Source organism: Candoia aspera, chromosome 7 (genome assembly GCF_035149785.1).
Source record: "Candoia aspera isolate rCanAsp1 chromosome 7, rCanAsp1.hap2, whole genome shotgun sequence".
NCBI lineage: Eukaryota > Metazoa > Chordata > Lepidosauria > Squamata > Boidae > Candoia > Candoia aspera.
This window is the reverse complement of record NC_086159.1, coordinates 20,955,619-21,243,976: the sequence shown is the minus strand read 5'-3', so window position 1 is coordinate 21,243,976 and position 288,358 is coordinate 20,955,619. Positions and strand designations below refer to the sequence as shown.

Here is a 288,358-nt window from a genome sequence, read left to right as displayed (position 1 = left end):
AGAAGAGTCAACAGCTTATAATAATAATAATATAGAAACAGGCCATAGAAATCTGAATGCTTTTCTGAGAACTGACACAGCATCATGGCTAAGAACCTGAGCTATCATTCAGGAAATTTTTGATCTGAATGTCACATCTAACCTGAATTCACTTGGTGGCCACACTCTCTTTGTCTCAATTGCCCTTGTTTCTGAACAAGAAATGATGCTGACTTCCTTGTAGGATTGTTCTGAAGGTTTAAAAATATTTTGGACATTAAAAATACTGTGCTGGAGTGCTGGAGTGGCATAGTGGTTTAAGGCGCTATGCTAAGAGCAGGGAGATCCAGGTTCTAGTCCCTCCTTAGGCATGGAAGCCAGCTGGGTGGCCTTGGACCAGTCCTTCTTTCTCAGGGACAGCTTCAGGCTCTGCAACAACCGGCAGAAAAACACCCCCCTTGTGGCATTATCATTCATGGCTTTGCTGTGTGAACTATGCAAATGCAGTGCAGACAAGGAAACCCCACAACCCAGTGGTACAAATGTAAAGGAGAAGGAGAAAGAGAAAATGCCATGCCAGGAGTTGGCAAACAGCACTCTCCAGTTATTTTGGCATTCAGTTTTAATCATAGCATAATCCACAGATAAGAATGATGGAAAATATCTAGAAGGCACCACACTGAATATTCCTGTTTATTACTAAGTAGTGAGTTTGCTGTTACTACATAATGTTGATAGTCTCAGATTAAGTGGACTGTGAAGCAGGTATTCCATATCATATCTAAATTTGACAGGAATCTGAGTCAGCAAATTCTTGGTGGGGATCATCGTCATTTGTATGGGAACCCTAGACTGTGGAGTCCTTGGTGCTCTCTGAGCCTTGTTGTTTTCTTGCAGACATTTCATTGCCAGACTAGGCAACATCTTCAGTGCAAAGAGGGAGTGGGCCTTGCTCTCAGTTTATATACTGTGGCTTGCCCTGCTTGTGTTGGTGGGGGTGTTGTTCTCTCCTTGGGAGTTCTTTGATTGGGCTGTTGTTTGCTGCTTGGTTGATTGTCTGAGTTAATGGTTCCTTGATTAGGGTGTATTGTGCTGTTTGATGGTTCATCTGCTGTTAATCCTAGTGTTGATTTTTGCATATCTGGGTGTTGATTGCTGGCAAGGGAGTGTACTGGTCTTTTGGTTTTTCTATTGTCTCTTTTGAAGAGCAGGGCACACAAGCAGGGCAAACCACAGTATATAAACTGAGAGCAAGGCCCACTCCCTCTTTGCACTGAAGATGTTGCCTAGTCTGGCAATGAAATGTCTGCAAGAAAACAACAAGGCTCAGAGAGCACCAAGGACTCCACAGTTCAACCCTGAAGTACAAATATTTGCTTTGATTGGAACCCTAGACTGTTGCTCCAGGCAGTATTTTCAGGTTGAAGGACAGAGGTGGTCAACAATGCCACCGTGAATATGGCCATGGGGTTTTGGTGGTGACCTGATCATGTCACTTGAATGGTTGGAGGTAGAATTTTTTTACCTGTTTCTTGCTGCTGGGTGGAGGTAGTTTCAATAAAAAACACACTTCACTTGTCTATTCTGTTTCATTTCTCACTGAATAGTGGTAGGAAATTGCACCATCATTAGAATTTTTCATCCAAATTTCAACAGCATGGAGGGGGGGGGTGCTCAAAAGGTGGCAAAACTACATTCAGTTACACCCCCACAACCAAATTTAGGAGATTTTTAGATTTTTAGATTCAGCAAAGCTCTCCATGGCACAGAACCAGGATCATAAATCACACGAAAGGAAACAAAAGAGCAGAGCTGCAATTTAATATGTTACTAAGCCCAAACTAATGTAAATTGCATGAGATGCAATTGCATACTATGCTGTGCAGTTCTTTGTGGCTTGACACTTTGTGAAAATTCATTGAATAAGTTCAGAGTTAATACCCATCAGAATGATGAAATGAAAATTTGTTTTCAAAACATCCAGGCACATTTATTACAGTCGTTGGCTTTCCAGTCCACAGCATAATGTTATTTATTTCTCTCTAAGAGCTGCCATGCTCAGTGCTTTACTAACCTGCTTTGTGACTATACTTAACAGCCAGCAGTGCCACACCCAAACCTTTCCGTAAATACAGATAAACATCTCAGCCTTGAGGATCTTTACAGATAAATGTAAACAGTGAGTGAGTTTCAGTGAGTTAAGTTGGGCTTATTCCCCGGGTTTACTGCTTCGAATGTAAACAAACAAACAGCAATCTTCTTCCACTGCTTTGAAACAGGAAATAACATAATCTTCACCCCATTTCTTTGGATTGGTCAGTGGTAAAAGAAGAAGGGGCTGCCCTAGGATTCACTGGCTTGACCCCATCAGAAGGGACACTGGAATGACTCTGATGGAACTAAAGGAAGCTGTAAGAGATACTAGAAAGGCATGGAAAGCATCGATCCACAAAGTGACCAAGAGTCGGACATGACTGGACGGATTGACCAGGGACAGCTTCTTTGTAGAAAACAAAGAAAAACTCTAGCCCTACTAGAGACAACCTAGGAACACTCTGACAGGACAACCATAACAGTTGTGGCAACACAAAGGCATTATGAACAAACAACATTCTGTTTATAAATAATTTTAAAAAATGACTTTATAATATCATCTGGAACTTGACCATTTCGTCCCCCAACCATGGTCCTAAACAATTAGGCCAATTTCAGAATATATTCAATTTATATTAACCTACGCATCTTGTATTGATGTATATTGTCAAAACAACATTCAGACATTACATTCCTTATTCCAATTAAATACTTGATGAATAGTGTTCATCACTATTTTTTTTTTTAAAAGCCACAAATAATTTGATTTTTAGTGTTAACTAGAACTCTGTATTTTCATCACTGAGGTTGATATTATTACCGAGCTGTTTGGCTGGTCTCAGATTTTATTTAATTTAAAGATCTATTTACACCTCTTTAGCAACTTGCTCACGTTATTAATTCTTTTTTCCTTTCTCAGTGGCAACAGTGCTCCTGAACTGAGAGATTATTCTCTCATTCACCAATGGAGTGAAACAGTCTTTAAGCAAGTGTTACTCTATTAGCATTGACACTGATGATACTGGTAGAAATGTGTGGGTTTTGTTTATGCGCACCAGAGATCAAATAAAGGTTTTTTTAGGAGCTACAGTAGGCTTGCTTAGAGAACTAGACTAACCATGGTGATGCTAGCAGCTGCCTTCAAGGGGGGAGGGAAAAGGAATCCTGTTTCTATGGAAACATTTCAGATGGACCGAGCTCAGAATAATCAAAATACAATGAATCCTTTTTGCAAGATACTGGAAGGGGGGCATGGGAGAATTCATTGACACTGAAAGAATGGGAAATCTACCACAGATGTGCCTTAAACACGCACTTCATTGCTTTTATAATGAATCTGCGGTGTGAGATTGTCTGAAAAAGAAAGTATTTCCATAATAAAGGAAGAAAAGTAAAATGTGGCATGTCTTCCCAGCCACACACCCTTCCCCATCTATATTCACCAGTGGGTAACATATCAAATTCACTCTCTTTGAATTATTTTTTTTAAAATCAATTTATTTCACCAAGCCATTCATTCATTTTATTGCAGTTTCATTTATTGAATTTTCAGCCTTTTTTAACCTCTGTAATGGGAGTACCTCATGTGCCTCTTTTCATTTTTGGAGAAAGCACTTCATATTGACTTGTATATTTAGGCTCAGTGGCAAATATTTTATCTGCTTTTTTTAAAAAAAAAACCTTTTGTTTGATATCTAATGTTCTCTTTTTTTTTGAGATTTGGGGTGCCACTAATAGGCAGCAAATGACCAGATAAGTGAATTGTAATAGTTGAATTGGTATTTATCACCAGTGTCTGTGTAAAGGGCTAATAAAGGTATGAAAGGGATGGAGCTTTGGTCATACTACCATGCCCACCATTTTTAACCTTCCCCTCAGACACTGATGGCATGTATTATTATTATTATTATTTTCATTATAGACTGTATCATTTTTAAGTATGGAAAAGCGAAGGTTCCAAGTTTGGGAGGACCAAGTAAGGTAGCCTTTGAGGCAAACTGTAGAGCTGCTTCTGGAAAATTGCTCATTTGCCTGGAGTGAATAGAGTTTTGAATAGAGTTTATTAATCTATTCCAGGATGATACTGCAAGGTAAATATACGAGAGATTAGAAGGGTGATAAAAGGCAAAGTCAGGAGCAAAGAAGAAGGCTTGGACAAGGAAGGTGGGATTGGCTGTCTAGAGCAGTGTTTCTCAACGCTGGCAACTTTAAGAAGTGTGGACTTCAACTCCCAGAATTCCCCAGTCCACACACCTTAAAGTTCCCAAGGTTGAGAAACACTGCTTTAGAGGCAAGAAATTGTTTGGGGACAAAAAGGGAAAGGGGTGGGGGCAGCTAGGAGGAATAAAAAAAGTCAAGATGGTGGCTGCAACCGTCCGAACAAAGCCCTGCCCTGTTTTTACATGGGGCTCCATCTTAACATTTTCTTTAGCTGCACTTAAGACGTGCCCACTTTCTCAACATACCTCTGCTTCCTTGCTTCCTACTTGTGTGTTTCTGCAATACTGGGAGTCTGGTTAGGCTGGCAACCTGGTCCAATGCTGCATCTTGGAAATCCACTTATATTTTGAGAGTGTTGCCCCGTTTCTTTAACCATTTATTTAGAATAGGTAGGGTTGCTTGCTTATCATGTGAGTGAAAATGGAATAATTTTAGCTCTCCAGTCATTGTGTTTTCTCTATGGCCTAGTTGGTCATAAAAGGGGAACTCGACTGGGGATTTCCCAGAGCCTGAACACAAATTGTGCAAGAGTGATAGAAAGTACGAGAAAAGTTAAATAGCTTTTCTGTCCTTAGAAAGATATGTTATAGTAGTTGATTAGACATAATATGCCAGAAAAAACAATGAGGAATGTGCTTCCAACACTGTAAATCTTTACTTCCTTGCTTTCAGAATCAAAGACTGAGAACATTTCTATCTTACACCTTGTGTTAAACAACAGCCATGCTGACCTACGATCTGGTTTACATAAAATAACAAAGTTACTCTTACATAACAGTATTGTAATGATTGCCCTAGCCCAAATACTCAGACTCACAAGAGGCTGCTAAATGAGATCTGATTTATTAGAGAACTAAAGACAAGTACAAAGAAAGCTGAGAATGAGCAAAAGCGCGCCAAATACAAACTTAAACCCTTGGTGCAAACGTATCCCGCCTCCCTCCTAGCAGCCCCGCCCGGCACAGGTGCAAGCAATCGTCAGAGTTGCTAGCCTGGGAAAGTAACCTTGAGCTCAATAGATAAGACAAATACATTCCAAAGCAAAGCGAAAAGATAACGGTTCCCATCCTCCCCACAGAGATGAAACACGCATCCAATTAATGACATGCGAAACGTTACGATGTATCAAAGACATTGAAACGGCGAACATGACAAGTATTCTACACAACAGTAACATTTTAACCCAGTGGGAATGATTCCTTTTCCCTCAGTCCAGAAAGGTGTGTCTGGAAAATGTTCTCTCTTTCAACAGCCAGGCAGGCTTTTTTAAAAGACCCAACATCTTTTTAATCCCAAACATATTTACACAAGTCCACAACCTTAACTGTGTTGCAAAAATCACACGCAGCACTTCCCTCTCCCCTCCTCTTGGTTCAATTCCACTTGTAGCTCCTCCTTGCTGTCCACAGTCCAAATCCAGGTCAGCTGAGGATCTGTTTCTCCAGCCAACATATCCTGGGCATGTTCCTTACTCCATTGGTCTCATTGGGCCAATTCCCTTCAGAGGCTGAATTTGCCCACTGATCCACCTTCCTTGAACAAAAGCTCAGGCTTGTTTGTTCTCTCTTTACCTTATTCGCTCTCTCTCTCTCTTTTTAATAGTAAATTTTATTAGGTTTCAAGAGAAGAATAAAAACTAAATAAAAAACAAAAACTACAAAGAAAAAAAACTAAAAAAGTGTGGAAACACAAGAGAAAACATTTTCAAATTTACAAAAAGATGTGACTTCTGACTTTTAACAGCAAGGATATACAAAAATTTATATAATCAATCTCTTACTCTATATTAAACCAAAATACCACATTATTTCTATAAGTCATTCCACTTTAACACATAATAAAAATCACTGAGTACAGTTACTCCTCCCCCTTATATTAAAATAAAAGAAAAAAAAGTTCATATAAACCTCCTAAACATCTTTCTCCCTTCCAAAAGATAAAACATATTTAATTATTCCCTTCCTACACTATTCTATACATTTCTGTCTACTATAATAAGAATCAAATTAAAAAGCACATAAGTTGTCTGCTATTATACTTAATAGTAAAAACAATTTTAATAATCCCACTCTTAATAAACCCAAAAAACAAAGACAATTCAAAACAGTAATTCCATATCTTTAAAAGGGAATAACTTCAATCAAATCCTTAAAGCAAACCAGAGAAACATTCTTTAACCCTAATACAACAGTTTTAATCCTTGGGAGAAGAGCAATGACAAATCTTGATAAAATAGTTAAGAGCAGAGACATCACACTGACAACAAAGGTCCACATAGTTAAAGCAATGGTGTTCCCTGTAGTAACATATGGCTGCGAGAGCTGGACCATAAGGAAGGCTGAGCGAAGGAAGATCGATGCTTTTGAACTGTGGTGTTGGAGGGAAATTCTGAGAGTGCCTTGGACTGCAAGAAGATCAAACCAGTCCATCCTCCAGGAAATAAACCCAGACTGCTCACTTGAGGGAATGATATGAAAGGCAAAACTGAAATACTTTGGCCACATCATGAGAAGACAGGACACCCTGGAGAAGATGCTGATGCTAGGGAGGGTGGAGGGCAAAAGGAAGAGGGGCCAACCAAGGGCAAGGTCGATGGATGATATTCTAGAGGTGACGGACTCGTCCCTGGGGGAGCTGGGGGTGTTGACAACTGACAGGAAGCTCTGGCGCGGGCTGGTCCATGAAGTCACGAAGAGTTGGAAGCGACTAAACAAATAAACAACAAAACAGTTTTAATAATTTTAATCTTAATAAACCCAAACAAGAAAGCCAATTCAAAACAGTAAATCAAAATCTCTAAAGGCAAATAGCATCAATCAAATCCTTAAAGCAAACCAGGTTAACATTCTTCAACTCTTATCCCACTTCAAAATAAACCAGAATAGTTTAGTGCACATAGCCCCACAATGAACACGCATTCTTGAAAGAATCAAACAGCTCAACTGCCCCCCTCAAAGGTTCCAGGTTCTTTTCATGGCATTCCACCAGGAGATCGATTTTACTTATGGCTTGCAGATCACTCTCTCCCTTAGATTTCTCCAACTCCCTTATCCAATCTTCATCCAGCATCTCGATAAAAATCCCAATCTCAGTCTTAAAAAAAACCTTTCTATCGCTCTTAAATTCCTCAGTTTCATCCACCACATCCCCAACCCGATAGGACATTTTAGGTCTCATATTTTCCACCATGTCCTGGATATCTAGCATAAAAGTTTGATAGAAGTCAGAAGAAATCTGTTTAAAATCCTGGTGAAAGTCAGAAAGAGTCTGTTTGAAATCCTCCATGTCTCACGCAGTAGTTTATGGCACCCCCTAGGAGCTCAACCAGTGAAAGTCGAAGATATGGAGGAGTTCCAAAGTCTGTTTACATAAAGGGAGAATGAGAAGCAGACAGTTCTCAAGGGAAAGTGAGAACAGAAAACTGAAGGTTCAAATCAGCCGATTCAATGTGTAAGAAAATGCTAGTATCTTCAAATTTAACACAAAAATAATAACAGTAAGACAATTGTTTACTCTTAATCTCTGGAATTTCCTTTGGAAGAAGAATGAAATCCAAAATTTAAAAGATTTTTTAAAAAAAAAATAATCCTCAAAATAACGATAAGCACCAAGAGAACCAGCTTCTCATCCCTATAGAAAGCCTCTCTTGGGCTGCATATACTTTTTAAAAAAATACAAATTGGTGGTTTAGAAATGGGGTGGCCAGTCTTAGTGTCCCTTTAAGGCTACAGCGCGGCTTGGAAAGTGATGAAGTCCCTGCCTCCCAGCTGGCTCTTACCAGTCTAACGTGAAATGCTGTTTGTGATCTGGCTGTAAGCAGCCATCCGAAGGACAGATGGGATAATTCCAGGTATTCTCCTTGATCTGGAGAACATTTCTGGGCTTCAGGAAAACCTGCCTGAGCCCAAAAAAATTTACCGCATTGTCAGTTCTGCCCGCTGAACCAGTGGGCACAGCCGTTCAGTCCACCATTCCCACCAGAAGCCCTTTCTTTACCTTATTCTCAAGTAAACTTTTTTCATTTTAAAACTCTGATTCTTTTTTATTTCCTCAGGATGTCGAATTGACCACTTCCTTTTCTTTTTCCTGGACAGTTCTTCCAAGCTTGAACTTTCTGTGGAACAAGCCTTGGCCACATCAAGCAGAGTCCCTACCTCTCCATGCATCCTGCAGCCCCCTGCAACCCCCTGGGTTTCATACCTTTGATCCTTCCCACCAAAACTAAGTTTCATTTCTGATTCCAGAGGCATCAGAAGGCCCGTTTCAGATCCTGGCAGTCTCTACTTTGTCTGCTGAAGCCCCTTATCTTTCCCTGGGATCCAAATACCAGACTTCCCTTTGTTTTCCTTCATATCCTCTTTCCTCTGTTCTGCCTTTGGGTAATTAAAGACTCTGGGCACCCAGATTTCTAGCATCCAAATGATTTCCTTGCTCCTCATGTCAACTCCCAATCAGTTTGCACCAGTTTGCTCTTTCCCCCCACTTTACTGCAACTCTATGGACACAGGACTGACTGGGGAGACAAAGAAGAGCCACCTCACAAGCTTAATGGGGTGTATGCATTAAGCCGGGAATCATGTTGCACTTGAGACTATCTTTACTTACATAGAAATATTAACTCACTGTCTCATTTTGGTAACATTCTTTTGGGAATGTTAATAACATTCTGTTGGGAACAGAAAGTGTTAGAATCATTCTTTCTTTACTGAAGGCATTGGGAATATAGGAGTTTGGGTTTGTCTGGGTTTTTTTTTTTTTGGTCTTCATCATCTCCTCCTCCTCCTCCTCCTCCTCCCTTCAAGTCACTCTTGATTCATAGCAACATTTCCAGAAGTGAGTTGCCATTGCCTTCCTCCTAGGGCTGAGAGAGGGTGTGCCTGGCCCAAAGTCACCCAGCTGGAACTCCTGGTCTTTGGATTGCTAGCCTAGTGCCTTTAATTACTACACCAAACCAGCTCTCATTCTTGTATATATTTATTTTCATTTTTTATTTTCTTTTTTTAATTAAATACACCTTTTTAGTAACTCCCTGTATGTAGCTTAGCTTCTTTCATTTGTTAGCAATATTAGCAACTTCTAGTTTCTGTTTTTCAGTGGAGTAGCTTCTGTTAAAAAATCTGTTGGGAAGACTTGCTTGTCTTTATGGTAAATACTGTATATAATTTGATTTTAAGGCGCCATCTAATGGCTATTCTAGCTTTCAATTCTTAGTGGGCATCAGGTGACATCTCCTTTGCATATTCTCAGTTTAAATACTGGAGCTTCACTACAGCACATCTTTGCTCATCTGCACAGTGGAATCCTCACTTTCTCCCCAAAAATGTTGGGTATAGGCCAAGCCTCCTAAAGATTGCTTATCCCAGTCTTAAGGTTTCAGTTTCGGATGAGTGTAGGCTATAATCTTGAGGCTCTTACTGGGAAGTAATTCCAGTTCAACTGAATGGATCACCTTCCTGTTGATTAAGTAATTATAGGAACTCCTTATAATGAAGTTAATTTTTCTGATACAGATTTGAAATGAGAATGCCAAATGCTAATCTTCCCCATTAGCAATTTAGAAGAATGGATGAATTGGTCCTATTGCCTTTGTTTTTTCTTTTTATTTCAGCACTTTACATTTTTGCCTACCTGATAGGGTATTCATAACCTGCCATGATATCAAGTCTCCATCTTAATTAAACATTGACTAATTTCCTTCGTCACTCTGCTATCATAGATTAAGTTTTAAGGGCAATTGTATTGGTTGCACAGTTGGTGATAAAACCTGCCTGGTCTTGTCTGAATCAGAAGCTAAGCGGATTTGAGCTTGGTTAGTACTTGAATAGGAAACTACAGTGGAATATCAGACCTGCAGAGTGGACTGGGAAGTTGGAAAAATTCATGGAACAAGACAATAGCAAACCACTTCCATAAACACTGCAAAGAAAATTGTATGGGTGTTGACATCCCGTGTATAGAGAGAGCTGGGTTCTCAGGACCCATCCAAAGTCCAGCACACAAAAACCTTCTGAGGTATTTTTTTCTTTATTCATGACATATCTCAAAGATAGAAAGCACTGATTTTTCTTTCAGCCATCCAAGGCTAATCATGTAAGCCTCAAGTAGCCTAAGCAAATAAACAGATCCTTCCCTGCCTACAAAGGCACCAGAAGAGAGATTGGAATGCCACAACTAAAGTATAACTTCCTTGCTACCCTTCCTAGATAGCTCCCCACTTGTAAAAGTAATGCCTTTGCTATTATGTCAGTGTGTTTATTCCAGAATATAGCCATGTGGATAGCTAAAGTGTGTAGCTATGGCTAAAGTCTACCCTGCTCTTGAGGTAGACCATAATTAATATCAAGGGTATTTCATGGCTCAGGGCTAGTAAAATATTGCTCTTCTTCTTGGGTCCTCTTTGGATCCTCTTCTCCCTCTCTGGTCATGTGGACATGATCCCTCAAAGTCTAGCCCTCCTCAATCTTTGGTGATCTTCCCATCATCTCAGAACTCTTCAGTAGTCTTTACTGAAGATAGAAGCATGTCCAGGAAATCTTTGCCCTCTTTCCACTGGTGTGCCAGGTGCACCCTGCCTGGAGTGGGAGGATCTTCCAACCGGAATCACCCCGTCTGATTTGTTCTTCCTTGGAAAAGCTGCTAGTAGTTTTCCATTATCTGGAAGTGAGGAGGACGTCTCTCCTTAGAAATTAGATTAGCTCCCTAATCTAATTGCATTGTGGAAATTAGATTAGCTCCCTAATTTGATTGCATTGTGGAAGTTGTTAGAAGTGGAACTTTTTTAAAAAAAACCAGTATACCTCAAAGAGCTTATTTTACTGAACTGAGTAATTAAAATATAAAAACATACTTGTTTGTATGAAGCTGAACTGTCAATTCTTCCTTGATACAAAATTTCAAAGGACCTGCAGAGAAAGGTAGGAACCAAGGAACAATTTTGTTTCCTATTGCTTTGGTTACTGTAGTATCAGAAACAACAATGGTACGCTAAGAGGAAAAGAAAAAAAGAAAAAAAGAAGGTCTGTGTTAGTGTCAAAGGAGATAAATAGGGGGAGGTGTGTGTTTGTGTGTGAAGGGATTCAGGCCTGCAAATATCTGGGAAAGGCATAGGAAAGACATCAGGAACAGTGAGAAGAGAAGAATCCCTAAAAGGAACAGGTAGGCACCAGTAGACCAGTCCACACAGGAGCCAGCCAGTGCATGGATGGACAGGGCAAGAATCAGGGGGCTACTTGCAGTGGCCGTGATCTAGACTAAGCATGAACCCAGCCCTGTTGCCAACCCACTGAACTAGCATTTCTGAAGTTGGCTGAAACAGCTGGGAACTGCATGGGAGTCTAGCAGCTTAGGCTGCAGGGCAAATTGCCCTGGTCTGTTTCTTATAGTGTAGGAAGTTTTCTTGATATAAATAACCACTAGGTGTCAGCAGTACTCCATCCATTTGAATAAAGCATCTCCAGTGTAATTTCTGTAAAGTTGTATTAGGTAAGCAGAAGGTCCCAAACTTTTTGTTAATGGGCAGCCGCCCCTTGAAAATAGCAGATCTTTCCAGAACATCCAGAGCAGTGTTTCTCACCCTTGGCCACTTTAAGATGTGTGGACTTCAACTCCCAGAGATCCCCAGCCAGCATGGGAAGTTGGAGTTGAACACTAAGATCTTAAAGTGGCCAAGCTGAGAAAAATTGCTCTAAGTGAACTGCTGGGGCAAATTTGGAAAATAAAATTGGATGGTGACTATAGTGCAAAGTTTAGCTTTGGGATCTGCCAGAACATCCTATGAATTGATGAAGAATAAGAACAGCTTGTGTCTCTGTGTGTATTTCCATTTTTTGTAACATAACTGGCCTGTTTTGATATGGTGTATTTTCCTTTTGCTGGTAAGGGTGCATTCTACTTAGTGTTGGGTTTAGGATGGTTGTTGTTCTTTTTTACCCATGTGTGTTTTGGATGGCTTTTATATATTTGTAATGGAGGTGTTTTGACTGGGGTTCATAGGTGTGTGCAAGTGTAAACGGTATTTTGCTCAGGTGTGTATGTATACATGTGTGGTATAATTTGTATCTGTTTCTCTACTTTCTGTTTGCTGCTGTTCTTATAAAGTCAAATCAACGATTTGGCACTTGGGATTTAAATCAAGTGTCCACATTTTTCAACTGAGCTAATAAGTTTTTCTTCTGAGAAATGGGTTGGTGCAAGAAACTATGGACTCGGAAGAATAATTTCAGGTTTGGGAATTCAGACCCTTGACTCAGTCTTATGAATAAGTCGCTTCTCTTTTAGCCCAGCAGTGTGCCTTCTTATATTTATGACTTGTCATGTCTTTGTGACATTTGAGGGGGAAGCACATCTATTTGATTATCCCATAATTCTTGTCAGTGCCAGGATTTCTGGGTTAGGCTGAGAGATAAGTGGCTGACTAAGGCCATCCAATAACTTCTGTGGCTGAGCAGTGACTTCACCACAAGACCTGCTGTGGAGTCCTTGGTGCTCTCTGAGCTTGGTTGTTTGCTTGTAGATGTTTCATTACCAGACTAGGTAACATCATCAGGGCACTGATTGACTGAGCCCTGATGATGTTCCCTAGTTGGGTAATGAAATGTCTGCAAGCAAACAACCAAGCTCAGACAGCACCAAGGACTTCACAGTCCAAGCCCGAGCTACAGATATTCTCTTTGATTGGAAGTCCTATCGTGTACAGCTTTCGAGCCACCCCCTTACTTTAGTTCAGCGTACCACCCAATCTGCTGGGATGGGATAAAGCATCAGACCTATCACTGGGAAGACTAAAAGGGTTACTAGATGAAGGTGCAGCCACAGTTTTGATCAAATGAGGGATATGTACAGCCAGAATCTGTCTGTCTGTCTGTCTAGCTGTCTGTCTGGACAGGGAACTTGAACTTTCAAGACAGTCTCCTGACAGCTTACCAGCCAGGAGAAGAAAAAAAAGTAGTTTGGTGTTTTGCCTGCCAGCTTTGCATGTCAGCTCATACACTTCGAGGTGAATATTTGTAGCTCAGGGTTGAACTGTGGAGTCCTTGGTGCTCTCTGAGCCTTGTTGTTTTCTTGCAGATGTTTCAATAGAAAAGCCAAAAGACCAGTACACTCCCTTGCCAGCAATCAACACCCAGATATGCAAAACTTAACACTAGGATTAACACCAGATGAATCATCAAACAGCACAATACACCCTAATCAAGGAACCATTAACTTAGGCAATCAACCAAGCAGCAAACAACAACCCAATCAAAGAACTCCCAAGGAGAGAACAACACCTCCACCAACACAAGCAGGGCAAGCCACGGTATATAAACTGAGAGCGAGGCCCACTCCCTCTTTGCACTGAAGATGTTTCCTAGTCTGGCAATGAAATGTCTGCAAGAAAACAACAAGGCTCAGAGAGCACCAAGGACTCCACAGCTCACACCCTGTTGAAGACTTCCAGCTACCTGGGAACTCTCTACAAGGAGACATGCTGTGACAAAAGCTCCAAGCAGCCTGTTACTTGGCACACCAGCTCATCCTCTGCCAAAGAGAAGGATTTTTCCTCTCTAGCTCATGCAGAGGAAAGCAGTAGAGCACATATCTGGTAAGATACAACATCAAATAGTTAGAATTTGCAGTATGTCTCAGCTGGATTTTTGCAACCCTGGAAAACAGGCAGTTGGTCAGCTGTAATTAATTCTGGTAAATTTCATTCGTGCTCATTCTGCCTGGGCTACTATGCACAGAGGAAGACTTGCAATGAAAGGAGGCAGAGAAGAGATTCATAAATAGTCAAAACAACCCATGTAGATCTGGGTACTTTGATACTGGAATCAGAAGGATTGGGTTACAGAAACCGTAATGTTCTGACATTCATTCAGCCATGATTCTCCATGGACCATGGACCATGAGTGGTCCATCTCAGAGTTGTTGTGACGACACCATATGAAGAAGGGAAGGCCATGTGTGCTCTTTGGAAAAAGGGTGATATATAACGTATAATAATGATAATTGACTGCTGTCCATCGGTGGCATCATCAGAACAGTTTGGTGAGGAAGGATAAGCTTAGTACCCAGAGATTCCTTGTTGCCCTTGATTGACTTAGCAATATGCCCCAGCACAGCCCATTCTTGACCATTATTGTTCTATGATCATACTAAATGCTTACAGATAACTTGGCCTTCCCCAGACTAGGAACTTCCAGTTCTTAGGAGCAGAAGTCCCCATGCATCTGAAGGGGCACCCAGTTGGGAAAGTCATGAGAAACCTTTTGAAAGAAGCTTTGAATGTTAGAAAAACAAAGAACAAAGTATTTGTAGCCTTTCTTTTATCTGATGCTATTATTTTAACAAAAAGCCTGTGTAAGGATTCACAAGCAAAAACTTTGCTTCTTTTCTCCCCCCCCCTTCTTTCTCTTTCTCTCCTCTTCTACCTCTTCTTTTATTTCACAATATTAAGATTGTTCTCACTTATTGGAAAAGTGCCAAGAGCTTTCTAGTAGTCAAATGAAGCTTTTCCAATAAATATTACTATTAAGGACAAAACAGGCGAAGATTGGAATTCTTCATAGCTAGTTTGTAGAAGAAAGAAAAATGAGGACAGCACTCTGCCTCTGGGCTTTTAGTTCACTTCCAAAGGCTCTTTAGTTGTACATTAAAGGACACTGAACAGATGGAATATGCTGTTCTGGGGTGGTCCGACAGCTGGAGTGGGTAGTGTCAGGTAGCACATTTCAGGGAACTACTGGCATGCACAGCTTTTCTGCTTATTCAGTTACATTAGTCAAATAATCCAGGCTAGCAGGCAGTGTTAAACTCAGGCATGAAAGCAGGATTGGCCTCCTGGAACTCTTGTAAGCTTTTAAGCAACATGCATTTTTGGCCAGATCTTCCTTCGAAGACACTGATGCAATTCTACAATAGCAGCGCAATATATTTTAGCCCCTAGGAGGCCATGGAGTTAGTTTTACCTGGATGGAGTCAGAGGTTTCTTGTGACTTTTCTGATTTGGATAAGAGGTATAACAGAATTATTGATTGGTTTCTCCTTTTCTAAGCCTCCCATGACAGTAGTCAAATTGTCAAACAGGCATAGAGAACATTTGGTCTTCCAAAAGGTGCTGGACTCCTACTCTGATCAGCCACAGCCAGGAGGGCCAATGGTCAGAGATGTTAAGAGTTGTACTAGAATAACATATTGTAGGCACATCTTCTCTAGCTCTGTTTTAAAACCCATAATTTAGCTGGAAGTAAACATCAATGAAGGCAATTGACTTTAATTTCTGAAGAGGATTGGACGGCACATTTTGGCTGGAGGATCATACAAAAATGCTGAGATAATGGACACAGAATAGACTTTATGTGCATTTCCCAGTGGTCTGTTAGGTAGTGGTCATTGTTTATAATGTTAATAAAATAATCTGAGGATTCCGAAGGAATATATGATGCAGTTACTAGCGTGATGTATAGAATGAAAGGTACTTAAGCAAAATCAGCATTCTGATTGTGGCTGAAGCAATGGATAATCTTTACAATTATATAGCCCTGTTAAGTGTTTAAGTGCGTCACTAATCCTTACTACAGGAATACAAGAGAAGTCAGTATCTATATTAGATAGTGAACAAAGAACAGCTTAGGAGCAGGCAGAAGATATAGATGGCAGACTCAAGAAAACTTTCAAGAGTTTAATCACTGCCTATTTCAAAGGGACATGTAACAGAGGAACAGTTAGAAACAGAGGTAAAATCTATTTCCAGATTGCTTTGTTTAACTTTCAGTGAATGTAAAACATTTGTTAGCACAGCATCTCTGATGGGGGCCTTCAGTCTCTGCTTGAAAATCTCTTGTGCATGTCATGCAGCATGGCAAATATAATCACCAATAGTTTGGCTTCTAAGGGGGCCTAAATGCCTACAGATACTGCAAATTAGCAGATGTATAAAAATGGGGAAGTCAGAAACCAATTTTTTTTTTTATTTTCATTTTTCTCTTTTTCTCTTTTTTGGACTTTTATTTCTTGTTAAATCTGCTCCATCCATCTTTTTTCACCTTTCATTAATGTTATATACACACACAATACTATACAATACAGTACAGATTTTAATATTAAGTAATTAGCTTAAGACTGAAAACTTTATTACATAACAAATACTTTGATGCAAGTTGCAGCAGTTTTCTTTCTTTTTTTCTCAACGTTATATCCAACTTTGAATGAAAAAGCCAAATAATTGTAATGCTTGTAATACTGATATCTTAAATTGTAATTAATATTGATAGAATATCTTTCTTTTCTTCTATTTTCGCTACTAAGGTATCTAAATAATAGAACATCAGTAATATTTAATATATTATATAAACATCACTGTATTGAAATAATACAGTGCACTAAGATTTATAACAATATAATAAAAAGAAAAGAAAAAAGAAACTCTCATGCAGCAGCTCCCAACGTTTGTCCAACCACCACATTATCATCAACAGCTTCCAAATGTTAGAAGGAATTCTGACCCAGGTTCGTCCCCAGCCGGGAATGAAAAGACGAGCCGGGCATGAAAAGATGCAGGTGGTTGCTGGAACAGAGGTTGAAGGTTTATTCTCCGAGAACACGAAATGCAGAGTAAGTGTGTTGTCGAGGGTGGCCACACCAGTATTTCCCCCATAAGCCCTTTATACAGGAGAGCTAGGCCATTGCTATGCAACGGTGTTCCTGCCCCCTAGGAATGTGAGAAAAGTGACGTTTCTGGGATTTCAGAGAGGGGGCGCTCTGTGGTTTGGCCCCCTTCTGTTTGTGTTTTCTGACCTGGTCGTCTGGGTTCCCTGCGGGGCTGTGGCTTTGTGTCTTAGCTTGGAATGTTCACCTTGGAAGGCATCTTTTGTGATTGGATTATGGAGATCTGTTTGGCTGGGGAAGAACGTTTACCTGGGTGGGTTCTGCTAATACCTGTGAATGAGCAACCTTTGGTGTTTCCAGGGTTTCTACTGAATCGGAAGGAAGTCCTTTGTTTAAACAGTTGGGCTTCCTTTTACATATTAATCTCTGGCATCTCCTTTTTGCATCAAACTCATTCTTATGTGCAACCTTTTAGCTTTGACCTTGCTCAAGGAGAAGGCAGTAGAGCATGGAGACAGTGTTTCTGAGGGAAGACAACACAAACAGCAGGGAGAGATCTTAATTTCTTCAAACACAAACACCACTGCAGAAACCAGGAGTTAGTAATATGCTACCAATAGTTCCCACAGTACACCTGATTCCTCCAGATGGCATTCATAGAACTCCAAAATAAAAGTTTATGTAGTGGTTAAAGTCTCATGGAAATATCAATCTGCATGAGATTTTGGAATTTACCACCTGGAATTTTGCAAGATTTATGGAGATTACAAACAAGTTCACCAACTTCTCTCAAGATGTGTGTGATCTTGCAATATTTTGACATTTTCCTTCTCTCCTTTGCAGTATTTCTCTCTCATTCTCTCTCCTACCCCCCACCCCCTCTCTCTGTGTGTATGTAGAACCGTGGAATTCTTGGTGCTGAGCTTGGTGGTTTGCTTGCAGATGTTTCATTACCCAACTAGGTAACATCATCAGTGCGAGGGAGTGTGGGGTTTGCTTCCTGTTTATATACAGTAGCTTGCCCTGCCGGTGTTGGTGGGGGTGTGGTTTTCCCTTTGGTAATTCCTTCATTAGGGTATTGTTTTCTGCTTGATTGTTTGCCTAGTGTTAATCCCTGCTTATCTGGATGTTGGCTGCTGGAGAGGATGTGTTCTGGTCTTTTGTTTCCTTCTTAGCTTTTTTTTGTCTCTCTTGAATGGTGTGTTAATACAGTTTATGTCTATGTGTCTATTGATGGCTGATTTGTTTGAATGCCAGTTTTCTAGGAATTCTCTAATGTTTTTGGACTTGGTTTGGTTCAGAATGCTCACAGTTTCCCAGTTGAAACTATGGTTGAGTCTGTCCCTGTGTTGTGAGATTAAGGAGTTTTCATCATGTCTTCTGGTATGTCGATGAAGATTCTCAGTCATCCAGGTGGAATTGTCTGTAGGTTGAGTCATGGCAACTGGATTTCTTTCTTTTTGGTAGAAACGTTTCGCTGCTTGTCCAAGCAGCTTTTTCAGTCTGGGCAAAGGTTGATGAGGGGACCCCATATATGTCTTCCAGGGTGAGCTGCATTGTCCCTCCACCTGAATGGCTGTTAATTGTGCCATGGAGGTGTGGATTGTCTTTGGGATGTCTTATTCCTAAATCCTTTGTTCATCCCCAAGTGGATCATTAGGAGTGACCTTCCTGGTGGTTTTAATCTCCCTGGGGACTAATGAAAGAGCAGCATGAAAAATGGGAGACAAGATGTGTCTGAGGCCTCTGCCTCTATTGAGGGGAGGATTTTCCACTTTGGCATGAATGGATTCCTTAACCCCTCTCTCAAACCACCTATCTTCTCTGTTCAAAATGTGAGCATTGTTGTCCTCAAATGAGTGTCCTTTTTCTTTTAGATGAAGGTAAACTGCTGATTCTGGTTCTGTGGTGTTGCTCCTCCTGTGTTGGGCCATCCTCTTGTGTAAAGGCTGTTTGGTTTCCCCAGTGTAGAGCTCAGAACACTCCTCACTGCACTGGATTACACATACTATGTTGCTCCTCTTATGTTTCGTAAAACGGATATTTGGAAAACTCCACATACCGGTATATTTCAAACCCACTAACGCACTGAGACAGAGGCTTGTATACCCTAAAGATCCAACACTGAAACATAAGAGGAGCAACGTAGTATGTGCAATCCAGTGCAGTGAGGAGTGCTCGCCTCACACCACACACCATGCAGCTCGCCACACTCCTGGGTCCTCCATGGGCTCGTCGCTGGGTCCCACTCGCTTGCTCTGGGGGGCTCCGGGGGTCCACCCACTGCCAGACCACTTGATTCCTTGCTCTGGCCACTGGGCTGGGGACTTGCCGGGGACCAGCCACTGGGCCACTCCAGGGGCTTGCCATGCCCCTCAGCTGTTGTGTCTCAGCTGCTCTGGGGGGCTCCACCTGGTTCCACCAGCCCCCAGCATGCCAAACACACCAAGCAGGGGGGCCGGGACACCCCTAAGACCATTACCTGGTAAGGAGGGGGTCCTCATGGCACCCAGATAACAACAGCCACCCCTCCTCCCCTGTCCTGGGGTCTTGGCTGGTGCCATACTGTAAACCCAACCACACACATTTCCGAAAGGGGCACGGGCGTCGATTCCCGGTCGCCATCTTGGATTTTTGTCCGAGAGCCAATAGATGAACGTGAAGAGTGCTATGACATTGAATGAAACCATAATTTCATCTTCTTCTATGTTTAGGTCTTTGATTTTCTGGTGGCACTGTAGCTGGGAACCGATAGAATATTTGCTCCCCTCTATGAGATGTCGAAGTTTTTTTGTAAGTTCTTTGGCTATGTTTTAAGTTGGGGTCCCTAGTAATGATACAATTGGATGAAGAGATGTGTTGGGCTGGTGTATTTTGAGGTGTCCATAGAAGTGTGGGAGGACGGGTCCACTGCTCTTCATCTGCCATTGATTTTCTTTTGTGATTTGACCTTTCTTGGTCAGGCCGTTGAAGTTTCTCTTGATCTGGTTGTCTAGTTTCTGTATTGGCTTGGTGTTTACCGGGATGTAGGTCTCTTTGCCCTCCAGTAATTCTCTGGCTTTCTGTATGTATTGTGCTCTGTCCATGAGAACCATGGTTCGGCTTTTCTCTGCTGGGAGGACAGTGATAGTTTGGTCTGTTTTTAGCTTGTTGAGAGCTCCTCTGTCCTCTGCTTTGAGTTGGTTCTGTTTCTGTGTTCTTCTGGTCTGTGGTGTGATTGACTGGTAGTCTCTACAGACACCGAGAAAAAAGAGGTTGGTGACTGCTACAAAGATCATGTTCAGTAACAGGCACAGCCAGTTGGTGCCTGGAAAATTGTTCTGTTAGAAATCTATCATTTTCCAGGATTAAAACACTTTTTTTTTAACTCACTGCTACCTTACAGATCTAAGGTTGACAACCAGTTTGGCTCCAGTAGTCCCCTAAGACAGCACTACTAAAATTCAGCAGCATATTTTTGGCATTCTGTGAATAATACTCCCTGTGTTATTTAAGAAACATCAGGCAGGATATGTGTTATCACACTACTAGCATAGATTTAGCACAACTTTTCTTTAAGCCTTCTCAAACAGAAAAAAGGGAAAAACAGGGGCCATACCCTATAGGAACACATGTTTCCTAGTGTCCTTGGAGATGAGAAAAAAAAAAGGGAAAAATGTTCCTGTTTCGTTGTTCCTGTTATTCCGCCAATGGAGAGCAAATTTGCCCCATTATTTGTACGACAGCTTTTCAAATATTTCAAATATTTGACAACGGGTGCACTATCATCTCTTAGTCATCTGTCCTTCCGTGTAAACGTATCTAGCTTTTTCAAACCTTTTAACAGAGAAGAAATTGGTTTTTAGGCTCCAAGAATCTTTACATTTCCAAGTATCTTTATGCTACAAATACATTCCAGTTCTTCAACGTCCTCCTCACATTATGATGTCCAATATAAGATCTACAGAGTGATACTGTTCCTTCATGTGATCTGGATATTATCAAGGTCTGTTAAAGATGTATATTGGTTAGACTCAGTTCAAGCTATATAGTCTTCCGTGGGCATTCCTCAAGTGATTCCAAAATGGAAAGCCTATGCCTCAGGGAGCCTGGCTGATATGGGTGAGCATCCTGTGCGATTTAGAACTTGAGTGATCAGAATTGTACATTCTGTTCTTGCCCATGTGAGAATGGGAAAGAGGACATTAAATAATACTCCAAAAATGATCTCTTTGCCAACCTGCTTAGCTCACCTGATAGTTCCTCCACAAAGCAGAACCTTTAGATCCCATAAAAATACCACTCACCGTAACAATAGGGCTAGGAAACCTGAAGCTCAGAAAGATTTACGTTGGCATATCTGAGAACAGACTTTTGCTTTGAATGGTAAAGACACATTTTTGGAAACTGGGAAAACCACACTGATTTGGTGCTTAGAAAGATGGAATCGAAACTGGAAACTCACAATTCAGCAGAGCAATTAAGCAACTGACTAACTGAATACATATTTTTCTGGGCTGCCTAAAAGTGAGTAGAACCACACATCACCTACCTGAGAAGCAGGTGTTCATTTCTGACATTCTAAAACAGCTGATAGACTTTGCTTATCTTGGCCTTGATTGCCCCTTTCCCAATCCATTGCCCAAATTAAAGTTAGGACAAACTTTCCAAAGGATTGACATGTTCACATATGCCATGAATGTGAACACAGTGCCAAGCCAATTCAGAGGCTACTTTCCAAATCTCGCTATTCAATGTGTACTTCCTATTCTCATGATAATTAAGAGCCAATCACCTTTACAAATTCTTCTAATATCATAAAAGGAAATATTAGTCATAGACTGATTTAATTCTATAGAGCTGAGTAAGCTTAAAGTATATGTGTGAGTGTGGTATTTTCCCTCATCTCTTTCACTGCAGGACCCTGGTCCCAAAGCTGATGTCAATTTCCACTGACCTTTGGCCTCCTGTAAAAACTTTCCCTGCCATCAAAGACAATGGACTGAAATTACTGTCAGCCCTTTGAGGTAGGCCAGCTCAGCACAAGGATTCTGGGACTGCTACTTGATGGTTGTCGGGTAGAGTAACACAATCTTGACAGTCTGCCAGTTTCCCTGTGACCCTTTTATACCAAACAGAAACAAGGTGGGTTATATTGACTTTTGTTCTCACATCTTCTCTTTCCCCAGGACTGAGTTACCTTTTTCTTTTTTTTTGCTTTATTGGTTCCTGCATACATTCTTCAAGGTTATAATCTCCGGATCTTTCCACATGTGTAGACAAGCCCATTACAGAAACTGGGCCACTCAGTTTCAACCAGAGCACACATCAAGCAAGATATACTGTAGATAAACTTGCAGACAGTTCAAAAGATATATTAGGCCCAACTACAATTCAACAGTGTTCCAAATGGTACAATAGCATCTTGCACCAAGACCCCCAAAATCCAGTTTGCAATAATATAAATTTGATACTGGCAACAGAAGGCCAGAGATCATACAATCCATGATTCTTCTTCTATCTCAAGAATATCACTCTTGAAAAAGGATCTTCAATGCTGAAGGCATTTTGTATCAGGTATACCGTAGATGGCAGCATAAGGTGGTTCTTTCTCCTATCACCTTCCTGGCAGCCTTCAATAATAGTTCAAAGTGGTTGATTATTTAGGCATACCCTTAACAATTGTCTGTCTGTCTGTCTGTCTGTCTGTCTGTCTATCATCTATTTCTTATCCCACTGCTAATATAACAGATTCTTGGCAGCTCACAAATAAGAGTACCCCCAAACAAGCAATAAAGGCAATGGCAATAGGAACATGGATGGTTACCCTAAAGCAGGTCAGATCATAGACTCTTAGAGCCCAGCACTACTCCCATGGTGCAGCAGTTCAGGCAGGAGACTAGATGACAGGTGTTCAAGCTAGGACCTTTGGCATTCATAGTGCTCGCAGCCAGCTTCCAGTCCTATTGGTTTTGTGGCCAACTATCATCATAATGATGGAAGGAGACTCTAGGGACCTTTCCCCAAGGCTGTGTTAAAGGCTATCCCTTCATTCCTGACTCAAGAGACGACTATATCAGTATGAAAGGTGATGGCCCCACTGCCAATCCCTGTTTTTCCCCTGCAATCTCTGGGTCAAGTCCTGTGGTCACCTGATGTCCACTCAAGGTGACCAAGCTTAAGAGATTTTGAATATTTTGACTGGACATGGGGTGGAGCAGAGGAGGCAATGACTGGGAGAGCCAGAAGCCAGAGGATCCACAGCCAGGGAGAAGTTCCGGGAAGGGCCTGAGGTGGCTGAAACCAAAGGAGAACCTGTGCAGAAGGGAAACCCAGCCTTGGACTCCAGATGGTGCAGAGCAAACTCCCAGTGGTTCAGGTGCTGGAGAAGTGGGCAAGAGAGGATTCAGGGGAGAGGTTGTTGGCACTCCTATGTGTGTAGATAAGTAAGTATGTGGGGAGGAGGAGGAAGAAACTAGCAGCAAATTGTAAACAAAGTAGTAGAAATTTAACTCCGCTTGGGGTGGAGAGGGGAATAGATCTACATGGGGGTGGCTGCTACAGACCACTCCTTCCACATATGGACTGTTTTAGATTCTCCTGCCACTTGGACTTTTTTTCTACTCCTATTTATATTTATTTATTAGAATAATTTTATATTTGTGCATTTTATTTTATTGTACGGTTGTTGTTTCAATCCATTATTGTAAACCGCCCAGAGTCCCCCAATGGGAGGAGATGGGCAGGGACAAATTGAAAAAATAAAATAAAATAAAATAAATAAGTTCTAAGTTAAGAACTTAGGCATTAAGTTAGGCATTAGAATACATATTTACTCTTGGTCACTAGAAATAGAGAGACATATAGAGAAACACCTATAGACATGGAGTTTTGTAAATACACTTAGCAGCACATTGTATAGTAATAACCAGCACTATCTTCACCCATTAGCTCTGTCTGTGCGTGTGTGCGTGTGCGTGTGTGTGTGTCTTCTTTCCTATCCATTCCCTCCCTCTGACGATAGGAAAGAGATTCCAACTGATCTTCTGGGCACTATTTTTTCGCTCAAAATCTGTGTCTTCAGTGGGCTTCCAAACTGTGATACTATCCATCTGAGTTCTGAGGCTCTACTAAGAGATGATGTGAATCCCTTCTGGCACTGAGAAATCAAGCAAAAGATTAGGACATGGATTACTTTACCTTATAACAGAATATAGAGCCCCTTTGACTTTCCTCATAGTAAACCGGAAACTCTAGACTCCTCAGTCTTTTACAGGTGTTTCAAAAGACACCGGAATAGAGATGTGTTTGATTCAATAGAAGTGGGACATTTGCTTTGCTGCACATTCAGGAAAATCAGCCAGGAATCTTTGGGCACTATAAGTTTTTATGAGAGAAGCTTTTGAGAGCTTTTGAGAAATGCATGAAGTACAAAGAGTTAGGCTGAGTTCCAGATATGTATATGTCTGGGGGGAATTGTAAACAGTGTCTTCCCTTTTTGTCACAATTGGAAGGTTTAATCTTTACAAATTGACGATTAAAACTTTTGTATTTTTTTATGATTACGAATTGATATATATATAAAATCTAAAGAAACATTTTCTATTTCTTCCTTGTTTTGTTTCCCTTGCTATAGCGTTTACTGTTTTCTTTGTTTGCTACTTCACTTTTGACGTCCTGCTTGCTTTTAAAGAAAGGCAATGAATAATTGCAATTCAGTGGCAGGTTTGGGCCCTCGGAATTATACCGAAAGCTTTCAGACACAATAGGGGACTTCAGGTGGTGCAATCTGTTCTGCTTCCTCTCTGCACCCCAGAAAGATTTCAACACTGCAACTCTTTACAAGGGTTAACAGAACAACAGTGCTACAGCAGAATGATTTCAAGCAGTGCTGCCGCTTGGATGTCGGATGCTTCCTGTATTGTCATTCCTGTAAGTAGTTCATCGAGAGATACGTATTCTGAAAAGTAAGGTCAATACCAGAAACGCAGAAAATCCTGTCAGGTAAAAACGAGTCAGTATCCAACACTAGTCACAACAGGAACTTTTTCCTTAACTCACTTCTTATAGTAAGTGTGGTAGCCTGTGGCCCCTTCAGACTCTTGTTCTGCACCCTCTGAATCTCCCCAGGATTATGTTATCAGAATTTGAGGGCAACCCTCTGGGCTACACTGGCACAACTGATTATGCTTCTTTCAACAAACAAGTAAGTCCTAATAGTTGGTAAAGCTTCTAAGAGGCTTGATGCACCTATTGTACTGGCGAATGAAATGAAATGGATGAAATAAAAAATAGAGAGTAAAATGAAAATTAAACATACGGTGCAAAATGGTTGGGGAGAAGCCAAAACTTACCGATTAAGCATTGCATGGAGTTCATATTCAGGAACATGGAAATAAAAGGTTATTTTACCGTCGCGACATTCGCATTAGTCCCAAGTCCTGTCACCGGGAGAGTGTTCCATCGTTCAGCCTCAGACGGTGGTTTTCGGGGGAGAATTGAAACACGCTGATGCAAAGAGAGCTTCCGACACTTTTTTTCTCCCCGTTCGCAAGGAAATACCCAAGAAAGGATTTCTATATGCGGCTCGGGCAGGGTTTCTCACGTCAGCAGAGGGAGCAAGAGAGCAAGGAACGGCGTGTGCAAGCGACGGCTGCTGAATCTCTTGTGCGTCCCTCAAGCCGACGCTCCGTCTGTTGAGTACTCGAGTTGGCATCGCGGTAGCAGTGGGCGTTTGTTGGCAGAAGTTACTGCTTGGTAGGCAGCCTCTTCCCGCGGGGCACAGACGGTCCGCTCTTGGCAATAGATTGCGAAAACATATTGCGCAAATGCAGCCAGTGGGCTCTAAGTGCCCTGGACTTGCAAAAAAGCCCTGAGGCTAAGCCCATCCAAGCTTAGTTTTCATAGCGCAGAGACCACCTAATGTGCTGTGCGAACCCAGGCAGTTTAGCTTGTCTTGCGCTTAATCATTTACCCCAAGAGGTCAGGCTTTCTGCATCTGTTGGACTGCTAGCTATCCATATTTTCTCCAGCCAGCTTGGCCATGGTACCCTAACACATTTGAGAGCACCAAGCTGTGGGAAGGTTGGTCTAGATGGACATGGAGTCGCCAATTAATTTAGGATTTATTTTAGAATATTGTCACACTGCCCCAAGGTCGTTTTACCCTTTCAAGACCTGTGCTGGTACCAAGTCCTATCACCGGGACAGTGTTCCCATCGTTCAGCCTCAATCGGTGGTTTTGGGGGCTGAACTGAGTCATGGTGATGCAAAGAGAGTTTTCGGTCATTCGTTGCCTGTTTGCAACAAAACTCCTCAAGGAAAGAATAGTCTCCTGGGTGTAGCTTGGGCAGTGTCTTCCCTCAGCAGAGGGTGCAACCAGCTGCTGCTCAGCCTCTTGTAGATCCTTGAGCAAATGTTTCCTCTCTCAAATACTGATACTGGTGTCCTGACTGTGTTGGCATTTCATTGGCAGAAACTATTGGTAGGCAGTTCCTTCCCACGTATTGCCTTCAAAGATCAGTATCTTGTGAAATGCAGCCCTGAGGCTCTAAGTGACTTGGATGAGTGTGTTGTGTGAAGATTCCCAGTGTGATAGGTAGGAAGAAAGGCAGATAAAACTTTAGCTAAGCCCTCAGTAAACCTTATTTGGCCAACTGCACTGAATGCTTAGTATGAGCAGCTGGCGGTCACTCGTACAGGGTAGTGTGCAGGATGAAGGTGTAGCACTGGGGCTTCTCCTTTGCCATCGCCACCACCACATTATCTGCTGTCTACCAAATAATGGTCAGTATTTTCAGTTCAGATACAATTCATTCAAATGACATTTGGGGCAGTGACAACTGAAGTTCTTAGTCAACAGAGGCTGTTGCCACCTCAAGAGATTCCCACCTAAAATGCTATTGCCAGTCCAGTCCAAAAATTGCAGGACCTCCACTGCTCCCCAATCTATATATACCGATCAGGAGTTGAATCTTCAGAGACTGGATCTGATATTATCCCCAGTACGTACAGTATGTGAACGCTCTGTGAAGGCTGTTTCCACTCAGAGCTGCTGTACAACACCCCGCTAAACCAGATGTTATATCCGTATGGCATTTATCTGCATTTGATTTTATTTTATTTATCTTTACTGATGAAATATCATAAAAGATTGGTAACTGAACGTCTTGATATCAGCCTTGTTAGCAGGTTGCTTGATACGCATCAACCTGGTTCACAAGGGCAATAAACCAAATATTGCATGTTATTGTATGCTTACTTTTGGCTTAGAGAGGTACGTGAAGAAAGTTTGGGGGAACGGAGCCAACTGTACTTTACTCAGAAACCATGGTCAATGGAACCCGGATTTAGAGTACAGCCAGATCGGTATCACGCTACTTCAGTGTTCAGGAATTAAGCTCATAGGGGACAAGAGGTGAAAGGGGGGAGATTTTGTTTTGTAATTGCTGATTCTCTTGTCTCTGAAGGACAGGATAGTAATTGCCCACTAGCACTGGCCAAAAGAGAATCGGGTAGACCCCGGGTAGTTAACAACAATAACAAAAAGCACTGGCCAAATTAAAACATCCACCATAAATAAAAAAAAAATTACATTAAGTTAAATCAGTGTTCCTCAACCTTGGCAACTTTAAGTTACGTGGACTTCAACTCCCAGAATTCCCCAGCCAGCATGGCTGGCTGGGGAATTCTGGGAGTTGACGTCCACACACCTTAAAATCACCGAGGCTGAGGAACACTGAATTAAATGAAAAAGAAAAACGTAGCGCCACTACATAACAATAAACAAAGATAGCATCCCCATCCTTGCTAGCCATTCTCTAGCAGAGCTCTCTTTTTAACAGCGTCCACAATGCAGTCAAACAGGGGCTAATCTGATTTCCAAGGGGAGGCTCCGAGCCTCAGCTCTCCTCGCCTCAAAATAATGGGGAACTGTGAGCAGCTTTTCCAAGGAAGAACAAATCAGGCAGGTTGATTCCAGTTGGAAGACCCTCCCACTCCAGGCAGGTTGCATCTGGCTGAAAGTGGGCAAAGGCCTTCCTGGCCATGCTCCTCCCTGCCCATCCAGCCACAGTCATAAGTCCCAGAAGACTACCAAGTTATAGATTGGCTCTTTCAAGGCGCCTGCTGCCTCCTGAAGGGGCAACACTAGGGCTGAGAGAACACCTCAATGGACAAACAACAACTGCATCTTGCTTGGGCTCAGCCTTCACTCCTTTCATCCTGTCCAGGCCCCAAGATCCTCCAGACACCGGGACAAGACTTCATCAGCAGAAGGTCTCCCCCAGAGGCTTCATGGAGATGTTAAAGGCAGAAGCGAGGAGACTGAACCCCCCAGCACTGCACGAGGAATAGCCAACTTTTCCTCCTGCACCTAGACGTACCACAGAGAAAAGAGCAGAGCCCCTATGAAACTGCCTCGGATCCTCAGCCTTTACAGGCAGTCAAAAGAATACCATGGTTGATGCTATCAAAGGCAAGTAAGAGGTCTTATAGAACCAGGAGGGACATACTAGGTCCCACAAAACCTATCCACCAGAGCCACCAATGCCGTTTCCATCCTATGTGGACAGATGTGCAAGCATGTCTTTGACGAGGGGCAAAGGGTATCTGTTGGACAGGGATGTGGAATTCAAGCCACGGTAGTCCGTACAAAGTCTTAGGATTCCATCCTTCTTCTCCCGAAACAATACGGGAGCCCCAACAGGTGAATTTGCTGGCTCAATGAAACCACGAGCCAAGTTCTTGTCAATGAACTCTTGCAACACCGACAATTCTTTTTTAGTCATGGGGTAAATCTTTGGCTTGGGCAAAGGAACATCTGGCAAAAGTTCAATGGAGCAGTCCGTTTTGCAATGAGGGGGCAACTGGTCAGCTTCCTCCTTCCCAAAAACATCGGCAAACTCTGCATACACAGCCGGAAGACCCTCTAAAGGGGATGAGGAAATCAGAGCGGGAACCAGTTCAGCCCTCCCGGCAGTCAGAGGCAGCGCCCAACCCAGCAGAGGTGACTGATAGAAACCATCCTCAAAAGTAATGGAGCGAGACCGCCAGTTGATGTAGAGATTATGAGCAGCAAACCAGGGAATCCCCAAAACCACCAAAGGGTTACCTACTGGGGTCACGATGAACTGAATGAGTTCATAATGGAATCCCATGCGCAAAGCCACTTCACCAGTAAAGTGGGTAGCTGCCCCCCCCCCTCAGTAGAACCATCAAGCTGCTGAAAAACCAGTGGCTTAGGGAGGGGAAAGCATGGTAAATCCAACTCTTTGACTAAGTCAGGATGGATCAAGCATCTGGAACAACCAGAGTCCAGCAAAGCCCAGACCTCAACGGATTTGGATTGAAATCCCAAGTTGATTTTGACAGTGAGGATAGGGCAATCAGCACTCACCATATTAGAGATGCGCCCGGATTCTACCACCTGCCCTGCGGCGCCGCTTAAGACAGGTGGAAGTTGTTTCCCTCCGGCTGCTCGAAGTCTCCCAATACGTCACCCGGAGTGTAGACGTCCTCGTCCTCTGCGGTCGCCAGCGCTCCAGTCAGTCACCACGGGGGGTTAGCAGGTTTCCTTGGTGGTTTCTGTGGAGCCTTGCTGGTGCGGTCTGGAGGCTTGCTCTTAGTGCAGTCGATGGCGCGGTGACCAGGCTTCCCACAAGCGATACATTGCCCTTGAGCAAAACGGCGCCGCCGCTCTGCATCCCATCGCATAGACGGCTGCAGCACCGGAGCACGGGCAGCGGAGATGGGCTGGTCTTCTTTGGTGGCCATCATGAAAGTGCGCTGGGCATGTTCTGCTTTACCAGCCAGGCAAATCCAGTCATGTAAAGAGGTGGGATCATCACAACCAAGTGCCCAGTGGAAGACTTCGCGATTGAGGCCATCCTTGAAACGATCAATTAGGGTGGCCTCCGACCATTTACCCGCACTTTACCCGCCAAAACCTTAAACTCAAGGGCATAATCAGCGACAGTCTGTTGCCCTTGCACTAGCGATTTCAAAGCGTCCTTAGCCCTTTCTTTGGCCAAGGGGTCCTCAAAGTAGCGTTTAAGCGCAGCCAAAAACGCATCGAAAGTGGCCAGCGCCGGCACCCCGATCTCTGAGAGCTGCACATACCAGTCAGCGGCTCTGCCCTTCAGCTTTGTTGCCACTGCAGCTATTTTCTCTTCCTCCGAAGAGAAAAGGTGCCCATGACGTCTCATGAAACTGGCGGCATTGGTGAGAAAGAAGGACAGGTTAGCAGGGTCGCCATCAAACTTTACTGGGAAATCCCGAGGAGGACCCCCAGCCGGAGGAACTCCAAGAGACGGCCGGCTTGGCGCAACACTGAGAGGAGTGGATCCTCGGGGACCCAATGGAAAGTCCTGTGTTGAAGTGCTCCCGTCAACCCCTTGTGACGGGGAAGGTGGGAGGCTAGGTGGTTTAAGAGCCGCGGAATCACGGACGATCTTTACAATGTCCCCTAAGGCAACCGACATGGAACGAAGGACGTGTTCCATGGATTCTATCTTGGACTCCAGGACCCTGATCCTGTCCGGGGCAGCGGAATCCTCGAGCGCCGCCCCCTCCGGCTGCGGGCTTTTCAACACCCCGGGGTGCAGTTCCGACGGGGTGTCTGGCCAGCGGAGCTTCCAAGTGGTACGGGACGTGCCGCTCCGAGGATCCACCAGGGCATCCCACAGGAATTGCTCCTGCCCCGTTAAATCGACGTCCGGAGGATGGGGAACCCACTTTTTAGAGCCCGCGGTCGATGAAGAATCGCCCAAAGGAGGTGTAGCTTGGGCAGGGACGGGGCTTGGATCCCGACTCGGGAAAGTTGATTCCGGGAGTTGTTCAGTCTCCTCCTCAAACTCCCCAGGATCTTTTCCACCTTCAGCCATCGCTAAATCCCCTTTTGCAAGAAAATCTTCCGGTAAAGGGTAGCGAGGTCGGTTGATACAATGATTCTCAGCTTTATGTGATGATTGCCTTATTCTAAATAAAACTCTCAGACTCAGAATCTTGATTCAGGTTCTTGGTTTATTTAGAAAAGATTGCAAACAGGTAAAAAGCTGAGAATGAGAAAAGCGCGCCTAAACTCAAACTAAATAGTGTCTTTGCAAACAGTACTCCACCCCCTCCCTCACAGCCAACTCTCCCCACATTCCCAGGTGCTCCTAACGAGCTCTGCTGATCAACGGGCAAAAAGACCTTGACAGTGAAGAGATAGCCACAACACATTCCTCCCTCACACCATCCAGCCCGTTTCCCACACAAGGTTCCCAGCAGCACCCTCCCAGCCAGTACACATATCAGCACCATGGCAAACGAACCGTTACGTTGCAACAACACCGGAACGGTGAACATGACACCCAACCTCCTAAAATGTGGGACAACCAGCTTGCATCTGTGTGGCTTTTCTAGGACTGAAAAATCATGGAGCTAATTATTCATCATGTACAAGCTATCATTTCCCCTTTTGTTAAAGCACAGTTGGGAGTGGGGGGCTCTGTGCTCCAGTGGTTCACCTCCTTCCTCAGTTGTCCCAGTCAGTGTCAATAGAAGGAAGAGACTGAACCTGCAACCCCTCACTTGTCGGTGCCTCGGGGTTCGACAATCTCATCCCTCCTTTTTAAAATCTACATGAAACAGCTGGATGAGCCCATTTGTCAGTTCAGGGTTCAGTACTGTTAGTATGCGGATAATACCTAATTGTACATTTCAATACCGTGTTGCGAAGGTGAAGCTGTCAATGTTATTGACCCAATTGCTAGCAGCTGTTCAGGTCTGGAGGGGAAGGAACAGATGTCAGCTCAATCTTGACAAGAGTAAGCAGCTGTGGCTGTTTGGGCCCCCTGTGTCAGGGATGTTTTCATCTCTGGTCACCTCTGGACTTGGATGGGGTGGCACTTCCCCATTCAAGACCTCCTGGACTCGCAACTACTGCTTGAAGAGCAGGTGGCAACTGTTGCCAGGAGGGGCTTTGCTTAGGTTCATCTTCTGCGCCAACTGTACCCTTTCTTTAACCAGGAGGCCCTTGAGATGTGACTCATGCCCTAGTCACCTCCCAGTTGGACTATTGCTATCTGCTATCTGCATGAGGATCCCAGTCCAAGTCATGCCCAAAGACAATCCATGTCTTTGAAGTGTCCAACGGTTGCCCTGTTGATAAAAGAAGCCAGGGACGTAATATGAAGCCCTTTTGACTTTGCTAATTGTAAACTAGAGATTGTAGACTGGCCTGCTCACAGTCATTCACAGATGTTTGCTTTGCTGCAAATTTGACAGAATGTACCAAGAATCTTGGGGCACTTTAAGATGGTCAGATGTATTTATGAGATAAGCTTTCTAGAGAGATATGAAATACACAGGCCTAGGCTGTGTTCTTGATATTCATATGTCTGGGGGGTGGGATTGTAAACAATGCTTTCCCTTTTTGTTACAATTGGAAGTTTTAAGTTTTATGCTTACATATTGATAATTTAAACTTTTGTATTTCTCCTTATGATTACTTGCGTACCTTAGGATTTTGTGCCACCATCCATCCTATCTATGGTTGACAGGTAGTACAAATTCTGGTGATTGCCACTGTTACCTGTATTATTGTTACTTTATTTTATGTAATTCTATTGTATTTTATGTACTTTTTAGTTTTATTAATTACAGGTTTATGTATTTTTATTGCAGTGTGTTCTGGCCTAAAGGCTGTAATGAAGGTTTTGATTTGATTGCAGATGTATATAAAAAAACCAGGAGGCGTCTGGTCGCCCTTTTCCTGACTAACAAATTTTATTAAAAGGCACAGGGTTTGGTGTCCTAAAATTTGTCCGAAACATGCTACCAGACTCCACCTAATTTTTTGCCACCTTGGACCAACATGGCTCTCCTCCTACATTGTAGATGTTTATAAAGTCCCAAGTTTTTAAATTTCTTTTTTGTTTTTTTTGCTTTCATTTTTATTGTTTGCTTTCCTTATTACTTCAATTTTGATGTTTTGTTTATTTTAAAGAAAAGTAATTAAACATTGCAGTTAAACATTACAATTCAGTGACAACTTTTGACCCTGCGAGCTTTACCCAAACTTTTCAGACACCATATGGAACTTCAGTTTGTTCAGCCTGATATATTTTCTCTTTCAACCCAAAAATAATTTAAACACTACGAGTCTCCACAGAATAGCAGATCTACTGTTAATAGATAATAATTTCAAGAACAGTTGACTGTTGCATGTCAAACTTTATCAGCATATTTATGTGCACTAGAAAATAAGTTACAGGTTGCTTCAAAAGGTTGGTGAGCAAATTCCAAGAACATGTATACATCAAAAAATAATATTTTGAAAAATGTGCCAGTAAAATTGGCCACAAGCGTATTTAAAAATAACATGTCTTCTTGCAAATGGAAAACCTTAAAAGGTCATGATTTCAACACATTTAAAACCTTTCATCTTATTGTTTATTGAAAAATGTCACCGTGAGTTCAAGGTTAGTAACCCTAGTAAATAGTTTGTTGAGAGTTACATATCCTGAATGTACCATACCAGAAATATACCAGGAATAAAGACAATGTGAATCCTCTTAGGTAAAAACGATTTAGCATCCAACAATGATCACAACAGGAACTTTTTCCTCAACTAATTTCTTATAGTAGGTGTGGCTAGCCTGGCCATCAGAATTTGATGGCAACCCACTCAATTACAATTGCACAATTGTTTATGCTTCTTTCAACAAAGAAATAGTTTTTAATAGCTTGTAAAGCCTCCAACAAACCTAATTTATTGTGGGAGGGAGAAGGGACACACTAGTTCCGTCCTCCATTGTGATATTGGCACTACGCTGCCAGGCTGAAACTACAGAGAAGCATTTTGCAAAAGCAATGCTAACATAGGGAAGCTGTAAATTTACAAGTGAATCTTTGTGCTTAAAATGTGTTAAAATATCCATAAGAAGCAAGGGTTGGAGGAGGAAACCAGGGCTTAAATTTTCTTTCTATTTTCTGGTAAGGTTCACTGGCCCCAGGAGTATAACTAAGCTCATAGCAACCTGCTCCCGTCTTGGAAATCATGGACATTCCAGACTTCTGGCAATTCCAGATAACTCTGCATTCTCAGCAGTGGCAATGATGTTTAGGTGACCGAAGCCTGGCTAAGGCATTGGCTCAGTGGAGTCTTCTGTGTCTGGGTTTCTATAGCAGCTGTTGCGGAGACTAGGAATGCATTCATGACACAGCCATCTCCAATCTGCCATGCTGGCTGGATGATGGGAGCTGTGGTCCATTATATCTGGAGAACACCAGATTTTTTGTGTTGTTTATTTGTTTAGTCGCTTCCGACTCTTGGTGACTTCATGGACCAGCCCACGCCAGAGCTTCCTGTCGGTCGTCGACACCCCCAGCTCCCCCAGGGACAAGTCCGTCACCTCTAGAATATCATCCATCCACCTTGCCCTTGGTCGGCCCCTCTTCCTTTTGCCTTCCACTCTCCCTAGCATCAGCATCTTCTCCAGGGTGTCCTGTCTTCTCATTATGTGGCCAAAGTATTTCAGTTTTGCCTTTAATATCAGTCCCTCAAGTGAGCAGTCTGGCTTTATTTCCTGGAGGATGGACTGGTTTGATCTTCTTGCAGTCCAAAGCACTTTCAGAATTTTCCTCCAACACCACAGTTCAAAAGCATCGATCTTCCTTCTCTCAGCCTTCCTTATGGTCCAGCTCTCGCAGCCATATGTTACTACGGGGAACACCATTGCTTTAACAATGCGGACCTTTGTTGTCAGTGTGATGTCTCTGCTCTTAACTATTTTATCGAGATTGGTCATTGCTCTTCTCCCAAGGATTAAGCGTCTTCTGATTTCCTGACTGCAGTCAGCATCTGCAGTAATCTTCACACCTAGAAATACAAAGTCTTTCACTGCTTCTACATTTTCTCCCTCTATTTGCCAGTTATCGATCAAGCTGGTTGCCATAATCTTGGTTTTTTTGAGGTTTAGCTGCAAGCCAGCTTTTGCACTTTCTTCTTTCACCTTCATCATAAGGCTCCTCAGTTCCTCTTCGCTTTCAGCCATCAAAGTGGTATCATCTGCATATCTGAGATTGTTAATGTTTCTTCCAGAGATTTTAACTCCAGCCTTGGATTCCTCAAGCCCAGCTTGTCACATGATGTGTTCTGCATACAAGTTGAATAGGTAGGGTGAGAGTATACAGCCCTGCCGTACTCCTTTCCCAATCTTAAACCAGTCCGTTGTTCCGTGGTCTGTTCTTACTGTTGCTACTTGGTCGTTATACAGATTCTTCAGGAGGCAGACAAGATGACTTGGTATCCCCATACCACTATGAACTTGCCACAATTTGTTATGGTCCACACAGTCAAAGGCTTTAGAATAGTCAATAAAACAAAAATAGAAGGTTTTCTGAAACTCCCTGGCTTTTTCCATTATCCAGCAGATATTGGCAATTCGGTCTCTAGTTCCTCTGCCTTTTTTAAAGCCAGCTTGTACATCTGGCAATTCTCGCTCCATGAACTGCTGAAGTCTACCTTGTAGGATCTTGAGCATTACCTTACTGGCATGTGAAATGAGTGCCACTGTTCGATAGCTTGAACATTCTTTAGTGTTCCCCTTTTTTGGTATGGGGATATAAGTTGATTTTTTCCAATCTGATGGCCATTCTTGTGTTTTCCAAATTTGCTGGCATATAGCATGCATTACCTTGACAGCATCATCTCGCAAGATTTTGAACAGTTCAGCTGGGATGCCATCATCTCCTGCTGCCTTCTTATTAGCAATGCTTCTTAAGGCCCACTCAACCTCACTCTTCAGGATGTCTGGCTCTAGCTCACTGACCACACCGTCAAAGCTATCCCCAATATTGTTATCCTTCCTATACAGGTCTTCTGTATATTCTTGCCACCTTTTCTTGATCTCTTCTTCTTCTGTTAGGTCCTTGCCATCTTTGTTTTTGATCATACCCATTTTGGCCTGGAATTTACCTCCGATGTTTCTAATTTCCTGGAAGAGGTCTCTTGTCCTTCCTATTCTATTGTCTTCTTCCACTTCCGCGCATTGCTTGTTTAAAAATAATTCCTTATCTCTTCTGGCTAACCTCTGGAATTTTGCATTTAATTGGGCATATCTCCCCCTATCACTGTTGCCTTTTGCTTTCCTTCTTTCTTGGGCTACTTCTAGTGTCTCAGCAGACAGCCATTTTGCCTTCTTGGTTTTCTCTTTCTTTGGGATGTATTTTGTTGCCGCCTCCTGAACAATGCTGTGAACTTCTGTCCAGAGTTCTTCCGGGACCCTATCTACTAAGTCCAGTCCCTTAAATCTATTCTTCACCTCCACTGCATATTCCTTAGGAATATTAGTGAGCTCATATCTAGCTGATCTGTGGGTCTTCCCTAATCTCTTTAGTCTGATCCTAAATTGTGCAAGAAGAAGTTCGTGATCTGAACTACAGTCAGCTCCAGGTCTTGTTTTTACTGACTGTACAGATGTCCGCCACCTTTGGCTGCAAAGGATGTAGTCAATCTGATTTTGGTGTTGTCCATCTGCTGAAGTCCATGTATAAAGCCGTCTCTCAGGTTGTTGGAAGAGAGTGTTTGTTATGCAGAGTGAGTTGTCTTGGCAAAATTCTATCAGCCTATGTCCTGCTTCGTTTTGTTCTCCCAGGCCATACTTACCTGTAATTCCAGGTGTCATTTGACTGCCCACCTTAGCATTCCAGTCTCCTGTGATGAAAATAACATCTCTTTTAGGTGTGTTGTCCAGTAGGTGCTGCAGATCCTCATAGAACTGCTCTACTTCAGCTTCTTCAGCATTTGTGGTTGGGGCGTATATTTGGATCACTGTGATGTTAGATGGCTTGCCCTGAATTCGAATTGAGATCATTCTGTCATTTTTTGGATTGTATCCAAGCACTGCTTTAGCCACTTTACTATTAATTATGAAGGCTGATCCATTTAGTTTTCATGGCAAGAATACTGGGGTGGGTTGCCATTACCTTCCCCAGGATCGCATTTAGTCTGACCTCTCTGTCATGACCTTCCCTGTTTTGGGTGGCCCTTCACGGTTTAGCTCATGGCATCACTGAGGTGCTCAAGCTCCAGCACCACGACAAGGTAATGATCCTTTGCTGAAGGAACACCAGATAGTGTGAGAGTAATCGAATCTATTCTCTGCTAGCCTGCAGTATCCACATTCGATCTCTGCCTGGGTGGACCCTGTATCCATAGACTAGCTGGCTTACTTAAAGACTCTGAAAGGTCCACACCTACCCTTTCCCAAGAAAAGATGAAAGGTAAGGTGTGAAATACTGCCCCAGGGCCGCCCAAGGATAAGAGTCCCTAACATAGTGTACCAGCTCACATGCATGGACAGTCTACAATCACCTTGAAATCAGTTCATTAAATTTTCTGGGCTGACAGCTAACAATTAGGGATGGGTGGCCAGTGGCATATTTTGAATCCTCCCACATGCAGCAAGCAGACTGGGAGGCTGTCACAGCCCTCCCCAGGGTGGTACATTTGGGTTTAAAGTTCCCACAGACATGGTTGCAGAGGCCCATTTCTACTCCTGTTTCACACACTTTAGGTCTGGCCAGACAGGGAGTACCTAAGAAAGTGCAAAAGCTGGCTTGCAGCTAAACCTCAAAAAAACCAAGATTATGGCAACCAGCTTGATTGAGAACTGGCAAATAGAGGGAGAAAATGTAGAAGCAGTGAAAGACTTTGTATTCCTAGGTGCGAAGATTACTGCAGATGCTGACTGCAGTCAGGAAATCAGAAGACGCTTAATCCTTGGGAGAAGAGCAATGACCAATCTCGATAAAATAGTTAAGGGCAGAGACATCACACTGACAACAAAGGTCCGCATAGTTAAAGCAATGGTGTTCCCTGTAGTAACATATGGCTGCGAGAGCTGGACCATAAGGCTGAGAGAAGGAAGATCAATGCTTTTGAACTGTGGTGTTGGAGGAAAATTCTGAGAGTGCCTTGGACTGCCAGAAGATCCAACCAGTCCATCCTCCAGGAAATAAAGCCAGACTGCTCACTTGAGGGAATGGTATTAAAGGAAAAAATGTTTGGCCACATAATGAGAAGACAGGACACCCTGGAGAAGATGCTGATGCTAGGGAGAGTGGAAGGCAAAAGGAAGAGGGGCCGACCAAGGGCAAGGTGGATGGATGGTATTCTAGAGGTGATGGACTCGTCCCTGGGGGAGCTGGGGGTGTTGACGACTGACAGGAAGCTCTGGCGTGGGCTGGTCCATGAAGTCACGAAGAGTCGGAAGCAACTAAACGAATAAACAACACAAGTAGGAGTTTGTCTTGATTATGGTATCAGAAAGGACACTTACTCTTCAGATACTCTAAGTACTCTAAAGGGGGAATTAGTTGACTGGAGAGTTAGTTTAGGTGTAAACAAGCCTTAGTCTGGAGCTGAAAGTCTCTCAGGGTTAGGCAATGAGGTCCAATAATCAGTTTAGGACACAGCTACCCTCCCTGCCTCCCCCCCACCATGTGACTCTATTCAGCTATTGTATGAACAGGATATATAATTATGAAAAACAAAATAAATGCTAAGTTATCTTTATGACATCAGTTCCATCAGATGAATGTCCATTTCATAACTTTTAACTGGCCCAAAGCTACCCAGCCTAGACTAAAATGGGCCTTAGCCTGATCCAGCAAAGTTGCTCTTATTCCTCAGACCTCTTTGAAAATCCAACTATATAGTGTTGGTGGTGTCATCTCCACCCTATGTGACTGTTGACATTCTCAGAGCCCCAAGCTCATTTGAGTTCTATACAAGCTCTTGAATGGATGTCATCAGAATTCAGTAATTTGTTATGGCACAATCTCATAGCATGTCGCAAATGATCTTCTTTGTTATCTCAGTTTGTTTTAATTGTCCTAAATCCCTTTTGAAGAAGATCAGTCCAGGATGGATGGACCTATAGATTTATTTTACAGGACTTATAGGCCACTCCAATCCAAAATCCAAGCATCTTTGTACAGAATACAGTTCCCACACCCCTTTGAAGATTCCAAAGCTCTTTATTTCCTCACCTTTCTGCAATCTTGGGTTTTGTTTCTCTTTGGGAAACTGAAAAGTCTGCAGCAATAATTAGAAGGAGAGGAAACAGGAAGGAAATTAGATTGTGATAGCCATAGCTGGACAGGGTATGTTTATTTTTTTCTCCCTTGCATTGTTTTCTCAATTAGAATAACCTTCCTATAGAGCTATGGAACATAGGGGCTCACACATTTCTGAGCTGAATTTCACAACATCCTTGACCATTGGTCTCACTGCTGGCTGGAGCTGCAGGGACATTGGTTCAGCAATGTCTGGAGGACTATAGGTATAACTGGAGGGCTATAGCTATAAGGGAATCAGAAGGGGCAATTTTTCTCCCCTTCCTCAACCATCACTTTTCTTGGTATATTTTCTCCAACACATTCACCACCACGTTGAGTCAGGTTTTCGTTGTAATGCCTTGGTCACTGAGAATCATAGGGGTTAGAATCCACCATATCTGGAAAGCATCATGTCAGGAAAAATCAGAAGTGCTCCTAGTTTTGATATTCAAGCTTGAATGCTGATCCTGCTGTAACCAATATGATGCCACCCACCCCTTGTAACTATTTTGTTGCAGCCCCATTCAATGCCATAGATATATGTTTGTCACACAATCTGGTTTTCCACTGGTGGTTTTTCATCTTTTCCTTTTGAATTAATAGCCAGGGCACAGGGATCCAAGACAAATTAGCCCTGTGACTGAAGTAAAAGAGATAAAGTTCTTTCCTACTGTAGTCACAATTGAGGTCCCTGCTCAAGTATATCTTTTAAAAAAAAAGTCACGTAAGGTCCAAGCATGTTGCTAATATTACATCTAGTTTGGTCCTTTGAGTGTTCAAAGATCTACCTGGAATGAGCCATAAAATAGAGAAAGACTGCAGAACCAGGCAATGTTGATCTGATCAAGTGTGGCAATACAAGGTCCTCATAAAGTAATTACAAAGGGTGTGATCCTTCTGAAGCGATAAAGTATCAGAGGGCCTTTATCCTCAGGTTTCTAATTGTAGTACTCTTAAAAAAAGAAAAGAAAAAGACAAGACTTCAAGCTTTAGAGCAACCTTTGGAATCATATAGTAGAAGCATCCACCTGTAGATGAAGTCATGAAAAAATCTTTTGCAAGTAGTCCGAGCTGGCACTTGCTCTACGAGGCTTCTGCAAGGCTACCCTCCCTCTGAGTGACCTTCTCTCCCTGGTCCAAGGATCCACAGATAAGATGCCTTTTGCAGGGTCCTAATTCCGAGGAGTGTAGCTCTCACAAAGACTCCATGAGAAACCAGTTTTGAAACTCTGCAATTACTCTGAAACCTTCCACATATAACAATTTCCAGAGCAGAATCTCCAACTTGGTATTTTCTAGATGTTTTGGGATCTCAGTAAGGTAGCAGTTGGGCATGCTGACCAAGAATGTCCTCTACATGTAGAGGACATTAGATTGTGAAAGGAATGAACTTAAATATTAATAACTTATTTTATGTGTTTATTTATTTAATATGTTTATGTGGCCACCCATCTCACTAAACGTGACTCTGGGCGGCATACAACCAATAGTTAAAACAATATAGAATATAGAATAATACAATATTAATGACTTAATTGTATCATTCTATATCAGTGTTTCTCAACCATGCTGGCTGGGGAATTCTGGGAGTTGAAGTCCACACACCTTCAAGCTGCCAAGGTTGAGAAACACGGTTCTATATTATATATGTAGTGTTAGTTTTCTAATTTATACATGTGTATTTTTCTGGAAGGAGGTTCCCTTATTATTAAGTCTTTTTCCAATTTTTTAATACAATAACAGTTAAATTGTAAAAACCAGTATTAACTCCACAACTGGGGGAAGCAGGCCTTCTCACCACATCTAGAGCCCTTATCAGTGGGATTGGTTTTTTTCTCTTCTGCGCTCAACATGCATACAGTACATCAGTGCTGAGCAAAGAGGAGGTTATTTGCAGCCCAAATCAGTGTCTTTTAGCACCAGTTTGATCTGCAAATATTAGCTGGTGATCCTGTTTCTTTTTATGCCACAAAAGCTTCGTTGGCTTATTTCAGCAGACTTACACCTTTGAGGTTTAATTGTTGCCATTGTTTTACCTGGGTTTTTATGTAGTGTTCTTATCTGATTCAGAACATAATGGAGATGGATGGCTCTATTAGAGCTAGAGTAATTCATTTTAAATCTGAATTGATTTTTATTGTGACATCTTCATTTTTAATGTTTGCTTTTATTATCATAAACTGCATTTGGTGGGTTTAAAAGTGATAAATAAACAAACAAGCTTCCATTAAAAGCATAAGAAAAGAAAATGCCAGTTTTTTCCCACTCTTATGATCTACTAGCAACTCTTTCTTTTCTTGTTTTCAGCGACTGGTAAAAGGAACCAAATGTTGCCTCCATTCTGCTGTTGTTTGTTCATTCTTTTCCTTTAAAGTCTGCTGTTGAATTTTATTTAATTTTGCATTTCATACCATGTTGGAAGCTTGCTGGTGAAAAACCTGCGTACAGATAGTTTTGTAAGTAAATACAATGCTAATTCACTTGCATATAAAGAATTCTGTAGTTAGATGCATATGTTAATTTGTTTGTACAGACATGTTAGAATGAGAAAGTTTCTCCATAGATTCATCATGCATACAAGACATTTTATTTGATTTACTGGATTTGAAGGCTGCCTGACTCCAAAAAAGCTTCTGAGAGGCTTACAACATTTAAAACACACAATTAGAGAAACATGACTGCCTGGACAAAACCACATCAATAACATCAAAAAAAAAAAAACCTTGACAGGAACTCCAGGAACACCTTAACCCCAGGTCTGGGAACAAAGCCAGGTCTTAAGAGACTTCTGGAACACCTGGAGAGTAGGAGCTAGTGTGTCCCTTCTCCCTCCCACAATAAATTAGGTTTGTTGGAGGCTTTACAAGCTATTAAAAACTATTTCTTTGTTGAAAGAAGCATAAACAATTGTGCAATTGTAATTGAGTGGGTTGCCATCAAATTCTGATGGCCAGGCTAGCCACACCTACTATAAGAAATTAGTTGAGGAAAAAGTTCCTGTTGTGATCATTGTTGGATGCTAAATCATTTTTACCTAAGAGGATTCACATTGTCTTTATTCCTGGTATATTTCTGGTATGGTACATTCAGGATATGTAACTCTCAACAAACTATTTACTAGGGTTACTAACCTTGAACTCACGGTGACATTTTTCAATAAACAATAAGATGAAAGGTTTTAAATGTGTTGAAATCATGACCTTTTAAGGTTTTCCATTTGCAAGAAGACATGTTATTTTTAAATACGCTTGTGGCCAATTTTACTGGCACATTTTTCAAAATATTATTTTTTGATGTATACATGTTCTTGGAATTTGCTCACCAACCTTTTGAAGCAACCTGTAACTTATTTTCTAGTGCACATAAATATGCTGATAATGTTTGACATGCAACAGTCAACTGTTCTTGAAATTATTATCTATTAACAGTAGATCTGCTATTCTGTGGAGACTCGTAGTGTTTAAATTATTTTTGGGTTGAAAGAGAAAATATATCAGGCTGAACAAACTGAAGTTCCATATGGTGTCTGAAAAGTTTGGGTAAAGCTCGCAGGGTCAAAAGTTGTCACTGAATTGTAATGTTTAACTGCAATGTTTAATTACTTTTCTTTAAAATAAACAAAACATCAAAATTGAAGTAATAAGGAAAGCAAACAATAAAAATGAAAGCAAAAAAAACAAAAAAGAAATTTAAAAACTTGGGACTTTATAAACATCTACAATGTAGGAGGAGAGCCATGTTGGTCCAAGGTGGCAAAAAATTAGGTGGAGTCTGGTAGCATGTTTTGGACAAATTTTAGGACACCAAACCCTGTGCCTTTTAATAAAATTTGTTAGTCAGGAAAAGGGCGACCAGACGCCTCCTGGTTTTTTTATGTACATCTGCAATCAAATCAAAACCTTCATTACAGCCTTTAGGCCAGAATACACTGCAATAAAAATACATAAACCTGTAATTAATAAAACTAAAAAGTACATAAAATACAATAGAATTACATAAAATAAAGTAACAATAATACAGGTAACAGTGGCAATCACCAGAATTTGTACTACCTGTCAACCATAGATAGGATGGATGGTGGCACAAAATCCTAAGGTACGCAAGTAATCATAAGGAGAAATACAAAAGTTTAAATTATCAATATGTAAGCATAAAACTTAAAACTTCCAATTGTAACAAAAAGGGAAAGCATTGTTTACAATCCCACCCCCCAGACATATGAATATCAAGAACGGAGCCTAGGCCTGTGTATTTCATATCTCTCTAGAAAGCTTATCTCATAAATACATCTGACCATCTTAAAGTGCCCCAAGATTCTTGGTACATTCTGTCAAATTTGCAGCAAAGCAAACATCTGTGAATGACTGTGAGCAGGCCAGTCTACAATCTCTAGTTTACAATTAGCAAAGTCAAAAGGGCTTCATATTACGTCCCTGGCTTCTTTTATCAACAGGGCAACCGTTGGACACTTCAAAGACATGGATTGTCTTTGGGCATGACTTGGACTGGGATCCTCATGCAGATAGCAGATAGCAATAGTCCAACTGGGAGGTGACTAGGGCATGAGTCACATCTCAAGGGCCTCCTGGTTAAAGAAAGGGTACAGTTGGCACAGAAGATGAACCTAAGCAAAGCCCCTCCTGGCAACAGTTGCCACCTGCTCTTCAAGCAGTAGTTGTGAGTCCAGGAGGTCTTGAATGGGGAAGTGCCACCCCATCCAAGTCCAGAGGTGACCAGAGATGAAACATCCCTGATGCAGGGGGCCCAAACAGCCACAGCTGCTTACTCTTGTCAAGATTGAGCTGACATCTGTTCCTTCCCCTCCAGACCTGAACAGCTGCTAGCAATTGGGTCAATAACATTGACAGCTTCACCTTCGCAACACGGTATTGAAATGTACAATTAGGTATTATCCGCATACTAACAGTACTGAACCCTGAACTGACAAATGGGCTCATCCAGCTGTTTCATGTAGATTTTAAAAAGGAGGAATTAGATTGTTGAACCCCAAGGCACCGACAAGTGAGGGGTTGCAGGTTCAGTATCTTCCTTCTATTGACACTGACTGGGACAACTGAGGAAGGAGGTGAACCACTGGAGCACAGAGCCCCCCACTCCCAACTGTGCTTTAACAAAAGGGGAAATGATAGCTTGTACATGATGAATAATTAGCTCCATGATTTTTCAGTCTTAGAAAAGCCACACAGATGCAAGCTGGTTGTCCCACATTTTAGGAGGTTGGGGTGGCTGAGGCCTAGAGGGATTGCTTCTCCAAAGTAGGACTGGTGCTCTGGAATGGCCTCCTGTTGGAAGTTCAATTGGCTCCGATATCATCCGACTTCCAGAAAAAGCTAGAAATGGAGCTTTTCCGAGGGCCTTTGGGGATTGGCCCCAGGTGTGGTTTTTGACTGTTTGGTCATTTTTATGACTGTTTAGTGAACTGCCAAAGACTCTATTCATGATTGTGGTGGGATATAAATGTTATAAATAAATAAGCATCAGTCCAGAATCTAATGGATTCCTTGGGGCAGCGTAACAATATTCTAAAATAAATCCTAAATTAATCAACGACTCCATTCCATCTAGACTAACCTTCCCACAGCTTGGTGCTCTCAAATGTGTTAGGGTACCATGGCCAAGCTGGCTGGAGAAAATATGGATAGTTAGAAGTCCAACAGATGCAGAAAGCCTGACCTCTTGGGGTAAATGATTAAGCGCAAGACAAACTAAACTGCCTGGGTTCGCACAGCACATTAGGAGCTCCCTGTGCTATGAAAACTAAGCATGGATGGTCAGTGTGTGCCTCAGGGCTTTTTTGCAACCCAGCCAAGAGGGTTTGCAATTGAGTAAATCAGTTCAGTTAACCATGGGTAGTTGGTTAGTGGCGCTCCAGAATCTCAAGTAGAGGTTCCTCCAGCATCTTGTTGTCCAGCTGAAGACGCAGAAGCTATCCAGGACAGGCATAACCCCATATCCCACTCAGTGCAATCTTTCCTTTCAGTGGAAGAGAGGGGTGGGGGAGGAAGAGAAGCTACATTGCTGAACTTTCATCCTGCACACTAATCTTTAACTGTGTCAGGCACGGTGGTCACCAGCCACTCAAACTTCCATTCAGTGCAGTTAGTAAAATAATATTTACAAAGTGCTTGGCTAAAGTTTCCCTGCCTTTCTTTGAATCACAGTGACTGGCTTCACGCATCTTAGTCTGAGTCACTTACAGCCTACTGGCTGCATTTTATTTATTTATTATTAAATTTCGTTGCCGCCCATCTCACGTACCATGACTCTGGGCAGCTATACTTTCACAATATACTTTTGCAATGTAGTTTTAAGACCGGTTAGTCTCTGCCTCGGGTGAGTGCTGCCTACCAATTATTCTGCTGACAAAATCCCAGTGTCATCACATCACCATGAAGCTACTCAGGTCAGGGATAACTCGTATCCCAATGAGTGCAATATTTCTTTGTCTGTACGTCCTTGTGGTGGTGGCAATGGCAAAGGAGAAGCCCCAGTGCTACACCTTCATCCTGCACACTACCCTGTACGAGTGACCGCCAGCTGCTCATACTAAGCATTCAGTGCAGTTGGCCAAATAAGGTTTACTGAGGGCTTAGCTAAAGTCTTATCTGCCTTTCTTCCTACCTATCACACTGGGAATCTTCACACAACACACTCATCCAAGTCACTTAGAACCTCAGGGCTGCATTTCACAAGATACTGATCTTTGAAGGCAATACGTGGGAAGGAACTGCCTACCAATAGTTTCTGCCAATGAAATGCCAACACAGTCAGGACACCAGTATCAGTATTTGAGAGAGGAAACATTTGCTCAAGGATCTACAAGAGGCTGAGCAGCAGCTGGTTGCACCCTCTGCTGAGGGAAGACACTGGCCAAGCTACACCCAGGAGACTATTCTTTCCTTGAGGAGTTTTGTTGCAAACGGGCAACGAATGACCGAAAACTCTCTTTGCATCACCATGACTCAGTTCAGCCCCCAAAACCACCGATTGAGGCTGAACGATGGGAACACTGTCCCGGTGATAGGACTTGGTACCAGCACAGGTCTTGAAAGGGTAAAATGACCTTTTATTTACTGACTTTATCTTATCCTGAGCATAAGATCCATGCAATGCTTAATTGGTTAGATTTGGCTTCTTGCCAACTTTAATGTGCTTTTTCTGTCATGGTAGCTGATTTGACTTTTGGCCCAGTTTGTTTCCTCTGCTCCGAAATAAAATTCTATACCATTCAGCCCGTGCTGCCCTTTATCGCTTCAAAGTAGAATAAGGTCATCCTTAATGGCTTGGTCTCTTCAGACTTGGCAGGTAATACTTTGCTTCTGGAGAGTGAGTCTCAATTTTGCTAGAGATGATGGAAGGCCCAGAGGTAGCAGGTGGGATGAGGCAAACCTCCTCACTGAGGAGAAGCAGCCTTCCCACAAGCTCTGAGAATTGCAGCCCTGCAAAGGAAAATCAGCACAGGATGGAAACGGCATTGGTGGCTCTGGTGGATAGGTTTTGTGGGACCTAGTATGTCCCTCCTGGTTCTATAAGACCTCTTACTTGCCTTTGATAGCATCAACCATGGTATTCTTTTGACTGCCTGTAAAGGCTGAGGATCCGAGGCAGTTTCATAGGGGCTCTGCTCTTTTCTCTGTGGTACGTCTAGGTGCAGGAGGAAAAGTTGGCTATTCCTCGTGCAGTGCTGGGGGGTTCAGTCTCCTCGCTTCTGCCTTTAACATCTCCATGAAGCCTCTGGGGGAGACCTTCTGCTGATGAAGTCTTGTCCCGGTGTCTGGAGGATCTTGGGGCCTGGACAGGATGAAAGGAGTGAAGGCTGAGCCCAAGCAAGATGCAGTTGTTGTTTGTCCATTGAGGTGTTCTCTCAGCCCTAGTGTTGCCCCTTCAGGAGGCGGCAGGCGCCTTGAAAGAGCCAATCTGTAACTTGGTGGTCTTCTGGGACTTATGACTGTGGCTGGATGGGCAGGGAGGAGCATGGCCAGGAAGGCCTTTGCCCACTTTCAGCCAGATGCAACCTGCCTGGAGTGGGAGGGTCTTCCAACTGGAATCAACCTGCCTGATTTGTTCTTCCTTGGAAAAGCTGCTCACAGTTCCCCATTATTTTGAGGCGAGGAGAGCTGAGGCTCGGAGCCTCCCCTTGGAAATCAGATTAGCCCCTGTTTGATTGCATTGTGGAAGCTGTTAAAAAGAGAGCTCTGCTAGAGAATGGCTAGCAAGGATGGGGATGCTATCTTTGTTTATTGTTATGTTGTGGCGCTACGTTTTTTCTTTTTCATTTAATTCAGTGTTCCTCAGCCTCAGTGATTTTAAGGTGTGTGGACGTCAACTCCCAGAATTCCCCAGCCAGCCATGCTGGCTGGGGAATTCTGGGAGTTGAAGTCCACGTAACTTAAAGTTGCCAAGGTTGAGGAACACTGATTTAACTTAATGTAATTTTTTTTTTATTTATGGTGGATGTTTTAATTTGGCCAGTGCTTTTTGTTATTGTTGTTAACTACCCGGGGTCTACCCGATTCTCTTTTGGCCAGTGCTAGTGGGCAATTACTATCCTGTCCTTCGGAGACAAGAGAATCAGCAATTACAAAACGAAATCTCCCCCCTTTCACCTCTTGTCCCCTATGAGCTTAATTCCTGAACACTGAAGTAGCGTGATACCGATCTGTCTGTACTCTAAATCCGGGTTCCATTGACCATGGTTTCTGAGTAAAGTACAGTTGGCTCCGTTCCCCCAAACTTTCTTCACGTACCTCTCTAAGCCAAAAGTAAGCATACAATAACATGCAATATTTGGTTTATTGCCCTTGTGAACCAGGTTGATGCGTATCGAGCAACCTGCTAACAAGGCTGATATCAAGACGTTCAGTTACCAATCTTTTATGATATTTCATCAGTAAAGATAAATCAAATCAAATCAAATGCAGATAAATGCCATACGGATATAACATCTGGTTTAGCGGGGTGTTGTACAGCAGCTTTGAGTGGAAACAGCCTTCACAGAGCGTTCACATACTGTACGTACTGGGGATAATATCAGATCCAGTCTCTGAAGATTCAACTCCTGATCGGTATATATAGATTGGGGAGCAGTGGAGGTCCTGCAATTTTTGGACTGGACTGGCAATAGCATTTTAGGTGGGAATCTCTTGAGGTGGCAACAGCCTCTGTTGACTAAGAACTTCAGTTGTCACTGCCCCAAATGTCATTTGAATGAATTGTATCTGAACTGAAAATACTGACCATTATTTGGTAGGCAGCAGATAATGTGGTGGTGGCGATGGCAAAGGAGAAGCCCCAGTGCTACACCTTCATCCTGCACACTACCCTGTACGAGTGACCGCCAGCTGCTCATACTAAGCATTCAGTGCAGTTGGCCAAATAAGGTTTACTGAGGGCTTAGCTAAAGTCTTATCTGCCTTTCTTCCTACCTATCACACTGGGAATCTTCACACAACACACTCATCCAAGTCACTTAGAGCCTCAGGGCTGCATTTCACAAGATACTGATCTTTGAAGGCAATACGTGGGAAGGAACTGCCTACCAATAGTTTCTGCCAATGAAATGCCAACACAGTCAGGACACCAGTATCAGTATTTGAGAGAGGAAACATTTGCTCAAGGATCTACAAGAGGCTGAGCAGCAGCTGGTTGCACCCTCTGCTGAGGGAAGACACTGCCCAAGCTACACCCAGGAGACTATTCTTTCCTTGAGGAGTTTTGTTGCAAACAGGCAACGAATGACCGAAAACTCTCTTTGCATCACCATGACTCAGTTCAGCCCCCAAAACCACCGATTGAGGCTGAACGATGGGAACACTGTCCCGATGATAGGACTTGGTACCAGCACAGGTCTTGAAAGGGTAAAACGACCTTGGGGCAGTGTGACAATATTCTAAAATAAATCCTAAATTAATTGGCGACTCCATGTCCATCTAGACCAACCTTCCCACAGCTTGGTGCTCTCAAATGTGTTAGGGTACCATGGCCAAGCTGGCTGGAGAAAATATGGATAGCTAGCAGTCCAACAGATGCAGAAAGCCTGACCTCTTGGGGTAAATGATTAAGCGCAAGACAAGCTAAACTGCCTGGGTTCGCACAGCACATTAGGTGGTCTCTGTGCTATGAAAACTAAGCTTGGATGGGCTTAGCCTCAGGGCTTTTTTGCAAGTCCAGGGCACTTAGAGCCCACTGGCTGCATTTGCGCAATATGCTTTCGCAATCTATTGCCAAGAGCGGACCGTCTGTGCCCCGCGGGAAGAGGCTGCCTACCAAGCAGTAACTTCTGCCGACAAACGCCCACTGCTACAGCGATGCCAACTCGAGTACTCAACAGACGGAGCGTCGGCTTGAGGGACGCACAAGAGATTCAGCAGCCGTCGCTTGCACACGCCGTTCCTTGCTCTCTTGCTCCCTCTGCTGACGTGAGAAACCCTGCCCGAGCCGCATATAGAAATCCTTTCTTGGGTATTTCCTTGCGAACGGGGAGAAAAAAAGTGTCGGAAGCTCTCTTTGCATCAGCGTGTTTCAATTCTCCCCCGAAAACCACCGTTTGAGGCTGAACGATGGAACACTCTCCCGGTGACAGGACTTGGGACTAATGCGAATGTCACGACGGTAAAATAACCTTTTATTTCCATGTTCCTGAATATGAACTCCATGCAATGCTTAATCGGTAAGTTTTGGCTTCTCCCCAACCATTTTGCACCGTATATTTAATTTTCATTTTACTCTCTATTTTTTATTTCATCCATTTCATTTCATTCGCCAGTACAATAGGTGCATCAAGCCTCTTAGAAGCTTTACCAACTATTAGGACTTACTTGTTTGTTGAAAGAAGCATAATCAGTTGTGCCAGTGTAGCCCAGAGGGTTGCCCTCAAATTCTGATAACATAATCCTGGGGAGATTCAGAGGGTGCAGAACAAGAGTCTGAAGGGGCCACAGGCTACCACACCTACTATAAGAAGAGAGTTAAGGAAAAAGTTCCTGTTGTGACCAGTGTTGGATACTGACTCATTTTTACCTGACAGGATTTTCTGCGTTTCTGGTATTGACCTTACTTTTCAGAATACGTATCTCTCGATGAACTACTTACAGGAATGACAATACAGGAAGCATCCGACGTCCAAGCGGCAGCACCGCTTGAAATCATTCTGCTGTAGCACTGTTGTTCTGTTAACCCTTGTGAAGAGTTGCAGTGTTGAAATCTTTCTGGGGTGCAGAGAGGAAGCAGAACAGATTGCACCACCTGAAGTCCCCTATTGTGTCTGAAAGCTTTCAGTATAATTCCGAGGGCCCAAACCTGCCACCGAATTGCAATTATTCATTGCCTTTCTTTACAAGCAAGCAGGACGTCAAAAGTGAAGTAGCAAACAAAGAAAACAGTAAACGCTATAGCAAGGGAAACAAAACAAGGAAGAAATAGAAAATGTTTCTTTAGATTTTATATATATATCAATTCGTAATCATAAAAAAATACAAAAGTTTTAATCGTCAATTTGTAAAGATTAAACCTTCCAATTGTGACAAAAAGGGAAGACACTGTTTACAATTCCCCCCAGACATATACATATCTGGAACTCAGCCTAACTCTTTGTACTTCATGCATTTCTCAAAAGCTCTCAAAAGCTTCTCTCATAAAAACTTATAGTGCCCAAAGATTCCTGGCTGATTTTCCTGAATGTGCAGCAAAGCAAATGTCCCACTTCTATTGAATCAAACACATCTCTATTCCGGTGTCTTTTGAAACACCTGTAAAAGACTGAGGAGTCTAGAGTTTCCGGTTTACTATGAGGAAAGTCAAAGGGGCTCTATATACTGTTATAAGGTAAAGTAATCCATGTCCTAATCTTTTGCTTGATTTCTCAGTGCCAGAAGGGATTCACATCATCTCTTAGTAGAGCCTCAGAACTCAGATGGATAGTATCACAGTTTGGAAGCCCACTGAAGACACAGATTTTGAGCGAAAAAATAGTGCCCAGAAGATCAGTTGGAATCTCTTTCCTATCGTCAGAGGGAGGGAATGGATAGGAAAGAAGACACACACACACACACGCACACACGCACAGACAGAGCTAATGGGTGAAGATAGTGCTGGTTATTACTATACAATGTGCTGCTAAGTGTATTTACAAAACTCCATGTCTATAGGTGTTTCTCTATATGTCTCTCTATTTCTAGTGACCAAGAGTAAATATGTATTCTAATGCCTAACTTAATGCCTAAGTTCTTAACTTAGAACTTATTTATTTTATTTTATTTTATTTTATTTTTTCAATTTGTCCCTGCCCATCTCCTCCCATTGGGGGACTCTGGGCGGTTTACAATAATGGATTGAAACAACAACCGTACAATAAAATAAAATGCACAAATATAAAATTATTCTAATAAATAAATATAAATAGGAGTAGAAAAAAAGTCCAAGTGGCAGGAGAATCTAAAACAGTCCATATGTGGAAGGAGTGGTCTGTAGCAGCCACCCCCATGTAGATCTATTCCCCTCTCCACCCCAAGCGGAGTTAAATTTCTAGTACTTTGTTTACAATTTGCTGCTAGTTTCTTCCTCCTCCTCCCCACATACTTACTTATCTACACACATAGGAGTGCCAACAACCTCTCCCCTGAATCCTCTCTTGCCCACTTCTCCAGCACCTGAACCACTGGGAGTTTGCTCTGCACCATCTGGAGTCCCAGGCTGGGTTTCCCTTCTGTGCAGGTTCTCCTTTGGTTTCAGCCACCTCAGGCCCTTCCCGGAACTTCTCCCTGGCTGTGGATCCTCTGGCTTCTGGCTCTCCCAGTCATTGCCTCCTCTGCTCCACCCCATGTCCAGTCAAAATATTCAAAATCTCTTAAGCTTGGTCACCTTGAGTGGACATCAGGTGACCACAGGACTTGACCCAGAGATTGCAGGGGAAAAACAGGGATTGGCAGTGGGGCCATCACCTTTCATACTGATATAGTCGTCTCTTGAGTCAGGAATGAAGGGATAGCCTTTAACACAGCCTTGGGGAAAGGTCCCTAGAGTCTCCTTCCATCATTATGATGATAGTTGGCCACAAAACCAATAGGACTGGAAGCTGGCTGCGAGCACTATGAATGCCAAAGGTCCTAGCTTGAACACCTGTCATCTAGTCTCCTGCCTGAACTGCTGCACCATGGGAGTAGTGCTGGGCTCTAAGAGTCTATGATCTGACCTGCTTTAGGGTAATCATCCATGTTCCTATTGCCATTGCCTTCTTGCCTCCTCTAGCAATGGAAAAGTCTTGGGCACCTGTTGCCCAAATCAGTAAGGAGTTGATCACAATCACAAATGCATAGGAGGACTGTAGGGGCCACTTCCATTGTCTGGATTTGTACCATAATATGGCTTAGTGGGCATGGAGACATCAGCGTATTGTCCCTGCTCTTGTGATTGTTTTGTTACTTATCTGGTCTTAAAATTCAATTTAGTAGGAATTAATTGTCATTGTCGGCATATTCCACTCCACTCAGGATCACAGGGACAGAATTGTGGCCAGGGCTTACCCATCCCACCCCTTTCTCTCTCTTTTCCACATCTTCCTATATGGCCGGAGGGTGAAAGGAAAAGGGAGACAGGGATGGTGTGCTGGGAGAAGCCCTATTTTTGCAGGCATTTCTAGAACCTTGTTCTGGAAGGAGGGTGGGTAAATTAACAGCCCATTAACTCTTTCAGCCTGATCAGCGTTGGTCAGGGACTCTTTGGGGTTAGTTATCAGGGACAGTTGAGTGGGTTTTTGTATTCCTATGACGCCCTACCCTCAATATAGTTAAATATGTAATGCAGACAGAATCAGGATATTGTGCGAATTAAGTCAGTGCTGTTAGTTTCTTTTCAGCATGTTGTGTGAAGCCAGTTGGAGTAGGAGAGCTAGTGGGCTGTAGTGGCTAAAGGTGCTGGTGTTGCCCCAGGAAGATCCAGGTCTCATCTGCTTTCAGCAATGGAAGCCGGCTGGGTGACTCTGGGCCAGTCCTCCTCTCTGAGCGTGACCTGCATCACAGGGTTGTTGCTGTCGGGGAAGAAAACAGCAGGAGGTAGCCATAGCCTTGAGTGCCTAAATGAAAAGGTGGGACAGAAATCTAATAGACACATAAATAGATCATGTACGTCCTTGTCAGTTATACGCCGTTTATGCCCCTGTTTTGCACACTTTGGACTAAAATGTGCCTTAGCCTAATCCAGCAAGGTTGCTCTTATGTTGCTAACTTAACAAGTGATTATAAATGTGCCTACCAAGTTAGCTTTCTGCTGACAACGTGGCAGAATAGCTGCTACCTTGCTTACTCTCTGGAAGACCTTCTGCAATCCAGTCACAAATGTTCTAGCCTTTTTTTTTCATAAGGAATGTGCTGCTCATAATGTTGGTTGCCTTCTTCTGCAATTTTTCCAGATACATTACATCCTTTTTCAAACTGCACTCAGTATCATATTATGTAATCATATTGCAGGTAGTCTCGACTTACAACCAAATTGAGACCAGAACTCCTGTTGCTAAGTGAGACAGTCATTAAGTGAGTCACACCAGATTTTACAACCTTTTTTGTTGTGACTGTTAAGTGAGTCATGTGGTTGTTAAGTGAAGCCGGCTTCCCCCATTGACTTTGCTTGTTGGAAGCTGGCTGGGAAGGTTGCAAATGACAATCACGTGACCTCAGGATGCTGCAACCATTGTAAATATATGCCGGTCACCAAGCGCCTGAATGTAAACAAATGGTCATAAGTTGAGGACTACCTGTGCTAAGTTGACATTCTGATTTCCAATTTCTTTTCTAATGACTCCTAGCATGCAAACTGCCTTTTTTCACAGGGTCTGCACACTGAGTTGACTATCTTCAGTGAGCTTCTCACTATCACCCCAAAATCTTTTTCTAGGTTAGTCGCAGACAACTCAGTGCCCATAGGTATCCATGTGAAGTTAGGGTATTTTGCCCTAGCATACTTAAATTGAACTGCAGTTGCCATTTTGTTGACCACTTGTTCAGTTTAAAGTGATCCTTCTGGAGCTGTTGGAAGTTCATTTTTGTTTTTGTTTTTATCTACCTGAACAGTGGAGTATCTTATGCAAACCTGGCAAACTCACTCTTTATCCTTAAAATCAAGATAATTTTTTAAAAAGTTCAAAAGCACCAGTCCCAACCCAGACCTTTGAGGGGCTCGACTTCTTACTTGCCTCCACTGAGGAAGTGGTTCATTTAGTCATATACTTTGTTTTCTCAATTTTAACCAGTTAGCAATCCATGAAGGGGTAGGACATCCCATAACTGCTGAATTGAATCAAGAGCCTTCCATGAGGAATTAATCAAACTTCTTTGAAAATCCAACTATATAGTGTTGGTGGTGTCATCTCCACCCTATGTGACTGTTGACATTCTCAGAGCCCCAAACTCATTTGAGTTCTATACAAGCTCTTGAATGGATGTCATCAGAATTCAGTAATTTGTTATGGCACAATCTCATAGCATGTCGCAAACTATCTTCTTTGTTCTCTCAGTTTGTTTTAATTGTCCTAAATCCCTTTTGGAGAAGATCAGTCCAGGATGGATGGACCTATAGATTTATTTTACAGGGCTTATAGGCCACTCCAATCCAAAATCCAAGCGTCTTTGAACAGAGTACAATTCCCACTCCCCAACTCAGATTAAAATAAACTATAAGCAACAAATCAAAGCCATAAAGTCACAATGTAAGACCCCAGGAATAGTTGCAATCCATCCCTAGCACGCAATTAGAACTATTTCCATTGGTAGAGGGACAAACGTGTCATTCAACCTTTGAGAGCTTGTTTGAACAGCCAAGACTTTACAGACTTTCCAAATTCCAAGAGGGAAGGGGCCAACTGAGCATCAGGGAGATGATGTTCCAAAGGAAGGAGGCTGCAACAGACAAGTCATTCTTTTGTAGCCCCTGTAGATGGCACTCTCTGAGGGACGCAATGCAGAGAGACCTGCGAGTACAGGCGGTCCACTTAGCCATATCCTTTCTTTCTGAATTTTAACCAGTTAGTAATCTATGAAAGGGCAGGATGTCCCATGACTGCTGAGTTTACTCAAGAGCCTTTAATGAAAAATTCATCAAACTTTTTTGAAACTCCAGCTCTACAGCATTGAGAGGGTCATCTCCATCCCAATGTCACAAAGCTTTTTTCCCCCTCAGTTACCTTTCTGAAGTTCTGGATTTTGCTCCTCCCCAGAAAATGGAAAAGTCTGCAGCTCTGATTTAGGAGACAGAACAGAGAGGAAATCAGATGGTGATAGCCATAGTTGGAGAGAGGATGTTTATTTCTTCTGCCTTGCCTTGTTTTCTCAGTTAATATCACCTTCCTAAAACTCCTGTTGGTCTGCTTCAGGGAGACGGTGAGAAAAGATCCCATACCATCCCTTTTCCATTTATCTCCCCAACAGTATTAACAATAGCACCTTTGTCTCTGCATGTAATTTCAATTCTATGGCAGCTATTCTTTTCAGAGAATTTTCTCCTTATTCACAGGATGATCATTTGGGCTCCAGCATTGTTTGGAAATTGCACAGTTTAATGGACTAAGTTCAGCTGAGTGCCACAATATCTCAATTTAATAAGTTGAAGCTTATTGTACTAACCATAAAGTACTAATACAACTTGCTTTCACAGATTAAGAGCTAGAGTACACACCACATTTAGTTATTTCTCAAATAACTCACAAGTGGGATCTGAAACCAAATGCCAAAGGTTTGAGATTCAGCAATATCTGAAGGACTATAGAATTCCTGTCAAACTCTAAGAGACTCAGAAGGTCCATTTCTCTCACCTTCCCAACCATCATATTTTCTTGCTATATTTTCCTCAACAAACATTCAATATTTGTGTCTCTGGGTGTCTCCTCTATATTCTCAACTCTCACAAGGCTTTCTTGGAGGGAAAATGCCTTACTCACTGAGAATCATAATGTTTAGAATCCACCATATCTGAAAAGCATCAGGTAAGAAAAAGTCAGAAGTGACTATTCCTCCTATTTCTGATATTCAAACTTGAATGCTGACCCTGCTGTAACCAACATAATGCCACCCATCCCTAAATAGGAGGCTTCAGACATCTCAAGAGACACCCTGCTGCCACCCGCCCTCAGGTTTTCCAGTACAAATAAATGTTTAGAAACAGTAAGAACTGAACATAGTCAGTAGCCACAGATTGTTCACTGATTATTGGGATGAACCCTGATGTTGGTAGAAGCTACAGTGAAATTGTGCAACTGAAATCCTGAAAAAGGAACATTCCAAAATGCATTATTATGTTGCAGCCCCATTCAGTGCCAAGGAGACACGTTTGTTACATGATCTTGTCTTCCGTAGCTGGTTTTTTATCTTTTCCTTTTAAGTTAGTAGGGCACAGGGATCCAAGGCAAATTATCATTGTGGCTGAAGTAGAAGAGGTTTCTACTTCTTTCTCTGCCCAAGTATGTACTTAATAAAAAGCCATTTAGAATCCAATCATGTGGAAAATATTATATCTAGCTTGTTCCTGAAAGAAAGTATTCAAAGGTCTTTGAATCCTTGGAATGTCCCATAAAATGGAGAAAGAATGAAGAACAAGGTAATGTTGATCTGATGAAGTATGGCAATTCAAGGTCCTCATAAAGTAATTATAAAGGGTTCAGTCCTTCTGAAGGGGTAAAGTACTAGAGTGCCTTTAGACTGGAGTTCCTAAAACACTCTGAATCAGGGTTTTTCAACCCTGGTTCCCTGGCACCCTAGGGTTCCACGAGCACTAGGGGTTCCTTGGGAGATCAGGATTTGTTTAAAACATTATTTCAAATTCGGGCAACTTCACATGAAAGAGGTAAGTTTCATTATTTTTCATTTAAGAACACTGCCAATGCATATATACAGGCCTGCACATGAAACGAATATAATAATTTTGTAACCTCTGGCCTATATTTGAGCCTGAATGTGCAGAGGTCCCTGAGGCCTGAAAAATATTTTTATTTATTTATTTATATATATATATATATGTATGTATATGTATATATGTAAGGATATTATTAGATTCAGAGCAAAGATTTAAAAAACTAGAAAAAAGAAAAAGACTACAAAAAGAAAAAAAACTAAGATGTGAAAACACAAGAAGAAAAGAATTTTAAAGATTACATAAAGAAGTGACTCCCGACTTTTAACAGCAAGAATATACAGCAATTTCCATAATCAATCCCTTACTCTATATCAAACCAAAATCACATTATTTCTATAAATCATTCCATTAGCACATTATAAAAAACACTAAATATGATTGCTCCCTCCCCTTATATTAAAAGAAAAAGAAATATATAAACCTCCTAATCAACTCCCCCGCCAAAACATTTATTTAATTATTTCCTTCCTACTACTATTTTATACATTTCTGTCCACTATAATGAAGATCAAGCTAAAAAAACATATAAATTGTCTGCTCTTATAATTAATAATACTACAATTATAACCCAATTATAACAATCTTAATCCTATTAAACCTAAAACCAAGCATTTATTATTGTACCTTATTAATCGTAATCCAAATCATTAAAAAGGAATGAAATCAAACAAGCCTTAAAAACAATCCAAATAAACATTCTTAAATCCTTACCCCTCTTCAAAATATACCAAAGCACTTACATGTCTCCACAGTATACACAATACATTTTTTCATTAAAAAATCAGACAGCCCATCTGCCCCCCTTAGAAACGCTGACTTCTCTGCAGAAAACCTCCCACAGAACAAGACCTCTTCCTTCCCATAACATTCCATGCCTGAAAAATATTTCAAGGGTTCCTCCAGGGTCAGAAGGTTGAGAAAGGCTGCTCTAAATTGTAATACTCTTGAAAAGAAAAGAAAGAAAAAGACAAGACTTCAAGCTTTAGAGCAGAACTGGAAATCATATGGTAGACATGTCCATTTGTAGGTGAGGTCATGAAAAAATCTTTTGCAAGTAATCAGATTTGGCACTTGGTCTAAGTGGCTTCTGCAAGGCTCCCCTTCCTCTGAGTGGTTTTCTTTCCCTGGTCCAGGGACTGATAGGAAAGATGTCCTTTGCAGGGACCTAATTCCAAGGAATGTAGCTTTCACAAAGACTCTGTGAAGATATGAGAAACCAGTTCTGAAACCGTAGTTGCCCTGAAACCCTCCACATAAATATCTAACAATCTCTAGGCCAGACACTCCTACATAGTGGTCCCCAGTTGCACTGGGGGGAACCATAAGCTAGCTGTTGGGCATGCTGACCAAGAACTTCCTTTGCATTTAGAGGACACAGACCGTGGAAGGCTGTTCCTGCTTCTAGAAAATTTGCTCTCTGAGGCTTATGTTGCTGATCTGCAAGTTTCCTTATTGAGTGGAAGAGTTACTTTGCTGCTCAGGAGCTGTGGATGCTTCTCTGTACTGGGCTGTATGCTGGAAGTTTTCAAATGAACTTACTTCATTTCTCCTCTTTTCCTCAAAACCTTGTTTGCCCTCCATTTTCTTTGCCTGAATGTGATTCTTCCCTCTCAGTTCTTTGTAAGGAATCTACACTTTGTAACTGTCCTTTCCTTCACTGATTGCCCTGAACTTTTTACAAAGGTCAATTGGGAAAGTTCTTCCTGGAAGCAACATGACACAAGGGCATGGCATAGTATATACGGGGTTTCTCAGCCAGGGTTCCATGGAACTCTAGGGTTCCATGAGAGGTCACTAGGAGTTCCCTGGAAGATCATGCTTTATTTAACAAATTATTTCAAATTCAGGCCACTTCACATTAAAGAGGTAAGTTTCATTCTTTATTTTTAGTTTAAGAACACTGTTCATGCATCTATACAGGCCTACACATGAAATGAATATACAGTAATAACTTTGTAACTTCTGGCCTATATTTGAGCCTGAATGTGCAGGGGCTCCCCAAGGCCTGAAAAATATTTCAAAGGTTCCTCTGGGGTCAAAAAGTTGAAAAGGGCTGTAGTATAATGTGTGTATCCCTCTGCTCTGAAAGATTAAGGGAAGGTGGATTGTATATACCAGTGCTTCTCTACCTCAGCAAGGTTAAGGTGTGTGGACTTCAACTACCAGAATTCTCTAGCAAACAAAAGCTCCCAGCCATGGCCCCTGCAGGAGGTCGCCTCTGCTCTTTTGATATTATCACCCATCCACAATGTCTCTTTCTTCCTGCCATCTACAAAATCCACTATGGCCCCTGGCTGCCAAAAAGTTGGTGACCTCTTGGATTTGAGTTTATAATTACCCATTCCAGAAATGAAAACAGCCTTTTCAATTGACTTTTAATTGTATTTTAATTCGTACTATTTGAGATTTTGAATGACCACCTTGCTACTGCCTATGTTACACAGTGGTTTCATTTTGCATTTTATTTGAATTTATTGTATAGATTTTTATTCAAATTCTTTTGTAGTGTGTTTTATTTTAAATGGGCCAGAAAGCAATTGCAAATCATAACAAAAGATAAGTGATGATTTTAGAAACTGGACACTAGAGGGGACTAAAGATTTTAAGCAGAAGGGGAAAAAAATACAAAGCCTGATGTCAGTTAATACTGGGACTTACAGAATGATACAAAATGTTATAACATCGGAAATATTAAAGAAGATCCTTGAAGAATGGAGCCAGAAGTTAGTAACTACAGTATCAATACTGTCAGTAATTATGTCTACTTCTATGGATAGACTATGTCTAAAAGGTATCAATGAAGAAATTGCAGATGTGGAACAAATTTTATCTGATAAGATAAAGTGCAGAATATGGAACTACAAATGATAGGCCAAGAGAATGATCTGGAAAAGGACACTTTACTGGATATACAAAATAAACTGGCTGAAGTTTTAAAAATTAAAAGGGAAATAAAAATGATAAACCAAGAGAATGGCCTGGAAAATGTTTTTTAATTGGATCTACAAAAGAGGCTTGTTAAATCCTTGAAGAAATCTGTGTGATGGGATAAAGAAGAATTGAAGAGAAATCAAATCTTACGACAATATATGAATTGAAGATTAAGACTGTTAAAAGTAAAAGGAAGGAATATAAAGTTGATTTATTTGATCAAGGTTAAAATAAGATGTGGTGCTATTTCTGGCAACTCTTTATGGACTTTTTACTGACACCAGGATTGAAAAGTTTGTGTTTTATAGATTTGCTTATAGATAAGGGGTGGGGTATGGGAAGAAAAGTTATCTGTTTGACCTTATAGGGGGTGAAGAGTTATTAAATTTGTTTATACCTGTTCTGATGAAGTTTGGAAGTCACTTCCTTATATGTTTCTTTTCTTTTTCTTTATTACATTCTCTCTTTTCTTTTTCTTTTTTCTTGCACTTTTTATTTTCTTTCCATTCTCTTCTCTTTCTCTAAGTTTAATTTGTACTAGTTTTGTACAAATTGTAATTAAAATTATTAATAAAAATTATATTTTAAAAAATCAAGGGGGTTACTCAAAAACGTGAAGACCTTTTCTCTGTCATCTCCGAAGACAGGATGTGGTATGGTGGATTTAAGTTGCAGGTTGGAATGTTATGTCATGATGGTGACATGATCCTCACTTCTACCTATGCCTACAGTTAGACTGAATGATAGATATGGGCCTTTCTCACTCTGTGATGCTGCAAGGAGGAGGATTTCATTGCCAGTGAGGCAGGAAGGGAGCAAAATGCTGCCAATCACTGTCTCTGGTTGTTTTGATTTCCTGCTTCAAAAGTCACAAACCCTGTTTTCTTCTCTTCCACCCTTTTCACTATCGTTTTTACTTTGCTTCTAGGAAAAATGATTGGAGCAAGTGCACACCAATTTACTTTTAAGTGGGGGCAAGAGAGGGTTAAAGTCAGTTGATTTTATAAGTGGGACAAGGTGAGAAATCAATTTATTCTGAAGAAGAAAATCATTTAATATGAAAGAAGTTTTAATTCTGTTAACTGGATGGGGGAAAGACACATCCATAGAATTTGTTCAGAATTCCAAATGTGCCTACTAGTCAAAAAGGATTTGCCTTCGCTTTAGGAGCTTCTTAAGTGATAGACAAAGAGTGGACAGTATACACCCTACTGCTTCCTTGTAGGTCATGAGATGCTGAAGAATCAGTACCATTAGTTTTGGTCCTCAAAAATTCCTCATCAGCTAAAGTGCCAGTCTACAACTCCTGACCTTGCTGATTGCAGACTGTATTTGCAAACAGACAAACAAGCAAGCAAGCAAATACATCTCCCATCATATCTCAAAGGGTTCTGTTTTGATCTCTGGCCAAAAACTTAGAGAGTGAGTGGCACTTCAGATCAATGAGATATAGAAAACTCATTTCTTAGCCAACCAAATGGTTGAAAGCCAGATCTGAATAACCTGTTACAAAGTGAACATATTAAAGTTCAAGAAAGCATAGCTTAGTTTGGTGAGCAAGTTTATTCTCTGTGTCTTTACCATGTCATGGGAAAAGTGAGGACCTGCCTTATCCTAGATCAGTCTAGGGTCTTGAGATGGGCAACATATAACTATTGTAAAATAAATAAATGACAAATTAGATATCAACTTTCCCCACCTTGCTCCCCTCCAAATATATTGGAGTTCCATGACCTTGGGGGAAGCAGATTATGGAAGCTGAAGTCCAGTCCAATCAGAGGGCACCTAATTGAGGTAAAATGATTCAATCCAAGACAACTTGGTTTGCCTGGGTCCAAAAAACACACTAGTGGCTCAGTGTGTTGTGCAATCTGAGTTTGGATGGTTATGTATGCCCCAGGGCTTTTTTGCAAACCCAGTAAATCAGTTCAGTTAACCATGGGTAATTGTGTTGTGTGAACACAACCTCTGATTGGTTAATGGCTCTCCAGAACTTCAAGTAGAGGTTCCACCTTCCTCCCTCATCCTGTTGTCCAGCTGAAGATGCAGAAGCTACCCAGAACAGGCATAACTCCATATCCCACTCAGAGCAGTCTTTCCTCTCGGTGATGGCACAGAAGTTACCCTGCTGAACTTCCATCCTGCACTCTACCCTTTAACAGTGTCAGGCACCTCAAACTTTCAGGGCAGCTGGTAAATAAGATTGACAAAGGAAGTTCGGTGAAGTTTCGCTAGCCTTTCTTTCAGTCACACTGACTGGGTTCCCACAGCAAGCTCATCCAGGTCACTTAGGGGCTACAGGCTGCGTTTTCACAATATCCTTTCACAGTGTACTTCTAAGACGGACCGCCTCTGCCCCGCGGGAAGCGGCTGCCTTCCAATAACTTCTGCCGACGGAATCCCGGCGCTGTCGCGTCGCCAGCTCCGCTATTTAACCGAGGGAGCGTGTGCTCGAGCGGTGGCTGGTTGCGGAGCTCTTTCCCTGCTCTCTGGCTCCCTCTGCCGACGGAACAAGCGGTGGCCCAGAGCACGTTGGCGAGCACAAAAGACGGCCGCTTTCTTGAGCAGTTTCGTTGCAAGCGGGGGAGCCAAAAAAAAAAAATTACGGAAAGTTCTCTTTGCCGCCCATGATGATTCAGTTCACCGCCGAAAACCACCGTTTGATACTGAACGACGGGAACGCGATCCCGGTGCTAGGACTTGGGACTTACGCGGATCCCGAAAAGGTAAAGTGACCTTTTATTTACCGATTTGCCCAGTCCTGCATAGAGACTCAGCGCAATGCCGGATTGGTAAAACTTAGCCTCCCCCCAGCCTTAACATCCAGACTCTTTCTCCACCGCGAAAGCGGCTTGGACTTCGCGTGCCATTCAGCCCCTCTGCTCAGAGATCGCCCTCCGGTCCGCCCGTCCAGCGCGCGCTACAGCCTTCCGCCTTCCGAGTGAAATAAGGTCGCCCTTAGCCCCGTTCTGCAGTTCAGAGCGCGGATCCCTCTGAATTCCAGGGGCTTGCGGGGGAGCGCGTCTTCCGCTGGGGAGTGCGCCTGGGATGAACTCTCCCGAGCCCCCGCGGCTTCTGCTTCCGAAAAACTCGGCGTCGGCTAGCTCTGTAAAACAGGGACCTCGTTCGGGCGATCTGGGGTGGCGTCGGGCTGCAGCCAGGCTTTGAGGCTGAGGATTACGCGGCTTTGGGGAGGGGGTGCCATTGCGGCTTCCCTGAACCCAGCTCTCTCCTCTCCTTTCTCGGTGGGCTTTACGCATCTTTGGAAGAACAGGAAAGGCGGTTCGCTGTTTTGGGAAGGCACCTGGCCGGGTTTTTCTTTTTCTTTTTAGAAAGGGAGATAGCAGTGCAATTGCCCTGAGCCCTGCCCCGCCTCAAGTGGGGTTCAGGATTTTGAAACCGTCAGATGACTTGATCCTTTTGATTCGGGTCTCAAAAAGCGACCGGATACAATTAAGTTTGAAGTTGTGCCTTCCCCAAAGCTCCCATTAACTCCAGTGGACTTTAAAAAAAGAAAAAGAAACAAAGACAGAGACTGCCGTAGGATGCAAATGAGAAGAAAGGAGGGGGAAGGGCTGCGAACTGAACATGCCGCCTCTGGGCCTCAATTTGGGGGGAAAGGAGCTGGGCAACTGCTAGGCTGGGGTGTCAGTCTTCTTTTTAAGCACTCTCGATGAGAACTTGGGCCTTAAAAGACCTGTTCTTTCTAGACACTAGTGGGGCTTGTAATGGCTGCATCTTGCTCCACTGTGGTCCAGAGAGCTGGCTCAGAACAATGGGGAGCTTGGGAAGGAGGCTCCCCCATCTGGTCTTCTCCAGCTGCAGGGGCTTCAGAGCCTCTTTTCCAGCCAGCTCTAGGGTGTAAGTCTTAGGGACGCAGGCTTTACGCTTTTGCTTTCATAGTGACAGAAATAAAAAGGAGTCAGCGATGGAATTAGTGGTGGTGGAAATTCCTTCTCTACCAGTCCCTAATTGGTGGTACTCCGGTTTGCTTTCCCTACTTTTTCGGACACAAATGCTGTCTCTGTTTGCAAGAGAGCCTTTGTGTTGCTGCATCTCCCTTCGTCTTTCCGTAAGGCTACATCGTTCAGAAGATGCTTGGAAGGACGTTCCTTGTAACAAAAGGGGACTTGTACATCCGAAGCCAGGCTGCAATGTTAGTTGAGCTGTAGAACATTAAGGAGAAAAGAGTGTTGTTTGATAGATTTATGTTGATTTAAACAATTTCTCTGGCTGTCCATCTCAGAACAATGACTCTGGCTGCCAGACAGACTCAGGTGACCCAGCTTTTCACAGTTAATAAAACTCAAGTATAGTTTGTAGCTGTGGATTTCTTATCCCTTGTCTTAGGATCTTGTGACTCATGATTTTGCTGGACAGTTGCATTTCAAGAGATGAGGACCAATCTGTATTACTTGTGTGGTGTTTCCCAAGAGTCCAGCAGCCTTGATGAATAACCATATTGGCTGGGCATGAAAGATATCGTCCAACACATCAGATGATGGTGGCAGGTTAGGAAAGATTGGCTTGCCAGGCCTATATCTGCTCTGGGATGGGTTAATTGATACCTTAGATTTTCCTGTCATCAGACTATGAAGCTTTGTAGATAAGCGGCTCCATGACAAGGACTTTTCAAGATCAGAAGCTTCTGAGGACAGTTGAATGAGAATGATAAGAGTTGTAGTGCAATATATCTTGAGGCTTCCCAATAGCCTTGCCCCCTCTCTCTCTCTCTCCCTCCCTCTCTCTCTCTCTCTCTCTCTATATATATATATATATTCCGTTCAATCATGTCCAATTCTCAGAGACTCCTGGACAAGTCCCTGCAGTTTTCTTGTCAAGTTCTTTCAGAAGTGGTTTGCCATTGCCTCCTTCCTAGGGCTGAGAGAGAGTGACTGGCCCAAGGTTGCCCAGTGGACTTTGTGCCTAAGGTGGGACTAGAACTCCTGGTCTCCCGGTTTCAAGACTGATGCCTTAACCACTACACCAAACTGGCTCTCATATATATGCACATATACACATACATACATACTACACACACATACACACACACACACACATATATATATAAAGATTTTTTTAAAAAAGATAAAAACTAATACAAACTAATATAAAGTGAGAAAAAGAAAAGAAGAAAGGAATCAGAGAGGAAGCTAAAAGCTTGCTTGTATCTTTTTTATTTCTTTTCTATTTTTCATTCACTTTTTTTATCCTGTCCTTGTGTTTAGCTTTTTGGCTGACTACCCAAGATGTAATTAATAGTGTGGGCTAGAGAAGAAGTGCTGCTTCCCTCAGTCAGTTCTGAGGAAGCCCAAGATCCAGAGAGGGCTAATGCTTAATCTGGACTCTGCCTCCTTCTGTCTTGCTCTTGATCCCGAGTGTTTCAATTTCAGTGGGAAGAAGAGAGTCTTGCCTGGGGAAAATCAGCATGTGTGAGAGACAAATCTAGAACAGGTTCTTTTTTCTTGACAGACCAGCTTTCCTTTTATATAAGGAGTGAACTTATTTATTAGAGATGAGGAAAGTGACAAATTTTAACTGCTGCAGGGTGGGGTGTTTTTTTGTTTTTTTGCCATCATTCACATTTCTTTTTAATGGAAGAAGAGCATTAAAAGGGAAAACATGCTGCTATGAATTAGGCTACCAGATCGGGGTTGCAATAGCCCCAACAGCCTCTAGGTGGCACACAAAGCTAACTCTTGGCTGGTAGTTGTCAGGCTCTTTGGAGTTCAGAATGGGTAGACCTAATTGTAAGTATAATTACAATATAAAAAGGTATTGTGTCATCTGGTGGTAGAGAAATAGGCCTGCTGAGTTTGAAGGGAGAGAAATCTATCCTTTGTGCCATTTTAAGAATGGTAGATATACCTTCTTCTACAGTACTCTGAAGGTTCTCCCCTCACTTCCTAAAAAGCCAATTGTAGAAAAGATTCTCTTGCTCTTTCAAATTGTAGACATTGCAGGCACTTGATAAGATACTCATAATGTGCCTCACATGTAGCGTGACTTGCATCTGTATAATCAGCCTGATCTCAGTTTAAATCCTATGTCAGTTTAGCCATGCATCTGATGAAGTGGCTCTGATGAAGCTGATGTTTTTTTAATAAAATGTGCAGTATGTGCAGTATGAAAAGGTGTTACCTGACTCCTTCTGATTTTTGTTCTTTCAAAGTGATTGCAAATTTTCAGTTCTCTACAAATACTTCCCGAGTGCTCCTCTATATCAGTCTTTCTCAACCTTGGCAGCTTTCAGATGTGTGGACTTCAACTCCCAGAATTCCCCAGCCAATATGGCTGGCATGGCTGGCTGGGGAATTCTGGGAGTTGAAGTCCACACATCTGAAAGCTGCCAAGGTTGAGAAACACTGCTTTATATTATGTGATGGGATGCTCAGTTGCTCAACTAATATAGGAAATACTTAGCCACAAACTGAAAGGAATTCATGGGAATTGAATGGGTCTCTCCGTTGACCTGTGATTAATTTTGTCCTTCTTCATTAGTCTAACTTCTGTGTCTTCAACCAACTGCCTGGGCATAGGCTTATGAAGTTGGTGCTATAGCTTTTCCTGTCACAGCTCTTAAGTGATGGCGAAAGATTCCACATGCTTTTGGCTGGGCATCCTGAAGTTTTACTTAAGAAATTAGTCTTAAAAAAGAAAAGCTGGAAACTCTGCTCATCACAAATAATAGTAGGTGCGTATAAAGAAATTATAGCAACCTTTCACTAAAAGAAACAGGTTTGAATTACTAAAGGTCCCAGCATACTTCTTGGCATCTCCAGGTTGCTATTATTAAGAAAAATAAACAGAAAGAAATAGAAACAGAGGGCAAATGATTGAGAAATAACCTTTCCTGGAGCTTTTGCCAATTTGGGGGTATCTTACAGAATGAGTTTTAATGAATGAGTAATCATTTTAAATTGTCCTAAGGGAACTTATTTTACTAGCACCAGAGAAATGGCCACTTCTCTGCAACAGGAGAATTATTGAAGTCAAGACAATGATTTGCCCATCATGCCAAGCCATTATTTGCTTAATCTTGATTTGTTAATAACCTTGCTTGGATGACTTTCTACCACACATCAAATCCAAAACAAAAAAAACATGTGAAGTTTACTGAAGGGTGAATGAGCCAATGTCTGCTTTCTCTATTGCCAATGAACAACAGCCAGAGGAGTTGAAAATTCCTCACCCATCCTCTGGCCGAGGACTTGTATAATAACATGAACTTTTGTAAGACTGTAAACTAGGAAGATAATTACAGAGAACTTGGAGGAGTCCCTTGGTATCTGCAGCCAGACTTCTCAGAAAATTGGACTCGGGCTGCCTTATCTAAAGATTCTCTGCTGCTGTTAAGCCAAAGAAGGTTCAGGCCTAAAAGGGAGAGCATGACTTCCTAACCTCATAACATTGTTTCTAAGTTTGCTCCCTGCCTGCCTGTCTGTATTGCTGCACTGAGCAAATACAAAAGGCAAATAAATGTGTCAGACCCTCTTGCTTTCAGAAGAATGTTTGTAAAACAAAAGACCAGATCCCATCACCCTGAACTAAATGCCAAAATCAATTGCCAGAAGAGACCGTGTATCTGCACACGTCTCTTGATACAAGTGTTGAAGATGATCCTCTTCTTTGAGCCATCTTAAAAGTTGACCAAAACTTTCCTGATGCTTACACTCTGTGGCCTCATTCACACATCATGCTAAGCTGTGGTTTGGTTAACTCTGATTTGTTGACTAAGCCTTGAATTCATAAGCTATGTTTACAAAGCACAGGGTTCACACAGCATGCTAAGCTAAAATCAAGGAAGCCATATCATGTTACAGCATGATCTGTCAACCAAGTGTGAGACTCACATCACATTTTGTGCTAAGTCATGATTTGCTCATGGTTGGATTCAAGTATCATACCAACACATAAACTACTACTACTTCACATCCCTTTGAAAGATCTCCAGTCTGCTTCTGAAAAGCATAGTTATGTATCTTCTCCTTGCTTTGAGGAAAATGATAGTAGATACCAACAACGGTACCACTTTTTCATTCCTTCACTTGCTTTTATCCTGTTGCTTTCTGCAGTATTGCCAAGTTCATTCACTTGAGCTTCTGAGTAGGTGTCGACATTTCCAACATACAGTGCAACTTCCCCTCCCTTTCTGTTGCTTATTTGCCTTTTGAATAAATGCTGCCCTTCAGTTGCTGTATTCCAGTTATGAGAATTATCCCACTATCCCTCTATTAGATCTTTAGAATTGAGAAAGGAGAACTAAGATGTCCGGTTTTTATGCCTTTCAATAATGTTGTTGAGCCAAATACCATGTGCCCACATCAAGACTCCAGCACTAAGCATCTGCTAGCAACATACTTTCCTGTAAATGAGCTTAAGTAGGGGAAGAACAAAAAAAAGTAACTTTTCTTTTATAATTACCACTTTCTCTGATGTAGACTGCCTGCCTTGACATGATAGACGGAAATTTATCAGACAAAAAGCTTCCATCAGAAGTCATTATTTCTGCCAAGCAAAAAAGTCCTCTGGCTTCTTAATCGTAACTTCCATAATCTTTTATGACTGACCATGGGATTGGTGCTGATGAGAGCTATGTAACCTGCAACTGCCCATCAATGTCTGGAAGGTTACAGGTTCTCTACCCATTAATTAAGGCACTTATTGTAAGCTGCTTTTTTTTTTTTTTTTTTTTAAAGGATGCCTACTGTATTCAGGAAGACTGTTACTACTGTAGGTAGAATTACCAAATCTGGGCTGCAAAAATCCCAGTGACTACTGGGTGGCAACAAAACACTAGAGATTCTTATTTCTCTTTGCTAATATCTAGTGGTCATCTAGATTTTTGCATACTTCAGGCTGGTAGCTTGTACTTAGGCAAAGGATATTGATGGCAGTAGCACTCTTTTTGTTAAATGGTAGGTCCATCCATTCATAGCATGGGACCATGGCTATTAGAGGAACTACCTTTCTCCAATTATTCTACCTGTCCCATCAGATCTGGGAGGAAGAGCATGCTCTGGGTCCAATCAATTATAGAATGTCACCTACTGGGACCCAAGAAGCCTGCCTTTTCAGTCACAGCATCTGGTCTTTGGAATACCATACCACTCAAAGTCATATTGGTCCCAGCCCTACTGGCCTTTTGAAAAGCTCTTAAGATCTGGCTGTTTTCCTGTGCATGGGGGCCAGGAGAATAATTGAGCCCATGACGTGTTGGCTGTTTGGCTGTGGTTATCTGCCATTTTATGTTTTTGTTTTATTTGCTTTCTATTATTTGTATTGATGTTCTAAATTGTGTTAGCTGCCCAGAGTTGCTGTTGTGAGATGGATGGCCATGTAAATTGAATAAAATAAATAAATAAAATTTATCATATTTTTTTTTTACCTTGAGGATTCAGTCTTAATTCTGTTCAATTAAAACATAAGAAATGATGTTAGTTGGTCAAGTCCCAATTAATCACATTTTAACCTATTTTTAACATGGACTTATACCAGCTGACAAGTGTCACTCTGAAGAGGCATTCTTTTCTGTGTGGGAATAAAGGAGACACGTCTTTTCATGGGAAGAGCATGTATAGAAATCCTCATGGTTGACTAATCCAGTGTTTCAGCTGGCTGGAGAATTCTGGGAGTTGAAGTCCACACATCTTAAAGTTGCTGAGATTGAGAAACACTGGACTAGTCTCTAGTCAGGCAACACTTTTGCAGCCCAATGCAGTGTTGGAAAGGAATTATGTAAAGAGCTTTGTCTTTCAATTAGCAAGATAACACTTCAAAACCTGAACAGAATGGGACCAAATCTGGTATGACGGAAGAAACTGGTAAAGGAGATATCAGACTTGAAAATGGGTCAGACTTGAAAATGGCTGGAGGGGTGCAAGAAAAATATTCCAATAAAGATTCTCTCAACTTTCCCCTAAAGGCTTGGAATGTTGCTGAATCCTCCATTCTATGGCCTTCTCTCTCCCAGACATGTGACCCAGAGCAAAATTATTATCAAAGGGTTAGAAAGAATTCCAGAAACTATATGTCTGCATGCTTTCCCTAACTAAAAATGCTTTCCCTAACTAAAAAAGAGCCAGTTTGGTCTAGTGGTTAAGGTGCTGGGCTAGAAACCAGGAGGCTGTCAGTTCTAGTTTAGCCTTAGGCATGAAAGCTGGCTGGGTGACCTTGGGCCAGTCACTCTCTCTCAGTCCAACCCACCTCACAGGGTTGTTGTTGTGAGGAAAATAGGAAGAGGAAGGAGTGTTAGATATGTTCGCTGCTTTGACTTGTATATGAAAAAAAGGTGGCATAAAAATCTAAAAAAAAAAACTTGTTAGCACACAAATGCCTATAAAATTTGGCAAACCATCTCTGAAGATGTATTCTGTTCTGTGTAAAAATAGTCCTTCAAAGGAGGAGTATGGATAAGTCTCAGCAGTCACCACCTAGAAATGAAAAAAATAAGTAGATTTTTCATTTGATGAAACCAATATGTTGGTTCATTTGAAAGAAATGCCAACACTGATAATATAGAAATACATATATTAAGACTAACCAAAATCAGCAAAATTAAAAGCAGAATTAATGATAAATAAGAGTAGTTTTATGCTGTTGACTTGGGGGGAAGTGCTGGTGGTTCTCACATATGTAGATCTATGCTTCTTTCCAATCTGCCAGGTTAATAGCATTATCCTATGCTTGCTTGCCTGAAAGTAAGCCCGGCTTAATTTATAACGGGACAGATGTTCCGGTGAAAAAGCATAGAATTGCAATTCTATGCATATTTACTCAAAAGTAAGCCCTACTTAATCTATCAAGGCTCACCCTTGGGTAAAATCCATACAGGATTGCAGCGTGAGCTCCTTTAATTGGACAGTCCTGTTCTGAATAGAATTTTAAAATCCTTTTCAACCTCTTCTTTGTTCTACTGTTCCTAGTTTTCTGGGTCTATTGTCGTATGCTACTTTAAGGGTGTCTGGGTCTAAACTAAGATAGCAGACCTTTTTTAAAAATGCCATTTAAAAATCCCAATTACGAGAATGTGCCTTTGTGTATGTTTGTTTAACCCTAGCTGAATTTCCACCAAGTAGCAAAATATTAAGCATCTGGAAAATACTTCAGCTTGATTTGAATAGATTTCTATAGAGAAACTGATTTCTTAGAGTGGCCAGATGCAAATATATAGATATATTTATAGTCCTGTATCTTTAATAGATGGGTAAAGAAAAAAGAATTTCAACGTATGCAGAAATCAAGTCTTAAAAGGAGCCATTGTATGTCAGACTTGACTTGGAGATGGTAGAAGCCAAAGACATCTTGTAAAGGAAGGTCAGGCCCTTAGCAGCCACTTAAAAGCAAAAAAGCTTGATTCTCACAAAATCTCATTACTCAGATTTATTGAAAGGAAAAAAGGGTTAAGTTACAAAACCTTGGAAACTGGGTGTATGTACTTTAGTCCCCATTTATCAGTGAGAATTAAGGTGGGGCCTCCTTGATGCCTTTGATCCTCTTTCTCTGCCGTTCATGCAATGAAGATGTTGCAACTCACTTGCCAGTTGTGGAAGAAATGTACATCCGTTGTGGCCCTGCGATATTCTGCAAATGGCCCTTCCATTTCCAGACTCAAAGAATTCCATTACTGGTAACATTTCTTTTGAATTGAGCTCAATTCCTGGTGACTACGTGTCCTTCTGGGGCATTCATGGGGGGTGGGCAAGGGAGGCAAGTGTTGACAGGTGCATTATGATGTAACCACACATGATACAGCTTAGTGCTTGCCATGTCAACATTTTATAATTGTGTCATTTTCGAGAAGATGTCATGATGCATATGTCATCACTTTGACAACATCAAGGCTTGTTACAGACCTTGCTATGTCCATGTAGTTTTCTTGGCAACAGTACAGAAGTGGTTGATCACTGCCTTGTTCTAGGGAGTTTTTTTTTTAAATTCCCAGTCTAGTCTACAGTCCTGGGATCTGTGGTGCTCTTCCATCTAAGTTATAACCAGGTCTGATCCTGCTTAGCTTTTGACTATCACCTAAAGTTGGCTAAGTGTTATGCTCTAAGTGCTCTGACACAGAGGGTTCATCTTCATGTCCCCATAACGAAGGCACAAACATGAGCTGGTAACTGTCTTTATAGGATAGATCCTGGTGATATTGCCTTTGTCTCATTTCCAGCCCACCAGTGAGGGAGCTTAGAGTTATCTTCAGCAGTTCCAATTCTAAACTAGTGCTTTCCTCTCTTCTCCTAACACAACTGTTTTGCTGTGGACATAATCAACATGCTTCATCAATTATGTGTTTGAATATATTGTCAGGAATATTTGCCCAGCTTCCCTTGGCCATTTTAGCCTCTGCAGTCATGCATACCCCATTCCATCCAGTGGCTGGGCATTCCCCTGGTGGCCCTGCAGAAGAGTCCAGACACCCGGCTTTTCATATTATCCTTGATTGGTTCTTTCCAAAGAACTTGTCAGGTTTTAAGTGGGTTCCTCATGTACATGGGTTTAGCACTCATTTGAACAGGTCAGGTGGGTGCTAGCCCTGTGCTGCATAGGAAGTTCAATTTAAATTGGGAAGGAACTGTGTTCTGTCAACCATTTTTTGCTGGTGGCTCTTTAATCGATAAGTGTGTTATGAGTCTTATGCTACTTCTGCCAACAAGGAGTTTTTACTGTTCTTGTAACCTGGGTGTTGGGGGAAGCTATGTTGCCTGCTCCACAAACCATTTTGGGGTGCTGCTACAGCTACTCAATACCAGCGCTTGCCTTGTAGCACAGGTTGAGAATGGAGGCCACTTGTTATCAATTCCTCCCTCCTGGTTCATTCTGCACCATCCTCCGTGTCTGCGAACCAGAATGACTGAACACAGGCATGGAGGAAAAGCCAGAAGGCCCCTCCTGCCTTATCCCTTGGCCATACCTTACCTGCAGCTTGTCAAGGTAGGCTATTTTTAGACATGGGTTTAGGAGTCTTAGAGTGGTAGATTTGTGATTAGAAATAGTCCTCCTGACAGGTCAGAGGCTTGGATCACTCCCCTGCCTTCAAGCTGTTGCTCTGGTTGACAACTTGAAAGATGGCTGAACCCTCTCTTCCAGGCACCCAGTGACACTTGCCCAGCTCCACTGCACATAAAAGAGAGCCGTTGGGGTTTATTTTTCCCACTGATGGGTGTTGCTTGGTGGGAGAGACTCAAAGCCAGGGTAATCCTTTGCTTAACTTGTTCTGCATTAAACTGTAAGGACAGCTCCACTCACTGGCCTCTTTCTTGAAGCAGAGTAGTTGGGGCAGAACCTTTTGACATGGGCATACTTTCCTGCTGCCTCAAGGACAGGGGTGTAGCATGTGAACAGCTCTTGGTTGTAAATACTGTGATGCAGAACACATGCTTAACCTACATGGGTGTATTTTATAATAGGTGAAAGGTCCATAGTGTAAGTTTCCTGTCTCAGCAAATTATCACCCTGTTTTCATGGCTTCAGTAGCAACCTGCATCCAACTTGTCCCTCTCAACCCTCCATTATTTTATCATTGTGGCAAGGAATTCATACAGAGAGTGTATCTCCTTGCTACTTTAAAAAAAAGTTGTCAGCTTTATTTGGGAGTAAATCCTGTCATCCTAAATATAACCCCTGACTTCATACAAATGACAAAGTCCACCCTCGTTAGCAAAACATACGTCAATTTATTAGTCATTAAAAAGGCACGTGCGTCTCTATTATTTCAATTATTTATAAAACAGTGGAAGGACTGTAGTTTTAAAGAAAGTTTTCTGCACAAAATCGTATTCATATCCTGTCTTTCCATTCTATTTGCAGGCAGCAGCAAATTAAAGCATTTCTATACAGGTAGTCCTCATTTATCAGCTGCCTCATTTAGTGACCATTCTCAGTTACCACCATGATGAAAAAGTAACTTTACAACCAGTCCTCACATTTATGACATTCACAGGTCTGTAAAGCAAAGGAAAGCTGAAATAAGATCATAAACACAGTTGTGCTTTCACTTAATGACTGCTTTGCTTAACGACCAAGTTGCTGGTCTTAATATTGGTTGCTAAACAAGGACTACCTGTAATTATATAACTATTTTCTTGAAATGGAGAAAAGCTCCAGTGCTTAACCAAACAGGGTTCCTTGCATAAAAAGGTCTTTGGAAGTTTAATAGTATTTTGTAATATAACCTCTTATTGTGAAACTTTGGTTTACCAGTTGTCAATGCAACAGACTTTGCATGCAGTAAATCACATTTTTGCTGCACTTTACATCATTTGTAGAATGATGTCATTATGCAGATGATGCAAAATACATCATATGCTAATATTGTTTTACAGAACACTCAATGCAATGCCTAAGCATATGTCTCATTTACAGACTCCTCCCTTAAAATAATATTTTTCTATTTCTGAGCGGATATGGTTATTGGCTTTACCTAGAGAAAACAAGTGATTGTGGAAAGGCATACCCCTACATTTATTTACTGGCCATGAAGAAATCCTTGACAGCAACTGGAGTATGCTGTGCTGCTGATAACTTGACCATTCACACTTCTTACTTTCTCCCAAGCTTGCTAATCAGTATGTTGATATGTAGTCTTCAACTCTTGGACTTTCTCTTTTTCCCTCTCCCCCCAAATGGTGCTTCTATTTCCAACCAAATTCACAAAATACATTAGCATACACATATTTATGTTCATATATCATCCAGTATAATAGTGTGTTCTGTATTGAAAAAAGGGATCAAAGACTTGAAACAGGAAGGAAGGAAGGAAGGAGGGAAGGAGGGAAGGAGGGAAGGAAGGATCTGGATTTCATTATGTGTACATTGGCTGCAGCTGTTGGCCTCCAGGCAACAGGTTTATGACTTCAGATGAGGTGTTAAAGGTCAAAAGACAAAGAAGACCTCAAAGAGGGCTTTGTGATAAATAAAACCAGTTTTTAGAACCATTCTTAAAATATCTTAAAGATGGGATCTAACTCCTAAACTGCTAACAGGTGGTATATATGAACAAAAGCACGTGCACCTACTGTATATATCTGATGACAAATGCCTTGTTGTATGCTTATGTGAGTAGTATAATGGCTAAGTGATTGGGTTGGAGAAAACCCAGACTCAAGTTTGCTTGTCCACAGAGTTCACTCAGTGACTTTGAACCAGCCACTCAGCCTAAGCTAGTGGTTTGCAGACCCAGTTTGATCGAAAAATATACTTTGTTCATCTGATGCAATCTTTAGATGTAATTTACCTCTCAACAAAAATATAAATGAAGTTGAGTATCTATTATCTATTTTGTAACTATATAAATGCCACAGCAGTTGTGACTTTTGACTCTACAGCAATGGTGATGAAGAAAAAAAGTATGTTAAACAAATTTTCTGTAGGGGTGACAAGATACTTCTAAAACTGCATACTCGTTCAGGTAATTGGTTCAGGTAATTGGTTCAGATTAAGTATGTGAAGTTTATAAAAACAATCTGAACCAATTAACATTGGAAATACAAAGAACGGAGGTTTCATACATATCACGTGGAGGATATTGAACATAACAACCTGGCTAAGGATAGTGGATGGATAGAAAGAACAGAGCTGGGAAGAAGGCTAACTATACAGAAGTTGACCTCCCAATCAGACATGCATTATCAAGAGAAAGAGCTCTGGCAAAGCGACATACAGTAAACACTGTTAATGATCATGAAAGGAGTTACACAAACAGACATAATCTGGAACAGCCAGTGATTCACAAAGTACACCGAAATCTATTGCCAGCTGAGATGGATAAGACAATGAAGATGAATAGGGCAGGAGTTCATAAGACTACTGCAGAAGTACACAGAACAAAGCAACTAGAACTAGAATCGAACTTCAGACCCTTCAAGGAAGCCCAGGAAGCATCATATAGGTTTGCAACAAATATCCCTGGGATTAAAAATAATTGTGTTTAAAGGACCAGAAGCCAACAGATATGTCATACTCCAACACAACAACAACTACTTTGCAAGGGAAGTAAACAAAATAGTCATCAGATCCAAATCCAAAATGAGATTAATCAACAGAGTTGACAACAAGCTAACACGAAGACATCTACAATTAAATGTGTATCCTGGAATATTGCTGGTTGAATGGGTAAATGCATAGATGGGGATTTCATTTTCTACAAGATTATGATATGGTTTTTCTCCAAGAAACTTGGTTGATGGGAAATAATGTGATAGCATTACCTAGCTGTAGATATTTTTATAGATTAGAGTCGTTTATTATTGATTAGCCATTAGGCCATATCAAAGTACAGAATATAAAACACAAAACATTAATAAGACCGTATATAAAAAATAGAATAAAAGAAACAAATTAAATTAGAAAAGGAATAAAAATGCAAATCATATTTTTGTATCACCCCTACAATTTACCCCAGTCAGATTCACATATGCAGATCTCAACTGTACCATTTTGTTCAAATAAAGGGCCATATTATATGTAATTTTTTTGAGTTCTGATTGCATATGAAATATGTTGTTTTGATATAGGGATCCCAATAGATCATTCGTCTAATGTGCAGTCCTAGATACTGATTTCTCTCTTTCTTATACAATCAGTATTCAAATAATATGTGTGTTATGTCTTCTGTCTCTGGAGTTCTGCAAATGCAAGTATGTTCATTATAAGGGACTTGGTTAAATCTTCCATATTTAACCATTGTGTCCAGCTGCTCAAATCTTGCTCAAGTAAATACTGCCCTAAGATGTTTAGGCATTTCAGTGTTTAAATACTTAGAAGTTTGAAAAGTACATTTGTAGCAGCTCATTCATTTCAATGCGCCAACTTTACTAAGGATGGCTATATCTTTCTGCACTTCTATATTGGAAATACGTTGGGCAGCAATCTTTTTAGTTTGCTCTCCAACTGTACAAGTGACAGGCAGATCACAGCTCCTAATAAAATTTGTCAGTTGCACAATTCAAGAAGTCTGTAACTGAGATTTTGTCCATTCCAACAGACACAATTTTGGGAGTCTGTCAGTTTCCATAGCATTAATTTTGCACCAATAAGTGTATGCCTTGATTTTAGACAAAGAACAAATAGTATAAATTCCCAATTCATCCCTAACTGCAGCAGCTGAAGTCCTTTTATCCACACCCAATATACTTCTCAGATGCTGTGATTGTGTTTGTTCTAATAGTGATATATGTTTTAAGCCCCAAACTTCAGCTCCGTATAAATGCATAGGGGTAATCTTGGTCTTATATACTTTGATAACTGGGGCTAAGGAACCTGGATAACTGGCTTTTTAATTTGAGCAGTAAATTCACTTGTGCCCTTGCTCTAAGTGAGCTCCTTTGATGATGAGGAAGCCAAGATCCAATCTCAGAGAAAACTAAGGTAAAGGTTTCCCTTCCCAACAAAACAGATTAAAACCACAAAAGGTGTCCACCAGGGCTGCATACTGGCTCCCTCTTTTAGTATTTATATAAAAAACATTGTAGTAGAGCTTGATAATCCTTCCTTTTATGCTCCATCAAATGGAAGTAGAGAGGTCCCTATATTACTGTACATGGATGACATAGTACTCATCTCAACACTGTTAACTGGAATGAGGAGAATTCTGACAGAATTTGGCACTTATTCTAGGAAATAATACTTACAGATAAATTATTCTAAAGCAAGATAGTAGTATTTGCTAAAAGACCAAAGAGACATAAATGGACACTAGATAGCAAGGAGATAGAACAAATGCGGTCATTCAAGTATTTGGGTATCCAGTTTATTGAAACACTATCATAGTAAGTAAATTTATTTATTCGGTCAATGACCAGCAAAATTAAAAAAACAAAAACAAAAACAAAATACAATCAGGAAATACAATAATAAACTACAAACTAACAAAATATATCACATAATATAGCATTCACTCTGCTATTACTGTATTAATATATTTGTTACCTTATGAGGTGAGCCTAAAACATTAGAAATTATGTGGTAAGAACTTATAAAATAAAAGTAAAAATATATGTCCCCTGACAATTTATCAAGTAAAATATTTCAAATTTAAAAGTACTTTTTAAAATAGGGAGTTATTTCTTTGTCTGGATTTGTCTTATTTTCATTGCAGCAACACAGAATTTGGCAACTGTACACGTAATGTAAGGTTTTAAATCCTGAAGTAGATAGTTCACATAAAAATTATCTGGATACCCAGGGAGTTTTTCTATTAGGGGCAAAATGTAAGTTGACCTGATATCCCTATAAAATTTACAGTGGAGCAGTACATGTAAAATGGTTTCTACATCCTCTTCACCACATGGGCAGATTCGCTCAGCTATGGGGACTTTGTTGTATCTGCCCTGGAGTAGTGCAGAGGGGAGAACATTGAATCTGGCTTTAAAGAATGTGATTCTCAACTTAGGAAATGTTAAATTTAGGAGATATCTTGCTGGTTCCCATACGCCCCTGTTTGTCCAAATTCTGTTATGTTGTGGGAGCCTATTGAGTTCATTCTGGAACTCCATGTCCTTTATTCTTTGGATGACTATTTATTTGGCTTGATCATAGCCTAATGATGTTAAGAATAGAGGAGAGAGTCCGTACGAAGCCAGCTTATTTTCTACCACCAGCTTCCAGGGTGAAGAGAAATTATCTACTAGGACTAAAGGAGTTAAACCAATTGGGAAAAATTGGATTTTTAGTCAATAATTTATCATCAGCTTCCAGGCCCTCACTTGGATTGACATCATTCCTGTCTCAAGCCTTAACTGGGCATTTGATGTACCATTGGGTGTGGCCAAAATTAATCGCAGGAATTTTGTTTGGACTGTTTCCTGCGGCACCTTCTTCATATAAATTCCTATCTGTGCCCCACACTATCATGGAAAACACATATAGCATCAGCAAGAACAATAGCTGAGGTCAGTGAGAGCCATTTGCTCCTTCTTCTGGTCAAAAGGAGGCCTGTTAGTACAGCCTGTGCTCAAGATCTTCCAGGGGAAAAGAATCTCACTGTTGACATATGGGGCCCTAATCTGGGGTTTCAGTAAACTAGAAGAATTAGAGGTGGTCCAGAATAAATTCATGAGATCAATCTTAGCCTTACCCCCATGTATACCAGCAGCAGTGTTGAGATTAGAATTTCCATCAATTAATATTAGGGTAAAGAATGCAATAATCTTACATTATAGGAGACCAGTCCTCATGCCCAATACTTATATGGCAAAACAATGCCTCCATGAACAATTTAACAGTAATAGATGGGTGAATGTGTGTCTTATGTGTCTAAAACTATTCTCACAATTTTCACTAGATCAGAAACTGTTGAATGACATAAATTATCATACACGATTGAGGGAATGGTTATTTTAAAAAGATTTTAGACAATATAAAGAGCAGGTATGTAAGCTTAAGTTGGCCAAGTGGCACCAATCATTTAAAGATGGACAAAGAATGTTGTATTATTTACAGTTTCTTACATCCAATTCCCTGAGACAAGCTTTCACAGAAATGTTTTCAAACAATGTCAACAGCCTATTTGGATGGAAGATATAAACGATTACCAGCTACATATCATTTCTGCATTTGTAATAATTCACAGGTGGAAGATCTGATCCATTACTTATTACTTTGCAAATTATATCAGGACCCTAGAGCTAGATTCATCATGCCTTTGTTAATCCAACTGAATCAGTCTAGCTTAAAAGAAAAAATCTATTTCCTACTGACTGATGTAGATGAACATGTAACAAAACAAGTTGCATTGTTTGCAATGGCCACAAGGAAGATACAAAAGCAGATGTTGACAGATATTGCTGTTCATATTAGAGGGGATGTATTGAACTGATCTTCAGCAAAGGATCGTTACCTTGTCGTGGTGCTGGAGCTTGAGCACCTCAATGATGCCATGAGCTAAACCGTGAAGGGCCACCCAAGACGGGAAGGTCATGACAGAGAGGTCAGACTAAATGTGATCCCTGGGGAAGGTAATGGCAACCCACACCAGTATTCTTGCTGTGAAAACTAAATGGATCAGTACAACCAGAGATATGTCGGTATACCATTGGAAGATGAGACCCCCAGGTCGGAAGATGGTCAAAATGCTACTGGGGAGGAACAGAGGATGAGTTCAACTAGCCCCAGACGTGATGACGCAGCTAGCTCAAAGCCGAAAGGACGGCTAGCGGCCGACGGTGCTGGTGGTGAACGGCGAATCCGATGTTCTAAGGATCAACACACCATTGGAACCTGGAATGTACGATCTATGAGGCAGGGCAAATTGGATGTGGTTATTGGTGAGATGTCAAGATTAAAAATAGACATTTTGGGCATCAGTGAACTGAAATGGACTGGAATGGGCCACTTCACATCAAATGACCACCAGATCTACTACTGTGGACAAGAGGACTGCAGAAGAAATGGAGTAGCCTTCATAATTAATAGTAAAGTGGCTAAAGCAGTGCTTGGATACAATCCAAAAAATGATAGAATGATCTCAATTTGAATTCAGGGCAAGCCATCTAACATCACAGTGATCCAAATATACGCCCCAACCACAGATGCTGAAGAAGCTGAAGTAGAGCAGTTCTATGAGGATCTGCAGCACCTGCCTAAAAGAGATGTTACTATGAGGATCTGCAGCACACACCTAAAAGATATGTTACTTTCATCACAGGAGACTGGAATGCTAAGGTGGGCAGTCAAATGATACCTGGAATTACAGGTAAGCATGGCCTGGGAGAACAAAACGAAGCAGGACATAGGCTGATAGAATTTTGCCAAGACAACTCGCTCTGCATAACAAACACTCTCTTCCAACAACCTAAGAGACGGCTTTATACATGGACTTCCCCAGATGGACAACACCAAAATCAGATTGACTACATCCTTTGCAGCCAAAGGTGGCGGACATCTATACAGTCGGGAAAAACAAGACCTGGAGCTGACTGTAGTTCAGATCACGAACTTCTTCTTGCACAATTTAGGATCAGACTAAAGAGATTAGGGAAGACCCACAGATCAGCTAGATATGAGCTCACTAATATTCCTAAGGAATATGCAGTGGAGGTGAAGAATAGATTTAAGGGACTGGACTTAGTAGATGGAGAAGCTCTATACAGTCAGTACAGATGGAGAAGCTCTATACAGTCAGTAAAAACAAGACCTATGGCTCAGATCTTGAGCTTCTTATTGCAAAATTTAGGCTTAAATTGAAGAAGGTAGGAAAAACCACTAGACAATTCAAGTATGACCTAAATCATATCCCTTATGAATATACAGTGGAGGTGATGAATAGATTTAAGGGACTAGATCTGGTAGACAGAGTGCCTGTAGAACTATGGACAGAGATTCGTAAAATTGTACAGAAGGCAGCAACTAAAACCATCCCAAAGAAAAAGAAATGCAAGAAAGCAAAGTGGCTGTCTGATTAGGCTTTACAAATAGCTGAGGAAAGAAGGAAAGTGAAAAGCAAGGGAGAAGGGGAAAGATAAAACCAATTGAATGCAGATTTCCAGGGAATAGCAAGGAGAGATAAGAAGGCCTTCTTAGATGAACAATGCAAAGAAATCAAGGAAAACGATAGAATGGGGAAGACTAGTCTTCAAGAAAATTGGAGATATCAAGGGAATGTTTTGTGCAAAGATGGGCATGATAAAGGACAAAAAAGGGAGGGACCTAACAGAAGCAGAAGAGATTAAGAAAAGGTGGCAAGAATATACAGAAGAACTATACAAGAAAGATCTTAATGTCCCTGATAACCACAATGGTGTGGTCACTGACCCTGAGCCAGACATCTTAGAGAATGAAGTCAAGTGGGCCTTAGGAAGCATTACTAACAACAAAGCTAGCAGAGATGACAGTATTCCAGCTGAGCTATTTAAAATCCTAAAAGATAATGCTGTTAAAGTGCTGCAGTATGCCAACAAATTTGGAAAACTCAAGAGTGGCCACAGGATTGGAAAAGTCAGTTTACGTTCCGATTCCAAAAAAGGGCAATGTTGAAGAATGTTCAAACTATTGTACAATTGTGCTCATTTCACATGCTAGCAAGGTTATGCTCAAAATCCTACAAGCTAGGCTTCAGCAATATATGAACCGAGAACTACCAGAAGTACAAGCTGGGATTCGAAGAGGCAGAGGAACTAGAGATCAAATTGCCAACATTTGCTGGATCATGGAGAAAGCAAAAGAGTTCCAGAAAAACATCTACTTCTGCTTCATTAACTATGCTAAAGCCTTTGATTGTGTGGATCACAATGTACTGTGGCAAATTCTTAAAGAGATGGAAGTACCGGACCACTTTACCTGTCTCCTGAGAAACCTGTATGCAGGTCAGGAAGCAACAGTTAGAACCAGACATGGAACAACCAATTGGTTCAAAATTGGGAAAGGAGTACAACAAGTCTGTATTTTGTCACCCTGCTTATTTAACTTATATGCAGAGTACATCATGAGAAATGCCGGGCTGGATGAATCACAAGCCGGAATTAAGATTGCCGGGTGAAATATCAAGAACCTCAGATATGCAGACGATACCACCCTAATGGTAGAAAGTGAACTAAAGAGCCTCTTGATGAGGGTGAAAGAGGAGAATGCAAAAGCTGGCTTGAAACTCAACATTAAAAAAACTAAGATCATGGCATCTGGTCCCATCACTTCCTGGCAAATAGAAGGGGAAGAAACGGAAGCATTGACAGATTTTATTTTCTTGGGCTCCCAGATCACCACAGATGGTGACTGCAGCCATGAAATTAAAAGATGCCTGCTCCTTGGGAGGAAAGCTATGGCAAGCCTAAACAGCATATTAAAAAGCAGAGACATCACCTTGCTGACAAAGGTCCGTATAATCAAAGCTATGGTTTTCCCAGTAGTAAAGTATGGCTGTGAGAGTTGGACCATAAGGAAAGCTGAGTGCCAAAGAAATGATGCTTTCAAACTGTGGTGCTGGAGAAGAATCTTAAGAGTCCCTTGGACTGCAAGGAGGTCAGATCAGTCAATCCTACAGGAAATCAACCCTGACTGCTCATTGGAAGGACAGATACTGAAGCTGAAGCTCAAATACTTTGGCCACCTAATGTGAAGTGAGGACTCACTGGAAAAGACCCTGATGCTAGGAAAGACCGAAGGCAAAAGGAGAAGGGGACGGCAGAGGATGAGATAGTTAGATAGCATCACTGATGCAATGGACATGAATTTGAGTAAACTCTGGGAGACAGTGGAGGATGGGAAGGCCTGGCGTGCTATGGTCCATGTGGTCACAAAGAGTTGGGAATGACTTAACGGCTGAACAACAACAAAGTTATCTATAACACTAAGCTATAATTCTGGATGATTTGGTTCCCTGCTTTTGGCTTAGCGTGTTGCCTGAGCATGAATGTTAGCATTGGCAAATTTGACCAATGTGATTCATTAAACCACAGTGTTAAAACAAGCCATAGCTTGGCATGATATGTTAATCCATCCCTACATGTTATCCTCCACAAGAGACGGTAGGATCTAGCTGCAGCACAGGCTGCAACATTTATAGGTACAGATTCTGCAACCAGCACTAAGTGAACACTCTCAGTAATCCCTTTAAAACAGAGCAATTTGAGAAATCCTCCATGCTATTAATAATTTTTGATAGTCAATACCAAGGCTTATGCTTTTGGAGATGAAAGATCTCTTTAGGCCAGGAAGATTGGGGAGTCTGGCTTTGCTATGAGCATGGTATTAAAACGCACGTGCTAAATGTCTCTCTCCATCCATCCTGCAGAGCTGGATTTATCTAGCAGCAGTGTGCTGGCACACAAAAGAGAGGCTATGATGGAGTACAGTATATTCTTTTTTTTCTTCTTTTTTTTGTAAATTAGTATATCTGCTCTGGAAAGTTATAGAGAATCCTTTGAAAATCTTCAATTTTGTACTAGCTCTGATAAGATGAATCTGCCCAAAATGACAAAAAAGCTGGTTCCTTCTGTTGCTTTGGCCAAACACTACTGAGCCATCTGTCTGGGGCATCCCAGTGCTATATCTGTGTACATGTGCAAACAAAACTGATATTAAGACCTAATCAAGCTGTAAAACCTGCTCTTTAGGAGTTTCAGGATCATCCTAGGAATTGAAGGTGCAGACCTACAGGCAAACTAACCCCCAAACACATACACAGTAGATATCCACACTGATATTGGTTATCTATTTATTTATTTATTTATTTATTTAAATCAAACAATTTGGGGGCAGGACCCTAAGGGGTAAGACTGTTCATTTATTTCTTCCCTCTCTTGTTTAAAGCCTGAAGCTGGCCTGGGCAGGCTGGCTGGAAGGTGAAGAAAGGTGTAATCCAACACTTTCCTGAGGCTCCAGGGTGTGATATAGATATATTTCAACAATGACAGTCAGGGAAGAGGAAGAGCGTGAGGTTGACAGGGCTGCTCTGCCCTTGCAATTGTCTTCAGCCATTAGGACAACCTCTTCCAACCTAGCGTCCAATGTTGCACTGGGAATACTGTCTGAAGAAACCCCCAGCCAACATGGCCAAAATCATGTTTAATCTGGTTCAGTTCTCTAAAAGTGTTGGCTGAGTTTCTGGGAGCTGCATTTCTAACAGCCCTGGAGGGCACTCAGTTGCGGAGGGTGGCACTCAGTTCCTTTTGAGATCTTGAGGAGTACGTTTTATCTGGAAAGGGTGCACCTTAATGTCCAACCCAAAACACCTTCCCCAAGCATTGTGCAAAATGTCACAAAAGGACTAGGGAAGTGCAAATTCAAATCCCCATTCAGCCACCAAATGCTCTAGGTGATTGTATTCTTTGACACCCTTTTGCACTCTCTTGGAGGACAAAAGAGGGGTGAGGAGAGCAAGTTATACTGCCATGACCTCCTTGGAGAAAAATGAGTATATATCTTTAATAAGCATTGAATTTAAGACTGTTTCATACATTCCCCACCTTATCAAGGGGTCTAAGTTCCATTCATCCCAATTCCAGAGCTAGAATATACCCTCAAGAAAAAACAAAGCAATGCAATACACTCAGCATGATTACACGGTAAAAGGGTTGACAGTCCAAGCTCATGGCTCCCCAGCCCCTCACTTCATCGGCTAAAAAATAATTACAGCAGGATAAAAATAAAAAAAATCCATAAATCAATAAGAAATCAAATGGCCAGATTTCAATAGCACCATTTCAATCCATTGGGATAACTTTAATGGATGAAATGGGAGTGCTTTGCCTCTTGCTCCAACCTTCGAAGCTCCTCCTTCAAAAAAAAAAAAAGGAAAAAAATGGCCTCTTCTGAGAATGTCCCTGTGTTACCAGATGCTCCCCTGCAATTGCCCAGAAGGTCAGTGCATTGTGGGAACACACGGTCAACAAGGAGCAGAGTGCCTTTTTTATGTTTTTTAGCAGTATCCTGCCTTGACTAAGTGTTGGACACACATTATGAGCAAGTGAAGTTTTACTTCAGGCCCAGAAATGAAATATAATTTCACATACTAAATTACTCCATATTAAGCAGGCTTTGAAAGGCACCATAGGAGCTCTGCCAGAAATAAAGTTATATATGACAGGGAATCCCTCTTGCTACTGTACAAAACAAATATTAAGCAAGTTATTGAAGCTTCCATTTATATCACTGTCTTTTACCATCACTGCCATCTCATTCTCTTATTGAGAAATCTAAAGGGATAATTTTTTTAAAAAATAATGTTTACAATTCACAAATGACAATATATATTATTTATTTGGGTTGTAAACCCAGGACACTGGGATATTGGCAGCACCAAAAACAGTTGGATTTAACTCTAAGTGGGTATTAGCATCATCGGCAGGATCTTACTGCTTTTGTAGCATTGTGCTACAAGGTCCGCTCTTTGGGGCATGTGCATGACATCATGACACACAGAGAAAAGGGGTGGGGATTATGCCACATGGCTGCTTTCATCACTCCCCTGCCCGCTATGGAAGCCGTTGATGGGTAGATACTGTATAGAATTGCCTTGTAAATGGACTTTTTCACATATGTCTTTGTTCTTCTGAAAGAAAACATTGTAAAGTTTAACAGCTTTAACATTAAGCTATCAGAGATATTGTAGAATTTGGCCTAGACACGTGGGCTGCGACCCTTACCTTTTTATAACAATTAAAGTAGCTGATTTGGAAATTGAACCATTGTAGGCTGATATATATTGTAGGCTTATTTGTGTGATGTGTTTATCTACCTCGCTTTGCTTCTAGTATCAGTTCTCTGATGGATGCCGCTATGAAAGATTCTGCTCAAATTTTCTCTGACTTCTAATTTACAGACTCCAGAAGGCACTTGTGCTGAATCAGTGAAAACAGCCGTTGACGTTGGTTATCGTCATATCGATGGGGCTTTTGTGTATCACAACGAACATGAAGTTGGACAGGCCATACGGGAGAAAATTGCAGAGGGGAAGATCAAGCGTGAAGACATATTTTATTGTGGCAAAGTAAGACGTCTGAATCAATTCTTGAAGCATATTGTTGCTTTAACCAGCATTTCTTCTCTCCTTTTCCATTTTCCTCAGATCAGAGAGGAAGCTCAGGGAGCAGATAAGTCAGAACCTACCCTACTTCATGGCAAAGATCCTGCATTCTTACTCCTTCCTTCTGTTATAGCTGCTGTAGCCAATCTTATATTACTAATTATTTTAGAGGGAACTTTAGGCTGCCTTTTCATGACAGAACCACCCCCCCAGTGCCATTTACAATACAAGTAATAATAAAAGTCACTGATAATTACAGTGACCATATGTCGTTTATTATAAAGGACAGTCCTTTCTTTCAGAAAACTGTCCTTTAGATTTATTGAATTTAATTATTTATTTTCTTGGTTTTGCTCTTGAATTTTCTTTTGTAAAGCAAAGTTATAAACCTAAAAATATTATTATTATTATTATTATTATTATTATTATTATTATTTTATTCTTATGAACCTCTTTCAGATTTGCCCTTTATTTTTTCCCAGAAAATATGGCCACTGTATTGATAATAAAAGAAACATCCTGACCTACTATACTAAAAACCTGAAGCTACTGAAGTCTGATAAAAACACAGCTTAAGAACAGGCTGCAGAAAAAATAAATGAGTCATTACAACCTGAGATTTAATGGGGTCAATAAAAATTTTTGGGCAGAACAGGGATGGGTTTCCTCGAGGCTGGGACTGGACATTTTTTAAAAATGGCTTTTATCTCTAAGGGGCTGTGAAAGGTGTGGCAGATGTTTTATCATCTGAGTGACTTGAAGCAAAATTTGGGGCCTTTTGGGGGCGGGTTGGCGGCTTTTAAGAAGCAAAATGAGTGCCCTAAGCCTTGCAGAAACTTAAGATCTCCATTTTCCTTCCAAAAATCCCCTAATGGCAGTATTGCATTTGTGTGATTTTTTCAGTTCTTTCAAGATTAAATTCAGAAATGCATATGTTTGGAGGTGAACAGGAAGGTAAAAACTGTTGGGGTGTAGCCTCCTTACTATTACAAAGGCTTCTGACAGAGCAGAATAGAAAGTATGAATGTGGTTTTAATTAACCTTGACCCTGCCACTTTGAACAATGGGCTTTCAGGCAGGAAAAAAAAATCCTTGCAAATAAAAGCCAGATTCTGTTAAGAGATCAGTCTCTGAAGCAGTTCATTGATCTATGCTGGAAAGGACTGCTGCAGACTGCAGGAAATGGCTAATTTCTTGTGTCTAAAGTTTGATTTTCTTGAAGAGGAAGCGGAGGCCTCTAGAAGCTCCCTAAAAATCTTTAAACATTATTTCCAATCAAGCAAGCTTTAGAAAGAAGTTTTAATCCATCAGATAAAAGACTGAGCATCAGGTTGCAATTTCTGGGCAATATACAAGTTCCTGATAAAGGATGGAGCTGGTTTTTGATAGCAGACAACGATTGACATCTGCCTTAGTGGCAACTTGTCTATCTTAGTGAAGAAACTGAATGCAACATGGAGTGAAGCTCCATTAACACCACACATTGCTATTCTCCTATAGGGCCCCACCCCTCTTTTTTGCTCCCCCAAACCTGAATTGGTAGCCACGTTGGGGCAGAGAACACACAAGAACTGTAAGTTCTCAAAGTAGCATATCTCATAAAATAAATAAATAAATAAATAAAACACACACCCCCAATGGAAAATCCTAGCCCTGTTGACATGCACAATGCTTTATCCATTTTGTGTCATTGCCCCTGCTGCTGCAGTCTTCATGCCCCCGCCATTAAATATAACTCCCAGCCATTAAAATGTTGCCTTCACTTGCTCTACAAAGATTGCCTGGTCTCCCTGCTATGCCTTTTCAGTGAAGCTATTTACATCTTAGAGGAGGGTTTCTCAACCAGGGTGCTGTGGAACCTTGGGTCCCACAAGAGGTCTCTAGGGGTTCCCTGGGAGATCATGATTGATTTAAAAAATTATTTCAAATTCAGGCAACCTCACATTAAAGCGGTAGGTTTCATTCTTTTTTTTTTACTTTAAGCACACTGTTAGTGCTTATATACAGGCCTACCCATGAAACAAATATAATAATTTTATAATTTCTGGCCTATATTTGAGTCTGAATGTGCAGGGCTTCCCTGAGGCCTGAAAAATATTTCAAGGGTTCCTCCAGGGTCCAAAGGTTGAGAAATGTTGTTATAGAGCATAAGTTTCAACTGCTTCTACCCAGAAGCTATGAATTCAAGATTCCTTAATGGGGACTATTGCTTCAGTCAGCAGTTGTAACAGCATTCTGCCAGCCAATGAAGAAGACATTTGTGTCTTATCCCTCCTAATTAGGGACTATAAAACTGTTTCTCTTGACCACAGTAGCATTGCGTCAAGAGTCATGAGGTCTGTGAACTGATGTGCAGCTTCCATGCTAGTCTTTTCCTCTGGAATTTTCATTCATTGCTTGATCATGGTTTACAGAGGACCTAAATAACATCACTGACAAATAACTGCATTTGTTTTCTGGGTCATACATATATAGTTTTCTGAAACCTGATTTACTGTTTGGGTTGTTATTATTATCATGATCATCATCATCATCATCATCATCATTTTAATTTTTGTTGTCTTTTGTTGCAGTGGAACCCTACTTACTGTGCTTTCCTAAAGAAAAGTTCTAAGTTTTTCCCCAGATAATTTGCCTTTAAAATTGGAGTATCGTCTTAGATTTATTGAAATTCTGGTAAAAGAGGCATATGAGTTTTAGCCTTTCTTTTTTGAGGGGAATTGTCTAAAACTCATCTTCCTTTTGGATAATTACGGTGGATAAGCCAATCATGATTAAATGTAACTGCGGCACTAATCAGAAGCTTCTTATTTATTCTGTTGTTTGTTTTGCAATTGTTTGTTCAAAGCTGCATCCTGGTGCTTTTTTGCTTAAGGTTCACTTTATTTCTTCCTGTTCAGTACAAATCCAACATTTGTAAGCAACACTAAATACATTTTCATCAACAAAGTCCTTCTCTGGTGATTTAAAAGTTCTGCTTTCACGTTCATCCTATTAGACTTCTTCCTTCTGCTGATGGACTAGTGAAGAATTGCTCCTGAAATACTCTCTTAATTTTTCCTGTTGTTAGTTTCTATAAGGGAAGGACAGGCCAGTGCAGGTTAATTACTGAGTTCCTCCCATTTTTTCCCTCATTAACTTTCATAATTATTTCACTATCAGTCATATAAACATAAAAATAATAATGAACGTATAATGCATAATTAAATCTTGCCTCTGAAACTGACAAAAGTAAAGGGTTAAAGAAACAAGACTTTTAGTGGAGCAATTTGTAACTCGTCTTCCAACTCTCCTTGCCCAGAGAAGTTTAAAAATTTCCTTTTTAAAATTTTTGAATGTTGGTTAAAAAGATGTCTGAAAGAATGGTCGGTATACACCTACTTCATTTGCATGGTTGATGTAAGACCGATTGAAATCTCATGTTGCTAGGTCTCAACATATAGGATTTCCTCCCATTAGGCCCATCATTTGTTCAAGAAAAGGCAGGTATCTTCTCATTTCTGTAAAGGAGGTTCCTTGACACAATAACAGTTATATCATGTGGGTACAAATTTAGTAAACCTGTTATGTTCAGGTTAGGGGCTGTGTGTACCCATTCTGTTGAATGCAAGCTTTAGGCTTTTACTCCAAATTTTGCAACTGCTTTGATGAACACTTAGTGAAATTCTCCCTTAGGCGAACTTTCCTGTATAATTACCAGCCCAAACTTTCCTGTTTTGAGAGGTCTTCTCTTGCCAGAGAATAATGAAACGTTACCATTTGTCCACCCCTCTATTGCTTATTGTATCATTGTGAGATAAATAATTGTGGTATTTTTAGCAGAGGCTATGAAAAATAAAGCCACAGCAGTCAGATAGTTCTGTTAAAAGAAAACAAGTTTCAACAGGGCAGGTGCAACTGACACTTTTGAGATCAATTTTGCAAGTCCCCAAATAGCTTCTAACTGACTTAGTCTAAGTTCTAAGACTGCAGGTGGAAGTTATATGCGCAGAGACCCTGATCCAGATGTTTATGTTTAGTTATCGATTGAAATTTCTGATTTTATTGACATTTTTATTTTATTATTTATTTTAAACTTTATTTCTGATTTTACTCTGAAGTTCAATTTTCTGTGTGGTTTTTGTTGTATTTGCATATGCTGCTTCTCACTGGTCAATGTCTAGAAATGAACATTACTCCTAAAAGCAAGCAAGCAAAGGAGTTATAATTTGCAAGGATGTGATAAGGGCAGAGTTCTGGCCAAAAGACCTGCTTGGTTCAGTTTTTTCTTCTTCAGTAACCAGTCAGAGGCCTCTGGAAAGTCTCCAGTTATGGCACCAGGGCAGTAGCAAGTTTTGTGTAGTGGTTAAGGCGCTGGTCTAGGAACCAGGAGACTCTGAGTTCTAGGCCAGCCTGAGACATGAAAGCCGGCTGGGTGACTTTGGGCCAGGCCCTCTTTCTTAGCCCAGCTCACCTCACAGGGTGGTTGTTGTGGGGAAAATAGGAGACAGAAGAATTAGGTATGTTCGCTGCCTTGAGTTATATATAAAAAGGCAGGATAAAAATATAACAACAACAACAACACCTCTCTGTTTACATTTCCAGCTGGTAATGAGAAGCATGATGCCTCTGATGCAGATAGCCTTGTCCTTCATAAATGTAGCAGCCTTTATATTTCATTTATCTCAAAGATGCTGTATCTATTCTTTCTTTTCCCAAAAAGGCATATCAAATAGCTGACAAAAACAATCTTGAAACAGTTGCAATTTGAAAACATTGAAAAAGGGTAACAGTCAGAAGCAACAGGTTTGATTAATAGAAAGTTGTTATGCAAATGAGTAAAGCAGATGGAGAAAAGCTTTTCATTTTATCACTAAGAATTACAAATCTGTTTCATTACAACAGATAAACTGCAGGTGGCAAATGTCAAGGATGGAATGGGTCAACAAAAGTCTTGCCTTTATTCACTAGAATTCTAGATTTTATTGGGGCAGAGGGCATTTGGAAGAAACTTTCTATAATTTTTCTTCCCAGGGATGCTGATAAGAGGCATCTTGGAGCCCTCACATTCAATTGCACACTTTATTTTAAAAATTCAGATGAGATCCTATCCTTCTCCTGCTGGTTGGCTGGCTGGATCTCCCTCTTTGTTACTTCAGGAAAAGGGGAGCTGGGAGAAGTAGAATGCCTTAGTGGTGGGTCCCTGAGTTCAACTAGCCCAAATCTCCCCCAGTCCTGCTTATGAGTTGAGATTTATGTGGAGTTAATCAGCCTTTCCCAATATGGTCACCCTCCAGATGTGTGGAACAGCACCCAAAATCCTCCAGGCAAAATGGTTGTTGGTGAACTTAACATATCTGGAGCAAGTGGTTCTTAGTGTATTTTGATTCAGAGCCATTTAAGGGCACTAGGGACCCTAACCAACAGCTTGAACTATGTGTAGAATCACAGTGGTAACCTTTTCTTTGTTCTGAATCTCCCACCATTTAGTTTGATGAGCACATGACCCTAATTTATTGAATGATGGGGGACTTCTCACTAACCATACTCAGAACAATGGCTTATTTGATTCTAGATAATGGGAGTTACGTTTCCATACATCTGGACAGCATACCGTCTTAACAATAGCCATGGCTTTTGCATTTGAAAAGGGTAGTTTTTTAATTAGTACAATTATACACAACTGTTATTGGAAACATGCAAGAACCATCACCTGGGCAAAGGAGGCTGAAACATTTTTTAAACCTTGAGAAACAGGATAAAATTTGGAAGTGGCTCAGGCAGATGCCTCCCTGATTCACTAGAGAATAAGAAGTAAGGCGAGATACAGCACAGATTTGCAAGATTCTGTTGTTGTAGCCAATCTAATTGTAGTTCTAGTCTTCTTGTGGAGTTGATTTCCTGGTCTGGTCTACCTAGTGGGCCTGACATCAACCTTCAAGTCTTCCAAGAGAGGCTGAAGGTCTTGCCTTTGTTGGTAGAAATGGCCTCTGGTCCTCAGGGCACTCCACTCTCCAATGAGCACCTTGCTGCAGCATTGTTGCAACACCAACAACAGGTAGATGTACAAATAACTAACTTGCAAAATGCTACAATGCAACTAACACAACATTTGGGATAGAATTTAACTTGGCCAGCAGCAGCACAGCTGCCTGTAGCACAGCCAGTATTTCTGTGTTCTCATGAGAGATCCAGAGATGTTTTGAGGAGACCAAGACCAATTCCTGACCTTCATGACTCAATGTGGACTCTTTATGGCAGGTTGACCAGCAGAGTTCCCCACAGATTGCACTGAAGTGACTCTCATGCTGAGTTTGCTGAAAGAAGGGGCAGCCAGATGGGCCATACCTATCACTGAGGGCAACAAACCAGTGCTGGACAATTAACAAAACTTCATGCAAAAATTGAAAGGTTCCTTTGATAATTTCATGAGTTTCCTGACTGCTAGCTGTGAAATTTACAAACTTAGGCAAGGTCAGCAGAGAGTGTGGATATATTGTATTGTACATATAGGATGTTAAATTATTTGCCAGAGATGTGGGATGGAAAGATCTGTCTCTGATTTACCAATTTAGTGCAGGATTTGCTGACAAACTGAGAGATGAGTTGGTGACACAAGGCACCCTAGATAATTTGGAAGAGTTATTGGAATAATGGCCATACAAGTCCTAAAGTACTTGCTAGTAGAAATATCAACATCCATATTTTGGCATGCTGCTCAGAGTCAAAGCATTAAAAAAAATGGCAGGCAAAGAATCTCTGAGGGTTCCACTCTCTTCCATCAGTAGCCAATTCTTTTGATGGTAGTTGGCTTTTATTGGGGGTGGCAGTCATTTCCTCCCTGATAGATCATCCCTTTCATGAAGCTAAAATTTTGTCAATGTTCCTGACAAAGTGATAACCTTGGCAGAAGAGTGATTTGGCAGCTTTCTCACATTCTCATTGTTGATACGTGGCAATTATCTTTACCAAATGGATCATAACATGCACAATTGATAGGAAAAAAATAAAGGAAAAAGGAAAAGACCAATTATGAACAAAACTCTTACTTTAAAAATCCATGATACAAACAAAAAATAAGTTTAACACAGTTCCTAGTTTCCCCCACAAGGGATTTATTTTGTAGAAGTTGTTTTTCATGCAAACTTTGAGAGTTGGCTCACAATCAGGCAGTGCAATCCTATATCTATGTTTGTGTCCAAAAGTAAATCCCATTGACTTGAGTGAGGAAAGGATTGTAACCTTTGTCACTGAAATATGATCTACAAGTCTGGGAAACAAAAAAATGTGTTTTTGCAATTGTTTTGGAATTCCCACCTCCCGCTAAATCAACATTATCATTTATTGCTGTGGGGGAAACAACCTAAGTACCTTCCAGATATTTGGGCTGCAACTTCCATTAGCCCTTATCGGCATGGTGAACAGAGAGGGAGGGATATTGGGAGTTATAATCTCAAACACTTCAAGGATACCTGATTCCTTCCTTTTGACAAACTACATGGCTACAAACCACAACTGAAATTAATGGGATTTCAGCACAGTATTCTGGGGTTAGATCATAGATCAGCAGAGTTATGTTCTAGCTGTTGTGGCCCAAAGGAACACAGAAAGAGTCTCCTGTACAATGAAACTACACTTGCTTTGAAATATCTGGATAACAATGCAACATCCTTTTTTCTAAGGGCTTTACTGAATGTTTCCATCACCTAGCATGTTCCACTGTCATCATATCACAGGTCATAGCATCCTTTGAAAGGCAATGCTTGGCATCACCCTGCAAAAGAAGGTGGAGGCATATCAACAATTCAAGAAGTTGGAGGTTGAAAATTAAGCAATTAAAGATCACTCCTGAGCGGTGTGCAGACTGAGAAGGAGGAGGGGGAAAAAGTCATCCTCTCCTCTTCAACTTTGCTTTGTGGGAAAGATGGTGACCGAGGATGCCCCAGTGCCGTTGTTGCAACCCCTGCCGTCGCCCCCCAAGGAAGGGAGACTTTTGGAAAGCAGGGAGGATGAGGAAGATAAGGAGGCAGCAGAGGAGCTCAATGGGATGGATATCTCCAAAAAACCTGATAGCTCCAGGCAAGATACAGAAATTATTAATGAAGATATAAATGCCAAAATGAAAGAAACAGAGCAAAGTTCCATTGAAGATCTTAACAGTAACCTACTGAATGCATCATCTAAATCTCCACAAGAGAAACATATTTCAATTCAGAGGACCCTTGCTGATTTAAAAAAACTGGCTCTTCTGCAGAAAGATTGCCTAATTTCTTCCGATTCCAAGAATGAAGGCCAACGATGTGCAGATAACAAGAAGTCCTGCCCATTATGTCCTGAAGAGAGGTTCAAAGCTTGTAAATTTCACAAGCTCCAGCGCCACCTTCAGAATCTTCATTGGAAAGTGTCTGTTGAATGTGAAGACTACAGAATGTGCATTTGTGACTTGCCATGCCGTCCTGTGAAACCAAATGTTGCAGGAGACCAGATATCCATAAAAACAGGATCCCATTAACAATGTATTATCTGTTCAGCAACAATTAGCTGAAGAATTGTTGATATGATAGGACATATTGAACAACAAGTACATAAAAGGGAAGATGAATTAAGGTTTACTTCAACCTTGCTCCTAAGTATGAAGTCCTGAAAGAAGCAGACACAGATGTACAAGTCCTTCCTAACTATTCAACACCACAGAAAACAGATTCCTATTTTAATCCAAAAATGAAACTTAACAGACAACTTGTCGTCTGTGCTTTAACTGTTCTGTCTGAGGAACGGAAACCTTTGGAATGTCTGGATGCACTTGGAGCCACTGGTGTAATGGAATTACAATGGGCAAAGCATCTTGGAAATTCAGTAAAAGTCACAATTAATGACTATAACGAAAATTCAGTGACCATGATATGGGAAAACTGTCCTTTAAATAAAATGAAGGTTGTGATGAATTTTGAGGAAGATGGCTGTGTTGAAGCAATGGAAGAAGGGCAAGAAAACCTGCCTGCCATTGAGGTGACAAAAATGGATGCCAATGTCATCATGCACTTGAGGGCATTTGATTTCATACACCTGGACCCATCTGGATCATCAGTAATCTACCGAGATACAGCTTTCAGAAATGTAAGAAATCCTGGAATTGTTTCAGTGACATCAACAGATGTAAGTTCTCTCTACTCAAAGGCTCAGCATGTGGCCCAGGGTCACTACAGTTGCAACATTATCAGGACAGAGTACTATAAGGAGCTGGCTGCTAGGATGGTGGTTGCTGCTGTGGCAAGAGCTGCTGCTAGATGCAACAAAGGCATCAACGTTTTGCTTGTTGTGGCTCTGAAGCATTTTGTCCTAGTACATGTGAAGAGTTTTGAGAGGTCCCCCTTGTGCAGATAACACTGTCAAGAAAATTCAGTACCTAATTCACTGTCAGTGGTGTGAAGAGAGGATATTCAAAAGAGAGGGCAACGTGACAGAAGACAATCCTTACTGGCAGCTTCTGCATGAGTGCCATAGCCAGATGACTGGAGCGACCACAGCTGAACTTGGTCCTTAGTGGTCAGGATCCCTCTTCAATGCAGGATTTCTCAGTAGAATGTTTGAAGCAGTTCAGTATGGCTTAAAAGACATCCAGGCCCTTCTAAAAACACTGAGGCAGAGTGCCCAATTCTCAATCCATTTTCAGTTCATGCTCCTAGTGGTCAGAGTAAACAAGAAGAGTGTGGTGTATTTATTAAGCCATCAGATGCTGCAGCTGATGACTACATTGTGCATGAGAAAAGGAAAAGTGCTGGAATTAGCCAAAATGGAGCTAAGCTCCAGAAGTTAGAAAGTGACACTGAGCATCCTGCCTTTTATTATAATATCCACAGACACAACATTAAAGGAATGAACATGCCAAAGTTAAATAAGTTCTTGCATTTTCTGACTCGAGCCGGCTATCTTGTAAGCCGAACTCATTTTGACCCTATGGGTGTCCGTACCAATGCCCCCTTGATGCAGTTTAAATCCATCCTTGTAAAGCATCGCCTTCCTACGCATACCGGAGAACAAGCAGATGGCTCTTTGCAGGCTACTGAGGATGCCCAGGCAGAAACTGAAGGTGACTTTGCAGAAGAAAGCATTTGAAATGGTCCATCTGGTACATGCTGTCTTTTGTTGAAGATTTATGTTGAGAGCATAAACTGAACCCTATATCTCAACATATGTGACTGTTCAACTATTTTAACATTTCAGATTTTTCAGGGAAAAAAAGTGATGGGAAATCACACGCACATATATATATATATATATGTACAGTTAACTTCCCAGCCCAGCAGGAAACTTTTTCATGTAATGCTTGCATTTAAATTTGGTAACTACACAGTTTTCACTGCCTTGTAATTCTTTGTTCAGGTGTATATTTTTAAGGTAATAGTGTGGAATTGAGAGACACTAAGCATGTGTGTAAGCACAGCTAGTACCTACCAATAAAGCGTTTTCATTCATAAAAAGAAGGGAGGGAGGGAATTAAACAATTAAAATAATGATGACAACTTATAAGCAATTTCATTGGTTGGTGACACACACACACACACATGCAAATAATCCTTTGCAGCATAATTTTATACACTTCTACTCAGAATTAAGTTCCAGTCATTTGAGTGGCAGTTATTTCCAGATGAATAGTCACTGGATCTTAGCCTGTCCCTGCTATTGTTTAAAGAAAATTTGCCAAAGTATTCATTCCCCTAGAAAAAGTGTTACATTTTTTGTTTGTTTTTGGCAAAACTGTCATTTATTATTCTAGAATTTAATATAACTAGTGCTGGTTTATTTTGATTAACACTGTACTCTCAAAATGGTATATTTTTTTAATTTTCTGTTTCTATATTCCGTGGTTCCAAGGAGAAGAGATCCTGATTTCTTTCTTTTTTCTTCTTTTTGCCCTAGTTGTGGAATACGTGCCACCCACCAGAATTGGTGCGTCCAACTCTGGAGAAGACCTTAAAAATTTTACAGTTTGACTACGTTGATCTCTATCTTATTGAACTGCCGATGGCTTTTCAGGTAAAGACCTGTGCTGGAGCTCCCCCTAGTGGTCATGACTGTAAACTGTAAATAGATAAAGTCTTGGCAAACCATTATTGTTTTAGGAACACATCCCACAGTTGTAAATCGACACATAGTGGCACTGAAGGGCTCAGTGGGCAGAAGACCTGGAAGTAAGACTATGGATTTATATTGACTGTCTCTGTCAAAAGACATATATTCATAACTTAAATATCTGTATTGTGAAGCTGCTGTAGGATGACAACATTCAAATATGTATGCATATTGTATATGCAATGACTGGCACCTGGAATATAAACATGGATTCAAGGGCTTTTGATTGAATTTGTGACCATATGAAATGATATGGAACCTTAGTGCTCAAATATTTTATGTGCATTAGGGCTGTACAAAACCTTTCAAAAAAGTTCTTCACAATGCACTTGCTTTACTGTTTTGATGAGAGGTGTTTTGAACATGCCCCAGTGTGTTCAATTTTACAGCCGTATTTTACATATATAAATTATTAGTGGATATGCTAATCAAGTAGCAGATCATGCATGTGGGATCCTGCCCTTCATTGCTGCTATCTATTATTATTTTCCCCTGTTGTAAAATAGCAATAAAGCTATGGCACTGAAAAAGGCATCCCTACTGAGCATCCACAAGCTAAGACATGATGATCTACGTATATCCAGTTGTTTCCTTCTGGCAGAACAGTCTTAATTGCCCATAAATTGCCCATAATAATGCCCATAACAATCTTAATTGCCCATAAATGAGTCAATACTGAATATAGGAATTGATACTCTCATATACAGGAAAAGCCTTGTGCAAACGGTTACCTTACAGACTAATTCTGTAATCAGGCTACCTCAATGTGAACCTCTGTATCTCATGCTAAAGTACACAGAGTGACTTGCTGGGTCAGCAATAGCACTAAATTGAAATGTGGTTTACAACTCCTTGTGGATAAGATTGTACATCATAATTAGCCTTGTTATTATTTATTTATTTAAATGTATTGGCCACCCAACTCCAGTGGACTCATGTAATCACGTGACTCACAAAATCATAGCATGGCTTAGCAGTTAATATACTTGCCGACGTTCCACTTGAGCCAGAGAGTCAGTGGATGGGGCAATGGCAGGTTCTTTCACTGATAAGCCATATTGCAGTTTTGCATGTTGTGTGAAGGCACCCTCTAAATCAAAACAATCACAGTAAGGCTTGGGGTTCTGTGTAAACCACTTCATAGTATAGCCCTAAAACTACTCAGACCATCTGGGCCAGAACTCACAGACTTTAGCTTGATCATCTTCAACTAGGTACCATCAAATGTGTTGGGTTTTAACTGTGGTAAATTCCAGTACATAGCAAGACACTAGGTTGAAAGAAACAGCTTTAGTATAATAAAACTTCCTGACATTTCTGATTTCCTGACATGGTCATACAGATTTTCTCCCCTACACTTTGCAACCTGTATGGTTCCTTGATACATCCATGTTTATTAATATTTAAATTTATTTTCTGCTGCACTTTTATACCAAATACCATAAACCATTATAAATAAAACTCTACCAAACTCATAACTGATATCTTGCAGTCTAGAAAATAGTTATGGCATTAATTACAACATGACTTGTACATTGGACCATAGAGGCATATAGCTTCATGAGAGGACATAACATAATATAACATTAATATGTCTCTGTGCTGAGAGTTTAAGGGAAGGTGCACTGTATAATATTCTAAAGACTGACTGAGTGAATCAAATAAGGCACAAGTTGCGTTCTTTTCAGTGCAGTATGAATAATAGTTCTCCCTACTTATATAGTTTCCTGTTACTATACATGTTCCCCCTAGTCCTATGAAATATACAAGTAATAATTTTTTCCTATCATTCCTAGGAATTACATTTGGGATATAGGTGACTAACAAAGATTGGCAGCTGCTTCCTTTTTCCCACTCCCACCCATATAACTCCTTTGAGACTTCATCAAAAAGAAAAATATGGTGCTTATTCTAGAATTCTGTTTGGGCTCTTGTTTCTATTGGCTTTCTGCCTGAAGAGAGGGAGGGAGCCCAGCTGTACATTCCCAGCTTGCTAAATCACAGTTTAGCAAGCTAGAGATCAATGTTCTGGTAATATTGATACATTCTTGCTTAAGTGGTAAAGTGAGAGGAAAAAAAAACATTTGCTTTAATTCAGAATATCCATTTGTAAAGCTACCCATTCTCTGTTCATCGTAAGGGAGAAGAATTCTAGATGCAGTGCCCGTCTTAGTTCTGTTTTCTTTCAAAGAGAAAGTGCTAGAGATTCAGCTAGGAGTTGGCTGGTACTTGGATCTTGGTCCTCTTTCCTAGTTAGAAAACATTCTGCCCCAATGTCTAGTTGCCCATTGGCAGAAGCACCAAAAGAAAGACATTCTGGCCTCTCGAGATTAATATAAAAGAATTAGTCAAGTGTAAGCAATCTAGTATCCTTCAGATGTTTAAGGCTTCAACTCCCACAGCGACAGATTGTGGGAGATATACTCCAAAACATCTGGAGCACATCAGGTTGCTTACACTTGACCTAATTCATTGGGTCTGTCATATCTGACATGCATCAGATGGTAAATGTTCTGTTCAGTAAATTGAAACAGCTTTGAGCTTTTCTTCCCAAATATCTACCTTCTCTTCAAACTGTAGGGAAACTCTCCTTATCCAAAATTAACAGAATATTGAAGCATTGTGACATTTTCTATTTTCTCCCCTCTTTCCCCTGTGACACTTATGTTTTTTCAGCCTGGAGAAAACCTCTATCCTATAGATGAAAATGGAAAATGGCTATACCATAAAACAGATCTATGCGCCACATGGGAGGTAAGTATTTAGGAAGCATTAACCTTATCATAACTAACAGTATCTAAAACTTTGTCATATTTATTAGGACATCTCTTTCCATATATTTGGGGGCAAAAAGAAGGGCATCTAAGTTAGGTGCCATTGTAAACTTCAACAGCAATGGATTCTGAATTGTATTTTGTTTATTATTATTCAAATTTGATTACTGCCCATCTCCCCAAAAGAGGGACTCTGGGCGGTTTACAATAAAATCAAACTCCAATCAGAAATGTTAAAATCCCATAAAACTGGATCCATTACAATTATTATAAAATGCAATAAATAAATGTAAAATCCATGACAGTGTAAAATTCCAAGCTGCTGGGAGGGCCTCTAGGGTGTGAGCCACCCCCAAGAATGGTTACCCACTTTCCTGCCCCAGGTGAGACGGCAGAACCAAGTCTTTGGGGCCTTCCAGAAGGTCAGGCCTTCCGGAAGGTCAGGAGCGAAGGGGCCTGCCTTACCTCTGGGGGCAAGATGTTCCAGAGAGCAGGGGCCACTACAGAGAAGGCCTGTTTCCTGGACCCCGCCAGATGAAATTCTCTTACGGACGGGGTCCGCAACATGCCCTCTCTGGATGATGGGGTGGGCTGATGTAATGGGGATGAGACAGCCCCTCAGGTAACCTGGCCCCATGCCATGTAGGGCTTTAAAGGTGATAACTAACACCTTGAATTGGACCCGGAAGCAAACTGGCACCCAGTGCAGCTCACGCAGCAAAGGTGTTATATGTGCCGACCTGGGGGCACCAAAAATGGCCTGCGCAGCTGCATTCTGGACCAGCTGAAGCTTCCAGATACTCTTCAAGGGTAGCCCCATGTACAGCACATTGCAGTATTCTATATGGGAGATGACCAGGGCGTGAGTGACTGTTCGGAGGGCTTCCCGTTCCAGGAACGGGCGTAACTGGCGCACAACCTGAAGTTGCGCAAAGGCCCTCCTGGCCACGACTGCCACCTGCTCTTTGAGCAGGAGTCGTGAGTCCAGGAGAACCCCCAGATTAAGCACTGAGTCTGTCTGGGGCAGTGCGACCCCATCCAGAACTAGAGATGACCATTTCCTGGAAGGCGAGGCGCCATCAATCCATAGCCACTCTGTCTTACCAGGGTTCAGCTGAAGCCTGTTGTTCCCCATCCAGGCCCCCACAGCCTCTAGGCACCTGGAGAGGGCAGTCACTGCATCACTTACCTCACCCGGGATGGAGATGCATAATTGGTATACTGATGATACCTCATCCCGTGGTGATGGATGATCTCACCCAGTGGTTTCATGTAGATGTTAAATAAGATGTTAAATAAGAGATAAGAGAGAACTGAACCCTGCAGCACCTCACAGTAGAGGGGACGAAGGTCGGATCTCTCCTCTCCTATCACCACCGATTGGGATCGGCCCTGGAGGAAGGAGGTGAACCAGTGCAGAACCACGCCGCCCACCCCCAACTCCCTGAGCCGTCCCCAAAGGATACCATGGTTGATGGTATTGAAAGCCGCTGAGAGGTCAAGGAGAGCAAGGATGGATGCACTACCTCCATCCCGCTCCCGCCAGAGATCATCCATAAGTGTGACCAATGCAGTTTCTGTCCCATATCCTGGCCTGAAACCTGACTGAAAGGGGTCCAAATAATCTGTTTCATCCAGAATCCTCTGGAGTTGCAACGCCACCACCTTCTCAACCACCTTCCCCAAAAAGGGGAAGTGGGAGACTGGGCGAAAATTGTCCAGCACAGTAGGGTCCAGTGATGGCTTCTTGAGGAGGGGGTGCACCAGTGCCTCCTTAAAGGCAGCCGGGAGCACCCCCTCACTCAAGGATGTATTTACCATTGCTTGGACCCAACCACACGTCACCTCCCGAGCTGCCTTCACCAGCCAGGAGGGGCATGGGTCTAACTGACAGGTGGTGGCATTCACAATCTGGAGGATCCTGTCCACTTCCTTGGGTCCAACAGGATCAAACAGCTCCCAGATAACAAGGCTAAAATGTTCACTCGGCATCTCCTCAGACTCTGCTTCATGCATGGAGTCCAACTTGGAATGGATCTGAGTGATTTTATCCTGCAGATGCTCAGAAAACTCTTCCGCATGGCCCTGTAGGTGAGTCACTGGGCCCACCTTCCCCAAAAGGGTACGTGTGATCTTAAACAGGGCCGTCCAGTGGCAATCTGTGGATGCAATAAGAGCGGATAAATACTGCTGTTTCGCCGCTCTTACCACCACAAGGTAGGCCTTAATAGCAGCTCTAGCTTAGGTTCAGTCAGATTCAGTCTTTGTCTTCCTCCAGCAGCACTCTAGGCATCTCTTAACCTCTTCAAAACCCTCAGCTCCTCCGTGAACCACGGGGAGTGTCGGGTTGGATGAGGCAAGAGAGGCCACACAGGTGCGATCCTGTCCAAGGCCCCGGGCACCTCCCTATTCCAGGCAGCAGCCAGGGCCTCTGCTGGACTGTGCAGCAGATCCTCAGGTACAACCCCCAGCTCCCTCTGAAATCTCACTGGGTCCATCAGTCACCGGAGGTGGACCAACCAAATGGGTCCCACCTCCCTGCAGAGGGAGGTGGCATAGGAGAATCTCAGGGCCACCAGGGCGTGATCTGACCATGACAATGGGGATAGATGTGGCTCTCCCCTCAGATTACGTTGCCACTGCTCCGACAAGAAAACCAAGTCCAGAGTGAGACCACTGTCTCGAGTCGGGTCCCTGATAATCTGGGACAGGCCCATGGCTGCCATGGTAGCCATGAACTCCTGAGCTGCCTCCGCGGCACACCCCAGGGAAGGCAGATTGAAGTCCCCTAGAACCATAAGCCTGGGTGTCATGAGTACTGATGGCGAGCAGGAGGGGTCCTCTATCCAGGGGGGAAAACGCATGTGTAGTACTGAGGAGTTAAGCAGCCATTCAAAGAGACACAGATCAGACCCGCCTTAGCTTTTGGGGTTTATCTGTCTGGGTTTTCCCACGCTTCTTCAGTTTGTTAGGATTCTGTCTTATGTAGCAGCAATAAACACTAGAGACCTACTCCTCGTCTCAGTGTGATTCCTGACTGTTAGGACACTGGGGAACTCCACTGCCAACCCTGGGACGACCTCCAGCAGCTCAGGCAGGGAGGTTGCCACGCAGCAGGGAGGCTGGTGCAGCAGCAGCACTCCCAACTGTTCTCGGGAACCCAACTTGAAAAACAGGGTCTCACACCCGGCCACTTGTGGAGCAGGACCCCTGAAGGCCACCAGAGACTCTTGGATGACAATGCTATGTTGAAGCAGTAGTATCGGCCTTAAATTTAGGTATGCCCAAGACTGATCAGTCTAGCTACCTGTAATGAGGAGGGATATCATTTTGGTAAAAAATAATAAACATACAATACAATAAATACAATACAATAAATACAATACAATAAATACAATACAATAAATACAATACAATACAATACAATACAATACAATACAAGCATTATCATGGCTCACTGCAGTTGCCCTTGGTATTAGGAGCTCTCCCATGATGTCATAGCTACTGGTGTGCTTTGTCCCAAGGTCTTCTGAGTTGCTGTGAGGCACACAATCTTTATTGTCCTAACAGCCAGGAACCACGCTGAGACAAGGAACAGGTCTCTAGTGTTTTATTGCTGCTACATAACAGGAAAATCCTAACAAACTGAAGAAGTGTGGGAAAAACCCAGACGTATAAACCCCAAAGGTTAAGGCGGGCCCGATCTGTGTCTCTTGGAATGGCCACCTAATTCCTCAGTGCTACGCATGCGCTTTACAGCCTGGAGGGGAGCCCCCTGCTCGCCATCCTTACTCATGACATTTATGATCTAAATCCAGTAACCTATACCACAAGCCACGAGGGATATGTGCAGTTCTTTTATTAGACCAGCATCATGCTCCGTTAAAGCCACAAATGGGTTCCTTCCCCCCCATCACACCTTTAAGCATTCAGCCCCCTCTTTCTGTCTCACCCCTCCCTCTCAGTTCCTTCTTTTGTGATTTAAACTTTATTCCATCTTGGCCTTCTTCCAGCTTCGTATCAACTTTGTCGATGGCTTCTTGCGTTTCCTGCTCTGGATGTGTCCATTGCTGTTCGTTTTCTTGTGAGCTTATGTTTCCCCCCAGCCCCCCTGTCTCTCTTTTGTCTCTCCTCATTCCTTCTTTATTAATCCTGTGTAAGGTTGGAGCACCCAGTAGTAATTAGCCATTGCTTTTGGGTTTTCCATCCTTACAGTTGCTCAGTCCTACTTTTCTAAAATAATTTCATTAAAACAAAAAAACAAAAACAAAAATCTTGAATAGTATATTTTTTACTGACATTATTACAAGAAAAACAGTTATCAAAAGGACTCAAAATGTTGAATATGTAGTGAGGGAATTTGAGCACTTGTACTATTTTTGATTGTTACCTTGCCGTGGTGCTGGAGCTTGAGCACCTCAATGATGCCATGAGCTAAACCGTGAAGGGCCACCCAAGACGGGAAGGTCATGACAGAGAGGTCAGACTAAATGCGATCCCTGGGGAAGGTAATGGCAACCCACACCAGTATTCTTGCCGTGAAAACTAAATGGATCAGTACAACCAGAGATATGTCGGTATACCATTGGAAGATGAGACCCCCAGGTCGGAAGATGGTCAAAATGCTACTGGGGAGGAACAGAGGATGAGTTCAACTAGCCCCAGACGTGATGACGCAGCTAGCTCAAAGCCGAAAGGACGGCTAGCGGCCAACGGTGCTGGTGGTGAATGGCGAATCCGATGTTCTAAGGATCAACAAACCATTGGAACCTGGAATGTAAGATCTATGAGCCAGGGCAAATTGGATGTGGTTATTGGTGAGATGTCAAGATTGAAGATAGACATTCTGGGCGTCAGTGAACTGAAATGGACTGGAATGGGCCACTTCACATCAAATGACCACCAGATCTACTACTGTGGACAAGAGGACCACAGAAGAAATGGAGTAGCCTTCATAATTAATAGTTAAGTGGCTAAAGCAGTGCTTGGATACAATCCAAAAAACGATAGAATGTTCTCAATTCAAATTCAGGGCAAGCCATCTAACATCATAGTGATCCAAATATACGCCCCAACCACAGATGCTGAAAAAGCTGAAATAGAGCAGTTCTATGAGGATCTGCAGCACCTACTGGACAACACGCCTAAAAGAGATGTTATTTTCATCACAGGAGACTGGAATGCTAAGGTGGGTAGTCAAATGATACCTGGAATTACAGGTAAGCATGGCCTGGGAGAACAAAACGAAGCAGGACATAGGCTGATAGAATTTTGCCAAGACAACTCGCTCTGCATAACAAACACTCTCTTCCAACAACCTAAGAGATGGCTTTATACATGGACTTCACCAGATGGACAACACCGAAATCAGATTGACTACATCCTTTGTAGCCAAAGGTGGTGGACATCTATACAGTCGGGAAAAACAAGACCTGGAGCTGACTGTAGTTCAGATCATGAACTTCTTCTTGCACAATTTAGGATGAGACTAAAGAGATTAGGGAAGACCCACAGATCAGCTAGATATGAGCTCACTAATATTCCTAAGGAATATGCAGTGGAGGTGAAGAATAGATTTAAGGGACTGGACTTAGTAGATAGGGTCCTGGAAGAACTCTGGACAGAAGTTGGCAGCATTGTTCAGGAGGCGGCAACAAAATACATCCCAAAGAAAGAGAAAACCAAGAAGGCAAAGTGGCTGTCTGCTGAGACACTAGAAGTAGCCCAAGAAAGCAGCAAAGCAAAAGGCAACAGTGATAGGGGGAGATATGCCCAATTAAATGCAAAATTCCAGAGGTTAGCCAGAAGAGATAAGGAATTATTTTTAAACAAGCAATGCGCGGAAGTGGAAGAAGACAATAGAATAGGAAGGACAAGAGACCTCTTCCAGAAAATGAGAAACATTGGAGGTAAATTCCAGGCAAAAATGGGTATGATCAAAAACAAAGATGGCAAGGACCTAACAGAAGAAGAAGAGATCAAGAAAAGGTGGCAAGAATATAGGGAAGACCTGTATAGGAAGGATAACAATATCGGGGATAGCTTTGACGGTGTGGTCAGTGAGCTAGAGCCAGACATCCTGAAGAGTGAGGTTGAATGGGCCTTAAGAAGCATTGCTAATAACAAGGCAGCAGGAGACGACGGCATCCCAGCTGAATTGTTCAAAATCTTGCAAGATGATGCTGTCAAGGTAATGCATGCTATATGCCAGCAAATTTGGAAAACACAAGAATGGCCATCAGACTGGAAAAAATCAATTTATATCCCCATACCAAAAAAGGGAAACACTAAAGAATGTTCAAACTATCAAACAGTGGCACTCATTTCACATGCCAGTAAGGTAATGCTCAAGATCCTGCAAGGTAGACTTCAGGAATTCATGGAACGTGAATTGCCAGATGTACAAGCTGGGTTTAGAAAAGGCAGAGGAACTAGGGACCAAATTGCCAATATCTGCTGGATAATGGAAAAAGCCAGGGAGTTTCAGAAAAACATCTATTTCTGTTTTATTGACTATTCTAAAGCCTTTGACTGTGTGGACCATAACAAATTGTGGCAAGTTCTTAGTGGTATGGGGATACCAAGTCATCTTGTATGCCTCCTGAAGAATCTGTATAACGACCAAGTAGCAACAGTAAGAACAGACCATGGAACAATGGACTAGTTTAAGATTGGGAAAGGAGTACGGCAGGGCTGTATACTCTCACCCTACCTATTCAACTTGTATGCAGAACACATCATGCGACATGCTGGGCTTGAGGAATCCAAGGCTGGAGTTAAAATTGCTGGAAGAAACATTAACAATCTCAGATATGCAGATGATACCACTTTGATGGCTGAAAGTGAAGAGGAACTAAGGAGCCTTGTGATGAAGGTGAAAGAAGAAAGTGCAAAAGCTGGCTTGCAGCTAAACCTCAAAAAAACCAAGATTATGGCAACCAGCTTGATTGATAACTGGCAAATAGAGGGAGAAAATGTGGAAGCAGTGAAAGACTTCGTATTTCTAGGTGCGAAGGTTACTGCAGATGCTGACTGCAGTCAGGAAATCAGAAGACGCTTAATCCTTGGGAGAAGAGCAATGACAAATCTCGATAAAATAGTTAAGAGCAGAGACATCACACTGACAACAAAGGTCCGCATAGTTAAAGCAATGGTATTCCCAGTAGTAACATATGGCTGCGAGAGCTGGACCATAAGGAAGGCTGAGCGAAGGAAGATCGATGCTTTTGAACTGTGGTGTTGGAGGAAAATTCTGAGAGTGCCTTGGACTGCCAGAAGAACAAACCAGTCCATCCTCCAGGAAATAAAGCCAGACTGCTCACTTGAGGGAATGATATTAAAGGCAAAACTGAAATACTTTGGCCACATAATGAGAAGACAGGACACCCTGGAGAAGATGCTGATGCTAGGGAGAGTGGAAGGCAAAAGGAAGAGGAGCCGACCAAGGGCAAGATGGATGGATGATATTCTAGAAGTGACGGACTCGTCCCTGGGGGAGCTGGGGGTGTTGACGACCGACAGGAAGCTCTGGCGTGGGCTGGTCCATGAAGTCATGAAGAGTTGGAAGCAACTGAATGAATAAACAACAAAACTATATTTTACAAGCATCATTAGGGTCTTCTAATGAAGTTCTCCCCTTCTTGCAATTGTTGTTTCCTGTTACTGGTCCCCTGTTCATCTTCTATCCCTTTCTTAATGCTGTCACATTTTACTCTTTGCAAATACTTGTACCTGATCTTCTTCATTAAAATTCTTGCTCAAGTATAATTTCTTTAGCCAACCCCAACTCTTTGGTGTGGGGTGGGGCAACCTGTCCTTCTTTCATCTCCTTTGCCTTCCTCAACTGGGTGCCTTCCAGATATGTAAACCTTAACTCCCATAATTCCCCAGCCAGCATTGCTAAGAATGGGAAATTCCATTTTTGGGAATTGGTCCACATGAGGTTGGCGGAGGCTGTGTTCATCATGGATCTTTACCCTGCAGCAGCTTCACAATTCAGTCACCTTTATTTATTCTGGTCTCCTAAGCAGTAAGAATAGTATTTGCCAGTTTATTATACTGTTTTACCCACTTCATTCTGACAGGCTTTGGAAGCATGTAAAGATGCAGGCTTGGTGAAATCTATTGGTGTATCCAACTTCAACCGTAGGCAGATGGAAATGATTCTGAACAAGCCAGGTCTGAAGTACAAACCTGTCTCCAACCAGGTAATGTCAGTGAATAGATAAGCCCATGTGAGCATGTGGGCTTTCTCATGTAATGAGTGGCATATGCCACTGGTGCTTTCTCATGTAATGAGTGGCATTGCCACTGGTGCTTGACCAGTGTATCCCAGCATCAAAATATCTTGTATGATGCATCTTCATGACTTCTCTTCTGTTTGAACTACTAGTGAGCATATTCTTTTTTTACACAGGTGTATGTATTTATCTTAACAAGTTTTACAGCAGTAAATACAAAAATAAAAAAACCCAGAAATTTATGAAAAGCCACCAAATATGTCACTTTTCATATATTTCTCTTTCTGGGTTTGTTTGTTTTTGGTACTTCTTGCTATAAGATGTAAGATAAATAAACAAGCATGTTACAAAAATAATAAAAAACGAAATCCTAATGAGCCTATTCATTCAACCTTCCACAAAGGCCTTGAATTTTTGGCAAAATTGAACTAAGAGCAAATCAGCCAGGACAAGCATAAAATCATGTTAATTTTGTGGTCAAGGTTTAATCATGGGAAATTAAAATAATTCCACTCTATTGCCAGAAGAGGCCTTTACCCTTGCAGGGAGGGAGACATTTTAGGCAGTGACCCATCTGCAGTGATGTCTAAACATGGAACATGGAGCATTTCAGAGCTTTCAGAATTAAGCCAATTTTCCCCAGGTGAGCTAGCTGGGGGTGATGGAACATCAGAAGCTGCTTCATGTAAAGTCAGAATGGCATTGTCTACTGACTGACAGCAGTTCCATCATTCTTTTAAGTAGGTGAGTGGGAAACGAATTTTTATGAACATACCATGTATGTACCATACGTTCTGTGGAAGGAAGTTGGGAAATAAGGTAACACAGCTGATATGTTATATCAAAGATAGGAAATAATAATGTGTGTGAAAAAAACGCTAGGCAGAGAAATTCTGGATTTTGTTGAATTAGCTATTGCTAGTTGGGGGTGGTAGGAATGATAGCCCAGAGCACCAACTTTGGAAATGGTGCCCTGAATGATGGCTCTTTTTCTTCGTATGGGGCCATATCCCTTAAATCAAATTGACCATGAATAACTTATTGCAGATACTTGGCTTTCTTCCTTGACAATTAACAACTGAAAATGAGATGCTACCCAGCTGAGTATGAGAAAATGAGATGCTAAGGTCACGTCATCAGAAAAATCTTGTGGGCCTTACTATAAAAGGGTTGTCTTGTAGACAATGAGGTTCTATGGCATATGTGTGCTTTTTTATACAGGCTTGCTGAAAGCAGGCCAAAACAGTTTTCTTGGCAGTTGGAAAAGTTCAGTGCGTTCCACCAGCTTGAACTGATGTTTGTAACACGTGGATTAGCCTAACTGAAGCCTTCCTCCACCCCTTTAGAAGGCCCCAGTTTTAGCCACAGGAGATTCTATGGATTATAACTTGAGGTTCCCTTGGCCTACCATTCCCATAAACGTCATACACCATTCAGCAGCCTGGAGTAAACTGGAACAATCCAGTGAAGCAATAACTTCTTATTAGCAGCATAATTGGCCGGGCTATTCAGAGTCCTGGAGAGCTGAATGTTGTCCTTCCCTGTTCCAGACTTTCACTGCTTCCTTTTGCAAGGAAATAATATTGAAGGTACAACCATAGGAATTGCTTGAGTGTTCCAGTCCACCCCTCTTATGTATAATAAGCCATATTCTTGTAACATGTTGGAACTGTTTTATGGGTTTATCTTTTGTCAAAAATTTGAATGCATAGTCTTTTAAGTAGAAAGGCAATGTCCTGATCTGGTGCCCAAGGACCATAATTTTTAGTGTCTTCCCTTTCATGTTATTGCAGATTCATAGGCTGAGTTATCACACCAGGCTTTAATGTGGTTTGTTTATATTTAGCGTTGGATGTTATGAGAACCCAATTAAAGTTTATTTGGGATTAAGCAAACCTAGGCTGAGTGTGTTGTACTCCTAGATGATATGAACGACTGTGTTTACATTCAAAGCCCAAATGTCAGAGGAAGTATTCACTGATCATTGCTATCTGTGGACAGTGGTGGGGTTTTAAGCTTGATTTTTTTTTACTGTAAAACAGTTTGAGATACTTCAGTGTATGAAGTGGGATATAAACATATTAAAGAATAACAGTTTATCCATGTGTGAGTTTAATATGAAGGAGTTCCAAATACAGTTTAGAAGTTCTGCAATACTAAGCAGAAGTGTACACATTGACCATGGTGTGGATGGTTGAGCTTCTACGTATTATTGAATTATTGGAGAATATTGTCCATGGGGGAAGTCTATGTCTATGTCCATGATGTCTAATCTCTGTGTCTACTACCAGGAAAGATGGAGAAATGTGGACATTGGGGTGGATGGGAGAGAATCTTCTACCAATTCTGAACTCTGTAATAAGTGAAAAAACAAACCAGAAGAAGCTGAAAGCCACTAGAAAATAGGCAGGACTGTCACCTGCCTGTCTTGGCCACTTTGAACTAAAGTATATGCAAGAAACATGTACCCCAAAAAATTATACCAATGTAGGTTCCCACCTGCTTTTTTGGGAGGGGAAAAGGTTGAATGGCTATTCCTTTTTCATCATTTTGAAGTAGAATAAAAAAATGCAGAAGAATGTTGTGCCCAACAAAGCTAATGTAGTTGTTTTTATATGAGAAATAGAAATGACTAATACTTGATTATTTATTCATTTATTTGTTCAATTTATATAGCTGCCCATCTCAAACCAGTGACCCTGGGTGGCTTACAATAATAAACTCAATCAAACAACAAAAACAATACAAAAAATTAAATATAAATATAAATACAGCCGAGAGATCTTTAAAACCATTGGTGTTAGCACAGCCATGAAATGGGGCCCTTCACACACTTGGGGCCCCAGGCCCGGGCATGAAGCCAGGTCTTAAGGCTTTCCAGAAAGCCAACAGGGTCAGGGCCATCCTAACCTCAGGAGGGAGGATGTTCCAGAGGGCAGGTGCCACAGCAGAAAAGGCACACTTCCTGGTCCCTGCCAGCTGACATTCCTTGGCTGATGGGACCTGGAGCATGCCCATCCTGCTTGACTGGATTGGATGGGTAGAAACAACTGGGAAAACACAGTCCCTCAGGTAACTTGGTCCCGAGCCATGAAGGGCTTTAAAGGTGACAACCAGCACCTTGAATTGCACCTGGAAACTCACCGGCAACCAATGTAGCTCCTGAAGCAGAGGTGTTAAGTGTGCCGAGTAGCTGACACTATTAACAAGCTGGGCAGCTGCATTCTGCACCAGCTGAAGCTTCCAAAAGCTCTTCAAGGGCAGCCCCAAGTACAGCGCATTGCAATAGTCCAAACGGGCGGTCATGAGGGCATGAGTGACAGTGAGTAGTGCCTCCCAGTCCAGGAATGGGTGCAACTGGCACACAACCCAAAGGTGTGCAAAGGCCCTCTTAGCCATGGCTGGCACTGTGGCTAAGCAAGACTCCATGTTAGGCACCTCAAAGAATATTCAACAATAGTTAAAATTGAGGCTATGACTTGAGTGGACAGACAGTTTGGTGTATTGGTTAAGGCATAATACTAGCTGCTCTCTCTCAGCCCTAGGAAGCAGGCAAAGACAAACCACTTTTGAAATCTTGCCAAGAAAACTGCAGGGACTGGTCCAGGCAGTCACCAGGAGTCAACACTTACTCAAAGGCACCAAAAAAAAAAAAAAAAAGACTTGATTAGGCCAAGCCTGTGACACTGAACTGAGTGAGGTCTCCTAAATTGGAGAGAGGCTACAAAACAGAGACAGAAACTTATGCAGGGAAGGAGCCTTCTTAATACTTCCCCATTTGATGCTTTGTCCTTTTAAAGTTGTTGCTTCCTGCAAAAAGAGATACAGCTAACTTTGTTTTGTTTCTTAACTCCAATTTTGTTTATTTCTGCATTTCCCACTATGCCTGTAGATTGAATGTCATCCATACTTCACCCAACCCAAACTTTTAGAATTCTGCAAATTGCATGATATTGTTCCTGTTGGGTACAGTCCACTTGGCACATCAAGAGATGAAAAATGGTAAGATTTTGCATTGAAAATGAGGAGGAGGAGGAGGAGGAGGAGGGTGGTAGTGAAGAGGAGCAATAGTGGAGCAAATCTTAAAGGGTTTTTTTATGTTTTATGTACATGTGGAAAAATTTAATAAAGCTTTTAAAATAATAAATAAATAAACAAAACCCAAAGCTTCTATTGTTTCCTGGAGAAAATAGAGTTTAAACAGGGGTTAAGAGTAGAATAGTCACCTGATTTTAAAAAATCATTTTGACTGATTATGTGCCATCAAGTCATTTTCAACTCCTAGTGACTACATAGATTTTCTCCAAGATGAACCAACCTGTTCTTTCATGTCTCCCAACAGTGCACTCATTGCCACTGTAACTGAGCCCATCCACCTTGGTCATCCTCTTCTTCTCTTTCCTTCTACCTTTCCCAGCATTAGAGCCTTTTCCAGAGAGCTTGATCTTCACATAATGTGTCCAAAGTAGGATCATTTGAGCTGGTCATTTGTGCCTCAAGTGAGAACTCTCGGTTGATTTGTTCAATGATCCATCAGTTTGGTTTCTTGGCGCTGTCCATGGTATTCTCAGGAGTCTTGTCCAACACCAAAGTTCAAGAACATCAATACTCCTCCTATCTTGCTTCTTTAAAGTTCAGCTTTTGCTTCCATAGAGTGTCACAGGGAATACCATGGCTTGCACAGTTCTGATGTTTGGAGGTATAGACATCATGGCATTTGAATATCTTTTCTAAGGCCTCCATGGTTGCTCTACCAAGTGCTAGTCTGCAGCATATTTCTTGATTGCTTGTTTCTTTGCTGTTGAAGGTTGATCCTAGAAGGCAGAAGCCACTTCGATATCTTCATTGCCAATTCTAAGGCTGGTTGTTCTACATTGTCATTAATTTGGTCTTCTTTATATTTAATTTTAGTCCCATTTTTTCCACTGTGTTCTTTGACTTTTAATACTAGGGCTTGCAGATCCTTTGCATTTTCAGCTATCAGGGTAGTATCATCAGCATAGCACAGGTTATTGATGTTTCTTCCTCCAGTTTTAAAACCATGCTCATCTTCTTTCAATCCAGCTTTCCTTAATATATATTCCACATACTGTATAGGTTGAATATATAAAGGGAGAGTATGCAGCCTTGTTGCACTCCTTTGCCAACCTGAAGCCAGTCTGTTTCTATGTTCTGTCCAGAATGTGGTTTCCTGACCTGTATGTAAGTTTCTCATGAAGACAATGAGATGATCTGGGATTCCCATTTTTCTGAGCTTATTCCACAGCTTGAGGTGATGGACACAATCAAAGGCTTTTCTATAATCAATGAAGCACATACTGACTTCTTTTTGGTATTTGGCTTTTTCAATTATCCAGTGTGCATCAGCAATAATGTCTTGTGTTCCTTGGCCCTTTCTAAAATCAGTTTGAACATCTGGCATCTCTTTTTCCATGTAGGCACTAATCTGCATTGGATGATCCTAAGCATTATTTTGCTAGTATGTGAAACTAAGGATATTGCATGATAGTTTGCACAATCTGTTAAGTCTCCTTTTTTTTTTTTTTTGCTATTGGAATCTAGATTGACCTCTTCCAATTGGTTGGTCCACTGTGTTGTTCTCTAGATTTGTTGGCATAGCTTGGTTAGAACCTTGACTGATTCTTCTTCCATTGCTTGCCATATTTCAGTGGGTATTCCATCAGTTCCTGTAGCTTTCTGTCTTGGTAAAGACTGGAGTCCTGATCAAACTTCATATTCTAGTAGTAGAGGTTCTTGTAAATAAAGAATATTTTCTAAGGTATCTTGGATGTTGATATCTCTACTGTATAGTGTTTCAGTATACTCCTTCCATCTTCCTTTGATCTCCTTTGAATTGGTTACTATCTGTCCACTGGCATTCTTTAGCATACCAATTTGAGGTTGGAGCCTCCTTCTGAGTTCAGAGATCTTTTGAAATGCTTTCCTTATTTTTCCATGTTTGTTTCCATCTTCAGTGTCTTTACAGATGTTGTAATACTCTTCTTGTCTCTTCTAACAGCTCTCTGAAACTCTTAGTTAAGTTTCTTTCTGAGATTTTTGTCTTTCTTGACTTTGGCTTCTTTTCTCTTCTTGACAATTTCCACAGTTTGTTCTGACATCCAGTTTACTTTCTTCTCTTTCTTCATTTTTGGCAGTCTCTTTTCACATCCATCCTTAACGACTTCTGAAAGTTCATTCCATAATTCCTCTGGTTCTCAATCAATGAAGTTCAGGACTTCAAAGCGATTCCTGATGTTCTCCTTGAAAATGGTGGGTATATCTTCAAGATCATACCTTGGAAACTGACTAGCTTTCTTCTTCTTTAGCTTAACCTGGAGCTTGCACATGAGCAGTTCGTGATCTGTTCTATAGTCAGCACCTGGCCACATCTGTCTTTGATGGTATAATTGAGCTCCTCCACGTCCTTTTAACAATAATACGGTCAATCTGATTTCTATACACTCCATCTGGTAATGTCCATGTAAAGAGGCATCATTTTGGTTGTTTGAAAACAGTGTTAGCTATTAAGAAATCATTGGAGTGGCAGAAATGGATGAGTTGGTCTCCTGCTCCATTTTGGTTTCCTAAGCCATACAATCCAACTACATTTTCCTCTTTCATGTTTCCAACTTTGTCATTCCAGTCACCAATCACAAGCAGCACATCTTGCTTTCATGTTCTGTCAAATCATAGAATCACAGAAAAAATCATAGTCCATATTTTGATTCAATACATTCACATATGAAGAAAGCAATATTAGAAGTCTAATAATCTCAGTCCAAATGGCTGAGATTATGTAATTATTCAAGACACTAAATTTCTATTGGAAAAACAATAGAAGAAGAATAAAGTAACATGCTTCATGTAACAACCAGCACAGGAAGGTAGAAAACAAGAAAAATATGCTATTTCAATACAGAATATAATCTCTGTGTATAAAGACATCCAGGAGAAGAAATGTGTCTGCTTGGCCCTTACTTCCATTATTGATTTCAGCCAGCTCCAGTTTAGAGGAGACATTCTTTTCTATATTAAACTGTCTGAAAGAAGAGGTAGAAGACCTCTCCTAAGATCATGTCTTCTGCAGATGTTTTAAATTCTTCCATTTTAGCCAATTCAGTTATTTAAAAACTGAATGCATGATTTAATGCTAGAATATTTTAAATGAATGAAAGTATTTTAATTAAATATTAGTGCTACACATGAAAATAGTTGTCTTCTACTATGGCAGCTGAAATCATGCTTTCAGGCTTGATTTAAGAATGACAACCTATGTATTTCAGTTGTCCTTCTACCCATCTGTTCATATTCCCGCATGGTTAGATTTCTCCAGTGAATTAACTCTGCATCCATAAGTAGCCTCAGTTTGAACAAGAACCAACACTGCACTTGATTTAGTAATTGATGTACTTATGATGATTTTCAGACTTGATCACAATAGTTGTTGACCTCTGTTAACCCCTTTCAACCCCAAATTGTTATCTTCTGTAATCTAGTTTTCCCCTAAAGAAAATCTGTCTCTTTTTTCTCTGTGTCTCTTACAACAAGGGTAAATATGTCTTCCCCTCCACTCCTGGATGATCCCCTGCTAAATGCCATTGGAGAAAAATACAACAAGACAGCAGCTCAGGTGGCCCTGCGCTTCAACATTCAGCGTGGAGTGGTGGTCATTCCAAAAAGTTTTAACCCAGAGCGTATTAGAGAAAACTTTCAGGTAACACAATGAATGAATTTGGTGTAGATTCTTGCTGACTCAGACAAAATGAGCCAGATGGTATGGACTTCTCCCATGGACATAAGTCTTCAGTCCTTTAGATTTAGAGTCTATTACAAGTGCCATTACTATTACTCTATCTCCACTTGTATCTGGGTGGAGATATTGCAGCTGTGATTCATCCACTGTAACCCAAGGATGAAAATCATTCTGCTCCAGCAGCCTTCTTCAACCTTGCGCCTTCCAAATATATCAGACTACAACTCTCATCCTTTCCAGCCAGCATGGCTCTTGCAGAGTTTTCAATCCAGCCTATTTGGAAGGAGTCAGACTGGATTAGAAACCAGAAGGGTGAAAGGTCATACATCTTTTTTCCACCTCCATCCCTTCAGATGTCTGTAACACCTTTTTTCTACATTCTGAAAGCCACATGCTGCCCCCCTTTAAAAAGCAAACAAGTATGATAGGCAGCACAAGTGAGGAACCTCTAGTTCTCAGGTGTTACTGAACTACAGTTTCCAGCAGTCTCAGAAAGTGGGGCTAATAGTGAGGGCTGCTGAATGTTGAATTTCAGAGCTTCTGAAGGAACACAGATTCCATACCCCTGGAGACAGAGGGTAGATTGGTGGATTTGGGCTGATTAAATTTGGACCAGTCATGCTGTTGCAGGATGTGATAAACCTGAGTGCTTTTTCAACTCAATTATAATGGCCCCCCCTTTTTTATTTTAAATCTTGCAAGGTATTGCCTTTTTCCTTTCTTACAGCCAATTAAATTTGTCCTATTTCATGCCAGCATTTTTAAATCTTCTTTTTGCAACTTATTGATACTGTGTTTTTCTCCCATAAGCTGCTGCTGGAACTATGGCTAAAGAGTGGTTAACAAACAATCACAAATAAACTAATAAAAGCAGGATACAAATGAAGTTTTCACTGGGTTACCTTAATATCTTGTTGATTAATATACTTGAGTTAAAAGTGATGAAAGTGAACAGTGTTGTGCCTAGTTATACAGGATCTATGACAGGTTGACTGTGAATTTGCTATTAATCCTGCACATTGCTTACTATCATTCCCACAAAGCCTGTTCCTCTGATAAGTGAAGAGGTTTGAAGGCTACCTTGCCTCTTGTGAATTAGCAGTTGAAAAATTACTAAAAAGCATGTTTAATTAGTAGTCATATAAACATGATGATTTTTTCCTCTTTTTTCGGTTAAGATCTTTGACTTTTCCCTCACTGACAAGGAAATGAAAGATATAGAAGCTCTGAATAAAAATGTCCGTTATGTGGAGCTGTTAATGTAAGTCTCTGGGTGATTCCAAAGATTGGCAATAAGGGGAAATATGTGGTTCTCGTGGGATATGCACTGCTGCATTGTCACTTTTTAAGAAAATAAATTGGGGGCCATAACTGACCTGTAAACAGACTGGGAATTGTTTGGTTTTTGCTTAGCGTGTCATGTGAACTCAACCCCACCATACTTAGTATAACACATAACTAAAACTAGGGCTTAGTACAATGTGTGAAGAATTCAGGATCCTAAATAGCCATCAAATTGAAGGATGGATCTCTTGAACTTCAGACTTCTGCTCAAACCCAGCCTAAGGAATCACTTGACAATTGCTAATAGCCAAAACCAAGAATTCCTTTGGCTATGTTGGCTGGGAAGATGGCACAAACCAATGTCTGTTTTCTCCTAATATTCATGCTCTCATGAGTACAACAAAGGTTAAGGTTGTATGGGAATTATATATAGGCTTTTCTTTAAAAGGTAGCTGCACTTTTTCTCAAGTCCTTACCTCAGCATGTAGAAATGACATCAGTACCACAGGGTTCTATAGCTAACAACAAGGGGAATCTCCCATGTATTTGATCTTCCAGACGAAAGGCGGAATATAAAAGCAATAGATAAATAATAAGATCCATGACACCTTCATATATTGGATTATAATCCCCAGAATTTTCAGCCAGCTAAATAGCCTTGACTCTCCCCTCTTCCCACAGCATAAAGTCTCTGCTGTGAAACTGTTCATCATGAAGCTGGAGAATGTCTATAGGTTTTCCAAAAAAGATTTAGGAGCACAATAGGTTATATGATGAGGGTAGTGCTCACCTCAGGGTTGATAAAATTGAAGTCAGTGTCAAGAAAATCTGCAGAAGAATAGACTGGGTAAGAAATGACACCAAGTGATGGAGTTTTATTCTCCATCAAGTCACGCTCTAGTCTGTGGGAAGCTACGCAGACCATCCATGTCCTTACAGAACCAAATGAGGGTTCCAGCTTTAGTCCCAGCAGCCTAATTAGAAGGGACTGCCAGTCTTAAATTGGATGCCTGGCAGTCCACAGAAGAGGCAACAAAAAGTCAGCCAAACCAAAAAAGCCAGAAACCTTTAGCACTTCATAGAGCTGAAACAAAATTCAGTAATGGCTGTAGTCCTCAGCATATGTAGCTAAGTCAGTAAGTGCTAAAGTGGTATAGTTATCTTATACTGTTCAACAGCCAAGACATACTTTGGACATGTTACTTTACCTAGGGCTACCAAATCTGGATTGCAAAACTCCAGACAGCAAGCCATTGAGAGATTTTAGGCCCCTGCTGTTTCAGCCTAACTTATTTCATAAGGGTGATGTGGAGATAAAATTAGGGGCTTTGAGCTCTCAGAGAAAAGGAGGGGTAAATATAATTAATACTATTACTAATGCCACATGATAAAGTCTTCAAGTTGAGTCCATCATTTCCATCAATCATATGGAAATGGATTGTCCTTGTCTCATTCCAAGATGTTTTTTCGACTTCCCAGTCTATCCAACAACCCAGATGTTCCCTGAAAATCTCTCATCCAAGTGCTAACCCAGTCTGACCCAGCTTAGCTTCTTGGGGTTAACCTCAAGGTCAGCTGGGTGCTGCCAACTACTGGCACTATACTAGCACTAATAGTAATAATTATTCCTCTCCTTTAAGAGTTTTAGTACACTTCTCAACAAAGCTGCAGTGACAACCAGCATCTTCATTTCTTCAGAGGTCTCATGGGGAAGTGGAGGGCTGGGCAGGGCACCTGTATATATTATATGGGATCTGCAAACTATGGTCTTTCTGCTACAGCTTCCAGTAGCCTGAGGCATAGTGGGCCATAGTAAGCAGCATTGGGAGTTGTGGTTTAGCAATTCCGGGAGACCTGCAATACTTTTCATTCCTACATTAGATTTGCTCATAGCAAATACTGTTTGTGAACCAATGACAGTATATGACTGTGATATTTTTAAGTGGCACTATTAATCCTGACTTCTAATTCCCTGCAGGTGGAAAGACCATCCAGAGTATCCTTTCCATGAGGAGTACTGAAAAATATGGTGCATTCAAGAGCATACGCTCAATTGTAGTGATCTCAGCTAATACCTTATATATTTGTATCTAGTAGTTCTTAAGTCATGTAACCCAATCCAACCCTTAGTGCTACATCGTACATGGTAAATATAGAAAATAAAGCACATTCATAAAAAATATTTTAAAACCTAGTTTATTTTATTTATTTATTTGTTTAAAAGACTTTTATGGCTGCCCATCTTAAGCAACTCTGGGCAGCTTGCAACAACAATAAAACTAGTAACTATAAAACAATCATAAGCAGTAAAACAAAACAATAAAACGAAAACCCTTAATCATCCCATTGGGATGCCCCACAGCAAACTCCAATTAGTCTGATTCCATTCTTTCCATTCTATTCTATCCTATCCCGGTGCCTTGGTAAAAAGCCAGGTCTTGATGACCTTCTGAAAGGCTGAAAGAGTGCTGAATCATTGATGGGGGGAGGGTGTTCCACAAGGTAGGGACAACCACAGAAAAGGCATGCTTCCGAGGTCCCATTAGGTGACAAGATTTCAGGGAAGGGACCTGGAGCATGCCTACCCTTTTGATCTAGTGGGACGTGCAAATACAGCTAAATTTAAACTTTAGTAGAGGAAAACTGGACTGGCTTTTTTTTTTTACATAGATATGAAAAGAACATCTTTCTCCACTTGTCTCAGAACTTGTCATGATTAACACACATGAAAGAACAGTTCTGGTTAAGCCTCCAGTGACCCAAAACTACTGGATGCAAAGGCAGGAAACATTGATTGAGGGCAGCAATTATTCCAAGTAAATCTGGAAATAATTTTTGGAAATGGTTTGGGTTGGTTTTTTTTATGGCCTTCTAGATTAGAACACCCCCTAATCTTAGGGTTAGTTTATGTTTTGTTCATATTATAGTCTTTGTATGAATAATCACATTGTGTGTCCCCTTGAAATAGCCTCCCTGAATATGCTTGCTACCAGATGTGCTAGACTGCAGTTTCCATAATTCCCAGTGGCCATTTGCTGCAACAGAGTATGTGAGATAAAAGAGGGAAGATCTGCCTTCACTTCCAGTAGTTTGCTGCTGTTCCTGTCTATAAATGGAAGGAGAGGGAAACTCAAGATTAAAATCTGAGCCATAGAAGAATTTAAAGCTGTTCCTACTCACTTTGTAGATCAAGTGAGTATTCTGAACCATTCAGAGTAAGACTACTGTAATTCTCATTCTGCAGTTACAGTTTGTATTACCAATTGCATGGCATTCATGCCCAGAAGGGCAACATCAGCAGCATCTCTACATATCCTTGATTGGGATGTAAAGTTTTAATCCTGTCACAGTAAGATTAGTGGGACCTCACCACTGAGTCCAGTAGGAGTAAGATGTAGCATGTGCTGCCTTTTAACTTCTGTACACATCCATCAAAAAGCTGGAGAGGGAGAAAACATTAAAAAAATAGTCTAGGCCACATCTAATCCAAAGTTTGATGCAGCTAAGCCCCATTTAGAACAGTTAGTCTTTTAGAAGCCTGGCATTCAACTTTTATCTGAAATCACAGTTTAAAAAGTGAAAACTGCCTTGGCGTGAGTTCTTATTTTGCCTGGGACTTTCTTCCAAAACTTTGAACATTTGGCTTTCAAACACACACCAGCTGACAAATTTGCACTGAGATGCAAAAGGCCCAAACTGTTAACTGATACCCAAATTGGACCCCTAATTTGTCCAAAAAAATCCTTGTGAATTTAGACCTGTTTATTTGTTTAAGATTTAAAGAAAAATAGAGACCACAAGAGACCCCATTGCCAAGAGGACAATAAATTCCCAAACTTATAGAGGGGCAATACTTTTCTTACTGTATAAATTTTGGAACAGGGACAATCAGCATACTCTTTGAAACAGCTTCATCCTGATTTAGCAAACGGCATGTGCATTACGCTATTTTCTTGTTGGAGAGATGCAAAAATGTATTGGCTAGTGCCATCCTTTGTTCAACAGGCAATGAAAACCACCAGGCATAACAAGCATATTGAAATATAATGCTATTCCACATTTCCCAGATGGAAAGTCTAAATATCCAACAGTTAAATAGGTTCTGTCTTCTCTACTCCAAACCAAGGGGTGGCAAGTTTCTTTGAATCCAGGTTTCATTGCAATATTCCTTCAGAAGGGAGGGAGGGAGGAAGGGGAGATCCTGTATGGCAATTCTACAGGATTTCGGTGGTTTTGGTCTAACACACAAAAAAACAAACACCAAGACCTTACAAGGTCTGATGCAGTTTAATGAGCCACAGACTCACAAGATGTGGCAATTTTTAAAGATTTGGGACTTTTTATTCTACTTTAATTTTTGGAGATTGCAGGCATCGTTTTTGCAAGTTGGATGCAATGTTGCCAATACTACCAGTTCAAGCAACACAATTAAAAATATTGAGAGCAGCATCTTTTTTTTCTATGGGATTATCTAAAACAGTGTTTCTCAACCTTGGCAACTTTAAGATGTGTGGACTTCAACTCCATGCTGGCTGGGGAATTCTGGAGTTGAAGTCCACACATCTTAAAGTTGCCAAGATTGAGAAACACTGATCTAAAACAGCTTTCCCAACCTAGTCCAGCAAAGGCTGGGCCTTGAGATAAAAATCTAGATCCTGTGGGTCAGAGAGTAACAGCTGATGAAGTCAGTTGCAAACATCAGCATTGTAAAATATAGAAATATAATGAGGGGATGGAGAAAAAAAGAAGAACATTATATTACTCATAACCAAAAAAGCCACACATCTATCCAAGGGGAAATCTGCATAAGATTAAGTGCAAGGTCTAAAATCACCAACCTACACCAATAGATGGGAACAACAATTCTTAGAATACTCTGCCATTATTGAATTATAGGTCCAACACAACTGGAAGGCACTAGATTGGGGAAGACTAACCTAACTTCATAAGTCTTTAACCGGTTCCAGAGGTGTGCAACAATAATCAAGCAATACAGCAAGATTCAGCAGAAAACTTAAAATAAGACCAGCTGGGTACTGTAAGCAATCCAAAATACAAAGTGCTGTATTACATGGCTGACTTCTTTAAATGAAAAAGAAGTGTTCTTGGTTTAGGATCAGCTTTAGTAAAGGTAAAGGTTTCCCTTGACATTAAGTCCAGTCGTGTCCGACTTTAGGGGTGGTGCTCATCTCCGTTTCAAAGCCGAAGAGCCAGCGTTTGTCCATAGACACTTCCGTGGTCATGTGGCCGGCATGACTACACGGAACGCTGTTAGCTGCCTGCCGAAGCGGTACCTATTAATCTTCTCACATTTGCATGTTTTCAAACTGCTAGGTTGGCAGGAGCTGGGACTAGCAACAGGAGCTCACCCCGTCACGCGGATTTGAACCGCTGACTTTCTGATCGGCAAGCTCAGCAGCTCAGCGGTTTAACCCGCAGCGCTACCGCATCCCTTAGGATCAGCTTTAGGCACACTGAAAAGGTGAGATTCCTGTTTCAGAGTAATTCTTCAATGGGCTACAATGTCAAGCAGAGAACCCAGAATGGAATGTGCTAAGAATGATTCAAAAGTTGGGGGCCTTGTTTGAGATTCATCATCCAAGAGGTGTGGTGTAATCCAATGTTTGTTTGTTTTCAAAGAAGGGAGCACAGTGCTAAGCAGAGCATAAGGGATTTGAGGCTCAAACCAGTTCCATAGTGTAAAAAAGTAAGCAGGATTATGAAACACCTAAATGTACTATCATTTAAATTTAATTACAATTACAGTCCCCATACACTGAATACAACTAACACATACTGTACATCTAACACTTTAAATACTACAGTTTGGCAACAATTAAGAGAAGGGATTGAGAGAGGTGGAGCTTCAGGGAATGCACCTTTCTTTTAAATCCTGGCCTTGTTTAAGAATTGCAACAAGTTCACTCAATTTTGTTTCATAACACATTTCAAAGGGCTCTGAACATCAAGACAAACATATTTTTCTGTCCCAGTGCAAGGGCAAGATAGGTAGGTCAGATCTAACATAGCACAGCGGATTGGTTAATACATAAAAGAGCACAATTTTTAATACAAAATTAAAGATGTCTTTGACATACTGTTGTCTGAAATTTTATTCTTCTCTCTAGTACAGCCTTTCTCAACTTTTTGACCCTGGAGGAGCCCTTTAAATATTTTTCAGGTCTCGGGGAACCCCTGCACACTCAGGCTCAAACAGAGGCCAGAAGTTACAAAATTATTATATTCGTTTCACGTGTCGGCCTGTATATATGCATTAACAGTATTCTTAAACTGAACATAAAGAATAAAACTTACCTCTTTAATGTGAAGTTGTCCAAATTAGAAATATCTTTTAAAATAAATCATGATCTCCCAGGGAACCCCTAGAGTCTTCTCATGGAACCCTAGGATTCTATGGAACCCTGGTTGAGAAACCCTGCTCTAGTAGTAAGGAACAAATCAGTATTTGCATTTCCAAATTTTCCATGAAGCCATTTGTAAAATTTAAAATTCACACATCCAGACATGAAAACTTAGAACTACCTTACTAACCTTTACAGATTACAGAACTAACCTTTACAGATTAGAGTAAGAAGTGGTATTATTTTAAAACCTTAGCCAAAAAGCTAGTCTTTTCATATATGGTAGTTCTATTGACAGAAGTCCATATATTGTAAAACAAATTATGTTTATCTGTATAATTCTATTGTTCAAAATTGAGCTTCCTGCAAATGTACTGGAAAGAAAACAAAACCCAAGTTACAGCTAATTTCCACAGCTTCCTCTGGACTGGGGGTTACTATCGGACTAATACTTACACTGCTAGCCTCTTGGAACGATCAGAGGAGGTCTTAGAAAAGATGCAAAGGGAAGCAATGCAGCTGTTTGGCTTGGCTCTTAGAAGCAAGGGGATGGCCCTGTTTTCTGAAGCAGTTCTGAACCTTTGTCAAAGTAAAGCACTCCAAAAATCTGCACAGCCCTAGTGTCTAAGATAGTTACTACATTTGCAGTGAAGGCAATATGTTAACATCAGTTTTAATGCTGTCCAAAGGTATAGGGAACATGGCCATAGATGGACTTTCCCCAACTTGAATGCCCTCTAGAAATGTGGACTTCAACTCCCAGAATTCTCAGCAGTGCCTACATTAGCCAGAAATACTGGCAGTTGATGTCCATGCATCTGGAGGACATGAAGGTTTGCTGCCCTAAACATCTCTCTTGGTATAGGATTCCCTGCCCCACCTCTTTTCTAGAATCTTTTAATTAAAAGGAAACCAAATGGGAAGCTGCAGTGCTGCAAAGTGTCAGTTTCTGGAATCATCTTTATTTCCTCTATTGACATCCTTAGAAAATACAACTTGTTGGTGGCTGCAGCTCAGGGCTTCCTTTGGAAATGGGTGGTAGGGGGCATTGATGGCCAGAAGGAATGGAATACTTCTGCTGATAAATGGATGTTTGATGACTGGGAGGCCTTGGGTAGCAGACTTCTAGTGACTGTGCAAGCCTTTTTAATAAGCATTTTATGGAAGTGCCTCTGAATTGCTCTCAAAATTTCAAATGTGCTCACTCCTGATTTATATCTTGCTTTTCAAGCAATGGGCTTGAAGAAGGTGGACCTGGATCAGTTCCTGGAGGAGAACTGATCATCCCCAGAGCTGCTTAGCTTCAGCAACATGGTTGACAGCCACATCATCTCTCTTGTGAATAGTCAGAAATATCCTTCCCCTCCTTCACCTAACAGTTACTTGCTGCACCACAGCTAAGAAGGTGATTGTGTGGCGACAATTTTATCACCTGGAAGATAGTAATATGCAGCAGAACTCTGCTTGGTTAATAACTAAAAGTTAAAGTGGAGGGAGTGTTCCAGTCTATCTCACTTCTACATTTAGCTTCCAAAATCACCCTTGCAGCTATGACTTTCATTCTATACCCAGTGCCAGGCCAACTGTTACTCTCATTCTCATGATGAACTGTCACCAATGAACAAGAAACCAAGACTGGGGAAGTAGGGGGTTAAGAAGTGAGTGTGAGTTACTGGTATGCATGTATGGCAAGGAAGATATCCCCTACCTCTCAGAACACAGTCTAATAAGGAAAGGGCTTCTCTGCTCTTACCTGGAACATCAGATAGAGACAACTTGGCAAAAAAAGGTTGGAAGTGAGGAAGTTCCATATAGACTCCCGCAGGAAGGTAGCTGTTAGAGTGATATATGCAATATTTTGTAGAGTTGCTAACTTGTATATCAAGCCCCAAATGTCTTGCAACCACCAAGAATATTGTGCTGTAACATGCCATCATGTTTGAAATACAGCAGGGAGACACCTCACGTTCGGCCCCTAATGTCAGGCCCCTAATGTATCATGCCCCTGAAGCTTTCTCAGAGGAGGCAGCTTTAATTTCTCCATCTCCGCTTGTAAAGTGACCATTACAGTCAAAAAGATGCAACCCAGGTTTCCTTGCACTGCTGTAGGAGGTGCTTCATTGATACTAACCCTAGTTATATACAATAGCTTGATTCTGCCCTCCAATATAGCAACAGAACATCCAACTTCCAGAATTTAAACTCCCTCACTCTGCTCAATGAATTTACAACTTCTATTAGACAGAATGATACAGAAAATGTGTCATCTGAAATACGAGCCAATACTTTCCATCCCAATATATTACATTCCTGACAATTCTTTGAAGAAAAGCCTGTACCTTCCGGTTCTCCAGATGTTGCTGGATTACAATTCATTCACAGCCCTCAACCATTGTGGCCAATGGTGAGGGATGCTGGGAATTATGTTTCAGCACTATTTAAAAGCCTTATCATCTTTATCATGCTACAGCTATTAAGTAACTTTCAAGTTGGTTTAAATTCAACAATTTCATGCATTACATTTTCTTGGGCCAATGATTAAAGAAAAAAGAGCTGTTTGTGGAATATAACATCTCTCTTAACAAGAAGTAGGTGGAAGGTATCCTAAAGATTTTTATGAGGTCTTCATGCAAGATACAGTATAAGCCAAGCCATGTTTAAAATATCTTTTAGTTCTCCCAACCTGCTTCCCCTTCTCTGGTTTTTTTGACTGAATGTTTTCCAGGGTTAACAGATCTGAGCTACAAAAATCAGGACTATCACTAGATTATAGGAAAGAACTAAGGCACGTTGATTTCTGCAGCCCAGATCTGTTACTCCTAATGTTTTCTAATTTTTATTAATCCAGACTAGTATTATGCAATCATATAACCTTTATTAATCCAGACTAGTATTCCAAAATCATATAATTACTAGGCTTCCTAAGACTTCATTGGAGAACTGTTTAATCTCATATTTATCCTCCTGCTGCCCTCTACAGTTAGCCACATGAAGCAGCTCTCTATTTCTCAACAAGTTGCCACAGTATTGCAGATATTTCCAAAAAGAGCTCCACAACAGGTACAACGGTTGCACTGATTGGCTGAACTATGGAAGAGATACGATTCCTATTCAAGAGACATTTCGCTGCGCACCAAAAGGAAGTGTAGCTGTGCCATTATTTTATGATTAAAGGACTGAGACTTCAGCATCTTAAATGAAAGGACCTGCAAGTGTTTGTGTGCATATTTGTTTGTGCAAACACAGCCCCATCAGTATACACACCGTTCACATGTTTATGAAAGGCTGATTTATGAAAACACAGTCTCAGTTTCCGCTTACCATCAATAATGAAATGTTGCCAGTGATGATAAAACCATCCCAATAATTCAAGCTTAAAGCAAATTACTGAAAAGAGGGCTTGGTTTCTCTCCAAGAGACGGAAATTAAAAAATCACAGACATCTTTCAAATGAGAAATATTTCAAGTTTATATGCACATATAAAAGATGAAAGGTCATGCTTAAGGAAAAACAAAGAATTGCTGCCTTTACATGATCACACAATGGGACAGTTCCTCATACTCCACAATATACGCTGGGTAAATCTGGTGCTTCTCAAAGATGACAAAAACAGAAGGATTCAGAACATTGTCCACGCAGCTATCATAGAAGCTGTTTGATTGGTCAGGTCTAGAAGGAGGGCGGACGTAAGCAGCTTTTCCTTGGACAGAGTTTCCAACCAAAACTCTAGCTACAAACATGGCCTTTGTGTGAATCCTCGACTGGCAGTATGCATGAGCGTAACAGGCATCTCTGGCAAAATAGCTTCCTACAAGAAAACACATTTTTAAAAACCAAACTTTTTTTAAAAAAAGAAAATCCCTATCCAAAATAAATGTACACTGTCTTGTTTAAGGTTCCAGATGTTACTAAACTACAACTCCCAACATCCCTCACCTTTGGCTGTGCTGGCTGGGGCTGCTGGATACTCAGGCTCAGCAACACTGGAGGCCCTCAGTTTCCATTGTAAGAACACATTCTCCCACTTTTCTGATCACTTCCTTTTATTTCCAGTGTTCAAAGGTGAGAGCTGCTGCGTATGTAGTCTGGGCAACACAACCTTCATGCCACAGGGATGTATCAGCAGGTTCAGTGTGTGTCACTAAGAGACAGTGTGAGTGTGCATATGTGAAGAAATTCTGGGATTTGAAGTCCAGACATCTTAAAGTTGCTAGGGTTGAGAAACACTGGGTTAAGGACTTGGACAACAGTGGCCCAAGGTCAAACCTCAAGTGGACTGAAGTGTTTCTTTGGTAACTTAGGCCCTGCTACTTTCTTTCAGCTAAACAGAGTTATTGTGGGAATAAAATTAGGGCAGGCTTCCCAAATATGCAGACTTGAGCTCTCATATAAAAGCCAGGATGTAAATGCAACAGGCTAGAAACCAGGAGGCTGTGAGATCTAGTCCCGCCTTAGGCATGAGAGCTGGCTGGGTGACCTTGGGCCAGTCACTCTCCCTCAGCCCAAGAGCCAATCAGGCGTGGTATGAGAGTTCTAGTCCCGCCTTTGGCCTGAAAGCTGGCTGGGTGACCTTGGGCCAGTCCTCCTCTCTCAGCCCAACTCACCTCACAGGGTTGTTGTTGTGAGGAAAATAGGAGGAGGAAGGAGTATTAGGCATGTTCACCACCTTGAGTTATTTATAAAAGTAATAAAGGCAGGATAGAAAATAAATTAATTAAAAAAAAACCTGACTCTGTAGATTTCCTTCTGACTTTCAATGTTTAGAGAGACATGTGTTATAATGGGATGGCATTGTTGGTATTGTTTTAATGGTTAAAGGGAGAGAGGCAAGGAGAAGAATCACAATGTCTCTTCCATTTTATGGATGAGGACTCGGCAATTTCAGTGCTGGTTGTCAAAGGAGCTTAACGGGTGCTGCAGAGCTGCCTTCTTCCCTAGGTATGCAAGATCATTTATTTGTATGTTCTGCCCATCTGTGCTATTGCCTTCCAGCATCAGGCAACTGGATTCTGAAGGGCAGGGTAGTAACTGGAAAGCAACATTATTCAGTAGTCAGTATTTAGCAGATGTTTTATAATTTGTGACTAAGTATTGAAAACAGCACTATTGCCCCAAATATATTCTAATTACCTGAACAGTTGGTTTATTAAGCTTTAATGGGAGGAAAAAAAGATTAAACTTTAGTAAAGCCCTATGCTGAGGTTGATACACACACATGCAGAAATCAATAAGCCTGTTAGGATCAGATGTTTGATTACCCACCAACCCTACTAGCCAGGCTGGCTGGGGTTGGTAGGATTTGAAGTTCAAAACATCTGGTAGGTACCAGGGTTGCCTATCTCTCCATACAGTCTGGGAAAATGGATAGAAAAATGATCCTTGAAGATGCTGAAACTCAGATATCCTCCAATCTTGCAAATTGTGTGAATTCTAACTGTCAGGATAGGAAATACTTAGCTCTTCTAGAATGCACCTCTTCCCAACTCACCAGTACCTTTTCCATATAGTGTTCCATGTGTGCCACAGATTCTCCAGTCAAAGTTTTGCCTACAGATATCATACAGGTGAGATGTGCTAGTGCCATGGAACAAGAGCCATTCATCAATTTCCTGTCCTCTATTCAACTTCTTCATCTGTTCTCTTTGCCTAGAAACAAACTACTTCAAGTTATACTTGATGTCAAAAAGAATTTAAATCACTTCCCTCTTCCAACTTGGAAGACATATAGCAAAATGATTTAAGGACAATCAGTAAATGCATTTGCACATTTGTTAGCCCAATTTTATATAGCTTTCCCAAACAAAGTATTCACCAAATTAATTTTCCCAAGACCTATTAGACTAGGTTATCATTCAGTGGCAGTGGATATATAGAACAATTTTATTTATTTATTTATTTATTTGATTTGATTTTGTAAATTTATTCACCACCCATCTCTCCCCAATGGGGGGACTCTGGGTGGCTTACAATAAAACAAGATTAAAATATAAAACCATTACAATTAAAAAATACAATAAAAATATAAATATAATAAAATCTACATGGCAGAGAGATCTTAATCAGACCTTCAGTGTGGTAGGTCCCTCCGGATCACTTCATGGTGCTTGCCATCCCCAGGTGTAATTATTTGCCCTCCCATTCCAAGCCTGCCTACAAAACCAGGTCTTTAATCTTTTGCAGAAGTCCAGGAGTGAGGGGGCTTGTCTCACCTCTGGGGGAAGGATGTTCCAAAGGGCGGGAGCTACAGCAGAGAAGGCACGCTTCTGAGACCCCGCTAGTTGGAATTCTTTTATAGATGGGGCCTGTAACATGCCCTCCCTGCATGACCGGATGGGGCAGGTCGATGTAATAGGGATGAGACGGTCCCTCAGATATCCTGGCCCCATGCCATGTAGGGCTTTAAAAGTGATAACCAACACCTTGAATTGGACCTGGACCCAGTGGAGCTCACGCAACAAAGGTGTTATGTGTGCAAATCTTGGAGCACCCAAGTTTGTCCGCACGGCTGCATTCTGGACCAGCTGTAGCTTCCGGATATTTTTCAAGGGTAGCCCCATGTAGAGTGCATCACAGTAGTCTATATGGGAGATGACCAGGGCATGAGTGACTGTTCAGAGGGCCTCTCGGTCCAGGAAAGGGTGTAACTGATGCACAACCTGAAGTTGCGCAAAGGCCCTCCTGGCCACGACTGCCACCTGCTCTTTGAGCAGGAGTCGTGAGTCCAAGAGGACCCCCAAGTTACACACCAGATCTGTCTGGGGCAGTGCAACCCCATCCAGCACTAAAGATGACAAGTTCCTGGCACACAAGGTGCCATTAATCCACAGCCACTCCATCTTACTAGGTTTCAGTTGAAGTCTGTTGTTCCCCATCCAGGCTTCAATAGTTCAATCTCTAGTATATTGAAGCTGTGCTACAATTCTGCAGAGCTGTAGCATGGCAACAATGATCTAAGTCAAAATGGGATTAGATCAGACATTACAGCTGGTGTTTCCCAATGTCTTAGGGCTATTACAGATGGCCATTCCCAGAATTATAAGCCAATGTGACTAAAAGAAATTCTGGGAGTTGTAATCTCAAGAACTCTAATGGGTACAGATTAGAAAAGTCTGGCTTAAATGATGCCCAAGGTCCCTTCCTACTTTTTATTTACATTATCCTTGAGTCTCTGAAAAGCCACAGCCTATTCACAGCCAGATAGACATGATACAAGATTACAAAAATTAAATTCACAATCATGCTAATACTCAATAGAGACCACATAAAACAAGTTCCAGATACTTATATCAGGATCCAGTTATACCATGATTCCCACTCCCCAGGAGGAAAATTAAAGTCTAATACAAACCACTGAAAGACTTGCCAGAGAGAAGGATTCTGAATTCTTTGAAGTCGGTGTATAATGTAACCTTCCATTGTCTTGTCAAATAGCCCCTTGATTTCATGATACTCTTCTGAAGAATCAGAGACCTCTACCAGCTAGGAACAAGATCAGAGCTATCTTGAATGAATCTTTCTTTAGTTGCTTTTGGTCTATAATTTTTTTTTCTGTCTATGTTTGATCCCTTCAGGTCAAAGCAGGGGCTCATATCATAATCCATGTAGGTCAAATAAAATATTTTGGAAAAAGCAAAATAGGAGCAGAATAAATTTTTAAACAGATAATAGTTGGGTTCACACATTAGGCTAAGTAGCTCTAACATATTTTCATTTGGGCTTCACAATGAGTGAACCTAACCACTGTAGTTTATAAACCATGGTCTCCCCATGTATGTAAGAAAGTCTTAATCACTGTGCATCATAGTTTCATCTACTGTGACCTTCAGATCCCTCTAATAAATTACCCAACCTTGACTTACAGTTAAGCATTACCTATGAACAAAGACACCATGATTTGTTTAACCAACCACAATTAAGAAAAGCCATGGTTTAGCATGATGCATGAACCTTAGTCTGTAAATCAGCCTATCCCAACCTTTGACAACAGCTCCTAACATAACCAAATAATATGGTCAATTATTAGGGATAAAAAAAATTGTTATCCAGCAATATTTCAGTACTCAAGGTTGGCTTATGCACTGCTGAGCATGCCCTACTTGACAGACCCTTCTCTGTACAGATTTTACTCTGAAAGTTGATGTAGAATGTCACCAATGGCCATGAAGGGGTAAGCCCAGTAAGACTGTTCACATATCACCATTTGCCATATAGCTGTATCATGTTTAATTCTGGCTGAAGTTCACAAAAAACAGAAGTATCTTCCAAGCTACCTAAGCTCTAATTTCACAAGCAATTTCAGACTATTTCAAGCATCTTTCTTTTATGTCACATAGGCCAGAGGTAAGAAGGTATGGCATTCAGCTCTATAGAGTTACAGGGACATAGAGGAACTTATGAACCAAGCATACCACCAAATGATATTTTCCTTGGCTAACATCTTCTCCTAGAAATGTTGTGAAGTATGACCCCTTTCCACGTTAAAGCAATGGTCAGATGGCCAGAAGCAAAGAGAAATGCTGGCCCCCAACAAACCTTGAAGGCCTTTGAGCCCTGTATGGACTTGGAGACAGTTCTAGGAAATAGGGTGGCATGTACCTGGAAGAACGTGCTTTACTTCAAAACTTCTACCCACCCATAAAAAAAGGGGGGGATGGAGAAAGAAAAAGGGAAGGAAGTTCCACAACTGCATATGGGAAGAGTTTTTAATGATGGCAGAAAACCTTTTTCAACAGAGGTTGCTACTATGGACAGATAAAACAGAATACCTTATAGCCTATGTCAGGAAGTGCTGATTGGTCCCAGGTTGAAGGAAATGAGTGGAAGGGAAAAGAAGATTCAAAACGGCAGCTGCAAATGAGAGATAAAGAAACAAACAGTGCACCTGTTGTAGACAAATCTCATTTAATCTCAAGCTCTCTTTTTCTATTTTAGAGCAGTCTTCCCCAAGTTGATAATCTCTGCAGAATTTTGGCTAAAATATCCATCATGGCTGGAAATGATGGAAACAGCAATTCAACTCTCTGAAGGGTATCAGGTCAAGAAAGACTGTGTTAGACCCTCAAACCAGTTTTTCCAATCATGTCTATTTGCCCTTTCCCAAGAGTTTTCTCAAACTACAGTAGAACTGTAAAGACATTGCTAATCTCATGACTTTTATTTCACATAATCCAGGAGCAGCAAAATTAAGGGGTAAAATGATGGAGGGGAAGTGTTTGTGCGTAAGAGTGCCCTGAAACTGGAAATTGAGTCTGAGCCAGGAGTAACAAAGCAGGTTTTATAACTAGAACAGAAAGATTTATTTAAGGAAATATATGATAAGGATGGGCCAAGCCTAGCACCTATTTGACCACATCCTACCAGGAGGAGAGCCAGACAGCAGGCTTAATTCCCTATCTACATCCCAGAGCCCTTTATGGTCAAATAGGTTGAGAGTCACACCTCCAACAAAATGTTTGTGGCAACATACCTTGGAAGTGGAAAAGTGGGCATAAATGGGCCATAATTTATTTTTGTAAGCTGCCCAGAGTCATTGTGTATGAGTTGGGCAGCCATATAAATTTATTTATTTAAATAAAGTAAACATGATTAAAGTTTCACCAAACTGAAGGAATCTTGTATTTAGGCACCCACTTGAAAACAACAACCCCAAAAATCTGAATCAAGCACAGCTCAGGACAAAGATATGAGTGCATTACAGCAGGATATTTCTTGTGAGAGTCTGAGCATTACTGAGAAACATTGAGTTATGCCCATTGACTCATTCAATGGGAGGGTTTACGTACTGCATTGACAGAACATGGTTTGTCTAGTTTTTAGCTTAGTGTGAAGTATGAACCTACTGGTGTGATTTGTAAAGCAGAGTTTATGACCAAGTCAGTGTGAATCAGGCCAACAAGACCATGGCTTAAACAATTTATTGATTAGCACACTATATGAATCCAGTTACTGCTTCTGTATTTTGAAATGTTTCACTGGATTAGGGTAATGGTGGTTTCTTTTCCACAAACCTTTTGTATTAAATGGCTGAAATTTCTTTCTTCATTTTCCTACTCAGATAATTGTTATCCTTTCTCCCACAATATTGTGTGATTTTGGACAGAGGTCTGCACTGTGATAATCCCTCTTGCCCAAGGGCCACAGGGACTGTGGCTAGTGTCATTGTGAGATTACTGAAGTGGCAGAGCTGAAACTTGGGGGAGGGGGGATTTTTAAGGTAAATTGTTTATGAAAGCATTGCAGATTTTATAGCACTCATTTTGCCTCTTAATCCCGTGGGGAAAATCTGACTGATTGGGGGATTTTATGGGCTTTTAAGAGGTACAATAGGTGTCCCTTAAACCAATTCCCAGCTGCCTAAAACACAAAAAGGATCTGCTAACTGTTGCCCTGCTCCAGGATGGGAGATGCAGTTGGAGGCCATAGGTTGGAGACCACATACGGATAAAGGTCCTCTTATATTGTGAGAGAAAAAATATATAGGAAAGTCTTTAACAGATAAGAATACCAACATAAGAACACAATATAAGTAATTTTGTGAAAATATTAATTACCTCTTCTCACTTTTATGTCTACCTCCAAAAAATACAAGTCTGGGCCATCTGCAGACTCTCCTCTGTGTTTGGTAGTACACATTTCTCTGAATCATCTCTTGAAGGAAATGGCAAAGCACACAGTCAAATAACTTAACTCTACTAATAATTAATTTGTTTATCAATTTAGCCTAGATAAAAGGCATTGTAGGCTGCTACCACTGGACTGTTTTTGTTGATAAAGCTCTGCCTAGGTAAAGGTAAAGGTTTCCCTTGACGTAAAGTCCAGTCGTGTCCGACTCTAGGGGGCGGTGCTCATCTCCGTTTCTAAGCCATGGAGCCGGCGTTGTCATAGACACTTCTGGGTCATGTGGCCAGCATGACGACTCGGAACGCCGTTACCTTCCCGCCGAAGCGGTACCTATTGATCTACTCACATTTGCATGTTTTCGAACTGCTAGGTGAGCAGGAGCTGGGACGAGCAACGGGAGCTCACCCCGCCGCGCGGTTTCAAACCGCCGACCTTCCGATCGGCAGCTCAGCGGTTTAACCCGCAGCGCCACCGCGTCCCTTTTAAAAGGGTAAGCTCTGCCTACCATGCAGAAAAGCCACAAAAAAGAGTATTTTGTGTACACCACAAGAGTATATTTGATGAACTTGGCCAGATTTACACCTGATCATCGACATATTAAAGGGAAGGCCTATAATTGGAAATCCAAAGACTTCCATTAAACACTACTAGATACACAGGGGGACACACCAATTCAAATTGTTTTAACATTTACTTATTATTGCTTAAGAGAAGAATTGCCACATATTTATCCAGAATAGGAAATTCAACATAGCAATTTATTTCTGAACTCTCATCCTTCGATCACTTTTTGAAATTAAGAATCTAGAATTGTTTGCAAATCAGTGTTCTAATATGGGTTGTGCTGCCCTCAACCATCTTTTATTAGTAGCAACTTGAAGTATCATTGCACTTGAATCTATTTTCAAATGTAGAGAATTCAAGAATCATAGTTATAGTTCAGGACTTCTGTGGTTTTATTGCTTCCTGCTCTTAGGTTTCTTCCTACTGCCTCTTATTGAATGTTGCTAGAAGATGGTGAAATATTAATCTCTTAATTATTTCTGCAGCGTAACTTCCTGCTTTCTTGGGACACTGAGAAGGATTTAATTTCCGGTTTCCCCTTTCTCATACTAAGAGAAGATACACACACAAAAGGAATCGATTCCAGATTATTCCTCAAAGGAATACTAATTAAAATAAAGAATATTACTCCAGGTGTTTGGACTATCCCTCTAGCTGAGCCATTGGACATATTATCTGCAGGCAGTGAAAGTGATGGAACACAAACCTGTTGGGAAAAACTGAATGTGGATATCATGAAAGGTAGCAAATGATTAGTCATCTAACTGATTACTGTTGTATTGTCTTTACCACCCGCAGGGAAAGAGTGGGAGAGAGAGGGATTTATAGGATTTCCTGATAAACCTTTGGTACTTTGTTGGGGCAAGACTGGAATTTTCTCCCCGTCTTAGGCAGAAAGATATTTTTGTAAGTCCTGACTAATCCCCATCAGTTTGTACTCTTAAATATAACTTCTAACATGATTCTTGCTACAACCAGTTGGGGAACTTTACTGTAAGAGCAGCCTATAGATTCTGTTAATAAATAAGGCCCCCTACATGTAGCCAAACTATAAATCTTAGCATCTTCCACCACTTCCCATGTTGGCTGAGGCTCCTGGAAACTGAAGTTCAGCACGTGGAGGCCCCAAAATTCTCAATCCTGCCACAAAGTCAGAAAAGAGGTTCAATTCCATTGTTGCACTTTGGGAATAGTTATTTACAAGCTAAAACAACTTTGAAGGAAGGGAGGGAGGGAGGGAGAGAGGGAGGGAGGGACAAACATGGTCATCGGAGTTTTTCTCTGGCCAAAGGTAGCTGCAGTGCTCTGAATTTCCCTGGAGATCTACTTAATTACAGATAATAGCCAGGATCAGAGTTTTCCTGTTTGTTTGACAATACACCCAGCTTTGTGAACTGCATCTTTGGCAGTAATGGGGACTTCCAACAAGACCAAGATTATGAAAGCAAAAGTACTGCCTCCAGCTTGGCAAATACAAGGTACACGCAAGAGAATGTCATTTTTGCTTCCTAAAAAATATTGTGCCATTCCACAACTGGCAAAGCTGGGATTAGTAATATTTAGAAACAAGGTAAGATACCAGAAAAATCTCAATCAGACCGGTCTCACGGCAATTTAATGTTACCAAAGTAGGATCAAGAACAGACAATATATACCAGAAGAACTGTGTGGTTGAACAAAATATTTAATGATTAAAAAGATTAAATGAATGGCCTATCAAGAAAATACCTATTATTGGCAACAATGGATGTTTTTTAAAAACTCAGTAATCTTAGATGGTAAAATTTTTGTCTGCCTGTATACATTTCCACATGAGACAATTTGAAGAAATTAGGCTAATAAAGTTCCTGTTAGCAACAGGGATGCCGGCAGTGGGAGTAAAAAAAAGGTCAAGATGGTGGCCACAACTCTGTGGCCAAAGCCCCATCCCTAAAAAAAAAAAATCTGATCATGTGAGTTGCAGCCACCATCTTGACTTCCTTGACATACACACCCACACTCAAGGACACCCCAGTTAGCAGTCATTGCCACACACCAAGCTACTATTGCTAAACATTACCTTGGAAATTTAATTCATACAGCTGAACCCCAGCCTGGAAGAATACAACTCCTCTGTGGTTGGCTAGGAAAGTAGTCTCCAACTCAGAGGATGATATTGAGGCAGCACAGTGTTCAGAATCCTGCCAGATGGAAAGAAAAATATGGTAGGAAAACAGGGACCAAAGGGAAAGACAGAGAAATGAATAATTTAGCTCTGGCCATTATGTTTGAACACATGAAGCAGCAAATCTTAAAGGCACAAAATAGTATGTTACATTACCTGCCATGAACTACAGCAACCAATAGACTTTGATCTTGAGTAAGTCATTGCTCTGTACTGTTTGAGAAACCTTTTATCTCCCTTATGAACTATATAAAACCTTGGCTAATCCTAGGGCTTCTTAACAACAGAGGAATCCTACTATGTCAAACTGTCTGCCTGTCTATCCATGCATTCTTACCTCAGACCACAAGTCCTCTCTAGTTCTCAGACAGAGGTTTTTCCAATAATCTGCCTATCCATTTTACACTGCAAATCTTTTTTTTTTTAGATTTTTTTTATCCTGCCTTTATTATCTTTATAAATAACTCAGGGCAGCGAACAGACCAAGTACTCCTTCCTCCTCCTATTTTCCCCACAACCACCACCCTGTGAGATGGATTGGGCTGAGAGACAGTGACTGGTCCAAGGTCACCCAGCTGGCTTTCAGGCCTAAGGTGGCACTAGAACTCTCAGTCTCCTGGTTTCTAGCCCATTGCCTTAACCACTAGACCAAACTTTGCCGACAGAGAATTTGTTACTGAGATAGGATCCCACCCAAAGACCTTGGATGTCAAATATGGCTTTGTTTCGCCTTCTAATTTTAAAGCAGGTCAAGCCCTTCTCTGTATGGAATTAATCTTCAAGGAAGTCCTGGTAGATCTCAGCAGGTTAATTTATTTACAGTTCTGGGTCATTAATTTCACAGGGCTATATTTTTTTTCATCTAACAAAAATTCATCACGTTTCTCTAAAGCAAATGTCCATCACCCATGGGCCACATTTGGTCTTAATCTCCTTTTCTGCAGTCCTCAGAGTTCTCAAATTTGCATCACTGAAAATCAATGGCAGAGATTATGCACCACCCTACATACTCTTCAGATAGAAAGGGAGAATAGAAATGCTACAATAAATCATAGAACATAATAATAAATCAAGAAATCAAGAATGTCACTAACAGATGATGCCTTCTTCTGCTTGAAAGATTCCAGGGAGGGACAGTCTTCTATTTATCTGGGCAAATGTTTCCATGGTCAAATTATATTTCATAGAATCATTGAACTGGAAGGGACTACAGGGGTCATCTAGTCCAACCTACCACTCAGTGCAGGATCCACTTGAACAACTTGCAAGATGACCATCCAACCTTTGTTGGATGACCTCTATAGCTTACTGCCAAAACATTCCTCCCCATGTTCAGTCAAAATATATAGTTCTTTAACTTAAGTCAGTTAAATCAAGTATTGTCTAGAGCAGCAGAAAATGATCAGGTTCAAATATCATATTAAGTCATAGTTTGCTTTATCATGATTTAATAAGCCACTATTGGCTGTACTCAGTGTCCTAAGCCACAAAGGTCACACTGTGCAACACACTAAGCCAAAGTATATTATACAAACTACAGTACATTATAATTTATTGTAGTGTGTGAACCCAGCCAACAAATCTGTGAAGCAGGATTAAAACTATTTGAAGCAGCAGTGACAGTTACCAAGATCTGATTCAGCAGCAAATAAAGGTTTACCTTTTGGCCGTACTCAATCCACTTGCCATTTTCATCCAGCCAATACCAGACAAACTCTATTCTGACAATGGAGTCTAACAGCATGACCACTGGCATTCACAAGGAGAGTCAGATGTGAATTCTTATGCCAGGCATCTTCTGAAAAAAAATCACGAATTTCAGCAATCAATTAATTCACATTTTACTCTGAGGTAGACATTCACTGTCCTCCAGTTAAAGAGATTAGCAGATTCTTCCATATAAAAATGTATAGTCACATATATCTAAGTAGCAGTGGCTCTTCTTTTAGGCAGAACAAACATTTCAGTGAATCAGCTCAAAGCCTGGAACCTACAAATAGGATGCACATGACTCAGGAGATACCACTGCTCTTGGGGCTTTAAAAATCAGTTGCTTAAAATATTGAATTTTTGTTTAATGCTGGAGCTGATATCTTTCTCAACCCATATCCTTATCAGTATAGGAAATCCAGGAAAATATGTCTGTCTTATCTGGCCAGGTTAATCTTTTACCTTTGCTGTAAACGATTCCAGACTTTGCCTCTTTCTTAAATAGCTCTGAATTTCCACCAAGTCCTTGCTTACACAGAAACATCTCATACAGTAAACCAACTCCATGTTAAATTCCTGTTTAACCTCTTCATAGGAGTAATTAACACAGAACGTTCAGCTTTTATATTACTGTATTGTTCATTCCCTCTGTTTTTTTATGCTAGGGCTGCAAATTGAATATGTGCCATCAGGCTGGGATCTTAGTGACCTCCAGGATGAAGAGCTGCAAATATTGAGGCCCATATGGCCAGGAAGGGACCAGCCATGCACCAAGGGGAAGTATTAGCAGATATGGACAACATATGATAGCCTGACAACATTTTAGCCTAGTGTGATATTCAAAACAAAGCCATGTCATTAGGCTACAATTCAGCGTGTTGTACAAATCCAGACAATGAGGTTACATTGAGTAACCTATGATTTAGTAAACATGAGTTAACACATCCTGTAATCAAAGCCTTCACTCAAAAAAAAATCTTTAGGAAAAAACAATTCTAAGGAGGACTCCCTACAAAAAAAGGGGGAAAAAATCTAGCTGATGAAGTATATTTTGGCTGATTTTAGGGCAAGGGTAATATTCTACATTACATTTTGTTGTAGATCCTGTTGACAGGTAATAAAAGTTTGAATAGGATATACAGAGAATAGAGGTGGTTTTAAATAAGCCAATGAAAGTAGCATCCCATCCATTTTTTTTTTTTAAGGCCTCTGATGGGTCAAATTTCAAGTTCAAGAAACAGTGACTTGCGCAAAGTTCAGGTTACAACCTATGAAATAATGGCAGCCGCTCCCCTATCAGGCTGTCTGGCTGACTGCATCACTTGCAGTGTCACCTAAGACAGAACAGAGAAGCAAAGTCCATATTTGGAGCCAACTTCCTTTCCCTGAGAATGTTCCCCCATCCTGAGCCTGTGAAAGAAAAATAGCAATATTGGGTTGCCCAGGAAAACCATCCATACTTTGGTGACTTCATCAGCCATTACACAGTGTCTACTTTAACCCCAAATCTCATGTCACATGTAGCAATCCTCGCTGCCAACACCACAGAAAAGGCCAAAACAGGCCACTCTTAACTGGCCTCCAAATAAGAAAAGGAAATACAGACAGGAAGTAGTATGCAACAGTGAACATTTGGAAAAACACAACTGAATCAGTGTGCCGGTCTCAATTCATGAAAACAGGGGACATAGCAGCCTGGTTTACGCGACAAATAAAGCTACAGTTTTCTTAATCATGGTTTACTGAATAAACTATAACTGTATGGGCTCATACAACATGGTAAAGCAAAATGTTGTATGTTTGTTCCTGGCTTAGCATGTTTTTATTTCATTATTTGTTAGATTTCTATCCTGTCTTTCCCTCAGGAGCTTGCTAATATAATATACATAATGCTTGCTCCTCTAACCTCCCCCCACAGCAGCTCCTCTGTAACGTAGGTGGGGCTCAAAGCGTGCGATTGGCCGAAAGTCACCTAGTGAGTTTCAGTGGCTAAAAGCGCATCTCCCTGGTGCCAGTCCAAGCTTAACCGCAACATATTGTGTGAACCTAGTTAATGTCACATTCAAAACTGTTAAGTAAGTGTCCCCTATACAGGGTTGGTCTCTTCCAACTTCTCCACTTCTCCTGAAGAAATCTTACTCAGGATCATTATTTGGGAGGGCCATATCCTATTACATTAACAAAAGGTTTTGACCAATGCAATGCAAAGAAATAATCTTTACCTGAAGTAGACCTGAGGAGAACAGAAAAGTTTAACTCAAGGGCAAAGCCCTTGCTTTCAAAAGGTCTCCATTTTAGAAGGTAGTATCTCTGGGTAGCATTGAAAAATACTACTGCCTGAAATTTCACAATATCCAACCCATTTCGATAACATTTAGCTGGACAGAGCCATGGTTTGTAGTACTAGACAGCTTCCTAAACTCATATACAGAAGCGCATCTGAGACTTGATCATGCATTACCTCCTTTTGGATATAAGCACCAAATACCAATGGCCACATTTCTATATCTACTCCCAACATTCAATGGGCATCTTCCTATTATGAAGATTATAAGATGCCTGACTTGGTTACTGAGTGTGCTGAATATCATAAACCATAAACTGAACTAATGGCCTGGATTCACACAATACATTAAGCTATCTCAAACTAGCCAGATTTAGCATGTTGTATGAATCCAGCCACTAGCTTTGTAATTGACCTAATTTAAGCATGTTTGTGTGAACACAGCTGTTAAGCAGCATTTCCTTCCTCTAGCTCATTTGGGCACGATGCATTACCAATTAAATGGACAGTTATTCTGTTATTATCCCCAATTCCTTGGAAAGAAATATTTCAGATAAGAAATAAATACAGGACTTTCAAAGGCATTCAACAACCAGCACATCAAACTTTGCCCTGAGCTTTTCTTGTGAACATATTTAAATTGTGCTTTTCTCAATTTAACGTTCCCAGTTTTGTGGGTTAAAACTTCATCACCCCCAGCCAGCACATCCTTTGTTATGGCTGAGGACAGTTGCCATTAAAAAAAACAACTCAAGAAAACTGATTTATTCACCTACCTTTTCTTGCTGTTCCTTCTCTTGCCTTTTATTATTCTCTAGATAAATCCAGCAGCAATATTCATGTAGAAACAGCAGGGAAAGAAAAAATATATCCATTTTTTAATGTGAATTAATTCTACAACAATCAAACCATATTTGTAGTTTAGAACCAGCCCAGCAGAATATAAGGCTTGATCAGATTCAAGCCAGAGGGGAAGTTTTAAAACAATCAGAAAAAGCTACAAAATGAAAATAAGGAAACAAACAAAATCTCAGCACAGAGTTCTAACTTCCAAAATTTTACAGCAGGTGTCACTTTTCCCTAATTCTAAAGTAAAGCTTTCATAATGCAGGTACTCAAAATCCCAATGTCATTTCTTTTTTCTTCTTTTCCATGGAGACTAAACATTATCAAGGTGCAAAAAAATCTGCCAAGCCTTGACTTCTTTCTGGACTTCTTCCTAGACTACTGCTCTTTACACTCAACGGGGAGGACAAAAAACATGCCGGATAATTAACTAGAAAGTCAGCTGCTCTGAGGTAAAAGTACATCTATTAACCCTTTCCCAAGTCTTTCTTGGAGTAGCACCTGCCTATGGAAAACTATGGTTCATGCAAATATTAGTCAGCTGGGATACCCTTTTTAAAAACAAAAAAACCAAACCATTTTTTAGGCCTTTAGGTTACAAACTTCAACTGATCATTCACTCCCTTCTGAGCGAGAAAATTAATTCAGAATATGAGGGAACAGTTTTGTGGATACTGGCAGAAAACTCCATCCTCACCAAGCAATAATTGTTCCCAGGCTCTTGGGCTCTTTAACTCTGTTCGTCTATTCTTTTAGGTTCACGAGTAACTCTGTACCTCAGAGTAACAACAAAACTTGAATCTGCACAATCTGCTAGGCTAAAATGTGGTTATGTCATTTGTGGTGCAGCATGCCTAGCAACCACTACTTAAAACTAGTGGATATAAGCTGGTGCAGTTTCAGTCAATGAGGTCCATACCCAACGATCTCTTGATAGCAAATGCATTCTCAAACTGGGGGTCCTTGTATTGACATAATTGTGCCAGCTGGGCTGTGTGAGAGTATGTACGTAATATATGAGGAGGGGTTAGAATACCAAAGGTTGCAAAGTGTTTTAAACATCTTTTTTTTAAAAAAGCTGTAAAGGAATCTAAGTACAGTGAAGTAGCCATGATACTTGATTCTCAAGGAAGGAAGGAAGGAAGGAAGGAAGGAAGGAAGGAAGGAAGGAAGGAAGGAAGGAAGGAAGGAAGGAAGGAAGGAAGGAGAAAATATCTAGAAGACTCATGAATTAGCAGATAGGCTGGAAGATAGATCGGCTGAAACAATGTACTCCATACAATATTGGCTGAGTTCCCACAACACTAATCTAGTGAATCATAGGTTTTTAAATATATAATTGCTTGCATTTGTACAATACACTGAATCATGAACTGGATGGATTTGCAGAACACTGTGAAGCCACATAACTAATGACATTATAGCTTAGTTCACTGTGTGAACCCAACCATTATTCCTTCTTGTCATAAGTGACTTGGGACCATTTTACCAAAAGTAAGAGTGGGGAATCTATGATTTTCTGCGTCAATTGAACTACAACGCCCGGCAATCTGAGCCAATATACTCAGTGATGAAGAAAGAAATGAAGAAAGCTGAGGGGTATATTTCGTCATCTTCTGGAAGAAGAACACAGACTCCCCACCCTGACTTAATGTTCATACCTAGCTGTTATGACTGGCCTCAGATCTGGTTTCCTGTGTATTATTATTTAAAGCAATGAGATGAACAGATATATATAGTCCCTCTTTGGGGGAGATGGACAGTAATAAAATTTGAATAATAAATAAATAAAATAAAAATCTATACAATTGTAGCATCCCATTTGTGGAATGATCTCTTCTAGGAGAGATTTGCCATCAACTGGCTTTCCTTTTCAGGGCAAGCTGAGAACTTCTTTTTTGTTTACACAGAGGTAAACAGTCAGTGAAAATATATTGCTGCATTTAGCTTGACTGGTTCTTATTTATTTATTTATTTATTTACCAAACTTGTATAGCTGTCAGCACCTGCTCATTCGAGCATTCACACATACACAGTCAAGAAACTAGATTTCTTTGAACGGTTTTAATGAAGCATAATGAACGGTACAGAAGGCAAGCTGCGAATAAAGATTTCCCTCCAAAACCTAATTTAAAACTACATTCCCTTAGCTAGTCCCCTTTCCCACGAAGCATGTCACTCCCCGTCCCATCCAGATGGTATTCCTGTCGTATCTCAACCCCGCATCCTTGATGTGCTCCATAGCCATAACAACCCATTCCACACTCCAACTTCACACACCCCTCCCATCTGGCAACATGAGAGAATGATATGATGGGAGATGCCCTGATAAGGGTTTCTGTGAAACCTTTGATCGGGGGATCTGACAATAGTCACCCATCTCACAGAAAAATGAGTCTGGGTGGCGGACAACACTTAATTGAAAAACCAATAAAAATATAAAAAACATTCATTATTAAAAACTATAAAAAACACAAAAATGGGAGAGGATGATGTTAGTCACAGGAAGGGAGCCATTGCAATCTCCCCAGGGACCCCCAGGCCTGAAGGCAAAGCCAGGTTCTGAGGGACCTGTGGAATGTTAAGAAGGATGGAGCTAACCTCATTTCCAGGGGGAGAAGATTCCATAAGGCAGGGGCCGTGGCAGAGAAGGCCCACCTCCTGTAGTTCCCTGACTCAGGGGACCCACAGCATGCCTTCTCTGCCAGATCTGCTGGGATGGGCAGATATAATCGGGGGGAGGTGGTCCCTCAGATAACCCAGTCCCATGCCACAGAGGGCTTTAAAGGTCAAAATTAGCACCTTGAATTGGACCCGAAAGCAAACTGGCAACCAATGCAACTTGCATTCTAGGGGCACCCTTAACTGCCGTGCCACTGCATTTTGCACCAGCTGAAGCTTCCGCATACTCTTCAAGGCCACCCCAGGTAGAGCTCATTACAGAAGTCCAATTGGGAGGTGACCAGGGCATGAGTGACAGTGAGCAGAGCCGCCCGATCTAGGGATGGGCGCAACTGGCACACAACACGAAGCTGTGCAAAGGCCCTCCCAGCCACAACTGCCACCTGCTCTTCAAGCAGGAGTTGTGACTCCAGGAGGACCTCCAGATTGTGCACCAGGTCTGTCTGGGGTAGTGTCATCCCATCCAGCACCAAAAATGGACATTTTAAAACAACATGTTACAATGTGCATGACACCCTGACAAAAAGAACTCAACATACAAGTTAGTGATACCAGGACAGAACCTAAATTGACACAGATCTTAATTAAACATTTAAATACACTTAATATTCCCTGTGTATTAAGAGAGGTTCTCCTCCAGACCCATTAAAAGTTACAGTTTGCACCAACTTTTGGAGGCTGAATCTGGAAGCTGAACCCAAGCTTCAGAGGGCCACGCATTCTGGGGCCGGTGAGCAAGGCTGGATTTGGATCTATGATCAGCCATAAATTACTCTGAGTTCACCTTAAGCCGTAATTCTCTGTATAAAATCTCTTACCTTTAAACCAGTTGTTATTCTTCAGCTCTGGCACTCAGAGCAGTTACAGGTAAAAGTCAATAACCATTAATAAATTATAGCAAGCAGTTAAAACGCAAAATGGTCAAAGTGCGTATTACGTAGACAGGTGATTTCCTTTTCAGGGAATGGAACCTTGATTTGAAGTAATTGGTTGCCTAAGTGTTCTCAATTTTTTGAACAATACTTATTCAATTTGATAGAAAAGAAATCACTTTTTTTTCCAAAAGAAGAGTAATTTTTCAGTTAAATTCTATAGGTAGGTTTGTGACAGTTATCTTACTTACAGGATGCTGTGGGATTGTGTAAATGATTGATTTATTGATTATATGCCATCAAGTCGACCATGTAGATTTTCTCCATGGTGATATGTCTGTAAGCTGGTCCTTCAGCTTGTCCAATGGCACCCCTAGCAACACGGTAACCCAGCCCATCCACCTAGCTGCTGGTCATCCTCTTCTTCACTTTCCTTCCACCTTTCCCAACATTAGAGCCTTCTCCAGAGAGCTGGGTCTTCACACATGTGCCCAAAGTAGGATAATTTGAGTCTGGTGCTTTCTGCCTTGAGTGAGAACTCTGGGTTGGTTTGTTCAATGATCCATTGGTTTGTTTCCTTGGCTGTCCACGGTATTCTCAGGAGCCTTCTCCAACACCGAAGTTCAAAAGCGTTAATAGTTTTCCTGTCTTGTTTCTTCAAAGTCCAACTTTTGCTTTTATAGAATTGCCCTTATTTCATTGCAAAATCATCTCTATAGTGAGTTCCTGTTCCTTGTAACCCTAGCAGAAACAGGATTTTTCTCCTCTCCCCTGCTTCTCTCTGGATGAAATTTAGATTTAGGGTTTCCATTGAGTGGTTTCTATTGTTTAGAATTTTACTAATTCAAAAAAATTACAGTTGACAACAGAGATAGACTTCAAACTGTTATAAAATAATCAATGTGCTTTTTAAAAAAGTTTAAAAGTAACTAAAAATACCCCTCCAATGATTAATTAAAAACAAAAAAGAAAAATAAATTAACCCCCCAAAATTGGAAAAAATACAATAATTTTTTTTATTTTATTAAAAGTTAAAATTTCAAGATTCCACTGCTTCAGTATCAAAATCTTAATTTTATGTTTATACAAATCATTTCAATCCCATTTTTGAACTGCAAGTTAAACCTATACCATACAGAATCATTTATTTATTTATTCAATTTATATAGCCATGTGGTCTATATAAATTGAATAAATAAATTAATTAATCTATATCATGTTGTCCAGTCTTGTCTCTTCGTTAAAACAAAGACTGTTCAAAGGTTGAGACTTGACAAATTTCATTATGCCTCCTTTTAGCGTGTTGTACAGAGACACCCTTTCAAGATTGTAGTTATCATCTTTGCAACAGTCCAGGCACAATAGAGCCAAAGCGCAACATCTGCCACCACCACTCCATTCCTTCTGCGAACTCAGCTGCCACTTGTCTGACCACTGTCTAGTCTGTGACTCTTCCTCCTGTCTCCTAAGGTCATTCCCACACACACACGCACACACACACACATCGTTGGGAAAAACACAGTAATCCAAGTGGACAAATGCCTTAATTTATAAGATGAGGGGAAACCAGGAAGGAAGGAAGGAAGGAAGGAAGGAAGGAAGGAAGGAAGGAAGGAAGGAAGGAAGGAAGGAAGGAAGGAAGGAAGGAAGGAAGGAAGGAAGGAAGGAAGGAAGGAAGGAGTTTTAAAAATAAACATGTCATTATACCTATAAGGTTTGAACTGCGGTGGGAACCAATGATTCTCAGACCAGACAGAAATATGTAACCATTGAGCTGGTGACTCCCATTCTCAAGGCCAAGAAGATAATGGCTGCATTTCCTTCGAACTGATGAAACAAGAAGAAAAGGCTTTTCAACCCTGGAGCAGAAACAGAGAGATTGATTTCTGTGTTCTGCACTAAGCAGATTTTTTGTGTATATGTATGTGTGTGTGTATACACACACACACATACATACACACACACATATTTTATATCATCTATCTATCTATCTATCTATCTATCTATCTATCTATCTATCATCTATCTATCTATCTATCATCTATCTATCTATCATCTTCTTTGTTGTCTGCAAGAAAGCAGCTAATCTAGCCATGTCATGTCTCTGAAGTTTGTGCTGAAAGCCAGTTCTTGAATATAGGGTTGAGTATCTGGAGAGTCAAGTTTAATGGCTGGTATGAATGAATGAATGAGTGAGTGAGTGAGTGAGTGAGTGAGTGAGTGAGTGAGTGAGTGAATATATATATTCATGAACCAACAGTATTAGTTTTTCAGAAATTACCAAAAACAGAGCTATTTAGGAGAGCTGTGGAATTGAGAGTGTCACCATCTATTTATTGGTTATTTTTGGACTGTTTTTGTCATTTTTCAGCTATTATGCTATATGCCAGTTTATTTTTCATTTATTTTGATTTGATTATTTTGTACTGTCCTTGGGAGAAGAGCAATGACAAATCTCGATAAAATAGTTAAGAGCAGAGACATCATACTGACAACAAAGGTCCGCATAGTTAAAGCAATGGTGTTCCCCGTAGTAACATATGGCTGCGAGAGCTGGACCATAAGGAAGGCTGAGAGAAGGAAGATCGATGCTTTTGAACTGTGGTGTTGGAGGAAAATTCTGAGAGTGCCTTGGACTGCCAGAAGATCAAACCAGTCCATCCTCCAGGAAATAAAGCCAGACTGCTCACTTGAGGGAATGATATTAAAGGCCAAACTGAAATACTTTGGCCACATAATGAGAAGACAGGACACCCTGGAGAAGATGCTGATGCTAGGGAGAGTGGAGGGCAAAAGGAAGAGGGGCCGACCAAGGGCAAGATGGATAGATGATATTCTAGAGGTGACGGACTCGTCCCTGAGGGAGCTGGGGGTGTTGACGACCGACAGGAAGCTCTGGCGTGGGCTGGTCCATGAAGTCACGAAGAGTCGGAAGCGACTAAACGAATAAACAACAACAATTTTGTACTGTAAATGTTTTAGTGTAATTTTATGAGATCGTAACCTCCTAAGGGTCTCTTGACTACCTTGAAGAAACCAAACTAAAGCAAATTAATCAATAAATGGATATTTGTTAATTTAGAGAATGCTGGCAGCTCATGTGGAACTGGGTGCAGACAGAAACTCAGTAGCTGGTGATTTTGAAAGAGAGAGAGAAAGTTTTGATTGGGTGGTATTCTCTGTATTCAGATATGGGTTGGCTTGGAGTGAACAATTATTGATTAAATGTGCCTTCTGTAAGCACCAGAGTTACAAGCATATGGATGGCACCATGCTGAACGTATTTTTGATCTGCAGGTAGTGCAGACAAGTGTGGGGAAAATGCAGGTCACTTTTAAATGTGTTGAGAATAATTTGTAGGGGGATGATATGGCAGAACTCAATTGTTTTGACTCTAGGGACTGTGAAGAAACGGGTTCAATTTGCATGCCTACCATAATTCACATATCCCCTACAAATATAAAACAGAATTACAGTTTGACATTTGCACTATTCATAATTTGGCAATGCACTTTTCAATAAGAAGTATGTATGAAAATGTGTACATTAGAACATGTATCCTAATGAATATGCATTCTATTAAAATTGCTTTCTAAAATGTGTACTTTAGATAATATATAAAAATATTACACTTCAATAAGTGTGAAGCCATGTTGGTGAATCCCCTATATATTATTCTCTTGAAAATTAAACTGTTACAACTCTTAAACTTTATTTTCATAGTGCAGAGGCAATTGCTAACCACATTTACCATCATAACACTATGTTTACCCCATAGGTTTGGTGATAAATTAAAATCACATCCCATTTCTTCTGTCACTTTATACATTTGAACATGGGGACTACTAGCATTGATTTAAAACATTATAATGGGTACATGAGAAGTTATGCATCTTGTTTTTCCTTGAATTAAGAAAAGAAAAAAGAATATTTTGGCACTGGTGAATTCTGTTCAATTTTCTACATGGATAATGCTTCCTCATAGAATAACATGTATAAAATGGTATATGAATTGCAACAGGTAGAAATACTGTAAGGAAGGTCCTGAGTTGGTGATAACATGGACACATGTATAAGGTTCTCTTGGCCATAACATGGAGGTGGTTTGCCACAGCCATTTTCTGAGATGTTTTTTACTTCCTGGTGAAGTCTACTGTTCTGGGATGGGCTAGAGTTCCTCATTCCAAGTTACTACCACATCAGACCACACTTAGTGTTTTTGAGGCCAAGCAAATCTAGCTTGGTGCTGCCCTCTGCTGTAACAATATCATACCTATCTATTTTAACTCCTCTAGCAGAAGCATTTAACAGCATATAAATACAAAAGTAAGTAAGGGTCCTTGAACATTTTAATCACTCCACATTTGGAAGCCACCTGACATGAGCTGAATCTCCAAATTCTTCCAAATTAATGTTTCTCGAAATGTTATACCATATTTTTCAGTTCAAACAAACAAATTTGGACAGTTTACAGCAAAACGTATATTATATGATAAAATGCATATAAAATGGATATATTTTTCTACTTTTTTTTCAAAAACATACAGATTAAGGCAGAAATAGTACAGATTAAGGCAGAAATAATACAGATTTATGAACCAGCACATGTGAAACAGACATGGACTGAAAAGAATTAGCATTGCTGCCATTTAATGTACAAAACATTTACAACATGCTCTGCTCTCCATCTTACAAAGACATGCATTTCATTCCGACAGATCAATCTTAAACATGATATTCAAAGAAGGGAGTCCCACTGTTTTCAGCAAAGTATCATGTAAATGCTGCAACGCATATGAGACCATAGCCCTGCTATATTATTATTATTATTATTATTACTATTACTATTACTATTATTATGGCTAGATCCTAACCACTGCAACTGTGTAGAGATCACTATTCCTTTGTTAGGGTAGAGAACAGTAGTTTTCTTCCAACTGATGTGATGGCACTGAAATGTTAGAAATTAACACTTAAGTCACTAACACTTAGTTACTAACGCTTGCTGAAGTGCCAGTAACAGTAACTGAAAGTGGGGTGTCATTGTGGTTGAAAAAATCCTGTTAAAACTGAATTCCAAATGTTCAGGATCAAAGTCAGAAGGAATGTCAATGGTGATTCAGCACAGCACCCTGGTGGGCAGGAAACCCATTATAACACTAGTCTAGTGTAAAAGATCTTGAATCATACCTTTGAAAACCTTTGAAAAATTGATTTGTCTTTCATAAAGTATAGGCTGAAAAGCATCCAAAATTCTCTTTAACCCAGAAATGCTCATCAAAATATACTATGACTATAACAAAATTATGGTGTTATTTCAAAATATACTATGACTATAACAAATTTATGGTGTTATTTCAAAATCTACAAATAATGTATTTCTACCTAAGCTTTACTTAGAAATAGAGTATGTATGCAGATGCAACTGCATCAGCTTTATTGGTTGCACCTAAGTCTATCTGCATTGCAGATGAGGATAATACCAACAGCAGCATAGACTACATTTGTAAAACAATCAAATAGTAAGCAAGAATCAGGGCAAGCTTCCCTGTGCCTTTGATCTCTGGTGAACTTTCCATATGGTGGTAAAACCCCAAACTGGAAGCAGTCATGCAAAGCTACTCTAAGTGTGATAGGAAACACAAGCTTGTACAGAAGGCTCCCCAAAGTCAACATTTCAAAATAAAGACTGCTCAGTATGTCCTGATCTCCTGCTGTACCACCTTCAAGAGGATCTGAAGCTTCAGTGTAAGATAATCTGCAGAAAGAAAAAGGTAAAGAATATGAATATGGAGGTACTTTGAGTTGGTTGACTGAAGCAGTCTGTAAAATCATACATAAAGTAAGTATAAAATATAAAATAAAATTATAAAGGTAAGAACAGCCCCACTGTGCTGATTGAACAGCAGTAGCTGTTCTACTGGTTTCTTGGACCTTCTCCATCATTCTGGAGTTCATATGATCAGATGCCCTTATGGATAATCAGCTAAGGTATAAAGTCAGACTCTGAGCAGTAACATTTCTCTAGTTAAGGCTCATATCTATGTTCAAGTTTGGATTCAAAAGTCCAAGGAAGATTTTGAGAATGGAACCTCATATATACAAACATTTTCAAAAATAATTCTATTGGAGTGGGTGGCTATAATAAATTTAATTAAATAAATAAAAGTGAAACTCTGGGCAGAATGTTTGGAGGCAATTCCATTTGAACAGTAAGAAGCCCAATAACATAATTTGGGGACCAGATCAGCCCAAGAACTATGCTGTAGTTTCATTATAGGTGTTTGCCTGGATATCTGAAGTATCCCAACCTCGACAGCTCCAGAGCTGTGGGCTTCAACTTCCAGAATGCTCAGCAATAGCCATGTTGGCTGGGGAATTCTGGGAATCACAACTGAGTTCCCACAACTGAGGATAGTTCTTGGGCTGGTCTTTAAGTAATGTGATTATCATTCTATAATTATAGTGCAATTATAATGTGAAAATCTCATTTTTTGCATGGGATTAGCTTAAAAAGTTCTGTCCAAAATTAATCATGCAAGATGAAATTTTTTTAAAAAATGCTTGCATATAATCTTGTGCTGTATAAATGAACTCTGTAATATGCATCCTAGGAATCTAATATAGGCCACTAATAGGTGCAGCAAATGCATGCAAAAACCTCCTAGTAGGTGACAGACATACCCATCTCTCCAGCATCCTGACCCATTTGACCAAGCTTCCTAGAAATACCAGAAGTTGAAGCTGAGCAACACTGGAGATGTTGCTCCTGCCTCAGCTTATAGCATCCCTGCTAGGCTGTGGTTTTAAGGATGCCATAATCCAAAATGATCTGCTCTCCACTCACAGAAAGTTGTACGGCAACAATTTGGCATTGACTGTTTGATGAGCAAATAGTAAACTGGAAGTCCACTTAAAACGATGGCACATCCAATGCTGATATTAACTGGGTCTGAGTAGAAAGACATTCCCACCGTGAAAAGGCAGATGATAGTGAAGGAAACAGGAATGAAAAGAGGAACCTGGAGAGAGAGAAAAAATATATTTTATCAGAGAAAGATGTTTTATAGAAGGTCTTTGTCATATTGTAGTCAAAATCTCCATCATATCTGGGAACCTGTAATATCTGTGGGAATGTGGGAATGTCCTTGAGAGACAGGAGCAGCAGCAGTAGCAGACTAGGCAATGGTCAAATAAGGGGCAGCTGAGCCCGCAGAAACAATGGGAGCATGGTAAATGTCTCAGAAGGGACCCTCCCTAGTTTCTTGGTCTGTAAAGGTGAGGGGGAGAGGTGTACTTTCAGACTCTTGTTACTGTAACCTTACAATAAAGGTAGTATTAGTACTCTTGGTTAAGGGACACGGTGGCGCTGCGGGTTAAACCGCTGAGCTGCCGATCGGAAGGTCGGCGGTTCGAAACCGCGCGGCGGGGTGAGCTCCCGTTGCTAGTCCCAGCTCCTGCTCACCTAGCAGTTCGAAAACATGCAAACATGAGTAGATCAATAGGTACCGCTTCGGCGGGAAGGTAACAGCGTTCCGAGTCGTCATGCTGGCCACATGACCCGGAAGTGTCTATGACAACGCCGGCTCCAAGGCTTAGAAACGGAGATGAGCACCGCCCCCTAGAGTCGGACACGACTGGACTTTACGTCAAGGGAAACCTTTACCTTTTAGTACTCTTGGTTGGTGCTTCTTGTTGGGACTACCTCTAAGGGCTGACAGATCCTCCTAGAGAATTATCATCTTGACATGGTGACACAGCTCAATCGCTTCTGTGAACCTGAGAGCAATGCCACCAAGAGTGTGAACCTCTAGTAGGATCACCCTGGCTGGTAAAGTCCAAAGGAAGGGGAGAAGCTAAGGATGATCCACTACAAGCATGAGGACAGTAGGACTCTGCAGGTGTGAGGGTAGTCAAACTACCTGGGAGAAATCAGAAATTGGGTAGCACATTTTCCGACTAACAAACTATATAAAAAGGCATAAGATGTTATGAACTGCAGCTCATGAAAGCTTATGCAGCTCACAAAAACTTGTGCCTTTTGATAACATTTGTTAATCAGAAAACTTGCTAGCAGATCGAGACCCAAGCCAGGTGTAATGGTTGCCTATTCTAAAGGCAATGGCCACTCATTTCTGTTAAGAAAGCTGTACGGACATGGCTGAAACATATAGCCAAGTCTAGATAATAAGATGCTTCCCATCCGCCTTCCTCCAAAGGTACTCCTCTGGTTAAATGGGAAGACCATCACATTTTCAGAAGCACAACTGTGAAGCAAGACAGGGCTATTGTGGCCTTTTGAGATGATCAGGATCATTTTCTCAGCTACAACTACAAGGGAGCAATGATTATAAATCTGTCATAATCAGAGTTCTTCTTCCTAGATCTGTAATTAAATCTGACAGTTGCATAAGTGTCACTCCAATTTAATTTTTTTCTTTTTTGAAATGTTTGTAACTACAAAAAAAGAACTTTCATCATTTCCATTATGCTTTTGAGAGTTGCGAAGACTTTGGTATACTAGAAGTATCAATTTCTGAATTACTAAAAAAAGAAAGGTGGGACAAACTAACTCCAGGAGCTCTTGAAGGCAGAGTAGAAGTTAAATACTCTAGTACAAACAATGGATTTGCATTAATCCTTTTAAATAACATTTGTATCCCATCCTTCCTTCAAAGACTCAGGATGCCACACCTGGTTCTATCCCTTTCACTTAATCTTCACACTTCCAAGGTAAGATCTTAAGGAGTTGTTGGTCTCCTTGCCAGCTTCATGGCTGAGCAGAGATTTGAACCAGGGTATCTCCAGCCCTTGTCTGGAGCACTGTTTGTATATTGGTTCCAAATTAACTTGCCAATATTGAAGTATTGGTTGAAAATAATTCTTTCTTTTGTTTCCACGCAATTTGTTATTCTGCCATCTCTACCCTTTTTTGTTTGCTGTTGTTGCATGTGGTTTTTATTGTCATTTTTTTCATGTTTTAAATCATCTGTAAACTGCCCAGAGTCCTGGGAGTTGGGCAGCATATAAATTTAATAAATAATAATAATGCCACTTTCATGAATCTCTTTTGGGAGGACTGAGATCCAAGAAGTCCTGTTTCACCACTCCAGAGCTAACAAAAGAAGGTAGAGAGTTATATTCCCAAGAGAATTCCAACTATCAGACCTTACCTTGAATGGGCTTAATATCTCAGGATGGCGGCAGCGATGAACTATAAGCCCAAGGGTGGCTAATCCTATGAAGAGCCACCGGGAAAAGCTGAAGAAGTTCAACAGGTGGTAAAGGTCTCCTACACAAATCATGGCTGTGACCAAAGGGAACTCAAGGGAGTAAAGTGAAAAGAGAGTAAACCAAACCATCAGATTTTTCATGGGAAGAAGGTGGAAATCAATCCAAAACTAACTTTGGTTCATTTGCTTTGGACAGAACATGCAATGTATGCTTTATCAAAATCATTTATAGGGTTTGCGCTTGCATTGCCAACAGTTGCAAGAATGAAAGATTGTTGCTGCTTCATGACAGGAATTTAAATTTCAGATATGAGTTTTAATTTTGAAATAACAGCAGCTAGCAAGTCAAAGTCCAAAACTGAAAGAAATTTCTAAACACCATATTTTGAGTAAATAAGAACAAATCCACTGAAATATTTTATAAAACACAATAGAAAAACTATTGCTGATGTGGGCTGTCAAGCAGTTAATGAGCTTTAGCTGATTAACCATTTGAATTTTAACATATGATCAATACACTTGCATATTAATTAGTTCCTTCAGTCTTAGAAGGTGAAATCTTGTAAATGGATTACTTCATTTCTGGCATTTCATGAACAAAGCATTGTAGAAAATTCATTCATAGACGGAACACATAGATAAATCTTCCCAAATCTGATGCCATCCGGATGTGTTGAATTACAAGTCCTAAAATCCCCTGTTAGCAATGGCCCTTGAGCATGCTGCCTGACTGGTGAATGGGAGTTGTAGTCCCACACATCTGAATGCCATCAGGTACAAGTAGAATACTTGTATATGGGATTTACTTTTTGTAAATCACGTATACAGTATATGCACAAAGATAAACATGCACATATGCAGACATGCCACCATTCACCACACAATCTGGGCAATTTAACCTAGTTATTTTTTATTTAAGAGATTACTATAATAATAGTAATGGGAAAGGTAGAAGGAAAGAGAAGAGGATGACTGACTCAACTACAGCAGTGATGGATTGATTGATTTAAAGAACTTGCCACATTGGAAACGCTGGAGGGCCAGATTGTAGACAGATCACCCTGGAGAAGGTGTTTCTATGTAGTTGCTAAGAATCAACACTGACTTGATGGCACATAATCATAAGCAATAACCAATAATAGGCAATAATGATGATTTTGAAAGCAAAAGAACAAACTTTAACAGTTATTGGTATTATTGTGGTCAGGCTATCAGTAACACAGGCTGTTTGCATTATTGTCAGATAAAAATGATTGCCACAGACTGGCCACATCACAGCCACTGAAGTAAGAAATGGATCTGACAAAGGAGCATACCATTAACATGACAGCTGGCAGTGGGGTATGGCGTCGGATATGGATCATAGAGAAGAGAGTGGGCCATTGCCCCTCCCTGGAAGCCACAAACAATGTCCTAGAAGTAGAGAATCAGCTGTGAAAGAGCTCAAGAATGTAGAAACCTCCCTGTTAGAAGCCTGCTGGATTGGAAACACATTTCATAAGGGTACTTTTATGCCACCCTTCAAATGATAGTTCACTATGAAATCACACAATAACATTTTTAAAATCTAATTGCAAAAACAGGGAAAGTCAGCAGAGTACCTCAACCTTCCATTTCTCTTGTTATCTAAATATGCTTTCTTTCATCAGTACTGGTTTGATTAGCTACAAAGGGAATGACCGATTCCTCTTTTATCTAAGTCGCTATTCCAAGACATTTGGTTACTTTAAGAGGAGACCAAAAAGGCCATAATTCAGGGTAAGGGTTATATGCGCAATCAAAACAGCAGGAAAAATCTGACCCCCTCCCAAATTGCCACTTTTCAGAATGTGGACTAGAAAATCCTATTAAAAACCAAATAGCTATCTCACCATGCAAAAAAAAAAACCCACCCTCCCAAGAAGAAATAGGAATTAAATCATGATAGCTAGTGTCAGCTTCTGGATGATAGCTAGTGATGGCCTCAGAAATATGATAATTGACATTTGTGAAAATTTGAGACTGGGAACACACACTACACAGAGTTATCATGCAGTTGGTTGGTTTTGGCTTATCAGCTTTGTGAGCCCAGCCACAACTGTTTGAAAGCCTAAATTTATATTTATATTTAGTGTATTGTCTGAACTTGGCCAACTGTGATTTATTTAACATACCCTCTTAAGCAAGCCAAGGCTCAGCACAATGTTCAATCCCTACCTAAGTATTGAAAAGGAGTATCTATAAGAAAAACACAATTTTCTCCTCCTTTGCTTCAAAACGTTGAGAGGGAATCGTTTGAAGCAGACAAGGACATCATTCTTGAGGCTGGGAACACACACTACACAGAGTTATCATGCAGTTGGTTGGTTTTGGCTTATCAGCTTTGTGAGCCCAGCCACAACTGTTTGAAAGCCTAAATTTATATTTATATTTAGTGTATTGTCTGAACTTGGCCAACTGTGATTTATTTAACATACCCTCTTAAGCTCTAGTCTTTTCCCCTGAAATTCCCCCATCTGTCTTTTCTCCACAACTGAGTTCCGCATCCATTCACATCTGTGTGATGAAAATGAGGACCTGGAAATTAATCTGGGAGTGGAAGTGGCTAGCAGCAAAGGTTCAAGAGGGAAATGTAAGGGTACAGTTAAACACCTTCCACTCCATCATTTCTGTGATCAAGATAATTTCCTTCCAATGTGCCTCTGAAACAAACAATTTTCCTTGTTGGATTTTGTTACTCACTTTCACATGCTTAGGATCTGAATTGAAGTTGGCATCATCCTTGAGTTGGCAGAAACTGTACCAGCATCAAATGTGCTGTCCTGATTACCAGTCCCTATCCTGCCTCTGTGGCTTTGGGGTCCTGATCAGTGTCTGTCACAAGCCATAATGACATCACTGTGACATGTGTTGTGACATCATGGGAGATAAAGGTAAACATTAGAAATTAACAAGCTACCAACCTTGAAAATGTAAAAATTCCTCCATTCATGGTTCCAAAACAAGACAAGGAAACCAAGATTGGAATCACAGAGATAAGGCTCTGGAAAGCTTTCCGTGCAAAACTCTGGTAGGGGGAGAAAGGCATGGTTGTAATTCACATATGTAAGATACTGAATGAATCAACTCAGCTGTGAACAAAAATCACCAGGAGGCCTTTAGTGAGCTGTTAGGGCATCAGCTCCACAGTTTTTCATTCTAGTTCTAACCTGCTTCTTCCTTATGCCTCTAATATTGTTACTACTTGCTTCATCAGTCTTTAAGAAAGCTTTGGAAATACTCTAACTAAGCTTGAAATATTGTGTGTGTGTGTGTGGTGTGTCTATATATCTCTATCTCTGTATTGTTCAAATCTGGCAGCATTAAGATGTGTGGACTTCAACTGCTAGAATTCCTCAGCCTGCATTTGAACAATACTGAGATATATGAAGACAATGGCTTTTTTTTTTTGCAGGAGGAAGAAAGAAAATAATAACCCCCCAAGACCCCAAATACCATCTCAGAACTTTCAACTAAACTCTACAAGATGGTAACATACATAACAGAAATTTTAGAACACAACTGGAGATGTTTTAAAAGAGTTAGCAGTGCTGTCCCCACATGTGCCCCCCAAATGAATATTCATACTACTTGCTATTCTGAGACTTTACAGTGGCAAAACAAACTCTTGGGAACCTTACTCTGTGAAACTGTGCTTAATTGCCACTTAATTGCCAAACTTCTCTTCCATCAACTGCAAACTGAACCCTCTGGAGTGTCTGTGTTGAACGGGGTGGTGTGTGTGTCTGTGTGTTAGCTTCATCTGATTGTAAAAACAGCATTGACTTTCAACTCACCACAGCCACTGCCTGGGAGACAAGGACATCTGCTGCTGTCAGTACTGTGTAATAGGAAACATTGGTGAGCATATATCCCACGATCACTGTGATCACAGACACAATCACAGCCAGAGGGATATTTCTACAAAAACAAAAAGGAAAAGGAAAGAGAGACATCTATGAGTACAACTGTAGCCCCCCAATTATGATTTAATTCAACTGTCCTTGACCTGATGCCCTCCAGAGATGTTGGGACTGCAGTTTCCAAATAATGAGAAAGCATGACCAAAGATCTTCAGCCCTCTTATGCCAGGCACTGGATCCCCAGCTTCCATGAGAGGGCAGTTAGCAGATGAAAACCACAGAGTGGAGACAAGAGCCATGTAAACTGTCTTCTCCTCCTTGGAGCAAAGAATGAAGTATGACAGAATGTTTAGTGCAAGAGACATTTAAACAAAAAGAAGCTCCAGACAACTGCCCCAAAGGGAGGTAAAGTCAAGATAACTAGTAGAAGATCAGTTGGCTGGAATGAAGTGGTGGGCAACATTTACATCCAGTACAGATCAGGATGATGTTTTTTCTTGTCATTGTTCTTGTCGGAAGGGCATGTTCTATATATTTTCTGGGCTTCTTGGCCGTATGACTGATGATAGAGGCCAGATTGTTCTCCATTTTGTGTCCTAAGACAATTTAACAACCTTGCCATGCAACACAATCCTATCTATGTCTACCTAAATGTAAGTGGCAGGTGAACATGAATAGGATTGCAGCTTTTAAAATAATGTATATCACTGCTGTCCTTCATTGCTATTAACAGCCCAGCATATTTAATAAGGACACACAATTTTATAATTCAGAAATTTTTTTCAGAACAATTTCTTCTCTCTCTTCATGACCATGCATCTGCCAAAGAGTCTGCAGAAATTAAGGTATCTTAAATATAACATAGAGCCTCTAGAGGGATCCAAAGTTAATTACCTGGATGAGAATTAAATTGATTACCTTTACATAGAGCTTAACTATATGGACCCATCCAGAAACCAAGTGTGACTTGAAGGAGGCTTTACCTTTTTACAGGTTTTGAGAGTGAGGGTCTGTGTTTAACATTATTTGCTGATTGATCTGTTCTCCTCCTCAGAGCTGTAAGGAGCTGTGCAAAGTTTTAGAGTGCTTTGCTTAAGCAAAAGCTAGGGCAAAGCACATTCACAAAGCTGCTTCATTTAGTTCCACCCAGGCCCTTACCCAGCAGTTCCAATAGCCAGGAGAAATGCTGTGCATGTGTTGCACATGTGCAGAACCCTCTTCGGACTCCTGGAACTCATTCAGGCACTTTGCATCATGTCCAGGGTGTGGAGTGCCTTGCAAAGTACAGCCATCTCATTCATATATATTACACACTTCTTTTCATATAAGAACCCAGACTGACTCTGCAATTCTATATGCACTTGCATAGAAGGAAGCCTTCCCATTGAGCTTAATGGTGTTTATCTCTGAATGGGCCTACATCATTTGTAGGGACTCTTAGAAAATCAATTCTACTCTCAGTGTATTGCATGTGTATTTGAAACAAAGACTTATCTAGTATCTGGAATCTTGGGGTGGACTCAGAAGAACCTAAGAACTTCTTCATTCTCTGAGATACCCTGAACCACTTTGCTAAAGTTTCAGCATTCATCTTGTAAAAAATTATGCTGCTGGTCCTTGTGTTTATAAAGTTGGAAGGAAAAATAGGCATTTTGTTCTCTATCTACACAACAGGGAACTATTCCTGCTTTTCAGTTTTATAGACAGTAAGGACAAAAGCATTAATTATGATATTTGACTGCAAAATTTAAATATTATTATGTTTTAGTTCTGGCACTGTTCCATCATTTCCGCCTCCTCACAGTTCTGTTTTTAAAGTACTATACCACAAAAATCTATCTTGTTATGCCTGTTACTCTAGTCCAGTCTTCTCCACCAACCTGGTGTCTTTCAGATGCAACTCTAGCATTTCCAACAAGCAGAGGAGTTCAGTCTTAACACATCTGGAGGGTGCCAGATTGGGAAAGACTGGTCTAGTCAGAATGAAGTTTCATCTTTCCAACTCACCGTTCTGGCTTCACTAGTTCTTCTCGTACAAAACTAGTCTGAAACCTGCATTAAGGGAGGAGCAAGAGACAGAAAGGACTGCTTCAGTGACAGTGAGAAATTATAAGAGGGTTGGTTTCACAAATATACATTAAGAATGCATACCATCCAGAGTAGGCGAACATTCCTGCATAAAAAGCTAAAGGCAGTTTGTCCAAAACGAGTGCTTGGGCATTGAAAGCATCCTGGAAGTTTCCTGTGCAGCCTAAAGAAAACAGTAAAATTAGAAAGCAAAGGCATAGCAGAAATGGACATTCTGATGAAAGATAGATTAGTACCCAAGTCAGATTTTCTTGTGTGTGTATGCATGTAATTTGGTGGTACAGCACATGATTTGCATGAGAGAGATGGGCCCAGATTCAGTGCAACCATCTTGTCTAAAAGGATTGTGTTGCAGGAGATAAGCAGTCTCTCCCTCTGCTTGAGTTCCCACCAAGCCACTGCCAGTCATAGGCAATAAATGAATTATAATAACAAATAGATTGGGTTAACACATTACAGTAAGCCATGTTTTAACCATAGTTTGGTGAGTAAGTCATAATATTATAAACTATAATGATTGGTTTTCTTACAGAGAACTTTCTGGTCTGTTTCTGAAAAAAACTTTCCTCTTCTTCCTTCCTGCCAAATTTTATATGGTGCATTCAAAGCATTCAAACTTCTGATGATAGTCTACGTATATAGAGAAGTAGCCCTTAAACTATAATAAGAGTATTATTCTATGATACTTAAGAAAGTAAATCGGGGCAGGCAATGTGGTTTTTGGGTACCATTAAGACTGTAGGCAATTTTCTTGATACCCACCAAAGCTCCCTGCTCTATCCGGTTTTAACTCTGATTTTAATTTTTTTTAATGTAATAAGAAGATGATCTGTTATAGAAGATCCATCTCTAGCATTACTGATCCTCACTGCCTCTTTTTAGGCCATACAGGTTTTCTTAGAAAATAAAAAAGATTCATTGTTATAGGTTAGTGCCTTATTTAGAAGCATGTCCCCTAAAAGACAAAGATGTACAGGTGTGAATATCCTGGAGAATAATGATAAGGAACAATCTCACTCATTTGCCTTGTAGTAAATGGTTCCTTTGTGAATGGCCAGGCAACCATTTTGTGAATAGCCATCCCCTCCCCACTGATAGCCATTTTCTAAGAGTGCCCACAATGTATCCTTCAGTTTCCAGATATATCTGCCATTCTAAACAGTTTTCCCCTTCTGAAGTATTCCTTGTGCTTTTATCATTGTGTTGATTAATAGGCAAGAACAACAACTTGAAATACCTTGAGCTAAAAGCATCATGCCTGGGACAATGATGAGAGAGAGTGCTGCCAACTTGATGATGGACAAGATGGTCTGAAGCCGGGCACTCCAGCTGACACTCCAAGAATTTAAGATGATGACAATGTCTGAGGTGGTAAGAAAGGGAAAGGGTTTGATCTGCATAAGTTAAGCATGCAAAATCAGCATGACTCACCAATGTGAGTCTTTGGCTGGATCACCACCACTATGGAAATAAAATGGTCATGATTTCCATTAGGCACTTACAGTAGCCCAGGAGAGCAACAAGCTTCACTGCCAGGAGAGGAGCCGGACAAGGTGCAAAAAATGGTTCCAAGATGTAGCGTCCAAATGCTAAGGCAACAACGGCACTGTTGGCTGGTCTAGAGAAAAATTATATTCTTTGAGAAGACTCGAAGATGTTACAGTGCATGGTGCAATATTCTAGTGCAGATGTTGATGATGATAATGATAAAGAGGAGGAGGAAGAGGAGAAGGTGGAAGAAACAGCAGCAGCAGCAACTGGGAATGAATCCGCAAAATTCAGTTTCTCTCAAGTACCATTTTTTGAAATCTGACCATTTCATTTCCTCTCAGTTTGTCTTCAATTCATTTGTTTAGTTTGTCTTATTCCTTTAAGAGTATTTTTTAAAGTTCATTCTCAGATTTGCATGTTCTTTTGTGTACATTTCTCTAACAAGATGTGTTTTTATTTTGCCTACACATAGACATTTTGCAAACAATTTTCCCTAAAGTAATGCATTTTTATACATTAATGTGCATAAGTATGTGCATACGTACACATGTAGACACAAGACTGCAAAAGTGGGAAATGTGGAGACTAGAAAATTTATCTGTTGGTTCAGATATGCAGAAATGAATGAGTTGTATCCAAATACAAACTGAATTAATTTCTCTATCCTTTCTCTTTATTGCCTTCTATATGATCTTATTCTTGGTGGGGTTCTTTCTAATATGAATGATCATTCAGGTTTCACTGTCCTGTCCAGAAATAAAACACACAAACTATGAATTACCTGACTTCTCTAATTTGATATATTCAAAATACACATTTGTATGTTGATGTTCTAATAAAAATGCACAAATAAACTCCATATTTTATTAATTCATCTTCATAGATGGAAAAGTTTACCTTATAGCAAAGTATTCAGCCCATAGAAACAGGAACCCAGGCAGAGGACCCAGAGTCTCCAAGATATAAATGTAATGGCCTCCAGACTTGGTGATTCGCGTGCCCAGTTCTGCATAACTCAAAGCACCTGGAATGATTTAGGTACAACTTTAACAAATCCAGATGAAGACTTTTCCCATGCTTTATTTTGGAAAGATTTGGACATTCTAAAGTGCTGTCACAAAAAAGAGAAAATTAGGGCTTTCCTAGCCTAAACTATAGGAGTCCTCCCAATATAATGTGGGTTTTTTTTCCACTCAATCATGTCCAATCCTTGGAGACTGCCTGGACAAGTCCCTGCAGTTTTCTTGGCAAGGTTTTTCAGAAGTGGTTTGCCATTGTCTCCTTCCTAGGCCTGAGAGAGAGTGACTGGCCCAAGGTCACCCAGCCAGCTTCAGGCCTAAGGTCAGGCTAGAACTCACGGTCTGTCCTAACAGTCAGGAATCACGTTGAGACGAGGAGTAGGTCTCTAGTGTTTATTACTGCTACATAAGACAGAATCCTAACAAACTGAAGAAGCGTGGGAAAAACCCAGACAGATAAACCCCAAAGGTTAAGGCGGGTCTGATCTGTGTCTCTTTGAATGGCTGCTTAATTCCTCAGTACTACGCATGCGTTTTCCCCCCTGGATAGAGGCCCCCTCCTGCTCGCCATCAGTACTCATGACACGGTCTCCTGGTTTCTAGCCTGGTGCCTTAACCACTACACCAAACTGGCTAAACTCCTATGGAGGAACAGATGGGATACATACACCGCAATAATTATTTCTAGATTAAATACATCATTTGGTCCTATCAGGGATAGAGAAGAGTTTCAGAGAAAGAAAGGACATCCCCATTTGCTTGCACTCTACTAGCTTAAGCTCTACCCAACATGCAGCTCTAGGGAAGCACAACCTTTTACTGAAGAAAGGACCACCCTTCCCAGTCTATAGAAGTCACACTTTCCTTCCCCTGCAAGGGATGAGTATAGTCTGTGGCAAATTAGGTGGAAAGGAGAGCTACAGTGAGTGAAGTGGTAGTACCAGATCCACAAAACCATGTCACATTCAGGGGCTGGGCTCAGAACTTTCTATTTACAGTGGGAAGGAAGATAGGTTAAATCTATTTGAAGGTTTACAACATAGTTTTTGTGCCTTCTGCATCTCAAAAAGGAAGGCTACCATCTTACCTATTTTTGTTGTTGCTGAAGAGAGTTTAGAGCACTTATTTGGATCCCAGAACTACAAATGTCTCTAGAACTTAACCCTGTCCTACATAAATGAAGAACAAGGACCTAACTCAGACATGGTGCCTATGCCTTGTATGCAACGGGCCTCAGGTTAAACCCCCTCCTCCATGGTCTATAGCAGCCTTTCTCTACTTTTTGTCCCTGGAGGAACCCTTGAAATATTTTTCAGGCCTCGGGGAACCCCTGCACATTCAGGCTCAAAGACAGGCCAGAAGTTACAAAATTACTATATTCGTTTCATGTGTAGGCCTGTATAGATGTGTTCTTAAACTAAACTAAAAGTAAAGAATGAAACCTATTTAATGTGAAGTTGCCTAAATTTGAAATAATTTTTTAAATAAATCGTGATCTCCCAAGGAACCCACAATGACTTCTCGCAGAACCCTAAGGTTCCACAGAACCCTGGTGGAGAAACCCTGGTCTATAGAAAAAATTGGGGAAGATCTGCCTGAAATCCTGGGAAGCAGTGATCAGTTGGCCAAGAGCAATTTTCTCCAGCTTGGTACCTTCCAGATTTCTTGACACTACAGCTCTCACAATTCAGAATTTTGGAACTGTCGCAAGGTATCTGGAAAGCACCAGGCTGGGGAATGCTGCTAGATAATACCAGAACAGGTGGAGATTTGGTCTATGGATATTATTATTATTATTATTATTATTATTATTATTATTATTATTTTGTTATAGTCATCCACTCTATTAGACTCTGGCAGCCTTCAAAGTCCAGAAACATTAACAGCAATTAAAAACAATTAAGCACACATAACCACACAGGGAACTCTGCCATTTTGAGTTATCCCAGGTACAAAAATAGCTTAATGTTTTTACCTGAAAGATCTTTATTCAGAAATAAATCTTATTGAATCCAATGAGGATCTAGTACTTCAAACTAACATTTTCTGTAGCCAGAAGCCATCCTTGACCTCACCATTGAAGTATGGTAATACAAGGCCAAAAATGTACTGTGCAATGTTTGAAGCCCTAAAAAAGCCTTAATGTGGTTTTAAAAACAAAGGAATCCCCCACCTCCACCTTCAAAACTGAAAAAAAAAACTAGAACAACCTGTCCCTTTACATGAGAATGTGGCCCCACACATTTTACATCATTGCTTCACCCACTGTGGCTTCACGCCCTCTGAAAACATTAAGCATGGTCCCCATTCACTAACTCTAGTAGTAAGTGTCCATCTAGAATTTCTGGCCAAAACTGTGCCAGTCCCAAATTACATCAGGAACAGCAGCGTTATCTTGCACCTTAGCAAAGGCAATGTAGGCACTGAAGCATGATATTCACATGGACAGCTTGATGCTGAAAATGGAGGTTGGGATGTTGAGCTGCATGATCAGGGCTATCAGATGGCAGCAGAGATGGCGATATATATTTTTTCACCCAGATCTTATTGCCCTAGCCATAATGCCTTCATATGTGCATGTTCCTTCTACCTTCAATTTTCACCTCTATTATTTTTAAGCTAGACATCTGGTCTGCAGCTCTTGTGGCTTGGGAGCCTATATGGAGTTCAGATAGAATGAGTGATTCTTGTAAGTTATAGAGTTTTTCCATTTAAAGTTGCATTTTAAGCTTCATGATTTAGAGGAGCAGATGGGGAGAAGATGGATTACATTTCAGCAGACATGCTTCCTCTCAATTTTCTTAGAGAAGAAAGTGGTATTAAACGATGCTGGCTGCTTTTCAGCAAACACCTATAGGACTTTGGTCTATTCTCTCCTCATTTGGTTTATTTTTCCAGGCATCTTTTCACACAGATTTGAGGGTTTTGTAGACTCAGAATGTCCAACTAGAACTGGGAATCTTGGCTCCCCCCACCCCACTTTTTTTTCTTCTTCTGCAGATCTTGGAATTTCCTTGAACATACTGATTCCTCCTGCTTGTTTTTCAGTGGCATCTCTTTGGTATCTAGCCATCTTAATTCAGTACTTGAGGGAGTGTTAAGAGAAAATCTTGCTGCTTTTGATCTTCCAGAGCAGTTAAAGTAGATTATAGACCGATGAGATGAATCTCATGATTGGAATATAGCAATTATACAGCTTGATCAAAAGGTAGAGAAGCACCTGAAATGGAAGAGATTATTTCCTGCTCAGAAATCTAAGGGAATGGGTAATAGTGCAGAGAGCATCTCAGTTAAAATAAGTAAAAATAAACACTTCTATTTGTGGGTATTGGCTATTGTCCACTCAGCCAAGGAGAAGATGTGGTTATGCTTTCTAGAATACATTGCAGACCTTTCTGAGAGGCATGAATGGGAGACATCTGTTGGAAGACAAATGCTGCCAAGCATGGTTGTTTCAGGAAATTCCCGACTTGTCTTCCTGACAACTTTCACCTTCAGAGTATAGGAAGGCACAAGAGGATTAGTAATGCTTGACTTGATACTAACCAGTAGGGAAGGTTTAATCAAGAAAGTGGAAGTAGCAGGAGCATTATAATGTAATGCTAGAATTCTTCACCATGTAATGCTGGAGTTCTTAACATTAAAAGAAAATAAAGCCAAATATACTCGAATATATACCTGAGACTCTAAAAAATTGGAAAGTTACTGGGAAAAGGAGCTCAAGAAAATTGGAGATAATAAGGGTACAAATGCAAACCATTTCAATGAGAAACAGATTTGGAAGACAGCAACAGAAGCCCATGTGGCTATACAAAATGCCTACCAAAAATGTGAAAACTGAAAAGGGCACTTATAGGAGATGGAAATAGGAATAGGGACAGATCACCAGGAAAGAATACATGGAGATAAACCAGATTTGTAGGAATGGTGTCAGAAAAGCTAAACATCAGATTGGTGAAGGGGAAAAAGCCTTCTATATTCATTTTTTTTTAATCCATTCAATCATGCCGAATTCTTGGAGACTGCCTGGACAAGTCCTGGCAGTTTTCTTGGCAGGTTTTTCAGAAGTGATTTGCCACTGCCTCCTTCCTAGGGCTGAGAGAGTGTGACTGGCCCAGGGTCGCCCAGCTGGCTTTGTGCCTAAGGCAGGACTAGAACTCAGTCTCCCAGTTTCTAGCCTGATGCCTTAACCGCAACACCAAACTGGCTCTCATATTCAAAATAAAAAGAAGCAGAAGAATCAGTACTGTATTAATCAGCTCAGTGAAAATGGCAAAATGTTAGCAGATAACAAAAAATGAGTTTACTTAACTCTCATTTTGGCTCAGCCCTCTCTGAAAAGAGGGTGTTTCACAAGGCAATTGGGAAGGGCAGGATGTAGATGCAGAAGTGAAGCATGAGCTTGATAGAAATATGATCAGGGAATATTTATTTATTTATTTTGAATGAGTTAAAACTTCAGGGCCAGATGAATTGCATCCTAGGTTACTGAAGGAACTTACTAATGGTCTTGAGAAAAACCGGAGAACAGGTAAAGTTCTAGATGACTGGAGGAAAGGTTATTTCTATCCTCAAAAAGAGGGAGAAAGTGGATTGTTGGAACTGAGGATCATATAGTCTGATGTTGATATCTGGAAAGATTCTACAGCAGATCGTAAAGTGATTGATATGTAAGCACTTTGAAACCTATGTAGTGCTTATTAAAAGTCAGAATGCATTTGCAGGTAACACATCTTGCCAGATTCATCTTAACCAATTTTTTTGATCGAGTTAACTGTTCGTTGCTGTAACATAATAGATCTTGATGTCAGTGAAACATTTGTATTCTGACCTTCTGAGAATATAAATCTGGAATCTCAGCAGACAGCACTAATTCATACCATTCCAGTGTGTATGTGATTTTTTTTACAATATAAAATACATTTATTATTTTATAGCAAGTACATAGTGAAAATATTTGACTCAGATACAACAGCTTGACAAAGTCCCCCATGATGTTCTGATTAGCAAATTAGTTAAGTGTGAGTTGATAGCATGTTAATGAAGTGGATTCATAGCTGGCTTGAAAATCATACTTAAGAATCAGTGATTCCTCACCATACTGAAATAACTTGCCACAAGATTCACTCCTGGGCCCTGAAGTCTTCACTATTTTTACTGATGACTTGGATGAGGAGACAGTGGGAATAGCTCAAAGAAAGGACCTAATACCTTAAAAGAAAAACCACAGCAACCTTGATCACTTAGTAAAATTAGCCTAAAATAATGGAATGATGTAAGAGAAATAAATGCAAAGTTCTTCACCTAGGAAATAGAAATGAAATGGAGAGATGTAGAAAGAGAGATATTTGTTTTGGTAATAATACTTGTGAGAAAGATCTTGGAATAACAGAATGAATATGAGTCAGCAGTGCGATGTGACTGCAAAACAGGCAAAGACCATTTTAGGTTGCATCTCTTTCACTGCACTGGAACTAGTGGTTGGGGCTTGGACAATGCAAAGTGTCCAGTCAAACACAGTGTTTTGTCTACTGATGTGGGAAAGAACACAAAGAACGCAGACACTTACAGCTTCCTGGGATGAAAAAAGGGAAAATCAGATTGGATTGGCCAGAGGGCAGCACTGGAAAAGGGTAGAGTAGTTTGAATACCTCTTTAATTAAAAAGTGCTTCTGTAGTTGTTGTTGTTCACTTGTCTCATCTGGCCAATAATTGATTTCCAATAAAGCTTAGTTGTGTCTTGATTTCTTGAGAAAGCAGCCCTGGCTGGATTTGTGAAACCAGACAGCTAGATAGCAAGAGTTTTATTTGATTCTGCATTAGTTGGATCCCGTCAAATTATTGCATCTGGTTCTGAGCCCCACATTAAAAAAAAAAAGATAAATCTAAACAGTTTTGAAAAAAACAACAAAATTCCAGTGAAATATTAGGACACATTTCCTAATGGTAACAGCAGTTCAACCATGGGACCAATCACCAAATGTTAGGCTCCATTCATTGGATATGTTGAGGCCAATGCCATTTTCTCCAAGAGGAGAAAATTTGGGCATGAAATTTGGGCATGAAAGCTGGGAGGATGACTTTGCCCGTTACTTTCTCTTGCTTATCTTACCTCCCAGGGTTGCCATTGGGAGCAAAATAGAAGGCAGGAGCACTGTGTATGCTGCCTTGAGTTGTAGAAATAAAGGTGGGATATAATTCCAATACTAATTTGGAACATTTAATTGGGATGCCTCCTAAATGGTCCCTTGCTTCTTTTATGAGTCTAATGCAGTGTTTCTCAACCTTGGCAACTTTAAGAAAGGTGGACTTCAACTCTCAGAATTGCCCAGCGAGCACTAATATAACACCTATCAGAAAGCTACAGAGTAGCTATCCTATGGGTCAAATTTCAGGGAATTCAAAGTTGAATTCTTCTTGGGCTATATTTTGATAAGTTCCGTATTCATATTAGTTGCACATTAACTTCCTATGGCTTTGGAATATCGTCTAACTTCAAGGCAAAACAAATACTTCCTATATCACAAGTACTGCTATCATAGGAAGAAGAAAGGTTAAATTATATATCTGATCACTTGTCTTCCTCTAGCTATGAGCCAAAACATACTTTCTGTTCTGGAACTTCCATCTATCATGGATGGGTCTAATGTAGGACAGCCAGCAGGATTTAGGCTCCTCTTTGCTCAGACATGATGGATTGGTAGAGCAAGGAACTAGTGACAGGCTCTCTGCTACCTGTACTACCAACACAGATAGCCAGATGTGGCCACAGCAGCTACCAATTCAGCAAGGCTCAGTAACATCAGATCAACAGAACTTCTGGTTGTCTAAAAATGAAGACAAAAAAAACTCACCACGCACCAAACATAGAGAGAATTCCACAGGCAAACCAGACAATTAAGGAGAGGCCCACATTGCCGGAGTTTTTCAGGACACCCTTGGGAGAAATGAATATGCCGCTCCCCACCATGCTCCCAATGAGAAGTGAAAAGGCCCTGAGGAGTGTGATCTTCTTCCTCAGAAAGACAGCCTCTTCTTTCTTCTTGGATTTTCCCATGGCTAGTGTGATCCTGGATCAGTAGAAGACTACACAAATGCCCAAGATTCTGATGCTGGTGAGTGACTTGAGATACCATAAAGATCCTTCCCTGGTTTCTTGATCAACCTACATTGAAAAAGGAAGAGCATTTCTTTAAAGTTAACATTTTTCAAGTTAATTTTAACTTTAAAACATTTTTTAAAAACCATAACATTTTTAAAGTTAATAGGGTAGAATTGTATATTATGAAGGAGATACAGAGTTCTTATACCCATTTTGCATCCTGCCGTTAATGTGGTGGAAGGGACACCTCTTGTAGGGGTGCAACAACCTAGATTACGTCCACTAATGTCTATATAAGGACAGCCTAGCTAATCTTCTGTTTCCCTGCTACTAAGGGACCTCCCAAAGGAAGAAACTCAATCATTATTTGCTGGCACCAGTGATTTCGCACAATCAATCTCTAAAGACCTTTGGTAGAAGTCTAGTTTCACCAGCCTTGAGACAGCTGTAAGAGTACAGTCATCCTCATATTAGGGGGCAAGCTCTTCCAAAGGACTGGAACCCCTCCTCCCAAGATTGTATCTCACAATAAGGGGACTTTCAGCTGGCACTCCCTGGTTGCCTTGGTTGGGCAGGCAGTCTCTTAGTCTCCCTGAGCCAGATTGTGCTTTATAGATCTTGAATTGCACTCAGAAACACGTTGGTAACCCATGTAGTTCCTGCAGCAGTGGTGTAACATGGCAGTACTGTGACTGCCCAGTAAATGTGCAGGCTGCTGTGTTTTCAGCCAGCTGAAGTTTCTGATGAAAAGCACATCCTTAGCCAGGTAAGATTGTAACTGGCCCACCAGCCAAAGCTGGGCAGAAGTCTTCCTGGCCACAGCTTCCACCTGCTCTTCCATCAGGAGCTGTGAGTTCAAAAGGACCCCCAATTTTCTAGGCCTCCAGGACCTTCTCCCCTCATTGTCAGAGGCTGCTTCCTGCCTTAAGGAGTATGACTGTGTGGTCCACTCTGTGAAACAGGTAGAGTTGTACTCGTGAAACTTGTTGAACAGATTGCTGACTTCTTCCTGTTCAGATTGCTGAACAGATTTCCTGACTTTTCAAAATGATCAGAATCTCTACAAGCAGTTGCAGGGGAAATCTGAATCAGGTGTATATGTGTGTAAAGGAGGACTATATAAGCACTAAAAAAAATGCTTTTTTGGTACCTATTTAGCATTTTTGTAGGCAGGAAAAAAAACAGACCAAGCACAATTCCAAACATTCCTCCACCCTAATAGCACTTTCCGGTTGGGGAGAAAAAATTAAACAACTTGATTCACTTTGCCCAACCCCCACAGCTGCTTTTTCCATTTAAAAAAAATGAGGTATCATATACGTAAGATGTTTCTTTATTTATTTATTAAACAAATTTATATGGCCACCCAACTCACACAAAGCGACTCTGGGCAGCTTACAAAATTAAAATCCACAAGATAAAAACCCATCAGCCCCAAGATGTTGCTTGTTCACTAATTCTGCAGAAAAGTGTACTGTGTTCTCCAGTATGGTTTGCCTGTTTTAACCTGGGCACCGCATTTGAATCTGAGGTCTGGTTCTAGGCATTCTTCTTGCCTCCGTTTCAGTGGGCAGCTGCTAGGAGCAGAGACTTTTCAGTTGGAGCATCGGTTTTATGGAATGCTCTTCTTAAGAAGGGGCACCCAGACCTATATTTCACACCACATCAAAAATCAACTGTTCAGAAAGGTCTTCGGGCCAAATTTATATGAGATCGGCTCCCTGTTTTTCTTTATTTATCTCCTTCTGTTTTTGATCTCAGAGTTTTAACCACCTCTGTTCTTATAAGACAGTGTTTCTCAACCATGGCAACTTTAAGACGTGTGGACTTCAACTCCCAGAATTCCCCAGCCAGCTTTGCTACATGGATTTGGAAGGTCACAAATGCATCCATTTGGGTGCACTATTGATACTTCCTTTTTTAATAAGAATTTTATTAAGAATTACATGTACAGATGAAACCAATACAACCTATAAAAATTAAAAAGTGCAAAGAAAAGTGCAAAGTGCAAAGAAAAAAAAAGGAAAGAAGTAACTTCCCCCTTCTGTCCCAGCAAGTATAAACAACTTTAACATCTTATCACCTTCTCTTAAAATACAACAAACAAACTCTTCAGTCTCCCATATCTCACCTCATCCTGGTTGTACTGACACTGATGGATTTTAATATCTCTTGGCTGCTATGTATATTTAATTTCTTTTGCATTGTTTTAATTGTTTGACTGTTTTTTATGATAGTCAGCCACCCAGAGTCACCGGTTTGAGATCAGCGTCTATATAAATTGAATAAATAAATAAATAAATCCTCCTTCCTAATCAGCAAAAGTCTATTAGGGGTTACCAGAAATAACAACATATTATTAACTTATTCTAATAAACCCACTTAAATTCCTTCCTTTTACATTTATAACTCATTTTATATTTAAATCAATTCTCCCAAATTCTCTCATCATTCAAATCCAATCTGTAAAAATTCAGAAATTACCAGAGATATCAATATAACTGTTTTAACCTTGATCAGATAAATTTAAACTGCAACAAATAACCTCTTTCCCATATAGCTCTTATCTATAAGCAAAACCTTGAAACATCATCCAGTCCTAGTCAAAAAAAGTCCATTAAAAATTGCCAGGGATAGCAGCCTAGCTATTTTAACTTTGGTCAAATAAACCAATGTTATATTCCTTCCCCTTGCTCTCAACAATCTTGGTATTTAGTCCCTTCAGACAATAGCCAAACACTTGATTTTTTTTTCATTTTCTCTGTATCTCTTCTCATGAAGATACTGACAACATTAACAAATCCCTTTTGTAAATCCATTATAGATAGGTTATCCAAGTGATTCTTCTGGTCTATTATTTGTACATTCTTTTTAATTATTAAAACATCAGCCAGTTTCAATTTTATACCCAATATTTCATCTTTTTCCATATCCTTCTTGTAGCCTGTCATTTTCAAATCCACATCTGAATCAATTTCAGTCTTGCCCAGTAAAACATGTTCTTCTTCCATAGCATCATTTAGTCTATCAATAATGGCAGAAATTTTCAAAATTAGCTTATGACCCTATTGTTCCAAAATATCTCTGGATATATCTACTGTTTTACTATCTTCTGGTGCCCTCTACTGTCCAATCTTTACAGTCTCATCTTATTTTTTTATTTTTTTATTTATTTATTTATCAATCAAATTTATTCCTCATGTTATTTTTCATCCAGTTCCAAAACATGAATAGTAGAGAGCCAATATGGTCTAATGGTTAAGGTTATGGACTAGAAACCAGAAGACTGAGAGTTCCAGCCCCGCCTTAGGCATGAAAGCCAGCTGGGTGACCTTGGGCCAGTCACTTTTTCTCAACCCAACTCAGTGCAATGTAGACTAGCCTCCTTGTGGTGCACCCCGGGCAACTTGACTTGTCACGGCTAAATAGTCTACACATCTGGCTGCTGGACCTCATGATTTCCCAGCAAGAAAAAGTAGCATGAACACCAAACTGCTATGCCATACGATTAAAAAAAAATGGATAGTTTCCCATGAGATTCTTATATTTAATTTCCAAATTTTATTAAATCCATCTGGACTCTTAGTCTGTTTATAACTTTCTAGCCACCCTTTTGCTGTTAATTTAAAAAGTTTTTTTAATCTTTAAGGTAGGTAAAGGTAAAGGTTTCCCTTGACATTAACTCCAGTCGTGTCTGACTCTAGGGGGCGGTGCTCATCTCTGTTTCAAAGCCGAAGAGCCGGCATTTGTCCGTAGACACTTCCATGGTCATGTGGCCAGCATGACTAAACGGAACGCCATTACCTGCCCACCAAAGTGGTACCTATTAATCTACTCACATTTGCATGTTTTCGAACTGCTAGGTTGGCAGGAGCTGGGACTAGCAATGGGAGCTCACCCTGTCACGTAGATTCGAACCGCCAACCTTCTGATTGGCAGGCTCAGCAGCTCAGCAGTTTAACCCGCAGCGCCACCGTGTCCCTCCCTTAATCTTTAAACATGTACTTAAAACTTCTTTCATAATGTATTGAAGGAAACTCACCCAGTGAAGGCCATAAAAAACTTGACATTCCAGCAGCTCTCAATATTAAAAAGCAATAAAAAGTTAGTTCCAAAGTGATTAAGAAATAAGAATCAGCCAAATTTTGAGTCCTTAACGGCTATATTACAACTATGAGCATAGATGTAATCCCTTGACTACCAGCCACTCGACTCACACATAGATCACAAAAACTTCAGTTTCTGCCACCTACTCATGAGGAGCAGCTGTACAGAGTGTGTGCGGGCTATCTCACAATCCCTCCTTCCTCCAGAGGTATTTTGCTGGTCCGGGTCCTGCATCCAGCCACAGATTTAAGCCTTAATATCATCCCCATTTCTTCAGACAGAAGCAGGAATGTCTTCAATTTGCCATGTCCTTACCGGAAGTTGCTGCACCACTGATACTTCCAACTTTGTTAATATTGAACTCGAAGCCTGGATGGGATTGGTGGACTGAAGTGGAGTCTAAATCTCTCTCCCACCCACATGCATAATCACAAAAACACAGAGATTTCTCCAGTATCTGTCTTAAGCACATACCATTTTGCAGGAAAGAACAGGGGAGTTAGGCTCATATAACGTTCTGTTGATCTATGATCAACAAAAACATGAAATCTAAGTCTGTTTCTTTCCCACTATTTTAGGGGGAGATATTACTGCTTATTTTTCATTAAGTTAAATATCTTGATAAAGCAAATCTCTTTGGCTTTTAAAGCTGAATTCTTTTATAAAATGGATTAAAATTCAAGCATGTTAATCCTTGTAAGTACACTTAATGCCATTCTGCATGTGTATGGTATAAATGGAACATTTATAAAGCTGTTTTTGGTTCACACTGTGTGGGTTTTTGGATTTTAACCCTTCCATCTCATTATACTATATTTTTACTCAAAGCATCAGGTGATAATTTAACAGCTCCCTCAGTTCTGTTATGTAAATTGAGACCAATTTAAGCATTTTACAGAAGAAAAGGATACCCATTGGTCAGTGTGTGTGTGTACATGTGCACGAATGTGACAGAAATAGAAAATGAACCAAATTAAAATAGCAGTCAAGCCACTGGCAAAATCTGGCCCAAAGTATTTGTTAATAGGGCAGATAACGTAGGTTTAGCTATGTTGTGAAATGACTAGATTTGAAAATGATAATTTCAACAGAGCCAAAAAGGTCCAGTGCACACACCAGGGTTTTCCACACTTGCACCTTGCACTAGACCATGTCCTCATCTGATCCCCAACCTTTATCTGAGGAAGCCTTAAGTTTAAGTTTAAACCTTAAGCCTAAGCTGTTCTGCTATAAACTAATGTGTTCCCTCTCATCCCAGCAAAGTTTTGGCCATGGATATTATCTGTCTGCGGCAGTGAAGCCAGGTGACCTTAGGGGTGGGATCAGTACTGTTCCTACTTGCCACCACTCTGGGCCTTGGGCATTGTGTTCCTTGGCCATCCTAATTTGAGTAGCGGGAAAATCTGGACCTTTCAAACCAAACTCTCCTCCAGAACTCCAGGTCTTCAAGCCAATCCTCAGCTTAGAGTTCTGGCTTAGAAAGAAGGCTCAGCCCCCTAATAACTAATATTAGGTCTAGGGGCTATGTGGTGCAGTGGAAGGGCACCCTTTTGCACACACATATTAGTTGTCAGACTAGTTTTAAAAGAGGTTTAGTGCTAAAGTACATAGAGGTTGCTGGTATAGCAGGGGTTATGTGCCATGCAACCCACCTCCATGCAGCAGTTCTTTGTAAATACTGTATAGAACTATTTGGGAGGGAGCAGGTAAAAATAATGCACAGGTTACTTCAGAGCCTCTGACTCTCCAATCCATCAAATGAAACCTTTTTCCTCTCCCAGCCTGGGGATCAGGTACTATAGCTGGGAGGTTTTCCTCTCCCAGCCTGGGGATCAGGTACTATAGCTGGGAGTGGTGGCAGGAGAAGGGAATGAGTCAACTAAAAAAGCTGAAAAGTTCAGGGGAGAGGTAGCACAGTGCAGGGGGAGAGATCCCTCCCATTTCAATCTGCAGCCCCCCATAACAACTGTCAGCTGTTTATGGGACTATTTTTGGATCCAGTTGTGCAAAACCTGGAGTGAGTTTTGACAGATAACTAGCTGATTAATCTATCCATCTGTCAGAGCTCACTTCTTCTCTAACTCTATCCCCATTCCATGTTTATGCTTTCCTGCTGGCTGGTGACATTTGGTGGTAGGGGAGAGAAATAACACCGAGGGATCCACCAATACAGTGGCGTCTGCAGAAGGAGTAAAGGGAGCAGAAAGATGAAAGCAGCATTGCACCTTCATGATGCAAGCTCTACCATTTTTGAAGGTGTGTTCTGATGTCATGCACATACCCAAAAGGGGCGAGCTCATGGTATGAGACTGCTTTCATCATTTTGATACTTCAAAGATATCATAGTTGCAACTAGATCCAGATTTGGAAATTTCATAGTGAAGTTGCTTCAATCCCTTCATAAGTGAAATAGCACATTGCCACAAACTTAGTTATAGCAGCAATGGATCTCTCTCCGTGTTAAGAGAGAGTGGGAGATTTAAGTTTAACTTAACTCCCACTGTACCTCAGAACTACGCAACCTGGGTGCCACTTAGAGAAATTAGAAAAGGTAGCTCACAGATCCATCTTCTTAGACCAGGGATATATGGATCAATGGACCATGCTGAACATTGGAGCACAATAAATATCAACAGGACAGAGAAACAAATTAGAAGCCTATTCATTCAAATAAGGGTGTGATATCTGTTGTAATTTTCTTCCTCTATGTGACAGCTGATTCTCACATTGATAAGTTTAGTAGCCATTTTTAAAACAATCAACAGGTTCAGAATGTCCAGCTTCATAAGAGAAATCTTCCTTCCCCGTACACTGAAAAGGCACAAGAAAACAACCCAGAATCTTGCTGCCTTAAACTGCCGATATGTACATTTCTCATAAGAAAATAGAGGACCAACTGGAATTCTTGTGTTATACACTTAACATTCTTTCCAATAAATAGTATTTATCAATTTCTGAGTTACTTGCTCTTTGGATTAACTTTTTCTATTCCAGGTTGCCACAAGAGAAATCTGACACTTTACTTGTTTATCTTTTCTCTTTAAATGAAACTTATTGCTCTCCATTTTCTCCAACAATCTCCTACGGAGATTGCCCTAAGAGACTTGTTTGATATATACAAACCAACCTAAAGATCCCTTAGAGAGTTTGTTACTCAATGCTGGGACTCCAGCTTTCTTTAATGTAAGTTGTATTTGTAATTTTGAAAACAGAAGCAGCCAAAACAATTGAGAGCATCAGTCAGTAGAGCCTCAGTCTAGGAGATCTGGAGTGGGTTACAGGTTAAAAATGTTGCTTGAGGTCTTTCCATAATTGTTGTAGACACTGGTATTGAAGTTTGGATTTTTCACACACAGATCATGGGCTTCACCTCCAATTTAAGAGTCAATCTTATGAAAGTTTATGCCGCATTAAGTTGACAACAGTTCAATCTTCATTTAAACTTCACACCATTCCCTTCCACTATTTCCTAAGTTAGCTACACTCTAGCTATTTGTGGCATATATTCATCAACTGTAACAACAGCTCATACATAAGAAAAAAGCACTTACCCAACAGTTAAACGTGCCCTATAGAAATGGACTGATACAGTATTATTGAACCCACTGAACAACGCTGAAAATGACTTCTCTCATTTAAGTGATCTCTAGCAGTGAGAACAGGCAAAACACTGAAATTCAGACTTACCTAATTTAGCAAAGAGCTAAAGAAGAATCTTAACTTCTTTAGAAAAATAAGCAAGGAATGTGAAAGCATTAAGTAGTCTAAATAAGTAGGATCATAGAGCTGTTCACTAATAAGAACTGGTAAACTAAGTGCTGGAAACAAGTCCCTTAGTGAAAAACAAACTTTTTAAGTGCAGGTTCAACTTTGGAACCAGTTGGAATCCCTCAGGAATTTATCAGAAGCTTAACATAATTATCAGCTTGGATTCCAATTATTAGAAGGACTATGTGTTCAGCTTTAAAACATAATAGTTTTCTTTTTAAAGAGCCATCAAAGGACAATCCTCTAGTTGAAGTCTACTCTAACTGGACATTACTCTGTCAAAGTTCAGTATAAAGATAAAGAATCACAAAAAGATAGGATAAAGGTTACCATCAAAAGCTAGCACCTTTTGATCTCAGCTGGCAGACTAAGCAAGTGCTCTGGCTTGTGTTTCTATTAAATTCACAGTAATGTTTTCTAAAAATCGATCAGTCTGTATAAAGAATCATATGGAAATGTCATGGAAAGTTATGCATATATTTTCTTTTCCACTAATGGAAAATGGCCAAGCTATCATTAACAGTAGATAAGCACTTAAAAGCAAAAAAAAACAAAAAAGCTTTTCAGGAAAATACCGGGGGTTTCTAAGAAGGAAAAGTGACAGTGGAGCACCCTAATATAAATAAGGTAACCCATTCTTCCATAGATATCCACTACCCTCTGTACATTCAGAGTACTATTTTCATATTGAATACAGGCAATAACCCCTGGAGATATTTATCATTTAGCCCAGTGCAATCCTCAAAGCCAACCTTCCCAAATATTGTGCCCCAGATAAATAGTGATTGCAAGGCTATGCTGGTTCAGAATTCTGGAAGCTATATCTGAAATGTACCATATTGGGGAAGATTTGTTGAATCTGTTACATTAAATCCTAGAGTCTTTCTGTAAAATAGGCGAAACAAAGTCAATTTCATGCAGAAGCTAATAGTCCAATCCTAGGCTGACCATATTTCCTTGAGACAAAAACAGGACATTGGGATGGCAAAATGGGACGGGGTTAAAAACAGGACATTGGGATGGAAAAACGGAGCAGGGCTGGGTGATGGGCTGGATCGGCAGGCAGGAACCTCTCTGGTTTTCTCGGGCTGTGAATCTTTGAATTCCTTCATTTGCAAGAGGCAAGGCTGGGCTGGAGAGTCTAGTGAACGGTTGTCCTGGACAAGCCATTCCTCCTCTGGCTGTGCTTTTACTTTCTTTTCTTCCCACCCTTTCAAGGCAGGAACCAATCGGCTCGCCCTTTGATCACCGCCTCTCAGCTGATCCTGTTTTTTCCTTTTTAGGTTTCCCGCTGGGTTGAGCTCTGCAGCTTTTTTCCCACCGTTTCTGCTGAGCTCCCCCTCCTTCCACACAAAGTCAGTCTGTATTCTGACAGGTTCGCGGGAACTTTCAAATGTTTAAGTAAGGTTTTTAAGAAAACGGGACAAAATGGACATTTATATTAAAATGACGGGACAGTCTGGAAATGTTAAAAAAACAGGACTGTCCCGTTCAAAATGGGATGTATGGTCAGCCTATCCAACCCTCAACTTGGCTAGTAGAACTTTAGCCAAGAGAGTCATCATTCTAGAATGGCACAGTTCTTTATTCTAGTGCTAAACATATGAAATGGCCTGCCTTCACCTTGTAGGTGAAGTAGGTTCCCAGAACCAGATGCAATCTCCCAAAGACCTGGATGCGATTTCCAGAGCTCCTCCCTAATTGTGATTTTTGATATGCCAAGAGAAAATGATTAAATATCCATAAAAGCATTACTGTGTATTAGTAGTAAATACATAGTAGCTCATGTAATTAGCCAGTCCTAATTTTAATTCAATTAAAATTAATTATAGCCTTTTCCCTGTCCCCATCTACTTTTATGTCTTGGACCTACTGACTTTTGGAAGTGTAAATTGTGGCACACCATTCAGTGGCCAAAGACAGCCTTACCCCTTGCCTTTCCCAACTTCCATGAACTGGAGAGGAGGAGAACACATCCAAGGAGCTTATAATATCTCTCCCAGTATCCTAAAGGGTTTTCACTTGGAATCTACTGTATATTGTTAGAAGAGGTTGTTTGGATTACAGGATCCAAACTCCTCTTCAGCGGACAAATCCAAGTCAAGGTACCCCCAACAAATGGGAATCCAGTCTCTGCCTGAACAGTTCCAGTGAATGGGAACCTACTATTCTCAAAGTAATTGCTTCTACTATTGAACTATTCTTATTATTAAGGTGTGTGTGTGTGTTGTTGTTTTTTAACATGGAACCAGAATCTGCCTTCTGCAAAACAAAGACATAGAGGAAAAGTTACTAAAACTTAAATAGTAAGAACCTGCTCTCTCTCAGAAAAAAACAACCTTGATGGTTCAAAAAAACCTTAAAACCCCAAAGTTCTGCTCATTTGGTTGGTTTCAGCATTCAGCCAACCAGTCAAGTTATCTTGGGGAAGCTAGGAGAAAAAACCAGTATGCTGATGCCTCAGGCCAGTTCCTTCTGTGAGCAGCAGGATCTGATTCAGATATTCCCAAAGAGATCTCCCCTTTTCCCATATGAATCTCATGACTTCCCATTTTGTTGGTGACAAATGAAAAATAAGCGAGCCCTTTTCCATGCAAGGACAGGAGAAATTTGTGTCTCATCCTGCCACTGTTTTTTTAGCTGTGTTGAAGAAAACAAAAATAAAGCCCAGCATTCCTGTAGGGGTCCAATATTTTAGCAAACAACTACTTCCTAGAAATTGTCATTTCATTAACCAATTCAGCCCCAGGGATTAGCCGTAGTATTTCTCATATGAGCAAGACACCAGGAGCATCCCGCAATTGCCTAAGCATTAGGGACATTTGGCTGTGGCTCTGTTTAGAAACAAAATGCCTACTTCCTCACTGGCTTATGTGACTTTCAAAGTGGGTGAGACTCTTACTGCAGAGAATGAGTCTATCAACAGCAAATAACAAGAGCATTGCAACCAAGCTTCCATACTCAAAGGCACATGCTAGAAAACGGAGTGGAAGGGAAAAAGTTGCCTTGTCACTCTGTTCAGTCTGCTTGCAGAAGCTGAGATGAGGTCTCAGATATTGTGGTAAAGGTTTTCTTAATTGTTTTTTTTATCAAAGCAAAGAAACAAACAGACTCTTCGGAGGCTCACAGCAACAAAAATCTTAAACAATAAAATGAGACCTCCTGAATTAAGCAACCATCCCCCAAACCCCACCCACCAAAATCCAATATACAGTTTGAGGACTGCCAAAAAATTCATCTAACTCTCTGATGAATAACCTAGCGGTCATCCTGTTTTTTGCAGCCCGTATCCGCTAGCCCTCTTCAGTTGCCTTGCCTGCAGGCTTTGTAAAGTGACACTGCAAGAGCTTTTACGGTCCTCACATCTGAAAGGCAAATAAAACAAAAAATCTGCATGGCCACAAAGAATAAAGAACAGCTTGATTTTTAAAAAATCTCCTTGCAGCTTCCCGTATTACCTTATCGGCATTTGCAGATGATGTTCAAACCCAATTCCAATCACATGGATGTTTATCTGAATAGTAGAACCCAAGGAGTTGAGAGAGGTTCAAAACCCAAGGAAGCATATGTTCAGATGGACTAATTTTCTAGCTAAGGATCCTGCCAACTGCCCAGAAAAAAGTAGCTTCTTTCCGAGCCATTATATCGGCTTCATCTGCAGAACTACACAACAGTTTTTCACAGCACCTAGACATGCATTATCAAGCGGCAATTAAAGGAACACTTTTTCAAAAAAAGAAGTTGGCAGTCCTATCCCTGGCTCTTCTCCAGACCTCTGACAATTCCTGCTTCTGTGCTACCTATTCAGGAGGTTTCTATAGCCTTCCCAACCTGTTGATTATAATCCCCATCAACCCCAACCAACATAACCAGCTGAACATTCTGGGAGTTGTAATCCAGTACATCTGGAGAGTTGAGCTGACTACTTTGTACTGAAAAGTTATTTCTTTCAGAATGTCCGAGAGTTGCAGAGTTACTCACTTCTCTTTGCAGATATCCAGGCATTAACTTGGCAGAGCACCTTAATTCTCCTCCAGGACCAGATTCCTCCTCTGAACAGAGCTCTACTGGATGCTTTCTCTGCTGTGGGCTCTTAGCTCAGCTGTTATCTATTTATTAAAAAAATAAGCCAAAAGGACAAGTTGCAGTCGAACAAGCATATTTTCTTTTTAACCCTCTGAAGCTGCTATCATCACCATCATCACCATCATCCTCTTTCTGGCTTATAAAGTTCAGCTATATATACAGTTAGTTGTTTATTCCCTATATGCCAGAAAATTCAAAACTAATGAGTACATTTCTCCTTTGTCAATAGATACCTTAGGCTAGAATAATCTTTGCTTACCTCTGTTAGTCCTCCTGAACACAGTTGGGCTTCCTTATTATTTATTCCTAATTATCCTACCTTTTCATCATTAAAAAAATAATCCCCAAATACGAAAACATCTACTTCCATGCATAATGCTGTATATTACTCATTTACACCACTACTCAAGGATAAGACATTAACAGTTCCCTGTTACTATTTTTTAAAATTTAAAACAAAAACCTCCCAGAATAACTAGTAAAAGTAAGCAAGACTTTCCCACCAGACAAGGTGGCAACAGTTGGTAGCTAAAACAAATCAAAACTAAATAGACACACTGATCAGAGAGAGCTTGATGCCTGTGAATAAATACAATTTCTATCTCCTGTTTAACTTTGTCACATTCTGGGAACAGGCATCAAGCCAGGCTTGTCTTCCTTGTGCTTGGCTAGTGATCTTCCCAAAGCTAATGTGATCAACACTTTTAGAAGCAAAATGCTGCTGTCGGGAACATGGAAATTAGCCTTATTCTGAATTATATCATCAGTTCATCTAGCTGTGTTTTGTTTACATTGACTCATAGCCATTTATCAAGGTTTCAGGTATGATTTTTCTGTTCTACCTGGAGATCCCAGAGATTCCACCTGGGATCTCTCTCATACAAGGCTTATAAGCTATAGACCCCTCAAAGAATCTTATGGATTCTTGATTGGATTCATTAGAATAAGCTGTTTTTAAGAATCAGTTTTCTGTATCTCAGTGGCCAACTTAGTGCCTTTGACAAACTGTCAGCAAGAACAGTGATGGGAAGTTGTCATTTATTCTCCTTTATTTTTTCCCATTTTCATTTATAAATCTAACTATCATTTCAAACATAATCACAGAAAACTTTACATTTTCAGAACATTGTAGGAATATCCATGAATAATGTTTTGTGATCAATGAGAATTACTTTAGTTTTTTGATAGGTGATGGAACTAGGACAAAGAGCCATGATACTAGTTAGCAAATCACAGCCAGGTAGCCTGTTTAGTGCCAAGGACATAGGATAGCCTGATTCTCTTCCCTAACCTACAATGCCTTGATTTTCTTCCTTTGTTTCACTGTGAAGGAGGAGAAAAAAACCTCTTAATAATTTTCCAGATTAACACAAAATGTAGATAAGACTTAGAAGCAGGGCTGTGTTCATTAATCATCAAACTAGAAAGAGTATATGGACTAGGGTTGAAATCCAACATTTTTAGAAGGCACCTTGACAACAAGAACATAAATTAATTAGCCAGTTAAAGTTCAGATGTGAACCTCCTATCGCTCTCACAGCTTCTAAAGGTGAATGTCCAGAATGGCAGACACTGTCTAGAGTGGACACAGTAGGTTAGAGTTCAATACAGCCTCAGACATTTATTTCTCCTGACAAACTGGGATAAGCCAATGCTTGGGGTTAGCCACCATGCTCAAAATAAAAACCTCCTAGCAACCAAAACTAGAGAACCTTCAAGCAAATGAGAAGACATCTCATTTAGACAGAGTCCCCCTAGCTGGCACTCAAGAGATTAGAAGGAACTGATCACCTTCTGCCTTCTATGCAATCCCCTTCACATTCACACACACTAAATATTCTTGAGATCCATTTGTCACCTAAAGGAGTCACATGGCTGGTTGCACTTTATCATTGTGACATATGCTGGAGGAGCTCCATATTAATAATATTTTAATGATTATATTGGTAAGAGTTGCATTTTAGAATTGTTTTTATATCAGTTTTGTTCCCAGAATGGTAGGTTTTGCATATCCCCAATAAGGGGCCATTTGGTAAGGCATAGTAGCACAGTCTGAGGCCCCAGGGCTTCCTTTGGCCTCCCTGTAGCCTTGGATGTGATCTTCAGAGGCTTCCAAAAGCTGTTACCAAATTGTAGTTTTTAATGCAAGGACAGGAGAAAGTATTAAATATATAGCTAGGGATTCATAATATAGATTATATTTAATGCTTGTCTTTTTTTTTCTTGTTCCATTCATTGCATTCACTGCTTTTTGGAATGTGAATCCTGGGTCATCACTTAAAGACAAAGTGGGGGTTTTGGCTTAGAAAAAATTGCAATCCACTATTACAAGGAATGCAGTGATTGAATGAGTTAGGGGTTGAATTATTCAAAGCATGTAATTGCTCAACTGGGAGAGCCTGGAGAAAGAACCTATAATTTGTTTAGAATCCATCAGTCTTTTAAATAAGCCTATAAATGTTTCTAGCCTGTAATTTAATTTAAATTTATTTATTTATTTATTTATTTATTTATTACCAGCCTGCTGAGGGCTAAAAGAAGACGATTGGACACTTCCAAATCTCCTTCAACAGCTTGCTATACTTCCACACTGGATGCAGAAGAAGATACTTCTGTTCTTGGACAATCTTCTTAGTGTTTATACTAAGTCCAGACATACTGCAGATCAGTCACTCCTTCATCAAAGTCTCTGATGCAAATGGGACATCTACATAACCTACATACTGTACTGAGAGGGGTGTATTCATTTAGCATTATTTTCTCTTTGAGTTGGGTTACCTTTCTCTATCTTAGTTTTCATGTTTCATGTTTTCTTTCAGATTTTGTCAATGGCTGGTGCCAGTGCTACCTTCTTCTGGTCCTGGCCCTGCTCACTTTCAGTCTAACATCATCTCTTAACACCCCACAAACCTCTGGAGTAAGTCCCTCAAGATGCCACTTAATAGCCAATGTGCCTTCAAGCCCTAATTTAGACTTTAGTCCATGGTGGCAAAAAATGAGGAGGAGCCTGGTAGCCTCTTTTCCTACTAACAAATTTTATTAAAAGACATCATATTGTGAGCTGTGGGTTTTGGTTTTTTGTTTTTGTTTTTCATTTTTCTCACCAAATGCAGTCATGTATCTGATGATGTGAACTGCAGCTCAAGAAGGCTTATGCCTTTTAATAAAATTTGTTAGTAGGAAAAGGGGCTACTAGGCTTCTGATTTTTAGATCTGATTTAGTTAATCAAATCACGTTATTGGGTTGCAAATATCCTGCCAGCCACTGGATGGCAGAACAGAGTTAAGATTTCTTCACTGGTATCTTACCAATGACTGGAACTTTGCAGTCCCGCTCTGGTACTCCTAGTAGCATGGCTGCATTCTTGTCAATATATATATATATACACACATATATATACACATACACATACACATACACATACACATACATACATACATATAGATATAGATATAGATATTTCAGCACACGTAATTAACATTTCTGAGGATCCACTTTCTTGCAACAGAAGGAGGTTCTTTTCCTTGTTGGTTGTTGTTGTTAGCAGTTTTGGAGGCTACATTGAATTGTTGATATTTAGGTGATTTATATTAATTTGGTATGCTAATTTTAGGGTTCCCCTTCTGTTCTTTCAATACTCATCTTTTCTTTCTATGAGAACAGTCAAAGGGCATCCCACCCCCATGTGTAAGAAGACTATTTTTCACATTTTGTGAAAAAAGAAAAGTATACATAATTATGTAATACGTACTGTAGTCTGGTTGTGTATTAGTAAAGGTAAAGGTAAAGGTTTCCCTTGACGTAAAGTCCAGTCGAATCCGACTCTAGGGGGCGGTGCTCATCTCCGTTTCTAAGCCTTGGAGCCGGCGTTGTCATAGACACTTCCGGGTCATGTGGCCAGCATGACGACTCGGAACGCCGTTACCTTCCCGCCGAAGCGGTACCTATTGATCTACTCACATTTGCATGTTTTCGAACTGCTAGGTGAGCAGGAGCTGGGACGAGCAATGGGAGCTCACCCTGCCGCGTGGTTTCGAACCGCCGACCTTCCGATCGACAGCTCAGCGGTTTAACCCGCAGCGCCACCGCGTCCCTATTTGTGAATTAGTACCACATGATTATTATGAACAGACAAAACTGACGTATTTGAATTTTGCAAATTAAAAACCTGGAAGGAGTTTTTTTTATTTTATAGTAAAATAAAAAATTCTTTACTATAAGATAAATAAAGCTTCAGCCATTCAGGGCAGGGAGCAGAGGTGAAGGAAAGGAAATCAACACATCACAGTTTCAGTATTTTTGTGTTCAAATGTAAAAGGTCTTTTCAGTTAAACTTTGCATAAGTAATGAAATATGTTGGAAAACACTTCTCTGTAAAACACTTTCTCGTAAAACTCGAGGGCAGTCAGAAGGTCATCTTTTTAACTTCTCTATTACATTTCAAGTCTGCCCAATCTCAGTTTTCTACAGCAGCTGGGTTCTTTTGTTTTAATAACACTGAATAAAGTGCTTCTGCTTTGCCAACCTTCAGAAACAAGGATGAATTGAAAACTTTTCAATACATTCTTCTTGAAGCATTAATAAACATCAGTTGTAAAAAGAAAGCAAAAGATCCAGCTTACACAGATACTGAGCTGTATGTCCACCACAGAAGACAGCTGTGGTGAGTTCCATGAGAGGGAAGAATGTTAGGCTAGATGACAGACCTTCTCTATGGTTGTCCCAATGTTGTGAAATATGCTCCTCCCCAAAAGTCCATTGCACCTTAGCTGTTGGCATAATGGAAGGCATTGAAGATACTTCTTTTTAAGCAGGCATTTGATATTTAAGTCTGATGGTGACTGGACAGCCTTGGTTGGTTATGTTCAAATGTTTTTATGGTGGGAGGGATTGATAGGTTGGTTTTGGGGGTGGTGATTTTTAAGGAATGGATGTTTTAGCTTCATGTTTGTTCATGGGGTTTTTAGGCTGTACACTGCTCATTCTGAGAGGACAATACAGAAATTTAGTAAAAAAAAGTGGGAATATAGAAGGACGTTCATAGTAGGTCCATCCCAGTTACATCAGCATTCAGTTTGGTGGGACATACCTTGAATCTATCTTAGGTAATAGTGGTATAAATGCATAAGATTGTAATAGTATTCTCTTTGATATATTTGTGCCTTCAAGTCAGTCTTGATTCCTGTGACTACATTGACAGATCCATGTAGTTTTCTTGACAATATCGGAAGGGGGGACAGGAAGACAGAGAAAGAGCATGGAACCATAGATCCTCTTCTAGAGTTGTTTTGGTTTTGTGTTTTTTTACCCATCTGATGTCAAAAAGCCCACTGTCAGGAAAATCATTCTTGGATGGTGGCAGGAAGCATGGGAAATTAATTAGATTTTCCTCTCTGACATCACAATTCTCTCTCTAATCTCAGAGGGAAATGGTCAACTTTTCCAACACAAATGAAGGCAACAACACAAAGAAGCAGTTTGATGAATGACATTCCCAACCTCCATAATTGTGACAATTCAAAAAACATTCAGTCCAAATGAATGGATGGCAGGCCATCTAGATAGTTCTGGTAAAGTTGTGATACTCTGTTTTTGGAACAAGCCCTGCTGTTTAAGGACAAAACAAACATTGCATATGTTTAGGAAATCTAATTTGGAAGATTAAACTTTTTCTGAAAAAGCCATAGTAATTCTTTCTGTCTCTTTGTCTGACTCCTGTATTTATTTTGAAACTTCTTCCGCCCCCTCTGGACTTTGAGACTTCTCTGTAGCTGTTGTTTGTGAACATACTGATATCATTAATGGAAGATACTCAGAGGATAAATAAAACATAATGTGATGTGAATAGTACAGCCCAGCATGCAGGCATGAAGCTTGCATGATCTACAGATGGAAGTATTAGTTGCCACAGGAGACCACTGATGGTAGTTGGGTTTAATAAATGATTAAATTATTTGCATTACCATGTTAAGATGCAAGCTGTTGTGTTGCATGTTATGGAAATAATGTGATCTTCACAGCATCAACCAAGAAACATGGTCCTCTTTCTTCTGTTATTTGAAATAACAGGACAGGTCAGCTTTGCAAAATCCCAGGAAATCAAGATAAATATTTTTTCTGATGTGTTTTTTTATTCCCATGCCCAGTCATGGCTGAAATAATCTTGAACAGGTAAGGATGCCTTGCAAGCCACTCAGCATTTTTATTGTGTCAATAATAAACAATAATGAAGAGTATAAGAATAATAAAAAGAAATCATATTATGGACACATTCACTGGCTTAACTATATTACTTTAGTTCATGAATACAATGCCAACAAATACATTGTGGCATTATTTGATAACTTCCCATCTTCTGATAAGTGAAAGAGTTTCCTAAATAAGTATTTGCACATGCATTCAGAAAGAAGAGAATTGTATTTCTATACATTACATAGTAAAGCTGCTGCAAACAATTCAAGAAAGAGTAGTGCTATTTCAAAAACTAAATTTCAGTGGACATGAGATTCTCTGTACAAACAATTCAGCTGGTCCCTTGCTTTTATTTTTAAGCATACATGTTTTGAGATGGAAAATATGTTTACCGATGAAGTAATGAGTAACATTATATTTTTTCCAAAATCAAATCCCAACAATATATGCAAAAAGGCAACCACAGGGAAGGTTTGGGGGGATGGGGGGTGTTACAAATGATGAAAGCAGTGTTGCACTGATGCAATGCAAGCTCTGCCCATTTATACATGCATCATGCCATTGCACCCACATATGAATAGACAAAGTTTGTATCACAACAGCACAACACTACTTTTGTCATCTTGACAAAAGAGCTCAATCTGGTGGATGCCTCTGGCACTATACTACACAGAATCTGACACCTCTCAGCTATTTCTGGAATCTGTGTAATTGCTTTCAGAGTGCAACAGGTTCTAAGTTCATTCCAAGGACTATTCTGTTCCAACTCATTACCTGGTTTCTGGACTATGTTATACTTGAGGTAGAATCCATCCATGGTATCATCATCTTCTCCTCCTCCTCCTCCTCCCCCCCCATCATCCTCTTCCTCCTCCTCCTCCTCCTCCTCCTCCTTCATCATCATCATCATCATCATCATGTTTCTCCACCTCTAACAGTTGGTTCACACTCAATTTTCTCCAGTTATTAACTTAATGTGTTTTTTAATTATGGGCATAATGATCCTCCTTGTGCCTTGCACATAAGGCAATCAGCATTATAATATCTAAAATATATGGGAAATATGCATTCCTCTAAGTAATTTTCATTTAACTATGGATAAAAAACTTTTTTCCTATTCCTAACCTTCCTACAGCTTATGCTCAAAATGGACTGGGCACACTTTATTAAAGACAAACTTCTGTGACCATTTTTAAAAACTGCTTACCATCCTGTTTAAATTAAGGTATGGAATCAGTCATTACTGTGTACTCCGATTGAGGTTGCTTTGAAAAATGCACGTTATCAATAAAACTTTGGGTCAATACCCCTGTCTGGGAGTTCGGCCTTGTACATACTGCAAACGAAGCCAAGAAGAGTACATACCATCCAAACCAATCTCTTTGGATGCAAAATTGAGAACTGGACATGCATGTCATTATCAGTGACTGCAGCAAAACCACCCAGCATACATTGTTCCTTAGGATTTTGGCCCCTACTTCCTGTCCCACATGATTTTTTTCTTTAAATATTTGTTTACTTCACGCTCCCATTATTCCACAGGATTCCTGGCCAAACTGTGCTGCTAGCTAAGTAAAGAGAAAAGAAGAGAAAGGGGAATTGACAGAGCAGAGCAGAACTGCCACACAATCAGAAACTCAAGTGGTGCCTGACACAGAGACTCCTGTGGTTTGGAGGAAACAGAGAGGAAAAAAAATGGGACCCTGCAGGAAGAGAAAAGCTTTCATGGAGCAGAAGGAGGCTGTTTTTCTGAGGAGAAAGATCACCCTTACTCGGGCCATTGCGTTGGCTGTAGGCACCATGGTGGGCAGTGGGATCTTCATTTCTCCTAAAGGGGTGTTGCAAAACTCAGGCAATGTAGGGGTCTCATTACTTGTATGGCTCGCTTGTGGGATTCTGTCTCTGTTTGGTGAGTTGTGTAGCTTTCATTTTTTTTAAAAAAAATCCTTGTTAAGAAATGCAAAATATTAGAAAATGATAGATGGATGGATGGATGGATAGATGATAGATGATAGATATGTATAGAATCATTATAGAATATCTGATAATACCTATGTCCAAACAGGGATTTGGCAGAGTGAATTCCTGAAAAAATGGGGCCTCAACAAGAAGAGGGGGAATCTGATATTTGAGCTGATGTGGAATATGTGGCTTTTGCTGGCTGTCCAATGATCACGTTGTGCCAATGAAACAGCAGGGGGCCATTATGGGCCACAGGGCAACAAGAAACTATTGCTGGTTCAATTGAAAAATTAATGCATATCTAGCACTGGAACATAGGCCTGCTTGTGCCTCTCAGTTGATAATCTTCTGCTGCCCTACAGAATAGCTTATTTTCTTCTCAACCCACCACTTTCATATTAAACATGGGGGGGAAAATGGAAGACAATGAGGAAGGACAACATGTTTTCCAGAAGTTCTCCCCTCCATCCCTTGCAAATTCTCCCAAATGAACATTTCTGTCCCCACTCCCAGTCCAACCCCCTGGGTTTGCCAATCATGTGTTGAAGACTTAATGTGTTTTGGATGGCACAGATTAAGAGGTCCACTCTCTTTGGATGGCACTGTATGTCTTGTTCCCTGAATTTCTATTTGCATATGATGTTTCTCTTTTCTTTGGCTCAAAGCAAGTCCCTCTCCTTCACATCTATATGCCTCAGGGTTCCACACTGCTTATGTATTACCAAAGAAAGAGGATAAAAGAGGGCAGCATTTACTGGTTTATATGTTGACAGGTAAATTTAGCAGCCATTCTCTATTCAAATAGAGATAAAATGCACTTCACTATTGGGAGGAAGATGCTACCTGTGCTCAGATGCTAAGGTTTGATGAACAAGGCCCCTGATTCCCATTGGTGTGGTTCTTCATTTTAAAATCAGACATCGCTAGGCATCCCTTCAAATAAGAGACGTTCTCCAATAGAAGCTTATCCTGTGAAAAGTAGAGCAGATGGCCATCCTACACCTGTTAGTAAGTCAATCTGGCAGCTTGGTGTAGCCCTCTAAAGTTGCCCACAGTACACCTGGCATATAGCATTGCTTCCCAGCACTGTATAACATTTTAACAAGTAGCTCAAAGGAATATGGCTTGTGGAATCTCTAATACTATAAATAATACTATAAATAATAATATTTTCCTGCACCATGCCCTGCCCAAGTGTTGTGATTCTGGCAGCTACAAAAATGTACCTTGTGATCTGCCTAGCTTCTCGCAGCTTTCAAGCAAGGTATTTTCTGTCTCAAATGGATGCAGAGATATTGATGGAAGAATAGGAGATGGCCTTTTACATTAGAATTCACTTATTGAGGTTTCTTTGAATACTGGTTGCATTTTTAATAGCTGTTTTGCTATCATGCATTCTTTTTATGATGGTTTAAGTATCTGAGTGGCTAGGGAGCAATAGAAAAAGAGACTAGAAATCTATTTCAAATTGAACAACTGAGCTGGGGAAATCCAGGTAATAATCCCCACCAGGCAATCTTGGGCCATACATTTTGTTTTAATTCAAACTACTTCATAACTTTGATGCACAGATAAATGTTTGTACCATTTGAGCTGCTTCCAACTCCTTGGAGAAAAAATATATTCACAACGATAATAACTGCATCCTTCCAGAACTGAATTTCACCTCACAGTGTTCAGTTAGTTACTCACTTAGGTGAAAATTATTTGTATAAAGCAAGAATGTTCAACTTTTTCTGGTCCAAGGATCACTTTTTCTCTTTTAATAGTTTACTGGTGAATCACTTCCAAAACTGGAGTTGGGCAGCCAATAAATTCAAATAAATAAATAAATAAATAAAATAAAAACTGGAAGACTATCTCAGGGCCAAAAAACCCTCTGAATATGATTTCATTTACTTGGAAATAAAACAAATTATTAATATAATTATACTCCCATTGTTTTATATCAGTTCATGTTACATTAAACATAACATATAGTAATAATTTCAATGCGAAAGTCTCCTTAGTTTTGGGGCCACATTTGGTCCTGACACCTCATAAAAATGCGGCAGTGGTGAACAAGATGAGGTGTTAGGACCAAATGTGGCCCAATATGGCCCCTAATTGCCACGCTGCATGTGCAGAAAGATCCACTGAGTTCAGCAGAGCTTTGTTCCAGGACAATGGATATGGTATACAACTCAATTGTTTGGTTGGTTTCTAGGCGCTCTGTCCTACGCAGATCTTGGAACGAGTATCACAAAGTCAGGCGGGCATTACATTTACCTTTTAGAGACTCTTGGACCATTGCCAGCTTTCCTCCGATTATGGGCTGAATTTATTATGATCCGGTAAGGATGGCTTTTCTTTCCCCTTCTTGTCTAAAAAGGGAGGAATGCCAGATGATGGGAAGATTTATTGGGAGCTTTGTCTCTTTAAAGCTCTCAATGGGGGCATGTTCCAGCTGTGTTTTTAAAGGCAGACAGCTGGTGAATGGAGCACCACTGAGATCTAACAAATGTTGGGAAGGAGGGAGAAGGGGGGAAAAGCATCTGAGAATGACAGGGAACAGTGGGGAAGAATGAAGGAAGGAAGCAATAATAGAGAAAGCTCTGGGGAGACTCCAGATCAAAAACAATCACAAACCAAAGGCCTCTCCCTTTCAGTCATGAGATAGATGGTTTTCTCCTTTTCCTTACAGTGCAGCTATCACTGTACTGCTTGTAATAAACTGAAGGGCTGCCTCTTTGGCCCTATAAAATCAGTTTGGGATATGACCTGTCCTCCCCCACCAAGCCAGATCGCTGCTCAGTCAGCTGAATCTTCCATGGAATACCTGAGAGATGCAGACTTGAGAAGTTCCTGCAGCTTGTATGTGACAAGTCTTGCATCTGTACAATAGACCCAGTCCTACTGCGGTGCCAGCACAACATTCCTCAAGAATCTTATCTCACCATGGTCAGAACAACCAAGCCAGAGTTTATTTCCTTTCAGCAGTATCCACAGGGCATGGTCAAAGAAGTCAAGATGGCGGTCGTGATGTTGCAATCAAAACTTCACCAGTTTTTTATGTGTGACGTCTTTAAAAATGGGTGGAGCTACAATCCACCGTCATGGCCACCATCTTGACTCTTTTGACCACACACTGTGGACACTGCTGTTCCCTTTGTTTTTGTTATGTATGTTATCGCAAAGATCATAGACCAGAAGAACGTGAAGAGGATAGTATGCATTGTAAAAGACTGGCCATTAAAACTCTATTTTAAAAATATTCACCCGGTATGATTTGTAACATAGCACTGATGATTTAGCATGTTGGGGGAAGCTAATGACTTTGGCTTTATATTTAGTTAGTTCACTATGTGATTTATCTACTGCCTGAAACCTGCTAGGCTCTAGGTAGCTTATAGAATTCATAATATAAAGTACAACAGAAAATCAGTATTTAAACATTAATTAAACGATACAATGAATTTCACAGTTTAAATGCCAAGAACAATAAGAATAATGGCTAAAAAGGAGAAATGTCTTCTTCCAGAAACCGTAACTGAACCAAACCATGTGTGATGACTGGCACGCTCGATTCCCAATTAATCACGACCCATAAGCTTTGGCTTAGAAATCTATTTTAATGGGCGAAGCGATCAGTACAGGGAAAAAGTTGCAAATGGAAATTCCCACACATTTCTACAATTAAAAGCACTACTGGATTCAAATCCCCCCCACACTGCCTTCCTAGGTACGCACCCCCTCCTTCTCATGCCAGCAGATGGTTGTAACGGTTCTCCGTGGTGACCTTGATGCTGAAAGATAGTCCAAACAAAATGCTTCCCACTCCAGTCTGGCTCCCTCTCCCTATGAATCAACTCAACTCGCAGGCTGACACAGACTGACACAGGTTGTACAAGATGGATGCGAGTCCGATAAGATGTTCTGGGAACGTTGGATCCGGGAGCATGACACCATGGCTTAGTGCGATGTGTGGACCAAGTCCACTGTTTTGAATAAATGATAAACTTTGGTTTGCCACACATTAGAAGTGGACATTTCTCATTGTGCATAGAGCAGAAAGGGCAAGAAAGAATTTGAGTCTTGCTCCTGCTCAATCCAGTCTCCCAGACGGATCGTTCTGAAGGCAGCCACCATTTTCACTTGTGGCTACTTCAGACAAGTGAAAATTTACAAGCCCCAGACAAAAGTGAAAATGAGAGAAGCCAACAAAAATGCAAAAGATTTGTATCTGATATTCTGTCATTTCTTGGTTTTATATTCCAGTCCTGCAAATATAGCTGTGGTGTCTTTGGCATTTGGTCGATACTTAATTGAGCCTTTCTTTGCTTCTTGCCATGTCCCTCCTCTGGCCGTGAAATTGATCACTATGGCAGGAATTAGTGAGTATCAGTGAATGCAAGCTCAAATTATTTGTGATTTATTCCCACTAAACAGGTATTTACTACCGAGTCTTTACTATCAATGCTTTTTTAAGCATCTTCGCTCTGAAGTAGAATAAACAACTGGAAGAGTTAATTGCTACTTACTGCAGAATGATTCTGTTCAAATCTATGAGGCTACATGTGCATGAATAGTTGATGAACACGGACGTTCTGCATACAAAACTTGCAGAGCTGATGTCTCACTTCCTATTTCTAACGTTTGATCAGGGCAGGCCAGCAAATCCAGGAGCCATGATTAGCACATACTTAGCTCATTCATTCTGACAGAGGGTTAACACATCATGGTAAATGATGATGGGGTTTGTTTGGTTTTGGCTTAGCATATTGTGTGAACACAGGCTTTGGTGATTTGTAAACCAGGTTTTCTACTTCATTTCTTACATGAACCTAGCCAATAGTGGTTTGTACAATCAACTATCGCTTAGCATGATAGGTGAACTCAGTATTTTTCTCAGTCTCAATTAGCTACTGTCCTCCGTTTATGATAGATACATTTTTAATTCTCTCATGATATCTCTGTAGTATACAAGAATGTGGTTTTCCATTCTTAGCTCCCTTCCCAGTTTTGACTTCTGTCAGAGAGTTTTACTGTCACTTTTTGACCAGGTTCTATCTCTACCTGAGAAGAAGGCCTGTGGTATAAATTATGTGATGGAAAGATGCAGCTTGTACTCTATATCAGTCATGGTGGTAGCATTACAGAGTTGACAATATTTGTGTCATTTACATTGTCTGTGATATCATTATGCAAATGCCATAAAATGATATAAATACAATGGGAATTTCATCTGCTGTAACCAAAGTCTATTATTTCAAGGTCTGCCAAATCGTGGCTCTACCTGCAGTTTTCTTGGCAAGGTTTTTCAGAAGTGGTTTGCCATTGCTTCCTTCCAAGAGCTGAAAGATAGTGACTGGCCCAAGGTCACCCAGCAGGCTTTGTGTCTAAGGCAGAACTAGAACTCACAGTCTCCTGGTTTGTAGCCTGATGCCTTAACATGGCTTAATCACTACACCAAACTGGAATGGTGGAGTTCAAAACATTTGGAGAATATCATGTCAAGGATGGCAGCTCTACTACTACTACTACTACTACTAATAATAATAATAATAATAATGATAATAATAATAATAAGGAGGGGAGATTTTCTTACAGAACTTTTCTATCTTTGGCTGGAATGTGACTGATAGAAACAAAGGTGTACCTTGATGTTCCCATGCTACAGAGACACTTATGTATTTGTAATTTCCTACTGACATGCTGGAGCCCAACCTGTTTTTAAAGAAGACAGAGAAAAGACTTTTCAATAGCTGCATTAAAAAAAAAGATCCTGCAGGGAGATACTAATTTGAAATACCACATTTATAATTTGGGGGCTCCCAGTGGTTCCCCTATATCACTACATTTATGTTAAGCAGAGTTGTCAGACTTAAATATCTTTAAAGTTTGTTTTAAGACTAATCCTTCCACACAATCAAAAGCTTTAAGATATCTAATGAGTACAATGATAGAGAAGTCTTGTTAAATTTACAAGAATGAATAATATTTAGAAAATGTAAATAGAGCTAAATATACTTCTGTTTAGAATGAACCTTGATTGATCAGGCTGTAATTTTTTTTCAGTAATAAACTTGAGATGATTGCTTAATAGCTTAATATATAATTTATAATCAAAACTGAATAAAGAAATAGATGTGTAAGAAAATACTTCTAGCAGATCTTTACCTGGTTTAGGAATTAAGAGTTATTTTGAAATTAAGAATCTATGGATTAAATATAATAGCACAGGATCAATTTATATAAGCCATTACAGTAGAAAGAAAAAGAGCTTGGCATTTTAGTAGATGACAACCCATCAAACCAAAATTTATTTTAATTTGACTTTTAATTTGATAATACAAACTCAAGATTATTGGCAAATAAGGTTTAAAAAGTGAAGGAAAGGAGATATAGCCAACAAAAGCCAATAAAAGATACTAAAGGTCACATCATTACTAGAACTAAAAATGCTAAAGTATTGTTTTTTAGAAGAATTACACCTTTTTAAGAGTCCTGCAATAGAAAAAATTAGGAAGTTTATTGAATTAGTTAATGGAATTTTCTGGAATTATTTTTAATGGAGGCTCTGTATTTGGATTCTTTGTTTTTAAAATCAGATGTTAATGAGCTTTTTAAAAATATTAAGAATGGACGGTCTCCAGGTCCAGCTGGGTTAACAGGTGAATTCTGTAAGGCATTCAAAAGAATTGTTGTACCTGAATTCTTGTCATTAAGCAATGCAGAGAGATCTTCCATTATTTTGGGCCAGCCCCATTATCCTGGGACAGCTCTACAATAACTCTATAGCTCCCATAAGTCTTTGCAAACCTGGCTGTTCTCCCAGGCCTTGGAGCAGGGTGGTTGGGAAGCCCCTGTTGGTTGCAGGGTTTTTCTGGTACATGTAGTGCCGTTTGTCCAGATATACATAATCTTTTTTTTCTTCTTTTATTGTTTTCTACTCTTTTTAAAGTATAAGCTACCTATTGTCACTCTGGAATCAGGTGGTCTTTAAATATAATAAATAAATAAAAATGTAAAGCGTTTTGTTAATAGATGCATAATTTCCCAGATAACAATAAGCTCATGCAGATACTCTTAAATACTCAAAATTGTCCTATGTTTTTCTTATAACTTGTTCCATCCCCAGTTGTAGCTGGATGTATTTAAATCACACACTGAGAACCAAATTCACCCAACAAATGTATTCAAGGCTGTAATTACTTTTTGTATAATCCCAATTTGATTCTGATTTGTTGCATATATAGAATACATTGATATGGTTTTCTATCTTTTAAAATCTTTTAATCATTAAAAATAGCTTTATATAAGATAGCTACCCCTCTTATTAATCCTTTCCACTAAATTTGTCTTCTAAATATTTGTCTTTTCCAATCTTTATGTTTCCTGTAATGTAAGTACAGATGGATTGAAAGATTTTAAATACTTACTGATTCTAGTTTTTTTTAATCAGTTCACCTAATCCCCTAACTAGTTCAGTTCAATTTTATTACGGTCACTGACCAGTACAAGATACAATTCCATAAAGATATACACAATCCCCTAACTATATTGTTCAACCATTTACACTTCCACTATTCCTATCTTGCTTACCATTCCTATAGAGTAAACTAATCAATAATGGAACCCTATTTATCTTATATTTGTGATTACATTTTGGAAATCTTCAAAAGTTATTGTTCTATCCTTTTTTGCCTCCTGTAACCATTTTTCCCAATCCTCCCTCAGTTCCCTTCTTCATTTACCCCCCAACTCTCACCCTCCCAATCCAATTAGACCCCGTATGAACAGAAGTTCACAGAGGATTAATTAAATCCTGTAATTGGCTAGGTTAGGGAAATGCTATGCTGAGCTCTAATTCCCCCTTCCTGATATTAACTTCTATATAATACTTTTCCATTCTCTGTATTTTGTCTTATTTATTTCCCAATGAATATGAAACTACATTAAACATTTTATAACCATCAACCATCTTGTGAGTCCCTAATGACAGAAATTCCTTTTATTCTATCTTTTTCTTTAAAAGATATATCAGTTTTTTAAACATCAAAGGTTGTTCTCTATTAATTTTTCATAAATTCTTTATAAAATATTCTTGTTAAAATTCTATTCATCTCTTGAAGCATAGAAATAGTCACTCTTTCTTGTGGTTGAAATAAAACTAGCTTGAAAGGAACCTCCGTTTATACCATATTCCGCTATTTGATAGTTCTGTCAAAGATTTGAAGGCTTTTCTTCTTTGTAACACGGCCAGATTATTAAGTTTGGAGATAAGATACCAATTAAATCAGTCTTTTCTACATTTTCTCTAATTCCCAAATCATTTCTTTTATTCTGGTCCTGTATATCAGTCTAATCTCTGTAATATCTTTTTGAACTTTTCCAGAATCAAACACATTCTTTGTAGGAACAGTATATGCTTTGCTAATAGTCTGGGCAACTTCTGAAACTTGAGAAGAAAATTCTTTTCACTGAATTTATTAGCAACATACCTATTGACATCTGTTGGATCATATCAGCTGACTTACTACATTCCACCTTCAGTTTGTTTGAGTTGCTTAATTAGATTTCCTATTGAATCAGTTTCAAAGTTTCATCCTGAACAGTGATTAATTTTCGTGCACTCCATCAGAACATCCTCCTCCACCACCACATCTTCATTACTAGAGTGGAGTGCCAGTTCAGTTGCTTTTGGATCATCCATGTAAGCTTCTGCCTTTTGGAGAATTATCTTTCTTATTTATCTTTTTCATTACTAATATTTCCATTAGCTGAATAGTAGTCAAATGCAAGCAATGACAATTAATGGAAAAGCTTGGTGAAGAACAGCAATCAGCTCAACACACCATCTTCTCCAGTGACTAGCCTCCCCTAACCCCCACTGCCATAATAATCCTGGAGTGATGATACTCCCTACTCCAAAGGAAAATTAGACAGAAAATTATTCAGTAAACTACGTTTGAAGCAAACCATAACTTAGTGCAACGTGTGAAAAGGAAAATAATTAGAATTTAGCTTCTCTTTGTGCTCAGCTCGAAAGCTACTATTTGACACCATTAAAATCCTAGCACATATTAGGATCCTTGTTTGTTCAGGGATCAGTTCTAATAGCTGCACTTCATGCTGCAAAAACATGTAGAAACGCTTGGGCTATAGATATCCTGTAATTTGGTTCATTTACCCATAAGAAGTTCACTGTCTAGAAAGTCCCCTCAACGGCTTCTCATGCTATATTAATATAGAATCTGTGGAGCAGACAGTATATATATCTATGTATCAATAAAATAAAATAAAATGTCAATTTAGTTCTGATGAAACTGTTTTTAAACCTTTTTTGGAACTTAAAATTGAATTTGATTTACTTTAAAAAGCTTCTAGGCAATTTTATTCAACTTAAGCATTTGGTATTGGGCTATTTGGCCCTTGTGCTATTGCTGCTTCTGAAGTTGCACATCTATCAAAAGATTCTGGAGAGTTCACTGGAGTTGCCTAAACTAGTTCCCCATTTTTTATAATAAATTGAAGGTATATATATGTAGTGTATGTATGTATGTGTGTGTGTACACACACACACACACACACAAACATATATATATACATATACATATACATATACATATACATATACATATACATATACATATACATATACATATACATATACATACATACATACATACATACATATATATATATATATATTTGTGTGTGTGTTTGGGTATTTGTTGTTAATGCAGGCTTTGGAATAATGAACTCAGATCTCCTGTTCTTGTATATCAGTGTAAGTCTGTTTTAAAGAATATCTATCGGTCTCCTTAGAATTTAAATATGGTTAATACAATAGAAATCTTGCTTTTGTGGGTACTGAGTATGTCAGAGAATGTTTAATCACGGTCGGATGCTATGGCCCTGCTTTTGGAGATGCAGTTCAGGAGCTGGAACATGAGCTTGCAAAACCTGGGCTTATCCTGATCTGCCCATATTTGGGCAGAAAGTCACAGGAAGTTAATTTTTTAGACCAATCATTCCTGTCAAGAATTCATGTGTTCTCCTTCGCCATATCTTCAGCATTTGGCATTTATCAGGATATCAAGAACTGTGGTCTTTTTGCAAATGGAAGATAACCAAATGACTTATTATACAATAATAATTTCAAGGGGTGCTTTACCAGAATGAAGGTTTGCACAGATCCATTTGAAGTGGCTTCATGAAGCCACGCAGCCCCTTGCTTCTAAAAGTGGAGCAAAGCGGCCATGTTCCTTTGCTCTGCCTAACTCCAAACCCCTCACTTGACACTTGTAGCTGGAGGAGACTTCGGTGCATGCAATCTTCCCAGTGAGTTAGAGGCACTGGTAAACAAGGCTCAAGATGCCATGATGGATCACTACAGTCAGTGAGTCAGTGAGGTGAGGACAATCATGTTACCTGTCTCAAATATAAAAGCTTATTCAAGGCAAATCAAAGTGACCTCCTTGCAAAATTTTATTATACAACATTGGAAGGATCAGTCAACAACCAATCTGCAGCAGTAGATTGTTGGTATGTATAGTTAGCTGATATTTTTATTAGTCTTTTTTCAAAACTAAGGCAAGAAAGAAGAGTTTCAAACAATCTGATTAATGTTTTTAGTTATTTTGTTAATTATTTAGGTCATTTTCCTTTCTTCATTTTAATTTTAATATTCTATCACGTTGTTGACACAATAGTATGCATTTTTTTCCTATTAGTTAGCTTGATATAACAGTTTAAAAAATCTCACCTGTCTCCATTATCAGATTCTAATGTTAAAGGTAAATTATTTGGGGCTGGGAGATCTGGCTTTCTTTCAGGCTTACAGAGTACTCCTATCCAAACTTACTGTTATCACTTTATTTAGTTTTGCAATTATGATATAGGAAAACCCTAACTGAAAGTATAATTAAATTGGAAATAACCATTGGTTGTACAGCCCTAGTCATTTTTCTCTCTCCCAAACTCAGCCTTAGCAATAGCCCTGAACTGTTGGAGTGTGAGTTGGGCTGCCAACGTACAGACAGGACTCACTGTCCTGAAGATGATCACTGTGGGTCTAATTATCGTTCCTGGGATAATGGCTCTTGGAAATGGTAAGACTCACCGGAAATGAGATGGGAGGGAGCATCAGACGAAACAGAGGATGGCTAAAATACAGAAGAGAAAGCAAGGGGATAGTGGTCATGGAAAAGATAGAAACCGTAGGAAAGAGAGCTAGAAGAAACCTGACCATTCTCAAACACACTTAAATAAGTTAGCTTTTTGTCCTACTTTATAGAGGATGGTCCTCTATTTGAAGGGTTATCCAATCCAAGTTAGACTTAATTTGTTAGTCTAAGGTGCCACAAGACTTTGTTGATGTTAAAGATTTATGCATGCATTGAAATTATCTAGCTTCAGCTAGCTCAGCTTTCCCCACCCTGTTCTTTTCCAGAGATGCATTATATAACGCATATATATAACCTATAACCCCCAAAATTCCCACAAAGCTATATTATTAGATTCCAAGTTTTAGTCTCAACTCACATGGTCAGTGTTCAGGGAACTAGAATTGTTGTGCAACAACTTCAGTAAATATCTTGGAAGCTACATGTAATCTCAATGAGGCTATCCAAGCAGTATCCATTGGGTGAGGATCCTTCACACATGCTTCTGAGATTCCACATGCAGTTCTTTCTTCTCTAGTTCCTTCTTCTTGGCACTCTCCTTCTATTGTTTAATTTCCTTGCCAGACACTGATGTTGATACTTTATGTCTCTTTCATTTACTTTAAAAACAGATCGAGCTATAGTCATGCCCAACAACTTCATTTCTTGCAGGGGTGTCCATGGATATGGGAAAAAAAGTCAAGATGATGGCTGCAATGATGAGATTGAAGTTCCACCTATTTATGTGCAACACACATAAAAAACAGGCAGACCTTTGATTGAACCATCACAACTGCCATCGTGATTTTTTAAAAATCATATCTTGTGGACACCCCTGATATCTGGAGGAGTGGGAGAAGACTAGAACAGAACAAGATTACTTCTATAAGTTTTTTTTTAAGATGTGCTATTGAGTTAGGGAGCCCTTAAATCCAGGAATCTGGACTTTTACCTGGTTCTCTTGTTCAGGTGGTACCAAGACCTACATTAGAAAGATACTGATTACATTGCATGTTACAAGAGAGAGGAAAAATATGTCCATTTCTTTTTGGCTAGGTCATAATGAAAATTTTCAGGATAGTTTTGACACAAGTTCCTTAACACTTGAAAACCTGCCTCTTGCTTTTTATTCTGGGATGTTTGCTTATGGAGGATGGTAAGTTTATAAATTATGAACTTTTTCCTTTTGTAAAGACTAAATGGTAGAAGGGACATTGATGCACTCTCTAAGTTGTGACTGCACATTTTAAAAATAAATCTATCTGGAAATCAATACCAATATCATTTTCCAAAAAATTAATGGCAGGGTACAAATATCATGTTAAACCATAACATGATTGATTTGGTTTTATTTATTTTAAAATTATGCATGTTGACATTCCATACAGAATTTTCCTGGTATTTGGGTTTAACATATTGTATGAGCCCAGACATTATTGTTTGTATACCAGGGTTTGAGTTAATGCAGCATATAAACCCAGCCAGTAGTTTCACTGTACAGATGCAATGCATTTGCAACATTTTCTCAATTATGTCTATTTTTTCCCTAAATGTATCTATTAATGTATTTTTAAAGAGCTATGGGCTGGCTTATTAAAAGAACCAGGTTGATAAAGCCTGCCTGGATGAACTGTGAATTCCATCTCTGTAACAACCTTCCTTTAAACTATAAAGGAATTATATAATTTGTTTGCTACTGTTAATCTGGCTAGCCATTAGACAAAAATTATGGCCTTCCTTTTAGATAAAACGCAAACTCTATTCTGGAATAACCTATCTGGCATAAAGTTACTCAAAGCATATTTTGACTCTGACTCTTTTTATTTTTTTAATTTTTGTTTCAGGTTCTATATAAACTTTGTAACTGAAGAAATTGTAAATCCTGAAAAGTGAGTGTGCAGGAATGATCAGCCATTTTGTATTTATTGTTGTTATAATATGTGGTGTCTCGAGGCTGTTCTTGCCAAGGAAATTCAGAAGTTTTGGAAGATAGAAACGATCAGCCCAGGAGAGGACTAACCAAATAAAGAGGGGAAAGGAGGAAGAAAACATTGCTAAAGGAACCAGAAATTTTGCAAAAATATGCTGGCCAACTGAGAAATCAGGGGATGAAGTTGGAATGTTGTAGATGAGTAAAACTGAGAAGTTAGTTGTTCAAGTCCAGAAATATTTATGTTTTTATATAACATATGTGGATTTAAATATAATATGGAATGGATTTATATGCCACTCCAATCCAAGAGGGCTTGTCATACACATTCATGACAGGTGTCTTACTACTCATAGCAGTTCCAGGCCCTAGGTTCTCTTGAAAAGCTTTCCTATGCTGAGGCCAGGAAACGGAGTGCTGCAGACAGACCAGACTCCCAGGGCAAAATCTGAGCTCAAAGCAAGCAGCTGTATTACAAAGAAGTGCCACATCAAACTCCACTCTGGTGACTTCCCAGGCATGTCCATCTGGTTTTCTTGGCAACAATATGGAAGTGGTTTGCCATTGTCTTTTTTACCAAAGGACTATGATGAACCCAAAGGAGTTGCTGTCAAGGCTTAATTTAAATCACTGCTTCCCAACTTCTTCCTTTATTACCCAAAACCGCTTATCAGAAAGTCCTTTTTACCCAATGCAAGTAAAACATTTTAGGTCCATTTCAATGTCCCTGTTGTGATTGGGTAATGGGTTCGTGTGTCATTACCCAAGGAAAAAACATTTTTACCCAATTTTGGGTAATTTACCCAGGTTTGGGAAGCGCTGATTTAAATAGTCCTGACAAAGTCCATGCCTAACAGCTTTTATGTCTTAGCAAGTGTCAATACTTGGCTGACCTAGTCTGGGGCTCAAAAATTAAACAAGATCAGGGCTGGTTAGTACCTCAGTGGAAGACCTCCAGGGAATACCGTGGTTGGAAACTACAGTGGAAGTTTAAAAACAATCCTGGAAAAGACAGTGGCAAACCATTTCTGTATTGCAGCCATAAAAACTATATAGACATATCTATGAAGTGTAACCAAAGCCGCCTGTGAGTTCATAGGATTTGATGAATGACCAGTGCAAAGGCAACCTTTCGCTATTTTTTAAAAAGTCAGGATCATGAGTAATTTTGTTTTCCTAGCCTCAAATAAACTAACTGCATTCATTCCATTGTGAATCCCTGCCCTCCTCCCCAATGTACACAGTTCTATGTGTAAAGACTCTTATTAGCTCTATTTGGAGTTAAGAGAAGGACTAAATATGATGGCTGTTATTCTTTATCAGGCTGGCAACAGGTACTTTTACCTGGCAGAACTTGGTTTCTCTCTCTCTCTTCTGGCTTCCTCCAGAGCCTTCCGTGCCAGGTAGATTCAGTTCCCAATTCTTCAGTAGCTCCTGAGATCCTCCCACTCACAATCACTTTAAAGTCTTGATTGGGCTCTGCTCAAATCTGCAACCAGTCCATCAGGTTTACCAGCTAACTTTGTTCAGTACTACAACTAATAGTCAATGCTATCTAGAGCCATGTTAGATTGCCATCCATTAACTTCTTCCATCAAAGATCTCCCTTTTCTTCCAAGAGGCCTGATTTTGAAGACTCCGTTATCCTTTGCCAGTTCAGCAGCTCCTCTGAGTTAACTCCTGTTCTCAGGTTCTATTTATAACCTCACTATATCTAGTGATTATTTGGGATCCTGGACTGTCTTTATGACAGATTCACAGACATGTGTGACCTCCTGTAGCTGAACTTGGCCAATGCTTAATTTGATGTTATTTTTCTTGTACTTAACAGCCTTTCCAGTCTGCTTAGTAGAATGAGTTGGCTGGATTAGTAAGGAAATCTACTGGCATCACCAAAATTACCCTAATTAAAGGGCTGTTTTAGTGGAGGCAGCCAGGAAAATAATAGCATTTATTTGGGGGCATCAGCAAGAAGAGAGAAGAATAATGGGTTATGTTAACTGGTTTGCTTGCCTTCTACTTCTGTACAGCTAGAGCTGGTAGTTCAGCTACAGCCTATAGTTTGTGCTGTCACAGTAAACACAGTATGTGAGAAATCATGCTGCCAAAAGGTTGAACATTTTTGTTGAGCCCTGAATCTCCTCTTATGTGGCATGCCTCAGGGCTCAACACTCTCAGTCTTCCTGTTTAACATCTACATGAGACCACTGAATAAGGCCAGTATGCTGATGATACCCAGCTATAAATCTAGCCCCTGGTCAGCCAGCTAATGCTATCAAGGTTTTACCCCAGTGCCTGGAGGCTCTGTGGGTCTGGATGGGGAGGAACACTTAGGCTCAAGACTGAGTGGCTATGGATGTTTGGACCTCCTGAGTCCAGAGTGGTTCCATCTTTAGTCCTAAATGGGACTGCACTTCCCTTTTCAGGACCAGTGTGCAACTTGGGGATCCTCTTGGATTCACAGCTCCTGCTCAAGCAGCAGGTAGCAGCTATGGCCAAGAAGACCTTTGCACAAATTCACATTGTGCACCAGTTCTCCCATACCAAAACTGTCAAGTCACTCACGCTTTGATCATTTTGTGGTTGGACTGTTGCAACAGACTCTACATAGTGTGCCCTTGAAGACCACTCAGAAGTTGTAGCAGGTCCAGAATGCAGTGGCCTGAAAAGTTACAAGCAGGCCTCAGCCTGCCCATGTGACACCTCTGCTCTGGGAGCTGCACTGGTTGCCTGTAGGCTTGTAGGAGCAATTCTGGTTATATACTGCTTAAATTCTGGTTACCGCGTATAAAGCCCATCATGGCATAGGGCCCAGTTAATCTAAGGGACCATCTATGCCTGTCGTTTCTTCCCATCCCACATGGTCTGATAAAGTCAGTATGTTCCAGGTCCTAACAATCTAACCTGGGCATTGTGGGATCCTGGAAGTGAGCTTTCTCTGTCATGGCACCTACTGTTGGGAACACCATTCCCAAAATTCTTATGCCCCCACCCTGGCTCTATTTAAATACGCCCTTAAGACCTGGCTCTATCCCCAAGCCTTGGGTTAGAATGGGTGGGGAACTCCTTGTATGATGTCCTGCTTTTTAAATAATTGTTGGTTTTCTGGACTTTTGATTATGTGTGTGTTTTTATATGATTATCATTGTATTTTATAAGCCACCCATAATTGTAACAGATAGGGGTGGCCCAGAAATTTCATAAATTAATTCAAATTCCTCAGTAGAGTAGGTGCAGAAACTGAATGCCCTGAACAGAAAGCTGGGCTATGAATTAATTTGTTAAAATTGTATATGCCACCCATTTCCATCAATGGATCACAAATATTCATATGAAATAAAATTATTTAAAGCCTCTATCTGTAGTTGCCCATGAGTATCAATAACCGAGGTTGGACATTGTCCAGTTCAGGAATAATGATGACAAAATGAACTAAAGCTCTGTTTTCTGGTACCTGTTCCTAACAATACTGCTGCTAATTTATTGCACTAGAGAGGCTATGTCTAAAATATGTTTAACATGAACATCCATGCACAATACTGCAACATTGAATTTGTTGCATTGAATAATGCAACATGAATGCATTAATAGAAACAAATGCATTTTCTTCACCTCCACACACACATCCCCTTCTTCCCTCCCATTTTAGTCATTCTGGTATAGATTTTTAGTTTAAGGGCTCAAAGTCACAGAGCTGTGCTGTATTTAGTAAGGGTCAGTATGCACTGATGGCATTATAAATAAATGTATTCAGTGTAAGACTGACAGCAGAGAATTTTCAGACAGCATATAAAGTAGGGGTTAGGAAGTCTTCAAACTCAAGAATTATCCCTTGCTGCGAAATAGTTTAAAATAATTTTAGAATACTCTTCATCCTATTAAAATTGCAAAATACCTACTCAAAACAGGTATAATTAATATTCAAGTTGTCTCTATTTCATCTTTGAAAGCAGTTGGCACATCCTTTCATCAAGCTGGAGAATACACCATAGAATGTGTCAAAAAGAGAAAATGCACAAGTATCTTTATTTTCCTTTCCAACATTCATACAAACTGGGGTGGAGGGTAGAGGAGGGAATCAGGCATAGCCAAAAGAAAATGTGCAACTATTGCTGGACTGTATTAAAATTAAGCTTTTGTTTTTCAGGAATATTCCTCGGGCAGTAATCGTTTCCTTAACTATTGTTACAGCCTGTTACATCCTTACTAATGTGTCTTACTATACTGTCTTGACACCGCAAGAAATTCTCAGTTCAGATGCAGTAGCTGTGGTGAGTGTTTTTCTTTCATTATTTGTTATTCTTTAAGCACTATTAGTAAGATCAGGAGTAAGAAGACTTACTGGAAAACAAGTCAGGCTTAATCCAAGACAATAACAATGCCTAAAGTAGACACCTGTTTCATAGACCATAAAAAAAGCACACAAAGGATTAAGTAAAAAATACTTTGTGTACCTATAAATGACTGAGATCAAATGGTTTCCATAATATAGGTGATTACATTTGGATTTGCCTCTTCAAAGCAAAGCAATAATAGATCTGTCCCTTCAGTTATCAAAATGGACAACTATGTTTGATATTTTAGTTGTAACGCTAGTGTCTGTAACCCAAGTCAGCCTCTGAAGATGCCTTCAAGCTCTAGCACTTTACTGCTCTAAAGGACATCTCAAAATAAATTACTCCAAAACAAAAGTGCAAGTATTCTCTAGGAAATGCTTTAAGGCCCCAGTTAGATGGACAATTAATGGCAAACACAACAAGCAAGTAAAATCCTTTAAATATCTAGGCCTCTATTTTCAGTCTTCTACCTGCTGGTCTACTCAAACAAGAGAACTTCTAGTGAAAGCCCCAAAACCATCCTTTGCAATTAAAATTTGCAGGTCAACTTGGTAACAATTATGTCCCAGCAGGTATTAAACTATTTAAAGCTAAAGTTCTGGGTTTGATGTTATATGGTGCTCAGCTGTGTACTTATAAGGAGTCTCCTAGTTTAGAAGCAATTCAATCAAAGTTCTTAAAAATCTTACTACGAGTTCTTTATTCAACTTCTAATGCCCTGACATGACTAGAATTAGGCTGCATTTCCTTTGGGACCCGATTAAGATTTGTTTTCTTAGATTCTGGCTGAAGCAAGTCTACTTGGGAACTCCCTTAGTTCATCTCACCTTGCTAGATAGGTTGTCTTCCAAATGCTCAAACTAGGAGGGCAAATTTATGATAATTTGGCATATTGTGGTCTTACTTGTCAGCACTACCTGCTTTGGGACTTGATAAAACCCTGGCTGAACTAAATTCAGCAGAGGATTTGAGATCTAGATATCAAAAATGACAGTCTCCCATCCCTTCTATAGCACAATCATTCCTCCTCCCTGGTCTGTCCCTAGATATTTCTATAACATCTTATATGCTCCACATAGGATACTACTTACTTTGGCCCAAAATAGGGCACTATCTTTTAGGGCAGCAACTGGAAGATATATAAATATCCCATATGAAAGCTGAACTTGTTTCTACTCAGACTCAGAGGTAGAATCTGTCTCACATGTGCTGTTAAAATGTCTGTTGTACAACCAATGGTGATCAAGTTAATACTTCCAATTGTTAATATCACTAATTGCCATTGTAACCAGGAAGCTGTTACCCTTCTCCTGGGTGATCATTCTTCAGAAACCTCTAAGGTGGTTGCAAAATTCTTATCAATAGCTATAGCTCCCTCATGCTATCAGCTGTTAGCTGCTAACTGCTTTAAGGTTTTCTCACAATTTTAAAATTTCCTTTTATAGTTATTGTACTGTACACTAGTATTTTATTGTGTTTGATCTTAGACAATAAAGAATTTGTGATTGATAGTTGTAATGATTTATTTTTTTCATTATACTAATGTAAATGTCATAATTATTGTTATGTTAATAACTGTAAACTGGGGTTTACAGTACTAGGACTGAGGCAATGAATTATACCAATTTTAAAAAATCAATAAAATAAATAAAACCAGAACTTGGAGACGCCTATTAACAGATTTTTAAAGTTAATAAAATAAGCACTATATTTGTTTGTCTTGCCTTTTATTACTGTTGCTAGCTGTCTTGAAGGGTAGCTACAGAAAAAAAAAGTAAAATAAAAGAGTAATGCTTTCTTCTTCTAAATGATATACAAATACAGAAAGGGAAGGGAAAAATAAAGCTTCCTTGATTTTTTCCTAGAGTTTCACTGATAAAGTTTTCAAGAACATTTCCTCTGCAATTCTAATCCTTGTAGCTCTCTCATGTTTTGGTGCTTTGAATGGAGGAATCTTTGCTGCATCCAGGTAAAATCTTGAAAGCATTTTGAGTAGATTAGATTCTGCCTGTGTTTCCTGATCTATCAAAATAGTAAGAGGAAATAAGAGGGGAAAGAATCACTAAGATATGCAAGAGGTATAATGTCAGAAGTATAAATTTTGGTTCCTTTTTTCAAACAGAAGCTTAATAAGGAAAGCTTCTAAACTCTAGTAAATTATAGGAAAAACACACAAGCAGCCACAACAAACCCTTAATACGAATAAAGCATGTATGTGTGTGTGTACAGTACATGTATCCTTTAAAGAGATGAGACAGCTGTAAAAAAGAAAGACGTAAGAATTCATGTAAAGTACTGATACAGTTTAAAGAAAAACTCCTTAATTAATGTAATATTGAACACACTATAGTTCTTGTAAGTTCTTAAAAATCTAGCAAACAAATGCATGTCATTAGCTTACATGTGCCACAAACTACAGAGATAGTAAAATTCCAAGAATATATTGATTTTTAAAAAAACACTTAAAAAAATACTAGCATTAAATGTATGCAATGGACATTTTAACAATCTTGCATTGATCCAACTTACAAGCAGCAAAATATAATTCAATCACTGGGCTTATGCAGCATGCTATGGGGTTTTTTTTTAACCATAGTGTGATGAACAAGTAACAGCACATAACACTAAGGCAGTAAGATATGGTTTACAAACCACAACAACCAAATTAGCTTATGTGAATTCACTGTAACCAATACTACGTAACATTGGCTGAACCATATTTAAAGCTATCATTATTCTGCAGGATGTTGTTTGCAGCTGCACGAGAAGGACAGTGGCCAGCTCTCTTCTCAATGATACACCTTGAAAGACACACTCCTTTCCCAGCTTTGATATTAATGGTATGAGTTTAGAAAGTTTTAGAACTCTTCTACCTCCCTGTTCTTAAATAAATGAACAAAAAATTTGAGAGTGAGGCTTAGATAAATCCTTTTTTAAAAAACAAGATCTTACATTGTGATCACAGGAGATACAGTATACAGTATGTTTCATTTTTCTAAATCATTTTTTTTAAGCTCTTCAGCTTAACATTTGGGACAAATTCTCATAATTGATAGTCCCATCACTTAGATAACTCAATTTAAATTTGTGCTTACACAGAAATCCAAATTAAATTGGTTTCTCGGACCTGACCTATAATCAGGTCTAAATATCTGCACTGGAAGAAAATTGGTGAAGTAGTTCAATTCTATGTGATAAAAGGAACAGAAATAAATGTTTTTATGCTCTGTTGGCAATTACGTAATTTTCTTTCTCTATCCAGTTGCCTTTGGTCTATTTGATGGTGTCCATTGGAGACCTCTATGGACTTTTGAACTTCTATAGCTTCTCCCGCTGGTTCTTCATAGGACTTACCACACTGGGGTTCATGATACATTGCTTCCGACATCCAACAATGCTAAGACCTTTTAAGGTAGGATCATGACCAAATTAGGAAATGTAGAGCTGTACTTCTATTTTTCTGGAAGAAAGACATTGACATAGGAAGACATAGGAAAAGAAATAAAACACCAATTCAGTAAGGCATAATGCAAACAAATTGTTTGTCCAAAGTTCTAATAATTCAATCTTATCTGTTCATTTGTATTCATAACCATCCTCATTCATTCATAATTATTTATCCTTTCCTTTCTTTCTGGGTTGAAGCAGAGAAGTAGAGATCTCTAACCCTTCACTGTAATTTGCTAATGAAATATTTAAAACATAAGGTCCTTCATTCTAGTTTACAATTGGTTTTAAACCATAGAATATGTATTCATCTTTAATATTTAATCATGATTAAATGTAACAGTCATAATTACATACATGGTAATTGTGTATTGTCAACAGAAACATCAATTCATGTTCTCATTTGAATTCCCATGTTCTCTGGAAACTGAAGAGAAGTAACAGTGAATCAAGGATTCATAAAACCTGAGAATAGAAAATCCTGCATAGCACATGAGTAACTTATTGGCCCCTTGATTGGCAGGATTATATAAATATACTTGGATTGTTCTTCCTCATGTTGTAAACATTATACTTGTTGTTTGCATGTTTAAAGACAACCTGTTGATTACCATTTGACTCATTCCTTTAGGTGCCTCTGTTCTTCCCACTGGTATTCACAGTAGCCTGTTTCTTCATTGTGGGGACATCACTATATTCAGATCCTGTGAACACCAGCATTGGGTGTGCTTTAACTTTATCTGGCTTACCTGTCTACTATCTGGTGGTTCAGAAAACTAGAATACCAGGCTGCTGTACATCAAAGTTCAGTAAGTATAGCCAGGAGCACTACTATGTTGGGGAGGCACCCAGCTACTCTGGCTGCTTCATTGCCTAGCTTTTGCCTCCTTGCACCCTGCCATTCTGTCCACTTGCTTCTTCTCACCCTAGTTCACCACTTCTTGGGCGATATTAGGAAGGGAACATGTGGCACAGCAAAACCCAGCAGAAATAGTTAAGATATGCTGAAGCTATAGTGATATAGTGTGAAGCAAAGCAAAGCTTCACTGGTCTTCATTACCTAAAGAACACGTAGACCAGAAACATCCAGAGATCATACAGGGGAAAGAAATAGGGCAGAAGTTTAATGCGACACTGCACTTAGGGCCAGTTTAAGTTTTCAAAATTGCAAGCAAGAGAAAAAGTGCTCCAGTGTTGTCATTTGTTGACCTGTCAGGTGTTTTGTGTTTCAGTTGTAGTTGTGCCATTGAGTTGCCATTAACTACAGCAGATAAAAGTTCTTACTGAAAATTTCAACACTAACACTGACATCCGACTCGTAATTATGTTAGTGTTTGCAGCACAAGCCATAAAAATAAAGGTGATACACGTTTCTGTTTACTTTTATATAGTTAGAACTGCTGAATATATATGCAACATATATCAGTTCTTACTAAAATTCAGTCTATATACTTTAGTTCTAGAGAAAGCAAAGAGTATGTTCAGCAAAAAAAACACAACAAATTCTTAGGTGAGCATTTTTCGGAACCCCTTCACTAGCATGCTTATACACGAATAGCAGATATGTTGTATTGCTGAAGCTCAAATAAGCCATAAGCAGCTAATTGCATTAAAATTTAATTGCAAAAACACAGTATCAAGCAAAATAGGAGGGTATTCATATGGAAATATATGATTCAAGTGAGCCATATAATGTTTTAATAAAACATGTTAGTCTGAGAAGATGCTCCGGGCCACTATTTGAAGCAATCTAATTATTCCCTTTTAACTGAAGAATGTCAAATGATCGCTCTCTCAATCGAAATCATTTATTTTATTATTTCTTCCTTGCAACTATTTAGACTCCATGACAGTGAAACTGCAGATCCTGATGAAGGTGGCTCTTCAGGAAGTCCAGACTAATTGAAGGAGTAATGCATCAGAGTAAGGAAAACAATTCAAACTGCAAGGAACCTGCAAGCTCCTCACACTGCTGTTACTGTAAGGAATACACCTCCAGGCCATTTCAAAGCAAGCAGCAAGAGATACAGTATGCAAGAATCCCTTTCCGTGGGTTGCCTGGTGCGTCTTTTTGTCTTTTTAAGGCATAAGAATGATAGTTTTCTGTCCAGAAGCTTGAACAAGCAGTTTATAAAGAATAAAAGTAAATCAAAATTCTTGATGAAAAACCCAACAGCAATATCTACAGGACCATAAACAGTTAAGTATATAACCACAATATTCTTGTCCAATGCAGCACTTCCTTCTTAAGACAACAATAATGAATTTATTGTCATAGGAAATGTGAGTCTTGCTCATCCAAAAAATTTTCCAGCTTGTACAAAAATCTAGTAATAGTTGTTTAAAAATGAAAATTCAGTTCACAAATGCACTATAAAATAAAGGTTGAAAATATTTCAAGGTTAAAATTTCCACATCCAAAATATTCCAACCTCAAAACCCTTCCCGACCTCATCAGAAATTGTCTACCATCCGAATAGCCTGCTCTGACTCTACCAGAAAAACTGACTTCACAATAGGCTGTTCTGCCTTCCACTTTCAAAGCTGGAACATTTTGGTAAGATTGGAATGCTACGGGTGAGGTTGAGGTTTCTGAAATCTGGCTATTTAAATCTTGAAATAATTTGCACGCTGCTGCTACAGAGACATATCCCATTAGGGTTAATCCTAAGTGAGCAGTCTAAACATATGGCCCTAAAGATTTAAATGTTGCAATGACTTGTTTGAATGTTTGTTCTGTTAGTTCCTTTAAAAGTATACTTGTAAATAATTTTTGTAATGGAAGTAATGGGGTTTTTTAACTCCTTGACAAGAATAAATCAATAACAACTCTATCTGTGCATTCTACTGTAAATTATTACTTCTAAGCCTTAAAGAGTGGTGAAGGACTAACCAGAATCATGTTGTTGTTTTTTAAGTGAAGCAAACAAGATCCTTCTATGTAGACATCTGTATCTTAAGAAATGTGGTTGGGAGTATGTTATCATGGCCTAAAATAAGAGAAACTGCACAACTTTTGACACATTAGGCATATAACGATACTACTAGTTATGTATGGGGACCCACCAAAAATCTAAATTTCTATCTCTTTGCTAGCAAATGTTTACAGGCCCGCATAGCCATCTGCCATGGTATAGTCTATGAATGGTGACTGCATACAATTTAAAAAGCTGAGCAAAGAAAAACAGTTCTAGAAATTTTATAGATACAACTGTCCCATCTTACTAACATTTGTGGCAAATCAGTTTTCAGATATTATGACTTTCAGATCTTCCCTCTTATACGTTCAAGCAAGATGTTGACAGTTTATATGCTAACAAAACTGGAGCTGCTTCTCCATTTTTGAAATAATTAAAACTACTATTATTATGTTGGGATTCAGTCTGATTTCAAGGTTTGCTCAAAATGAAAAACAGTAAAACCACCAAAACAGAAGTTACAAAAATAGAACACATGGAATTAAGCAATACTTAAGGAAATCTGTGCCATATTTTATATTTATCTGAGTAAGCAAACAAAAAAATTAAACACTTGAATGCAAAGATCAAAAACATAAGTAATACAGATTTTAATTTCCATATTTTAAAGTACAGAAAGTGGAACCTATGGTCAAATACAAATTTAAAGAAGCCACTTGTTGTTCCAAACAGTAAATCAGTAAGCTACCTACAGAAACATACAAATTTTAAAGTAAAATTGAAACAAAATAAATACTGTACATACACTTTCCCTGCCTGCAGGCAAAAATGGAATGGGAAACTTGAGTAAATTGGGGGGGGGGGGGCTCTTAAAGCTGCAGCCTCCCATTTTCCAACTAAAAAACTCCACACAGGAGTGTTTGTATAAAAAGGAGCAAAGAACACACAAACCTCTATTCAGAAAGACAGCTATTTCACAACATTGAAAAAACTGAGAATTTAGAGTGACAGTAGAAAAAGGTATTGGGAAAGAGACACATCAGCAAAACACTACTACAAAACTAGCAAATATAGCCAAGACTTATCCCCTTTTTGCAAGTGTAATGAATATCTTAAAAATGCCAAAGCACTGGCAAAGTTAAACTTTTCCCAGCAGAAGTGATAACTCATATTAATATAATCTCTTAAAGTGAATTATTTCATTCCCTTCTTACAGCAAGAAACTATTATGGCTTAAAATTTATATTCAAAGTTTTCTTCCAGGCAAAAATGCAGCTTTATCAGCAGCTGCATTTGTAATCAGTGCTAATCTCATTACCATCCTGTTCTGCACAATACAGTCATTTTATTGTACACAGAACATTGCTCTTTTGGAGAAAAAATGGAGTTGCAACTCTTAATCCAGTTTAAACTACAAAGTGTAAGGCCCTTAAATTCAATTTACATTTCTTTCACAAAATAAAATTGCCCTGGGTTTAGTTAGGCCTAAGTCCATGAACAGATTTTAATGGTCTGGAAGTATGGATGCAAGGTATTATAAAAAGGTGAAAGGGGAAGTGTGGTGATGGTTCTGTTTGTGTTTTGTGGCACAGAAATTGTGGTCAATGAGGCACTATGCAAGGGGTTGTGTAGAAATTAATGCCTCTCAATTTCCTTCAGGTTACCAGCTACAAAACTGGCAACACCAGGGAGACAGACTGGAGTTGCTTTCCATCGTAAGATTCCCAGGTTTAATGACTGGGCATTCTGGTGAACCAAAGTACTCTGAAGTATATTAAAATCTCAGTAAAATAATGTATCTTTAATTTGATTATGACATGGGCTCTTACCCTGAAGAACATTAATGTAAGTATTTTAGCTCTGACTCCATTATTCAACCCTATCAAAATGATCTGAAAATCATCATATGACAATGTTAATGATTGCATAGGTAAATCTACCACAGAGGTCATTTGAGGCTACACAGCAGCCTGAATTCAGTAAGCAAAGACTGTAGAACAATGAGAAATGCGGCTTAAAATGCTGCTGCTAAAATTACTGCACTAACATTCCCTTTTCCTTCTGTCTTCTACATAATCCAAAACACTTCATTTCACATTTTCTTTCACCCTGTTAATTTAGGGAAGAAGAGGTCTATAGTAATTCTAACCTACAGATGAAATACTTGCTCCAGTTATGTAAAGGGATCCTTCTCCGAAAACAGATTCTACTGAGGACACAGCAATCTTATACCAAATTTGGCTTAATATCATTTTTGTCCTCAAGAAAATAAAACAATTATAGGGCTACATAATCAAATTCAGACATCTGCTACAGATGTAAAATCTGGTGCAACGGTTTTGTATAAATGAAACAACTAGCATACAGACAAGACTGTCCACTGCAATTTCTTCATCAAATTACCAAAATAATTGTATCTGCTTCTTCAAAACCATTAATTTTGATTTAGTTAACTTTGCCTTCCTCAAAACAACATTTACGGTCTAAGAAAAAGCCTTACTGAAGTGGTAACAGAGAAAATATTTGCTTCAATTTCTATCCGAAACATGGAAAGCCAGATTTTTGTATTCGGCATTTTTATTTTAGTAGTCTAAGAAGATATAACTGTATGCTTGTAACAATGGAGAACAATGTGATGGGGATAGGCAGGTGGGAAGAGAATGAGAAAAATGGAATAGCTATTAATATACAGTCTATCCAAAACCTACTTCTCTTTATCACCACCTCTCTTCTAGTAAAGGCATAGGTATGCATTTTAATAATTACAGCTCTCAGAGAAATCGGACCAGTTCTGACACTTGTCAGTTATTCTGATACAGTAAAGAAGATATAATTTTTAATGTATTTATCATTCAGATAATTGTATTCTCAAAGTTTTTTGACTCACAGATGTTGCTAGAGTATCACAAGAAGAAATAAATTGCTTAAAAATATGGCTTATGAAAATTAGAACTAAATCAAAACCAGGTGCCTTCTAACAGTTTTTCTGCCTAACAAAAAAGACAGAGTACATTTCAAAATGTATTGAAAACACACAATACAAGCACATATTTCTATTTTAATGTACCATAGCTCAGTTAGAAGATAAGATACTTGAAAGTCTCATTTTCTTTAATTATGATAGAAAAATGAGTTAAAACTGACAAGTAAATCACTTCCTCTTCCAAAAGCCAGTGTTGAGTTTTCTCCCTGTAATCAATTCTGTTTGCAATGCCAGCATCAAAGAGGTTTTCCAGTCTTGTTTTCCCTACATTTGACATTTGTATGCTAAGAAAAATTAAGAAGAAATGAGGGTCAAGAAAACCAGATCATTATTTTCAAAACCTCAGACATATCACAGGTTGATACCTGTTCTATTTTTATTCGTTTAGACCCCAGTGACAGTCTGTTCTTAAATCTGCCCTGTTTATTGCAACAGAGCTTACTTCCTAATGAAAGGCGAAATCCATTATCACACAAATGCAGTGCGCTCGTGCAACTGGACTTCCTTCCCCTGTCCTTCTGCAATTCCCCCATCTGCTTTAGAAAGTACCCTCAGCCCTCCAAAATGATTTTGAAGGTATCTGCTGCATGAAGGATGGAGAATCAGCCTACTTTTCATTAATGAAAAAAAAAATACTTCATCAGATTACATTCTAGGAATACTACCTTAAATTTTTGGCTATCACTCCCTCACAGTTATACAAACAATCTATTCAGTTAAATGGGACAGTGGCAACTTCACTGAGGACTACAGCCTTGAAATTTAGCTAAGTCCTAGTACCTGCAGTGACTAGTTTGATATGCAAAAAAAAATATTATAATTAGTTTAATTCAGACATGTTACACATAAATGCAGAAAATACTGAATATATAAAACTGCTGAGCACAGAAAGGTCCTATTTTGGGACATCTAGATATGTTATTTTAGATAATGACCTAAAGGCTGGGAAGTTTGTTTAAGAAAGTCAAGCAACTGAGTAGCTTTGGCCATGCTTTAACTCTTGATCAGTAAGAAAACAAAACTACTAAAGCAGAACCCCCAATATTCCTGCTCTAGTACTGCATAGCCCTCTTAGTAAAGCAGTAGTCCAGGTGCTTCCCCGTTTTTCCCCAAAAGAGCTTAAATAGTCAATTTTACATTACAAAAATATGATTTTTCATCTAGGTTATATACATGCATTTTAGAATCGGCATTTACTACCTGGTCTTTGCAAAGCATGACATAAAATATGTCATACTGAAATTCAAAAGCTATCAAACACATTTACATATATACAAAAATGACTTAAGACCTTTAATCAGCTGGCATGATGTGTAGACAATCAAACAATACACTGCCACCATAACAGTCTTTCTCCACAAAATATATTCAAATGCCTATCCTTAAATCAATACCTGTAGTGCTACCTGGGTGTACTGCTATCCATGCTTTGCATGGATTATTCTCGACACCATGGAAATAAAATAAGGGGAAGGGTTGCAGCAAATGTTGCTCATGGTACGCTAATTTGTAATTCAGAATAAATGGTGAAACACGAAGAGGGAAGACATTTCAGTGAACTAAACTAGCAGAGATTTTGCACTTTAGAAGTCAGTGAAAAAGCCATCCATGATGTTATATAGAAAGAACAGAATCTAACATATGATTTCATGTCCTTAACTTAATAAATCACATAATATATCATGTCCATGTTTTAAACCTATAATCTGTATGTCAAATATTTGAATCCAGAACAATCAGTGCAGCTCTCCACCTGCAGACAGACATTAAAGACAAATAAAACCTTCACATTTTTGACATTTTAAAATTAAAATAATTCCCCAAAATGTTTTCCAAATAAATAGCTTAAAAATGAATTCAATAGTTGACAATATCTGTCAAATAAATTATTGATTACCACTTTCATCACACTCTTCTGTTCATGAATTAGCTCAGACACTACCAAAGCATCAAAATGAGCCCTGAAAAAAAGACCATTTTCCAATCCATAGTCTCTCCAAATATTTCCATTTCCCAAATAGTTATTGCTCAGCAGATGTGGCACAGTGAAAATGCAGCATTGGGTTTTTGTTCATCAGGCAGTGTTCAAATAAGGTACATGCATTCTGCTTCAAGCAGAGGAATAAAACAGAAGCTCCAGGCACTGTTACCCTCAATACTGGTCTATGTATAAAGAAGAGCAGAAGCAGCTACTACATCAAACTAAGTATCGTACATGGCCATTTCGGTTCAGTTTTAGAATTTTCCCAAGCCGTTGTTTGGCAGTTGCCATGCCTTTCTTTGGACGCTTGCCTGAAAGAGGAAAGAAACACATATAATATGAACATCATACTACAGTTCTTACATATAATTTCATAACTCATGAAATCAACCTCATGGAATCATTTAGAGTTTAAAGGTACCTTAGAGGTCACCTAGTCAGCCCCTTGCTCAGTGCAGTATCCACTACAGCATCTCTAACAGATGACCATCCAGACTGCTTGAAGAGCTCTAGCAAAAAAAAAAACAACTCACCACTTTATGTGGCAGCCCATTCCACTGGCTGAGAGCTCATATTGTCAGGAGGTTTCTCCTTGTAATGTTAACCCACTGGTTCTGGTCCTGCCCTCTTCTGTGTGAAAACCCTTCACATACCTGAAGACTGCTATCATATCTCCCATCAGTCACCTCTCTGTAGGCTAAACATATCCAGGACATTTAACCATTTCCAACTGCTCCTCATACGGCTTTTCCAGATCCCTCACCACCTCTGAACTTGCTCCAATCTGTCACTGTCCTTCTTGTACTCTGGTGCCCAGAACTGGACACATACTCCAATGGGATCTTACCAAACCAGAGTAGAGTGAGGCAATTACTTCCCAGTGATCTTGATTCTATGCTCCTGTTAATGCACCCCAAGAGAGCATTTGCCTTTTTAGTAGCTGCTTTTACATTGTCTAACTTGCAACAAGGATAGTCAGATCCCTTTCACATCCTACACTTGTGCCTTTTCCTTCCAGATACAAAACTTTACATTTCTCCAGTTCAATTTCGTCCTATTTATTTCATCCCACTGTTCAAGCCTGTGTGAATCTTTTTGTCTAGATTTTTCTCTCTTTCATCTAAGGTATTAGTCCCCTCCTAGGTTAGTGTCACCTGAATGCTATATAAATGTTTCTCTCAACTCCCTCATCCAAGTAACTGATAAAAATGCACAAGACAGCATAAAAGCACCATAGGATCCAAGAAATAGACTTGTGGCACATGTTGAAATTAAAGCAGAATAAATGAACAGAGATCAGACTGTCCATCATCTAGCTGCATCCACTCCTGACATCATATACCAAATATACCAAATAGTCTTGTTCTAGTGCTGGCCAGCTGTTTATTTACTGAATTTATACGCTATCAGCCAAGCTAGCCCATGGAAATTTGTAGTCACTGAATTCCAAGCAGTAAACAACAAAAAATCTAAAACTAAAATCTATCCTTCTGTTTTTATTGTGAGCCATCTAGGATTATGGTGTATAAGATAGGTAACCAACTAAGTTTTATAAAATAAAATATTAAAAACATAATAAACCAACATATGATCAATACACTCATATGCAATATATAAAGCATGGTGGTAACAAGAAAGTCTACACAACAAAAGTAAAACTGCCAATACATTTTTTAAACATTTTAAAAAGCTTGCGGAAGGAAGGAAGGAAGGAAGGAAGGAAGGAAGGAAGGAAGGAAGGAAGGAAGGAAGGAAGGAAGGAAGGAAGGAAGGAAGGAAGGAAGGAAGGGCTGTGGTTGTCAGGGAGGTTCTGTTCTCACTGGCAGAAATGGCCACGGAAGGTGGGGAGGTAGCAGTCCTGCAGAGCCAGCTTGAGCTTTTCAGGTTGCCAACCTACCCCAGGCTGCTCCCTATGAACCAGAATGTTTGCATAGGAGGTTGTATTATGTTTTCTGGTAGAAAATAAACACCAATTTCCAGCTTCAGAAAGGAGGCTCTGTTGTAAGGACAGTTAGTAAACTATCTCAAGACTGGGACAAAGAGGATGTATGGATGAGGCCTAGAGCTAAGAATGCATTTCTAATTTTACTTAGGAAATTCTCACTGAGGCAAGATCTGAACTGACAGATTTCCTAACTTGGCCATTACGCCAGTGCTTACATCTTTAAAGAATTTTGTAATGTGATAGTTCTGAGGTTTGAGCATGATAAAAACTTTGTGTGGAATAGTCCCCTGGGTGAAAAATACTGGAGTTCACAATTTCAAATCACATTTGAATGGACAGAACTGTTTACAAGGATGCACACTGAACCCATTTTCTGAATATTCACATCTTAAGATAAGCATGTGGTACAAATGGCAAAAGCAAGTAATTGGTTGCCAAAAGAAAGAACACAGATGATTACACCACCTTTTGTTGCCTGGTTGCTGATGGGGGGTGGATTCGATGCTGGCCGCTTGGTTGGATGAAGAGGTACCGAGGATGTGTCACCATATGGTCGGTCAGAGCTGAGACTGCTGTCACTTAATCTACACTCCCCATCAATTAAGTTGCAGTTCTGCATACACTTGCCATGCTGGAAGTTTATTCCATTATTTTGCACATGATTCCTGTTTTCTTGAATTCTGTAACAGGTTTCAGGTGCAACTTCCTTCTTAACGTGTTTCTGAGTTTTACTTGACTCCTGTAGATGGAGAAAAGCATTTAAACCTATAATGCTTTTAATAAAATGTTGAATGCATGTTCATAGATTTCAAGAGAACGGCACCAGTGATTATTGTAAAACACTTAATTTCTTGTAACTCGATATATCTACAGCTCAATGTTGTATACTGGAAGGGTTATAGTAACTAAATAAAGTAACATATTTGTGAGTTAAAGTGATGTGAGGGAGTTATCTGCTATGTGCTGTATAGAAACCAAGCAAATTTATCCAATAGCATGTGTACTGACAGCTCCCTGAAGAAGTGATATCACAGAGATATTTCAAATAAATATCTAATATATCAAAGCGAGCTGTAGGATTCAACTGTTCATATTACAATTTCTAAAGGTAAAACAGTTACCATTTTTAATAGTTTAAATAGAAACTTTCATTCTCAAAGATACATATGAAGTTAGGAATAAACTCATTACATCTTTCAACAGGTATTAAAATAAAACTAGAAAATTTATTTTTAGGTATTTGATAGATATTGAGTATTATTATGGTACATTGTCAGAAGTTTGCAAACTATAATCAGAACAAATTGTTTATGACTAACTGAACTTCTATGTTATTTCATTACATTCTAATAACACAACAGGTCTATAAAATGGTTAAGTCTCCTAATTCATACCTACATTTGTATCTACAATCCACAATCTAGTATATAACAACACAATCGACTGAACTAGAGCTGCTGTTAAGGACTACCTTGTAGCAGTAAGAGAGGAGAAATGTCAGTATTTCTCCCTCTTATTGCATCTGCAGAATGCCACCTGACGGCCCTGTTTAAGATCACTCAATCCCTTTTAAGGAAGGTGCATCTAGAAACCCACCTATGGGGCCGGGCTGAGGAGTTTTCTGGGCGTTCTGGGAATGCTCAGATTCGTTCGAAGTTGGATGCCAGGCATGGGGCAGGGTCTGGGGAGATGCCTGGGGAACATACTTGCCCAGTTATCTGGGAACAGTTTGATCCTGTTGGGCCTGAGGAAGTGGACAGGGTTCTTGGGTCTGTAAACGCCACCACTTGCCAACTAGATCCCTGTCCCTCCTGGCTGATGAAGGCAGTTCGGGAGGTGATGTGTGGGTAGTTCCAGGGGATGGTGAATTCATCCTTGGGGGAGGGAGTGTTTCCGGCGGCCTTCAAAGGGGTCCTGGTGCGCCCCCTCAAGAAACCATCACTGGATCCTACCATTCTGGACAACTTTCGTCCAGTCTCCCATCTCCCCTTTTTAGGGAAGGTGGTTGAGAAAGTAGTGGCGCTGCAGCTCCAGAAGATCCTGGATGAAATGCATTATCTGGATCCTTTTCAGTCGGGTTTCGGGCCAGGATATGGGATGGAAACAGCCTTGATCGCACTTATGGATGAACTCTGGCGGGAGCGAGATGGTGGCAGTGCATCCATCCTCTCCTTGACCTCTCAGCAGCTTTCAATACCATCGACCATGGTATATTTTTGGGTCGGCTCAGGGAGTTGGGGGTGGGCGGCGTAGTTTTGCGCTGGTTCACCTCCTTCCTCCAGTGCCCATCCCAATCAATGTTGATAGGGAGCGAGAGATCCATCCTGCGACCCCTCCCTTGTGGGCTGCCACAGGGCTCGGTGCTCTCTCCGCTTTTTAACATCTACATGAAACCGCTGGGTGAGATCATCCACCGCCACTGGGTGAGGTATCATCAATATGCTGATGATACCCAATTATACATCTCCACCCCAGGTGACATAAGTGATGCTGCTACCTCCCATTCATGGTGCCTGGAGGCTGTAAGGGTTTGGATGGGGAACAACAGGCTTCAGCTGAACCCTGGCAAGACGGAGTGGCTGCGGGTTGGGGGCTCTCAGGTATCCAGGAATTTACCATCTTTGTTTCTGAATGGGGTTATACTGCCCCAGACAGACCTGGTGCAGAATCTGGGGGTCCTCTTGGACTCATGACTCCTGCTCGAAAAGCAGGTGGCAGTCGTGATCAGGAGGGCCTTTGCTCAACTTCGTGTGGTGCGCCAGTTACGCCCCTTCCTGGATCAGGAGACCCTCTGGTCAGTCACTCATGCCCTGGTCATCTCCTGCATAGACTACTGCAATGCTCTCTACATGGGGCTACCCTTGAAGAGTATCCAGAAGCCACAGCTGGTGCAAAATGCAGCAGCGCAGGCAGTCTTGGGAGTCCCTACAAGGGCACATGTAACACCGTTGCTGCGCGAGCTGCATTGGGTGCCAGTTTGCTTCCAGGTTCAATTCAAGGTGTTGGTTATCACCTTTAAAGCTGTACATGGCATGGGTCCAGGTTACCTGAGGGACCGCCTCATCCCCATTGACCCGTCCCACCCAGTCAGGCAGAGAGGGCATGTTACAGACCCTGTCCATGAGGGATTGCCGATTGACAGGGTCCAGGAAGAGGGACATCTCTGCTGTAGCACCCACCCTTTGGAACAAGCTACCCCCGGGGGTAAGACAGGCCCCCCCTCTCCAGGCCTTTTGGAAGGGAGTAAAAACTTGGTTATGCCACCTGGCCTGGGATGGGAAGGGGGACAGTTATTCATGGGGGTGGTTGGCCCCGTGGTGGTGCCAAAGTTAAGATCTTCCCATCTGGAATTTTATATTGTATATTGTATATTTTCTATATGTATTTATATTTTAGGTATTTGTATGGTACAGTTTTAGTGATTTGCTATTCTTACCATTTGTAAGCTGCCCAGAGTCGTCATACGTGAGATAGGCAGCAAAGAAATTTAATTAAGAAAGAAAGAAAGAAAGAAAGAAAGAAAGAAAGAAAGAAAGAAAGAAAGAAAGAAAGCATAATACTGAGCCACGTGCCCTACTATAATCCTGTTTGTTAATCTCCTCTGCTACCAGAGTGTTCTTTAGCTTATAAACACTGCAGAAACACCTCACTCTTCCAGTTAATGCACCAAGATTCACAAGATTTAATATGTGCATTCATATTAAACAGAAATGGACAATCTTGTGGTTTTCAATTACCCTCAGTCCCAGCTTGGTCAGTCTCAGTGGATTATGGGAGTTTTAAACCAAAACATCTATAGATCAGAACCTTGGCTGGTGTAGAGGCCCACATATTTTAGCAGGGAATGACTAAAGAGTTATAATTAGTGGATATGCAACATGGAACATGCACTTACTTAAAAAAGCCAAATCCTTGAACATTCAACTTGCATATACTGTATCTCACCTGAGGATTGATTTTAGGAACTGCATGCAATGGTGTAAGAAATACTGAAGTTCCCATTTCTTTTTCATCTTTTATGTGCTTGCCTGTATAGAAATTTAAAATGTTCAGAAACATTTCAAGAATACTGGTTTTAGAAAAGAAAAGAATTATTTCCTATTTTCCCTACAATGGATAAGAATCGTTATGATCCTTAGACTTTGTTTACTCTATTTAATTTCCTTTTCACAGTTCATACACTTTTATATACAGTGGTGCTTAAAGAAGTTAAAAAAACCTTTTGAATTTTCAATATTTCTGCACAAATATGACCTAAAACATGATCCGTTCTCCATACAAGTTCTAAAACTAGATAAAGAGAACTCAGATACCCAACCAGAGATGCTATTATGTCTGTGAAGACTCTTAAGAGTCAAGGCAAGGCTGAATGGAAGACCTCTGAATTGAAACTCCTCCTTCCTGTAAATGAACTTGGAACACTCTGGTCTGAAGGGTATATGATAGTATGTTTTGGAGAGATATATCAATGCTAGGAAATCGTTCAGGAGGATCACTTTTGCCATAGAGCTCACAATCTCCATTCTGAATCTTCGATGCCTGATTAATTTTCCTCTTGGCCACAGCTGCCACCTGCTCTTTGAACAGAAGCTGTCACTCCAACAGGACCCCCAGATTGTGCACAAGACTTGAATGACAAAGTGCAACCCCACTGAATACTAGCAACAGTAGATCCCCAGAACAGCAAGGCCCAAATAAACAAAGCTATTTGGTCTTGTGAAGATTGAGCCCAAATCTGTTCTGCCCCATCCAGAGGCACATAGCTTCCAAATACTGGGCCAGGACCTTGACAGCATCACTTGGTTGGCCCAGGGTCAAGTTCCAACACAGGATATTAATGATACTTGACCCCGAATTGAGATCGATATTTGATCCCAAATTGAGAAAGACAGATTATTGACTTCCAGAATGTGCTCTGTAGTTTTCTTTTCATTTAGAATTATTGGAGCCTGGTCAAAAGACATAGACTTAGAATAAGCAATACTGAACCCAGGATCTGTTTTGAGAACCAGAATGGAGTTCTTCCACATATAAAATCCACACTAATTACCTCAAACTTTTGTAATTTGAGCAATATAATTTTGGAAATCGTTTCATTTTTCTTACTGTTAAACAAATGGAAGTTAGAAAAAACCTTACCGATCAACTGCAAATCACCACAAAACAGTAGATTACAACCTATCTTCTACCCACCCTGAAATATCCAGCCGCAGGATAACTTACCATATACTGTTTTATAACTCTGAGAAGACATCTTATCTTTATGTCTATTTTTGGAATAGTTTCTGTGTTCTGGAACAAAGCTCCTTCGGTTAGTGCAGTCTGTGCTCTGAGTATGACCTGGTAAACAAGTGGTATAGTGCAATCCTGCCATAGATAGCATGCCCTGAATAGCTTCTTCCTCCATACTAGTCGAGGTAGGACATTCCCTGAAAAATAAGGAAAGAGCAGAACGTACAGCTACATTTATTATATATACATATACATATATACCTATACAATATCGTTTTGTTCAAATTGTCTCCATTGATTTTTCTACTATAGATCTCCTATACCATTGCTCACCTTTTATTTGCATTTTCATTTCTAGATGGCTTCTCTGTGATTTGAAACAGGTCTTTTGTTACTTTAGTTTCCTCTTTAAAATTTGAAGTTACTTCTTGTTTCTCATCATCTCCTGAGCTTTCTGATTCCTCTAATGAGGAGTCCTTTCGCTGGAGGGAGAGAAAAGTCATTTAAGCATTCCACTGACTAAATATAATCAGTGGTTTAAACTGAAGTTAAGAGTTACCAGGTGAATAAAGTAACAGTTTTTTCACTCAAATAATACTGTAGTAAATGTGAATAGATTGCCAGAGTGCCTTAGTGTGAAACCCTAACCTTGAGATGGTTATTTGGGAGAATCCATTCAAGAGTAGTACGCAATTTATCTATCTATCTAGGCCCCAGGAAGCATGCCTTCTCTGGCACAGCACCTACCCTCTGCAATGGGATCCCCCTTGAAAGCCATATGGCTCCCACCTTGTTGGCATTTCATAAAACTTTGAAGACCTGGATGCTCTCCCAGGCCTTGGGTTAAGGTGGATGGATTCCCTTCTTAGATGTATATGTTTCTGTACTGAGAGACTGAATACTATCCTGTTTTTTGTTTTATATTATGTTTTTACTGCTTAATATATTGTGAGCTGCTTAAAGTCAGTTTGGAGTCAGGCAGTGCCTAAATTTAAATAAATAAACTAAATATAAAGGTCACGTTTGATGGAAAATAAGATGAAAATATCCCCCAACTGAAAAACATTTCTAGTTTGTTCATTTGTAACTCTTTCACACATACATATAGATAATGGAGTAACTTGCATTTGGTGTGAATTGACTTGATTAAAGAGAATATCCACGCAGTATAGACCCCCAATTGTTATTCAATATGGCTTACTCACATATTTTAAATCATGATCATATGCTATGATCAGAATCAAGGACATTTTAACAGGAAGGAAACCATTTACAGTACAAAAAGCAAAAGCTTAGGCTCAAGAAAAAAAAAGAGGAACATTTTGTAAAACCCCTAGTATTTTATTTACTCATGTAACAAAACTGCAAGCTACCCAATCTATTTAACTCCTACTATCATCAAAGAATCCCAGCCATACATAGATGGGATAATCCATAAACAAGGTTGCTAGTTCAAAAACATGTGAAAATACTCTTTTTCCCCTAGGTAGATTACCAATTCTAGTGCACAAGGCAATCTGCAAACAAGCTCTAGAAATACAAGGGCACTCCTGGGAGATACACACGATTAGCACTCCACAAAATGATCTAATATATGTACCCCTGGAGTGAATGCTGTGTAGGGAGGAGGGGCTTCCCTTTGGAATCTACACCATTGTCAACAAAATATCAGCTTAATTTTGAGAAAGACTGTTTCTGCCTAACTCACATCTTTTAGCTAATCTTTGTTTTCTTAGTCATACACAGAAATATACTTGACTGTTTTTTCTATACTTCATCTGAAACTGAATGTTCTTTGGATATTAAAAGTGTAATTCTTCACTAATTACTACTCTGAAACATGTTATTATTTACCTGGTTAGTGCAATCAGGTTCAGATTCTTCTGAATCAGAAATATCAGAGTATTCTGAGCTGCCATTCCTGAGTTCTGATTTCACACTTTCGAAAAACACTGGAAGGAAAAAGAGAGACATTAGATTTTTCATTATACACATTATCATATTTTCTTTTTCTGCCAATCTTTTTATCCCACAACAGTTCATTGCCTAGAAGCAAACAGAATTTGGTGTCACACTGTAAGGCACAGAACACTAATAAACTATTTCAATTTCTTTTCTAAGGAAAGATCAAATGTGATTTTCTCCTCCACCCCATTCCCATAACTATAAAGCCAGGTCCATTTTTTTAGGTATGAATGAATCCACATATCTAGTATGAGTTAGTATTTAGAAATGCCATCTCTGCCTAGGTTTAGGTAGAATGTAACAAATATATCCTCTGCTTATGTTCTAATGGATTTTAAACTCTCTTGATTTGTCTTCAGAATTCTTCTGATTTGGTTTTCACTGGTGGTACCAATTTTAGAACTAAAATGATGAGGAAAAATATTAAAATATTTTAAAATCTTGAGTAGTAAATTTCTAGATATAAAGATCCAAAATAGCTCCTTTAAAACCTTTCGAGCATTCAGTCTAGTATATTTCTAATAAATATATGGACTCTGCCTTGCTCCGCATATTTAGAAAATTATATGCCTGAGCAGAAGTACAAATTAACAAGATGTTCTCATTTAGTAAATGAAATAATTAATGTTCCCATGTTTAGTATATGAAAGAATACTAAAAATTCATGCCTCCTTCTTTTGTGGCACCGTCAATGGTAGTGAAGCTAGCCTGATGATGAAGTCACATCCATCAATAATATATATAGAAACTGAATGTATAAAAATATAGGTACAAAAGATCTGAATTACTAATTCAAGAAAAAAATAAACATACTATTCAGTGGTTTCTGTGTATCTGCATGGCCATCTTCTTCCTGGGACTTCTGCTCTTCTGTCTTAATAGTTCTTTTCTTCTCATCCTCGTCTTCACTGTCTGCTGTGTAGAGACTTGGATCTCTGAAGGGTTGCCGTTCATCTCTGTCACAAAATAATCTGTTATGAAGTATATCCATTGGGGTTTTGCCTTTATTATTTTCTTATCTTTTTAAAAAGTGGTACCTAGTTTTCATTACAAATATTTCCTTAGAAGAATGAGTACTAAACTAAACTAAAAATCAATTAGAATATGATTCTCCTGAATCTGGTCACGCTGTGTTTTTATTGATGAATTTTTCAAAAGAATGCAGAGTTGTTAGGGATTTTTTCCTTCATAATAGGTTGATTTAACTCCTTTTAAATCACTTTAAAGCATCACCACATTAATAACATTAGTATCAGCACTTGGCATACTGAGTAGCTGTCAGAGCCTTTACTGATGTCTTCTTTGAGCCAACATTTTTCCTGGCACAGCACCACATACAGCATAAACTAGCTGGGTTTAGCTTCCCTTTTATGACCAAACCTGCACAGTATTTCTTGGAGTGTTATTGCTTCCATGTCAAAGTTCATTAACAGAGAAGTGGGATCCCCCACAAACCTGGATCTGGCCTTGCAAGCTAATAGCACATTTTTTGTCCCAAATTCCTATCTTTTAAAATTTTACTTATAACTATATCCATTTCTCAGCCTAAATCTATCAATTAAAAAAGTGAACAGAGTTAGCAAAATTCCCTAAAGCAAAAGTCATGTCACTTTTGTTTGGTACCTAATTATTCTTCCATTTGACAACAAAAGCCGTAAATCGTTGTCTTTTGTTCTCCATTCAGGAACAGTGGAAGATGGTTGAAGTGGCTTGTTAAACCTTCCATTCAATTTATAATTTGCTGTGTCCTAAAGCAAGAGACAAGATTCTATTTCAAAAAGCTCTGTGTAATCCATATTAGTGATGGTGCAAAGGGGGTCTATTTGCAAAATAAGAAATAATGCATTATTAATAATTACTGTAACACAGGTTCACATGTACAAAGTATCATACACATATAGCAAGTTATTATAATTCTGTACTTCCCAACACTTGATCGTACTTCCATTCTCTGGACTTATGAGGCTTAGTACACATAATTATACATATTACAACATGTCAAGAAGATAGTCGAGACAAGTACAGCTGGAAGTGATGACCTCTGAGCATTATTGCACAACACGGACTATGAAAACAACTTTTAGAACTCACATAAAGAACATATAAGCATAGGATAACTTGATCTGGACATCAGAGTCTTTCATAATTTTCTCAGCACCCTAATAGTAATCAATGATATGAAGCAGTGATGGTACACTGAGGCATCAGATTAACAGAGATGGAGCTGGAAACAAAATATACTTATCATATAACCATTAATACTCAAATCTTACATTTCTTTTAATCTACTTTTGCTAAATTATTTTGGAGCTGATATATCATGTAAGCACACAATGTTTTACCAAAATGGATTACAATCATATCACAGTATTTTTAACCCAGCCTTTTGTGCCTTATTTTACTCTAACTCGTAATACTTGCCTCTTCCCATGGGGACATTTCTAATCTTTTAAGAACTTCCCTTGTGTGGAGCTCCAGAATGTCCAGATTAGAAGGTGTTTTGATAGACTGATCTCGTAGCTTCCTTGCTCTTCTTCTGGAATGATGAATGGAGGCCAATTCACTTGATGACCGTGAAACTTGACACACACCGGTTCCCTGAGTTTTTGTTGGTTTGTTGTTCTCTTCCTTTAAGCAAAATAAAGCTATTTAGAATGGCTCACTTTTATAATTTCACAAGTTTAACATTCAGATAATGATGTACCAAGATAAGAAGAAAAAATGATTGAAAAGAGTCATTCCTTCCTCTTCTTTTATTGTAACAGTGGACAATCATTACACCTGCAGTGCTCCCAGAGGAAGGGCAAAATACAATTGTGGAGCACTTAAAAATCCAGAGGAAAATATCCCTGGCACACTTTTGTCACCTCCTACCCAGTATAACTCTTAGCTCATCCCAAATGCAGCCTCTGGATGCCAAAAGGCTGTCCCTCCTTATAAAACAACATCTTTTGAGACTGTACACAGTATGAAATAATAGAAAATTTTTACAATCCAGCTCAAGTCAAAATAATTTCCAATTGATTCAAGCCATTATTCAGTCCTAACTTAATCGTCCTTATAAAATGATGCAAATTTTCACCATCACAATTAAATGTCTTTTATTCATACCTCTACAGATCGAATTACTTTAGAAAGTTGCTTAATTAGCTGTCCAGGCCTAATATTGTCTGGAATTTCAAAGGCATGTTCTGTTACAAGCTGTAAGCAAAATAAAAGAAAATCAGCTAAATTCTAAATATAAACAAAAGGTGATACAGTCAAACATTTCTACATTATGAAGCTTTATTTTTAGAAGTAAAACTAAAAATATTAAATATCATTAGTATTTAAACTTACATCTTTTTTCATCCACAGCTTTAAAGCAGTAAGTAAAGCTTTCACTCCTTGTATTAAGAAAGTCTGGGGCTGAAAACCGTCTTCTTTCAGCTCTAGAAATTAGAATTAAAGATTAGGTTAACACTGATGTCAGTAATGATTCATCAAGCATTTTCTATTTTAGCCTTTACACTGGTCAAATCTGACCCAAATATTTATAATTATTAAGAAAATAAAATGGGACTTTTCTGCACCAATGCAGGCTTCTTGTTGTTGTTGTTGTTTATTCGTTTAGTCGCTTCCAACTCTTCGTGACTTCATGGACCAGCCCACGCCAGAGCTTCCTGTGGGTCGTCAACACCCCCAGCTCCCCCAGGGACGAGTCCATCACCTCTAGAATATCATCCATCCACCTTGCCCTTGGTCGGCCCCTCTTCCTTTTGCCTTCCACTGCAGGCTAAATATCTTTAAAACCAAGAGCTTAGTATTTACCAAAAATATATTAGCTGCAGAATAAAATCATAGCTATATAATCTTTATAGTGATATTGCAAGGTAAATATTGTTATTTTAATTCATTAATGCTAGAAAGCTGTCACAGCCTCACTTTGGTCCATCAACAGGATTCTTCATATACTACATGTCACTGAATAATGTTACATAAAACATTGGTATGCAAAGTAAGGAAAGGTTACTACAAACGTATGGGTCTTTTGTAACAAATAGTTGCAGATAAATCAAAGAGTGAATCAATCTACAAACTAAGCAAATCTCCTCACAGATATATTCAGTTTCATCTCTAGAAGGAAGGAACTTCCTAGCTTATAATTAGTCAATTACAATGAAAATATGGAGTAAAAGCCAGAAATGCACTGCAGTTCAAGCTTAAAGTATCCTTCAATCTCCAGAGGAAGGACAGTATTTTTGTTGCAAACAGATGAAGATTATTTAAATAGAATGTCTCAAAGGTTAGCTTAGAAATCAAACAGCAATTTCTTTCCTTCTCAACTGCTCTAAACAGGACATTCCAGAATTGCATGCTTTAGAAGTGAGATACATTCTGTGAAATTTTCCCCTATACATAGTCATTAATTTTTATTCCCAGTTTCCATGTAATGATAAGCCATTGTGGTACTTGCATTCACAGTGTTACATGACTATGTTGTTGCTATTACACCTGCTATTTATTATTATATCCAAAACAGAATTCCTGGCTTGTTGTTTTCCTAACAAGCCACAGATCAAAAATAACCAATAACAAACCAGCACACTTGCAAGAGCCAGCATGAGAAGAGTTAGGCACTGAAACATGCTAAAGTACTATATAATAGCTTAGTATCAATATATAAATTATCTAATTTGCTTTATTATCCAATAATCCAAGACTGTCGTAAGGAGAAAAGCTGATAACTGTTTCACTTTGATACTCAACAATACTGGAGAAACTTGTGGCACCTTAAAATGACAAATCAGTTAAACCATAACTTTTAGTGTAGTGCAGTCTGCATCTTACAGTCCATGAAAGCTTATGCAAATTGGTTAATATACCACAAAATTTTGTTGTTTTTTATGCAAGAGATAGTTAGACCTCCAGAAATTACAGTGCATGAGTAAATACAGATGTTCCATTTCATTAGTTAGATAACACTACTGACATGAATGAGGCCCTAACTCTCTATTCTCAGTAAATTCCAGTTCTTTGGCACAGGGTGACAGAAAGGACATAGGGCAAATTTGATTCACCTGCAAATGAAAACTTTTCTCAATGTGGTTTTTAAGCTGAACTTAAATTGGGCATGGCTGCCTGGTTCAGTTCTGAAGAACAGATGGTAGTCATATTCATTGTTTAGAAATCTGCATGTTCATAAAAAGTACCTCTTCCATATCATAGTACTGAACTGTTTGGGATTAGAAGTAAACTCGATGTCTTCATGTTAATCTTCCTTTTTGATATCAATTAATATATTTTGAATTTACCCACAGTGCTCCTATATTATTCTTTACACCAGTGAAACAGTCCAGCTATTTGTCAGGTTCCCTTACTTTTTCTCAGCAACTTGAATTTGTGATAAATACATTTACTGTTTGAGCTACTGTATATTATTGTTGTTGTTGTTTTTATTTACACATAGTCTACCAGATAGTTCTGAATGGACTTGGTACTTCTGACTATCAGAACCTTCCCAAGGATCTAGGATAGTTAAGATACCATTGTAATAGATATGCTATATAAAAATGCAAATGTTATAGTTGATGTGCTGAGATTCTGTCCATTCCTATGCATGCAAGTGCTTTGCCAGATATTTTGGTATGGCATGAAGCACAACAACCACTATTGGCATCACTATTTGTTTCTTTTGCTTGATCTCTATTTGAATGTCTTTATATTTCCTTATTTTTTTCTAGTTCTTTCTCACTGACCCTTCTATCTCCAGCTATTGTGATGTCAATTATCCATATCTGTTTCTTTGTAACTACAGCTATGCTTAGCTTATTATGGGCTAAATATTTATCAGTTTGTATCTGGAATTCCCATAAGATCTCAATCTGTTCATTCTTGAGCACTTTTTCCACATTGTGACTCTACCAACTCTTTGCTACTGGTAGGTTGTAATTCTTACTAAATAAATTGTTTTTCTAAGGTTCCAATGAACAAAGGTGGCTATTTTATTGTATATTTCTAAATAGTCGGTCTGTGTAATCTTCTTACATTCACATCCCAAGTATTCAACAGTTTTCTCCTGTTCTTTTCATAACTGGCATTTAACTATCATGCTGAGTTTTCTCAATTTTTGTTTTCATTTCATTTGTATGTAGCTACTACTGTTGCTATTGATATTATTATTATTATTAAAATTATTTCCATCACCAACATGGAAAAGCCAAAGAGGTTGGGTAGGACTCTAAATCATGCATGGGCAATCCTGCAGCTGTGGGAAACCATCTGTGCAGCCATCTGTGCCGGCACTATGGGTGTACAAATCACGAAAATTGTGCATGGTAGGATAATCAGCAGGGATAGCTATTCCACAGAGTATCTTCGCTGTGAATCATGTGCTAGCACAAACTGTTAGCTGGCAAGCTTGGGGATCATGATTTACATGGTGATAAAGCATAGTCAATCCTCTCAGAAAAAAAAGAAAGAGAAGGGTGTAGAAGAGTGGGTAAAATAAGTATGTATTTTTAAAAAGAGTGGGGTTCAAATAGCAGTCTATACTTTTAGAGTGAGAAAATATTTTCATATCCATAAACCTGTATTTGACATCATTATTTGAAGATACATCCCAAAGGAGGAAAAAAAAAACAAATGCATTTACTTCCTTTGTCAAAGCCCTTGAATTCAAGTGCAATTAAATTAGTATAACTTGCATGATATTTCAAGACTGAATGAAGTGGCTACACTGGTCTTTCTTAATTACAAAATATAAATAACTTGCTTCTCTGATTGTGATGCAGTTGGTCCCCCAAATCATAGAAAAAAGCCTAGCCTCAAATCCTTCTTAAAATATTAAATTAGTTACCTTTCAAAGTTTCCAGTAAGTTTTTGGCCACAAACCAACAGATGGCTTCAAAGAAAGGGAATTTGAAAAGATCTGGGGTTTTTAGCCTTTTCTCCATTTCATAACACCTAAATAAACAATTTAGAAGGATTATTTTATATGAATATGTAATCACTGTTCAGTGCGTTTATGATGTGTAGCAAAATGAAATATTCCCTGACAACCAAAATCTATCAAAATTCATGGTCAAGTGTAGTAAGGTCAACTGGACAACTTTTTCAAGTTCTAGGATTAAGAGTTCCATCCACTGCATTCATATATATGAAGTATGTTTTTTACAAATTATAAAACTCAAATGTTAAGAGACCAAAATTTGCCATTATATTGAGAGCAATAACTTAAATAGTACTCTCAATAGCTCTGATTAAAAATATATATTCCTCTTTCATACCAGTTTAGAAAATTTGTTTTTAATGTAATCTTCTATATCATCTTGTTAAAAGAGGCAAGTGGACCAGAACATTCTATTCATTTTATCTAGAGATCATCAGAATAATAATCAGTCTATTCTTTGCAAAATATCAGCATTTTCTCTTTATAAGACTACCACATGATTTAACACCAATTTAACAAAGACATATGTTTAAGTTTACAGAAGACAATACTTGGATAAAAGAGGAAATTCCAACTCTAACCTGAGCTGCATGCCAATATTGAGGTTGTGCAAGAAGTTTCCTCCAAAAGCCATACAGTCCTGAGAAGTGAGTACAGCATGAATCCATCCTGAAACAAGAAATTAAGCCTGTATATCCACAATATTTTATTCCCAAAAGCACAAGACAGGCAAGTTATTTTAACAACTGACATATTGTTTAAATCAAAGTTTTACCATCATATTGCTGTCCTCTTACTGGACGACCAACATATCAGTATCTTTCAGTTGCACAGTACTGGTCTGCTGTTCCAGAAGTGTAACCAAAAACCTCAAAAGCAAATCAACAACCCTTCCTGCCATAACTGAAGTACCATGTTGAAAGCCAAGTCTCCCCTATCTAGTTCTATCTCAAAATTAAAAAGCCTCTGGACTACTGAATATTGCTGAAACATTTCATCGATTTATATCCTTTCATTAATCTCCTTAGCTTATACAACTGAAAATCTTTTAGAGACAGATTTCCTATTGACTATATAGCCTACAATATTAGGTGGCATATATGGAGTAACATTCAATTTGTGAGTATATTTATTTATTACTTTATAACTGCTGCTAACCATAGCTTCTTGATAGTTAACAGCCACTGCAGTCAACAATACAGTAAAAATATACAGTAATTTTTTTTCAATAAAATCTGAAATTATAAAATAAAATCAAGCAATAATGACAGTAATTTACTAAGGGTGCCATCCCATCCAATTTAGTTCTAAACTTTTTAGAGAAAACCAGAAACATGATGACAATCTGGGTTCAAGCAGGAGGCTGCCCCAAACACAGATAACTCCTCTGAGGAGCAGTATCTGTGAGCCTCAGCCTCCCACTCACTTCACAAAAGAGGGGAACCAAAAGCAGCTTCTGAGATCACATCTACCATATGGTCACACCACATGTGTTGGAAAGTATAGCTATCAGCTAAAAAAAAAAAAAAAAGCTTGGTGGAAGCACATGGAAAAAGTTCTAGGAAAACACAGACTCACCCTGATAGACATAAACAACTGGCCCATAATGAAGGAAAGTAGAAGAATATGGTATGGGACATCAGCAGACCCATAGTACCTACAGCCACATACTGTCATGTTCGCCGTTTCAATGTCTTTGATACATCGTAACATTTCGCATGTCATTAGCTGGATGCGTGTTTCATCTTTCACGGGAGGATGGGAGGATTTATCTCTTGGCTCTGCTTTTGGAATGTGTTTGGGTTATCTGTTGTGTTCAAGGTTACTTTCCCAGGCTAGCAGTTCTGACGATTGCCAGCACCTGGGACGGACGGGGTTGTTGGCAGGGAGGCGGGGTACGTTTGCACCGAGGGTTTTAAGTTTGTATTTGGCGCGCTTTTGCTCATTCTCAGCTTTCTTTGTATTTGTCCTAAGTTCCCTAATAAATCAGATTTCATTTAGCAACCTCTTGTGAGTCTGAGTATTTGGGTTGGGCAATCATTACACATACTGGTTACCAGATGCCAGCTAAGGACTTCAAATTCAAATTCAAGTGAATCAAAATGACAGGCCAATTAACACCATTAATTTTGTCTAACAGATACAAGCAAGTGTGGATAGATGACTTCAACTCCTTGAAATTTAATCTGTAGAACTTCAGACTCCAAAGATCAACTCTTTTCTGAAGAACACATTTGTCAAACACCAATGCTAGTGGCATTGACCTACAAATCCTTCAGCAACTTGGCTGTACATATTATAAACAGTACTACAAATCAAACCTGGAGCTAATCTGCCAATCAAATTCAATATAAATCAATGTCCTATTATATTATCAATGATCACACTAACTTGCAGAATTAATAATTCTTACTATGATATTGGAACACTTAAATCAATAGTTGTATTTTTTGTAAAAATTAATGTAATGTACTTTAGATATATTTACCGTACACATTAATAGAACAGTATGGAATAACAAGTAGCAGGGCTGAAATTCTTTCACAAGTTTAAATACCTAAATATTGAAAGCATGGTAGGAAATACACAATATACAAACAGATAATTCTTTAGCAGGTAATTCTTTGAAACTGTGTTTCAAATTCTTTACCTGTCTCAACTTTTATCTCCACAAATGCATATTAATGTCTGAAAATCTGTCTCCTAAATTTAAACCAAATTGCTAAATTGAATTAAAAATTCTCTGAACATTAGTTACCAAGCTCCGCGTACATGAACACGTTAATGCATGGGGAAAGAACTTTTTACCTGTTGGAACAAATAAGGTATGTCCTTGCTTCACAATACATTTATAACACTTGTCAACTTTATCTCCAAAATACACTTCACTCTGGGTAACAGATGAACTCCAGGATTCATAAATTGCCAGATTATCATTAGTAGGTTTGATCAAGTAGAAGATCTTTTCACCCTATGCACAGAAGGCATTTTACAAGATGTTATACATCTTTGATAATTTTGTATAACAGCCATTAATATCACATAGGACTGCAGCATAATGGAAGTATAGAGTTTTATTGCTATATAGAAGGAAATAAATAGTAGTAACACAAGTTTACTGGAATTAGGAAAAAATGATGGGATAGGAAAAAATAATTTCTGGGATCTACTCAGTTGGATAGAGAAAATCATAGAAACCTATGCAATATTTTTTGTGCATAGTAGAACAAGCAATTCAATAGGTTAAATGAGATACTTGTATTAGTTTCTCCAATCATTATGCATATATTTACATTTATATTTTAAAATCCGTTCAATCATGTCCGATTCTCAGTGACTGCCTGGCCAAGTTCTTGCAGTTTTCTTGGCAAGGTTTTTCAGAAATGGTTTGCCATTGCCTCCTTCCTAGGGTTAAGAGGGAGTGACTAGCCCAAGGTCACCCAGCTGGCTTTGTGCCTAAGGCATGACTAAAACTCACAGCCTCCCAGTTTTTAGCCTGATGCCTTAACCACTACACCAACTGGCTCTGATTAATATATATACTAACCTTTAAAAGTTGTAACAGAACACCAAGAGTATGACAAATCTTTATTTATCTTTTATGAAGAAATGGTTTCAGTGTGATATGTAAAAGAAACCATTCAAGATTTTTAAAATGAGAATACTGTACATTTGCATACTAAGGAAGTTAACATAGTTTTCTTACCCAAAGAACGTGATACCAAACAGAAGTGCCCCCAAAATCAATATGAAAATCTGTGTAGCTATCTTGAACTCCCATTAAGCAGTACTTCTGAACAAAAGGCTTAGGGAAGACTGAGTCATCTGGCCAGTAATTTTCAACCCATGAAAGTTTTCTGGCAATTTCAGGAACTTCCACTAATTCAGACATCCTTTAAAATTCAAAACAAGAAATTTAATTTGAACAATAATATGATGACTAAGGGTTGTTTTTTTAAAAAACATGAAAATGTAAAAAATCTCTAGTAATATTTTAATTTATATCAATATTTAGATAGAATAGCTAGTGATAATAAACACCAAAGATAGAGAATCAGTCAATTATATAACTTATTTAATTATGTTACATGTTCTCTGAAGTGGAACTCATATGGAACATAATGAGAGATTTGAATTCAAGAAAAAGTAGAATGAAAGCATTCATCTAAATCCAAATTTTAAACTATGTATTTAGTTGTATATTAACACAATATAAAGGTTACATACCAAAATGAATGGTCTTTTATTTCAAATTAAAATTGTTTTTCTCAGTAGTCAGAATGTCCCAGAACAAGAGATTAGTGGTTAATTTAATCAACTATTTTTGCAGTTTTAAATAACTGGTTCATATGAGTATGTGTGCGTATATGTCTGTATATGTATGTGTGCATGTGTTCAAATTGGGAAGATCACTATCTTATTACATGATAAAAATAATTTTTCATGCTTGGGTTGTAAAAAGAGTTATATCAGGAGTTTCTAATTAGATAATTAGAAGTCATGTAATAGTATGAGATCACATGGTAGATTTAGTGGATTATCTGACTAAAATACAGGAGAATTGTCATGAGCAGTGCTGGTAAGTGGGAGGGGGGCCCTCTCCAGGGGGAGAAACGCATGCATAGTTTAGAAGCTTTGAATCTCCCATCAAAGAAACGCAGAGCAGACCCACCTTAGATTTCTGGGTTTTTCTGTGAGGGTTTTCCCGCTGCCTTTCAGTTTAGCAGGATTTTCTGTCTAGTAGAGTAGAGCAATAAGAGACCCAACCAATCGTCTCAGCGTGGTTCTTCACTCCAAGATAGGACATGTCTAGACAAAGAACCACGATGAGACAATTGGTTGGGTCTCTAGTGTTTATTGTTCTACTCTACTAGACAGAAAGTCCTGCTAACCTGAAAGGCAGCAGGAAAACCCTCACAGAAAAACCCAGAAATCTAAGGTGGGTCTGCTCTGTGTTTCTTTAAAGATTCAAAGCTTCTAAACTACGCATGTGTTTCTCCCCCTGGAGAATACCTCCCTCCCACTTACCATCAGTAATCATGACAAGAATATCCAACACAGGTTGATCTCTTCATTGACAATAACTTGTCACTTTCTGCTATTTCTTCTCTTCTATATCAAAAGCGTATGTATAAAATACTAAGGAAGGAAATTTTTTATATCCCTCTATAGGATTAAATAATAGAATTACTCAGAACTGTACTATTAAGTACAATGTGTTTAGCATTTAGTACTTGCTCACAGATTTGGTTAAGAGCCAAGGCGTTGCAGTCATTTTTTAATTAAAAAATTAAGGGGTTTTTTTTTAAGTAGAGCTTCCTATAACAAACATTTTAAAATATTTTTATCTGCCTTTCATTATATGAAATATATGTAGGTAAGTCTTTTCCAAATAAAAAGCAATTGCATTCATTCATCCTTTCAACCTAAGATATTTTAGGGTAACCCTAAAATATTTTAGGGTAACCCTAATAGTATCATAATCAATTATTATTATATTTGCACTTATCTCCAAATTGTCACATTCCACCTTTCAACTTCATATTTCATTATTGCAACTGTTCAGAAAAACTTGCAATTATTGCTGTATGCTTTAGTTTAATACAAGCCATTTGCTTTCCAAATATACATATGAAAACTGTATACTCACTTTGTATCTGAGAATTCAAGGCTTATCACATTTAATACTTTTGGTCTCTCAGGGTTTGTAAAATACTTAATATAATTATGAAGCTTCATTTTGCTATCTGCTTGTCTTGCCACATCAATAACATCTATCACTTTATCACCACCTGTAAAAATAAAACACATGTAAGTCTCTACATAAACCAATCAACAGACATCTCTAGAAATTACATCTCAGGACTACGGGAATATAGTCATTTGTACTTAAGTAACTGCTTCTATTAAAAATACTGGAAGCTATCTAAAAATAAGTAATAACATTATATTTTATGTACTTATAATTAATATAAAGCAAAATATGAACAGCACAGATATAGTTATATAGAAACATAATAGTTTTCCCTCTTACATAATAAAAAATGTATCAGTCTTTCTAAAAATCGTGAAATTGTTAAAGAGAAAATATAGCTACTGAACTGTAACTTTCGGAGTATTCCATTCATTCAGTTGAGATTAATCTAAAGAATTCTCAGAAAGTGTCACAAGCAGCTGCCAATAAGAAAAATTGTTTCTGAACTTCCAACCTTTATCATTTCCAAGTTTACCTTCCCAAGATCAGCTTAGGATCCGTGCATTTAGAACATTCCCAGGTCTGCTTGCAGACCTAAACTAAAAATGAAGCCTGCAAAGAAACCTGTGTTGTACTGGTAATGCATGGTGGTAGAGTTAGGATCATATTCACAGAACAGAATGAAAAAGGCTAGAACCCCCCTCCCCCCATTAGCAATTGTACATATTTACTTAGGTGATTCCTTCTCAAACTATGGGATCCATAAAATATTTCATTAAAAAATCATTTATTTTTCCTTGCCTTTTTGTATCCTAACCAACAGTCCATACCTACATAATGTTCCACATCTAGGACAGAAAATGTAGAAGGTGGCAGTCTGAGGCCTAAGCCATCTAACTTAGGTACCATAATGGGAACATCAAACCCATGCTTTTCCAGGTATCTTTGCGTCAGTTGGCTTCCATGCATTTTCAAAATGATTTCATCAGCACTAGAAAGGAAAATACATACATATATATATATATATATAAAAAATATATATACGAACAGGATTTTAAAAAAACCCTGTGTCATTCCTAATCTAAAAGAGCAGGGAGTGAGTGTTCAAGCAATAGAAATATTTTTATTTTAAGTGAAATATAAAGTTTCTGTCCTCCCCCAAATTAACCAATCAATCGATCGATTGATTCAACAAGATGGCCCCAAGGTGGATGCAGAGGTTGTGTTCTCACCCATTTTGAGAGTGACAGTATGTCATGGAGGGTGTGTGGAGGTGTGTGGTGGCCCTGGCTGGAGTAGTGGAGGACCAGCAACGGGTTCTCGAATGGTTTGGAGAGTTGGGAGAGCCTGGAGTGTTGGCAGCAGCAGGACAACACCTGGAATGATGGTGGATTGTGTGGCTGCAGGATAACAGCATAGCCTCGTTGGGACCTCCCAGGATGGCAAAGGAGTGGAGGGGCATCTGGCGACAGTTTCTCTGCTGCACAGAATCAAAAGCAATGCGCTGGCAGTGGAGGGAGCCTGGGGCCCCGCAAATCAGCTGTTGTTTGCTCATCTGATGAGCGGCACAGGGCCAGCTCCTGGAGGAGCAGTGACGCGGCAGGGAAGCCTGCAGAATGGCTTTGCCCTCTACTTTGGAACTGCTGGGGGTGGGGTGGTGGAAGAGATGGAGGCTTATTGGACTGGAGGAATGCAGGTTTGTGGCAATGGCACCTTGGCAGGGGGTGCCTCCAAGGGAGGGGAGCCCCCTATTAGCCAAGCGATTAGTGGCAATGGGAACTGGAGCAAGCTGGCAATTGTGGCTAAAAGCCAGCTTGTGTCCTATGGCTGCTGCTTGTCCAGTCAACATGGGAAAGTGGCCATCTTGGAGCCTCCTTCTCTCTTCGTTTGAGACCTTGTGGTTGCCTGGGGCCTGCAATGGAGTGGAGATCCCAAGGCAGTTGGACTAGACGGTGTTGCCAGCTCCCAGTGGGGAAAGATCTGAGTGGCTAGGACCACCTTATGGATTGATTGTTGGCCTCAGTGCTTAAGACCAATACTGCTTAAGACCAATACCAGGACAGGGGTGGGCTGCAGCTGTTGTCATTTGTGATCTCTGGTGGCCACTAAGGGCCTTGCCCCAACATCAATGGATGTGAGACCGTTTTTGTGAGGTTGGACCATAGGGATCAGTGGGGATTACTGCTCACTTACCTCCTCCTACCCTGCAGAGTAGCAGCATTCCTGCCTGAGCTCCTGGACTCTGTCTGGGCTGGCAGTGGAGTTCCCCAGGTTTATGGTTCTGGGGGACTTCAATTTGCCTTCTCTGGGCCCAGGGTCTGAGGTACTGCAGGAGTTCACAGCCACCATGGCAGCCTTGGACCTGGCCCAATTTATTCATGGTCCTATTCACCCGGGGGTCATGCATTAGATCTGGTGTTTACCTCAGGGCAGTGGTGTCATGATCTGGATTTAGGGGACATTAACATCAGTCCCCTGCCATGGATGGACCACTCTCTCTTGGCCCTAGAGTTCTCCCCAGCCATCCCCCACCACAGGGAGGTAGAGCCTATTCGATTGGCCTGCCAAAAGCACCTGATGGACCCAATGCAGTTTCAGAGGGAGCTTGGGGGAGTTCACAAAACTCTGGTACAGTTTGGCGAAGGCCCTCATCGCAGCTTGGAATGAGCAGGTGACAGGGGCCATGGACCGAATCACGCCTATGTGGGCTTTCTGTTTACATGGATCTCATAGAGCGTCATGGTTTACTGAGGGGCTTGGAGAGATGAAGCAACATAAGAGATTTCTACAATGCTCCTGGAGGAAGACGAAGAGTGAGGCCGACCAAGCACAGGAACACCTCTCCCTAAGGACATCTACCCATCCTACCAAATCAGATAGGGTGGGCATGTTCCTAGTCCCTTTCCTTAAACTTCGCCATCTTATGGAATCTAGGAAGCATGTCTTTTCTGTGGCAGCCCCTGCCTTGTGGAACACCCTTCCCCTTGAAATTTGGCAGGTCTCTACCCTTCTAGCCTTCCAAAAAGCACATAAGACCTGGCTTTCCCACAAGCCCTGGGATAGGGTGAGGTGGACAAGAGGATTTAATGATGGACTGCATTTGGAAGCTTAACTTTGGTGCCAGGTTTTTTTAATGTTTATGGTTTTAATAGATATATGTATTATGTTGTTTTATTATTGATGTTGTTTTAATTGTTGGTTGGGAGCCACCCAGATTTTGATATAAGATGGGCAGTTATATAAATGTTTAAAATAAAATAAAAAAAATAATGCATCTGGTAATTTTCAATAGCTTGCCTTAACTGATCATAAAGTTAACATTTGCCACTGAAACAATTCTTTCAGAATAAATGTCTTTAGTATTATTGGACATCTAGCTCTAATTTCCTCAAACAAACACAGAAACCCCCAATGCGACTCATATCCTCTAGTGTGGTATATTTTAAAGCATGAATTCATAATCATTATTTGAAGCAATTATATATATCGTAGAACTTTTCCACCTTACATGACTTTTAACTCAATTGATCTTACCTTGGGAATGAACGGGCACGTAGCTGTTTAACAAATGTTCGGGTTCCAGCTTGAACTGGCTTTGAACCATCGTCATATTCTGTATAGTCATGTCTGTGCCAGTTCCTTCTCTTCTTCACTACATGGTGAAAAATAATGGTCATGTAAGTGTCAATTTAGGATAGGGATGGCTCAAATCCCATTTAGCCATGAAATTCTCTGGAAGGCCTTAGGCCAAAACTATTTCTCATAGCAATAAATCTCGCAGGGCTCTTACTAGGAACACATTGGAAGAGAACAAGGAAAGACGAAGATGTACATCACCTTGAACTTTTTGGAGAATAAGAACATTACTGTGAGATGTTACACAAATGTGCATTCTACCTTTTCTTCAAGATACTGTATTCAGATTAGTCACTCCGGTTTTTTTTAACCATCCCTATGATGTTAATTTTAGCACATATAATTGGCTCAAAGTCACTGAGAAAATATTTGTTGTTGAGTGGGGATTTGAATTAAGGCTCCCTGTTTCCTCTCAGTAAATGTAAATGGATTTCAGATCAGGTCCTGCCACCAGTAAATTCTTATTAAAACCTTCCTTTTCCTTTTCCTTTACCCAGAATTTTTCAGAAGTGGTTTGCCCTTGCCTCCTTCCTAGGGCTGAGAGAAAGTGACTGGCCCAAGGTCCCCCAGCTGGCTTTGTGCCTAAGGTGGGACTAGAGCTCACGGTCTTCCCATTTCTAGCCTGATGCCTTAACCACTACACCATACTGGCTCTCTAAAGCATCACTATAGCATCCATTATTTCAGAACTGATACATTCTATTGCTACAATTATGTGAATGAACAGAGTCATTGCACGTGAGATGGGCGGCAGAGAAATTTAATAAATAAATAAATAATGGTTTAAGCTTGCCTTTCAAATATACTGGTTAGATTTTGCTACACACGATAACTCTGAAATCTTAATTTTAAAACCCATATTATTAAGCAAATTCTGCTTACCGTTGTGGTGAACAAGAGTAATTGGAACCTAGCAATAAAGATTTATGTTTGCCTGGATAAGTCTATAAAAGGACCAACGTTACAAGATAGCCTGCATGTGAAAACTGTTTTCAATATTTTCCAATTAAAGTTGTCCCCATAGTGCAAACCAATTTATGTAACAGCTCACCACAGGAACTGCAGCGTTTTCTGCATATTGCAACAGATGGGGATGAATGCCACACCTTCAAGGACTCACACAGTTTACATTCAATAGCAGCTGCAAAAGGAACATTTAGCTATGGCCCTGTCATATCCATGTTGTATGTACCAATCTTCAAAATGCATATTTGTATGCAAACAATGCATATCACTTTATCGAAACGTGCACACCTGTTTCTTCAAACTCAGCTACCACTTCAGAAAGTAGCCAGTGGCATCTGACAGTTTTTAAGACAGGCAGCTGAACTACAAAAAAAGTAAGGCAAAGCCTCTGAGGTAACTGATCCCAGATAAAAAATATCTGTTAACGGCCAGTATTACAAATAATCACAGCTTACAAATTATATATTAAAAGGTAAATATTGAGCACCTTCATGCAAGGTGCTCAATATTTACACTAAAAAGAGTTGAGTGGATTTAATAACAATAAAGCACCATTTCAAAAACATTATACTAAATTGCTATTTAGTATGCTGCAGAACCCAGTTAAGATTAAATACATCTGTTGCACAGATGAACACAATATACATTAATCAGCATTATATTGTTTTTGCATTTGAATAGTGATGCAATTTGAGATTTAGATGGCAATGCAAATATTGATATAAGTGTGGGTAAATTATATACATACATACCATGGTAGGTTTGTTTGAAGGATTCATAGATTCCTCCCCAAAGGTATTTCCTTCAATACCACTATTCTGGGTAACCAGAATTGTTGAATTTGTCTCAATATGTCCCTTTCCTGGCACATGAAGCAGAGCATATTCTCAATTTGAACTTTGAACAAGAACATGAAAAGGGTAATTTAAAAATAGAAGGAAGTAGTCATTACTTCTGCTGTAATGACTCACAGTGGTCTCACAGACCACTTTTTGTTAAGTTTTGGACTGATGGACATTTTATCTTCTTGCAGAGATAGGAGACTGATTAGGATGGACTGCCCTAAAGATTTATGAAAAGCTCTGGGGCATGACAGAACTGTTGAAACCCCTGTCTCAACATGGAATGGTAAACTGAGATGGGCCACCGACACAACCATTCTTTATACCTACCGTTACGAAGCCTAGACAGCTTCCTAAGGATTTACAAGAAATGAAGCAGATCAGGTGTAAGTGCAGGGCCGCAAGTGGGGGGGAGGGGCAACCGGGGCATGTGCCCCAGGTGCCGCACTAGTGGGGTGCCAAATGAGCGCTGGGAGGGGCGCCAAAATGGGTGCTGGGGGGCACCAAAATGGGCACGGAATCCATGTTTGCCCCGGGTGACACAGACCCCAGATGCGGCCCTGTGTAAGCATCAGACATTATTATTATTATTATTATTATTATTAATTAAATTTATATCACCGCCCATCTCCCCCAATGTAGGGGGAACATGATCAACTATGGAGCAAAGTACATTATTGTGTTTATTATATGACAATAAAAAGTGATAAAAGTGTTCTTAATTATCACTGCACTCTCACGTAGCTATCCAATATAGCTGTTTTATGTGGTCAGGAACTTTAAATATCTATCGTCGCAAATGAGGTGTTGGAGCTCAAAGATATTTGCTAAGACATATTTACAAGGCATCTTAGCTTGGTGCAAGTTCAGACAAAGTACTTTATACTTCATCTGGTCCAGTTTTGTGGGATCAGTTTGAGTTCTTGAGGACCAAAGATATGGATAAGACACTTGAAGTTGTGCAATTGACTACATGCCCTCCCAATCCATCTTTTTACAGTTGACTTAGTCTGATCAATGAGACTGAATGGGTGGGTCAGAGGGATAGGTGTCAGATGACCTAGAAAAAGTGGCAAAATGCCCACTTCTCAAGAAGCTCAGTAATTGCTGGCTAGTCACAATGTCTCCTTCCTAAGAAAAGCATTTGAGAAAAGAATGGCTGTACAACTTCAGATGCTCATAGGGAATAGTTTTTTTGGCCCTATTTCAAACTGGATTCAGGCTTGGTGCAATTTTGATACAACTGGCCATGCTAACTTTGCGAATCAGTGAGTTAGAAGTTGGGGGCACCTAACTGCTGGGCCAAATGCAAAACATTCTTTAGCATGAACTGAGTCATCTTACATCAGCCTCATCACAACTAAGCTGTAAGAATCCACTCAGTCGAGTGCTGTTTGATATGTATGTGTGTGTGTGTGTGTGTGTGTATGTGCTAGAAGTGTTTATTTCATCAGTTTGCTAACAATATCAAATTGTATTTCTCTGAATCTTCCAAGACAGAAGCTGTGCAGCCCTGAGCTAATGCCTGGATGCAGAATGGGCTAGATGATAATAAATAAAATGAGACTGAATTTTGACAACTTATGTTACTCTGAACAGAGTTTCCTTGCCCAGGAATTTGGAAGGCTGCCGATTCTGGGTAAAGCTGTAAAGGAGCAGGTATATAGCTTAAAGTGGTACTTAGAGCAAATATTATTTATAGAGACACAGGCCATTTCTGTGCCAAGGACTACTTTAAGGATTTAATGGCATTGTGTCAAGGTCATAAAGACTTTGAGGATTTAAGATTACTAGCTCACATTGCCAAGGAATACAGCACAATTGGGTAAAAGCTAAGTGAAAACTTTTAAAACATTAGATCTCAGACTGGATTAATCATGCTTTATTCTGTATAAAATATTTTTTCTGTAAACTCAAAAACTGGGTGAGTGATTCCCAAATTACTTTTGGCAGTAGGGAGCTACCTTTGTGAAGACCACAATGGCAATCTTCTTCTATACTAGCACACCAAGATAACTTCAATGAAAGCTTGCAAAAAAAAAAAGAGGTAATTTGGTTTTGCTGCAAAGCACTCTTATAGGTATTCCTTCATATTCCACATCAAGGTGCTATCAGGATAAAGCAGTAGGGATGCTGTAATATTTTTATGGCCAGAGCAATAGGTAGGTTGAGGATGAGGATGAGGATTGCTATTATTATTATTTTTTAAAAATCAGCTTCTCAAATGGCAGGGTACATGGCCATCACATCTTCAGATGGATAATGATGAAAACTAGGGCACTTTGGGGAAGGGGGTGGAGAGATTATAAAATAAAATGTGTTGTTTGTTATATTTGACAAAAATCAAAGACTGGTTTTTTAAAATTCTCCTTCTGAATTTTAGTGGTGCATTTGAAGTAAGGGTAGTAAAAGAAAAAAAATGTAATTCCCTTTGATTTTATCCTTCCAGTGTCTTTGCTTTTAAGAGAAAGATGAACAAAGAAAAAGGAACAAAAGGCAGTTCACTTGGCTTGAATCCCAGAAGACGCCAGCTATCTGACCAAACAAGTCACTTAAGAAATAGGGAGAAAAACTCCAATTTCCGTTACTTAAATATTGATGGACACATCTACTATTCAGTCTGCAAGAAAAAGGCCTTAGCTACATTATTGTTCTGAAGTATAGGCAGTGACAAACAGCAGGTTGGATTGCAGGAGTACAGCAAAAAAGGACAGGAAAAACAGACAAGCTCACAACTATTTGGAAGATTATGTGATTTTTTTTAAAGAACTTCTTTTATTCTTCTGTTGTGGTGCTGTTTTGCATTTCTGACTGTTTTGAGCACTGTTTTATTTTTAGTAGTCAATGACTAGATAACTTTTTTCAATCTTTGTAACCAGTACCGCAGCAAGGAGCAGTCATAACCCCACTGCCTACTTAAACAAGATTGGTTGCAGTTGGAATGAAATATTATGGGGAGAACATCATTAAAAACATGGCCTAACAGAAGAAAACTGCTTAAATTTATCTTTGTTTATTAATTGTTTTTAATGCCTCTCAATTTCTTTAAGGATACCTGTGTTGTTTATGTTATAAAATTCTTGAAGTTTCTTTTAATAATTGAATAGAGGAATACAAATTATTTTATAAATAAATACAACTGAAATGTGCTAAAATGTTTTATTTTTAATAGTGAGGTACAAAAGCTACAGAACCAATAGGAAATAAATAGATGAATGATAGTTACTCAGTGAAGGAAAAAAAAACTACAGGTAGTCCTCAGTTAATGACCATTCATTTAACAACTGTTCGAAATTACAGTGGCGCTGAATGAGTGATAGTTATGATCAGTCCTCAAAGTTTCAGCCACCCCAGCACCCCTGCGGTCATGTGATCGCAATCTAGGCACTTGGCAACCAGCTTACACTTACAATAGTTACAGCGTCCCACAGTCATGTGATTGCCATTTGTGACCTTCCCTGCTGGCTTCCAATCAGCAAAGTCAATGGGGAAGCTGGCTGGGAAGGTCACAAGTCGCTCGGATAAGTCTCCCCCACCAGTCCACCTTCCCCCAGACCCTCTGTGCACATCCTTGTGCATGCTCCCCAACCGGCAATAGCCACTCCCACTGCACTCAAACCACGCCACACCTCCCCACCCTCACACACCCTCCCTGAGGCTCGCTGTGCTCATGCTGCACCTCTCTGCCCACCCACAGCCTTGCTGCGCTCACGCCTCGCTGGCCACCCACACAACCTTTTCCACCTGGCAGCAGCCCCTTACCTGCCTGTCAGCCTGCTTGCAAGCCACCTGGGACTTGCAACTTCCTGCAACCTTCCGCACTGTCTTTGGTTGTTGGAGCCCAGCAGGAAGTTGCAAGGAGATCCACAAACTTCACTTAATGACAGCAATGGGGACTGCAGGGATTGCTGTTGCTAAGCGATGCAGTCACATGATGTCACACTTTACAACTGTATTGCTTAGCGATGGAAATTTCAGTCCCAGTTCCCTTCATTAAGTGAGGACTACCAAAAGAAAACGATTTTTTAAAAACTCCATATAAAAATTGTTGACAGTGATATAAAATTAATTCAATCCTTAAGCTTATCATTAAATGTAGACCACACAAAATATATTGTTTCATTTTCTCATTATTAGAACACAGAGATTTAATAGGGTCTTGATAGAACCAAAGCTCTTCATGAGAAAAGAATTGCATGTTTTAGGAACAGAGTTCAATATCACATTATGCTCCTTAAGTATAGTATTCTCAAAATTGTACTGACATACATAATGATTTGAAACCAAAACAAGGCTACAGCTGAGATCATACAAACTAAAGAACCTTCAAATTTCTTACAACAGCAATACAAAAAAAGGAATGTCCATCCCTTTTTAAACTTTCTTTGAAGAGTCCAACAAACAAAAAATAGTATTTTCTAATGATTTCATTTTTAAAATCATAAGTATATTTTACATTTCTTAATCCCTGGATCTACTGATTCTTCAAAATTAGATTTTCCAGTTTTTTATTCCACAATTCAGAAATGTACCTAATACTAACTCTTTGTCAGGGTAATTGGCAAGGGAACAACGCTGAGTCGAAGTTGCAACTCTAGTTTCTTTATTGTTTCTACCATGCACAGAATCTTGCCAGACTAAAGGTTCCTTAACTAAGCTAAAGAGAAAAATACCCTAGGGAATCTAGGGCGGTGTCAGTCTAACTTTCTTCCTCGCCCACCCCCCACTCTCCAAGCTGTGAGAATGCTTATCTCCCTGGAATGTGCTCTCTACTCCCTCAGCTCCAAGCTCAATCACACTCTAATCTTACATGCATACATACATACATACTTACATGAGTAATTCATTTTTGTTCAAGATTTTAAATAGCAGGTGCCTTTGAGGCTACAGGTAGTCCTCGCTTAACAATAACAACTGGGACCGGAATTTCCACTGCTAAGTGATGCGGTCATACAGCGCAAGGTCACGTAACCTCATCACTTAGCAATGGCAAACCCGGCAGTCCCCATTGCCATTCTTAAGTGAGGATCACAGGTCATTAAGCGAGGACCTCACGTGACCATGACTTGCAACTTACTACTGGCTTCCAACAAGCAAAGTCAATGAGGAAGCTGGCAGGAAGTTGCAAGTCCTGGCCACAACAAGCCTTTCCTTAGGCAGCTCGCAAGCAGGCTGGTGGGCAGGTGAGTACTATGGAGTGTGGGTGAATAGGGGATGGGTGGATGGAATGTGAGGGTGACCTTGGAAAACAGAGGGAAGTGATGCTGCCTAGGGAACAACTAGATAAAAGGAAAGGAAGTCCATCGGAGGGTAACAGTCTAAAGAAACAACTTAGGAAAAACCCGCCCTGACCACTCAAGCAATAAATAGGGAGGGCAAGAGGTTTGTACTTTCAGACTTGCAAGATTCTGTTAATGTAGCCTTATGATAAAGTAGAATTGGTTCATCTAGTTTCCTGTCTGGTTTACCTGGAAGGGCTGACAGTGGGTGCTCCAGCCTGGCCCAAGTATGACCAGATGGGAGGTGCTGCAGCACGAATGTGGACAGGGAGGGGATGAATTCTACAGAGTGCAGTTGGGTGTCATGGTGCATGAGCATGGCTAGGCAGGGGGTGGGTACCATGGTGCAGCATGAGTACAGCTGGACAGGAGGTGGGCGCCGTGGTGCGAGTGCAGATGGGCACACAGATGGGTGCTGTGGGCTGGTATGAGTGCAGCCAGGTAACCATGCATGAGCTACAGAGTGCAGGCAGGAGGTGCTGTAGGCAGGTGCGCACTATAGATTATGAGATCCCTGGGATCTAGTATTCTATAGAACGGCTCCTCGGAAGAAAAAGCAACAGGAGCGGGAGTGACTTGTGACCTTACCTGCAAGCTTCCCCACTGACTTTGCTTGTGGGAAACCAGCAGAGAAGGTTGCAAATGGTGATCACGTGACAGTAGGATGCTGCAAGCATCATTAAGTGCAAGTCAGTTTCCTAGCACCCGAATCACAATCATGTGACCACGATGGTGCTGCGACAGCCGCAACTTCGAGGACTGGTCATAAGTATCACTTGTTCAGCCTTGTTGTAACTTCGAACTGTCACTGAATGAGTGGTCATTAACCGAAGACAGCCTGTACTAAAACACGTAGGCCATATTTTTAGTTACATGCTTTAATTCTGCCAAGCAAATGTTGTAGATAAGTCATATTCCACACACAATCTCTCAAAGTCTTTAAAACAACCATCAGAGATCAAGTGATCTGAAGTACTGATCTCTTGTTTGGCTCATGCATTCCAGTAAAACATCTTCCTCACTATTTTTTCAGAGCTTATTACACAATGTTAATTTCTCATATGATTCGGATCAAAATGCAACCATTTACCACTCAATGACCAAATGTGCCTGACATCTTTCCAGACAGGATGATCCCTATTATTCCTGGACCCTAAAATTTGCCAAAATTTCAGAAGCATTATACACTTATTCCCAAAGACGGAAATATTCATAAAAGATTGCTCAAAAAGAATAGAGATGTTAAAATTAAAGTCCAATGAAGATAACTTCATTTTGGCCAAGGATATTCAAGAAGTTTTAGCCTGCCATAAACATTTTCTCATTAACATACCTATCTGTGTGAAGTATCTAATAGGATACTTTAGATGGAATCCCTCTGTAATGTATATTAATCTTAAATGTAATATTCTGCAAAGAAATAGAGATAACCTTGGTCAAAAGAACCATTAAGGACGGACTTGGAAAAGCAATTACACAGACCACAGGTTGAAGCGATCATGAGAAAGAAACTCAGAATAACCCCACCTGATTTTGTTAGTGTAAGAGGGGACAGGGAGAACTTGGACATACTTTCAAGATTCTGTTAGCATTCAACTTCCAAGAATCTCTAACATAATAAAGCAGCACTCCTGGAATCCTGGCAGTGTCTTGTCTCTTAACCTGGCCTACCTCAAAGGGCTAACATATTCATTGGGGTAATGTTAATTTTGCCCCAAAGACTTAATGAAAGTTTTAACCCTCAGGTTATATCTACTGAAATTGCATCTATACATGTAGATAGATAGATAGATAGATAGATAGATAGATAGATAGATAGATAGATAGATAGATAGATAGACAGACAGACAGACAGACAGACAGACAGACAGACAGACAGACACACACACACACACACACATATATAACCAAACATACTATGATATATTTCAATTAAGATATAAACCCAAATAGATTGTAGATTAGATTGTACATCCTAATCTCTTTCAGTAATCTATATATAGTAGATCCCAAAGGGAACAAATGGATTCCTCTTTGTTCCAGTTAATGATATAACCAGTTAATGGTATAATCAAAGTACGAACCATATTGTGTTACAACTTCAATAAGCTTTGGTAAGGACATTGCATAATTATCAAGGATAGCCATAATACCATCAGCTATAAAATAATTGTATTCAGTATCAAGTACTACCACACCCTAAATTGTGCAAAATGCTTTAAAATTCATCACTTACTTAAGGAGGGTCCATGAAGAACTGCACAGTTGGGACAGTGATAGAGGTCAATGTCAACAGCATGGTGCTCCTCTACTCTGACACAACTAAAAAAAGAGAAGAAAAAAAATCAGGAACTTTATTGTAATGTCAGCCTTCAGAAATTATATCAGAAATTTCTTACTTTGTTTTACCATATCTAGGATGCCAGACACTGAACACATTTTATTTTATTTTTCTAGGCAACTAAGACCATCTAGAAAATAAAATATGATTTACCCATTGAATCCACTGTAAGATAGCTGTCTTTTTATAACATTGAAATCAATTCAACTGATTTCAACTAATTTAAGCACAATTATCTTAAGCTAGAGCAAATCCCCTAAAAATGTCAAACTAAGAACTGCTTCCTATTTCACTTTATACCTGGTTATACCAAACATTATGCATAGGCAGTCAGATGTTATTTTAGACTTCAACTTCTACTGGTCCCAGCCAGCACAGGCAATGACAAGGGACTGTAGGCACTGTAATCAAATACATGTGGAAAACACGTTGCTGCATGCCCATCACCTTTAAATGTGGAAGGCCACAAAAAGCTTTTGCTTTATTTTCCTATGACTGAAAAGGTAACTAAGTACTTTTGGGCCCACTGATATAAGTGCTACTGTGATAAAACAAACCAGAAAGACTTAAATTTAAATACAGCTCTACTAATTAGCTCAAAGGATGACTTGAGGAAGATCACTGTCCCACAGTCTAACCTACCTCATGTAGAGTGGGGTCTTTACAATGTGTTTTGACTCCAAAGGGAACTTGAGGAGGTTGCATTTTTTTAAAGCTGATCAGACATGTGGAAGAAATGCAGGAACACTGCCAAAACTCCTCCAGTAATCCCCCAGTGGGCAGAGAGGAAAGCAAAGGATACAGCAAGTTTTGAGAAAAGGCTAAATCCATGAATTTAGACATTTATCAAAACTATTCACCAACCACAGCAGTGCCCCATTAGTGAACTTCAATATTCTTCTGTGCTATTTTAAATTTCTAGCCTTTCAAAACATGAGGGTTTTTTTGTTGGGTGGTAAGATAAAAGTGAAAGATAAAAAAAATAGTGTGAGTGCTGCTAAAAGTAAGCCTTAGTCAAGGAAGTATAATGTGAAAGATCATTTAATAAACAGTTTAATTCTTGCTCAACACTTATCTCCATGAAATCATGAGTTTTATTAATGAGGGAGTGGGTTGCACATATTTATCAGATATATCAGAGTCCCCCTTTGGGGGAGATGGGCAGTGACAGAAATTTAAAATATAAATAAATAAATAAATGGCTTTTGTCAAGAACAGGGACTCTTGACTGAGCTTCTTGAAAAACAAATGTAGGTGCACCCAATAAATCATAATAACGTGAATTATCCTAGGAATTAAAAACTACAAATCTGCAATAGATGTACAGAACCACATTACAGGCATAAGCAAACTATTTTAAATGCTGAGGTAATTATATTAATTTGTGCTGAACAATTGAACTAGTACAACAGAGTTTGAAATGTATAGTTGCACAGGTGATATATCACCAATATCAACATCACCAATTTCAGCTGGAGGAAAGCTCAAGCTACTATGTAGGGAGAGACGGACAGTTCAGTGCTACCACTACTAAACCTAGAAAACATATACTAATTATATCTACTATCTATATCTACTATTGAGTTGTTATGTTTCATTTACTGTAAACTGCCTGGGGTTTTGAGATTATGCATTATACACATTTCTCTAATAAATAAATCAATATAACCTCTTTCAGGACCTGATCTAGGAAAATAATTGCTATGCCTAAATTCATTATCTGAAATTTTTATGATACACTCGAAACTGCCTGACGAACGGAAACATGTGGGCAAAGGGATTTTTTTCCTATAAAGGGTAATGAATCACAGAAAAGACATTACCCTTCCCCCAAATCAGCACTACACAGAGTAACACATAATACTCACAAGGCTGTTTGTAACACTGTATCTTCTCTACCCTTTGCTCATTTTGCAGTCTGTGCATATGTTTGTGCAAAGTTTATGTGCAAGGGAATAAATTCATGAGAAGAAGGAAAAAAGCAGGAATTTGCTATACTGTAAGATCCTTCTTTGGTCATAGAATTCATTATCTGAATGAGGTGCCTGGACAGCAAACAGCAACAGTGGGAGAAATATCAGACAAAACCCTGCTCCCATTACTTCTGGAACTGAAGCAATCTAGGACAGTCTTATTCTTCCTTTTGACTTTCCTGTGATAATTCTAGCCTGCACATATCTGTATCAGAAGCAGTTTTAAATATCCCCATGCTTAATGAGTCTCAAAAGTATCTTTTATTGGGGAAAGAATTTGCACATTCCTCCTGTACCTGATAAGTTTCAAAAACTTCTGTACACCTCTGGTATTACATCTCAAGACCATCAACTAGATTTTGTATTGCACTTTTCAAATCCATAGAAGGCTTTGTAAACCAATATAATTATAAAAAAATACCAAGCACACTATTTATATCATCATTCAATTTACTATATTCTTCAAATGTCTGACATATGAAAGGCTTCCTTGTAGCTTTATTCAGTGCATAATGGCTGTAACACATTTTCACCACCAAGTCATAAAACTCATATTCAGTTTATCAACACAGTAAGAATAACATGGACAAAGTCTCCCTTTGACATTCCATTAATTTGCCCACTGACCTTCACAAGTGGCAGTGGCACAGAGGGTACGTCATATATTAGGGTATTACCTATACATATTATTTGGCTAGGCTTCTGCAGCATTAATCAGGCTCTGCATAAGTTATCATGGGTAACTATAGTACAATGAAGCAAACATCTCTGACATTTTTGATTATGAAACAGGAAAGTTGCTTTGTTTTCAGTAGTATTCATTGCATTCTTCAGTCATTAGCTATCGCCAAATCATATAATTTCTTGTCCTATCTTTTGTTTCTAGGGAGACCAGAACTATTATCAGCTTCGATGACTTCTACAGATATATCATGAAATCAAAATATATAATTTGCAGAGTTTATGCTCTATGATCATATTATCAAATGATCTGAACAAGCCTGCTGAATACACATTTAACATCCTAGATTATGATCCATGTTATACAGAAATTATTGGGTTGATATTTAATGTGACATCACTTGTTCTATTGTGTGTCGTACAGATTTGTGGTATCTAGCTGTGTGATTTGTATAAAACTGGTTATTTTTCCCCTTACAAAATATAAATCCAAACAAAAGATTCTGGTGGATCTCGGGCATTCAGGTCTATTCATACCAGCTAGATAAATAAGCCCCTCATGTAGCATAGTTCATATAATCATAGATTGAAATACTAGAGCAAATTGGTGCACAATTTTCTTACCATACTTTGAAATCCACAGTAAGTCCTGATAGGGACTGAAACATTCTTATAAAAGCGATGCAGAACATAACATTTAGTTTGGTACTACATTAATCACTGAATTATATTTGAATTACATCATCTGGAACTAGTATCAGGTTTCAAAGCAAATTACAAAAGTCATCTCCATGATAATGGTCACTACTCATCCCTCCAACATACTGTACATGTTATGAGTACGGACAGTATGTCATTATATTTCTTAACTTTACTTCATGAATATATACACATCTATCATACAGTAATATGTTATCTTACATCATCATGTATGCTTTTAGAAATCATCCAAGGAAGTGTTTTGTATCTACTTTCATTTGCCAGGCTATAGCGCTGTTATAATTGTTCAAAGATACTACAGCCTGACTGGACTAGACTAGACTAGACTAGACTAGAATACTTTATTGGCCACGTACAATTAGACATACAAGGAATTTGACTTCAGTGCAAGAGCTCTCAATATATTTACATAACATCAGAAAATAAACAATAAAGTAGTAATGTTATTTACTAAAACTATACAATTAAGAAAAGATTCATTTGTCCCCATTATCAATTTTTTAATCATTAAAATACTTATATTTCACCTATCAAAGGAATGTTACATTATTATGTAACACAACTTCTTGCTTCTATTTTAAGATACAGTGTGTCAGAGCTGAAACAGTTTTTCTCTAAATAGCCTAATATCGTGCATTGATATGTGCTCCTGAAAACAAAGTGCCCTATACCACATTTTTGCCATTCTATATACAATTACATCTGGTTAGTATGCCAATCAGATTTTTTTAAATTGCATTGTGTCTGTCATGCTACAGATCTAAGCTTGTTATCAGCCAAAGAGGATACTGTATATATGCAGTTCAGCAGCTGTTGATTCAACAGGTACCACTCTTTGAGCTAGATCACAATGAAGGCTTTCAGTCTCAGTCAAATATTTATTAATGGAAAGAAGAAGACAAACCTGTAAATAAATTTCATTTCATTTTTGATAGAAGCTGAAACAAACTAATTAGAAACATAAATGACAGAAGAAACTGGAGCAGCTTATATTGAGGTAATCTAGAAATGGGCAACCTAGAAAAGGAAGCTGACCATGGCAATATCAGAAAAAAGCCATCAAGCCTATGTAACTGAAAGCCAATACAGTATAGCAAGTAGCATTCTGAACCTGAATTAGGAAGACCCAGGCTCAAGTGGCTATTAAGAATCTTTCAATCTCTCAAGCAAGATCAAACTGAGACAATCTGCTACACTGACAATATACCTCAGTGATCACCTTTCTGAATGTTTACATAACTGAGATAATGCCCAGAACTCCCAAAGCCAATTCAGTTTGCCTTTAATTTGAGTTTGAAATAAAGAACACTGAACTGTTTTTGGTATAGTGTTGTACAATAGATAGGGAACAGAAATAATGCTGAAGTGGAAACATATTTACTATAGCACCACCAAGTGACTGCATTTAAAACATCACATGCAGACGGAATAAATCAGAAAGGGCAAGACTGAACCATGTTCAGTTGAATATAAATTTAAAGACAGGACCGAACCCAACTGAACTGTCAAGCTTCAGTGAACTATCTTCCATAAAAAATAAACCAGATGCTGTATTCAACTGTTTTATTTAAACAGCTAAAATATTAATTTTCCTTATAGTGAGCTAACAGTTTTTTGTTGACACACTAACCAAGGGAACAGTGTCTTGGTAAGATGGAAATAGGTGAAATGTGTCTTTCCAAACTTGAGAATTTACAAACACGTATTTGCTTTTACTTTTCCTGCAGGTTTTGTTACTGCAATCTATTTCTACTATAACCTAGTAAAACCCTATCTGCACATTTAAAGGCTCTATATCACTTCATCAGTGTGATCTAATACAGGCATGGCTCCAATACCATCTGTATTTTCTTCTTCTTTCTCACCCTTTTTTCCTAAGCTACTTGTCTGAAAAGCTTTTGAAACTTGAAAACTTACCATATCTTGCCATAACTGTAACTTCAGTTAGCCTAATGAGAATACTGCTTCTATGGATTAAGATTTATTTTCCTTTTAGTCATCACAGCTACTATTGCTTTTTATATGAGTGTCAGAGTACTACAAGAACAAAATGCACGTATATAAGAGTCTTGCTAGGTTAAAAGAAGGGCCCAACTTTCTCCAGCCTGACTCCCTCTGGAGATCTTGCCTGTTTGATGAGATCAAATGGGGTCAATTTCCTTCAGGTCCCCTCTTTAGGAGATTGTCATTTGACACAGCCCCAGAAGCCGGCTTTTTTGACAGCCACCTCTACACTCTGGAACTCGCTCCCCACAGAGATTTGACCAGCTCCATCATTCCTAAGACCTATCTGTTATATCTAACATAGTAGGAGGGTATGCTATAAATAAAGGTGAAGTTTGTGCACACATGATTTTTCTGTTTTAGTTTATATGTTTTGTGATTATACAATAATAAATTTTATGAGGACATTTCTAAGGGTTTTTGTAAGTTTTATTATTAATACCTTTCCTGCCCATTCTTAATAAGGAATTTGGTTTTTTTTATAGCAGCTACACACTGGGCTAAGATTTCATAGAACTGTCTCCCATAATTCCAACTTATCTTTCCCAGTCATTTTCTGTTCTGACCTCATTTATACTATATATATATATATATATACATAAACACACACACACACACACACAGGGAGAGAGAGAACACATTAATGAGGTCGGAACAGAAGTTTCTATTTTCATCTGTTTCAGAGTTCATCACTTTGCACTTGCCTATTTTAAACTGCAACTGAGGTTTCAAAGCTCCAGTTTACAGAGATACTTTTGGCACTGTACAATTCCTTTTTAATTTTACCACTATGAATAATTTGATGTCATCCACAAACTTGGCTACTACATTACCCACCAGTAACCCACATACATTTATAACCCAGTTTTTAACCACTTGTCCAAACTTTATATATCCTCCACTATCTATCTCCCGTGTAAAATCACTTACTCTTTGTTTCCTTATACAGATAACAATACATAAGACAACCTATCTTCTTGTGTCATGACAATTCAGGAACCTCACATGAGGGCCTTGGTTAAAGATTTTTTGGAAGTCCAGATTATCAGATCATCCTTATCTATATGATCAATAATTTCAAAAACATTCCAAAAATAATATAGAAATTTGTTTTCAGAGAAATGTTTTTAAAACTTTTCATCAATGAACCTGGAACTGAAATTAATCTACCTTCATAATGCATTTGTGAGAAGAACACAAAAATGCTAATTAACACCATCTTTTATTTTTCTTTCCCATTATTTCCTTAATTCTGATATTATAATTATTATACATCCTCATTACAATTCCCTCCTTTCTTCTTCAAGATCCACAATCAATATATTTATGAACAGTTTGCTAGAGTTTTGTTTCAGAAATATTCAGACATACTGACTTTATGAATAAGAGTGTTTGAAATTTTGTATTTTGGCCAGCATCACTTAAGATACATTGGTTTATGACTTCCTTTCCTTTCCTTCTTTGGAAAAAAGTCAAGTAATAAGACACTGATTAGGTTTATGGAAACAAACCACAACAACAACAAAAACCAATTACATGAACAAAAGATCATTATATGAAGAGGCATCTATATACTTCTATTCATTACATTTTAGGAGAGCTTCCCATGACTAAGCCAAAATTTATAACCATGTTACAAGAAAAGCTTCTGTATTCACCTGAAAAGTGGGAGGCATGCAAAACATTTTCAATTTGAAATGTTTCAAGCAAAAAAATGTCCCATTTCAAAGAGCTGTTCTGAGTTCAAAACAGAAGTTTCATCTCTGTACAGGAACCAGATTCATAAATAAATATTAAAACCTCTTTTTATTTGTGATTTAATTACTTTTGTTACAGAAATGCTCAATTTCTATTCACAGCTTGGATGTGACAACTCCCTATACTAAACACACCTAAGGCACTGTTTTGACCTTTGATTAGAATAATATAATGGCTTTCTAATCCAGGTATTCTGTGGACAATGACTGCATACCTGAATCTCACTGATTTTCTCACTATAATTCCAGAACTTTTGTCTCAAAGACAGTGATCCTTGTCTGACCAGTATCAAATCCTTTACCTAATGGCTCATGCTTGCTTCCACTCTCCCTGATTCTTAATAGAGTGTAGGAAAGATACACTGAAAATTATAACAGGGTCTTAGATACTAAGGTTATAACAGAGTCTTGGATACTTAAAGAAAGTACAGTGGCATATAGTCTCTGTTCACCCCTTCTGCAGTATTTTGGGCTACTTCAGTTCTTTCTGAAACTCATTTTTCTCACCAGTTCTTCCTATTGGTCATCTTTACTGCTCCCTCATACCCATAATAACAGCCTCGTGTGACACAGAGTGGTAGGCAGCAGGACTGCAGCTGAAAACTCCCCCCACGACCCGAGTTCGATCCCAGCAGAAGCTGGTTTCTCGGGTAGCCGGCTCAGGTTGACTCAGCCTTCCATCCTTCCGAGGTCAGTAAAATGAGCACCCAGCTTGCTGGGGAAGGTGACGACTGGGGAAGGCAATGGCAAACCACCCGCTCTATAGTCTGCCAAGAAAATGTTGCAAAAGCAGCATCCGCCCAAGGGTCAGACATAACTTGATGCTTGCACAGGGGACCTTTCACTTTTTTTTTTTTCAATACTCGTAATAGTTGTAATTTTAAGCTGACCAACTAGGACATTTGAGCTGTTATCTTTATTGCAGTCTCTTCCTACAAATGTTCACTTCTTTGTCTTTACCCTCAATCAAGAAAAAGAGAAAATTAGTCAATTTTATATATATTTTTGTATAAAAATACAAAATAATCCAAGCAATTAATACTCCTGAATTCTACTTCTGACCTTCCTTCATACAATTCTGTTTCCATGTTCAAAAATGATGCCACAATCCTACCCACTATGGCCTCAGCACCCCCCCCCCAAACATTACATGTAACTCATAGCCACCAAAAGGTGTCACTCATGATAGAAATGCTCCACATTAAGCATCATTTTAAACTACAGTTTTAAATAACTTTGCTGTTTAAAGGTTCATTCTATTTTGCCTATTAAACTGTAGGTAAAGGTAAAGGTTTCCCTTGACATTGTCCAGTCGTGTCCAACTCTAGGGGGCGGTGCTCATCTCTGTTTCAAAGCTGAAGAGCCAGCGTTTGTCTGTAGACACTTCTGTGGTCATGTAGCCAGCATGACTAAATGGAACACTGTTACCTGCCCGCCGAAGCGGTACCTATTAATCTACTCACATTTGCATGTTTTCGAACTGCTATTGCTTGCACAGTATCAAGTATTAAATGGTCCACATAAAATACACTTTGGTAATTGAGGCAGGTTGTAACCAAGACATGGATTACTGATACTAAGTTCAACCAATGCAGGAAGGATCACAGTTGCCACACTAGTGATAAATAAATGCACTCCTCACCACAGCTGAAAGCTGCAGAATCAGTGACAGATGGCGTCAAGAAGCACTTCCAAAGTCTGCTTTCTCTGGGACAGTACATCAGCATGCAGAACCTTATTTATTTATTTATTCATTCATTATTAAATTTATATATCACTCATCTCACTATAAAAGTGACTCTGGGCAGCTTACAAATAAAAATTATAAAAGCATTATAAAAATATAAAAAGTACAAAAAATAGAAGATAAAAGAGAGAAACTAAAAGGCAGAGAGAGTGTCTTAAGCCACCAACCACCCCCAGGGCTGCCTATCACTCTTGGATCCCCAAGAGTTTTGATGCTCTTCCTGAAGGCCAGAGGAGTGGGGGCCAACCTCCCCTCAGGGGGCAAGATGTTCCACAGGGTGGGGGCAATGGCAGAAAAGGCTCTCCTCCTCGACCCCGCCAGTCAGAATTCTTTAGCAGATGGGGTCTGCAACATGCCTTTCCTGCCCAACTGGATGGGACGGGTCAGTGTAATTGGGATGAGACGGTTCCTCATGTAACCTGGGCCTATGCTTTGAAGGGCTTTAAAAGTCATAACCAATACCTTGAACTGCACCCGGAAGCAGACTAGCACTCAATGCAGTCGTGCAGCAGAGGTGTTACATGCACAGACCTAGAGGCGCCCATAACTGCCCGTGCTGCTGCATTCTCTACCAGCTGCAGCTTCCAGATACTTTTCAAGGGTAGCCCCATGTAGACCACATTGCCATAGTCCATATGGGAGATGACCAGGGCATGAGTGACTGAAAGAAGGGCTTCCCAATCCAGGAAAGGGTGCAACTGGCGCACAACACGAAGTTGACTAAAGTTCACCTCAATTCCAAAGTCCCGCTTTTTTCTTACCAACAGCATTTCTGTCTTGCCTGGATTTAATTTCTCTATCATCCATCCCATTATCTTGATTAGGCAATGTTCAAGAATACTGATTTATTCCTTAAAGTCAGAAGGCAGGGAACAGTACTATTGGGTGTCATCAACACATTCCAAATGACTTCCCTCAGCAGCTTATGTAGATGTTAAACAGGAGACAAGTACTCCTGTGGCATACCAAAGCTCAGTGACATAGATGTCACACAGCAGTCTCCCAGAACCATGTTTTGGGCATGTCCCATCAGGATGGATCAGAACTTCTGCAAAATAGTGCCTAGGCCCAAACATGCTAGATAGTCCAGAAGAATACAGTGGTTCATGGGACTGAAATCCACTGACAAGTCCAAGGTAAGTAGCGAAGTCACATTTCCCCAACTAGTTTCCACATACATTATCTGCCAAGGTGACCAAAGTAATCTTCAGATAAGCCTGGAACTGAAATGGATCCATAAAATCATTTTATCCAGGTGCATTTGGAATTACAAGGCCACCACTTTGTCCATTGTGGTATCCAAGAACAGAGTATCTGAGGGTGCCCTATAATTTCCTGGGATGTAAGATCATATTCCATACTCAAGCAGGGATTGATCACCTCTTTTACTCACGGGGCCAGTACCAACCTGTTTGATTTAATTAACCAGAGAGAACAAAGGTCTAGCAAGCAAACGATGGCCTCATTTCACCACACTCTCTCTCTACTTCATCAAGATCTACAGCTAAAAAAATCCATGTGAACCAGACAATGTTACCTCCCTCTCACCTAGATTCCAAACTGTGACAAAGCTGATCAACTTCACAAAGAACAATGAAAATCACTCACAATCCTCTAACTGTTCCAGCTCTTCTCCCCCAACAACTTGATGGAGGACACGCTACACAGTACAGAAAAGCTGGCCTGTTCTGTGCAGATGCAGTGGAGGAGTATGAATGTATATGTGCTTGATCCAATTTGTGACAACAGTTCCTCCACTGGTTCTTTAATCCTCTATTTATCTGCTTCATTGTTTTCAGCTGCCTAATAAAAATAAGATGCTTACTGAGCTCTGCAAAACAAAACTTAGAGGCTATAGGTGCTTAGGAGCTATAGGAACATTTAAAAAGCAATATATAATTTCTCCCGCACATAACCATTCATTCAGTTTAGATCCCAAAGATTTAGTTCTTGTCATAAGCAACGCTCATTCTTAAACAAAGGTCAGAATAAATTATATCATGGGTTTGTTACATAATCAAACACCAACTGTTGTCAAATCAACCAATCGGGATGAAATGAAGAGATTATTATCCTAAGAGAGGTTTCCAACATTTTAAAAAAATTTAGCAGAGTTTGTTCAGAGAAGTAACTTTATTATATGTATGTATGTTTCTCAAAGTGCCAATTTTAATAATGAAATTGCTAAAACTATTTATTTCCTGCAATGAAGGTCCTACTCTTTTTTATCTTGATAGTCACTATTATTTCAGCATACTTACTGCTACTGTGTAGAATACTAATAGGGACTAAATACCTAAAATGGGCCACTATGTGTAGAACAGTAATGAGATACTGTAACCTTGAAGAAGGAATGCAAGAACTGTTATGTCAATGACAATTCAGTCCTGAAAACAAAGAAGGGGTGAGAAAGAAACTCAAGATAACCTGGCTTTGATTCTGTTTTTCATAAGGGAGCAGAGGGATACTCTGGCAGGCTTTCAAGATTCTGTTATAGGGAAAATAACGGAAAGTAGAGCTCCAGCAGTCCTTGTGTTGCCTTTTCCCTGACCTCACCTACCCTAAAGGGTTACACTATGCCAGTATCACAATAATGTTAATGAGGAAGCAAACCTAGGCCCTGACAGTTATTAAAAAACTGCCAAGAATATCCTTCTGCTTCCAAAGGTTTGGGTACACAGCTCAAAATAATTTTTATAAATCAACTATTTATGTGACCCTCCTTCAAGTTCTGCTCTGCTGCTTCATTATGGCAGGGGGCTGTTCCTGGAAGGAATGAGTGAAGCATGCCAGGAGCGTATGTCAAGAATATAACATCTCAGCAGGGTCACCCCAGGCATGCAGGTCATCTCAGCTGCCCAGTAAAGCAAGCAGGCGCCTATACGGGGCAGCAGTGATACAGGAATATGCTGGAGGTTGATGATCATTTTTAGACAGAGTCATCATAGTGACAATGGCATCATTTCATATTGCACAGGAGAAGGAAATGGCAAACGGCTCCTGTATTTTATCAAGAAAACTACAGAGATAGGCAAGATAAAGTGATCAACATTATGATGATGGGCCCCTCAAGTCAGATGGCATTCAACATGCTGCTGAAGATCTTTTGGAGTACCAATAGATAGTACCTATCTACAAGGCTGTATACTTTCTCCTTATTTATTCAACCTATGTGCCCACATATTAAGGGAAGCTGGATTGGGGGAAGTTGAGTGTGGTTTTAAAACTGCATAGGAAACATCAATAACCTGCACTTATGCTTATGACACTACTCTTATATAGGTAGTCCTTGACTTACGACCATTTGTTTAACAACGGTCCAAAGTTATGACAGCCTCAGAACGGGTGCTTTACAGCCTGTAAAGCACTTCTGAGTGTTGTAAAATGTCGCATCACCCCTTCTGTGGTCCCATGATTACATTTTGGGAGCTTGGCAACTGGCTCGCATTTATGACCAGTTGCAGCACCCCGAGTCACATGATTTCATTTTGCAATTTTTTTGCTGTTTTCTGGCAAATGACCAGGCTCAAATTATCAAATTTTGAATACATTATGCAAAGACCTATCTATAATGCTCAGAAAGGCAGAAGGAAAGAGAAAAAGAGAATGACATGCAGCAAAGTGAATGGACTCAGTTACTGTATAGTGGCAATGAGTACACCATGGGAAGATCTGAAGAACCAGTTTAAGGATAGACCATCCTGGAGAATATGTAACTATGTAGTCACTAAAAGTCAACACCAATTTGATGACATGTAATCAACAATCAGTATATACATGAATTAAACTAGGAGGATTTCAAGCTGAAGTGCAGTAATATAAATTTTAAATAAACAGCAATAGCAGTAAGCAACAGAAACTGGTGTTCCTTCTTTTGTGTCATGCAATTTCTTCTCTATCCTGTCCTCCCATTCAAACCTAGATATTTATAGGGTCTTCCCCATATTAAGATGTATACGTTCCTACTGTATTCCATAAGAAAGGCTATTAAAAGGAGGTAAGATATACATGCATACTCCTATATTTATAATAAGCTTAAAGCTACAAATTACACTTCTACTTAATGTGTAATGAACAAACTACATCCTATATCAGAAACGTTTAAATTCAAAAAATGTCATCTTTCCCCTTTACTACTATTCTGCTTTAAGCAACCTTAAAAGTGAATAAATCATGTAATAATAATGAAGTGAACTCTGTAGTTATTTGCAGTAAGTCATTCAACAGTTTTAGATGAAAATAGGTTTTATCCCAATGAGATAAAGAGTTTAAAAATTTCAGTTAGTCTGAAAAGGCTAAAAATCATAACAGAATAAATGCCTTTTGAACTGTATTCATTCAAGCATTCAGTATATTACATATGTTATATTTAACCATACTGAAAAATAATTAAACCACAATGTGGAATAGTTTGGAATACAAACTGAATACTAGATTGCACCAGAATTTCCAGAGATCTGTATAATCTAGAAAATTAAATAGTCCAGCTACAAATGCTTCGCAAGATAGCCAAAGATCCCTCTACATTAAGAGGCTTAAGTTATCAAGGATGAGCAATCAGGGACATTGATCTAATTTCAAAAGTGATCACATCAGTGCCTTTGTAAGAGTTAATTCTGTCAAATATTCAGATAGAGAAAAGCTAAGGACAGTGTTCCTAAGTGCTGTCTGTGTGGATGCCTCACGATAACTGATTTCACAAACAGAACCATAAGTCCATGACAAGGTTCAGTACTTGCAAGAAAGAACTCCCTTTACCAGAGAAAGGTAAACCTGGAAAATGAACAGATATAACTTTTCAGCATAACAATTTATAATTATTCACATTTAGATTTTGTAAACCATTTTTAACTTTTATTTCAAATGTTACCTAATGGCTTGTCTATTGTGATTAATGGAGGGTGGAAAAAGTATTATTCTTTTAAGGATATCCTTTTAATATGATTTCACAGAAAGGATTATGATATGTTGTCACCATAAGATGACCCTTGCTTAAACTCTCTAAGCAGACAGAGATACTGTAAAATAAAGATTAAGCTCAGAATATTAGGACAATAAGTGACAACATATTTACGTATTGTCAATGTCCTCACATCAGATGAATTACTCTAACCTGCTTAGGCCAGGGATTTTCAACTTTCTGGCTGCGGAACTTGTTAGGTTTTTTTAAAAAAAATCCTGGAACCCAGCTGGCTTTGTGCCTAAAGCAGGACTAGAACGCAGACTACTGGTTTCTGGCCTTAACCGCTACACCAAACTGGCTCTCTGACTTTCATTACTAGAGCTTCCATATCATTTGCACTTTCTGTTATAAGAGTATCCTCATGAGCACAAGTACAGGCTATTGATGTTTCCTATGCAGTTTTAAAACCACACTCAACTCCCAATCCAGCTCCCCTTAATATATATTCAGCACATAGGTTGAATAAACAAGGAGAGAGTATACAGCCTTGCCTAGATTGGTAGATACCTATTAGTACTGCAAAATATCTTCAGTGATCACCATATACAACCTTCCCTGCCAGCCTCCCACAAGCAAAGTCAGTGGAGAAGCTGACATGGAAGATTACAAGTTGCTCCTGCCATTTTCTTCTTCCAAGGAGCCCCACTAAAGAGTACAAGATTCCAGGAATCTCATACTCCGTAGCACCCCCTGCCCACCCACCACAGCACCCCCCACCTGCCCATGCTCCATGGTACATACATGCCTGCGGCCCCCCATGCTCTGTAGCATCCACCCACAGCCTATGCTGACCCACCCACAGCACCCACACACACCCTTGCGCACCTTGCCTGGGACTCCCACCTCTTCCTGCTTAACAAACCGCGCAGTCCTGAGGTTACAACAGCAACCAGGACTGTCATCACTAAGCAATGCAGTCATGTGATGTTGCAGTTTACAACCACATCACTTAGCGATGGAAATTCCCAGCCCTATTGCCATCCTAACCCAAGGATTACCTGTATTGCATCTCTCTGGAATTAAAAACAATAACTGTTTTTCCTCATTCTATCACCTACCAAGCAAATCTTCCAGTGGATTACCTCAGTTGTTTGGGATACAAATAGCAATTTTAAGAACTGGTTCTGAACCATCCCCCCCCCACTCCTTTCTTTTTTCCTTGCATGTCATAAACAAGAGCAAGAATTGTTTTATTACCAATTACAGTAAAAAAGTGATTTAACAGAGTAATTGCAAAGAGTGCCTATTATTCCTGATTATCCATTCAATATTGAAGGACATCATTAATGTAATTTATGTAGTTACCATAATGACATCATTACAAAATTTTATTTATTAAATTTTTATACCATCTCAATCATTATGATTCTCAGTGGTGCACAAAGACAATAAATCATCATAGAAGTTGTAAAATTAACGAGTTTAACTGCCTTGTCTAGATTACTTTGGATGCAACAGCCTTGTCTATTATTTTAGGGGAAGTCTGTACAGAAATCTGGTCCTTTGCATCTGAACCGTCTAAATGGGAAATAAAAGCATCTAATCAAGCTTTTATTGTAAATTGACTAAAAAGCATGATAAAAATATTTTTAACAAATAAAACTAACATGATTCCATTTCTTAACAAAAGATGAGCCAAATGTAATAAAATTTATTTTAATAAATATAATCAATATACAAGCATGAGCTTTTTAGTGGTTTGATTTTTTTTTTAAATATACCCAGCACTGAGTTCACTCTCAATTAACATGGTTCCTGCAGCCCTAAATAGAATAGAAGTGGAGATGAGAAAGATGCAAGAGAAAAAAAAGGGGATACAGGAATTCAAATAATATGTATGCCAACTTCAATTCCAGAAGAGCCAGGAGAAGGGACAAATAATATTGAGAGAACCTATTGTTTAACAGCATAATATAATTTTAAAAATGGGCTGTCATCTATCAAAGACATATGGGGCCTCATGGAATAACTCATAATATCTATCTATGCACCGACTGTGAAATAATCAAGCTAGACTACTGATTAGCATTCCATCTTTACAGCTTTGTAATAGAACATAAGCTTTCATTTTAAAGTTCCAGGCTCAATCTGTGGCATCCCCACATATAATAAGGATAGGATAGACATAACATTAATTATTGTGTAAGAGAGCTTTTATGTTCCTACATCTCTCTCACTCTCTTTTTAAGGAGTCAAGGTCACTTTCATATATCTTGTGCATCTTCAGTCTTTCCATTTGGACACCATTGATGAACATTCAGTTTGCTCTATCAGATATAACTATGTCTACTCTATATTACAATATAGACTATATTATAATATAGACATATTATATATGTCTATATAACTATGGTCTACTCTATATTTTACTAGCTTGCTATCTAAAATATTAGAGGGTGCTTATTAAGTGAATTTTGTGTTTGAGCTGATAGAGCAAACTGAATGTTCATCAATGGTGTCCAAATGGAAAGACTGAAGATGCACAAGATATGATACGAAAGTGACCTTCAAGTATAAAAAGGTTATCATGTACAATTATATTAGCAAGTTTATTTTTGTTGGAAGGAGTTCTTGTTCATATGGCAAGAAATTATTTCAAGTTGTCATCAGGAAGAAATTCCTGATAATATAAGTTGGTTATTTCTACTACAGTATTTACTAACTACTTTAGAAAGTGATAGTATCTTCTTCACTGAGTTTTTTAAGAGGCCGGAGGGTCACATGACTCGAATGTAGAAATACTAAATTTTCCATACCAGCAGGACTAAATGAATTTTGGAGTCATTCCCAAATTCTATGGATTTCAAAGTGCATTTCACAGATACTGTTTTCTGAATACGATGTGTTCCAAAACTATTGAATTAAATCTTCTCTCATGCCCATGTTGACCACAGTAATGGAAACTGTAGCCTGGAAAATGCCAGGTTGGGAAAGTATTTACTGATATTAACATAGTATTCATTGTTAGTATGTGTGTTACAAATCAAATAGTAAACCTAGCTGCTTGCAAAGTACTGCCAATGAAACCTTAAAAATGAAATAAGCCATTCACAGTTAACTATTTTGTTCACTGTTATTACCTAAATTATCATATATTGCTATCTACTTTCAGACTATTTCACCAAAGAACTAGAAAACAGTCTGTTATGAAATTGGTTCAACAACTACCTATGCCCAAACCATTTATAGTCTTATAAATGAACCTTTTATAGGCAAACAAGCATCAAGTCCAGATTAAAGAAACTGAGCATCATAGAACTCTGGCCTTGTAACCTGCTTGTTAACCAAGCAGCAGCACTTTGTATCCACTGAAAACGCCATCTGTTTTCAAAGGTTTCAAAAATAATGTTTTCAAACCATTATTACTACAGTAACTTAGACACAATATTACTAAGGCAGGATCACTGACATCAGGTATCCCGACTGAGGAAAAAACATTGTTAACACTGTGGACAACAATGACAAAGCTGTATCTAGGCACACCCTAGATTACAAATATGACACTTCATAAGAACAGATCATCTGTCCATATTCTGGAATAAGAATCTGTCCAATAAACTACTTCTATTTTGTCATAATCCATTCTCAGTTTCCTGGTCAAGTGATGTGCTCATATACCCAGCCTACAACAACTGATACTTGCTGAATAGAAAAGTAGGTATACACAATGGACTATGTCTCAGGCAGCAGTAAGAAGTCCTGTCCCTCTACCCCAAAATGCAAGGAGTTCTTATTGAAATCTTTATGTTGCCATTTTCTGTATATTTAATGTAGAATAAACTTCGCTGAATTCAGTGGAACCAATATATTATTTGATTGTAAGATGGCATAGGCATTAAGAAGCTGTGAAGCCTAGAAAATTAGAGAATTACCAGTTTAAAATTCTAATTTAACCCCACCCATTGCTCCCAGTTAACACTAAATGTGCATTTTCCAAATTCAATATTTCTAGGAATAATGCTGAGGTAGGCAGCTTTGAACTGATTGTTCAGTGCAAACAATAAAGTACATAAATAGTACACTAAGTAAGGCAGTTTAAACATCCACCTGTATATACACGAATGTATCTTAAGTACCAAGTAACACACATGCTTGAAGCCCAATACACTAGTTAGAGGTTTTGTTAAAAAAAGCATGGTAGTATGCAATATTGGGTCATGGAACTCATGATACGGACAAGATTATTGCTTAAAGTTAGACTCTCAAATGTTTGTGGATTTGATGAATTACTGCCAGTATTATTTTATGGACTAAATATTTGATACATCATTATTTATTTATTCATTTGATTGATTCATTTAAAATTTTTATATGGCTGCCCATCTTGAACCAAACTCCAGGCTCACAAATCAAATCATGCACAAATGTCTTGCCTGAATAGTAAAATTCATTTACACTTAGATGGTCCTCTTTAAACATGATACTAGCATGTAAAAGAAGTCTGTAAATACAATATTCAACACATTGTTTTGATTAAAAAAGCAGGCTCAAATACTGTGTGGTATGCTATACATAGATACAGTACATAACACTGTAGTCTGAGAGAAATATTTTAAATAAATAAATGACTATGGTATTCACCTGCAAACACATGCCAATTAATATAATTTAAATAAATTGATGGATTTGTAGATTGTATAAAGAACATTTAAATATGCAGCATAGTGTTATTTAAAATAGGCATACATCTTCCTCAGTCTTGTATATAGGTTACATGCAGCTATCTCTGCTGCAGATAACATAGCACAAGTCAGTGGGATATAATATCTTAGTTAAGAAATAAAGGTACAATTCTCAGCCTACTCTAACATTTTGCATGTTAAAGAGTTAATTAAAATGTTAAAATTTAGAGCAGTTTAAGACACTGTATACAGACAAATGAAAATGATTAAACGAAAATAAAATGCAAATATATTTACTCTAAATACTAGACATACATTACACACAGAAAATTCATAAGCTCTGTTAGAGAGCTTAAATACATTAACTAGAAAATAAGTTTTCATGATTAAACGTGCTTCCAGATACTATGCATAGGAGTTTACTGCAGTGAAAGAAATCATCATGAAATGCAACAAGCACCTAACACTATGTTTTTATATAACTTTGGCAATACAAATTTAGCAGAGATACATTATCAGTCCTTGTTACATAAGCTTAAACGTAGCATGGAAGTAATAATAATGTTCTTCTTGGTCTAGTTGCCAAATACTTTTATTTTCAAGAGCTGATTATATATGAAACCATATAATAAAATATATACAAGATACTTAGAACACAATCCTATATATCTTTATGCAGATTTAAACTCCAGTGATTTCACTAAAACTCTATCAGGTAATATGATTTTAATTTAACTGCACGCAACTGAATGCAGCTGTCCTTACATCCAAATACATATGATTAATTTAAGGTTGTATGTCAATGAAATATAATTACTACATCATATTATTCATGCTGATCCATAATGAATTTACAGAAAAAAACACTAAAGATTGATTTGTCTATTTTCTCCAAGTAACCATTTCTAAAGAGAAGTGTTACTGTACTTATTTTCTCATCAATACAAGATAATTAGTTTAATTCTGAAATTAAAAGCACAAACCAAATTAATTTACAGTACCATCTCAAGCATACCTGTTCAGAAGCCAGACCACTACGTTCACACAAATTTGTATAGAGTGGCACATAATCCTACAGTCACAGAAAAATGCAGACAAATGCAGAACCCAGCGGTGAAGATACAGCTGCATTTGCAGTAGCAGTCAGGTGCATTCTGGAAGAGGGCTCGTCAGACCAGTTGCAACCGTGAACAATGCAACCGCAATAAAGGCTGGAGCCAAGGCACCGCTACAGACCTGTTCGGTGTTCGGTGCTCTCTCTCTCTCTATTTATTTATTTATTTATTTATTTTGAAGACGCTACAGTCCCTCTCTCCCACCCGCGCAGCATCTGAATTCCGGGGTCTGCCCCTTTAAAATTAATTTCCCACCGAAAGCCAGCAGAGGGAGATGAGACCGTCTCGCCAGTTCCATCGTGACTCTTGTTTTTGTTAAATGGGGGGTATTTAAATGTCGTGCTGTCAATCAAGGAGCACTTCCCCTGAAAGCCGCGACAGCAGCGAGGGTTTCCTTGGATAAATGCTCTCCGAAAGCTGCCTCTTCCTCCGAACTTCAACGCCGCCGCCACCCGCCAGTGGCGGGCTCCAGCCCGGTACTTGGAAGATCAAAGCCGAGAGGAGAGAGAGAGAGTCCCTTGCGCCACCACCAAGGCAGCCCTGAAACTTGCTCCTTTGTTTCAAGGTCCGTGGATACCACCACTACCCCGCGCTCCCTCTCCGGGCAGGAGCGACACGGCCTTTTGAAGCGCCACAGCGCTCGCACTTGGGGGGCTCTTCTCCCCCCCCCGCGGGACGCGCCCACGCATAAAAGACACGCGCCTCCGCGGAGGACAGGCACCGCGTCAGAAAGAGTCCGAAGCCCGCAAAACTCGGGCACGGTGAGCTCAGAGGGGCATGAGACCCCCTGGAAGCCCCCCGCGCCTAGAGAGCGAGAAGACGGGGGCACAGGCGCTAACCCTAACCTCATCAGTCGTACTCACCCACAAAAGACACGAGAACACAGCTCACCCCCCCGGCGTGACGGGAAACTGAATTACGGCAGCTAACTTTTCCGTCCCCTCCAAACTCCACCGAGAGCTCTTCGCTAACCTCAGTTCCGGAGTCCTTATATAACTCCACACCGAAGAGGGGGAAGAGGCACAGAGAACAGGAGAGCGACGGCTGCTAAAGGCTGCCGCTTCCTGGTTAGCTGAAAGCCCCGAGCCGCCTCTTCCTCATTGTCCTCCGTTGTTCGTTGTTTTCCCCTCAGCGCCCACCGAAGGTCTCCCCCTCGGAAAGTGGAAGGGACAGTGTTTTTTTTTTTCTGTCGTCTCCCCTGAAAAAGGACGCGCGGCTGCCAAGCCAGCCCTTACCTGCCATGGAACCAGTCCTTGCATATGTCGCACTCGATCATGAAGCGGTTCACATCGTAAGGCTCCCGGCACACGCAATACACAGGGGTCGCGCTCGCCGCTGCCGTTCCGGCCATCTTTAAAGAACTCGCTCACTCTCTTGAGTGACTGCCTGAGCCACCCTGCTCTCCCTTCTCGAGCCCCCCCTCCGCCTTCTCCTCCCCCTCCCCACCACCGCCAGCCCCAGCCAACAGCCGTCGCCGGCCCAGCCAGTCAAGTCGGCAGCACCAATAACAACAGCGCGCGTGCGGAGCGCCGGCCCTGACGCGCGCGCGCGCGCCCCAGTATCCTACATTGAGCGCGCGGCCGCCGCTTCTTCCTGGCGAGCGAACAAACGGCGAGGGCACGCGCGACGAAGAGGAACCGTCACGTAAGGTACATTTCAGAGCATGCGCTATAAAGGGTATGTAGTGGTGGGGATGAGGGTGACGGCGGCGGGTGCGGGGGAGCCGAAGACGGCGAGATGCTGGGAAACACCTCCGAAACGTAGAAGGTGTCGTGCGTCTCTTTCACGTCTAAGAGACGCGCGCGAAGGAAAGAAGAGTTGCGTGAAAGAAGGGGCGCGTGCACCGTTGCCGGAAGTCTGTACAGTAGCTCTTTCTCGGACTTGAACAGACAGCGGGGAAGAGCACGTGTCACCGCACAACCCTCTCCCCCCTCCCTTCTGGGTTTTCTCCTTTTTTTTTCTTTTGGTGGGCGGGGCTCAAGACCTCTGGAACAAATAACGAAGATAATAAAGTCTCGGGCACATGCTGACTCCGCCCCATTCCGCCTCGTCCTGCTGAAAGCCGTCACGTGAGGGGGGAAGGAAGGTGCCGCGAGGACATAGGAAAAAAAAACGGGCACTGTCAGCGTCGCTCTTATGCAACTGCGCGAGGATGGGCCGGAGGGAGCGCCGCACGGAAATTGCGCTCTTGACTTTGTTTCTTCGGTCTCGGGGGACTGAAAGCGCTGTGACAGCAGGGCTGAGCGAGCGTAATCGCATCTCCCGCCTCGGTTACTTTTCACTCAAAACCGGACCGAAAGACAATCCCTAACTGCGTGTAAACAAATTCCGCTGGCGTTGCGGGCTGCCTTCCAGCCAAACGTCAGTTTTTACCCACTCTTTTTTTGTCTGTCCCTTTTACCGCCTTTAAGATACGTTGTTACATATCTTGGATGGCGTTTCCCATCTCGTCAGCGTTGTTGCGGAATTCTGGAGATGCTGCTTGTTTTGAGCGCCTCAGTGGTGAATTTGCCATTGTAGGCTTCTGCGGTGGTCTCTTAGCAGGTGAGATATGATGAGATAAAAGTAGATTTTTGTACCCCAAGTGCAAACTGATTCAAAGTGTTAGATAAAGAGGTACGGTGAAATTCTTACACCTCTTAGGATTTCCAGTTACGCCTGTACTACAGATTTAAAAACGGACACCTTGTCTCTGCATTTTTCGAAATATATTCTGAAGAAAAATAAATGGAGGAACTCATCTATTGCATATTATGAAGTAATAATATTTAAGTATAAACACCAACACTTCAGAATAAGGAGCAATTGATGATCTTAGGGACAATCTGATAATTTTAAAGGAAATAGGATTGAAGTCCTAAACACCTTTAGGCCTATAGATTTCAATGAGATTTACTTCTGAGTAAATACATTTGCAAATAAGGCCACAGTGGGGTTCATATTTTACAGTGAATGAATGTAATTGTGAACATGAATAGAAAAAGGAGTTATTTATTTCCTTTAAATTAATGCTAAGACCTTTAATCAAAAGTGAAAATAGTGTCTCTTGGGAAGATATTTGTGAATGAATGGCATAAATGAGCTACTAGCTTGCTTGGTGGTAAGTCCTGCTTATCGGCATTGACATTTCAATAGTAAAAGTGTAAAGACTTAGGCTAAAGTAGATCTCCTTAATGTGATGCTGTTCACACTGCAAATCCTACCTTCCCATACCTCTCGGCAAAATGATTAGGAAAAGTTAGCCTACATTACTGCGATCATAGCAATGCTGCAAAAATCCAGATGACCAATAAATAGCAGCAAAGATACGCAGAAAACTCTTTGTTGCTATCTAGTGATTGTCTGGATTCTTTGCAGCACAGATATGGAAGCCTGAAGCTAAAGTCACAAGGAAATTCTTCGAAGATGGACACCCAAGCTTGATATCCAGCCATAGAGTATGAATGTTCAGTGGGCAAAATTAGGTCATTCTGTCCTTTAATAAATCTTTCTAGCTTATTTTGTTTGACATACTTGTTTCTTCTAGAAATGAGTACAATGCCTGTAAGTATTATTATAAGTTTCATAGACAATAAGATATTGTTCCCAAATTTCCTAAAGCCCTCAAGTTGTCACTTTGTCTTAGTCTTAAAGGAAAAGTTATTGATTTTCCCACTCAGGATTCAGGAGAAGAAAAAGGAAACTCCAGAGTTCTCATAGGTATCAATGTGTTCATCTGTGAGTTCTGAAGGAGGGGGGCACGGATGAGGCCATAGATGTGGATTGCAGGGGACTTGATTTCTAAAGTTCATTCAAACCAGCTTCATGTTCAGTGAAATGGTGGCTCTTGCCCTTGTAGTATTGTGCAGTTAAAAAAAAAACAGTCTCTAACAGAGTTCTGCCATTTTAGATGGTGACTGACGGCCTGATCCTGCCCCTAAGACCTGTCCTCTCTTTGCAATGTGACAAGTCCCAGCTGCAAGGAACTCTCCATCTCATAAGCCAAAACCTGCTATTCAATAAGGCCAGCTGCAATCTGCTCCATTTTATGGTAATTAAAAATAGCATTTGTGCACCTGATAGGCTGCCAGTGCAGCTGCTACAGATATACTAAATTTGAATGCCTAGATGCCATACATATCATCTCACCCTTCAGTTCATCTGTAATATGCAATAGAGCAAATGTCTCTGGCTACCATTTACAAATTGTTCAGAGCTATCTCATGCTCTGTAATAAGCAAACAATGAGGTTTGTAGTAAAAATTTTAGTGGAAATTCAAAATGATTCTGTTTCTATTCTGAGGAAGCTGCAGTAAATTTATTTTTATGTAAATGTTAGGTCACCACTTTTTATCAATTGCACCTGTTGTGTTTCAGGTTTTGGAAATAGTTTCAGAAATAATTTTTGCTGAATTCAGTTGGGCTGAACTCCATGGGTTAAGTGTGTAGCCTTTCTATAAGTGTAGCCTTTGTATAGTTTCTACAGCCATAGTTGTTAGAAGAAACTGATTTTTCAGACGAATATGTTTCCTTACCCATTTTCAACTCTTATGAGTGGTTCTTCCTTGCCTAATTTTTGTATCAGATGACTTGCTTCATTTCTAATTAAACAGGTGTTGCATGTTTCATATTATTACACAAACTTGTAAAACCTGTAAACGATGATACATGGATGAGTATTCTACCCACAGGCAGGACTGACTGTATTGTATCAGCCACATCTAAATAAGCTGTTGCTGGCAATGTTGTACGCATTTGTACTTTCAGATTTGCAAGACTGATGTCTGCCCTCCCAAGTAACTGTAGAGGAAATGTGACCAGATGAGCTAATTCTACCTTATTGTAAGGCTACATTAACAGAATCCTGAAAGTCTGAAAATCTCCCACCATCTCTTTTTACAACCTGATCAATTAGGGTGGCTCCTTCCTAAGTTTCTTTCTCTGACTGTTAAGCTATTGTGGGCTCCTCCCTCTTTCTCAAGGTTATTCCCACATACCATTACAGTACCCCATGAGATGCTGATTAGCCATCTGGAGTACTGTGTCCAGTTCTAGGGACCATACTTTGAATTCAGACAAACTGGAAAGATTCAGAAATAGGCAGTGAGAATGATGAAGGGACTAGAAACTAAATGAAAAGAGGTTGAAGGAGCTGGACATGTCTAGCCTTAAAAAAAGACAGCTGAAAAAAAGACATACTCTTCAAATATCTGAAAGGATGTCCTGGAAGAAGGTCAAGACTGTTTTCTCTCATTTAGAATACATGACATGATATAATGGAATTAAGTTACAGGAAGATTCCAGTTGCATGGTATGTATAAAAAAAATAAATAACAGAGTTGTTTGCCTGGGGACCCAATGATTGAACAGCTTCTGGCTCCTATTCATTGGATGTGTTCATGCAGAGCTGGACAGTCATCTATTTGAGATGCTTTAATTTAATTCTGCACTATGCAGGGGATAGAATTCAGTGGTCCCTTCTAATTCTTGAAGATGGTCCACAAGCAACAATTGATGCAGAAAATGGTTGCCCAATTGTTGAATTGGATGGCTAAATGCAAATTTACCAGTCCTGGTAAATGCTGCACTAGTTGTTTGTGAATTACCAGGCCCACTTTAAGGTATCCCTAGCCAACTTAAAATCCAGGCAAATAAAAGATCACCTCATAAAGATCGGTTGGAGGGGCTTAGCTCATGGGTTAGAGTTAGAAATAGAGCCTTCTCATTGGAAGCACCCTACTTTATTTACTTATTTAAACAATTTATAAACAATTTATAACCCATTATTAGGGAACTTTGTCTCCAAGGGAGTTCAGCTGCCCCCATTCTTTCCTCTTATAGAAAACAATTGAAGACATACTTGTTCATCCTCACATTTGTGGAATAACAAGTACTCTAGGTTCAATCCATATTTAGATTGTCCTGTTGTTTTTCTTTTTTAAAATTAACTTTATTTTCATATGTATTGTTTTGAATGACTTTTATTTTATAGTTTTATTTATGATGGCTTTTATTATTCTTTTGTTAACTGCTCTCATCTCTTCCAGGAGGAAGAGCATATAGAAATTGGAACATGTGCTAGTTAATCAAGTGTTATAGTTAGTATGTCATGCAAACATACCTTCTTGTAAGCAACTTCATAAGTATGCCCATTGTGTTGCATGAACAATGGATTGCTTAGTCCCACTGAAGTCAATGTTTCTGCTTTTAAGTATGAAAAAATTTGGATTGAGATGATTTTCTGCTCACAAGCTGAAGCCAAGGAAGCAAAGCTGTTTGGGACAAGGCTAATATAATTACTTTTTTAAAAAATATATGTATTACTGAGGGGGAAGATATGGGCCAATAATGTGAACACAGTCCTCTGATGGCAATTTCCCCTTACAGTATTGTAATTTAGTTTCAACTTTCAAAGCAGTTTCCTATATGGCAGATAAATAAGCCCAAAGTCTTGTTGCATATACTGAATATACATATATCATTCTAGGACTGGTTGAGCTAAAATTTAAATGAACAACATGAATAAAAGTCACTTTAAACTTCTTAGAGAAATGAAACCCATTCAAGGTTTCTCTAATAAATATATAAGTATTCACATTTTACTTAGTTAAAAGTTATTAAATGACATAAGCTTTCCTTTATTAAAAAGACAGGGTTAGAGATAAAGGAATTATCTAAAGGTCAGCTAAAAATCTTCAAAACTCAGCTATGATGTCTTTATCTATTGAGAAGAATACTGAGTCATACTTTTCCACCCACACATTCCTTACAAAAATAAAAAAGCTGAAATTTTTCAAGATTCACCCACATGGTAGTGAAAAAAAAAGAGTAAGTCTCACAGCTTTGTCCCCATGCTGCAGATTGCTGTTAGCAAATACTCAGTATTCTGAAAGAAATTCTCTCCCACGCAAGGCCTACACATAGATGTTATTGAAAATAACTGTACATAATCTAATTCATCAGTACATCTTGATTACGCATTAGTAGAGGAGGGTTTTGAAGGGGCAAGGAATAACCACTTTTATTTAACAAAAAAATACTGCTCTGAGAAATGTAAATCACATAATAAAACTTTAGAAAGAGAGCTAGTGTTAAAACTGCTAGTTTTAAAAGAAGTAGCCTCAAAAGGCAGCACTCATCTACAATACCAGGAGGCAAAAGTAGAAAGAAAAGACAAATATTCTTGCTTAGACAATGTGTTCTCATTCCCTTTTCATCATTTGCCAGTTCAATTGATCTCTTCAGTACTGCTAAGACACTGTTCTTCCTACAAATAGCTGTAAATGAAAATGAAACAAAGGTTCAGCATAGCATTGCATAACCTTATTACCTAGTGATAACCTTCTTTTATGAACGAGATCTTCTACAGTATAACATTTAGTAATATGTACATCCGTGCAGTGAATGTTATTTTCAGAAAGAATAAGAAATCTAGTGGTATCTTAAAGACTAATATATTTATTAGGCATTCATTTTAGTGGATACTAAACCTTTTATTGAGATGCTTAGAATATGTCTTGAATTACACACGTCTTTCTCACTATCATAATCCCATTAATAACAATTTTCTTTCTATGCCATTTTCCTTCCAAAGTACAGAACTGAATCTCTTAATGAATAGCAGTGATTCAGTGATTTTATGTTGCATTCTTTTGTTGAAATTCCTTTGTTTCAGAAGAGTTACTTTAAATTTAGTTGCTGAGAATCCTAGAAGCTTGAAATGTCATGCTGACAAATATTAAGATAATAGTAATTATTAATCATAATGACAATAAGAGAAAATAAATCTAAGACTCTAATTCATAGTATGAGAACTGAGGTTTCCCATTTGTGGAATGGTAACATGTATGAAATGCAAAATTGGAAACTTAGATCTTATTGCTTGGGCCATTATTACGATGTTCATAGGCACCATTATGGCCACAGACACATGGTTTGGTGCATACCCAGTGTCTACTGGATTAAAAAAAATCCTTTCGACTTTCAAAAGTATATAAATAAATGGGAAGTTGACATGACCTAAGCAAAGCTCCATCTCCAGCATTATCATTATTTCCAAGAATGTCCCTAGACTTCACATGAACCCCAGTCTTTCTATGGCTATCTTTTGGCAAGTACTTTGCTTGGAAGAGTCAACCCAGAGAAAAAGACAAACGGTAAGTGGCAGTGGGGAGGAGAGTTTCTTCAGGTGCTAGAAATTATGGCAAGGAACATCTTCATCAATTTGCCTTCTGTCTTTTGTGACCAGCCATATCCCTCAAAGCAGCCATTTTGTGAGTGTGCCAGAAGCATGCTCTCAAAATCCCAGATGTGCTATTCCGATCCAGAGGGTTAGGGACCTTTATCTTACAGCTTAACTTAAAGTCATAGTCCTATTAAATGATGTGTTAATGAAAACAGCAAGATTTGACAGATACATGAGAAAAAAAAACGGGAGAATAGTTCCTTTTTTCTCCTTTTCCCTGGTGAAACCATTTCATTAATTACATTATCTTATCAAGTGCAAAATCAGTTTCTTCTTGTTCAGGCTTGGCTGACCAAATAAACCATTTACTCCTTATAATGGCAGGTGTTTACTGAAAGATTAATGAGCAAGCACTACTGTGTGTAAGTGACTTCCCTGCTGTTCTCTCAGAGGCTTGGAAGTGATGCTTAAATAATTGGTACTGCTAGTGTAGTTACATTACGCAACAGAAAGTATGAAGGAACTATAGATATATACTTTAAATCAGGTTTTTAACCTAGGACATTCTGCTGCTCCAGTGGGAAAACGAGATTCCTCTTTCCCATAATTCCAAACTGGACGGACTACAGTTCATAGTTGTTTCAACATGTACTGAGGGCAAAATTCTTCACTTGAGGGCAACAGGCTAGCTTAGGAAACTGACAGTATGTGGGACACCTATATCCTGTCCTCAATCTACTACCTCCCTGTGTTTCACACCCCTTGCCTTGCTTACCTGGTGGCCTCTGCCTCATTCTGCCAAATGGTAGGACTGGCCGTGCAAACTTTTAATAAAAATGTAGGGTTTTTATGCAAGCTTTATTGCAAACCACCCAGAAAGCTTTGGCTGCTGTCAGTTTATTTTAAAAAAATCACCTGAACATATTATTCCAGAACAGCTACATTTCTGCTCAACAAATGAGTTATATAGCTGAAGATATTCTTATAAACAGTTAAATGGTCTTATGTCATGCATATCAAAAGCAAAAATGCTTTCATGTCCATCAATGAATCAATAGCCTACTGTTAAGCTAATAGCATTGCTATTAGTATTATGAAATACCAAAATCTAAAGCAGCTGGATTTTAATCTTATTAACTTGATAGTGCATATATCCAGCAGCTGTCCTTCAAACCTTACCAAGAATTTCTGCTCCTTTTATTAAAATTGCCTTGCTGAACTGCTTCATACCACTGAAATCCATAACAAATTGTGAATTAAAAGACCTCATCCAGTATTTATCACTCTGAAAAAGGCATTGTTGAAATACAGGTAATCCTCATTTAGAAAAACACTTATTGGGACTGGTAACTTGGTCATTATGCGAAGTGGTCACCAAGTGAAACCGCAACTGTGTTTATGATCTTACTTCAGCTTTCCTTTGCTTTACAGACCTGCAAAGGTCGTAAATGCGAGGATTGGCTGTACTGATGATGCATTTCTGTTCTTGTGAGCAGGTAGCTCCGTTCATCCCCCTCCTAATTTCATAAATCTGATTAGTAGCAACAAAGTGCAGTAGCAGACCTGCAGGTCTTCCCCTCTGCTCTTCACACACCTTTTCCCTGGAAACTAAGTTTGGCATGGTGATGAGAATTCTTTGTTTGAGATCACTGGCTGCCCTTTGAAGGCCTTTAGTTTCCAAAGGATTGGGTACAGTAGTGGGAAAGAATGAATGACAGTTGCTTACAAGACACAGGGCAACCTTAGATATCAGAAAGGCAACCCTGTACACCAGCATCATAAATTTCACGTTGGGGTTGGGGGGGCTGAATAGGCTGCATGCTCATGGGTTTACAGCTTAGCAGGTTTAATACCAGATCAGTTTTTTCCCCTCCACAGTTACCTGCTCGATTAAAGGCAAACAGATTTGTTTCCAAACATCAGCAATTCCCTGAGGAGGAGGGGGAAGGCGAGAATGGAAGTGACAAAGCAGAGAGCAAAGTAGCAGACCACTTGCTTTTTGTTCCCATTATGTATTTCACAGCCAACATTTTATGTAGCCCCAAACAATCTTTTTTTTTAAATGCAGCACTTTGGAATCATCCTCAGATTTGCTTTGTTACTTTTCAGAACGTTCTTCAAAGTATCTAAACGTTGGCTATTTCAGTATGATTCCTCGAATTTCAGTTCCTTTTTTTAAAAAAAAATCTTTTGTAACGGGGCAGGAAGAAGAACCCTGAGAAGGTTGCCAAGGGCAGTATATGGAGCCAAATCAAGAAGCAAAATGAATAACTAATCTTGGGTTAATTGTAACATAAACTCCATTTTGTTAATGCAGGGAAAGATGTGAAGAGAATAACTTGGTTTTGATCAAGGGAAACAATTTATTATGCGCCCTGAATCCATCTCTTCCCTCAAAAACAGCTTCTTCCAGAAAATTGTGATATGTGGAATTCATTGCCCCAGATGAAAAATGTGTGGCACGTGCACTGTATAATGATTGGCAGGCTCCTTTTCTTATTGCCGTGGAAACCTAGACACCTCAATTAGACAAGAAGTTCAGGCAGCATGGCAAAGGTGCAAATTGCTTAGAGAAGGCATTGCATCCCAAATCCAACAGTCAACAATAGACAATGTCATCTTGACCCATCTCCCCTCCAAACATACCAATATTTATTATTTATTACTACATGGGGAGAGGGAGTAAATTAAGCCAAATCTTTTATTACTTTTCCAGGACCTTTTGTACAACTGCAGCAGCTGAGCTATGTTAACATCATTTTCTATCTCTCTCCCAAAGTAATGCTATGTAATGAAGGTCATACTGGACTCGTCTCCAGTGCAGGATGATTTTAAAAATTGAAGTTTCCATTGGGTAGGCTTTGCATGAAATACATACATAAGCGGAACAAAAAGCAACTCCTATTGGAAACAAAGGATGGAAAAAAGGCCCCCACGGATTAGCTAAAGGCCAGGCAAAGAAGAGGGAGGCAGGTTCAAGAAACCATGTGTTTGCTGAAAGGGGTTTCAAGGGTGATGTCTTTTTATGTTGTTTTAATTCTTTTGTCCTGCCAAATTAAATTTGTGACATAGCTGCTGGAAATGTTTTAGAACCAGATGAAAAATAGGGTTTCAGATAACTTCTTGCTGCAGAAATATTGAAATTAAAAGAGAAAGAGAGAACAAGAGCAAATGAATGTAAATCTATGCAAGATTTTGTTTAAGCATAAGAGGATCAAGAATGCTACCAAAGACTGTGAATGTTTGCTGTTGTGGTGCTCCAAAAAATTTTCATGAAATATATAGAATATTAAATGGTACAATATGTAGAATATATATACACCACACAATATATACAGAATATTAGAGAGAGAGTATAAAAATTTCAATATTTGTATTTTTACATAACATTTATTTATTTGTCAAGTTTTTATCACCATCCAGAGGAGGGACTCTGGGCGGTTATAAATTTGAAAGATAAACTTAATGGCTATAAACAAAAATGACCAACATGTTTCAGTGATATAAAAGAATGCTGATATTCAAGATACAAAGGTAATCTGTTCTAATGCCATAATTAAATAATGTTTTTAATTAACCTATAGCCCAGTGTCAACTGTTGTCATTATTTATTTATTTAACAAATTTATATAGCTGCCTAACACACACACACTGACTCAAGGCGACTTACAAAGTTAAAACCAATAAAATAGAACCACCACCATCACCCGGCGGCAACAGACATACTCTAAATCAACCATTTAACCGGCTCCGTATTGGCCTTGAGTCCCCAGGCCTGCTGTCAGAACCACGTCTTCAGGGCCTTCTGGAAAAGGATCAAGGTGGGGGCCAATCTTAACTCCAGGGGAATGAGATTCCATAGGGAGGGAGCCATCATGGAGAAGGCCCTGTTTCTCAGTCCAACCAGGTGTACCTCCCTCATTGATGGGACCCATAACATACCCTGCCTCCCCACTCTGGTGGACCAGGTAGATGCAATTGGGATGAGGCAGTCCTTGAAATAACCTGGCCCCAAGCCATGTAGAGCTTTAAAGGTAATAACCAGCACCTTGAATTGAACCTGGAAGCAAATTAGCAACCAATGCAGCTCCCACAAAAGAGGTGTCATATGCACAAATTTAGGCTTGCACAAAAGATTCATTAAACCAAGGGCCGCCTCTCAAGTCAAAGGTGGTTAAAATACCATGACTGAAATCAATGAATGCATGGCTTAAATCTGGGCAGGTCATACACAATTTTTCATCAGCAAAAATGAAAGGAAAAGTATTTTATTAAAAGAATGGATAATGGTTAATTAATAGCCCTAAGTGAACAGTTTTATCAAATTGTCAGGCGGCTACTTTACGTTCTCTTTTCACTTCTACAAAAGGTCCAGGTTGAGGTTCAGGTTCTCAAATTTTGTGGTGCTATAGCCGCTAGAATAACAAATTTGCAGGACCCCCAATGAATGAAAGATTTTGTGTGTGTGAATCCTTCCTGTGAATAAGTGCACAAATCACAAAGAAAGAAAGCTGTTTGATGTCCATCATTAAGAATCTACTGTCAGAGTTGATAGCAGCTAATACAGTATGAAACAGTCCAGCATGCAAAGGATGTGCTCCAGAAAAATATTCAGCCACAACATGCTGGCCTCCCATTGCAAGGCATCATCCACCTGTAAATAGTAGAAGAGGCACAGCACGCAGAATGCTTGGAGCAGACATGCAGGATTAGTGCCAGGGCTCTGTGGGACACCAGCCATGAAGATGCCTAGTAAGACCTCTCTTTGGAAGTGAGGGAGAGTAAGATCAGAGTGTGTCAGTCCTGGCTCAGTTGTCTTGGGTGCCATTTAGAAGTAGGTTGTTGCAGAAGAGAGTGGAAGGCCGCTGAATGAGACCCTTGATGCCTGGATCCTGAATAAGACCCTGATGCCTGCTAGTCTGATTCAGCACTAGCAGCTTGGTGTTGGCCACCCGCATCCAGGCAGTGTGGGTGTAGACGGTAAATAAGATGATATTGATGAAAATATGTAAGAACTTACTTAGGCAAAAGGAGATGAAACAACTTTTCAGCCTTGAGAAAGGAGATACTTGGAAGTGACTCAGGCAAAGACCTTCCTAATTCACTGGAGTATAAGGAAAGGCTGGGGGGAGGAGGTAGAGCACAATCAGACTTGCAAGGTTCTGTTATTATAGCTAATCTCGATAAAAGTAGTTCTAGTCTTCTGTGGAGCTGATTTCCTGGTCTGGTCTACCTTGTGAGGTTGACATGAAGTAAAGGTACAACTTCCTCCCTCAAATTTGCTCACAATCCCCAAGGGAGAGTTGGTACAATCAACTCTCCTGTGGTTTCCAGCCTTCTTGACTGCCCACCATCCAACTGAATCCCAAGGAAAGTCATCAGGCAGGGAGGAACTCCTTCCATTGAATGTTTTTTAGATCAGGAAATAGAGGTAGCCAGGCCTTTGGCAGAAAAAAAAAATAATACACAGCACTCTCCCTTACTTCATAAAAATAGAATATTCAAAACTCAAAAACATCACCAAAAGACATTCAAAGCCCCTTATAATTGAAATAGAACTTGTTGAGTTTCTATTGTGGGAAAGGTAAACTTTTACAAAATTGGAGGAGAAATGTTAGTTTACAATTTCCTTAATCACTCTTCTTGATTTCTTTTTGTCTAACTAAAGAACTATTGGTGGAGTACTAAATTAATCAGATTAATTCCATCTTTATTGAAATCAGTGGAGAAAGTCCATTATAAGTTAAATCTCACCAACTGAAGTTGACTGGAAACATGCAGCTGACTTTACCTGGCTCTATCTCAATATGTTCTGAAGTAAACGAAATTTCACAGAGGACAGCAATGATGATTTTTACACTCCAACTTAATCATGAACACACCAACAAAGAGGCTTGAAAAACAAATGCTAAGCCCAGAAGATCCTGTCAACAGCTTAAGTGGTTTGTAAGAAAAATGCTAATATAGCAGAGTAATTCACATGAAACCTAATCACATTCGGAAGTATCTGAAAGCAAGCTTGCAAAGGCTATCAGTGTGCATCACATCAGTCAAACACTCATCAATAAAAAAGAAATATTTTCTGGGGGAAAAAAAAACCTGATCCCTGTGGACATCTTTGATTTACTGTCTCCTCTCTCTGTGCTGTAAATTGATCTCACTGACTTCCCACCTCCCCTTAGATGTAACCCGCTTCCGCCTGGGTGCTACAAGAATCATTTACATTGACAAATGTATCCAGCCCAGGCATCAGTGAATCCCTTTTTCTCTCCCACAACAAAACAGCTTTTGTGCCTTTAAGGCCTGAAGCAATCTATGATTTCAGCAGGAGACGTTCTGTCTAAAAGTCAGCTCTGCTTGAGTTTGTGAATGAGAGGAGTGGATCTGTCGAGACAGAAAACACAGCATCTCTTTTGTGCCTGGAAGTTGCGAAGGCATTGAGGCACATTCCCTTCCGACACCCTATTTTTTTTCCCACAAATTATGTCCCTTGAAAAATTAAAGTATCTTGTGCCACTCAGTGGATTCAAAGGCCTGAACTGGGGAACACTGATCTGTGCA

The 288,358-nt window shown here is 39.7% G+C and overlaps 5 protein-coding genes, 1 long non-coding RNA gene and 1 pseudogene across 10 annotated transcripts; 4 read left to right on the top strand and 3 right to left on the bottom strand.

The window, feature by feature from the left end:
- The first annotated feature begins 45,910 nt into the window (after positions 1–45,910).
- Positions 45,911–119,623, top strand: AKR1D1 (aldo-keto reductase family 1 member D1). 3 transcript variants are annotated; one of them, XM_063309554.1, is made up of 9 exons: positions 45,911–46,044; positions 86,072–86,239; positions 97,175–97,291; positions 100,064–100,141; positions 108,246–108,368; positions 112,294–112,403; positions 115,950–116,115; positions 117,333–117,415; positions 119,417–119,623. In XM_063309554.1, exons 1-9 carry the CDS (start codon positions 45,922–45,924, stop codon positions 119,457–119,459), a joined length of 1,011 nt encoding a protein of 336 aa, XP_063165624.1. In that variant the 5' UTR covers positions 45,911–45,921; the 3' UTR covers positions 119,460–119,623. The 3 variants fall into 3 exon arrangements, with proteins under 3 accessions (XP_063165624.1, XP_063165626.1, XP_063165625.1); XM_063309556.1 differs by lacking the exon at positions 45,911–46,044 and adding an exon at positions 48,731–48,848; XM_063309555.1 differs by lacking the exon at positions 45,911–46,044 and adding an exon at positions 62,259–62,543.
- Positions 94,120–96,738, top strand: LOC134501644 (TRMT1-like protein; annotated as a pseudogene).
- Positions 119,624–127,244: 7,621 nt separating the features above from the next.
- Positions 127,245–142,400, bottom strand: LOC134501600 (protein mono-ADP-ribosyltransferase PARP12-like). 3 transcript variants are annotated; one of them, XM_063309475.1, is made up of 8 exons: positions 141,920–142,389; positions 138,810–138,947; positions 137,045–137,165; positions 134,352–134,448; positions 132,567–132,648; positions 131,150–131,280; positions 129,296–129,447; positions 127,245–127,609 (listed from the first exon to the last, which is right to left on the bottom strand). In XM_063309475.1, exons 2-8 carry the CDS (start codon positions 138,903–138,905, stop codon positions 127,329–127,331), a joined length of 960 nt encoding a protein of 319 aa, XP_063165545.1. In that variant the 5' UTR covers positions 138,906–138,947; positions 141,920–142,389; the 3' UTR covers positions 127,245–127,328. The 3 variants fall into 3 exon arrangements, with proteins under 3 accessions (XP_063165545.1, XP_063165546.1, XP_063165547.1); XM_063309476.1 differs by having other exon boundaries at positions 138,810–138,944; XM_063309477.1 differs by lacking the exon at positions 127,245–127,609 and adding an exon at positions 127,738–127,900 and having other exon boundaries at positions 141,920–142,400.
- A 7,564-nt stretch (positions 142,401–149,964) lies between these two features.
- LOC134501078 (cystine/glutamate transporter-like) lies at positions 149,965–170,409 on the bottom strand. The gene is made up of 12 exons (XM_063308651.1): positions 170,117–170,409; positions 163,134–163,260; positions 162,248–162,363; positions 161,983–162,108; positions 160,809–160,908; positions 160,665–160,709; positions 158,592–158,715; positions 157,719–157,822; positions 156,093–156,189; positions 154,717–154,866; positions 152,391–152,565; positions 149,965–151,301 (listed from the first exon to the last, which is right to left on the bottom strand). Exons 1-12 carry the CDS (start codon positions 170,310–170,312, stop codon positions 151,237–151,239), a joined length of 1,425 nt encoding a protein of 474 aa, XP_063164721.1. The 5' UTR covers positions 170,313–170,409; the 3' UTR covers positions 149,965–151,236.
- A 19,728-nt stretch (positions 170,410–190,137) lies between these two features.
- On the top strand, positions 190,138–214,772 carry LOC134501646 (cystine/glutamate transporter-like). The gene is made up of 12 exons (XM_063309552.1): positions 190,138–190,420; positions 192,680–192,806; positions 194,731–194,846; positions 201,444–201,569; positions 202,680–202,779; positions 203,468–203,512; positions 207,701–207,824; positions 209,756–209,859; positions 210,634–210,730; positions 211,153–211,302; positions 211,969–212,146; positions 213,179–214,772. The coding sequence occupies exons 1-12, from the start codon at positions 190,207–190,209 to the stop codon at positions 213,241–213,243; spliced, it is 1,446 nt and encodes a 481-aa protein (XP_063165622.1). The 5' UTR covers positions 190,138–190,206; the 3' UTR covers positions 213,244–214,772.
- Positions 214,773–214,881: 109 nt separating this feature from the next.
- KDM7A (lysine demethylase 7A) lies at positions 214,882–275,093 on the bottom strand. The gene is made up of 20 exons (XM_063309549.1): positions 274,869–275,093; positions 253,947–254,032; positions 244,522–244,639; positions 241,818–241,978; positions 240,943–241,084; positions 238,999–239,185; positions 238,101–238,263; positions 235,874–235,961; positions 235,200–235,306; positions 231,701–231,792; positions 231,473–231,562; positions 230,783–230,989; positions 229,985–230,109; positions 229,175–229,317; positions 228,251–228,348; positions 226,730–226,878; positions 226,388–226,593; positions 225,110–225,192; positions 221,630–221,903; positions 214,882–219,530 (listed from the first exon to the last, which is right to left on the bottom strand). The coding sequence occupies exons 1-20, from the start codon at positions 274,982–274,984 to the stop codon at positions 219,436–219,438; spliced, it is 2,730 nt and encodes a 909-aa protein (XP_063165619.1). The 5' UTR covers positions 274,985–275,093; the 3' UTR covers positions 214,882–219,435.
- Positions 275,094–275,178: 85 nt separating this feature from the next.
- LOC134501648 (uncharacterized) lies at positions 275,179–278,927 on the top strand. The gene is made up of 2 exons (XR_010068371.1): positions 275,179–276,177; positions 277,523–278,927. It is a non-coding gene; the product is annotated as an uncharacterized LOC134501648 (long non-coding RNA).
- Positions 278,928–288,358: the final 9,431 nt, after the last annotated feature.

Excerpts from the sequence above, each read along its gene's own strand:
- LOC134501078 (XM_063308651.1), bottom strand. The coding sequence starts at position 170,312 with ATGGGAAAATCCAAGAAGAAAGAAGAGGCTGTCTTTCTGAGGAAGAAG. Across the intron at positions 162,364-163,133 it reads GCTGAATACTTTGCTATAAG|ACCAGCCAACAGTGCCGTTG; the intron begins GTAAACTTTTCC and ends ATTTTTCTCTAG. Across the intron at positions 162,109-162,247 it reads TGTTGCTCTCCTGGGCTACT|ACATTGTCATCATCTTAAAT; the intron begins GTAAGTGCCTAA and ends TTACCACCTCAG.
- LOC134501600 (XM_063309475.1), bottom strand. The coding sequence starts at position 138,905 with ATGCCAGTGGTCATGCTGTTAGACTCCATTGTCAGAATAGAGTTTGTC. Across the intron at positions 131,281-132,566 it reads TTCCTGACATAGGCTATAAG|CTGGTAGAGGTCTCTGATTC; the intron begins GTATTCTGTTTT and ends TCTTGTTCCTAG. Across the intron at positions 129,448-131,149 it reads CTCTGGCAAGTCTTTCAGTG|GCAAAGAGAACAGATGAAGA; the intron begins GTTTGTATTAGA and ends GTTTGTTTCTAG.
- LOC134501646 (XM_063309552.1), top strand. The coding sequence starts at position 190,207 with ATGGGACCCTGCAGGAAGAGAAAAGCTTTCATGGAGCAGAAGGAGGCT. Across the intron at positions 190,421-192,679 it reads TGGGATTCTGTCTCTGTTTG|GCGCTCTGTCCTACGCAGAT; the intron begins GTGAGTTGTGTA and ends GTTGGTTTCTAG. Across the intron at positions 212,147-213,178 it reads CTGCTGTACATCAAAGTTCA|ACTCCATGACAGTGAAACTG; the intron begins GTAAGTATAGCC and ends GCAACTATTTAG.
- KDM7A (XM_063309549.1), bottom strand. The coding sequence starts at position 274,984 with ATGGCCGGAACGGCAGCGGCGAGCGCGACCCCTGTGTATTGCGTGTGC. Across the intron at positions 244,640-253,946 it reads TCTTCATGGACCCTCCTTAA|TGAAGAAGAGAAGGAACTGG; the intron begins GTAAGTGATGAA and ends TTCACCATGTAG. Across the intron at positions 241,979-244,521 it reads CGTGCCCGTTCATTCCCAAG|TGCTGATGAAATCATTTTGA; the intron begins GTAAGATCAATT and ends TTTCCTTTCTAG.
- AKR1D1 (XM_063309554.1), top strand. The coding sequence starts at position 45,922 with ATGACCGAAAACTCTCTTTGCATCACCATGACTCAGTTCAGCCCCCAA. Across the intron at positions 86,240-97,174 it reads ACATATTTTATTGTGGCAAA|TTGTGGAATACGTGCCACCC; the intron begins GTAAGACGTCTG and ends TTTTTGCCCTAG. Across the intron at positions 97,292-100,063 it reads AACTGCCGATGGCTTTTCAG|CCTGGAGAAAACCTCTATCC; the intron begins GTAAAGACCTGT and ends ATGTTTTTTCAG.